Genomic DNA, 208,951 nt, shown 5'->3' with positions numbered 1-208,951 from the left:
TAACCAGGACTACTGTCTCCCATGGTGCCTTTGTGAAGGGCCTGGCCATGACCTCCATGTGCATATGGGGGTAGGAAGTTGTTGTTATCTAGTGGAGGAAAGAAAGGAGTGAGTGACCCATAACTATGCTGCTTTTGACACAACCCTCTCCCCTTTAGTAACTTGCCATGTTTGGTCTTGTCTGTCTACCCCATGTGGCATGTGTAGTTGGTCAAAATAGGGAGAAGGAATGGAAAAAAAGAAGAGCTGGTACTATACAGTATGATATGAAAAGGCCTTTATATTCTATGAAGGGGTCAATAAGGAAGGCTTCCCTTACCCCCAACATCTCCCTTTACTGCTGCCTAAGAGTCCTTCATTACACCTGCAATTTTTGGGTTAAGGGATTGGAGACAATTACTAAGCTTCAGCTATTTGGCTCTGGGAGGAGGAAGAACACTGGCACCCATAATTATTTTATGTAGGTATGAGTAAGTCTGAAGTAATGGGAAAAAATACAAAGTGTCATAAGAATTTTTATTTCCTTTTATCAAGATTTTATTATTCGAGGTTCAGGGCCGATTCTCCTATTTAGGTTATTTGGCTGTCTGAAATCTGTCCCGTGGAATGTTAAAATTCAATGAAGATCTTCAGATATTCAGACATAAGAAGCCAAAAGGGAAGCCAGGTTCACAAAGTAATTTGACTTGCTTTATTTGTGGAAAGATCTCAAAAACTCCCTGTCATCTTGGCATTTAAATCTCCCCTCTCATTTAGCCCATTGTAAATTCTAAGTATTGCAAACCTAGTTTTAATATGTAACTTGCCTTAGTTTGTCTATAGATGTCAAACTAAGTCTGTTTTTAACTTTTATAGCTTTGGAAGATGTGTGTATGTGTGTGATTACCTCCCCTTTGGTAAGGGTGTACAAACAAAAATGATTTCTCTGTCTGTCTGACGTAATTGAAAACCACATAAGCTTTGTTAGAACCCTAATCAGGTTTCAGAGTTATTTTTCTGAGCTCTGAACTTGTGCTAAAGCATAATAAAAGCTCAGTTTTAACTTCTGGAATCTCTACTTGGTAATAGTGTTAATTGGCAACAATTTACCTAGCACGAGAACTTAGTGGGAATATTTTTTCCTATATCAAAAGATTCCTGGATTCAGAACCAAGAGACCAGGGTTCTAGTCCTGGCTTGGGTATCAATTTGTGTGATCTTGGGCGAATTCCCTCACCTTGTATAGAGGTCTTAGTTTCTCTCTCTGTGCAAAGAAGGAAATGGGATTTTCTATCAGAAATGACCTTCCCTTTGATCTCACATAGCATTTTGTTTGTACCTTTTTAGTGAATTTATCATATATCAACATGCTGCATTTGTATCTTATCCCCTTATCAGCCTTGGTAATTTATGAGGGAAAAGATTGTTTTATCTAGACTTCACATCTTCCTGGGGGTGGGGGGGTGGGGGGGTGGGAGTGGGACACAGAATATTTCACGGGGAGACCCTTCAATCTTGATTGGATGAATAATATATTACGGTTATCACTATTTGTTGGGCCATGTTAATCTAATCACATCTCTCCCCACCCTCCAACCACTGGGCTCTGAATACAATAGATAATAGGTGCCTTGTTGTTGTTCAGTGGTTTTTCAGTCATGTCTGACTCTTCGTGACCTCATTTGGGATTTTCTTGGTAGAGGTACTGAAGTGGTCTGCCATTTCCTTCTCTAGCTCATTTTACAAATGAGGAAACTTGAGGCAAACAGGGTTAAGGGACTTTCCCAGGGTCACACAGCTAGTATCTGATTTGAACTCAGGAAAATGAGTCTTCCTGACTCCAAGCCCAGTTCTCTATCCACTGTGCCACCTAGCTGCTCATGTAATAAGCCTTACCAGTCTTTTATAGGGCACTGGGTAACTTCTCTACTTGGGGAACTTAGCACAACCCTATGAAAGCAGTATTTATTATATTTCAGCTCCTTGGCAAAGTTCAAGTGACTGACCAGTCCCTCTTGGTCTTGTGATAATCACCCCAGGAAATGAAGAGAGAAAGCAGGGAGACACTTCATTTCCTCAATCACGTTACAAGTGTTCATTAAGTGCCTACAATGGGCAAAGTACTGCGGGAAGTACTGGAGATACAACCAAAATATCCAAGTTCCTATCCTATGTTCTGATAGAAATTCTACTTCCCCTCTAAGGGGATGATAGCATTTGATATGGTCTGACCAGGGGATTGTGGGTACTTTGGGAACTGAAGTTCCTGTTACTGCATTATAAAAACACTGACTGGTGCTCAAGGGGGCTACTAGGATGCCGAGAGGACTGAACACTGTGCCATGAGCACTGGCTGGAGAAGTCAGTTCTCACATGAGGAGAAGGTCGTTGAAGTCAGTCAGCCAGTCAGCTAGGATTGATTGGCTGACTCTGAAGGCAGGAGCCATTTCGTTTTTGGTCTTTGCATCTCCAGCACAGTGTACTTAGTAACTTTGTGAACTGAGTCTTTGGTTTGAATTGGGATGCCTGGTGAAAGAAGATCACTTAGGGACATGCTAGCTTTCTTTAGATTTCTGAAGGGCTGTCAAGTGAAACGGAGTTGACTTGTTTTGCTTGGCCATAGAGGGCAGAACTGGGAGAAAAATGGGTAGAAACTGAAAAGAGGCAAATTTTGGTTCATTTTTAAGAGAAAATTTCCTAAGAATCCGAGCTGTCCAAAAGTGGAATGAGCTGTTGTGGTCGGTTCTCTGTCGCTGGAAATCTTCAGGCAAAGGTTGGCTAGCCACTAGTTAGGGATGAAGTAGATGGGAATTTCTGTTTAGGGATGGGTTAGTTTAGTTTAGGTGGCTCTGAAGACCCCTACAATTCTGAGAATCTAGGATTCTACCAACTGCCCCCAGGGCATGATCATACAGACAGCCTGCAAAGGTAAAGGAAAGGGGATCACAGTAGTCCATTTCTGGATTCCAAGGCCGATTTCAAGGAAGTCAAGGGTATGAAGTATTTTACCCACATTCAATTCAAGTCAATATACCTTTATTAAATTATTAGACTAATGGGGATGGTGGGGAACAGGAAATATGGCAATAAGATGATACAGAACATGATGGGGGAAATGACAGATTTGAGAAAAGAACAATAAAAAATTTAGGAGATGTATCACTCATCATCCTCACAATTAACCTAAAGTAGAGAGGTGACATGAGAGAGTGAGGAAGAATTATTGGATTTGAAATCAGATTAACCTAGGTTCAAGTTGCAGCTTTGTCTGTGTCATTCTGGGAGGAAGTCATTTTTACCTTTCTAGGCCTCTGTCTCATCATCTATAAAGTACAGGCATTGGACTAAATTGACTTCTCTCTCTAAATCTGTGATCCTAGGTAGTATTTTTTTGGTAATGTGTTTTTTTGTGGGAAAGGGAGAGGAAAGGTGGGTCTGGCGCCAATGGTGTCCTGGAGTCAGCTCCCATTAGTTCCTGAGGGCAGATTGTTAAATGTATAATGTGAGCATTTACACCTTGAAAATTGGCAAAAGCTGCACATCAAGGCTTGATTTATTGCTTTGTTCACTGTCTGAAGTTAAGAAAATGAAGGAAAAAATGTTAATGATGAAGACTAACCTTAAAACTGTGCCAGGCATACATTTCTCCTCCCTCCCTCCCAAGAGTCAATTGTTAAATATTTACCAGCATGCCCCTAGTTTGGACCTGTGATATAAGGAACTATCAGTGAGGAACTTTCCTCACTCCCTTGTTAAACCATTGCACTGGTAGCAATGCAGATCAGTATCTGTTCTGCAATTCAGGGTCTTAGCCACCTGAGGTATGGAGAGAGTGTAGGTGACATGCCCCAGGTCACAGAGCTAGTCTCACATCAACTGTTTTTGAATTCCATTCTTCCTTACTCTGAGGTTGCCTCTCTATTAAAAATCCCATGCTGGCTCTATAAATAATAATCCCTTTTTACAGATGAGGTAACTGAGGCTCAGAGTGGTAGACTGGACTGATGTCACACAGCTAGCTTAGTAACAGAATTCAGGACCACACCCAGTGCCTTTTACATTGTGGCATTCAGGTCCTCCCATTGGACACACTAGAGCTACTAATGGGCCTCAGCCTCATGATTTCAGTTGGGTGGAAGATGACAAGAGATGAGGAAAAGGGGAGGGGAAAAAGGTGATTCACCACCTCACCCTTCCCTAAGGTTGTGGCGAGTCCTTTGATATTCCTAGGGCCCTTCCCAGAGAAAATGAGGGAGGGAAGAAGAGGAGATTTCTCCTACCTTCTTAGCCCAGGACCTTTCTGATAACAATTCATCCTGGTTGAATTTTTGTGAGGAATCTCTGCTCCTTTCCTTGTTGCTGGGGCCTGTCTGCTTGTCCCCCACTTTTCCTGTTGCCTTCAGCCTAGGAACCACCATGGGTTTATATATGAATATAAATTCATGCCCACAGTCAGAGAGTTGGGTAGTATCCCAGGGAGGGAAGAGAGTAGCCTTATCCCAGACAAAGCTAGCCCCATCTTTGGGGTATGCTTTTCTTTCTCCTCTCATCAAACTTGGGACCACATCCTAGTTTAGGTTTACGTCCCTGTGATTGTGGGGGAGGGAAAGAGGAAAGCTGCCTCTAATGGATAAATCACTTTATATCACTCCTCTAAAATGGTTCTACTCAACTATCTTTCATGAGAAGGTAGTGTGGAGGTATTTTTTTTTGGTGGAGAAGTGACTGCTATATTGAAATAAAATATGCCAATGACTATAACATAAATGCCCATAAAAATGGGAATATCCTTACACTGCCTATCCTTCACGATTGGGAAGATTGCACACTGCCTACCTTATTGAGTTTATTATAACCATAACCAGAAAGCAGCTGGAACCTGTGACTTAGGCAATTGGTCAGCTTCTGCAGTCCACGGCCACACTGTACACTAGTTAGCTACCCCAACAGTGGTTTCAGTCACAGATGGAAGAATTGTTTCTGTCCTAGACTTCTGGGAATGGTGGTCCACTCTGTGTGCAAGATTTCTCCCACCTCTTTAGAGCCTTAGTTTTTCTACTCTTTAATGTTCCTCAGGGTTGATATAGGAAAACTGAAGAGTTAATCCCTAATATCTGAGGTCCCTTTTTCTCAAAAGAGGGAAAGGAAAGTGATGGGGTGCTTGGACCCCAGCAGCCCTAGGACCATATCTCTCCCCAGCCCAAAGATCCTATCTCTGGCAATAACTCATGAGTGGGCCCCCCGTGAAGCAAACTGTCTCTCCCTGTTACAAGAACAAGCTGATCTCTGTAGAATTTCCCTGCATAAACAAGACCATCTTGTACCAGTAGGACTGACCTGTACTGATTCTATAGACATCAATCCTCCAGTGTTTCCAGTAGAAGGACGCCCGTGCTCAAGGTACAGAAACTGTATGTTCTTTTAAGAGCTGACCACTCCTTGATCCTGCCCCAGACCACCTAATTAGCATACCTGGCACACCATTCACTGTACTTTTTTTTTTAATATAAGCTTTAGATTCACCCCCACTAGGTTGCAGAGTATAGGAACTTGCCCACTTTATTAGCATTATGACAAATTTTTGCCACTTGACTAGAAGACTGCTTGAGTCTGAGAATTCTTTCCAGATGACTCTGCCTTGTAACTCTATAGTTTTGGGATCCCCACATCCCTAAACTGTATCAGAAAGGAAATGAACAGAAACTAGACAGGGTTCTCATCACCTCAAAAGCAGAATAATTTAACCTGATATCAAGCTCACCAGTTTTTTCAGAAAGGCTAATCCCTTTCCTTAGGGACCATCAGAGGTGGGGATTGGGGGACTCCACCCTTCTCAAAGAGGCTGTAACAATAAACCCCACAAGACTAGAATATTAGGCTCAGGAGGCCACTGATCTGGAACAACATGAGCCTGCACACTGACTCAGAGAGCAGCCTCTAAAATGATGGAAGTCATAGAGGCAGATTTGAGATTAAGAACCAGAGCTGTCCAAAAAGGGAACAGGTTTTCTCTCAAGGTAGTTTCCCATGATTGGAGGTGCTCAAGCAGAAACTGGATTTACCCCCAAAGTCCAATATGTAACCTATTGTTTTGAAATAGCTTGAGTTTCTGCCCCTACAACTTCCTGGATCTCTAGCTTCCACAGAAAAGCAGGGACTGAGTTGTGCAAGGATGTGTTAATGTTCTAATGAGGAGGACATTTAAAACAATGCCTGTGAAGGGGGTGGCCTGGATGGTGAACCAGCTGCAAGGGAAGGTTGAGGTCCTTACTGATCTTTTCAAATATGCTTTCTATGTTGTTTTTGTTGTTCAGTCAATCCAGGGTTAAGTGACTTGTCCAGGGTCACACAACTAGTTATGTGTCAAGTGTCTGAGGCCAGTTTTGAACTCAGGTCTCCCTGACTCCAGGGCTAGTGCTCTATCCATGGAACCACTTAGCTGTCCTCAAATACCCACCCTTCCTTCTTCTTCTAGGTTTCTACAGGTCAGAACCTAAAGCTCTCAAATGAATAATAAAGTGGTAATACCACGTGCAAAGCCTTGTGCTAATAAGTCCTGAGAATACAAATAGAAGAGCCAGTTCCTGCTTTCAGGAAGCTCACATTGTAATAGGGACAGTCCCCACTGTCTTGAATCAAAATCCCAATGAGGTCTCAGATAGACGACAAGTGTGCCAGGAGAGGGCCAGTAAGAGATGACTATATACAAGAATCTATGTGTGACAGTGTGCCGAGGAGCACTTCTGGGAGGGAGGGAATGGTGAGCCAGTGGTGATGCCCTCTTGGAAAAGACCAAGGTAGCTTCCTCCCCTTGGTTCTTCTAATGAAGCACTGAGAACTGGAGATCTTGAATAACCTAAGGGGGTATTCAGTTGTGCCAGGGAATACTTGATTAAAGACTGAAGGGAAGTAAATGGAGATTTTAGACCTTTATTTGAACACCCAGTCACTTTAGTATTGTAGCTTTTAGTTCTGATTCTAATTCAATAAATTTAGTATATAGTGTGAATGTCTTCTTTGGGTGATAAAAAATTGGGACAGAGATAAGAATCTGAGTGGAATGAGGGCTGGGATAATTTTTAACAAAATTATGAAATACTGTGGAGATATTTTCTTTGTATTTTTAATCCTAGATCAAATGTGGTGATAGAATTGGGACAAGATATTAGATGGCTGAAATTGGTTGGGGTAATTCAGGTTTGTTTGTGTCCTGCATTTGAGATGGAGGGGACCATGGTTTATACAGACCTGTTTAATATAGAGACAAGCCCATGTCTCTCCCATCCTGAAAAAAATCCTCATTTGATCTTTCCATCCCTACCAACTATTGTCCTATATCTCTTCTACCCTGGGTAGCTAAACTCCTCAAAAAGGCTGTCTACAATAGGTGGCTCCATTCCCTCTCTCTGTCTCTCTCACTCACTCCCCTTAACCCTTTACAATCTAGCTCTTGACCTTATCATTCCACCCAAACTTCGTTCTCCAAGGTTACCTAGGTTACTTAGTTGCCAAATCCAATGGCTTTTTCTCAGTCTTTATTCTTCTTGATTTCTTTGCAGCCTTGGACACTGTTGACCACTCTCTCCTCCTTGATATTCTCTTCTCTCTAGGTTTTCAGTATACCACTCTTTCCTGGTTTCCCTTCTACCTACCTGTCTCTTCCTTGTCAGTCTCCTTTGCTGGATCCTCTTCCAGATCATGCCCTCTAACCATAGGTGTTCTCAGGGTTTGGTCCTAGGCCCTCACTTGGCAACCTCATCGTCTCCATTTGTTTTAATTATCGTCTCTATGCTGATGCTCAAATTTACCTAGCCTACTCTAATCTCTGCTGACCTCTAATCTCTCATCTCCAACAGCCTTTTAGACATCTTGAACTGGATGTCCAGCAGACAGCTTAAAATCAACATGTCCAGGGGCAGCCAAGTGGTGCAATGGATAGACCACTGTCCCTGGAGTCAGGAGGACCTGAGTTCAAATCCGTCCTCAGACCAGACACTTGACACTTACTAGCTGTGTGACCCTGGGCAAGTCACTTAACCCTAATTGCCAAAAAAAGTCTAAAACCAAATTATTTTTTCCCCTAAACTCCACCCCCCCAAAAAATAACCCTTCCTATCACTGTGGAGGGCAACACCATCTTCCTTGTCCCTTAGACTTGAAACCTAAGACTGGACTCCACTAGCTCTCACCTCTCATATACAATCAGTTGCCAAGGCCTATCACTTTCACCTTTGTAACATCTCTTGAATATGCCCCTTCTACCCTCTGACACTGCCCCCACCCTAGTGCAGGCCCTCATCGCCTCATGCCAGCATTACAGCAATAGCCTGCTGGTGGGTCTTTGCTCACTCCCTACTCCAATCATTTTCCATTCGGCCAATAAAGTGATTTTTCCAAAAGCGCAAGTCCAACCATGTCACCCTTGTGCTCAACAAACTCCAGTGGCTGCCTGTTACCTTGAGGATCAAATACAAAATGTTCTGTTTGGCATTCAAAGCCCCCTCCTACCTGTCCAGTCTTTTTACACCTTACTCTCTGCCATATACTCTTTGATAGACTCATACTGGCCTGCTGGCTCCTGCACAAACAAGACTCTCTATCTCAGCTCTGGGTTTTTTCTCTGGCTGCTCCCCACCCCCAGTACCTGAAATGGCCTTCCTCCTCAGCTCTGCCTCCTGATTTTTCTATATTCCTTTAAGTCAAAATAAAATCCCACCTTCTACCAGAGGCCTTTCCCAGTTCCTCTTAATTCTAGGACTAGGTCCTTTCCTCTGTTAATTATTTCCTATTTAACCTGGATATAGCATGTTTGCATATATTTGTTTGCCTGTTGTCTCCCTCCTTAGATTGTGAGTTCCTTGAGGGCAGGGACTGTTTTTTTGCATTTTTTTTTTGTATCTCCAGCACTCAGCACAATGCCTGACACATAGTATGCATTTTTAAAAATTGACTGTTTTACTTATATCTTGTATTTGTTTATTTGTGAATATGATATGGCCTCTCAGTAAAATGTCTCACTTTTGTATTTATATCCCCAGTGCCTGGCACATTGTAGGCACTTTAAAAAAAATGCTTGCTGATTGACTGATAGTCTATCCACCCACCTGCCTCTCCACCTCCAGCGCCCATGTAAGGCATGTGCTTTTGTAAAGAGAAAAAATAACTGTACCCTTAACAGTTCTAATACCCTCTTAAAGGAGAAGCTTCCTGGGCTCTGACTTCAGTGTCCTTGAAGGAGTAACTCCTGGAAGTTAAACAGAGACAGATTTCAGCTTGGAATAAGGAAAAGCTTCCTAGCAATTAGAGCTGTTGAAATATAGAATAAGCTTCCCTTGAGAGGCAGTGAGTTCCATATCACTGAAAATGTTCCAGCAGAGTCTGGCTAGGGCATTGTAGAAAAGGATCCCTGGGGATCTTTTCCTGCTCTGAGATTCTTTTCTGTAATATTTCAGAGGTAGAATCCATAAGATTTGGCAGCTAATTAGGGGTGTGTGTGTGTGTGTGTGGTGGAATGGGGACTGAGAGGGAGGAAGGAGATAAAGATAAGCTTAAGCTTTGAGTCCAGGGAGCGCGATGCTGCTATAAACAGGGAGAAGAGCAAGGAACAGGTTTTTAGGGGAAGTTGAGGAGACATTTTTGGAAATGCTGGGGGTGGGGGGGGAGAGCAGCATCCAGGTGGGGACAGGAGTCTGTAGCTCAGAAGAGAGTTCAGGGGAGGCCTTGATAGAACTTTGGAATGAGGACTGATAGCTGAAGCCTTGGGAATAAATGAGATGGCCAAAGGGGCAAATCTCTGTAGACAGAGAAGATGGTCATAGACAAAGTACTAGAGAATGCCTATTGGAGGTGGAAAGAGGAAGGGGAGTTAGTGCAGATGGATGAGAAGCAAGAAAAGTCCTGTCAAAAGAGTTTTGAGAAATGGGGTTGGAGGAACAGCTAGGTGGCATAGTGGATAGCGCACCGGCCCGAAGTCAGGAGGGCCTGTATTCAAATCCAGCATCAGACACTTACCAGCTGTGTGACCCTATGAAAGTCACTTAAACTTGATTGCCTCTAACTGCCCCCCCCCAAAAAAAAGGAAAAATGGGGTTGGGGGGATGGGTAAGGGAGAATATTTGTGCTGCCCACCTCACAATAATATTATATAGATCAAAGGAGACAATTGTATTTGAAAACAAAATGACTATATGAATGTGAGACATTATTATTCCTCACTCCACCAGTCATTTTTAGTTCTCTTCCTAGTTATTTGCACCCCTTATGTAAATGGCCAAAAACAATAACAGAAACCCACATTCTCTTCTATACTCTATGATGTGCTTGCTAAAGGCAGTAATTGTCAGTTCAAAAAACCACTTATTCTTAATGTACAGGAGTATGTTGGCCAACACTGTGTAGCTATGTGAACTTGAGTAAATCACTTCCCTTTTGTGCCTCAATTTCCCCAACTATAAAAGGAACATTAAAAGAGCTGGTGTCTGAGGTCCCTTCTAGCCCTGATATATTATGGTTCAGGGGATGTTAAATTATGCAGGGCCACGTAGCTCAGTCCTTGGTGTAAAGTAAGTGGTAGTGGCAGGGGCCTGAACTCCTGGACAATCTGCCCCAGGGTCTGGCCCCTTATGTACCAGTGAAATTGGCGCGGTAGAAGTACTACTCACTCTTTTCTCTCCTCCCAGAGAGGGTGAGGAGGGAGTAGGAATTGGCAAGTGGTGAGAAATCTGGCTTCATAGTCCAAAAATGATCAAGGATGTGAATTAGATTCAGTGAGAGATGTTAAGTTGGGAAGTGTTATCCACACTAAGTAAGGAAAAACAAAAGGGCCTGGGGCCTGGGGGCCAGGGACATGGAGGGGTGGGGAAGGGGAACAGGAAGCACAGATTGTTTCTGGCCCTGTCAATTCTTCCTTCAAATCTCTCATCTCCTACCCTCCCCTTTTTTTGTTCCCATGACCCCACCTTACCTTAGGCCCTTATGTCTTTTCTCTTAGCTTCCTAAGTGGTCACCTCAGCTCCAGATTCTCCTGATCCAATTTATTTGGAACACTCAAAAATCTTCTACTCAAATATCTTCCATGGCTCCCCACTGCCTACAGGATAACATCCAAACTCTTCAGCCTGGATTTCAAGGCCCTGCATGATTTGATCTCAATGTAACCTTTTGAGCCTCATTCCCTACTTAATGTTTCAGCCCAAAAGGACTGGTTGGGAAAGTCCACAAAATTTAGACACAAATATAATATGATCACTGATTTTGAGTAGGAAAGGACCTTGAAGAGTAGCTAGTCTAAACCCTTTATTTTAGATGAGGAAACTGAGACAACTGACCCACAAAAGGAAGTGGTTTTGCTTAAGGTCACAGCTGATCAGTGGCACAATTATGCCTTCTGATTCCAAATCTAGTGTTCTTTCCACTGGTATCATTCTGTCTCCTTTCAAATTCACAGCTAACTTCTGTGATCAGAAGCTCACTTCATTTCCCTTTACCTGGGATAGCTCCTTTTCCTCCTCTTTGCTTATTGAAATCTTCCCCATTTTTCAAGGTTTCCATAAAGTTTCTCTCTCATCCCTGAAACCTTCCTTCACTACTCCAAACCAATGATATCCCTCACCCTTCTCTGCCATCCTGATTCTTTCTACCACTCATCAAACCTTCATCACACACTACACCTGGGAACAACTCTTGAATGACTTATATTACATAGGACCACATTGGGGGGATCTTCCACAGAAGACGTACAGGAAAATGTGGAGAGGTTTTGCACAAGATGAGCACAGGTCCTGCCTCAGTGGAGGAAGCACCCATCCTGATGAGATCATGCAACCATTGAAGTGTCAAGTAGATATTATCAAAACTCTCAAGACAATTAACAAAGAGCTTACATTTCTGCAGTTTTTTTTTTAAAGGACTGCATTTCCTGAGTTAAGGATTGCAATCCTGTGTCGCAGATTGAGGCTCTGAGGGGATAAGTGACTTGCTTTGGGTTGCACAGTCAGTAGGGTGAGAAAACAAGCACTGAATTCATGCTTTCAGGTTCCAGGTTCAGCACTTTGTCTCTTATATGGGGCTGGGGCCTCTTTATATACCATCTCCACTGTGAGCAATGTGAGTGCAAGAATTGTGTCTTATTTATCTGTTTCCTCTCTAGAACCTGGCACAGCACAGCAAGCACTGGATAGATAGCTGCTGCTTGATTGATGGAAGGAAATGTATTTTGTAACAGGAGCAAATACAAGCTGTCATTCTTCGGCTGAACTTCTTTATATCAGAGAGCACAATTCAGAACAATTTATTCTTCCTAACCAACTGCATTCACCGTCAGTTGACTCAGAGTGACACCCTTCTGCCACAAAGGATTCACCCATGGGACATTAAATCATTCTTTTTGAATTAGGTTCCAGGTGATGGAGGGAATTTAACACAGGATACCTTTTAGGGATCTCGAGAAACTGATCTCACAGGTGTGGTCCCTGCTCACCTTTATTCATGTAAGGAGTACCATCACTAACTTTAGAAAGGGAACAAGTGACTGGCCATTTCCTCATCAGCTCATAAGTAGTTCAGAAGAACCTCCAGTTTCTGTAAATTTGGGTCACTCTGCATTCTCTTAAGATCTAGCTAACACTGTTCTCACACACTTTTAATCAAATGTGCAACTAAATATAACTTTTCTGAAATCAGGACTGAGAATATATTAATTTTTAGAGAACTTTCTCATACTATGAAAAAAAATCATCATGGTCTAAGAACACATTGACATATCATCCACTGATTCCTAAGATGACTTGGGGAGAAGTCAATTCAGTAAATGGTTGATAACTCCGGGTGCAGAATTCTGAACGAGATTCTGACTCTAGACTGACTCTCAGAGTCTAGAGGCAATGAGACAAGTGGACACAGTGGTGTACTTGGAGTCAGGAATCTCTGGGTTCAGATCCTTCCTCAAACACTTACTAGCTGTGGAACCCTGGGCAAGTTGTTTGATTTCTCAGCCCTATTTTCCTCATCATTTTTCTACCTCATAGGGTTGTTCTGAGAACCAAATGAGATAACATATGTGCTTTGCAAACTTGAAAACATTATGCAAATGTTAGCTATTATTATTGTTTAGGTAAGAAACCATATCCTGGGGAAGAGTGGAAAAGACTGAGTTTTGCCAGAAGAGATTGGGGGTGGGTTGTGGTGTTTCATGATCACTGTCTTCAAAGGGCTGTGATAGAGAAAAGGGATCACATCTGCTGGGTCCCAGAGGGGGAAAATAGTTCAAGTTGTCAGGCTGGAAAACTTTTTTTTTAAATGATCAGACTGTCCAAAATTTGTCTTTACATTTAATTGGAAAAAATAAAATACTATTATAAGTAAAAAAAAAATCAGACTGTCCAACCATGGGATGGGCTGCTTCAGGAGGTAATGAGTTGCTTTTCACTAAAGGTCTTTAAGTGAGGCTGGAGCTGAATGAAGGTCTTTTTACTCTCAGTCAGTGACTTTTCTCCCACACCACAAGCCAGTATTCAGCGAGGCTGTAGCAGGGTTTCCTGCTTCGGGCAATAATTAGTCTACTTGAGGTATGGTGATCCTTTTAGCTCTGTGATTTTATATTTTAACAAATAAAAAGACAGCTTCATAACAGAGTTTTCCAACAATGGAACAGCCTACCTTGGGAGGTAATGAACTCCCTGTCCCTGAAAGTGCTCAGCACGGGCTGATTAATTCTGTTTGGGAAAGCATGGAAGGAACTGTTGGCCTGGTTGAGGAGTTGGAATAGACAATTTGAGATTCTTTTCAGTCCTGGGATTCAATGCTTCTAAGCTGATGTGGCATCTTGGAATCACATTAAGGTCCCTATTACTAGAGGAGCTCCACCAGAGGTTTGACTACCTGTCAGGCTTGCTCAAGTATTGGCTGTCCTCGTTCTTCAGACTTGAAGCTCTTTGATTCCATGAATTGGCAAGAATATTCTTTGAACAGCTACACACATACACACACACACACATTCATGAGCTCAATGTTCTAAAAAAAAGTCATTGGGGTCATCATTGTCACTTACTGACATGGAGGTCAATTAGCTTTTTCATCAAGTAGAAGACAAACATTAGGAAAATATGACCCTTTTGTGATAGTGTTACCAAGTTATGCCTTTGTCCTGATTGTGTGCCAAAGGCAGCATTTTAAACACCCCACCTCCCGCCCATAACAGCTCCCCTTCCTGGCACTTAATATATTGCCTAGCAGCTGGTGGCACAAAGGATAGAGGCTGGTGGTGGATTCAGGAAGATGAGTTCAAATCTAGCTTCAGATATCAGCTGTGTAACCTTGGGTAAGTCACTTAACCTCTGTTTACCTCAGTTTTCTCAATTGTAAACCTACCTCACAGGACTGTTGTGAGGATCAAGTGGGATTATAGTAAAAAGGGCTTAGTACAAGAGCCTGGCATATAGTAGGCTTATATACAAAATATATAAAAAATGCTGAATGATACTGAATTGCTTTCCTTATAGCAGCCTTGTATGGGGGTAGTATAGCAAGTACAGTTAGACCCAATCCATTAAGAAGGAAATGAGGTATATAGCTATTAAGTGGTAAAGATAGGGCTAGCACCACCCAAGTCTTCTGAATCCAAAAGATTCCAGGAAGATCGTTCAAATTTATCTGAGACATTTGCTATGTAAACAAGAGGGGTATAGGATGTTCAAAGGGAATCACATGTGAAGGATTTTGTGAACCCCAAAGTGCTAATACAAACACAAGTTACTTTAAAAGAAGCCAAAGATTGAGCAAGGATGAACAAGAGACAGATTCATTTAGAGTATTTCTATTTATGCCTCCATTACCCAACTTCATCTCTTTCTTTGCCAGCTTCTATTTTGATTAAAGCTAAATTTTCATTAAAGTAAATCAAAGCGTGGGAATTTCTAAAAAGTATTTTTGGAATTTAAAGTCCTGTACTTCAGAAGAGGAAGTGGGCTCCATTAATACCTTCTGGCATCAACAGGCTAATCAAGACTTAAGGCTTAACTCAGATTCATTAGCCTTGGAAGTTTAAGTTATATGCAATTCTAATCCATTTTTAAATTTTTTTTTCCCAATTACTCACCCTTGCCATAGACACAGTGGCAGATAAGGGGAATAGTGGATAAGAGTACCAGGCCTAGAGTTAGGAAGACTCATCTTCCTGAGCTCAAATCTGGCCTTGGACACTTCCTAGCTATATGACCTTGGGCAAGTCACTTGACCCTGTTTGCCTCAGTTTCCTCATTTGTAAAATAAACTGGAGAAGGAAATGGCAAACCACTCCAGTATCTTGCCAAGAAAACGCCAAACGGGGTCAAAAAGAGTCAGACATGAGTGAAACAACTGAACAATAACAATGTGCCAGGCATACTGTTAGTGTTTATGGGCCATGGATGCTGGCTGCTTGTATCAAAACTGATCCATGCCACCTTACACACAGCACAGTTAGACAAGTTTGTCCGAAAAAGGTTTGTTGGCAGTGTGATGTGGCAACCAAAACAAACCCTAACTCAAATCTTGGACTGGATTACGATAGGCATAACTTCCAGGAATAAGGAAGTGATAGGTTCTAAACATCAGTTTAAGGACATTGGTTGATAAAGTGGAAAGACTTCAAAGAAGGGTAATCAGGATAATGAAGTGGGGGGGGGGGGGGAAGGATAACCGACTCAAGTACCTGAAGGGTCGTCATTTAGAAGAAGGGTAAAACTTGTTGTTTGGCTCCAGAGGGCAGAAGCAGGAACAACAGGTGGAAAGCTTAAAAAGGCAAATTTAGGTTCTAAGTCAGGGAAACTCTCTGAATAATTAGAGCTGTTGAAAGGCAGAATGGGCTGCCTCAGGAGGTGGGAGATTCCCTCCAATTGGACGTCTTCAAAGGGAGGATGGAAGACCACTTCTTAGGCATTATGTTGGAAAGTTTCTTTGGGTTATGGTTGGGTTAAATGGCCAAGGTTCCTTAAAACCCTAAAATTCTGATTTTAGTGAGCCCAGATGACATCTAGTCCAATCAGTACTTGAACAGAAACTCCATCAACATCTCTGACAAGTGGTCATCTGGCTTCCAATCTTGAAGTGCTTCTGAAGGGGAACCCATGCCATTCCCCAAGGTGACCCATTCCACAATCTGACATCTTTAATTGTTGATTTTTCCTTACTTCCATTTTAATTACCGGAGTTCAAGTTGCAGCCCTATCACTTGCTAATTGCATGATCTGAGGCAAATCACTTATTAATCACTGTTTTGAGCCTGTTTCCTTGCTTACAAAACAGGGATAACATTGCTCTACTTTCCTTGCTCAGTTTCTCTATGGCTCAAAGGAGATAAAGTGTGTTGGAAATGTTGGGTAGTCTTAAAGTAGGATACATGGGTGAGTTCTTCTTCTTCCTCTGAATCCTCACCATGACATATAGGGTATGACATAAAGACTATGCTGGTGAAGTACAAACTTTGCAAAGTGGGTCCTACCACCACTGAAAGCTTTCAGGTACATGGTTTTGTCTGTTGCTTGAGGACCAGAGAAATATAAAGAGAGAATCAGGATTAGAAAGGTTAATCAGTGGGGGATGAAGTATTTTGATCAGAGCAACTTATTAAACCATCAATTAAAGTGTAATGTGGTCATGACTTATGTTGGTAGAAGAAATACTCAGATTAATGCATTGATCCTTGAAGTATTATTGTTAATTTTAAAATAATATGTATGCAAATTCACAGCATAATAGGTTCAGATGGGGAAAGAGAAAGTCAGCTACTTGACCTCCCCATACTTTGCAGAGAAGTGCTAGAGAGATTAAGTGACCTGCCCACACTGATAAACAGCAGAGGCAAGATTGGAACTCAGATCCTCTGATGCCAGAGCCAGTGCTCTTTTTGCTATACCATACTGCTTTTGCATTTGTTTTTGTTCATATCCCATAATCCCTTTATGGAATGCCCTCTCTTTTCCTTTCTAAAGCCTACCCATTTTTTAAGGTCTAGCTTAAGCCTCATCTCCTCCATGGAGTCTTCCCCTATCACTATGCCACACTGGTATTTCACTTTACTGTACTCCAAGACTTACTATCTCCCCCATTCACTCTTGTTATTTCAATCAGGTATTGCCTTTAACTTTTATGCAAAACTGCTCCAAAGTGTGTGCACTTTATCCCAAAGAACACCTACTCTTCAGGCGAAGGTCCCATGACCTTTCTTACACCCCTCACTCAACAGCAGGTACTATGCCAGTGGCCATATAGTGCACTCAACAAATACTCCAGCTCAGGTGTGAAATGTGCTGGTCTATCTTGAAGCACTGACCACAGTCCTTCCACATAAAAACTTTCAGTGGCTCCCTTCTGCCTACTGAATAAAATAAACTCTTGATGCTGGCATTCAAAGTCATTAATAGTGTGACTCCAACCTATCTTTCCTGACTTATTATGCTTCTCCCCTTTACATAGCCTACCTGCCCTCCTCCATCTCTGTTCCTTTGCTAATGCCTTCCTCCATTCCCCAAATTCTCCCTCCCAGGCATATCCCCAAATTCTTCCCTTTCTTCAAGGGTGTCAACATAGGTGTCATTTTTCATGAAGCTGCTCTCTCCATTATCTTCAGGTGAAAGTGATCTCACCAAATTTTTTTTTTAAAAAGATCCTCTAATTTTTTTTCAGTAGTACCTTGTTTGGTTCTGTTCTACTAACTCCACTTCTAATACAGTTAAATCTTTTACTCCACTAGACTATAAATTCCTTGAAGGAAGGGCCTGATATAGCCCTCTGTGTCAGAACCTTGCTTGTAATAGGTGCTTAGTATTATGTTTGCCAAATTGAATACTGGAGGTGGAATAGACTAGAATAACATTGGGGTTCAAAGTGGATGTCTTTTTATCAGGGCACTTGTAGTAATAAGCATGAAATCATTCTCCCTCTTTTTGGTTCATTTCTATACAAAATATTGCTTTAATAAAGGCTCCTCCTGGCAGGTCCCTTATTAAATTAAAGAGTGTCCTTGAAGCAACTCCTTAGGGTTGTAGAATAAAAAAGAATGCTTTCTTGGTTTCCAAGGAAACACGGTCACTGTAATCCAGGTCCCCTTTGCTCATCCTTGCCATGTTCTCTCTCATGTCTGAAGTCTAAGGGCCAGGGATTAGAAAGCAGCTCCCATCAGACAAGGACTTTCTTTACTAAGCAAAGACCCAGGAGAGTCCCAAGTGTTTTACATAGATCTTAGACATGGAAAAGGGGAAGGCACATTACTGCAAAGTTGTACTAGTCAACAGGAAGGTCCTAACTGCAATTTCTTTTTTATTTTCTCTTAAACACCTCAGCAAAATGTCCTGTTCCTTAGTCACCATGGAAAACATTTAGAAAGTTCATGTAAGCCAAAAATTGAAGCAAAACCTTTGGAGTGTTCAAAAATAACAGAGGATACTCTCCTTTCCTGGGATTATTGCTTTTTGAGTTTTCTTCTCAGTCCATATACTGAGATCCAGCGTTTCTCATAAAATGGTGGCCCAGGAATCATACACAAATTATGACATGCCGAATGATAAAAGACAAAAATGGAATGATCTGGAGTTTACATTTTATCAGAGTAACAACATACACACACACAAAAGCAGATACAAAGTAATTTTTTTTTTTTTTTTGAGGGAGAGAAAGCTACCAGCAGCTGAAGAGGAAGAGTAGGAAAGGCCTCTCAGGTAGGGGCACCTAAGGTGAGATCTGAGAAAAGATAAAAGGCAGAGGTCAACAGGGAATAATAGCAAGCAGATTAGTTTGGGTTGAATATAGATCGTGTGAAGGGGAATAATGTGTAAGAAACCTGGACAAGTCGGCTAGAACTAAACAGTGAAGGGCTTTTTAAATACCAGTTTTAAGCAACCGGGAGCCACTGGAGCTTTTTGAATAGGGAAGGGACACCATCAGATCTTTGCTTTAGAAAAATGACTTTGGCAGCTGTCTGCCTGGATACAACGGAGAGGACTTGGCCACTGTGGAACAGAAGACAGTGGACGAGGCCCTGAATAGGTGGTGGTTATAAGTTAGGAAAGGATACACAATTATCAACTTGTTGGAAAGTGAAAGTATGTGGGAAAGCAGAATGTATTCTATCCAATAACCTCTAATTCCAGCACAGTGCATTTAATCACTGCCCTTTTACTTTGTTACCACTCAACAAAGAACACATTTTTAAATGTTACCACCAACATCCATTATGACTCCAGTCATAATGACAAACCTGCGTTTCACAAAAAGCACCACCATTTTCTTGGTCATCTCTTCCAACATGTCCTTCCACTGTAATTCAACAGCTGCTACCTGAATTCAGGCCCCTGAAACCTCACCTGGACTACAGAAGTGAACTCTTATTTTGGCCTTCCTTTAATCTCTCTCCCTCTAATCCACTTTAAATATGCTCTTAATCATCTTCCTAAGGCATAGATACGATTACGCTGCTCCCCTCCTCATAAACCTTTTACAGGTTTGCCTGTTGCCTTCTGAATAAGATAATTTGGATATGGCTCTTAGAGCAACAGCAAAAGTAAAGACAGAATGGGGAAATGAGGCTTTCAAGATGTCATGCCTTTATCAAATGCACCTGGGTATTTTAGAAAGTAACAGAGATATATGTGTGTGTGTGTGTGTGTGTGTGTGTGACATAAATTGAGAATTTACTTTGCATGTATCCATGAGGTGCTCTAAATACATGGAAGCTACCTGCAGGCCTAATGTTGGAGGTAACATAAAGGGTGAGAATGAAAAAAAAAAAGGAATCAGGGGAGGAAAAAGAGGGGAGGGACAATAAGAAAAGGGTTGGGTAGTCTTTGTTACACATTTTTCTCCTTGGAGCTACCTAAATAAATAAATATACAAACATATAAATAAATAAATAAATAAATAGAAAGGTCACTGGGCAGGAGGGTCATAAAGGTCAAAGGTTTTTCATTCCTATAGTAGATAATAGCACTTCACTGTGAGCCAGTTAAGCTCAATCAACAAAGCACCCAGAGGGAAGGACAGCAAGGAGCATGTGCCAGGAAAGTTGAATCACTATCACTACCTTGACCATCATCTTCCCTCAGACCCGGATGGAGACAGCCCATGACTCTGAACCTAAGAATAGCAATGTTTCCAACCTCGTGCCCGCAGCCATCATCCTAGAAGGGAACTCATGTGGAGATGCAGCCTAGAACACTCCTGGACGTGCTACAGCAACAGCTATAGAAAACTCAGAAAAGAAAGTGCTTGTCACTAGTCCTTGGCACTGTCAAATGGTTCAACATCAAAAAACCAACATTATTTAATGAGTGGAAATGACATCAAAAGAGAGGCATTACCATTGCCTGGCTGCTTCACCCAAAGGACCATGGTACCTGTCTGATTAACAGCTAAAACCTTCCATGGGTTATCACTTCCATTAGAATATGTGCTTCTTGAGAACAGGAACTACCCTTTCTTATTTGTATCTCCAGAGTTTTGTACATATTAATTGCTTCATAAATGCTTTATTCATTTACTTCAGCTACAATGCAAAATCAGAGAACTAGGAGAAGGTGCCTATGGGGAATCACCTAATTCAACCTCTCGTAGTAGGGCAGGACTGTTTTCATATCTGTCTTTGTCTCTTCCAGCACCAAACACAGTGACTGGTAGGCACATAATAGACACTAATAGGTTGAATTGAATAAAATATTACAGAATTCCCAACTAAGACCATTCTCTGAAGGCCCTTCAAATATCTGAAGAAAGTGATCCTATATCCACTTAATATTCTCCTCACTAGTCAACACCTTACTAATCCAGTTGATTCTCATGATTTCTCAACTTTTTCCTATCCTGGCTGCCCCACACTAGATAATACAAATGCTTGCCAACATCCCTTTTACAAGTTAATATTGTATACTCAAACACAGCACAGGGCCATACAAACAGTAGGTGCTTAGTGTAGCACCCTTCTGGGGCCAATCCCCCAAACTTACACTCATAGGCTGGGTGCCTAGAAGAGTGTGTCTACTACTCTTGGGATCTAGGAGCAACCTTGTGGGAGGCTATTACTAATACTTTACCTTACCCCATGGATATGCTTCCATTAACAATCAGCCAGTAGTAGATTTTATGGCTTAAAAGTCTTTGAGGCCACAGCCAGCATTCTTATCTGATGAAAGGATTTATGCTCCTTGAAGCTGCTTCTGCCCTTAAGTGACATCTTTCTGTATCTGTCCTCAGTGCATCTTTCCATTCCTGGCCCAATGCATTCATTATCTCCTACTGGTTCACAACTCAGTCAAAAGAGAAAGAAGAGGTGGACAGTCCCTTCAATCCTAGCTTGAGCGATTTCTTTTCAAGGGCCTGGTTTTTCTTCCTCTTCCGGGTGTCAACTTTGGAACCGATAAACTCAACTGGAACTCTTCCATCTCCCAAACTGACTTGCTACTATTTTTATACATAGACCCAGAGGTGTGTCTGATGTTCAAAGTCAATCACTGTATGTATCCTGTGTGGTGTTGGCTGCTTGGCCAGAGCCCTGTAATCCTCTGGAATTAAGGATTTATTCATACATTGTGGAAATACAGGCAAATTCCTTAAAACCTACTTTATGATTATATTTCTTATCTGATAAAGCGATTAAGGCTTGGAGTTTTATTTACATATTAAAACCTAATCATGCCCTTTGACTAGTTACCATGATTGAAGCGTTTGGGCCCACTGATCACTTTGAGGTAGTGGGTTGATCCACTCTTCACTCCCTTACATTATTGTTTGCTGAACTGATTTTGAAGCCCTTTCACATCCACTATTTGATCCAGGCAATCCTGGGATACAAGCAAAGCAGGCAGTATCACTCTTTTACAGATGAGGTTCAGAGAAAGGATGTGAGTTACTGGCTTACAGTCATAAATCGAATTAGGGACACAGTTGGGATTTAAAATTTGGGAGCTTCTGGGGAGGGAGGGGGAGAAAAATTTATAACTCAAAAGCTTATGGAAGTGATTGTTGATAATTCAAAATAAATTAATACAAATTTAAAAAAGAATAAAAATTTGGGAGCTTCTTTTTAAGACTTTTGGATACCCACTCCAAGAATTCAATGTATATTGCTGTTGCTAATGCCAGGGATGCATTAGTTAGCTGCCTAACTACCCCCCAGTATGGAGTCACAGACCACTTATCTCTTTAACCTCTGACTATTACAGCAGGCCTGCACAACTCGAGGCCCTTGGGCTGCTTGCCAAAGGATTTCCACTACATACAAATGATGTTTTCCTCTACATTTTTTACAGGCCGACAGAAATCCTTTGGCCTGCTGTAAGCAAGGACTTTGGACTGCAAGTTGTGCAGTCCTGATCTATAGCAGCACAAGCAGCTGCTTTCTTCTTGGAGGGTCAGATACCATCCTTTGGGAAAAAACTTAATTTTCATTATTTCCCTTAAAGTGTTCTTATTCTTGTTCTTTCTTTTCTCATTTATCACATTATCCAACTCTAATCTCTTGACAAAGTCAAGATTCTATTCTATCACTTCAGATCCTCCCCTCGCCGCTTCATTTTTACCTAACATTTGGATGCTAGTCTATTTCTGATCTCTATTTCAAGACAACTATGTTTTTAAACTAAGTTGTATTTTTTCATGGAAGGAGTTCAGACACAACTTTTGTACTTAAGTAATAACCACATGGACAAGCTATATAGAATTGCACCTTGTAAACAGTAGGCACTAAAATAAATACTTGTCAAATTGAATACAAAGTCTAACATTTGGGTTCTGTCCTGTATTTATTACACGTAAATGCCTTCTGCTTTTAGGATTCAGAGTTGCAGCACCATCAAGTGGTCGTTATTGTTAGTTCTCTACTGTCATGTTTTAGAAAGAAAATATATTTTTAAAGAATAATAGGATCATAAAGTTAAGTGTTGGATTAGATCAGAGGTCATCTGATCTACCACCCTTATTTTATAGATGAAGAAACTGAGGCCCAGAGAGTCAATTAAGTGATTTGACCAAGGTCATAGATAATACTAAGTAGCAGAGCTAGGATTTAAAATTGGGTCTTTTTTTTTTTTAGTTGGAGTTAAGTGACTTGCCCAGTCACACAGCTAGTAAGTGTTGTTATGTTTGAGGCTGCATTTGAACTCAGGTCCTCCTGGCTCCAGGGCCGGTGCTCTATCCACTGTGACACCTAGCTACCCCCAAATCAGGTCCTTTCACTCCAAATTCAGTCTTCTCTCCACTGGCACCTCAGCCATCCTGATTTGTGGCCAGTGTTATTCAGTCTCAGAGACTGTTAGAATTGGAAGGGACCTTAGAATATTGTTTTAAAGGTTTGTGAGCAATGAGGAAAAGGAATACTCGGCAAGTTCCTCTAGTTCACTTCTTTCAACAAAAAACAGCCCTTGCTATTACAGAAAATAGCAAATAAGGTGGTTAGATTTGACGACCTTTTAAAGTTCCTGCCAGCTCTAAATCCTAGAATCCTTCTATCATTAAGCCATATCTAATGAAATGGCCAGCACCAAAGGAGAGATGCCCCTGTTTTTTCAAAAACTATTTTTGGAATCCCTTAAAACAGGCTCAGTGTTACAATTATTTGTTCAGGAATGTTTACAAATTGCCTTTAAAATATTCAGGGTCACCTATAAATGTTCACACTTCTGTTTCAGCAGGTTCATTTGGCACCTGAAAATGTTGTAAGAATCATGTGGCCAACAAATGATACTGACAGAAGGAATCTGGAACGAATTGTTAAGGATTATGGAATCTTGGGCAAGAAACTGAATAAAACTGAGGGACCTAGGTGGTTATTTTCATCACCGCTACTAATTGAAGATAAGGGCTTCAGAACAGAATGGCAGATTTGGAAAGTGAATAGCTAATAAGGAACATGACAGAACTAGAAATAGGTTGCAAATTGCAGAGGCAATTTAAACTTGATATTGAACACACTGCTACTTGGAATCCTAATACAGTATGACAATCTTTCAGAAATGGTAAGAATCTTTAAGTCTTATCAAGTCCAACTTGTCATTTTAGGAAGCATCTCCTCCTAAAGAAAGGACTCCTGATAGCCATTTGGTTTTTGTTTAAACATTTCCATCAAAGACTTGTTCCTTCATAAGAACTATCTACTTTACTCAGGAGTACTGGACGACTCCATTCATTATCAAGTTTTTTCTTATGTTCAGCTTAAACCTGCTTTCCAATAGACCTAGCTCTGTCTTTTAGAGCTACGGTTATTAAGACTAAACCCTCTTCCACATGGCAAACCTTCAAATGCTTGAAGAAATTTTTTCCCTTTCTCCTCGACACAGTACTGATTATTCACCTTCAGTCACGTAGTTTTTCACCCTTATCCTGTTCATCCTCATTTGAACGTATTCCATCTTATTAAGCTCCCTCTTAAAAACATGGCACCCAGATCTTACTGAAAATTTCCAGGTAAGGACCTATTAAGGCCTTAATGCCAGACCTAAAGATCAATTCTTCTTTTTAAACAACCACTATTTTAAATCCTTTACCAAAACCCAGAAATTTCACACGTAGCACAGTAAAAAAAGCAATGGATTGGGAGTCAGATGATCTGGGCAAGTAATTTCCTATCTCAGCGACTCAGTTTCTCCGTCTATAAACTTGAAATTCTATGTTTTTTTTTTTTTAATTTTAGGTCTCACCAATCTTATGTTTAGCAGAAATTTATTTAGCCCACTATGATGGAACATAAATGCTAGAATTTTTACTTTCCTCCAAATTTTAAAATAAGAAAAGTATTGGTTAGACACAATGCAAGAGATCTTCCTATTCAATGATGTTTAGATTTGGTTATGGTGACACTGCTCAGTAAGAAATGGGTTTCCATGTGAATTTTAATAACTTTTCCAAGGCACACAAATTCCCCATCCTCCATTATGTTACATTATATCTCAGCATGTATTGGCTTGCCAAAATAATGTTGGCATCAAACTACAGTGTTATTTTTCCCTTAGAAAGGGTGATATTATATTCACTGCACCAAGGAGTAGCAAAATTTTTAGCGGTTTTAAGCTTATTAATTCTGCAAATATTGTCAGCCATCCCCACAATGGATAATGCCACTGTGATGTTCCATATTCATGAACCTCAGCAGCCAGAAGAGACCTAGGGCTAGTGCTAAGGACTTTATTTTTGTTCCCAAATATCAATCCTTTCCTCCCTATGACTGGATTTATTTTTGTTGCTGGGCTTGTGGACCTGTAAAAAGACAATGATGCAAAGCTTTTCCCAACTGATACTTGTGTAACGTTAGGGTCTTCAAAGTTACAGAGTTTCTAGAACAGGAACTTACTCAGATTACATCAATCTAATTAAAAAACAAAAAAACAAAAACAAACCAATATCAACACGACCCAAGCTCAAGGAGAACCATATGCTGCGACAACCATCACAACAGTTATGCTTCCAACAATGTCTATTGTCTTACCAGTTTTCTGTTAGTCTTCACTTTCAAAAATTATAGGGGTTCAATCATTTCTTAGAAGTGTTTTGTTTTTAAGAAATGACAAGCTGGAAAGTGACCAGGGTGGTGAGAAGCCTGGAGACCACACCAAAAAGGACATATAGAAGGAACCTGTGATGTTTGGCCTACAGAAGAGAAAACTTTAATGGGTTATGCAGCTATCTTCAAGCATATGAAGGACTATCACAGTAAAGAGGGTTTAGATTTGTTTTCCCTGGCAGAAGGTATAACTAAGCTTGATGTCAAGTTGTAGAGTTGTGAAATGAGTCGCCTCAAGATGTAGTGGATTCCTTTCCCTTTAATTAGAAGTCCTGAAGTACAGACTGGATGAACTTTCTGTTAGGGAGGTTATAAATAGGATTTCTATTCAGACATGAATGATGCCGCTTATTTCTAAGATGAGGAAACTTTTCTGAGAGACAAAACTGAACAGCTAATATGCCTTGATTAGGATGACAACTGCTACTTTTATTAAGAGTGATGGTCAGCAAGGATATCTCACTGGCCTCTAAAATCTTCTGAATGACCTTCCACTTTTTCTATGTTTTCTTGGTCACTTTAAACAAACAAGCATGAAAGCAATATTATTCTACCTTACGAGAAACTGGACTTTTTAGAATAACTAAGAAGATGAAGTTGAAGTGTTGGGATAATTTCCAGAGTGATAATTTTAATGAAGTCCAAACTGCTATTCCTATATAGCTCAATATGTAGTTTGTTTTGCTGAATCATAGAACTTATGGCAGAAGTGCTCCCTGTCTCCTGCCCTCTGCTGACATTGTAGACCATAAGAACTTGAATACTCTAAAGTATTCCCAAATCCTCTGAAACAAAAGTGCTATATATATATATAGATGCAAAGGGGAATTAGTCAGTAGACAGAAAAAGGCTTTCTTTCTGCCATATGTTCCTCTAAGTTATCTGGAAATTGTGTTCTAGAATGGATCATTTTTGACACTTCCCATTTTTCATATAAATGGAAAGATATTTACTCCTCTCTGCGTGGCCACCTAACATTTTCTAAAAGTGACAAAGAAAAAATAAGAGGAGGAGGAAAGACCTGAAAGGGTGCTGTTTACACATTGGTTTTCATTATGTAATCTTGAGTGTGAGGGAGAAAATATAAGTCCAACTAAAGCTCAGAAATGAAAGGCAATTGACATAAAGCATTTATTAAGCGTCTCTAGCAAGATTTCTTCTTGAAGGTGGGCTTGAAAGCTACTGCTATTTAGAGCCATGTGAAAGGGTTCTTACGGATCATTTTGTTTCATATTCCTGCTCTCCTCTCTCCCTCATTTTGCAAATTAAGAAATTGAAGCCCAGAAGGGAAATAACTGTGACCCTTTGGTGTTTCTGAAAGTAGAAAAAAAATCTGCTCCCAGGGAAATTTTTTTTTTTAAATTCTGAATGAGTCAACAATTTCTCTATCAAGAGGCTATAATCACAAACTGATAGCTGAATTAATCATATCCTCTTATATAACCATGCAGGAAGTGGAAAAAGGCTGTAAGCCTGACACATGCAACAAACCACAAAGAATAAGAAAAATTCATACTTCATTGAAAACAAATCTAACGAAGTCTCAGATTAGGCAGCTCTTAACATATGGGCCCTAGCTAGAAATATCAAGTTGTTTTGTACATCTAATTCCTTTCTCACATCACTTCTCACTCTAATTTCCCTCTGAAAAAAGGTTCCAGGTTAAAAAACACTGCCCTCCCATCCCCCTGACCCCTGCAATTCTGAGGATGCACCAAAGACCATCCAGCCTTGCATAAACTTAATACTCAACAGAGGGGTAGTTTGAGGCACTTCAGCTGATGAATGATGAGAAAATATAAGTATACTCCACAATAACACCTTGCTAATGCTTGACTAAATGCCTATTAATACTGTTTCTATGTAACTGTCTTTCTCCCTAGGCAATACTGGTTTACCTAATAGGATTATAAGGACCCTATTAATAATGTTAGATGGGATATGTTTATATACTTTAGTTTTTTTTTTTTATACCAAGTTTTAAATACAGTACTAGGAGACATAATGCAAAACTCTATTGAGGAAAAGTGATTTTTTTAATGATCTCATGAGATCTACTTGGGAAGAAAAAAAACCAACACATAAGCAATGTTCACAACTGTAAATTCAAACCCTTTGTACTTTTTTTTTTAAAGAAAAAAAAAAGAAAACCCCACAGTAGCAAACTGTAAACCCGCACTAATTGTAATCCTATGCTGATTTTTATATTAAGTGAAAGTTTCCTCCTTGGCTATATCCATTTTTAGCACCAAAATGATCTTCCAAAGAGGTATTGGTACAGCTTGGGATGTTGGTGTAAGGACTTGTTTACATATATAATACTTTAAACTTATATACTATAAACACATACTATACACTCTCACAGCCACACAAATGGGAGGCATATTTAAATGGATATATTCTGTAGACTGTTAAGAGACCTTAGAACAAAATGTAAATAAAATGATGGGGTAAATATTTTACAGAATAGGCAACTTTAATGCTGCAGTGCACTTAGGAAAAAAAAAAGTCCAACTCTTTCTCCTGGCTGAGCAGCTCATTTTCATATATATATTTTTAATACCATGATTCTGAAGATGCAAAATTATTGCCTAAATATTATTCTATACATTTCCATAAGAGTTCAGGAAAACACTTGAAATTGGTACTTAATTTACAACATAATTACTTTGTTACAGCTTTAACTCATTGGCAATTTTGGAAGCAATGTTTTTAAAAGCTATGGATGTTCCTGATATCCGCTTGAAACGGACGCCATTTAGTGACAGTCTTGGCAGTTTGCACACCTCCATTTCCCATTGTACAAGGTTTTCTGCATGCCCATCTCCGTGGACACAAAAGAGCAAGAACCGCTCTCTCTGTTCATAGTCACAGTTATTGGCATCCAAGACTTTTCGAATTTCCCTCATCATGTCATTGGGATCCATGGAACTGGTGGTTTTCATGCTCCAGGTAAACCGCAGGGAGCGGGGTTTTGCTTCCTTGTTTTCATCCTTGTGCTCAGCTGACACGTTGCGACTGAAATACACAGGGGGCAGGTTTATTTTTAACTCCATAGGAAAACCAACATTATCTACTTTGGTTAGTGAAGCAAATGGCACATTAAACATGTTATGTTTAACAATACACACACACACCATTTTTCCTAATAATATCCTACAGGGTAAAGATAATACTGTGGGTTTGGTCATTTCCTCCTTTGTTAAGGAGCACCTATTACAAGTAGCCACAAACACTTTTTTAAAAAAATTCATTATGTTATTAAAATACTATCTGGCCAGTAAATTTGCATCAATTTCATAACTCATTTATTTTTGACCTGCTGCTTTAAGGAAACACTTTATAAACCTTAAAGTGCTATAAATCTGAGTTGTTATTCCTTTCAATTTTATTAGCTTTAATTCCCACTTAGAATTTTTCCACAAAAAAAAATCTGAAAAACCAAGGAAAAAAAATATAAAAAAAGAAAAAAAAAAGGAGACAAACAGCACTGTCTGGAATCCTTTGAATTTTCATAGATGGTTAGGGAGACTAAAACAGCTATTTTTTGTTTTTGACACTGCACAGTTAAAATCCAGTGTCTCATATATACCTTAATTCAGGAAACCTACAAAATAGTTTTGAGAATAGCTTGGAGAGAATATATATTTTTAAAGATAGTATGATTTTTTTCCCTTCTATACATATACAATTCGATCACTACTGTAGGAAAAAAACTGTTTCCTTTCTTGTGCTTAAAAATATCCTCTTCCTCCAGAAAAACAAAATCTAGATCATATTTCATTAGAAGGGGTCTGAGGATAATTTTCTTGGATGAAGATAGCACTGAGAAAATGGGAAAGTAAAGGTAGTATCATATTCAGTGAACAACTGTTCATTTTGCCTCCATTTCTTTAATGGTTAAAAATGAGAATATACATTTCTAACTCCCAAGCAATTTTGATATTCTCAGATTACATGATCTATAGCTGCTAATTATTACAGCAGTCATCAAAACACAAACTCTAAGTCCTATAAATATAATAATGTAAATATCCAAGTTTTTAGGAATGTCGAGGATATTAAAAATGCTAAATAAGGCAATGTTTTACAGGAAGAAAACCCTGAGTGGCCTACCCACTTTTCCCTCCTACAAAATACAACATTCAACTTTTTGTCAGAGATCTGAGGACAGATGAGGAAACAGAAGCCCAGAGAGGTCGAGTGACTTTATCAAGGTCACAAGATGGTAATATGAATGGCTGGGATTTGAATTCAAGTCCAAATCTTATGTTCTTTCTACTAGTGTATAGCACACACTGAAACTTTATAGTGTACTGACTTGCAAATTCTGATATTGGTATGTCTTGTTTCAGCTAAGTCTTTTGAGCTGTGGGACCTCAGGGACCATGTCATATATCCATGCACCCTAGGACGCTATTCTATGTACAGAGTAAGTATTCATTAAATTTTTGTTGAATGGATAGAAATTAAAATACACACACACACACACACACAAAATCAACCAATCAATCCAATGAGATACACTAAATAAAGGTATCACTGAAGAGTGGGAGATACTTTCCTCTCTTATCACCTCATCATACTTCCTACTACTAATATAACTGGAAAATTGCACAGTTCTAACAATGTAGAAATCAATGAATCAAATAAGAATTTGTGCAATGCTACCTGTATGTATACATTCAATGACATTTTTCAAAAAAGAAAATATACAGATATTAACATTTCATTAACCTGTTTTCATCACATAGGAAAGTGGTTTGGGGACACAATGAATGAAAACAGTGGTAAATCTAGTATATTTCTTCTCTTAATTCTTATAGCCTTATTAAAAGACCACCCATTTGGAAAGATGACAATACACATAAACATTTAAAACAAACTAAGGTATACTGTTATATGAAATTATCAGGGAGGGTTCTGGAGCTTCATTAGCTATGTTAAGATGATGGATAGGTGTCATATCAAATCAGCACCCCCATGTAGTTCATTAAGGTAATTAAAATCTCACTAGAAATAAATACACTTTGTATTTTAAGGAACCAACAGCAAGCACATGCTTTGACTAAAGCTAAAACAGACTCAAAATAGTAACTATATTAAACATCTATTAATAACTTATTAATGTGGTACACAAGATTCAAGTAATATCATCTTCACTACACAAACACAGTAATTCAGTGAAATTTTAAATAAAAATGATTCCCCTCACCTTGAACCCTCATATCTCCCGTTCCTCTCATATTCAGTTGGGAGCCTCAAGGAAAAGAATGCAGAAGCATAGAGAAGTGGGAAAAAGAAGAGAAATCTTACACTAGCGCACAACTACCTATATATGATACTTAAGAAATTATTTAGGAAAAAAAAAAGATACTAGAATTATGATTATAAGTAATATTTTCCCAAATTCTTACCCATTTCCCATTTTGATTATATAATGATTAGACAGAATTTCAAGTGAATATCTAACAATATACTTGTAGGACAGATGACACACATGAAAATGTGTATACTGAATACAAACATTCTTAGGGGAAATGTGAACTTTAAAGTATGAATGACAATAGGTTGATTCCGACTTTTTTAACTCTCTTCCAAAATAATGAGTGGGCTTCTGACAGCAAAAGAGGGTATAATTTCAGGTTCAGACTCTTCAATTTACAATAGTAGTGGTGAATTTCTAGTATTAATAAAGCAGATATCCCACAGTCCTATAAAATAAACTTCATACTAGGTTCATTCAATGAACCTAAGATTTTACATACACCAAAAAACATCATTCTAACCCTTTATAAGACAGTCAGAGAATTAATATTGTTGCTCTCAATGTTTCTCTACCCTCTGAGTGTTACCTCTGATGCACAGTTTTTATTTTATGTTTCAATGGTTGTCACCAAAACATTTAAGTCAACTGATTAAAGAGTAATTTTACTCAAATCACACTGACTTTTAGTTACTTAACAATAAAAACATGTAATGATTATTCACAGCAGCTTAAGGGATCTACATACACTACATGCCCTGGGATTAGGAAAAAGGTAAAGAATTAGCCTCATTTAATGGATGAGGAAATTGAGGTAGAAATAATTGAGCAGTATATAATGATGGGAGAAACTTGGGTCATAAATGAAATTTCTTGATCCCCATCCACCAGATAGAGCCTACTACTTTTGTTGATAAAATCAAGTAATCAAAATGTTCAATTCCAAAGTATCTTAAATGTTGATGTTATACAATTGTCTGTGTCTTTAAGGTCTTCTAGACTGACTACATTGTATCACAGCATTATTTGAATTTTGGGTCTGTTTCTAGTATAGGAATGTGGCCAATTTCACCATCATTCTGATTTTCAAGTTTTTCTGTTAATAAAACCCTTTAAACAGAGAAACAGAAATTATGATTAACACAAGTATCACTCACCTTTGGCATGCTAATGGCTATATAGCAATAGTTCATAAATGTTACTGAACATTTCATTCTCCAAAAAGAGGCATGCTTAGTGTATTAGTATAAAGGTCAAATTATTCAGATGCTAATCATTCTACAAAAGAAAGAAAATGCACAGAGCATGCTTAGCCTCTTGTTATATGGGTGCCACAGGCCCTTGTATTTTGGAAAGAGTTCATATGCTTCTTTCCATGTGTATATATATAGTTTTAAAAAGAAACAAGTATTTAGTTCTCAGCAGAAATTTTAGTTTTAAGACAAATCAGGGCAATAAAGCCAAACCTGGGGTTAATTGCAGAAGCCATTTGGGGATGGGGATGGAAATATAAAGTCCTACCTTTTGATAAACCTGAATGACATGTTTCTAAAAGAAATTAAGCCAAAAGCAAAATTAACCAAGGTGATTTGTACAAACTAAAATGAAAAAAAAAAATCCAGTCAATTAGAGACAACAAAAAACAATAAATAAAACAAAGTTCATTTTACTAACATATAATGAAACTGTTTCAATCTGTTGGCTGAAAAATGAGTCAATAATAGGTTTAACTGAATATCTGAGTTCTTAATTTGGGATTTTTTAAGTGAAAAGAGATCAAGTTTACCTTGAGGCAGAAAAATGATTTTTTTGGGGGGGGGTAGGGTGGGTGGAAATGCCAGAAACAATTAACAATTTTTTGTATAACTGCTTTTTGAACTAAATTATATAAAATCTTCACAGATATAGCAAATACTGTTTTGGAAAATTCAATTTACATTAAGAGAAAGGGCATTTTTTTTTTTAGCAGATCAAGTCAGTTGTGATATACTCATAAACAAGACATACTGCTCAAATTCATTTAAAGTATCTAAGTGACAAGCATCCCATGCTAAACTTTGAAACTACTAATAATCTGAAAATGTTACTATTAAACAGAAATATTTAGAAATAAATACTAAAAAAAAAATCAGCCAAATTAAAAAAATATGTTTTTTTTATTATGTCCAATCTTAACACTACTCTCAGGTAGGGTAGGGGAGTGATGTGTTTTCAAAACCAATACAATCCAGGTTTTAGTTCTGAAATTGATATATTTGTTAATAATGAAATAGGGAATTGTCACAAAACGGGCTATTACATATTTTAAACGAACTATTTATGCTTATATTTATTACACTGATAGTAGTTATGTCACATTTTAATCACTCTTAGAAAAAACAGGTCACAATTTCAGAGCTGAAAAGTACCTTGAAGGGTCAGATTTTTACTACAATTGTAAATTTCCTTGTTGGGTTACCTTTGCTTTTTGGTCATTCAGGATCACTGACATAACTTCAGAAATGAACAATTTAGCAGTATTAACTAAAAGTACTAGGAAATTTTCTTTCCAGAGCCCTTTGTGTCTCTTGTGTTCTATTTAACACATTGTACCTTATATTCATTTTACCTGTTAGGCCATCAGCCCAGCCCACAAGGGCTAGGATCATTGCTTACTCATGTTTTTATCCTGCACAATGCTGTGGGTGCTCAATAAAATAATCTCATAAAACAGAAAAAAAAAGCAGTGCTATAGTTTATTTCTTTTTTATATTGAGTTAAAAGTGATAGATATTACTGTAGCCATATGAGTACTAAGCCACTAAAGACAGTCATTTCAGAAAAATTGTTACCTAAGATAAGCATGATTTATAGGTCAGGTGGCTCACAGCACTTAAAAAATTATTTTTCTCTCAAAATAGAAGATCAAAAAGGACAAGTAATTTGGGCTAGACTGAATCTGAGAAACTGGGTAGTGTTGTCAATGACCCTAAACTACTCTGGGTTGCAAAAGCCAAACTTTTTAACACTAATATTCTCCTAGTGACAAAATATGACTGTAACTCATGTAACACCCTGACTGATGTCAGAAGAATCACAACTGCAGGTGACCCAAAGGGCAAAATAGGGGTGTGAGCAGGCTGCAGGATATTACCAATGATGGTTATATGTACAGAAAATTGAGTGGAGTTTCTATTGGCTCATAACTCAAATATGCTTTGGTTCAGAACTGGCTCTATGTTTAAAGAGAAAGAGGTAGAGGTTAAGTGCTCTTCCCTAAGTTTGAGTCAATGATGACTCATGTAAAAAAAATTCCCCAACTGGGACTTTAATATATGTCAGCTGTATTAATTAAAAAAAGAGAGATTAATGTGACTGTCATAGGGAATAGTGGAAGGAATGTTACTTTTGGAATCAAGAGATCTGGGTTACACTTCCTAACATTTACTAACTGAGGAAATTTCTACTTCTTAATTTATAAAAGGAGAAGGTTAGATTAGATGTTATCTAAGATCCCTTCCAAGTATGAATCCTATGACCTAAGTTTTGGATTGATGATCTAGACAAGCCATTAAAGGGACCTACAAAGATTGAAGGATTCAGCATACATCTTCAACAATACAGGTCACATAAAAATAAAAGTGGTAATATAAAGAGTCCAGGAGATGAAGCCTTGCCTAGAAGAGCAGACAAACAAGAAAATCTGTGTGGACAGTCCAACTTCCAGAGAAGCTTTGCATGTTACTCATCAGCAGGCAAATCCAGTTTCAAAGAGGCCCCTCACTGGGGGAATCTTTTAAGGTGTGATTTTGAATTTACAGTGGCTTTCAGGTTTCCTAAATGCAGAAACTTTCACTGTCTGTTTGTGTAAAGGATCACAACCTCATCAACGTAATTTTTTATTTTTCCCTAGAGAGCTAGTATCCTCCAGGCTAAATCACTGTAACAAACTCTACCTCTCATTACTAAAATGAAACACAATTCTTTATTACAAAGAATCCGGTGGTGGTGAGGGGAGGAAGGAAAATATATTTTTAAACTTAATAATAATAAAAAATTAAAGGATATGTATTATACACAAGTTGTGTGTTTTGTTTTGTTTTTTTAAGCAAAGTTGTAAGGTCCAAACAGTTTCAACATTTGATCCTTAGGGAACCCAGCCATAAAATCACGTAATTTTAGAGTTTGGCAAAGACTGAAGAGGCCATCTAGTCCAACCCATATCTGATTAGGAATTCCCTCCAAAATATCCCTGATAGTTTGTCTGTTTTCTGCTTGAGCACCTCCAAGATGGGTAATATAACCTGCGCAAATAATAGATACTTTTGGAGAGCTTTAGCTACAACTAAGTTGTTCTTGATATCAAGCCAAAGTCTGCTACTGCAGACTTTGATCCTTCTATAAAGATACTGGACTTCAAGGTCATGAAAGTCAATGCATAGAAAGCTTATACTTCACTTGAAAAGACACTGTACTTATTTTCTTCATTGTTGATTATTTATTGAGCATCATCTGAATACATACTAGATCAGCTACTCTGCTCAACTTCAGAAAATGACATGAACATGTGGATCATAAAGAATATTTACTTAACAACACAGATACATCCCTAAATGCTAACCTCTAATACTGTGAATAGATTAATAAAAAATCTTTAGCTACTAATTCCAAAAGGCTTTAAAACCATCACATTTCTAAAAATTAGTTAAGGCTAATAAGTAAGCTAATGAATATTCAAGATATATTGACTGGAAAAACAAGTTGAAGTGAGAAGCATTTGAACAGTGGCTTCATATAACACAGGAAAAGGCAACTTTTTCTAAGTTTGGTTAATTAAAAACGTCCCCAAACTCCACAGCACTTACCTTCTTGTGAGTTTTGATGTTAATTTGCTAAAAAGATTAGAGGAGCCCCTACTTCTGGTTTGGGAAAGCGGAGCTGCCTCATGTGACAAGCTGGGTGATGCCGGTGGGCCATTGTAAGTTGCTGTTCGACGCTCCCGGGGCTGGCCATGAAAAGTGCTACGACTGACAGTTCCTCTTGGGAAGCGAATTCTATCAGGAGTAGTTGCACTGCTGATACTATGTGTTGAAGCAACTGGAGTTCTCTGATCAGGAACAGTGCTGCAAAAGTAGAAAATCATCACAATTTTGACTTCCTAGTCACAGCCTTAACTTTATGGCAAACAATTCAGGGATGTAAAATTACAATCACAATCAACTTTTTGTACAAAGAAAAGAACCAGTTATAAAAAAAAAATCCAGAACTGAGGAATATTTTACAAAAGAACTACGAAAAAAAAGTAGGCCAGAAGTGAAGAGGGAGTCAAGGGAACACTATAAAGAAACAAATCTTCAGGGTAATGTGGGAAAATCGTGCACACAGATTTTTCAGGGACAAGATTAATACAGGGAATTTCTGGGACAAAGAATGGCTAAACTAAAACTTCTTTCTGTTGCTTCCCCTCTCACAATGTGCCTACATGCAGAGAATCTTCCCAGTTAAAAATGATCTAACAGAAGAACACACAGGTGGAATTTAAAAATAAGCAACTGAAAAGTTTTTAAGCCCATAAAAAGTACCATTCCACATGCTAAAAGAACTGGGAAGGGAGAGAAGGAATTCCTTGTACCCAGACAACTATGCAGAAGGCACTGAAACACATACAGAGACTGAAATATATGAATGACACCATCAGACAGAGCGTAAAGAAAAATATGGTGAGAAAGGACATTTTATAGACAACTATAATAGACTTTAGGACTCTAAAATCCACAGCACACAACTAAAGCAGTGGGTACACATTAGTATCACAAGGATTCTGTGGGTTTTTTTCTTACATATCCTTGAAGTTATCTCCTTCACTGTCTATTGGAGGTAACATCATCTTGGGCTGCCCAGAGGCTGACATGGACATCGACTTCTGATGTCTCAGCCGAATACAGGTAGAAGATGTGGTACAAACTGAGGCAGGACTAGCTGCATAAGCGAACATTTCTGTCAGGCTGTGAGGGGGGGGTTTGGGTTTAGGCAGAGGCAGAAACAACAGTATGATGGACCAATAACAAAAAAAGCAACTACAGTTTAAAGCAAATACCTTCTTTCCCAAACCATTTCATTTCTGTCAAAGAAACAAAATTTTAATCATCAATTGCCATTGGGAAATGAGTGCACTTTGCTAATCCATAGTTCTAAAAAAATTAGATTTCCCCAAGATTATCAGCTTAAAAAGAAGACAGCCACTTCCACATTTCTAATGTTCACAGAAATGTGTTTATATTAAAAAACAAAACAAAACAAGAGATCTGAAGTTTTGTTATAAAGTCCATTTTAATAAGACATCACAACCCTGGTCTTCAAATAGACTTCAAATATATGCAAACATTAAAAAATGCCATTGTAAAATGGATTAGCAAATTATGGGTATGATGAATCTCCACTTAAACTTTCATTCTACTTGCATTAATATATCCTGTGTATACAAATAATATAGTATTGAACTAAACTTTGAAAGAATAGAAATTCTTTTTTCAACTGAACAAAATCAATAAATATTTATTAAATGCTTACTATATGCCAGGTACTGCTAGAGAAACAAAAAACAAAAATAAAATCAATCCCTTTTCTAAATGAACTTATATCTTATTAAGGAATGTGGTACTAAGCATAGCACAATTAAAATTGAGAAGGCAGAGAACAGTGAAAATCAGGAGGATCAGGGAAGGATTCATAAAGTGTTTATTATGTGCAAAGCACTGGAAATACACTTCAAACTTCCTGAGAGATTTGACATGAATCGCTGATTAAATGAAGAGGAGTCAGATCAAGCAAGCTAATTATACCCAATAAGGTTCACATCACAAATGACTCTTAAGATTGCCATGCTTCATTGGACAAAAATGGAACCACTAAAGAAAACAATTATCAATGTGATTTCTCAGCATAGGAATAACTCAGTAACGATACCCTAACCACTTCCTCTCCTGCAATGTTATCATTCTTACATTAAAGTCATCTTCTGATGCTTCCACATAATGAGGAAAAGGTCCTTATGAACTGAAAAGGTTCAAGAGTATTGGTTTGGTGTGGGCTGCCTGAGAATCAGGTTGGGTACAGGATGATGAAATCTTTAGCCACATTATCTTTCAACACAGAGGCTGTAGTAGATGTCACCTGAGGAATATTCACTGATGAAATTACAGACCTGAAATATTGAACTAATGGCAATAACATAACTACATTCAATTCCTGGGTCCTCTTTCTGTTTCTCCCTATACTCTTTTCTTGATAATCTTATCAGCTCTCCCAGAACTCATTTAACATCTCTATCTAGATGACTACCAAAGATCTACATAACCAGTCCTACTCTCTTCCCGCTGCATTCCAATTCAACATCACCAACTGCCTTCTGGATATTTTGAACTGAAAGTGGTCTAAGCACCTAAAACTCAACATGTCTAAAAGAGAATTCATTCTCTTTCTTCCTAAACTCTGCCCTTCCCCTACCCTCTTTACTGTCAGGGATACTACTATCCTTTTATTCACCCAGGTTTGTAACCTCAATATCATCCTTGAGTCTTCATTCTCACTCACTGAACACATCCATCTACCTGCTATATCTTATAATTTCTTTCTCCACATCACCTCTTATACGTCCCCTTCTTTCTATTCATATGACCACCATTTTAGTTCAGGTCCTCATCACATTTCTTATGTGTACTACTATAATAAATGGCCTTCTAACTATTCTCTTGGGCTGCAAGTTTCTCTAAATCATCTACCAGAGTTTCTTAAATTTTTCCACTCGAGACCCCTTCAGTGCTTCTTATACTGTGGGTTGTAACCCCAGGTCCAAAAATATATGTTTTTCTCCAAACCTTGAGTTGATTACCTATCAATATGAGGGTAGCAAGTGTTTCATCAGCAAGTCCTCTGGAGACATGATCAGTGCCTTGAGCACAGGTTTTAAATCTTTTAAAGTTATTTTTCTTTACAATGTTACTATCTTTGTGTAAACTGTACTGGTGCTGCTTACTTCAATCTGTATAAGTTCAAATTACTGAGGAATCTCTGAAATCCTCTCACTTCATTTATTATAGCACAATAATGTTCTAATGCATTCATATACCATAATTTGTTTAGTCATTTCTCCAATCATCTAACAGGCAATCTAAAGCATTCTTCAGATTCTAGTTCTTTGCTTTCTTTTCTTTTCTTCTCCCCTTTTGATTTCCTCTTTAGGATCAGAAAGTTTGTTTTTGCTTGTATTATTTCCTCCCTGGCATTATCATGACTCTTAAGCTAGTTCACCTACCCTTTTTCTAGCCCAAGACAACTTAGAAGGTGGGCAGAAAAGATCTGCCACACTAGGATGAGACTGGAATGCAGTCTAGCACAGGCCATGCCCCAGCAAACAAACAGCAAGCCTTGGAGGTGACTTAATCAGTGCTGGCTTCTGAAGCTCTCAGCCCACAGACGGTAAAGGGATCAGGGGATTACAGGGGCCGTTTTGCTGGCACTGGGGGCAGGGCTTTGTTGCACTACTCACACTCGAATTCAGGTTGCAGTCTCAGAGCAAAGGAGGAACACTAGCACATCAGTGGCTACAAGGGAGTAGAGGACTCTGGTCACAGTCCCAGAGTGGAAAAGAGTGCTGGTAGTTGCTCACAGAACACAGTATAGGCCAAGGGTAGTAAACACACTTCTCCTTATATCATACCACCTTGGAAGAACTAAACACTTACAGATACCCAGAACTAGCTCTGAAAACAGCTGCACAAAAAACTTGAAGCTTGGAACAATGACCCCTCTATATCAGGAGCAGAGTCCAAGTTAAAAGTCAAGAAATAAGCTGGAAATATGAGCAAACAACAAAAAAAGATCCTGACTATAGAAAGCTACTATGGTGACAGTAAAGATCAAAAGACAAACTCAGAAGAAAACAAAGTCAAAACCGCTACATGCAAGCCTTAAAGAAAAATGTGACTTGGCCTCAAATCCAAAAAAGAATTCCTGAAAGAGCTCAAAAAGGACTATGAAAATCAAGGAAAAACTGATAAAAGAAACGACAGTGATGCAAGAAAATCATAAAAAAAGAGTCAACAGCTTGGTAAAGGAGGCACACACAAACACACACACACACACACGCACGCACAAAATAGTGAAGAAAATAATACCTTAAAAAAGAGAATAGGGGGCAGCTAGGTGGTGCAGTAGATAAAGCACCAACTCTATCCACCTCCTGGAATCAGGAGGACCTGAGTTTAAATCTGGCCTCAGACACATAACACGCACCAGCCGCGTGACTCTGGGCAAGTCACTTAACCCCAACTGCCTCAAAAGAGAGAGAGAGAGACTACTTTAAAAAGCAGAATTGGCCAAATGGAAAAAGATGTACAAAAATTCACTGGAGAAAAAAACTTCTTAAAAAGTAGAATTGGTTAAGTGGAAAAGAAGGTACAAAAGCTCCCTGAAGAAAATAATTCCTTAAAATTAGAATTGGGAAAGCAAAAGCTAATGACTCCATTAGACATCAAGAAACAATAAAACAAAATCAAAAGAATGAAAAAAAAAATACAAGGAAATGTGAAATATTTCACTGGAAAAACAGCTGACCTAGAAAATAGATCCAGGAGAGATAACTTAAGAATTACTGGACTACCTGAATGCCACGGTCAAAAAAAAGAGACTGGACATCATCTTTCAAGAAATTATCAAGGAAAACCACGCTGACATCCTGCAACCAGAGGGTAGAATGAAAATTGAAAGAATCCATTGATCACCTCCCCCCCAAAAAAATCTCAAAATGAAAACTCTCTAGTAGTACATCAACTGACTGACAAAGATGTTACATTCAGAGTATTTACAGTTAAAGTAATTCTTAGAGATGGTCTAAAAACTGAGTAACTCTTACTGTTCTTTCTCTTTGGCTGCCACCCAATAACAAGGAAGCAAAAGGAAGCCGGACTGAAGGCCATTTTGTATTTGTTTGTTTCTTATATTAGTTGCCATGGTAGCTAATCTACTAGTGATAAGCCCTTTTTAATTTGGGTTGGTCCACAGACAGCTTTCGTCTATTTTTTTTCCAGCTTGGTAGTACCTGCAATTTGTGCTCTTATAGCACAGCATACAAACACTCAATGTAACCTCCATGCCATGATCAAACATAGATGCAGGACTTTTGTGAAGTCTCACTCCACATATAAATGCCCCAAAGATCAGAATTCTTGGTAGAAAACTACAGTTGCTACAAATTTTGTAAATCCAAAATGTCAATTAGAATTCTCTATGCTATTTGACTAATAGATATCATACATCTATTTTTACAAGCAATCAAGAAAATATACATTGCGGGGCAGGCAGGTGGCGCGGTGGATAGAGCACCAGACCTGAAGTCAGGAGGATCTGAGTTCAAATCTGACCTCAGACCAAACACTTGACGCTTACTAGCTCTGTGACCTTGGGCAAGACACTTAATCCCAATTGCCTAAAAAAAAAAAAAAAAAAAAAAATTGCTCCTTCATAATTATGGCTTTGGGTGATATTTTTAAAAAGCCTAATTTTCTTAACCCACATATAATAAGATAATGTAAGAACCATCAGACTACCTGAAAGCCACATCTAATAAGAGCCTGGACATAATATGAAATCATGAAAGAAAACTGTTCATCTCTATTAGAACTACAGGGCAAAGTAAAAATAAAAGCTATTAATCACCTTCTGGAACCTGAAAATGAAAACTCTGAGGAATGCCTCAGGAATATGTACTGACTAGTCTTGCAGACTATTATAGCAGCAACTTCTTAGAGGACTTAAAGTTAAAAGTTTTATTTGATTAATGATGACAGTCTTATGGGTAAATCTAGAGAGATAGATAAAATACCTTAAACGGCAAATAGGATCTAGATTACCTCCAACATTATAATAACTAAGGTGAGAAGTAGTAACAAGGCAAAATCCAGATGATGGAGTTAGAGTCAGCATTTTTGCCCCATTCACTCAACATACCTCAACAGTTCAGAAAATGCATGTATAAAATTCTTTTCAGAAATGGCAAGAAAAAATGAGAGTGAGTGATTTTTTTCAACCCAGGAAAGTTTAAGAAAATAGAGGTCTGCAGACATTGTGGTGGGAGTTGCCTAAGAGCGCAGTGTAGTGGAAGCAAAGACAAGGGCTGATGGGGAACATTCTAGTTCTATCACCCATTACCCAGTTCTGGGTCACAGTTCCAGGACAGAGAGTAGTATTCATGAGGAAGAGAGGTCCTACTTTTGGAAAAAATTCCAAAAACTTAGTTGTGTGGCTCTGAGCTGAAGATGAGAGGGGCCAACCAGAAGTGGCCAAATGGTAAAAAAAAAGTAAAAAACAAAACAAAACAAAAACTAAAATTAAAAAAAAAAAAAAAGAAACAAAAAAAAAAACTTACTGAAGAAAATAACTCCTTAAAAATTAGAATTGGCCAAATGGAAACTAATGATTCTGTAAGACATCAAGAAATAATTAAACAAAGTGAAAAGCTTAAAAAAATAGAAGAAAATGTGACCTATCTCCTAAGAAAAACAACTGGCATGTAAAATAGATTGAGGAGGGGTAATTTAATAATCATTTGACTAGCTGAAAAGTCACGGACAGAAAAAGAGCCTGGACATCATATTTCAAGAAATTATAAAGGAAAACTGCCCAGATATCTTAGAAGCAGAGGACAAAGTAGAAATTCCAAAAGGAAACTCCAAAGAATCTTGTAGCCAAAATCCAAAGCTCCCAGGTCAAGGAAAAATACTGGAAGCAGTCAGAAAAAATTAAAAACCTGAGAAGCAACGATCAGGATTACATGAGATTTAGCAGCTATCACCATAAAGGCATAGAGGCCTTGGAATATGATATTCCAGAAAGCAAAGGATCTAGGATTACAGCCAAAAATAATCTACCTAGCAAAACTGAGTATAATGTTACAAGGGGAAAAAAAAATTTAATGAAATAGACGACTTTCCAACATTCCTGATGAAAAGACCAGAGCTGAAAAGAAAATGTGACCCTCACACACAGCACTTGAGAGAAGTATAAAAAGGTAAACGAGAGACAATTCATAAGGGACTAAACAAGGTTAAAAGGTTTACATTCTTATATAGGGAGAGGATACATGTAATTTCTAAGACATTTTTAATCACTAGGGCTCTTAAAGAGAGCCACTCTCCAAATGATATTGGAAGATTTTTTGTCACGATAGTAATAATGACAATAAAGAACAAACAAAACTTTTGGCTGTCTCACTAGCATTACCCTAATGTACTATTTTGATAATCTCACTGTGGTGTAAAGATGTCCCTAACTTCCTGAAAGACATTACAGGGAAGTATAAGCTTTTGCAAATTTTATCAGCTAGAAAAACTTTCAATATTGCCCCATCAATAGCTTGTGTCTGTAGTCTAAGGGACAACCTAGAGAAAGGATTATTATTACAAAACTGGCCACCAGATGATGAATTTTTCAGTCACAGAAACTCATGAAGGCTGTCTACTAAAGTTTGGAGGGATTGCAATCTGTGTTCGGAAACAGCGTACGTGCTATACAAATGAAATGGCATCTTTTGAAATACTGGTGTGAGTTTCTAGTAATTAGAGATGTAGCAAAGAGTCAGGGACACACAAAAATAAATAATAGCTGTATTTATAAGAGATTTTAAGTATATAAGATGCTCTATATGCATTATCTCATTTGACCAGTCCAACAATCCTGGCAACAAGATTAGCTTCTGAAAATTTGACGAATGTGTTGGACATATTATTACTTCACATACTATAGTACTACAGGTACATTTTTACTTCCACATTAATTCAACTAGTGTGAGATTTGGGGATCAGAGCCTGACAGGAAGCTGATTAAAAGAGGATGATGATAAAACAGTTGTTTTAAGGACAGAAGAGGAAGGGTATTAGATTAAGACTTCAGTTACTAAGAAGTTTATTGAATCTAGGAAAAAATGTCAAGTTTTTGAAATAAAACAAAAACAACAAATATGATTAATTAATCCCAGTAAAGAAGAACAAGCAGCACACTTGTAGTTAAATGTAAGAATTAGATATAACTGAAGAGAATTCAAGTAACAAAAAAGACAAAGACACAGTATACCTGATAGCAATCAGCTAGAGGTATGCTGTCATAAGATACATTTCATTTATCAACAAAAGGGTATCTACATATTCTAGGTCATTTACTTGGCATTTCACAAATAAATATTTCATTTTTATTTAGACTTTTATGATTTCAATTTTGGTGCTTTTCCAAAAAGGATCTAAATGAGTACGTGGCATGCTGGAAAGTATATACTCATCTCCTAATATACTTGGAGACTCTCTCCTAAATTGCTCTTTACATTAGTTCCTATTCTCACCCTTCTCAAGAATAATTAATTTGTTTAATCTGTGTCCCTTTACCATCCATATTCACTCAGTTTGCATATCACCTTATAAATTTCTAGTAATTAGAGATGTAGCAAAGAGTCAGGGACACTTTTTAAAAAAAATCTGAAAGTTATTTTAACTGTGGGCATTAGTCACTTCAAGAAAGGATCAACATCTTAAGGGCAGGAATCTCTTTCTCCAAGATATTTGCAAAGAAGTCAGAATAAAAAAGTGCCCAATAGATGTTTATTCCCATTAATTTAAAATCCTCAAAATCCCTTAAGAATTCAAAAAGAATTGTTCAGATTTCAAAGATGAAATCATTTCAGTATATAATTTGAATATATATCAAAATACTTGTATGTGGACTGAAGATGTTCTCCAGTCATTCTCAATTACCCTCTAGAACAAATTCAGTTTTGACCTTTGACTTCAAAGCTTTCTGGATTATTATCCTCACATTACCTATAAGATCACAGCTCCCACTCCATCTTAATTCTCCAAAATGACCTAACAATCTACTTTTTATAACTTAAGACCTTAACTATGAAAGGAATTTACAAACTCTGGAGTTTCTGTGATTAAGTACAGTGAGACTAGGAGCCACTTGTTTTTTACTTATCACAATGAGGAAAGAAAAATACACAACACACAATACGATTTATGCAAAAAAACGATGAGACATTCACACTTCCTTGCTAAAAGTGTAAGTTTCATACCTGTTTTCTTTGCCATTCTGAATCACTGAATGTCTATCTGCAGTAGTCCTTTCACTACAAACATAAGTATTTCGTCGTGTCATCCCACCAGATGTTGAATTATTCTAAAAGTAAGAACAGTATTTATTTTCTTACAAAGAAAAGCTCAATTTATTAATGCAGAATTTATTTCTTCTGTTGTTCACTACAATATGATGCCCTCAACAGCACATTCCAAATGCTACAGACCTATCTTTCTCAGAGTTAACTGCTCAGCAGACAATGTACAACAGAAGAATAAATGAAAACCTGTTCATAAAAATCAGGGCTACTCTGAATCTTTAAAGAAAATCTTAGGAAAAGAAAATTTAAAGAAAAAAGATATTAAAAGTAAAGCCAAAAAGAACTTTGAAACATGAATAACAAACTTATAATTAAATATATTTAACGATAATGTAAAATCAACTATTTCTTAAATAACTGAGAACCACAGATTAGAGGGAAAATTTGAGATCACACAGTCCAATTTCTTCATTTTACACATCAGGAAACTGAGACCCAGAGAGGGATCACAAAATACTTTAGAAGAGTATTACTAATTTCTTTTATTGAACAATATTTGTCCATTATTACTATCCTGCTTAAAAGTGCTCTCAGTAATTTACACATGTAACTCCAAAATCATCCCAGGTAACACAATGTAATATAACCTGTAAAACTCACAATCATCAATGAACACTCTTGAATTATTGAAAAAAGGAGGAAAACATCTTATCTGGTGCTATGCATACTTAAGCAGGAAGGTATTGAATAAAACTTTCTAATGATTGAAAGACGAATAGGTGAAATAAAAAGAATGCTCAATTTTATCTCTCTACAAAGAATTACATATGGAGAGTCAACTCTGTCATGGAAGCATTTTCAAGAGAACTGGAGAGTATGAAAGAAGGCAGCCAGTAAGGATAACCAGGGCAGTTTTCTTTAAGTCACTGCTTCTCTCTAAGATTTACTTTCCATATCCATAAAATGGGGAATTGGATTAGTTATTTTCTAAGGACCTTTCCAACTATAACAGTCAATGAAAATTCTTAAACTTTTGTGATTACTAATAAAATTAAATGGATTATTGGCATAATAAGCTAGAAGTGTAAGGAGATGGAAGCAAAAGTTTAAAAAACTGGGTAAAGCTCAGAATAAACTTGAAGAACCAGTATGACTTCAGGAAATCAACTAACTTGCTAGGCTTTATTCCCAGCAGGAATAAAAACACTGCCTAAAAACTAAAAATAAGAGATACTCTATGTTCCTTTCCTTAATATTTATCTTACCAGGCTTTTTGGAGCCATACTAGTCTGCTACAGAAACAGTACTACATGGTTATATATTATTGTTTAAACATTTCAGTAGTGTCTGACTTTTTGCAACTCCATTTATGATTTTTCTTGGCCAAGATACTGGGGTAGATTGCAATTTCCTTCTCCAGCTCATTTTACAGATGAGGTAACCGAGGCAAACAGGGTTAAGTGACTTGCCCAGGTTCACACAGTTACTACGTACAATAAGTATCTGAGGCCAGATTTGAATTCAGGAAGATGAGTCTTCCTGACTTCCTATCCACCTCGTCACCTAGCTGCCTCCAGGGTTACAGAGTAAACCCTTTTTGACAGCTTAGTAATGTTATAGGTTCTTAATGTCTCTGAGTCTCACTTTCAGATGATGCATTTGGTCTAGATAATCCCAAAAGGACCCTTCCAGTTCTAAATCTAGAAACCTATGCACCTAGGAAATCAATCCACAAAGGCAAAGTGATTTGCCAAAGGTTACACAAAAAGTAGTAGAAATAGGATTGGAACCCAGGGCCTATGATCGCAAATCCACCCTTCTTTCCTCTATGCTACTACGCTGCCTCTGTAACAACTAAAGGGTAATTGTTGCTATACTAGATGAACAAAAATCTTAATGTTCTAAACAGGTATTTAAACTCTCCTTACCAAAGAACAAAATAAAGCACCACTTTGAACAAATGTTACTTACGCTAGGAATGGTGGCACTTTTCTTCCGTTCAGGAATATCTGCCTTATTTGGATTATTTGCATTACCCAGCATGGGACTAGCTGGTGCTAATCCCTTTCCTCCAACAGCACTACTGCTGGATTTCCTTGGCTGAATTCCTTCCTCCTTGAGGTCGTTATCTGTAGTGCTGGTCTGACTCCTTTTGGGATATGCCACAACTGGAGGAATGGATGGTCCAGCTAAAATACGGAAATTTTGTTTCAAATCAGAATATATTTTTCTACTATTGACTTTCTGAAAATAAAGTACTTAACAAGCAGGGCAACAAAGTGCTATTTCAAAGGAAAAAAAAAAGAAGATAATGCAGTAAAATCCTCTACGAAGTTCCCCCTGATACAAATTGTTAGGTGGCATCTACTTGTCCATAATTTTCAATTTCCTTTGAAAGATCTCACAATTAAGCTTTTGGTAGCTGTCCTTTGGAAAACATCTTGGGAGGATGTTACTGTAGTCATAACAAATCAACTATGCTAATGATGCACACAAAATCATGCAGAAGCAAGGGGTTCACCTTGGAAATCTGACTGAATTACACCCTTTTTTGTACAAGACAGGCTTTCACCTTTTGGAACAGAATAGTATTACACAATTACAAAACATTTCCTTTAAGCTGTCTCAAATTTACCTTGAATTTAACTATGTAATGCAATGAAATTGTAGTTTACCAAGGCAGTAAAAGGCATAGAAGGAGCCAGTGCCCATTTAAGCAGTAAAAGAGAATCCAAAATTCAAACAATTTGGAAAAGGAATCATTCCAATTTTATGGAGGTGAAAAATAAAAATGTATGACCATACTTCAAAAGGCAGCATGATGTAGTAGACTTGGGTGAACTAGGTTCATATCCTGGCTCTGAAACTTAATAGTTCTGTGGCTATGTCTAGTTATTCTAACTCTAAGGTTCAGATTCCTTATCTATAAAAATAGGGATAATACAGGAGAATAGAGATAACACCCCTTTTACATGGCTGCTTTAAGAAAAGTACTTTGTAAATCTTAGAGCACTATATAAATTTATAATATTCTTTATTTAGTGTGAGGACTATTTAGATTTTGTAGCTAAAAGAAAAAGAACATAGCTCTCATCTCTAGAAAATTCTAAATCAAGAATATTTGAGTTGAACTAAGTGAATAAAAGGTTTTGTTGGGAAAGCATGATTAAGTTTGGTGGTTTCAAAACAGAAAAAAACCTAGGAAAATACTGCTAAACTTAAAGTACTGGTGACATTGTCCTTGGCTCAAAACGTTAAGTCATTTCTTTTCCATATCCAAAGAGGCCTAACGTCACCTTAAACATCTAACTTTCAGGTAATTATTAATTTGTTTCAAAATCATGACATTTTTCATTTGGTAAAAAGATAGCCAGATCTGGCTTCACTTAAGATTATAAATGGCAAAGATAAATACTCAAAGTAATGCAAAATTTAGAAGCTTGGAGTACACTGTAAAGTTCAGGTGGCAATCAACCAACAAAAGTTTATATGTATCACCACCTTTTATGAGTGTTATCTGTGATAATTTTAGCCACTGAATTATATCCATCAGGAATATTTAACTAGGTTTCAGCATAAACTAATGTTTTAAGGAATGAGAATTTTCATTTCATACAAACTAAATTTCTAAATTTTTTTTTTTTAAAGAAACTGGTATATGCAAGTTAGCATGATTTAGGATAGGGTCGAGAAAAATGAGAAATAAAAAATCTGCTCTGACATTTGTCTATAAGCACTCACTTACTTAGGCATTAGGCTAGATGTTAATTTTAAAGTTTAACTTTGTGCCAAACAAACTGTAATGCCTATGTTGGTTTTTTTTGTTTTTAAACTCACTTGGCTAACCAACTTTGGAATGGACTCCACCAAGTCCCCAGGAACTTCACAGCAGGAAAGTTAACATCCTGTGAGATGGCATCAGCCTGGTACTTCCACCTTATCAAGGCCCTTCCTATCCTGTGCCCTTCTGACTGGAAGGCTGGAGGGTGCTCCATCCCCTTTTCAGTTCCTTTTGTTTGTCGTCGTCTCCTTTTTTGATTGTAAGTTCGTTGTGGGCAAGGATTGTTTTTCTTTTTCATATATGTATCCCTAATACTTAGCACAGTGCTTGGCACATAGCTGGTGCTTAACAAATGTTTACTGACTAGCTTATCCTTTCCACCCTACGAACCAGAAACACCAGCACTCCTAAAGGTCTACCCTCCTTTCTCAGCTTATGAATCTCTCTGTGCTCCGGGAAGCAACCATACAGTGAAGCTGACTAAATTTGGTTAATTTCCTATTAGGTTTGTTTTAAAATGTTCTTATGTAATATTCCAAAAGCTTCGTAAAGGAAGTATATTATTATAAAATCATACAATAAAAATACAGATTAAGAAACCTCATCAAGATGAGACGAGAGAATGATATAGTGGGAAGAACACTGGACTATCAATCATGAGCATGGTTCAGGTTCTGGGTTTGCCATCAAAGTCACTGTTGATCTTGGGAAGATCACTTCACTACCTCACTATTTTTTCGTTTGAAAAGTGAAGAGGTTATGTCAGAAGATCTTCTAAGACCGTTTTAAGTTCTAATTCAATTTAACAAACGTTTACTCAATGCCTACTAAGATGCAAGGAACTGGGCTAGATGCTAGAGATACAAATGTCTATATAATACACACCATGCTCTTGAGATGCTTACAATTTGATGGGAGGAAAAATACAAATACATGAGTAACTATGATGTCACAAAGAGTGTAGTGAGTACAAAGGAGAGGTAAAAGTGCTATAAAAATCTGGGGGAGGGAGAGATCACTTTCTTCTGAGAGGCAGGTTCCGTTAGTTTTATGAAGGAGGTAGAATTTTGAGGGAGTCAATGAAGGAAGAGATAGACTCCAAAAGATTAGGAAGTAGGAGACAAGACCATTCTTGTAACAGAATAACCAAACCAGAAAGAGAAGAGAGATTCAACACAAGAATGGAACACAGACAGTCTTATATGGCTAGAAGTATATAAAATATGTGAAGGGGGAATGGTGAAAAGGTATGTGGCTCATAAGTTTTACTTTAGTTTGTAAATAATTTGGAACCAATGATATTCCATGATGAGGGATAGGGGGAAGTGAGGTAAGAGAGAAGACACAAAATTCAGACTCACTCCATGATTCTGGCAAAGGTTTAAGTACAAGACCAGGGAGAAAATGTCCAAATCCTTATAAACATTTTTCATGTCGTTATAAGGTGATGAGTGATATTTTTATTAAATTTAGTCAAGGAAATTGTATACACATTATCGTTTTGTTTTGTTTTTTTGAGGGGGGAAGGGAGAAGGGAGATACTTTTAAGTCCTGAGATACCCATATGATGTTTTTTTCAGTATCATTAAAAGCATCAATTAATTGCTTCTTTCCTCATAGGGCAATGTTAGACACTATAAAAATCAACTTAAATATATCTGGTCCCTTCCTTTCAGGAACTAAGACTTTGAAAACACTGACAAAGATAGGCACATAAAGACAGCAATCTATATGAGGGTAAAATATTAAACAAAAATACTTCTATCAAATACAGTCTTCTGAACTCCAGTCCTGGATAATCAAGAGTTGATGAGACATTTCAAACTGGATGTCCTGAACGCACGTCAAATTCAGTGAGTCCAAAACAGAAAACATCTTTCTCTCAAAATCCACTTCTCTAATGAACTTCTCCTTTTCTGTTAAAATCTTTTTGGTCAGCCAGATTTACCTGTGAGGCATACTCAAACCTTCATTTTCCCTAACTGAACATATCCAAACAATTGCCAATCTCTCTGGCATCTATCTTCGTCTTTACACCGACACAGCCACCACTTTAATTCAGGCCTTCATTACTTCTCAGCTGTATATGTATATAAGTCTATGTCTATAAGTCTGAAGTGATATCCACATACACACATGTATAAATAGAATTATGAAGTCATATAATATTAATAAAATAGCTGTTTTAATAAAGCTATAATACAGTCTCTATCTCTAAAGATATTTCTCTTTCCAAACCACCCTCCACATAGCTGTCAACGTAATATCCCTAAAACACAGATCTGATCATGGTATTTCTCTGTTCACCAATACCAGCAACTCTATATTACCTCTAGGACCAAATACAAACCTCTCCAGTATTTAAAGAACATCACAATCTGACTCTAACCTACCTTTCTAGGTTTATTATATATTACTTCTATTTACATACACTTTAGTTTAGCCAAAGTGATCTTGCTGTTTTTCACATAAAATATTTCATCTCCTCTCTCGATACCTCTTGACTTAGGAGCCTTAATTTCTTTCAAAGCCCAACTAAAATGCAACCTCTTTTATGAGGCCGGTTCCGGATCACCTGTTTTCCCACAAAATTAACCTCCTTTCATTTTCATTATGCTTATATATGCATTATGTATTTGCTATCATTCATAAGCTTCTTGAACTCAGAAGCACAGTGCCTTGTATACAGTAGCTGCTTGAAAAATGCTGGCTGACTTATGTTTTGAAAACAGATGCCTCAGAAAGGAGGTGGTTTTTGGAATAGTTATACACTAAACCAGGGAGAAGCAGCCATACATTTGACCTCTCAATACTCTAGGGAGATTTCCTATATGGTTAAGTCTACATAGCTTAAGCAGAACAACCAACCAGAGATACAAATAGCTGAGTAATTCAGAAACTGAACCCAGTTACTCTGGCTGTAAGCATTATATAGAACTTCTACTCACATACTTTGAATATCTTTAATTTCATCAGCTGTAGGTATTTTGTCTACTGATAGAGATTGCAGTCCCTCCATAAATTAGCAGACAAGAGTTCCTGATTGCTGAGGCTGAAAAATATTAGGATGGGTGTCTAACCCTATGATAACATGCCTCACAACTTGCCTAGGTTGATCCTCAGATAGCAGGTACAATGATTGCTGCTGTGCCCAAACTTAAGACACTTCATTTTAGTGGAACCTACCAGAGCATCAGCTGCACTGGGATAGCCTTTGAGAATCCAGAGTTCATATCTCTCCATACCACATCAGGATGTTAGCAGAACACATAAGAACTCACAAAAAAAAAAGAAAAAGGCACCTGGGCTAGGTAGTGAGGTAAAGACTCTGCATCACTTTATAGGGCCACTGGTCATAATCAGTCTTCCTATTTAAAAGGAAAAACAAAGAATATTCTTCGCTATTATCACTCACCATGATCACTGTATCGTCTTTGCTTCTGGCTTGAAGAAATGCTTCTTTGGACTTTGTGGTGAGGAGATTGTCCCGTGCTATTATTAAGATCACTGCTTGGTCTAACCTTAGCAAGTGAGAGATTGCTGCTGGAACTTGAATCACTAGCATCCAACTAGGAAAAAATTGAAAAAGGACAACATACATACAAATACAAACGATTTATTAAAATACAAACTCGAACCTCACATAATAGAGCTATTTTAGAGAGATGTTTAAATTATAGCTGAAAATTCAAGAAACATATTCTTGTTGGTCATTCAAAGGTAAAGAAAGAGAGAAGTGCAATATACTTTTCTAAAATACACTGCAAAGGGCAGAAAACAAATACATTTGTTAAATATACATTATCCTCATAATCGGCTGGTATATGAAATTGTGTTTAAATACTAATCATAGATATGTTATCTGTGACAATGTCCAATGTACCCTGAAAAAGACAGTAGCTAATAAAAAAGGACTAACAGTCATGGGACTTGAATTTTTGACTATTACATGTAAAAAAAAATTAAAATTACAAAAGGCATCTTTAGCTTTCCTTTCTGAAATTACTCTTACCTCTGATGATTTTCTGCCCAACAACAAATATGTGGCTGTGATTTCATCATATTTCATTTTACTAAGAGATTCTTGAATTTCTTCCTGTGAGTAACCCATTCCCACCATAATATCTAAAAGAAGGGTATAAGAAAGTTTATATGACAAAACATTTTGTTTCAGGATAAAATGTTCCTCTGACTTAAAAAGACTATACCTTTTCTTAAAATGAATGCATATTTAACCAATTATTCTAGTTACTTGCTGCTAGTGCAGTTCATATATGTTCCTAAATGTCAGTGACATACAATATATCTATAAGCATATAATATAAACACACACACATATATAAAAAAGCATATATTTAGATACTCATTCTGGCATTGCACCCCCCCCCCCCCCCCACCTAACCCACACAAGATTACCTATTCTTTTCTGGTCTGAGATGTCTAGCTCTGGTTCTACAAATGGTTTAAGTTCATCTTCCTCATGCCCTGCATTGATCCACCTGTCCTTCATGATTTGCTACAAAAAAGTGAACTATTAATTAGCATTCATAAGAAGAGTAAAAAAACAAAAACAAAATCACAATAACACTTCAACTACTCCACTATGTATAAGGTCTCTGAATTTTAAAGGTTATCTTCAGATTTTCATTACATAAAACTCGAGAGGGAAATGCTTTACACTTTCTTAGTGTATCATTCTCTCAAAAGACAAGTATTAGCTTCTGTGAAGGGATATCCAAAACCAGATGGTTTGACCAAGAATCTTATCTACAACATATGTTACAAGTGATGATCGAGATTCTGCTTTAAGTCATCCAGTCAGGTAAAAACCACCACCTCCTAAGGCAGCCCATTTTACCTTCAAATGACTTTAATGATTGGCTCTCTAACTACCTCTGGAGTTAAGCAGAACAAGTCTAACACTTCTTAATATGACAGCCTTTCCAATACCCAAAGAAAGCTATCATATTCCCTTTATCTCTTCTACTCCAAGATAAACACCTCTAATTTCTTTCATTGGTTCCTATATGGATTATCTTAAGTTCCTTTACCATCTTGGTTATGCTCTAGCTTATCAATGTTTTCTTTAAAACATGGTGTCCAGAAAAATGAACACAATGTACCAGATACAGTGTTACCCAGGGCTGAGTAAAGTGGGACTATTTCCAAGTAGGACATTATACTTCTCTTAAAACAGCCTAAGACTGGGTTTAGTTTGGGCTGTTTTTTTGGGGGTGATGGTTTTTTCCTCCTTTGCTTTTTTTCCCCCTTCTCATATAATAGGGCAGACTCCCACTGAGTTTGTAGTCCACTAAACGCCCCCAGATAGTTTTCAAGTGAACTGCTGATTAACTATGTATTCCCTATATCTTGTATTTGGTAAAGTTGGTATTTTTTTCAACCCAAGTATAAGACAGTATTTATTTCTATTAAAATTTAGCTTACTATATTTGGTTTGATGTTCAAGCCTAGTGAGATTTTTTTTTCCTGATTCTGACTCAGTATCTGGGTTGGGTAGTTTATCTGGTTGTCAATTTTAAAGAGCATGGTATCTACACATTTATCTAAGTCATTGATAAAAATATTAGATAGCACAAATCCAAGAAAAACATCGCTGGGATAATCTCCTGGAGATTGCTTTTATAGAGTGGACACTGAACCAGTAATGAATAATCTTTAGATCTAACCAGTTTATAATCCACCTAAACTGTACTACTGTCTAGCCCATATTTATCCAATTTGCCCATAAGAAAAGCATGAAAGATTCTATTATTATTATTTTTTTTAAACAAAAATCTAGGTAAATTTAGAGACAGTACTTCTTTGGTTCTACTATCCCAGCAAAAAAGGAAATGAAATTAGCTTGGCATAACCTGTTTTTGCTGAAGTCATGCAGCTCTTTGTGATATACTACTTCCTTTCTTTCTACTACTCCGTTAATATTTCTAGAATATTACAAAGAATTGAAGTCAAGCTCACTAGTCTATAATTTGCTGGTTCAACTCTTCCCTTTTTGGAAGATCAGAATAACATTTGTTTTTCTCTGGTCCTCTTAAATGCTTCAAATTGAAAGTCTTCAGAAATAAAATACTTTGGACAAGGTAAGCAAAACTCTAAAAATATTTGAAAGAATGTTCAAAGTTTCCTATGTTTTTCACATTGGCAATTACCTCTAGTGTGCCTCTTTTGGTTGGATTTAGCACCAGGAAACGTTTAAGGAGATTTTCACAATCCGTGGACATGTAGAAAGGGATTCTGTATTTCCCTCTTAATACTCTCTCTCTCAGTTCCTTTAGGGAGGTCAGATTAGAAGAGTGACAAATCAATGATAGGTTAAAAGGACAATATACCAACACAGTGATACAATTTTACAACTATTTAGCCTACATAATTTTTTTTTATTATTTTGGTGGTATTGGATAATACTACCAATTTTGGTGAAATTTAATAAGAATGAAATTACTTTTCATACCTTTAGGTTTTGCCCATCAAAAGGAAGAGAGCCACTCACAAGAGTGTAAAGAATAACACCTAGACTCCAAACATCCACTTCAGGTCCATCGTATTTTTTGCCCTGGAAGAGTTCTGGAGCTGCGTATGGGGGACTGCCACAAAATGTGTCCAGTTTATTTCCAACAGTAAATTCGTTACTAAAACCAAAGTCCGCTATTTTAATGTTCATATCTGCATCTAGCAATAGATTTTCAGCCTAGAAGTAAAACATTAGGAAAAATGAGTCTTACTAAATAAACAGCACAATTACTAATAAATGATTTAGAACTAGGTATTAACTTAGAATACAGCTTTTTACTAATGATCTGCAAGTCAACAACATTTATTAAATGCCTACTAGGTGCAAGGCACTGTGACAAATACTGAAGATACAAAGAAAAGCCAACAAATTGCCTCAACTCTCAAGGAGTTCAGTGTCTAAATGGGAAGACAATATACAAACAACTAAGTACACACAACCTATGTTGTTTCAGTTGTATCCAACTCTTTGGGATTTTCTTGGTAAAGATACTGCAGTATTTTGCCATTTCTGATCCCTCCCTTGTTTTTCAGATGAGGAAACTGAGGCAAACGGATTAAGTGACTTGTCCAAGGTCACACAGCTAGATCTGAGGACAGATCTGAATTTAAGTCTTCCTGACTCCAGGCCTACTGTTCTATCCACTGAGCCACCTAGCTGCCTATAAAACAGCTACAGATAAACTACAGACAGGATAAATTGGAGATAACTTCAGAGGGAAGACATTCTAGTGATCTAATGAAGAAGCCTTTCCAGAAAAAAAAAGAACATAAATCAGAATTCATACTTTTATGTCATAAAACAGAACCTCGATTTAAATTCATTCCACATCAGTTTAAGCCAGAAATAGTAATTAAGCCTTTTGCAGGACTCTGACCAAGTACAATTGAATTTTGTTTATTCATTGACAAAACTTTAAAATATTTATTTGCTTTAAGTTCAGAGCAAAGTAAAAATACTTTTAAAAAAGGTTATGGCCTTGCTGCCCATGAAGTCATACCAAATATACATATTTCTATTCTATTAGTGATTTATTATCTCTCTTCTAACATGCTCTTAGGGAATTAACTCTGGATACAGAGAAAGAATTAGCCTCTTTTAATCCTTGATGGCTCTGCTTACAATGAAAAACAGGTACCAAAAGGATGCTAATGGTATACAGACAACAGTTTCATTCACAGGCAAGTCTTGTCAAAATGATTAAGGTCTTTGTGCTGACCTAGGACAAAATAATGACTACAAACTACACCATCACAGCATAAAATGCTTAACATAAGTTCTTTTTTTTGAAACTTCACTGTGGCTTAAAATGATTTTTAAAATATCAACACATAAATTTCTTATTTAAAAGCAAAATTTAAGTAGTAATTAATTTTTTATTAGCACAGCTAGGAAAGGCAAGATGTACCAATATATTTCACTCAGAACCTAGTCAAATACTATTTATTTCTACTTACTTTAAGATCTCTGTGAACAATATGCTTTTGGTGGCAGTACTGCACTGCTGATACTATCTGGATGGGAAAAAAAAGAGGCTCAGTTAAATTATCACTGAAGATGAAATTAATCATTAACAAGTCAATACTTAAGTTAAACATTATTATAGCTTTGTAATCAGTATTTTGACAACTCTACAAGATATTAGTCAGCTGAATATAAATCTATCACCTGACCTTTCTGAAAACAACATTCTTATGGATTATACTTTTGAGATGTCTAAATCTAGGTCTAATTAGATTAAATCTTATGTACTGGTGAAAGGCTCTCTTCTTTCTCCTACTATTCTCCTTACTCCTAAGCAAGGTATATTTCTGGCACTGATTTCAAACTTCCAGTTTGACCTGAAAATGCCAGCAGTTGCTTAGAGGAAGTTTGCCCTCCTTATGACTCCAGTGATGACCCTAATTCAAGACAAGCTTATTTGCTCAGTAACAACTAAAAACACCTTTGTACCTTTGGGTTTTTTTGCTTGTTTGTTTTTGAGGGAATTAGGGGTTAAGTGACTTGCCCAGGGTCATACAACTAGTAAGGGTCTGAGGCCAAATTTGAACTCAGGTCCTCCAGAATCCAAGACCAGTGCTCTATCCACTGCAGCACCTAGCTGCTGTTAACTTTATACCTTTGCGATTCAAAACAGCTTTCTTCACAACAATTCTGTAAGACAGGAAATGCAATGATCATTATCCTGATTTTATAGATGAGAAAATTGAGGATCAGAGAAGCAAAGTGACTTGCCCAAGATTAGAGTCAAGTCTCCAAACAAATCTTTGATGACAAGTCTAGTATTCTTTGAACTAAATCATTCTGCCTTTATCAGTGCCTGTAGTTTTCAGACAAGTAGCTCTAGCTTGCCTAAGTTAGACTATCCATGTTATTCTTTAATTGAGAATGAACTGACTGAACTCCTGGTTTTCATCATGGTTACCACATGAATGATATTTATATTAAAAAAGAAATGATCATAAATTAAAACAGTTATTAGAAGATCACACCAACACTTGTTGGCAAAATCAGTATTAGACAATTTACTTTTAAAAATTAGATAATATAATTTTATCTTTAGTTATCACCTATATTTCACATTCTACACCTCCCATTCCCAGTCACTGAAAAATGGGGTAAAAATCTAGCAGATCAACTAACACACTGGAAAAAAAAAAGACTAACATTAGGATTTCTGGTTAAGATGGCTACTTGAACACAAGGCCGACTGCTAGTCCCACATACCTAACCCAACATAAACCTGAAAGACTGAATAATGATAATTCCAATAAGAAGCTACAATAAGTGACTTCCTCCATCGCAAAATTGCACCAAAAAACAAACAAAAAATCAATAGAAAAGTGAGCAGTAAGCTTCAGCAAAGGCAAACAAGTCCTCTAGCAAAGAGTCAAATCCCCCTGTACCCATGAAGGCCTAGGGATCCCACTAGAAGGGGGATCAAGAGGGAGCTGGTATAGTAAGATATCTTAAAGAGGGAAAGAAAAAATATTTCAGTGTGAACTTCCATCGAAGTGCTCAGGGGTTCCAAACACTCTGTCCTGACATGTTATAGTGCTCTGAAACTAAGTAATCTAAGGTGAGACAAAGCAGGAATGACCACAATCACCTCCTGAAAAAGTACAGCCTAGGGCTCAATCTAGCAGTAGTACAAAGCTCCAGTTGAGGAACCTGGAAAGTTAAGAAAAAGCTGGAGTTGAAATCTGGTCTCAGACAGTTAGCAATTGTGTGACCCTGGACAAGTCATTGAACTCATTTGTTTCAATTTCCTCAATTGTAAAATGAGAATAATAATTGTACCTACTTTGCATGGTTGTTGTGAAGATCAAATAAGATGATATTTGTAAAAAGCATTTAGCACAGTGACTGGCACACAGTAAATTACATATATATGCTTATTCCTTCCCCCCTCCCCTTTCCTCAGTTTCCTTTTGTTCCTGATTCTTCCATTCACACTGCTTTTGTCATCTTGCATGTTGTTTTCCTGGTTTTGCTTACTTCACCTTGCATCAGTTCATAAGTCTTCCCCTAGATGCTTCTTTGTATTCTTCATATTCATCATTCCTTATAGAGCAATATTCTTCCATATTCATGTTCTATTATGATTTATTCAGCTATTTCCCTGATCAATGTACATCTACTTCATTCCCAAATATTTGCTTGAACAAAAGGGGATGCTATAAATAATCTGGAATATGTGAAGCCTCTTTTTTAAAAAAATCATTTACTTCCTTGAGCTGTATGCCTAGTAGTGGTGGGATCTCTGGGTCAAAGGGTATGGGCAGTTTCGTCACTTTCTTGGTCAATCCAATTGCTTTCCAGAAGAGTTGGACTAAGTCACAGCTCCACCAACAGAGCATTAATGTGTCACCTTCTGACATATGATGCACTTCTCAGTGTGGTATACTTAAAAATTCACTGGGACTAGAAACAAAGAGATCTGGGTTCCAATCCTGGCTCTATTCCTTCTCTATCTGTGTGGCGATCAGTCATTTGGGGCCTCAGTTCTCTTCTACAAAATAAAGGGATTGGATTAAATGACCTCTAAGATACTTCTTGATCTACGACTATGTTCTACAGGAAAATATCCATGTCAGGATAATATTTTTCCTAAGTTATTTTAATTAGTAGCCACTTTTTTCTCTCCAACACCCCTGATATGTAAATTTCAAGTCTAAGAAAAACAAGGAAAGTAAACCTGTAACAAAAAGACATGTAAAGTACTCCTAAGCAAAATAATACATCAAATAATTGCTACCACCTATATGGACAGTCTTGGAACCTGAGCCTAAGAGCCCAAGATATAGTTATGACCTGTTAGATCACTAGCTCTGCATCCAATCTGACACTTGCAGCCATCATCAAGGTGAACACCCTCCATGGAGAATGGACCTATTATCCTCACTACTATCAACACCAACTGCTACAGTCAGTTAAGTCCAACAGTCCTGGGAACAGCACTGCTCTGCTGTTCTCTGCAGTTCTCCAGTTTAGGGGAGCAACCCCTGTGGAGAAGAGGCCACAGTCTAATCAAATGCTGACCAACTGCTATCCACAGGGTGGGCAAGTCAGCCTAGTTAAGCCAGCAAAGCAACCCTACAGAAAAACAGGAGGTGGCAGCATATGACAGCTAACTCAAACCACCTCTACAACCTTGACGATCACCTCAAACCAAAACGAAGATACTCCAGGGCCAAGAGACCAGTGGATAGTTGAGCCCTTCCATATTAGCAGTTTAGCATGCAATATAACCGCCAAAGCCATCATCCAAGGAACCAACCCTTGTAGAGATGAGACCTGGCAAAAGCTTCTGCTGGTGCTACAAGCCCTGCCTCCTCAGCAGCCAGTATTTTTAAATACCAGAAGGAGAAAGATTTTGTCACCAAAGTCCTTGGTATTGTCAAATGGTTCGATATAAGAAATGGATTTGGCTTTATCAAAGGAAATAACTTTAAAGAAAATATATTACTAGGTGGGTGATGCAGTGGATGGAGTGCTAGGCCTGGAGTCAGGAAACCTCATTTTCCCGAGTTCAAATTTGGCCTCAGATCTTACTAGTTATATGATCCTGAGAAAGTCATTTAACCTTATTTCCCCCAGTTTCTTCATCTGTAAAATAAGCTGGAGAAGGAAGTGGCAAACTACTCTAGTATCTCTGCCAAGAAAACTCCAAATGAGGTCATGAAGAACTGGACACGACTGAAAAACAACAAATTACCGTATGTTTTGCTACTGTACTTTAAGGACCATGGGGCCTTTCCATTTGAAGTGTATCTGAAATTTCCTATGTGTGTTCTCTCTTCACAAGGAATGTGAGGTTCCTGAGGGAAAGGATTGTCTTTCACACTAACTTTTAAAAAGTTTATCTTTTTTTTTCATCTCTAACATTTCCCACTGTATTTCTCTTCTCTCCCCCTCCTCAGAAAGCCTTCCCTTATAACAAAGAATAAAAAGATAAAACAATCATTTCAGCAAGATTAATCAAACACAGAACAACTCTGACACCATCTGTAACATTATATACCCAGAGTTCTCCACCTCTGTCAAGGAAGGTACCTTCTAATATCTCTTCTTGAGGGTTAAGTTTGGTCATTTTAATCTCACAGCACTCAGTTTCAATCGTTCTGTTACTGTTCATTTCTTTCCAAGTTCACTGCTATAAACACTGACAATGTAATTTTCCTGGATCTGCTTATTTCACTTTGCATTAGTGAAGTCTTTCTGTGATCCTCTATATTCATTATTCACCATTTCTTATAATGTGACATTCATGTACCTTAATTTGTTTAGTCATTCTCCAATTGATAGGTATACACCTTAGCTTCCAGTTCTCTGCTATTATGAAAAGTGCTGCTATAACTATTTTGGTGTATCTGCAGTCTTTCTTTATATCATTCATTTCCTTGGGCTAGTATATCTAGCAGTGGAATCTCTTGGTTAAGCTATAGACGTGTTAGCCATTTTCTTGGCATAATTCTAAATTGCTTTCCACATTGGATTGTATGAATTTATAACTCTTACCAATCATATTAACTCTTTATACAGCCTACATCTCAATAGGGAGCTCTTAAATACCCATAATTAACAAAACATTCAGAGAAAACAGTTTTGCTTATACTGGGGTTTTGCCTCAGTATGAAAGATGAGTGTTGAATAGGTTTCAAGGAGAACTTGAACAAGGTTCAATACAGGAATGACTCCTGAGTTAGGTCTTCACAATGAAATATTATTTTATCTCAAGTGAATTTCTAGAACGTTAGTCACACTCATTATCAACTATAAATACAGACATTCCAAAACCAAACACTCATTTATTCAACACTCAGTGAATGCCTACGTGAAAAGCACTATGGGGAATAGAGAGATTAATCAAACAGCCTGTATCCTCATTGAATTTATAATTTAGAAGATATACAAGTAATTACAATACAAGGAAAAACCTGATGTGAAGAAGAGATATATGAATGAAGTATTATGGGGTAAAGGACAAATATATTTCTTTTCTGAACCTGGTTCTTCATCTGTAAAATGAGGGGATAATAGAAGACAATCTATAATGCCGTTTCCAACTTTAAATCTAGAATTTTGTTGGGGATTGAAGGAGGAATCAAGGAAGCTTCCATGGAAGAGATTTCATTTTAGTTAAACTTCAAAGAATGAGTCACATTTCCATACCCTAGAGTGCATGTAAGAAAAGAAGAAAGGAGGACCAGGGAAGAAAAGAGAGGGAATTTCAGGTGACGGGAATAAAATAAGCAAAGGCACAGAAGTTGGAAAACTCAGTGTGTGGTTAAGGAGTAGCATTTAGTTCAGTAGCGTTAAAAGTGTGGTTCAGGGACCCCTAGAGGTCCCCAAGATCCTTTCAGGGGATCAACAATCAAATATTTTAATCTCTAATACAGTAAATACTGACAGATATACATAAACAAAAGATCTTTCAGGGAGGAAAATTTAATAACTTTTAAGATCATAAAAGGGTTCTGAAACTAAAACGTTTGAGAACCACCAGGCTAAAGCATACAGTACAGAAACAATTAGTGGAAGATCAAACAATCACATTGGAAGGAAGGTTCTAGAAGGGCTTCATTGCAATATCAAAGAGCATTGATTTCATTTTACATGCAACTGAGAACTACTCCAAGTTTCTGTATTTTTGACCTCATCACTCAAAATTGCCATCTGTAAATTGACAAATCTGAAAAGTTCTCATCCTCTTCATTTAAGACTCAATCACCTTCCTCCCTCTAGATTTTTCATGACATTTCTCTTGTGATTTTTCCTCTCTGAACCTTTTAAGTTTCCACTGATGGCTTACTATCCATATAAGAATTCCATTTCCCTACTCTCCACCCGTAACTGTATTCCCCAAAGATCTGTCCTGACTTCCTTCTCTATACTTCTATCTCAGTGACCTTATTAACTCCCATGAATTTAATGATCATCTTGATTGAGATGATTCACAGATCTATATATTCAGACTCAATCTCTTCCCCGACTTTCAATCCCATGTTACCAATTGCCTATTAATCAATATAATTAATATAATTAATCAATATAATCAAACTCTAAGCCCTGGAGACATCTTATTTAACATGTCTAAAACAGAATTCAATGTATTTCTCCTTAAACTCATCCTTCTTCCAAATTTCTCTATTTATGCCAAAGGCACCATCAGCTTTCCAGGCACAAAGGTTCCTAACCTCAGCATTATCCTACATACCTCCATCTCCATCCTACATTTTCAATCAGCTGCCAAATCTTGTCATCTATCTCCACAAAATTTCTGCATTCTAAACTCTTCTCCCTACTCATACAGCCTACACCTTAGTTCAGGCCCTCATCACCTTTTTTCTATGCTATTTTAGAAGCCTTCTAAAATGTTCTCCCTGCCTCAAATTGTCCCTCATTCCAATTCACCCTCCACAAAGCTGCCAAAATGATTTTCTTTAACACACAAATATGTCCATGTCACAACTGTACTCAGACTCAATACTGAAGCCTCTCTATTGCCTTTAGAATAAAATATAAATGTTTGGCTTTTAATCCCCTTTATAACCTGATCCTATCTTTGAAGTCTCATTAGGCATCATCCCTTTCTTATACTTGACAGTCCAGAAAAACGACTCTTTCTCTGTTCCTAACAAATGGCACCCGATCTCCCTGTGCCTTTGAATTGGTAGTTTCCCTGTCCAGAATGTGATCCTTCTACACTCAGCCTCACAAAACGCTAGTTTTAAGACGGTGTTTAAGCACCACCTTTTATACTAACCGACAATATGCTATCGTCTTATATTTAAATGTTAGGTAGCTAGGCAGCTCAGTGGATAGAGCACTGAGCGTGCAGTCAGAAAGGACTGTGTTCAAATCCCACCTCAAACACTTCCTAGCTGTGTGACCCTGGGCAAGTCATTTAACCTCTTTGCCTTAATCTATTGGAGAAAGAAATAGCAAGCCACTCTAGTATCTTTATCAAAAAAATTCCACGGACAGCACTGGCATGCTATAGCATACAGTGTCACAAAGAGTCAGATAACGACTAAATGACTGAACAACAACAAAAGCTTTGGTGCTGTTTTAGCTTAAAAAGTTAAGTTTTAATAACTTAAAACTGCACCAAAGCTTTTTGGGACACCCTATATGTATATATCTCTGCCAATATATACAAGTGTTGAGAGTAGGCACTTAAGAGTAGTACTGCATCCTTTCTATATATATCTCTAGTACTTAGAAAAGTGCCCAGCACTTAAGTGCTTATTGATGAATATCAATGCGATCATTATTGGTGATAAGAAAGCAACACCAACATTGTTTTGAAAACAAAATGCCTGCAAAGGGATCCAGAGGAAGGAAAGGAAAAAGTTTATCATACAAGTCACAAATAAAGAATGATCGAAAAATGAAAGAAGAGGCAAATGCAGAGCAATACTACTATCTCAAAGGTTGGTGGGGAGAAGAGGCCGAATTTTCAAAAAATGTACAGAGTGAACAATACAAAATATAGAAAGTGTCTTTTAAGTGGGTGTGATGATGTGTGTTAAGATTAAAACAAGAAAACTACTCAGGAAATAAAACTTTATTGTCTTTTAATAATGAATAATTAACCAAAATGGGGTAGATGGTATGGTCTGATTTCCCTTACAAAAAGAAAAAGGGTTTAGGAACGATTTATTAAAATTTTAACCTGACAATATTAGTGTACTTAGAAGAAGCACATAAAATACAGAATGTCAGAAGGCAGTGGTTCTCAAACTTTTTGGTCTTGGAACCCCTTTGTACTCTTAAAAATTACTGAGGGCCCCAAGAGTTTTTGCTTATGCATTATATCTTTTAATATTTACCACACCAGAAATTCAATGATAAAAATTTAAAATATTTAATAATTTAAAAATAATAACATACCCATTACATGTTAACATGAATAACACATTAATAATGAAAAATAACAATTACTGTTTTGGTTGACAAAAATCTGATCTCACAGATGAAAATAATTTTGACCTTGCAAATACTCTGAGAGTATCTCAGAGATTCTTGAGGGTCCATGGATGACACTGAGAACCACTGATACAAGGAAGTGAAAAAAAATCCTAAGAATAACATACATTCTCCAGTACATAGTGGTAAAAGGATAAGAACAACCAGTTCTTGAAGTGAATACAAATACTCAATAATCACCTAAAATTGTTTAGGTTCTTTAACAAAGAAAATTCAAATTAAAACAACTCTGATACAATCTTCCACTCATTTAAGCTGGCAAGAATCACAAAATTCAAAGCTAATGGAGACATGGGGAAATAGGTACTTAATTATACTATATTAACAATAATAATATCTAACATCCATATAGCATTTACTGTACTAAGTGCTTTACAATTATCTCATTTGATCTTTACAACCACCTTGGAAGGTAGGTACTGTTAATTATTACTCCCATTTTACAGATGAGGAAACTGAGGCAAACAGAGGCTAAATGACTTGCTCAGAGTCACAAGGCTAATAAGCATCTGAGGCCAGATTTTAGGTTGAACTCAGGTCTGTGTTACTCCAGGGCCTCATCAATGCAATTGAGTAGTTTTATAATCTTTGCACAAAGTATGAACTTTAAAAATGCTAGCTGAATTTGTTGAAAGCAATATAAAATTATATGTTAAGAGCTACAAAAATGTTAGAACCTACAAAAAAAGTTGGCTCAGTGATCCCTCTCTTAGAAAGGACCATGGCTGAAGAAGCTACTGTCATGCATGACTTTCTTCTTTGAAGACAAAGTTAAAGTACCATCTTTCCAAATCCTGCTCTCTCCCATTTTTAAGCGTCTTCCTTTCCCTAACTCGTACTCGTTTTATATATTTATTCCACCCCCCCCCTTACACCCATGTATGTGTTCCTCAACAGAATGTAAATTCCTTGAGAGAAAGGATTATTTTTTATTTCTATCACCAGTGCCTAGTATAGTGCTTCACCTGTATCAAGTGTTTAAGAAATGTATATTTAATCAATAAATATTTCTTTCTTTTTCTTTTTCTTTTTGGTGAGGCAATCAAGGTTAAGTGACTTGCCCAGGGTCACACAGCTAGTAACTGTCAAGTGTCTGAGGCCGGATTTGAACTCAGGTCATCCTGACGTCAAGGTCATAGATGTATCCAATACACCACCTACCTGCCCCTCAATAAGCATTTCTATCAGTTATTTCTATTTTGCCTACCCCACTCCCCAATTCCTGTAATTCTCTGGTAACATCCTTTACACTGTTTCTTTTGCACAGTTCTTCACTGTTTCCAATTGTCTTCGTGGTAACTTTCAACTTTATTTCTTGAGATGACTTTATTCCAGGTATTTCATTCATATAGTTCTCACAACGCTGCAACTTTGTTTAAAGGCTATTATGAGGTAACAGATTTAGAGAGGGAAAGGGCCACAAAAGTCTAGTTCAACTATTTCACTTTTTCTCCAACTATCTCATTTTGAAGTCAAGCAAACTGAGGTTCAAGGCCTTACTACAGATCAACCAAGCATTAAGCATCAGATTCAATATATGAACTGACATCGTCTGACTATCGGAGCCAGGATGCTTTGCACTGTGCTTCCAATAGGGTGTTCACTAAAAGCAATGCACAATAGTTCTTCAAGGCAATCTAAACTGCTCTCTTCCTCTTATTCAATTCTAGGGCTGGTTCCCTGTCCGTGATAAATATATTTAAGAACAAATTCCAATGGGCTGTGCCTACAAGTGAACACTGTGGTCTAGACAATAGGTATTGTACATTCACCTGGACTTCTCTGTGTGGATAGTTAAGACTTCATTCTTTTGAGTCAATATCAGTTTCAGTTTTCATTCTTTTGAGTGATTTTTAGTTTCATTTTAAAAGGTTCTGCAATGTTCTCTGGCTTGATGCAATCTGCACACAAAGAGAAACATATGGAGGACTTCAACATGTCCACCACTCTGAACTACTTCAACAACAGCAGTAAATACCTTAGGCAGATTCATGTTTTTCTGTTTTATATTTCACATCAGAGGGTCAGAATCAGAAATTGATCCTATGTTATATCTTATAAAGAATATTTTATGATCTTAGATATAAACATGGAAGACAACTTCTTGGAGGACAGACTTTTTGTTTTAATGGATCAAACTTTTTTTTCATAGTCAACAAACATAGTGGAACTTATTCTTTAAATCTTTCAGTTGGAACTATAAAAATGTGATGTGCTTTGGGTTATCGTACCTTTATCAAAGATCTCAATGTTTACTGAGATTATTCTCATAAAATTTTTGAAGAGACTTGAAAGTATGCATATGGGGAGGTGGAGCCAAGATGATGGAATAAAAGCGGTGACTTGCTTGAGCTCTCCCCCAAACACCTTCAAATACCCGTAAAAAATGGCTCCAAACAAATTCTAGAGCAGCAGAACCCACAAAAAGACAGAGTGAAACAAATTTCCAGCCCAAGACAACCTGGATGGTTGATTGGAAAGGTCTGTTGCAATGGGCTGGGAGAAAAGCACAGTTTAGCATGGGCTGCACAGGCAAAGATTGGGCTAGAGGAAATAGGAACAGCCTTAGGGGACTGGATCAAGGGGAGCTGTGGTGGTTTCCAGACTTCTCAACCTACAAATGCCAAAGACAACTTGAAGGTCAGTAGGAAAGGTCTGTTGGACCTCTTTGAGAGAGGATCTCAGTCCGGCCCCAGTCCCAGCCTGTATTTGACCTTCAAATACAAGACTCAGAAGAAGCATGAAGATGTAAATAGGAAAGAGAAATCATAAGGGACTTATTAAGGTTGAACTGTTTACATTCCTACATGGAAAGATGGTTATCTGTAACTCATGACACCTTTTTCAGTATTAGGGTAGTTACAGGGAATATATATAGACAGAAGACATAGGGTGAGTTGAATATGAAGGCATGATATCTAAAAAATAAAATTAAGGGGTGAGAGAATTGTACTGGGAGAAGGAGAAAGGGAGAAGTAGAATGGGGTAAATTATCTCACATAAAAGAGGAAAGAAAAAGCTTTTACAGTGGAGGGGAAGCAAGGAGCGGGGTGAGAGAAAATGAATGAATCTTACTCTCGTTGGATTTGGCTTAAGGAGGGAATAACATACACACCAAATTGGGCATGGAAATCTATTTTACCCTACAGGAAAATAGGAGGTAAGGGGATAAGGGAGGGGGGGATGATAGAAGGCAGGGCCGATTGGGGGACAGGGTAATCAGAAGCAAACACTTTTGAGGAGGGACAGGGTCAAAAGAGAGAACAGAATAAAGGGGGGGAGGGAGGCAGGACTGAAGGGAAATATAGTTAGCCTTTCACAACATGACTATTATGGAAGTGTTCTGCATGACTACACATGTATCGAGTTGCTTGCCTTCTCAATGAGGGTGTGTAAGCAGGAAGGGAGAGAATTTGGAACCCCAAAATGTTAAAAATTGTTTTTATATGCAACTAGGAAATAAGGGTATAGAAATGGGGTACAGAAATCTATCCTGCCCTACAGGAAAACGGAAGGGGAAGGGGATAAGGGGGGGTGGTAGAAGGGAGAGCAGATTGGGGGAAGGGGTATTTAGAATGCATGCTGTCTGGGGGTGGGAGGAGGGGAGAGATGGGAAGAAAATTTGGAACTCAAAATCTTGTGGAAGTGAATGTAGAAAACTAAAAATAAGTAATTCAAAATAAAAAAAAATAAAGTATGCATATGGAACAGAATCAGTAGTTATAACATTATTCTGGTGATTTTTTAAAAAAAAAATAAAGTGCAAGATTTTTCCAAGCCTTTGACTTCTCAACTTCTCTGCCTCCCGCCCCCCTTCAGGTCCTTTAAGAACTGACTCCTCAATCCCTTAAAACTATATCATCTCTAGTATGGATCTCTCCTTTGTGTGTCATTAATTGGCCTCATCCAGTTGTTAATCACATAGTTTTTTCCCCCTTTAGAACTATACTATTTTGTCATAAAATATATTTATATTTTTTCTTTTCAGTGAGTCGATCAGGGTTAAATGACTTGCCCAGGGTCACACAGCTAGTAAGTGTCAAGTGTCTGAGGCCAGATTTGAACTCAGGTCCTTCTGACTCCAAGGCTGGAGCTCTATCCACTGGACCACATAGCTGCCCCTCTCATATATTAAAAGACCTATGCTAGAGACCAGACATGATGGGTTCCATTGTAATTGAATGTTGATCTTTTCATTTTTAATCAATTTTTTGCCTCCCTATTCCACTTTTATTCTTAATTGCCCTTTCAGTGATTTTAACTGTCTTTCATCAAGCCTTCTGTAACTTTTTTTTCCCAGCCCTGCCCCACCCTCCACCTTACAGTCTTTTTACACTTTACAACACCCATCACCCATGTACTCTGCAATCTTGTGACACTGGACTCATTGCTGTTCCTTCCACAACACACTCCACATCCTCAAGCTCTAAGTATGTTTGCTGCGTATATCCCATGCCTAGAATGCTCTCTCTCCTCATCCATATTACCTGGATTCTGGGCTTCCTTCAAGTCCCAGCTAAAGTCTCACCTTACACAGGAAGTTTTCCCCAATCTCTCTTAATTCTAATGCCTTCTCTCTTGATCACTTCCAAATCCTATACATAGCTTGTTTGTATGTAGTCGTTTGCATGTTGTTTCCCTATCATACTATGAATTCTTTGAGAGTAGGGTATGTCTTCTACCTTTTTTTGAATCTCTACTGCTTAGCACAGTCCTAGGTACACAGTATGAGCCTGAATGTTTACTAATGAAAGGCAATACTGTTCACAATCTTCTAGCCACCATCTTCCTCCATATAAACTTTCAAATGAATTTACGGTCAACAGTTATTGCCCTTGGCTGTCCTATCTCCCCACCTGGCAAGGAAAGGAAATGTGTGCTTGCTTGATGAAGTTTTTAGGCTTTTTTGGCTTCCTCACTGTGGCAACTGATTTATTTTGCTTCAACATCCTTAGGAAAGAATACTGGTTTGTGCTGATGGTTGCTGTTTTCTCCATCTCTTATTTTTCAGCATCAACATCTTCTTTAAAAAGGTCAGGACAAAGTTGCTTTAATTATACTATATTACTTTCTCACTTTTACTCGATAGTGACACTCATTTTTTGATCTTTGCTCAAATACACCAGTAGTTTGTAAACAGCTGAATCAGAAATAATTGTTTCTCAGAAATAATAAAAACATCAGTAAACTGTTGTTTCCTGTCAAAATATAAGCAATTTTATTTTTTAATGGTAGTATTCTTGCAAATGTTTATCACGAATACTGCAATATGAGATGGTCAAATGCTCTATTATAAATTCCATATTGATATTGGACTCCACAATGAAACCAAATTAACCAATTCCTTTACTTCTCTCTCCAAAGAGAATAATCTGTGATCCATTCTTCTATTCAGGGAGAATTTCCTTTTGTCTTCTAGTTTTACTTACAGGGAGAGTGTTGGTCAATATTGATATTAATACTGAGTTCCTCCAGTAATATGTTTACCTAGTAACTAGACAAGGATCTTCAAGTTTCAAGCATCAGATAAGCTAATATTATAAAACTGATTCTTAGTACCTTCTGTCCACTTTTCTAATTGCTTGACACTGTAGAAGCAGAAGGGGGGTTGAATAAAACTGAGGACCATTTTGTATTTTTCCTTGTTTAATAGATTACCATGGTTAAAGAATTCATTGTAAAGTGTCAAGTCGATTGCTAATGAGCCTTTCTACTTATGCAGACTGGACTTTGGAAAAGAGGCAAAGTCTGTTGTCAGGATGGTATTCAAAGACTTTCCAGTATTGTAGAAACTGGCAGATCTTTATCTCCACTGCTTCAGTTTTTTGTTTTTATTTTTGCTTTTTGGTGAGGCGATCAGGGTTAAGTGACGTGCCCAGGGTCATACAGCTAGTAAGTGTTAAGTGTCTGAGGCTGGATTTGAACTCAGGTCCTCCTGACTCTATTCACTGTGCCACCTAGCTGCCCTACTGGCTCAGTTTTTCAAAGCTGAGAACAAACCTTGCTGAAAAATTGTAAAGGTGGAGCAATAAGAAAAACAGACCAATAAAGGAGATAAAGCAATTAGAAAAATAATAGAAGGGGAATAACAAAAATGTTATAGAATCAAAAGGAAGAGAGAATATCAGGAAGAAAATGGTAGCTCAATGGTATCAAATACTATAGAAAGCTCATTGATTAAAAAAGCCATGGGCTATGGCAATTAGTAGTTATTGGTGACTCTCATGGCAGCAAATTCAACACAGTTTTGGGGACTGAACAGCAAGAAAGCTTGAAAGAAGTAGAGGTAGACAATGTAAACTAATGGTGTCAAACTTAAAAAGAAAGGGAGTGGGGCACTAAACCATACAAAAGATCCCTGCTGCAAGCTGTATATTGACTTAGAAAACCACACATATTTATATAAAACTTTTTTTAAAAAGTAATACATCAGATAGAAACTACATTTTAATCTGGTTTGGCCTCATTTGGGAATATGAGGGGCAGAATGCTGCCAGTGGGTTAAGTTTTTGACACTTCTAGTGTAAACTCTTCTTTGATAAATTTTGCTATGTGTGGAAGGAAAGAGAAAAATCAAAGATGGACTGAGAAAATAGCAGGGTTAAGGGAGGTCTTTGGGGAGGTGGGAGTGGAGAGGGGAATAATCTGAATAATTTGTAAGCATAGTTGGAGCACATGAGAGGAAGAGATTGAAGATGTGGTGGCACAGGGAATGATTGCTAGAACAAGGTTACAGAGAGGGTAGGAATAGGTTTAGGCTTGGAAAGTAGTATTTTGGTTTAATAATAACATACTTATATAGCACTTAAGAAGGGCAGAGTTGAGTGAAGATTGTTACATAATTCTTTATACTTAAGGGAAAAAATTGGGAGAAGGGGAAGACATACAGCTTTTTATTATTTTAGAAATAAACTTACGTTTCAGAGTTACTTACAAATTTGTATATATATTTGGTTCCTCCCCACCAATAAAAACCCCAAAATATTTCACTTCAAGGAACAGAAAAGGCGCTAGGAGTTGCTAAATGCAAACAAGAGGCTGCAGAAGGTCACAAGAATGCCAAATTATACAGGACTAGGTCAGTATAACCCAAATCAAACTGAGGCATACTCAAGCATAGCAAAAATATTACAGGAGGACATCAAGTATGCTTTCCAAAGGTTGGAAATGGTATGTGTAGGACTATGTTATTGTATGCCAAATGATATCATAACTAGAGTAAATAAGAACAGAAATAGGATACCCTTAATTTGTTTGAATGGTATTTGGAGTGGGGTGAGATAAGCTTTAGTAAATATGAAAGTCCTGTATTTCTCAGTAGGTATTTTAGCTATGCTGTGCTCTTACAGAGTTTATACTCCACAGCTGCTAGAAGAGCTATTTGGACCAATAAGGCAATTATTAAAATCATGTTAATTCTGACCCTGGAAATCCATCACAGAGGGAGTAACAGCAATAAAGGCAGAAATTTTGGGGTGGAACAGGTGTTTTAAAAAATGTTAAAACATGCATGATTTCAGAGGTAGAATGTTTGAAAAATGATCAACCACACTAAGTCAATTCATAGATATACCAATGAATGAACAAAGATTTATCAAGTATTTACTATGCATCAAGCTGGCAGCTAGGTGGCACAGTAAACAGAGTGCTGGGCCTGAAGACAGGAAGACTTGTCTTCCTAAGTTGAAATCTGGCCTCAGAGACTTACTAGCTGTATGACCCTGGTCAAGTCACTTAACCCTGTTTGCTCAGCTTCCTCATCTGTAAAATGCGCTGGAAAAGGAAATGGCAAACCACTGCCAAGAAAACCTCAAATGGGGTCATGAAGAGTCAGACACAACCAAAAAATGTGCCAACCATCATGCAAAATGCTAAGGATACAAAAAGAAAGTCCTAAGGATATAAAGAGGGGTGGATGGTAAGCCCCAGGGGTCCTCAGAAGTTACCTCAGCAGGTCAGATGACTGTGCCACAGGTCTATAGAAGTCTAGAGGACCTTAAAAGGAAGTGCAACGAAAGTCAGCAAGATCTGTTGGTCATCCATATTACAGGAAAGAAGAGAACTGGTGACTCCCATTCATCTATATCATACGAATAGTCAAGCAGCCTGGATGAATTCTAAGCAGCCCACCTGGGCAGGGGTCAAAAGATACAGTCAAAAAGATCACCAGACACTCGGTGAAGGTCTAAGGTTAGATTTTTTTAAAAAAAATTGAAAAAAAAAAATTGGGCAGCAGCCAACTGGGTCACTCTATGATGTTTTCTAATGATACTTGGCAACCTCAGAATGGAAAAAGCAGATACCAAAGTTTACCTATGGTTGCAGACTGGCAAGGTAGAACACTGGAAGTTCAAGGTATGAAGGATTCTAGGATTTATTCTTAGAACATTTCCTAGAATACAATATAATGGAAAGAATATTTGACTAGGAAACAGGTGGCCTAGGCTCTACTTCAATTCATCTTACTAGATTCAGTCCATTCTGGTTTATTGGGATTTTTAAAATTTAGTTCCAACTCTGCAAATCCCTGACCACCTGGAGCATCAGACCATCTAACTTAATGATACTATACCCAAAGGCTTCTAAACTATGGTATATGATTTATACTCATAAGATCTGAATAATTTCTCAATATTACATATTGGTAAATATTTTAGGCACTGACAAAAGAAATCATGTAATTTGAGAAATAACAGAAAGAAGTGCTAAATTTGGTAATACCAAAATCCTCCTTCCCTTCCTCAAAACAACACCTCCCCTCCCCACCAAAAATAGAAAGTGGTTGCTATAAGATTAAAGAACCAAACAGCTGAACAAGTTGCGGTATATGAATGTAATGGAATACTATTGTGCTATAAGAAATGATGAGCAAGCAGACTTCAGAAAAACCTGGAAAGACTTATCTGAACTGATGCTGAGTGAAATGAGCAGAACCAGGAAAACGGTACACAATAACAGCCACATTGTATGATGACTAACTTTGATAGACTTGGCTCTTCTCAGCAGTGCACGGATCTAAGACATCTCCAACGGTCTCATGATGGAAAATGTTATCCATGCCTAGAGAAAGAACTATGGAGTCTCAATGCAGATCAAAGCATACTATTTGCTCTTTTTTTTTCTTCTGTTTTGTTTTGTTTCGTCTTTCTTGTAGTTCCTCCTATTGGTTCTAATTCTTCTTTGCAACATGACTAATGTGGAAATATGTTTAACAGAAATGTATGTGTAGAGCCTATATCAGATTGCACTTCATCGTGGGGAGGGAGGTGGAGAAAATTTAAAATTCAAAAGCTTATGGAAGTGAATGTTGAAAACTAAAAATAAATTAATTAAAAAAAAAGATTAAAGAACCAACAAACAACAGGAGTTAAGAGAATTCACATGCAGATTTTTAACTGCCTTTGATCATTTTTTGTATTCTCATATGTGTTGTTTCCCCAAAAAAATGTAAAGCCCCCTGAGAGTAAAAACTGTTTTATTTCTGTATCTCAAACATAGCATAGAGCCTGGCATGAAGTAGATTAGATGCTTAATATGTGAATGAATTCCTCCTTATCCTTTTATTTCAATAGGCGAAAGTTAACAAAAAGGTTAGACCATCAAACAATCAACCAAGCAGGGAGAAAAAGAAGCTAAATGGTTTGAGAAATCTTGACTGCCTAGTCTTTAGGACTAAGAAAAGGAAAAACAGAATCAGAGTTACTAGTGACCTTACAAGTTTATCTAGTCCACTGTCATTTGTGAGTTAAGTACAGAGAGGATAAATAATTCCAAAGTCACAATGGTAGTAATAGACCCCAGATTTGAATCTAGGTGTTTTCCATATTGTATTCTTACCTTTTCCAGTTCCCTACATTTAATTTTAGTATTAATCTACTTTTCAATTTAGTTTCCACCCAAGTTTAGTCACTCTAAATTTTTAGCAGTAGCATAAAGAGCCCAGAACATGGGGTTGAGAGAGAGCTGGCTGGGCCCGAATTCCAATTCTTACACTTATGAGCAGTACCAAGGCTAGTCACAATCTCCTTGAATCTAGGTTTCTTCACCTGTAAGATGAGGAAGACACCTGCACTCCCAACCTCATAGGGTTTTTGAGGGCCAAATGAGAATGCACATAAAGGACTAATATGTGGAATGGTCTGGGAAAGACTTTCTGAAAGCAAAAATGTAGTTTGTAACTGGTAAATCGGAATAAGACTGTCTACCTAACAATTACACCACCAACAACTAGCATCATAAAGCAATTTAAGGAAATTGAAGTACAGAAAGGTTGTAATTACTTGGTTTCACATTTAAAAACGTGGCAGAATCAAGATGGTAAAGTAGGTAGAACCGTACTTGGAATCAAGAAGACCTGTGTTCAAATCCAGCCATTATATTAACTAGCTGTATAACTCTAGAAAAGTCATATAATCTCTGCCTCAGTTTCTTCATCTGCAAAATGAGGATTTTTAATAGCACCTACCATCTAGGGGTGCTGAAGATCAAATGAGATAATATTTATAAACAAATTTAATGTGCTATATAAATGCTAGTTATGATTATTATGATAGTGATGATATCTTTTAACTCCAAATTTAGTGTAGTTTCCATTATACCTCAGTTGCCTCACCTAAAGAAAAAAGACAGGGGGGCAGCTAGGTGGCACAGTGAATAGAGCTCCAGCCTTAGAGTCAGGAGGACCCGAGTTCAAATCCGGCCTCAAATGCTTGACACTTACTAGCTGTGTGACCCCGGACAAGTCACTTAACCCCGATTACCACACCAAAAAGCAATAAATAAATAAAATTTAAAAGAAGAAAAGAAAAAAGACAGTCAACTACAGGTAAGCACATATGGGTTCTGGTCCCAACTCTATGGCATGTATTGTAGCCTGGGGCAAATAATAAACTGGGTCTTATGGATAAGTTTCCTTATTCATAAAAAAAAAAGAGATAAATATTTTATCTCATTTATAGGAATTTTGTAAGGGGTGAGGAATAAAATAAAACAGATCTTCCATGACTATACTTACTTTAAAGGAAGTCTCTGCGAAGCCCTTGTAGAAAACTCTGGGTTAGAGTTTGAAAATCCCTAATTTAGTTCATGGACTATCTATATCTTTTCCATCTCCTTCTAACAATTTCACAATTCAAAAGCACAATTACCTGGAGCTAGGTAAAACAGCATAAAAACTCAAGAGAAAAACTGTTACAAAGACAGTGGCAGTATACATTATATGGGGGAATCAAAGGAAAACACAATATGAAAGAGTTTTTAATTACTTGTGTACTTTACATTAACATTCTACACCTTGTCACACAAATGGAAAAATAAAATTATACTATATGGTAATTTTCACCCACATAGCACTTTAAAGAATAATTTTGCTTGACCTGATGACTTGGCTCAACAAAGCAGTCCAGGTGTTACGGTTAACCCCAAATGGGTAAGTTTTGTGCACTTCCAAAGTTTGCAAGCTAGGTGTAAAATTAAGTTCTTCTGGGAGCATATCTTTGCAATTTATCTGCTGCAAATTACAACTCTGTTCATCTAGGCAAATTTTTATAACTATACACACAGCCAGATACTGTTGATTTCAACAGTTCTTAGGCTGAAATGAACTTAAGTAGCCATGCAGGTTCAATTCCTTCTTTCTACTTCTGCATGTGACAACTACAATCTTAGCTTCTTCAGCATGGCAGAAGGATTCAAGTAACACTCACACAATGAGAAGATGGATTCCCAGGATATGGCAAACTATTATATACTGGGCTAATGAGTCTAGGAATGAAATTTAAGAAACATTCATACTAAGAATATTCCTCTCAGCATACTTTTATTGAAGAACCAAGGATATCAAAGGAAAGCCAGTCAGTGCCTATAATGATGTGCCAGGTGTTAAAGATACAAAGAACAAAATCAACCAGTACCTGTTCTACACACAGCTTAACTTCTACTTTCTTTGTAACAATCAGATAAACATAAGTTGAAGAAATTAGATTAGATGAGCTCTAAAGTTCCTGCAATCCTATGAGCTTATGTGGTAAAATGTCTTTCATGAATATCCCACTTTCACAAATATGAAAAGAACGAGTGTTTGAATAACTGCTTTAGCCACTTCAAGTGGCTGGCAAGAGTATTCCCCTCAACTGAAGAAGAACGCAACCCCCTCCTCATGACCTGGCAGTCTTTATTTGATTCTTGTTTCCAAAAAAATCTGGGGGCAGCTAGGTGGCGCAGTGGATAGAGCACCGGCCCTGAAGTCAGGAGGATCTGAGTTCAAATCCGGCCTCAGACCAAACACTTGACACGTACTAGCTGTGTGACCTTGGGCAAGTCACTTAACCCCGATTGCCTCACTTAAAAAAAAAAAATCTGGTGGCCAAACTTCTGGTAAGCAGCCTCTACCAATCTGGTGCTGTTACTCAGATGGAAAACACACAGTTCATTCTCCAGGGGGTCCACATTCTCCAGGGGGTCCACACTCAAAAGACCCTCCAACTTGGTAGGACCTGACAGAGCTTTTACTCTGCTGGCATAGCCTTCAAGAACTCATAGCAACATCCCCACTATTAAGTATCATTGGAGAAGGATCTTTAGAATACCATGAAGTTATTGCTAGGGTTTCACAAATCCAAATGCACAACAAGAATTGTCAATATGATCTTATTTAGCTTGAAGAAAATAGGCAAAAATGATTGTACAATAAATATACTTTCTATAAACTGAATAATATCTTGCCCCTCTCTATATGTTGCTAGTTTTTGAATGTATAGAGATATTTTAAAAATATTTACAAAATCACTTAAAAGGTTTATAGAATCTGAATAGTTTTTGGTCATCATGTATTATCTCCATCAATGAGTACTAATAATACAACTTTCTTCAAGTCTAAGTAACATTTTGATGCTGGAAAGGAGTCTTCATATTAAAAAAGGTTGGAAACTACTCTTCTAGACCTCATAAATGGTTAGAAAACCAAATAAATGCTTATTAGCTTCCCAGTTTAGTTCAGAAGTGAACTTCATGCATACCTGTCTAAACTTAGCTCTGGCTTCCTTTTCCTTCATTCTTCCATGTGCAACCAAATAGTCAAACACTTCACCTATAATTGAGAAAAATAAAAGTGAGTAGAAAGAAGCCTACTGACACTAAAGATTTTAACATGAATTTTAAATGCTTCATCTCTAGCAATGCTTCAAATGCAGTTGTATGTCTAAAATAAAAAGATATAAAATTATAGCTTCAGCTAGCTTTAAGCTTAATGACTATCATTCAGTTCTCATCAATAAAATCTAACAAACTTTAAAAAAAATTTCCTTAAAATTATAGTCTGACACCTTAATAATGCTAGCATTTATGTTATCCCTTAAGGTATGTAAAGTTCTTTACATATTTCAATTTGATCCTCACCTGTAAGCTTAAAATAACATCACTTTCCTGTGATATAGGTGATGTTATTCCCTTTCAAGAAATGAGGAAACTAATACTAAGAAACATTAAATGATTTGACAGAGGTCACACAGCTAGAGAGTCAGAATTGAAACCCAAGTTCTCCTGACTCTAAGTCTTGAACTTCTATCCCTATGCTACTTAAATTGTCAGAATTCATATTTTGTAAGACATTCTGTTTAATTTTTTTAATCATATCAAAACTGAAATTTAAACAAAAGCTGACATGTTTATAAAGAAGATTCACTAGTATTCCTTAATTTCTTTCCCATGGCATTGTCTTTACTTTCCTTTTTATCTTTTGTTTTTGCATCACTTTCACTTACTAAAATATTCTTTGCCTACTTTCCTACCTTATAAGCCATCCCTTATGACAAAGATTTAAAAAGATGAAAGAAAGTAGTTCAGCAAAACTAACCAACCAATCAAACTAATAGCATATGCAATACCGAACACTTTCCTCTTCATAAAAAAGGGGGAAAGAAGGAAGAGGGAGAATTTTTCTTCAGGACTAAGCTGAATCATTACAATTACATAGCATTCAGAGTCTCTTCTCTGTATCCTTTTCATTTAAATTTTTGAAGTCATTCTATATTCAGTTTTTGCTTTCTCCATTCCATTATGCATCAGTTTCTATAAGTCTTTTGATGCTTTTCTGAATTCTTCACATTCACATTCATTGCTTTCGGGAGAGTAATATTCCAATATTAAAGTACCACAATTTCTTTAGCTAGTCTCTCAATGGGCTCCTACTGTGTTTTAAATTCTTTGCTGCCATAAAAGGTTGTCAATTTTCTTTTTAAAAGTACCTATCTGAGGCATTTAGGGGTTTGTTTACAGACCATTATTTGGGGAAGTACAAGAGGTACTTAGAAGATATAGGATTAGGAATAATACCAAATGAAGATCAAATTTAAATGAAAATGGAATGCTATTAAAACTGTAAACAGGAAAATGTCAATGACAACTGACTAGGATACTACTTTTCAGAAACACAGCTACACCTACTTGTAAAGCATAACTAAAAGTAGATTACCTATAACACTCAAATAAAGTCTATTAAAAATAAAATTAGTAACATTTTTGTGGCATAAAAAAACTGGAAATGATGTGGGTGCCCACAGTTTAAGGCAGAACAAACTGTGATATATGAATATAATGGAATACTATTATTCTGGAAGAAGCAATGAACATAATAGATTCAGAGCTATGAGGAGAGATGAAGTCAGACAGAGGAAAGAAAACAGAACTAAGAAAAGAACATCCACAGTGATTACAAAAATGTAACTGAAAGCAGATCATTACAGCAATATGAGAGCATCACTAAAATACGAAAAACTCAAATTATCTGACATGTTAACACTCAGTCCTGGAAAACAGATGATGAAACATACATCCCTACTCTCAGTAGAAAGGAAAAAATCTATACATGTAGAATGTTGCATTAGCCATCAAATTCATTGATTAACTTTCTTTGTTATAAGGAAGTATTTAAAGTGGTGGTGGTAGAATATGGCACTAAAAGATGACACTGTTTCAGAATAACCCAATTTAACCACTTCCTTATTAATAAAGAATCATTTTTGCACATAATGCCCAAGACTTGTTCAATGATCTAATTCACACAGTACCAACATGATTAAAGATTGGAATAATTAAATAATAGAATGGAAAACTTTAGATTTCAAAGCAAATTCAGTATAGTCTAAAAGAGGACAGAAGAGATGGACACTAAAATATTTGTCAAAATCACCATAAAAATGTTCCTCCTACTATCTCTGAATCTCTAGGTCTATACCAGAAAAGAATTACTAAAGCATTAAATATTAACTATTTCATAATGTAGATACTCTTCTTTAAATTCAAAATTTGTATGCTTTCTTGATTGTTTTAATTTAAATTAATAATATTTGGGGGAAATATTTCAAACATGGTATATAAAGGCAAAAGAAGTGATGACAAGTAAGTCAAATGTGTGCTTATGACTTGAAACAAAAACTAAGTGGCTTCTCTTTTAGTAATGGTAGATAAATCAGTCTATGTTTTATAGATTTGATTTAGAATACCAATGAAATAAAAATGGAATAACATTTGTAGAATACTGTAGGGAACTCAGAAGGGAAATTTCCTAAAACCACATATAACGTCACATACAATCAATATGTTACAATTTAGGAATTGGGTCAATTGCATCAGGATTTAAAATCTATTTATTAAACATGTATTATTAAATTAAATTTTTTGAAAATTTAGTAATCATGAGGCAGCTAGGTGGCGCAATGGAAAGAGACCTGGCCCTAGAGTCAGGACAACCTGAATTCAAATCTGACCTCAGACACTTAACACTTACTAGATGTGTGACCCTGGGCAAGTCACTTAACCCCAGTGCCTAGCAAAAAAAAAAAAATAAAATAAAATAAATCCAGTAATCTTTCACCAAACACTATGTTAAGTATTGGGAATACAAATAGAAATTCACAACAGTCTTTGCTCTCAAGGAGCTCACATTCTAATAGGGAAAAACAACACATATGAGAGTTTAACAGCAGGGAAGATGAAAAAGCCCTCAAGACTGGTATAATGGTAGGGCAATGGGCAACATTCAGGAGTCCTTAGGGTGTAGTTGAAGAGCAGGTGGCAATGTCCAGTGGTCCAGAGGGCATAGTGGGTTAGGGCAGACAGGATAATTGTGCATTCAACCTTTATCACCAACAAAAAGTACATTTAGTTTAGCATTGAAATGTTGAAGAGGAAGGCAAAGCACTCTTTTATTTTGGCCTTCATATTCTTGCAGGTAAAAAAACGAGCTGTATGGAGGCTACCTAATAATGTCTCTCCAGGCCCCAAAGAATTCATATAGGTAGGAACTAGACCAATCCGTCCTGCCCATAGCAGCTATGACCAAAGATACTCTGCTACTGACTGAGACCAAGTGAGTGGTGATGGGCTATTAAGAAGCCAAAAACTACAGTTGTTGAATTCTGTTTCTGTTGAAAAAACAGAACAGTTGTTTGAATTCAAGCCTGGCATCAAAAAGGTCAATCAGACTGGAAATCTCTACTTTAAGAGGCATTTGAGATTAAATACATTATCAAGGATATGGCCAACATCCTTCCTAAAATTATTTAAACCTGATGACTACTTGCAATGATTTCCATGGACAAAAATATGATTCAAAATAAAATTAAAAAGCACTAATAAACTTTATGAAGTCTTGGACAGGATAAGCTCTTATGGTCGTAAGTGATGTTTTTAAAAATGCTGTCAATGGAAGCAAGAGCTTTGGGAGAGAAAGGGAGATCTGGCAAGGGAAAAGCTAAGCAGGAACACAGGCTTACAGATTTATAGTTATAATGGGCCTTAGAAGCAAAGTAGTTCAATATCCTAATTAACAAATGAAGAAACCCAGAGAAGTAAGGTAATTTGCTCAAGGTAACAAATGCTTATGTATTACTGCTCCTCTCCTCCTTGCCACAAGCTATATAACACAGAAACAAGCAACAGTGTAAAACTAAAGCTGTAACTGATGACCCATGACTGGAAATTTAAAGAAGACAAAATCCAAGGAAGGAGCCCTTAAAAGTCCAAGGCCTCATAATTATATATGAATGAACCAAGTATGGATAACAAAAAAATGAACCAGACAGTCTAACACAAGGAGGCAAATTTGACTTTATATGTTATCAGAGAGAGAAAGATGGAATCAAAAAGAATAGGATAAGTAAATGAGAATTGAGCGGTAGGAGAACAAACGAAGTAGACAACATACTCATGCAAAGAAATTCAGGAAAGGGAGGAAGCATGGTAGGGATGACATCAGGGTAAAGATTAACAGGGGGAGAAATGGAAGTAGTATTTTCATCTGAATACACTGCAGACAATCTGGACAGAAAGCAGTAGTGTAGTATAGTGGAAAGGTTTCTGGACTTGGAATCATGAAACCTAAATTGAAATCTCAGCTCTGCTCTTTAATTAATACCTATGTGACCCTCCCTGGGCAACTCACTCAGCCTCTCTGGGCCTTAGTTCCTTCATTTGTACAACGAAGGAGTTGGACTACATGACCCTGAAGGTTGCTTCTGACTCTAAATCTACAATCCTACGAAAACGTGAAAATAAAACAAGTGGAGGAAGATCACAAGAATGACATAAAGGTGCATGTTACTGCATTCTCATCAACAAAGAGGAACTGTTAACTAGCGTAGAAATAATGGGAATTCTGAGAAGTGATCACTAACTATATCTTAGAATTTGTGACTGTGAAGAAAAGGAAAGCTAAGCAAACACCCTAGAATTTGGCAGAACATCTGAAATACTACACAGAAAGGAGTGTTAAATCTCATGGAGTAAAATTTTACAGAAATCAGTCCAAGAAGGATAAGATGCTCTCAAGAATGAAAATTTTAAGACAAACAATTCTGATGAGAAGGAAAAAGAAGACTTGTCTGTAAAGAATGCAGATGTGTAAAAAATTCACTGACCAAATTACATTTTAAAATCAATTCTGGGGATACAAAGAAAGACAAAATACAATCTCTGTTCTCAAGAAGTTCACTATCTTAACGAAGGAGACAAGATGCAAACAATCATGTATAATTAAGATACAGAGAGGATGAATTAGAGATAAATTAGAGGAAAGGCATTAGTATTAAGGAAGAATCATGAAAAGCTCCTTACAGAAGATAGGCCTTTAGGTAGGATCTGAAAGAAACCAAGGAAACCAGGAGACGAAGATAAGCAGGAAGAGAATTCGAGGGTATGTGGGACAGTGAGTAAAAATGCAGTGTTGGGAGGTGGAGCGTACTGCACAAGGAATAGAAAAGAGGTTAAGTGTCACTGGATATAAATGGAAGGGAGGTAAGGGCAAGAAGAAGAAAAAGAAAAAGAGAGGATATTATATTTGATCCTGGAGGTAAAAAGGGAGTTACCGGAATTTACTGAATTGGGGAGAAGTGGTGACATGGTCAGACCAGCACTTAAAGAAGCTGAGTCGTGGATAGACTAGAACAGTGAGAGACTTGAGGCAAGAAGACCAACTATAAGGTTACTGCAGAAATCTTAAGCATGAAGTGCTCAGGGCCTGCACCAGGTTAGTGCTTGTGTCAAGCGGACAAATGGCAGGGAGGGTAAAGGGATAGCAGCAGCTTCTGAAGAAAGATTATAAGTTCAATTTCGGATACAGTGAGTTTCAGTATATGAAACTTCCATTCAAATTATCCAATAGGCAGTTGGAGATAAAAGACTGGAGATCAGTAGAAACATTATCACTGGATAGTTTTTTGTTTTTTGTTTTTTTTTGGCATGACAGCTAGCAAGAAGGGGTGAATCAAGTAGGGGTTTTTCTTTTTTCTTTTTTTTTTTTTGGAAAAGATTTACTAGAGTTGTAGTTTAAGGAAATGCCATAGATAGTTTATTAACAAAGTTTCACAGTAAAGCTATGGAAAAGATAGAAATGTCAGCTAGAAAATAGTACAGATATGTGGTTCTAGAACGGATTATATAGTTGAATCCAACATGTAGTCATTAATGGTTTGATGTCATTTTTGAAGGTAGAACCTCTGAGGGATCTGCTATGGGCCCTATGATGTTTAATATTTACTAATAACTTGTATAATGACTCAAATGGCAGGCTATCAAATTTATAATGAGGAATATCTAATAGATAACGGTCAGGGTCCAAACATATCTCAGCAGATTAGAATATTAGACTAAATCTACTAGGATAAAAATTTAATAAGGCTAAGTATAACATTTTATATAGGAATTTAAAAACTCAACTTCACAAGTAAAACACTGGGCATCTTCTGACAAAGATGTGGGAGGTTTTAGTGGATTGCAAGTTCAGCAGGACCTTCCAATAATAGGGTAACAGTTTGGGCGTATTCTGTCATGGTCATACTACACAGTGTGTTTATTTTAGGGTCTCAAAGGAAGAGCACTGACAATCTGGAGATTTCCAGAGAACTGCACACAAGATGAGATCCTGAGATCATGAGTACCAGCTACAGAAAGTGGGGATGGTTAGCTTGAAGAAGAAAACAGTTAAGGGGAACATGCCAGCTATCTTCACATATGCTGAAGGGAAGCAGTAGTTTAGGTGTAAGAAAAACTCTCTTAACAATTAGATGCAGTTCATATGTCTACAGCACTTTTAAGATTTGCAAAGTACTTTCTTCCCAAAAATCTGATAAATTAAGTAGTGCAAGCACTATTATCATTTTACAAATGAATGAACTCTGAATAGTAAGGGACTGGTCCATGATCACAAAGTTAAATGCAGGATGTATATCTTAGTAGGCATTGAGTTTCTCCTCATTAAAGACCTTCTAGCAAAGGCTGGGTACTGAAATTCTTGTTTAGGTATGGACTGGACTAGGTGGATTTTTCTAAGCCCATTCCGTTTTTCTTTCAATGCTGAGACTGTCATTATAACACATAGCAGTGTGGCATATAAAGAACTAGTCCTGGATCTACAACTAATTTGCTGTATGACCTGGGGCAAATTACCACTTCCCAAGGTCTTAGTTTCCTCATCTTTAAAGTACAGGAATTAGATGTTGTTCTCTTTCTTGCTCCAACTAAAATATACCCTAATAAGAAGGTTAGGGGCAGCTAGGTGGCACAGTAGATAGAGCTCCAGCGTTGGTGTCAGGAGGACCCGAGTTCAAATCCAGCCTCAGACACTTGACACTTACTAGCTGTGTGATCCTAGGCAAGTCACTTAACCCAGACTGCCTCACAAGAAAAAAGGTCAAATACACACACCTATGAAAGGAAAGGTTATATAACAAAATAATGTTCTCTATTACAGCAGATAATCCAGTGGCAACAGCATTTAATTGATATGGTTAAAATGAATCAATTTTTATCATTTGCCACCTCAGAAAAATCCTGTACATAAAAGAAAACATTCTGTCCACATATATATTCAGTAGTTTAGAAGATAAAAGAGAAGTAAATCTTGTATATGTGATAGATGACTCTTTCTTTCCTCCACTGGGTTCAGAGTACTTCTTTTTACTTACAAGTTCATTAAAGAAACAGTATTTACTAACTGTTTCTGCCTACTGGTTTTGTAGAATGACTATGAGATTATTAGAATATACTCATGATAAATAAGATTTTATAAAAGAATAAAATTTCAATGTTTTGTGGAATATATTATAAATTAACCAGAACTCTATATAAAGTTCAAGAGAAGAAAAACTTAATTGGTTAAAAGGAACCAATTTTATAGAACTGTTACATATAAAAGTAAAATCAGTAATCAACTACTATATACTTAATTCAGTATTTCAATAGCTCTGTGATACTCTAGATGTTAGTACTCCCTTCCTTGATACAGACAGAAATTCACCTTCTTATTCTACAATTCTTGCCCATATTCATACTGAAAGCATGTTAGCCAAATGTTTATATTCACATAATCTTCCATTTTGGTTAACTAATAGAAAATGTTGCTATTTGTCATGATCCCTGACATTCCAGGGAGTACACAGCATTAAAAAGAAATTTTATAACATTTAAAATATATAAATGATTACTGCAGATCATATTAACAAAATTAATCATGTAACTGAAAGGAGAAGCTAGCAACACAAAATAACTTCGTTTTTAAAAACTGAATTTCCTAAATTAAAAAAATATATATTTTGGTTTTTCCTTAATATCTTCAAAAACTCATGAGATTTCTCCACAGAGACATACTAATAAAAAAAATCACATAAGCATCACCTACTGAAAATGCTGAGGGAATTTTCTTAAACAGCCCTCAAATATGCTAACTTTGAATTTTAAACAAAATCTTAAAAAAAAAATCAGCATAATAGCTAGATAGCTATGTCTATATGTCTATGTGTCTATAATCTATGGATTATGTGCTTTCCTAACTGGAGAAAATACAAATAAAAACCACATAAATGACAAATAAGTAAAAATAAATATACTTACCTCCACTTGCATACTCCATGATTAAGTACAGTGTTTTTTCAGTTTCAATTACTTCAAATAACTTAACTGAGGGGAGATTAGGAAAAGGAAGTAAAATTTACTAACAAAATGAACATATACATTTGTTTTCAGCATTATTCAACACCAATGTTGAAGGTAAATGTATGTGAAGGCCTAGGTATGTTGAAAACCTTAAGTTCATGGTTTTAAGTAAATTTTTTCCCTTTTAAAGTTTTCAGTAACTGATTCTTCAAAAAAATGCCAATTGAGTCTTTACTATGTGTGTGTATGTATATACACACACTTTACCAAATAAGATTAAAATCAGATATACCATAAAAATACAGATTACTCCGAGTGCATTCTAACAAATTCACTTTGCATTAGCAGACCATGATAAATCATATTTAATACTGACTCTTACCTGTAAATTTTCATCACGCATGAGTTTGCTATTTTCTCCTCAGATTTCAAAGGAACATAACCCTTTCCATCCTCCAATACCATCTCTTATATACACATATACACCTTAATAATAGTATTCAGTATTTCATAAGCTTCACAAACTAATTTAACAAACATTTAAGCACCTACTATGTGCGTGATCCTGCACTAAGTACTTAGGATAGAAAATCAAGGAGTAAAAAAACATTTAGTTAGCACTTACAATGTGCCAAGCACTGTGCTAAGTGCTAAGGACATAAAAAAGAAAAAAGTGAGATGGTCCTTGATCTCAAGGTACTCAAAGTACGGGAGACAACATATTAAAAATTTTAGCTGTAGACCAGATGGAAAGGCCTAGAAATCCTCAGAATACAGGGAGGAGGGGTAGATGGTAAGGCCCAAGGGTCCTTAGGTTACATTAGTGGGTCAGACATAAGTGTCAAGAGTCTGCAGGGTACAGAGGCTGGGCAGATATTAAGACCTGGTGGTCCTCCATCAGTGGTTCTTCCTTCTACTTCAAACCTTGACAGCAAAGCAAGCAATGAGAGGAGTTGGGTAGGGTCCTCCCCCTCCTGGCGCCAGGTTTCACCTGGCAGTCCAGGATGATGTTGTGTTGGTTGGGGGAAGGCTCTTCCAGTGGGAGCAAGAGATAAAAATCTCACGGTCCCTATATGCAATGAGCTTACACTTTAATAGGTCAGATTTGTGTATGACTAATATGATGTGGGCAAAGGAAAAATTCTTATGAAGTGATATAAGAAAAATTTGATGGGGAGAACACTTTCTGCTGGGAGCAGGACTAGGGATCAGGAAAGGTTCAATGGATGGCATACATGATTATCTTGACCAAAAACTGAAATAAAGGATCTCAACAGGCAGAAAAAGGAGTGTATTCCAGGTGTGACAGGATAGTCTTTAAAAAAAAAAAAAAAAAAGGTTTAAGAGTTCAGTTAATAGGTAGACAGTACAGCCAGAACATAGAGGACATGGACTAAATTTGTATGAGATAAAGCTGGAAAGGTAGGTTGGACTCTTATTGTGGTGGCTCTTAAACGCTAAGCTAAGTGTCTATTTTATTTTAACTGAAAAAGGGAACCAATGAAAGGGAAATATCATCAGACCAGCAACAGGAATATTAATTTTACAGTGAAAAAATGTACTGAAGAAAAGATGTACTTGAACAAGACACTCTCATTTCTTTAAATGAAATGAGAAAAATACCTTTTGGCCCACTGCTAGGTGGGCCTCCTTTACCTCAAGGATGGAAAAAAAGTCTGAAGTTCCTAAATTTAAAAAAAATATATTTTGGTTTTCCCTTAATATCTTTAGAAACTCATGAGATTTCTCCAGAGACATACTAATAAAAAATCACATAAGCATTACCTACTGAAAATGCCAAGGGAATTTTCTCAAATGGCCCTCAAGTATGCTAACTTGAGAGAAATGAGAAAGAGAAAAATGTACTAAAAGAGGTGGGGAGATAAGAAATTATACAATAGACAGGGGGGATGAGACCCTGAATTAGGGTAGCAATGGAGTGGCTAGTCTGCCATTTCTATAAGCTCACAACTCACTAACGCACACAACTCACAACTTTTCTTATTTCAGCTTTTGGGATACTAATCTGGTTAAAATATTACTGGCTGAGTTGTGAAATTTCAATTGTTCCACAGAAAACAAGGATCTATAAAGTAACTATTCTAGAGCAAAAGTTGAGAGAAATGAAAGGTATTGTACTATGATAAATGGGAGAGGGGTAACCTTAGGACGTACTGGTTTTCAGAGAGAATTAATTAACTTTCTATGAGAATGAGGGTCTTGCTCTATCATTTCCCTTAAGTATAAAATATTCTTCCTACTATTACCAAAACTAGCAAAAAGATACACTATGGTAGCCTTGTATTAGAAATGTATAAATTCTAAAATAAGAGTCATGAATACATGGAAATCTACAAAGCCAACATTTTGGGTAATATTTCCACCTTAATTTTTCAGTATGTCAAATTAATAAAAAAAAAAAAAATTACAATGCAGGCTAAATATTTTCCAACGTCAAGGTGAATTGCCTTCACTTAGGTTTAAGTTTCCAGTAGACCAAAAAAAAAAATACTTGGGAAAGCAAATGTCTACCTTTTATTATAAGATGTCAACAAGCATTTATTTATTAAATGTTTACTATGTGCCATACATTGTGATTAAGTGCGGGGGGAAACAAAGAAAAGCAAAACCCAGATCCTATCATTGAGAGCGTACACTCTAGAGGAGGAACAAAATATAAATAACAAGGCACATATAAAGAATATACAAAGTAGATAAAAAGTAATGAGAGGTGATGGCATTAGCAGCTAGGGGGATTGGGAAAAGTCTCTTGCAAAGGTGGATTTGAGCCGAGTCTTGAAAGGAAGCCAGGGAAACTAGGAAGCAGAAGTGAAGGGGTAAAGCCAGGTCTGGAGAGGGGAAATGGAAGTGTCTTATTCAAGGAACTATAAGCAGACCAATAGGCTTAATCATAGTGTATGGTGGAGCGTAAAGTGTAAGAAGCTTGGGAAGTTAGAAAGGGGCTAGGTGTCCCTTTCAGTGCCAAACTGAGGACTTTATATTTGACTCTAGAGGTAACAGAGAGCCACACGAACTCATGAATCAGGGAGGTGATGTGCTGAGACCTGTTTTAAAAAAATCACCTTGAAGTTGAGGGGAGGATGTATTAAAGTTACGAGACCTGAGCCAGAGACACAAGCTAGAAAGTTAGAAAGATATTGCAATAGTCCAAGTTATAGATGATGACAGCGTCAGTATAGAGAAAGGGACTGACATTTTCTGATGCTTTGATACATATTATCTGAAGCAACCTCCTTTCAAAAGCTTATTTTGCAAACTTAAGTTGCCAAGAAATAAACCACTACTGAAAAATGTACCTGCATTTCTTTTCTTTTTTAAAGCCAAAGAATTAGACTCCAAACTCCTCTAAAGCTAAAAACAAATATAATACCAAATGGTAGAAATTGTGGAGCCTATTTTAAAATCATCTAGATTGCATGTCACTTAATGATTTTGGTAAAGTGCTTGGAAAAGAATGAGGCTATCATCAAAGCAATTAAAAGATATAATTTGACATTTAAATCGGAATAATGAAGGGTGATAGCAATAAATTGCTTCTGTTTTTATAAAATGAAAAATCAAAACAAGATATTTCCACCCCCACCAAAAAGGTATCCTGTGTAATTCTTCATTTAAATTTACAGTGTATGACCATAACAGAATACTATATAGTATATGATCATAACAGACATTTTGATAGCTCTTGGTTCTGAATTTAAAGCAACTGTTAAGCCGTAAGAATGATTTCACAATCTAAACTTTTTACAGTTAATTAAACCAGAATCTCACATAAGTTCTTTGATTGTAGCTTTGATCCTTTAATTGTCAATACTTTAAATTTCACCTTTTAATCAATGGTCACTCAAAGTACCATAATACATACTTAGCAACACATAGGAAATGATGAAATCATTAACATACCAATTCAACTTTTTTCAAAATGTGAAATTCTGAGTCAGGAAATTATGGTACTAGAATGTTAATTAGAACCTTGGTATAGTAGATGAAATAAATACTTATATTAAAAAAAAAATCACAGCATGAACAGATTCTTTGGCTTATCACCATTTAGTAAGTACTACTGTAAAGCAAAATTGCATAATGTTGGTTACTGTAAAAGCTCTCACGAGATATTCACAGTATCACAAATTTTAACTGACCTGTAAAAAACAGTTAAGACTTTAGAAAATTAAAAATGTAAAATCTAAGTTAATAGTAAAGCCCACTGTGCCTTTTGTTATTTGCACTTTATTATATTTTTTTAAAGAATGGCATGATTTAAAACAGTTGTGTTGGCATATTCTCATGAAGTTCCAATGATGCAATACACTTTCTCCATGCAGTATATACAGTGGTCACAGAATTAATTTCCACTGTGCCTAGACATAATGAGCACTAAAAGATACTGGCTATGATATTATTATATATAATACTGGATCATAGGATTTTCAAATAGGAAAGGATGTTAGAGATCATTCTAACCCAAGTTGTCGCACTTTACAAATGAGAAAAAAGAAGTCCGGAGAGATTAATTTGCCCACATCACATAAATTAATAAAGAGACTGAGCTGAAAAGGATGGAGTAACATAGGGATTTCAATGCTAGAAACTCAGGGGTCATTTTGACCAACAAGAATACACTCCATAATATCCAAAGTGGTCATTTCCACTAGACAACTTCCAGGGATAAGAAGTTCTTTACCCCCTGAGGAATCATATCTTAATTCTGAATAACTCTTAACTGTGAGGAAATTTTCTCCTTATGTTAAGTTGAAATCTGCCTCTCTGTAACTTCCATCTATTGCTTTTTTTTTTTTTTAAATCTCTGGAGCTAGGTGCACATTCTTGTCCACTGGAAGGTTAGAAGATCTATAAGAGGCTACTGTAATGGTAGAGAAAAATGGTAATGAGGGCTTGTTCTAGGATGGTAGTCACTGAAAAGGAATAAAAGACAAAGTGAAAGAGATTACAGAGGTGGTACTGACAGGTAACAGATAGGATATCAGAGATGAAAGAGTAAACAATCAAAGATAACCCTAAACTTTTCAGATATGGGAGACCAGCACAAAGGTAGGGAGACCAAGGGGAAAAGCGAAACCCTTCTTTAGTCCCAATTCCCAAAATCATTTTAAAAAAGGATTTATATTAATTTTTGCTGATAAATTTTTATATTTATATTATTTTCATTTAGAAATATATGCCACCCTCTCCCTGAGGGCCATCCCTTATAACAAATAAAAAGGGAAAAAAAGCGTGGCAAAATAAATTCATCAATCAACTTTGACACTATATGCAGTGTTGAAGGACAATTATAGTCCACTATCCCTGCAATGAAAAGAAAGAGGTACATTTTCCACTCTTCTTCAAGGCAAAATTTAGTTATAACTTCATAGCACAGCAGTTTTGATTGGAAATGTTGTTGCTGCTCTTTCCATTTACGTTGTTTATATTACTGCAGTCATTGTCCACGTTGTTTTTAATGATTCTGCTTACTTGACTTTGCATCAGTTCAAAGTTCTGCCTCGCTTCTCTACAGCAACAGTCTATTACTTTCATCTACCACAATCTGTTTAGCTATTCCTCAAGCAATGGGCATCTTTACTTTATTTCCAGTTCTTTGCTACTACCCAAAATACATTTACAAATATTTTAGTGTATATGAGACCTTTCTTTCTATCCTTTACCTCCTTGGAATATACACCTAGCAGTGGGCCAAAACTTTTAGTCATCTTTCTTAGCATGATTCCAAATTGCTTACTAGAATGAATGGGTCAATTTGTAGCTACAATACTATCAGTGTGCTTGTCTTTCCAAAAAGACCATTGTCTTTCCACTGACCATTCCCAACTTGTATCATCTACATCCATTTGTCAGGTATAAGGTAAATCTGCAGTTATTTTGATATACATTTCTTTCAGTAATGATTTGGAGCCATCTTCCATATGGCTGATTATAGATTGCTATTATTTACTGGAGAACTGTTCATTAATTCCTTTCACCATTTATTCATTAGACAACCATTCCTGTATCGAGGTGTGTGTGTGTGTGTGTGTGTGTGAGAGCGAGAGCGAGAGCGAGAGAGAGAGAGAGAGAGAGAGAGAGAGAGAGAGAGAACGAGAGAGCGCTATATATATCTTGGACACCAAACCTTATCTTATCAGAGATATCTGATGAAAACACTTTTTTCCTCAATGGACACTTTCCTTCTTATCCTAGCTGCAATGATTTAGTTCACGTAAAAGCCTCACAATTTCATGTTAACTTAAATAATCTAATTTATCTTTTGGTATCACTTTGGTCAAGAATTTTCTCCCCATCCATAACTTAATTCTTTATAGAATGGCTTCAAAACTCATCACTGACCTAAAACAGTTCCCTCTTAAAGTTATTAATGATTTAATTGACAAAAATAATGGCCTTTTCTCAATCCTCTTCCTTCTTGATCTCTCCATAACCTCTGACACTGCTGTTCATTGTCTTCTTGATATTCTCTTCTCTCTACTGTGATACTACTTCAGATTATTCCTTCTTTTAGTTTCCTTTGAAGGATCTTTGTCCAGGTCTTGCCTGGTAACTGTGGGTACCCCCAGGGATCTGTCCTGAGTCTGCTTGTCTTCCCCCTTTATACTATTTCACTTAGTAATCTCATCAGCTCCCTTGGATTCAAGTATCATCACTATGATGATGATGATGACTCTCAAATCCTAAAAACTAACTTTCTCCTAACCTCCAGTCTTGACTCTCCACCTGCCTATTACATATCTCAAACTGAATGTCTTATAGACATAGACATTTTAACCTCAATATGCCCCAAACTGAACTCATCATCCTTTTCCCAAACTCTACGTCCTTCCTAACTTTTCTATTACTGTTTCCTAAATTTCTTTTAACCGCCATCCTCCTAGTCACCCAAGTTCACAATCTAGGTGTCATCCTCAACCCTTCACTCTCACCACCCCTCCCCACACATCCAAAGTAGGGGCAAATACTATCAATTTTATTTTCCTAAAATCTCTCAAATGTTTTCCCTTCTTTCCTTTGACACTGGTGGCAGCCCTATCATCTTGCAATGTCTAGACTACTAGACTACTGCAATGTCTCTCCCCACTCCAGTTTATCCTCCACTCATCTGCCTAACTGATCTTCCTAAAGCCCAAGTCTGACCAAGTCAACCCTAACTACTCAATAAATTCCAGTGGGTCCTATCACCTCTAAGATCAAATATAAAATCCTGTTTTAAAGGCACTCAAAACCCTTCCCCTTCCCTTACCTGTCTAGTCTTCTTAGATCTCACACCCAAGACATATTCTGAAATCCAGTGACACTGGCCTCCTTGCTATTCCTCATAAAAGACACTCCATCTCTCCCAACCCTGGGTATTTTCACTGACTGTCTCATGCCTGGAATGTTCTCCCTTCTCATCTCTCCTCCCTAGCTTCCTTCAAATTCCAGCTAAAATCCTACCTTCTAGAAGAAGGCTTTCCTGATTCCCTCTTAATGCTAGTGCCTCCCTTATATTGATTATCTACTATTTATCCTCTATATATCTTGTTTGTACATAGCTGTTTTCATATTGTCTCCCCAATTAGACTGTGAGCTCCTTAAGAGAAGGACTGTTTTTTTGCTTTCTTTATAGCTCTTGCACTTACTACAGTGCCTGGCACATAGTAGGTGCTTAATATGTTTACTGACTTTATGACTGACAGCTATGAAAGCTATCTGATCTCATTTTTTGTGGCATAACCTTAAAGTATTCAGGTGTACATTATGGCATATGGTATACGATGGAGTTTGAAATCTAATTTAAGCCAACCTGCTATCCAGTTTAGATGGACTTGAGGTCAAGTAGAACTGAGTTCAAATCTTGTCTCAGACACTTACTAGCTGTGTGACCCTGGGCAAGTCTTCACTTAACCTCTGTCAGCCTCAGATTTCTCATCTGAAAAATGGGGAAAATAATAATAGCACCTACTTCACAGAGTTGTTGTAAGGATCAAATGAGATATGTGAAGTACTCAGTAAACCTTAACACACTATATAAATACTAGTTATTATTCAATAATAAGTAGGGAGGTATTTGAAACAATTTATGTTGTCATTTATGCAAGCTTTCAAAGATCACAATGGTTCAGTAAATACATTCATCAATTCTTTTAGTAGCCTGGGATACATAGTCTATCAGGGACTGGCACCTTGAACTTATCAAGGTCAGCTAAGTTATCTATCTCCATAGTTATTTTGCTTTTCAAGTTCCCATGAGTCATTTTTGTTTGGTTCGTTACAATTCTCAAATTAGTTTCTTTGGTGGATCAAATAGAAGAAAACAAGAATTGCAAACTTCTGCCTGATCCCCATGATCTGCAGTCTTCATCCCATTCTGAGTAGTAGTCCTATTCCTTCTTTGATCATCTTCTTTTTCTCTACATACTTTAAAATAAAAACCAACAACCTTTCTGTCACCCTTAACATTCAAATAGGGCTATGATACCTTTGTTTTAGTTTTCTTTTTAAAATTTGTGTCTATATCTTTTTTCTTAACACCTTAATTTCAAAATACATCCCTTTTCCTCTTCAATGCCCTGTGTGTCATTATCTGTTGTAATGAATAAAAAAGAAAAATGCAATATCCTCAACACATATTCTTCCCTCTCCCCTCAACCTCTGCAAAGAAGGGAGAGAGATACATTTTCTTATCTCCTCTCAGGCCAAGCTTGGTCATTATACTTATAGAGACTATTCTTATCTATTCATGCTTGTTACCTGACCTTGCTTCCATCTCCTATATGCATCTCTAAGTTCTCGCCACATTTCCACATTGGTATCTTCAAAGAATTCCCTATATTTCAACTCATCAGAACTGTTTTTTGTTGTGAGCCAAATTTTATTCAGGAAAACTAAAACTCAGTGGGACTGACTTTGATGTAGAATTTTAATTCATTGGATTCTCATCCTTTCTGTGAATCCTTTGATCTGCATTCCCACAACCTACAGCGTACATCAGATTATGGTCAGCCTTCCTCCACTCTATAACAAATTCTAAAATAGCCATGTCCTCTAGCTACTTTAGCAGCTAGTTCCTCCTACGCAGAATCAGGCCCGGAATGACAGTTCTCTTTGTTGATTCCTTCACTTTTTGTAGGATTAAATTATCGTTAAGAAATCAATTACTCTACTTTTACAAGAAAGAGCTTCAATAAATGTCAAGATAAATGAAGTCCTCCATCATTTCTATCCATATCTCCATGCTAGACTTGTGATCTGCTTCCAGAACTCACCTACTTCTTCTGTCTTGATGGTGGCATGGTGTTTTCAGATATAAGACTAATTCGTTTCATTTTAATTCCTCCATTAACCCTTGCTCTAATGTCCTCCAGTATGTTTTTCCCCTTCAAGTTTTCTAAATTTCCACAAATGAATATAACTTCTTAAATATATAATCCTACATTACAACCTCCCTTTTACCTAGCTAGTTGCTTCCAAATAAGGAAGAATTTTCCAGATTTATATTACAAGAAAAAGTTCTATCCTTCAAATCTTAGAAACTCGAGTTCATCTTGCTCTTACATAAACTTCTGCAGTTTTGTATAGTCATCTGAAACCATGAGGTTCCTGAGGCTCCTTTTTCGGACATGGCTTTCTAGCCATTATTACTACTAAATTGGAGCTCAAAATTGCTGAAATACACAGTACTCTCCTCTCTCCCCCTTCCCAAAGGGAAGCCCTTTTGACTAGATTTGCTGGACTCCAGGCAGAAACATTTTATCAACCTCTGATAGCTAAAATTGCTATTCTTTTTATATTTTAACATAAAGTCCCAAAATTCAAATCCTGTTTTAGACACAATTTCACTAACTAGCTGTTTGGTTCCCAAATGTGCCTTTTCTTTTCTGTTACATTTATCTTCATTCAGTAGCAGTGAGAACACCCCCTGAGCCATTAAAATCTTCAGTTTTTTGCCTAAAACTTTATAATCCCTAGTAATGCTTTTCAGATTTCCTTCTGGCAGTATCACTTGAACCTATGTGTAAAAACCAGAAGTAAGTTGTGCTTCTTCCAGACTGAAGCTTATCCATACCTTAACTGACTATGGCAGCCAGCCTTTTTATAAATTGCTTTTGTGAACTTAGCCATCCATGCTAATCCTGGCGTGATCATTTTACTGAGGAAAAAAATCATTTTCCACTGTTTCAGAAAAAGAAACCCTAGTTTCTGTTCTGTCTTCAATTATTTAAGATATATATAAAAAAATTTTTTTAAGTACTGAAAACATTCAAGTAGTGAAATACTTGGTTTTTTGCAAACTATGTAATTACTTAAAAATACTAGCTACTTTTAAAACAAAGATTTCACTATGTCCTATAATAATTTTTTAACCATCTTTTGTTTACTTGCTATATGGCCATAATCCTATTTGAAATATGAATATGACACATGAAAATAATGTTTACACAAAATAAAAGGTAGGGATGATTGTTTGCTTCACAAAAGGGGTCACACTAAGACTTTTTAAAACTGCTAATTTCCTTAGTGACTTAAAACATGTATTGATATAGAACTTTTCAGAAATAAGTGTCTTGCATAAAGATACAATAAGAAATTTCTCTCTGTGTTTCTTTTCTCTCTATCCACCAATTTAAAAGAATTAATGGTTAGGGTAAAAGTTCTGCAACAGTGACAAATGTGGCCCATGACAAGTATATTAATCCTATTTAAAATATTCAGCCATATACAAAACGACAGCATTAAATTGACAAGCATTTAACACCTAATAGTTTACTATGTCAGGGCAAGAACTCCACTGACTTAGAGACAGGTCACACATACTCTCTCACGTGAAGTTCTAGAAAATCAGAGTCATAATAATTTCACATTTTAAGATAAAGTAATCACATAATGGCAATCTTTCTTGGAAGAGACATCCAACTTTCAGACATGCTTTTCCAGAATGCATTTGATTCAATAAGCATTTAAAATAAAACAAAAGTACCTATGTTTGGATGGTTTAAAATCTTCATTATTCTTACTTCTCTGAAGAGCTAAAAAAAAAAAAAAACAAAGAAAAGAAAATGAAATATGTAAAATTTACTGAACAGGCTATCCCACCGGTGCAGCACACAATTCCACAGGCAAAAATGAACGCATACACATTCCTTTCCGAAAGAGGGATTACTCTGATTAATTTCAAATATTTAGTGTTTCTTGCCTATGACTAACTTATAAAATAGGGACAGCATTAGTATAAATTTTAGTTGCTAACATAAAAAAGTCTAGGGTCATATAGGACAAATGACATTTCTGATTTCATCTTGATATTGGGGTAACAGTATTTAAATATTCAAAATGAAAAGTTTCAGACCAAATTTGTTTTACATATTCAAGTTCCAGCTATTTAAATGAAGTAGTACTACTGTAGTCAAAATGAGTTTTACCATAAACATGTAAGGTCTTGAATCTCAAAACAAATAAAATATTTTAAACAATCACCAGAATCCAGCCTAGGAAATAACAGTAATGAGGGATGGGGCTTCACAAAACAAGTCATACTAGGGATTCTTTTAAACTTCAAACTTGTCTGGTAACTTAAAATTATAATTAGAAACATCTTTTCAAGACCATATCTATGACATAATGAAAGATACATTTGTAAACTATAACAAATCCATTTGTATGTACCCCTTTTCTCTATCTACTAAGTAAGAGTTTTTTTTTATTAGGTTACAGGCTGGTTTCTAAGAGACACTTGCTCATATTTTAAAAAAACAACAAAACCAAACCCATTATTTATGTCACCATTATCACCAAAGCTGAATCCCTGCATTTTTCTAGACATGTCCAGAGGTAGGTTGGACTAACTATATATGAGACAGGGCAGTGTGGGTTCCATAACATACAAGAAGGGTGCCATTCCAAAAGTGCCTAGACACTAGGGAGTTACAATTTGATCTGGATATTTGGTTTTACAAATTAGACAGGAAATATTTAATAAGCTCTCAATAAGTACAAACAAATGACTACGTGGCATAAAGCCACACTCCTCCCCACCGTCCAGCCAAGTCTAAGATGTGGTCTGTGCCCTCCAATACCTAACAATAAAGTTGGAAAAAACACTACATACACATAAAAATTACTATTAAAGAATTGAATAAAAATATAAGAGCCAAACATTATAAAATCATAGGTTAAACTTCAGACTTACACCAGTAAATGCTTATCATTTCCAACTAGATGTTCAATAGGAAGACTCAGAACATCCAAAACAGAACCCATTACTTCCTTCCTTCCTAACTGGATTCCTGGCTTCTAGACTCTTCCCTTCTCCAATACATCTTCCATAGAAGTCTCAAAATGATCTTTCTAAATTAAATGTACCCTACTGAGTGCTAGCTTTGAAAGTGATCTATAATAAGTGATCTATAATAAGACTGTAAAGGAAACATCGTGATAAAGAAATCTGTTAGTATGCTTTCCTGACACAAGACAATATGAACTGGGCAGCTAGGCAGTGCAGTGGATAGGTCTGGAGTCAGGAAGACTTCTCTTTGTGAGTTCAAATCTGGCCTCAGACACTTAGTAACTGCTTGGCAAGTCACTTAACCCTGTTTGCCTCAGTTTCCTCACATGTAAAATGAACTGGAGAAGAAATTTGCAAACCACTCTAGCATCTCTGCCAAGAAAACCCCAAATGGGGTTTCATTTCATGAAGAGTCGGACATGACTGAAAATCACTGAACGACACTTTTCTTCTCATAGTCTTCAAGGATTGTGAAAAGCAAGATAGAGAACTTAGTAACCCCAATTTTAAACATCTGCTACTCTGTTTAAACAACTGATAATGGATAATATTTGGGGAAGAATAGAAATTAAATTTTTTAAAGTTCCTAAATTAAAATATTTGCATTCCCAAGCAATTATAATGGTGCTTTGATATCCATTTACATCTGAATAAGAGCCCAGAGGAAAACATAAAGCTTTATATTCTTCATTAGAGAATATGAATTACTCATAACTATGGACTCATTCTACACTCCTTCCCTCAGCTGTTCAAAAAGTAATTTATGGTAAAAGTTACTCATTGTACCAACCCTCCCCCTCAAAAAAGAAATTTAAAAAAAGGCCAACAACAGTGTAACATAAAAGCTCCTAGAGAGTGGATTATTTTTCTTGTTTCAGTATCCCCAGTGTTTAGCGATGTATATCACACAAAGAAAGGCTCAATAAATATTTACTGCTTTGTATAAAATAGATTGATTAGAGAAGAATGAAACTGATTAAAGTTAAAAAGGGCTGAGAACTACTCAGAAGTGGCCCTTCCATTGTTCCCGAGTCAACAACTTAAGAGGGTTTGGAAAAGGATTGCAGACAAGTGATAATCTGAGAGTGTGATGGTATATATGCCATTAAAAAGTATCTGTCACCATTAATTAGAGCAACTGCTAAGGCTAGGCCTAATTTTCCTGGTCTCTTAGAACTAAAAAAGATGACAGAAAGACACAGCCTTAAAATTTGAGAAGAGAGAAATTTGAACTATATGAGTGATTTTGTGAAACTTGAGAACTGGTTTTTTGTTTTTGAAAAATAACAAAAACCAAAGAAACTCTAATAACCAAATTTAAAATTTCTAAACAAACAAGAAAAGATGTACCCCTCCCTTCTTTGCAGAAGAGGGAGACAGCATGGAGCACTTCATACACTGTCACATTCAGGTGGGGTGAGGGTTAGCTTATGCTGAACTGGTTTTTCCTTTCTCTACTGCTTGGTTTTATTCTTTGTAACAAGAAATGGTTCTCTGGGTAGAGGAAGGCGAGAGACACATGAAGAAAAGATATCAACACAATTTTAATAAACATTTTAAAAGACCAACAAATCAGTAAATCATTAATTACTGGATCAAGCCAGGAAAAATTCATGACATAATTCACTGTCAAAGTAATTGAGCTAGCTCTAGATGATCAGACGTGCGCGCACGCGTGTGTGTGCTCGCATGCGAGCTCGTGCACATGTGATATGAGGAACCGTGGACCACATTCAAACAATAACCAGAATTATTCTTAACAGACAGAAGGCATTTTAACCAACTCCATTTTTAATACAAATATGGTCCTGCCCTAAGCAAGTGACACAAAGCAGGTTAAATTATAGCTCAATCTCACCTGCCTATCCTATGAACTCTTGTTTATATCTTCCCATGAATTTGCTACAGGCCTTCCTCAATTCCTCTTAACTTTTAAAGAATACCAATTATTCTGTCCAATCTCAAAAAGTATTGCCATACCCACCCCCTTCCCCACAGTATTTTATTGGTATAATAGTAAATTTGTAGATTAATAGATTATCAATGTTTTTACTGTATTAGCCTCCTTAACTAAAAATAATGAATTTTCTACTTACTCAGGTCATCTTTTATTTCTTTGAAAATTGTTTTTACCATAGAAATTCTTTATGTGTACTGGTAGGTTATTTAGATGATCAAATCTGCTAGTCAACAAGTATTTATATTAAGTTTTTACAGCTTTGAGGAGCAAATATTCATCTATTTTCTCTAAATTTTCAGTTTCTTGTTGTATAATTTAAAATAGCAGTTTCAAATTTTTAAAAATATTCTCTACGTTTACTAAAAATTACCCCTCAGAGAAAATGAAAATGCTGGAGGTGATGTGAAAAAATACATACAGTAATACACTATCGTGGAGTTGTGAATGGTCCAACCATTCTGTAGAACTATTTGGAACTACGCCCTAAGGGCTACAAAACTGCAAACTATTTGACCCAGCAATACCACTACTAGGTCTGAATCACAAAATCATCAGAAAAAAAGAAAAAGGATCTATATGTACAAAAATATTTATAGCAACTCTTTTCGTACTGGCAAAGAACTGGAAATGGAGGAGATGACCCATCAATTAGGAAATGGCTGAACAAGTTGTGAAAGATGATTGTGATGGGATAAATTTTTTTTTTTTTTGGTGAGGCAATTGGGGTTAAGTGATTTGCTCAGAGCCACTGAGCTAGTGAGTGTTATGTGTCTGAGGCTGGATTTGAACTTGGGTCTTCTTGACTCTAGGGTCGGTGCTCTTTCATTTTGCTATGAGATGAAGGAGGTGGTTACAGAAAAACCTGGGAAAACTTAAATGAACTGTTATAAAGTGAAGTGAGCAGAACAAGGAGAACATTGTACATAGTAACAGCAGTACTGTACAATGATCAACTGTGAAAGACTTAGCTACTCTCATCATTACAATGAACCACAAAAATTCCAAAGGAGGGGCAGCTAGGTGGTACAGTAGATACAGCATGGACCCTGGAGTCAGGAAGACCTGAGTTCAAATACAGCCTCAGACACTTGACACTTACTAGCTGTGTGACCTTGGGCAAGTCATTCAACCCCACTGCCTAGCCAAAAAAAAATCCAAAGGACTCATGATGGAAAATATTATCCATCCTCTACAGAGAGAGAGAACTGACAAACTCAAGAGTGCTGAATGAAGTATTTTTTTTCTCCCACTTTATTTTTCTTGCTTGGGGGCAGCGGTGCACAATATGGCTAACATAGCAACATGTTCTGCATCACTTCATATGTATAATGGGTATCAAGTTGCTTGCCTTCTCAATGAATGGGGTGGGGAAGGGGCTGGAGGGAGAGAATCTGGAATTCAAAAAATGAATGTTAAAAAAATTACTACTTTTCATTTTCAATTAGAAGAGAGCAAACATGGTGGCAAAAGGCTCTGAGTCCATGTCACATGAAGATTAGTTGAAGGAACTAAGAATATTAACATTGGATGAGAGGGGAATATGATAGCTAACTTCAAGTACTGGATGGCAATTACATTAAAAGGCCCCAGAATGTTGTGTTTTTTGAGTGGTTTTGCCTTCTTTTTAGTTTTCTTGCCTCTCCCCTCTATGTTAGGCTATCAGCTGCCATTTCTAACAATTGCATGCATCCCTACTCGTAACAACCTCTTTTCCCCCACTTCTAATTTATTGGAAGCCCGGAAACCAGATTAATAAAATTTGTGAGAATTCTATATAAAGAGTATTAGGTTCAGAAAAGGTCCTGAGTGGCTCCCTGATGAGTAAAATACATGAACTTCCATAGGGAATCTGTCACATCTACCTTGGTTACTCAGGTTGATTTGCTTCTCTGCAGGTTCCTGGCTATATTCCAGCTGGGTAAAGTTAGCAGACAACTAAGGTGACAGATGACAGATTACTGGACTGTGAGAATAGGAGATAAGGGTAACATGTATAACCTGAAATTCCTAAACCTTCATACCTAATTTTGGCTGTTCATTTTTAACTTTTTCCCCCTTCAAAATCTTTAAGAAGCTAAAAAATAATGAAGATTAGTTTTTACTATTTTTTCCATACTTTCTGATGGAAATGTATAAGCAGTGAAATGGCCAAATGTTTTTCTCTATTTATAAGCCTAAATAAATCACACACTGGAGCATCATTTCAATAATGATCACGATGTACACAATGATCCAAAGACAAACAGGAGGAGAACTAATTTTAGATCCCATCTAATTTTTCCATGGAGAAATAGCTGAGGAAGAACTAGGTTTTCAGAAATCCTCAAGTGCGTCTATTTGACTGTTACCCATTTAAATACATAGCTCCTTGGAGATTTTTCTAGGATAACAAATCAATAGTAAAGTTGCAAATAGAAAAGCATTCTGCACCCATAACCTATTCTAACTCAAGTAAATTTACTTATAACTAAGACTTTAGACACAAATGGAGGTTCCTATAAAGAAGCACTGTTTCAATTTTACTTTTTTTCTTACAAAGTTTAAATAAATAGTAACAAGTGATGTAAGTCTTTCCTCTCTTAATATTTACTAAAACAAGCCTCTTTTAAATCTAATGCCTTTAAGATCTAACACACCAAATCCAAAGTAGGCACAAAATTAGAAAGGAACTAGTAAGAAATCTGACCAAAACTGTTACTCAACTTGGCAGAACAAAAAAAAAAAAAGTTAATCATCCAATTTTAAGAAAGTATTATACTGGACATGTAATTTCATCAACATAGAGGGAGCTCCTGATGAGGGCATTTACCAAAGCAGATTCTCTTGAACTGTGGTTTTGCTATTTTTTCTGGGGGGGGGGGGGGGGGGTTCCAAATTCTTTCGTTTTTATATATATATATATATATTTTTTTTTTCTTCTTAAGCAGTCTAAGCTGAGTATGGCATGCAAATGAGTCAACACAAAACGCAGCCACTGAAAAATAAGAATAAACCAGTATGATTTTTACTACTATTCACTTGTCAAAAACAACAATTAAAGAATTTTTGTTCCTATTTATATTTATACATACATACATATATATATATTTTTAATGAAAGAGCAATCAATTTCACCAATGAGTAAAAGGAAAAACTGTGATTCTTTTCCAAATTTGTATTTAGGAATTTGGTTTTTTGCTGCTATGCTGAAGCAAATCAAAGTGTGGAGCTGGGGGTGTTTTGGGGTTGTTTTGTTTTCAATATCCAATACTAATGGATCAAGAGCTGGCCTATCTCCAGTCCTCTTGATGAATATCTGGCCAATGGACGCTGACGGCTCTGGAGGAGAAAGTGAGGCAGCTACAAGTCACGTCATCATCTGCTTGATGTCATGGTCCTCTTCAAGAATGAAGGATAAATATAAGATCTGTAAATGTTCCAATGATAAGGCAGAGATCTTTTTTGGTTTCATCTTACATTTGCTCCTTGGGTTAGATGCTGGAAGATGAGGCATGTTTTGCTGGATGTAGGTATGCTACTGAGAAGTCATCAAGGGCAAAAAATTTATCATCTCCCCCTTGGTATACTATACTATTAACTGGAAATCCACTGGGTACCACAAAATATATGCAATTCCACAAGAGATGGAGTTTTCACAAACAGATCCTCCCTTGTGACTTGTCTGTAAAAATTTCCAATAGTGCAACAAATTTCGCATGGTTTTTAGTGAAGCATTAAAGCTGTGATATATTCTTATCAGCTCATGTTCCTTTTCCATCCTTTTGGCTGTAAAGTGAGATCAGTTTGAAAGGTTCAAAATCAATACTTTCTTTTTCTTTCCTTATTTTGGCAAACCTGTTCCACAGTAAACAACCAGACCATTTGATAGAAATGGAGTCTTTGCTGTATAGATATTATGATTCCCAGAACTGAAAAATGGTTTACAGAAGATTTTATGTTGGACAAAGTTCCAAACTCGTCTGCTAACATTTTTGCCACTCAAGATATCTGGTCTTTGGAAAGAATGTTCAATGATATCATGCTGGTGCCACTGTCACTGGGTGCTTCCAGGCTCTTGAACTTTTTGCTCTTCTACATTTTGATGTTCCTTGTCAGCAGTGCTGCAATCCTCACACATTTTCTTGTCTCCTTCCTAGGGACGGAATCTCAAGTGGCAGCAGAGAATTCCCTGGCAGTAGCAGAAGCAAGTTAGGTCATGGGCTGCCTTTCTGGGTAGCTCTGATATGAATCTTTTTTAAAAAAAATTTATTTTCCCCCAGTTACACATAAAAACAATTTTTAACATTCACTTATAAAACTTCTGAGTTCCAAATTCTCTCCCTTGCTCTTTCTCCACCCTCTTCTCATTGAGAAGGCAAGCAGTTCAATATAGGTTATACATGTGTAGTCATGCAAAACATATCCACAATAGTCATGGTATGAAAGAAAACAGACAAAAAAAACCCTCAAAAAAATAAAGAAAGTTTAAAAGTTTAAAAAAACATGTTTCAATTTGTATTCAGACACCATCAGTTCTTTCTCTGGGGATGGATAGCATTTTTCATCATAAGTCCTTCAGAGCTGTCTTGGATTGTTGTATTGCTGGGAATAGCTAAGTCATTCACAGCTGATCATCTTACAATATTGCTGTTACTTTATATACAATGACATTTCACTTTGCATCAGCCCATACAAGTCTTTCCAGGTTTTTCTGAGAGCATCCTGCTCATCATTTCTTACAGAATGATAGTATTCCATCATAATCACATACCACAAGTTGTTCAGCCATTCCCCAATTGATGGGCATCCCCTCAATTCTTTGCCCCCAGAAATGAAGTGCTATAAATATTTTTGTACATATAGCTTCTTTTCCTTTGGTTTTTTTTTAATCTCTTTTAGGATACAGACCTAGTAGTGGTATTGCTAAGTCAAAAGGTTTTATAGCTCTTTGGGCACAGTTCCAAATTGCTCTACAGAATGGCTGAATCAGTTCACAACTCCACCAACAGTGTATTAGTGTCTCTTTTTTCCCACCTCCTCTCCAACATTTGTCATTTACCTTTTCTGTGCCATTAGCCAATCTAATAGATATGAGGTTCTGATATGTAATTTTTTTTTTTAAGGCAGTTGGGGTTAAGTGACTTGCCCAGGGTCACACAACTAGTGTTTGTGTCAAGTGTTTGGTCTGAGGCCACAATTGAACTCAGGTCCTCCTGACTCCAAGGCCGTAGCTCTGTCCACTGCGCCACCTAGCTGCCCCTGATATGTAATCTTAAAGAGCTGCCTAGAGACTAAGAAGTTGAGTGACTTGCCCATTAAGTAACTTGTCCAGGGTCACGCAGTCAGTCTCTGTCAGAAAAAAGACTTGGACACCCTATCATCTCTACTCCAGGGTCAGCTCTCTCCTCATTATGCCTCTTCATTTACACTAAATATCACCTAGAATCCTAAAGTGTAAAACTCACTTAAGTTTTTCATTCTTATAGATATTGTTTCTACATAATCTTAACATATGATATATGGGTGTGTACCCCTCTACATCTACCTGGAGAACCATACTTTGTTTTATTTTTGTGGAGGGATCAGACCTCTGATCTCATATATATTTGGAGTTGTGAGTGAGGAAATTACAATGCAAATCACCATCTTCTCTATAGCCTACAATTTTAGAGAGTTCCCTAGGGTGCATTGAAACAATTAAGTGACTTGGGTAGGATTTGAACACAGGTTTTCCTGACTAAGTCTAGCTCTATCTCCTCTATCATTTTTTAACAAAATTTTTTTTAAAAGAAGAAAAAGGAAAAAAAGCAATTCTGCAAAACTTACCAATACTTCAAATAAGTCTGAAGGTACATGTAATGTTTCATACCCATACTCTCCTACCACTTCAACACATTTTCTCATCTCTTCTTCAGGGTCACGCTTGGGATAGCTTAATTAACTCCTCAAAAGTGAACTGAATTGGGGACAGCTAGGTGGTGCAGTTGACAGAGCTACGGCCTTGGAGTCAGGAGGACCTGAGTTCAAATCCAGCCTCAGACACTTGACACTGTGTGACCCTGGACAAGTCACTTAACCCCAATTACCTCATCAAAAAGAAAAAAAAGTCAACTGAACTATCACTTGCTTCTCAAAGACAGGATAAAAACCAATAAAATAATTTAACAAGGCCCTGTGACATCTGAAGTTTAAGTCTTATTATGTATCAAACTGGAAATGTAATTCAGAGAAGTTATCTTTTACTACACACACAACCACAAAAAAAAAAAAAAAAAAAAACCAAACCAGGAAAATGCTGTAACATAAGCCATTTGGCAAGACTGACATTTTTAATTAACTATTATTTTCAGATGCACCAAAGACACTAATCAAAAGATATTTCAGAATCAGGATTTGGGTTTGGAATCCAAGTCATTCATCAATTCTCCCTTTAAAATATACCTCAAAACTTCTCTACCTGTTCTAGGTAGAGAACCCATTTCCTTACTAAGATAAACTTTCTTACTTATATGCTCAGTTCCAACCCCCTCCCATATCCTCCAGGAGCTCCAGAGATCATTTCCTTAGTATCTTTCCACTTCAATCTTATCAGTTACTGGCTCTTTCCTCAAAACACAAAAACCCTCAAGGCTGAGGGTGGCCAAGATGGGATCAGAGGCGGCCCAGCTGAACTCTCTCAATATTCTCCTCCAAACAAGTTTAAAATAATGCCTCAAATCAAATTTTGAAGCAGCAAAGCCAACAAAGGTCAGGATTAGACATTTTTCCAGCCTAAAAAAACTTAAGAGGTCGGCAGCAGGGGAAATCTGCCTGGGGCCTACACACATGGCAGCAGCAACAGTGGCAGCTTCAGGAATTCTCAGCCCAGAGACTAGGTAAGGGGGTTGGACAACTGGTCAGAAAGAAATTACAGGGGACCCTCTGCTGGCACAGACTGGCAATTCTATTGTCCATATGCAGTTCTGGATCACAGTTCCAGGGCAGAGAGGAGCTCTTATGTCAAACACAAGGAAGCAGGGGTCCCAGTCACAGTTCCAAGGTTGATAAGAGCACTACCCAAAAACACTAAGCAGACCAATGAGACTTTTAAAAATGCACTGACCTCTATCATTCCTTTGCTCATTGAACCATTCTGGTTCAGCAGCATATAGCTGGGATTATTAAAATAGGAAAAGGTTACAAAAGTTAGATCTCTTAATTTTCATTCATTGCCATTCTTTCCTGGAACATGGTCTAACAACTTGAAGACAGTAATGCTAAATGGTTTGTATTTTTTGAAAGAGTCTCAATCTTAGATCCTTCCGTATATACATGTGAATAAAACTGCTCACGTAAACTTATAGGATCAGATTTAGAGCAGGAAGGGGCTTAGAAACTATCTAGTCCGATTCTCTCACTTTACGAATGAGGAACCTAAGGCCCAAAGAGAGTAAGAAACTTGTACAAAGTCACATGGATAGTACAACAGAGCCAAGGTCTGCACCAAAGTCCTCAGATTCTAAATCCAAAACCCTTTCCATTGTTCTCAATGGTGCCTCTTCATTTTTATTCTTTGGATTTTTATTGCCTTTCTCAGTAAAAGTGGCCTATAAACATTATTCAAATTTCTAGTAGATTTCAGTATTTTCTAAATTATATGCCTAAGGTAATTAAAAGCTTCAGCTTCGAGCCCAACAGACACTTTTTACACAATCATCTCTATTAGAAAACTTCTTCATGTAGGGTAATAATGAAGTTGTAATAAAGTCCTATGTCAATAATGCACCATGATGAGCTAATGACTTTTGGAACTAGAAGGATAGGTCTTCTGCTAAGTTCTACCAATTTTATGAGCTTCAAATATGGACTCAGCTATGTATGCCTCAGAAGACTTGCTTAACTAAGCACAGTGAGGTTCATCATAGAAAGCTGGCTACCAAATGATTAACTTTTTGGCCTTTGCAACTTTTAAAAGATTGAAATTTTAATAGATTTAAGGAATTTCTCACACAGATATTTCATGCTATCAAAGTACTTTGGGGAGAAAATAGCTGTGTTACACTAACTATGAAGTGAATAAATATTAAAGAATTTAAGAAATAGAATGGGAAAAGAATGATGGTTAAAAACTATAATTATTTTTTCCAATAATGTTCACACGATAAACAGCCTTACCTTCTGTAGACTTGTTGGATTCAATTGAGTCTTATCAATTATTTTTATTGCAACCTAGTGGGAAAAAAGAAAAATTATAGATTTTAAGAATTTGTGCTTTAAAAGCATAGACGTTAGTTAAGTAGCATGGTTAAAAAAATTCTAAAAATGCTTATTCCCAAAAAGGAATAAGCAAAAATTCAAGGAACTATATAGTACCAAACTCTGCTAACAATGACTCTCATTTGTGACAGTGTTGTTTTTTAATCAAAACAAAAACATGCTTCTGTGGAAATTAATGTTTAGGATAGTTTTAACAAAAAATATTCATTTACATTTCATACAATAAGAAGAGATATATTTATAGGACAAATATCTTAAACATCATATACTAATATCAGAAAAGAGATATGAAACTATGTCACCCTAACTCCAAGATTCATTTTCCATTATGCTACTCTAAATCTCTTCCATACACACATTAAGTAGGGAAAACTTTCATTCACAAATTCCAATTAAGAATTCTGCTCAGTTGGGCCTCTTGCCAAGCTTTCATTAATTTTTTTTCTCTCCATTGAATCTAGCTATTTTATGAAGGGATACTGTACCTAATATTTCACCATGCTCCTTCAGGAGTTTACAAATTAGTTCATATTCTACAACAGTGTGCCCCTGGGTGCTACAGCTTTATTCTTGGCAATTAAATAAAATATTCACTGATTTAGTCTTAACACTCTTTCAGTACCCTCATTATGCTAATTTATTTATATTAGTTGAATTTGTCCATGGAATTATTATAATCAGGATCTTTTCCTTCGTCTAATTCCCCACCTTTCAGCATCAGTAACTCATGGACATAGGTATAGAGTTATTAAAATTGAAAATCCTATCTTTCTCTATTTTTCATTCTTTGTTTTAGTTTTGTATTGATTTTAGTTCTTGTCCTAACAAGTTTATGATCTGACAATACATAGACAGATGATTCAAGAATGACTCACACATCCGTAAAGAATCACTTTCACACCTATTAAAATAAAATCAATTTAACTTTTGTGAGGTTATTCAGTGCTCCCATGTCCAGCATTTTCTAATTTTTTTAAGAAAATATTTGTGGTATATTGGCAATGAGGCTTCTGTGTATTGTACAAGACTTTGGTCTCTCATTCCTTATTCTGAATAACATTTTCCTTTCATAAAAATATTTTATTAATTATTTTTAGTGTTCATTTAAAAAAAAAAATTGATTTCAGAATTCTCCCTTCCTTTAGTCCACCACCATCCATTGAGAAGGCAAGCAATTATATATGTGAAATCATGCAAAACATATTTCCATATCAGCCATTCCAACATTTTTCAATGTTCTTTTCAATTTCCATTCTAACACTGAAGTCATGAAGTCAAAAAGTATACTTTGATTTAATATGCAAGGTCTTGTTGAGTTTTCATAGAATTTCTCTATAACTTCAACTTCTGCAAAAAAGATGTTGGCACATAAGCTACAAATATTTTCATTTTTTGCATATAGTTCTGAGTACTGCAAAACAAGATGACTCCATGGATTGATGATTCTTTTTCCCCCCAGGCATTTCAGCAGTATTGAGGTAAAAAAGAGAAGTACTGACAGGCATGACTGAGAATCAGACAAACATCCAAGGAACCAATCACCCAAATGAATTTGAACTTATCTAAAATACTCACTTCCCAGTTTGAATCATTAATAGTAGTGCTACCAAAACAGTGATACTTGAAGACTTTGGAAGCACTATAAAACCCACTCCAACTCTTTTCATCTGCCTCTCCAAGGAGGTAAAAGCCATTTCATTTACACAGCATTCTTCTGTCTTCTAGTTTCATTTATAACAAGAATCTCAAAATTGGTAAAATTCAGTTCCTCCAATAATATACCCAATGAACAAAGATCTAACATTTAAGAGAACAGCTAAATTAATGTTTATAACTCATCTAAAAGTTGTATGATTCTTACCACCCTATGCACTCTCTTCTCCCACTCTACAACCATCACTGCAGAAGAAAAAAGGGGGTTTCATCTCGTAGCCAGCAAATTGGCAATATATCAAAAGACCAGAAACAGTCCACGTTGGGGAATTGTAGAAAGACAGAGAAACTAATGCAATGTTAGTGAAACTCTGAAATAGTACAACCATTATAGAAATCAATTTGGAATTATGGAAATAAAGTAACTAAAATGTCCATATGTTTTGACCCAGAGATGTCACTGTTGGCATATACCTCAAGGAAGTCACTGATAAATAGGCTCCATACGTACCAAAATATTCTTAGCAGTACTTTTTGTGGTAGCAAAGAACTGGAAACAAAGATGCCCACCATAGTATACTCTATTGAGTCAACAAAGAAAGGCCTGAAGACCCAGGGAAATGAACCTCAGAAGGTCAGTAAGAGTCTAACCTAGGAGGCAAAGATCAACACAGAAACTAAAGTAACATAGGTCAAGACCAAGCAGCGGACCAACCAAACCATCCAAAAGCCTCCATGACACATACCCTTATTCCCATTCTATCCATTAACTGCTTCACTCTCCCTAACTTCAATTTCTTACTATCCAATGGCTACTTCCCTACTGACTAAACACACACACACACACACACACACACACACACACACCCCTAATGATCCATTCATTCTCACTAGTTCTCTATTTCCTCCCCCAAATGACTAAATTTCCTGAGAAAGCTGTCTACAATTGGTACCTCTACTTCCTATTCTCTTACTCTCTTCTAAACCTTCTGTAGTTCTGACCACATCCTTCATCTGAAACTACTGTCTCTGAAGTTACAAATGACCTCTTAGTTGCCAAACTTAGTGGCCTTTTCTCAATCTTCATCCTTCTTGACCTTTCTGCCGTCTCTGACACTGTTAAACACACTTCTCTGCTGGATACTCTCTCCTGTCTAGGATTTTGTTCCACTGCTTTATTCTGGTTCTCCTACTTGTCTGACTGCTTATTCTCAGTCTTTTGCTGCTTTTTCCTCTAAGTCATGCCACTAATCCATGGGTATGTTCCTAAGGCTCTATCCTGAGCTATCTTCTCTTTTCCTTCTAGACTATCTCACACGGTAACCTCATTAATTCCCATGGGTTCAATGATCATCTCGACATAGATGGTTTTTAGATCTATTTATTCAGTCTTAACCTGTCTCTTGACTTCTACTTTCAAATCTCCAACTGCCTATGTGACACCTCAAACTAGATATCTCATAGACATCTTAAACTCAATAGGTCTAAAATAAAACTCACTCCCCACCTCCTGCCCCCGCTTTCCAGCTTCTCTATTACTGTTGAGGGCAGCACTACCATCTATCTTCTCAGTAACTCAGGTTTGCAACCTCCATATCATCCTCAACTCCTCCTTCATACTGACCCCACATATTCAAATTCACAACATTGCTTGTACATACCTCCTCCAAAGCCACCAACATCAAACAGGTCCTGCTCATTTCACTCCTGGACTAATGCAAAAGCCTCCCTGCTTCAAGTTTCTCTCCACTCCAGTTAACACTGCTGCCCAAATGATTTTCCTAAAGTACAGGTCTGACTACATTTATCCTCTACTCAATAGATTCCAGTGGCTTCTGCTGTCTAGGATCAAATATAGAATGTTCTGTTTGTCTTTTAAAGCCCTTCACAACCTGGTTCCTTACTACATTTCTAGTCTTCTTGTACTTTACTCCCCTCTGAGACCTCTACAAGTGACAGTCTTCTTGCAATCCCTTTTATGTGATATGTCTTTTCAATAGCTGTCCTCATGCCTGGAATGCTCTCCTTCTGTGTTTCTCCCAAATGGTTTCCCTAGCTTTCCTCAAATTTCAATTAAAATCTCATCTTCTTCAAGAGTACCATTCCCAGTCACTGAGGACTGGTAGTACCTTCCCTTTGAGATAATCTCCCACTTATAATGTATATATCTTGTACGTACATAGTTATTCGGATGTTATTCCCCCATTAGACTATGAGCTCACTGTGTGCAGGAATTATGTTTTTGCCCTTCCTTTACACTTAGTGCTTAGCATAGAGACTGGCACACAGTAAGAGTTTATTAAATCCTTGACGATACCTTCCCACAAGGACCTACATGCATGGATAAAAGAAATTAAGTGATTTAAAAAATAAAATAAAAAAGTAACGAATACTCTGCAGTAAAGACCTAGCACAGGAGTAAGGAACCTGTGCCCTCGAGGCCACATGTGGCTTTCTAGGTCCTTGGGTCCAGCCTTTTGACTAAGTCCAAGTTTTATAGAACAAATCCTTTTATTAAGGAAATTTGTTCTGTGAAGTTTGGATTCAGTCAAAGGGCCATAGTCGAGGACCTAGAGGGCCACGTGTGACCTCAAGGCCACAGGTTCCCCACTCCTGACCTAGAAGGAGAATAAATAGCTTAGAAAACAAAGTGGTAAACCTTATCTAAGTTACAGAGACCCTGAAAATTAGAATATACCAAACAGTATCAAAGACTACCTGATACAGCAAGAAATATTAGAATAAAATAAAAAGAAAATAAGATATCTGCTATCAAAAACAACTGACCAAGAAAAAAGGTCAAGAAGAGACGCTCAAAAATCACTGGACTTCCTGAAAACCATGATTCAAAAAAGACAAAATCCAGGATACTTTATTTCAAGAAATTATAAACGAAATTACCCAGATCTACTAGAACCAGAAACCAAGAATCCATTGATCACCTCCTGAAAGAAAGCCCCAAAGAAGAAGTCCCAGAACTGTTACAGCCAAATTCAGAGTTCCCACAAGTACCAAATATCAAAACAGGATCACAGAAAAGCAGCCAGCTTCTACTATAAATTAGAGAAAATCTTGGAGTACAATATTCTAAAAGGCAAAAAGATTTACAATCAATAGTAACTTATCCTACACAAATTAAGTGATGTGCTATAGGAGGGAAATGCACTTTAGTGAACCAGAAGGCTGTGAAGCATTTCTGATCAAAAGTTCAGAGCTGAATAGTAACTCTGAAATACAAACACAAGAGGCAAGAGAAACCTAGAAAAATAAATTTGTTTAAATAATTAGAAAGGACTGCAGAATGCAATGCTAGCATCCTAACGGGGGAGAAGAAATAACAATACCTTTAGAACCTTTATAAGATTATTATCCACTTCTTCTTGTTCTTAAGTGTGGGTTTACTACTCCCAGGCCTCTGTCCTGGGACTTTCTGTCTCTCTATCTTCTAATTCTTGGTGAGAATTAGCATCTCTAAGTAGATGACTCCAAAATCCACATATGTAGCCCCTCTCCTAAGTTCCAGTCTAACATCACCAATTTCTTCCTGGATAGCTACACCTGAATGTCCCACAAGCATCTCAAACATAACATATTCAAAATGGAACTTACTAAACCAACTCCCTGGCCTACTTACCTTCTCTGTTTTTGTAGAAAGCATCATTGCTCTTTAAGTTGCTCACCTTTGAAAGCTTTCAACTTCCCCCTCACCCCTCAAAACTAATTATTCGCCAAGTGTTGTCTATTCTACTTCCACAACATTTCTTTAAGCTTTCCCCTTCTCTCCAATCACATGGCCACCACCCCTAGATCAGGCCCCTTCATCACCTCATGCCTAGGCTAAACTACTACCACTCACTGTCTTCCTGTTTCCAGGCTCTCTCTCCTCCCATATATCTTCTACAGGGCTAACATTTTAATGTTCCTAAAGCACACAAATGACCTCTAGAATAAAATACAAACTCCTTTTGGAAATTAAAACCTTCAAAATCCAGTCTACCTTTCAAGACTTATTTTACATTACTCTCCATTACTTTACGTTCAAACTGACTTGGCCTAACCAAGTAATAACAGTAATAAATACAAATGTCATTTACAGAGTGCTTAAAAGTCTGCAAAATGCTTTATATGTTATAAATCAATCAATAAGTATGTCATTAAGTATTACTACGTGCCAAGTACTGTGTTAGGTACTAGGAATATAAATACAACAAATGAAAGCAATGTCTACTCCAAAAGAGCTACTAATCTAACAGGAAAAGACAACAAAATCCACATATAAATAATATATAATAAACATAAAGAGAATAAATTAAAATAGATACAAAGTAATTAAATATAAAGTAGTTTAAAAGAAAAAGTACTAGCAGTTGAGGAAATCAGGAGAGATTTCACATAAAGAGTGAGAGGGGAAATAATGTTCAATGAAGTTAGAAAGAGAAATTGGAACTAAACTTCTTTTAAAAGATAAACAGAGGAGTTTATCAATCAGTCATCACCAACTATTTACTGAGTCTTAGATATGTAGCAGATATCATATATGGAGCTAAAGAAACAAATACAAATAATGAAATAATTTTTTCTTGTAAGGAGCTTAACATACTGATGGAAGAGACAATTAAATATATGTAAATATATGAAATAAATATAAATAGTAATACAAAGTACTGAAATCAGGAAATAGAATGGAAATCTATAAGAGGAAGGGAAGGGAAGGGAAGAAGGGAGACATTTGGGATAGCCAGGGCAAATCCACAGAAATGAGAGATAAAGCATCATATACGAGAAAGAGTTGGCTGGTTTGTACAGAGAGAGTAATGAAACTGGAAAGATTAGTGGAAGGTGTTGAAGAGCTTTAAAAGATAAAAGGAAGAGGTGGAGCCAAGATAACTGAGTGAAGGCAGGGACCTGCCTGAGCACTCCCCCAAACCCCTCCAAATATCTTTAAATAATGACTCTAAGCAAATTCTGAAATAGCAGAACTCACAAAAAGACTGAGTGAAATAACTTTTCTAGCCCAAGACAACTTAGAAGGTTGGCAGGAAAGGTCTGTTGCATCTGGGTGAGAATGGAACACAGGCCAGCACAGGCCACAGCAGCACAGCGCTGGCCCTGACAATCCAGGAGCAGGCCTTGGGAGCCATCGAATCAACAGCAGCAATAGCTGCTTCCAGAGTTTTCAACCCATAGATGGTAAGGTGGTTGAACAACTGATCAGAAGAAGATTACATAGGTCTCTTTGCTAGCACTGAGGCCCATACTTGGATCTGGGTCGCAGTCTTGGATGGCAGTCCCACGGGGAAGACAAGCACTAGCACATGCCAGCTGCAGCAGAGGGGGAATCCTCCTCATAGTTTCAGGGCACAAAAGAGTGCCTGAGGTCACTCACAGACCAGACCACATGCCAGGAGAGTAGTAAACACCTCTCCTTAGATCACACACCTTGAATGAACCAAACACTTGAAACATCTCTGAAAACAGCTGCCCAAAACCCCAGAAACTTGCGACAGTGCACTCTCTACCCTGGAAGCTGAGCGCTACTTTAACAAGGAGTTAAAAGTCAAGTAATAGGCCAGGAAAATGAACAAATGGGGAAAAAACTCTTGACTATTGATAGTTACTATGGTGACAAAGAACAACAAAACACACACTCAGAAGAAGACAACAAAGTCAAAGCTCCTACCTTTTTAAACCTCCAAGAAAAATATGAATTGGTCTCAGGCCATGGAAGAGCTCAAAAAGGATTTTGAAAATCAAGTAAGAGAGGGAGAGGGAAAATTGGGCAGAGAAATGATAGTGATGCAAGAAAATCATGAAAAATGAATCAACAGGTTAGTAAAAAAAAAATACTGAAGAAAGTAACACCTTAAAAAACAATCTAGGCCAAATGGTAAGAGAGGTACAAAAATTCATTGAAGAATAAAACTCCTTAAAAAGTAGAACTGGCCAAATGGAAAAGGAGGTTCAAAAGCTCACTGAAGGAAATAATTCCTTAAAAAGTAGAAGTGAGCAAATGGAAGCTAATGACCTTAAGAGAAATCAAGAAACAATAAAACAAAATCAAAAGAATGAAAAAATAGAAACAATGTGAAACAGCTCACTGAAAAACAACTACCCTTGAAAATAGATTCAAGAGAAATAATTGGAAAATTGCTGGACAGCCTGAAAGCCATGATCCAAAAAAAAAAAAAAAAAAGAGCCTAGACATCATCTTTTAAGAAATTATCAAAGAAATATGCCCTGATGATCTAGAACAAGAGGGTAAAATAGAAATTGAGAGAACCCACTGATCACCCCCTGAAAGAGATCCCAAAAGGAAAACTCCTAGGAATGAAATAGCCAAATTCCAGAGCTCCAGGTAAAGGAGAAAATATTGCAAGCAACTAGAAAGAAACAATTCAAGTATCATGGAACCACAGTTATGTTAACACAAGATTTAGCAGCTCCTACATTAAAGGACTGGGGTAATTAGAATATGATATTCTGGAGAGCAAAAGAGTTAAGATTACATCACCAGCCCAACAAAACTGAGTATAATCCTTCAGGGGAAAAATTGGATATTCAATGAAATAGAATATTTTCAAGCATTCTTGATGAAAAGCTGAATAGAAAATTTGACTTTCAAATATAAGACTCAAGAGAAACATAAAAATGTAAATTGGAAAGGGAAACCATAAGGGATGTAATAAGGTTAAATTTTACATGGGAAGATGATACTTGTAACTCATAAGAACTTTCTCATTATTAGGGCAGAGAGGAGTATATATAGGCAGAGGGCACAGGTGTGAGTAGGATATAAAGGGATGATATCTAAAAAGATAAAATTAAGCGATGACAGAGGAATACATTGGAAGAAAGGGAAAGAGAAGTGTAGAATGTATAAGTGTAGAATGTATAAATTATCTCACATAAAAGAAGCAAGAAAAAGCTTTTACAGTGGAAGGAAAGAGGGGGGACGTAAGGGAAAGTGAGTGAACCTTACTCTCATCAGAATTGGCTCAAAAAAGGAATAACATACACTCGAATGGGTATAGAAATCTATCTCACCCTATAGGAAAGTAGGAGGGGAAGGGCATAAGGGGCGGTGGGGTGGTGCTGAAAGAAGGAAAGGCAGATTGAGGAAAGCAGTAGTCAAAAGCAAAATGTTTTGAGGGACAGTGTGAAAGAGAGAGAGAACAGAATAAACAGGGGTTGGGGGAAAGAATGGGATGGAATGAAATAACAATGAGCAATAATAATCGTGAAAAAAAATTTTTTTTTAATTTCTAAAACATATAGAGAACTGAGTCAAATTTATATAAAAATAAGAGCCATTCTCCAGCTGATAAATGATGAAAAGGTATGAAGAGTTTTCAGATGTTGTAATCAAAGCTATCTATAGCCATACGAAAAATGCTCTCACTATTGACTGGAGAAATGCAAATTAAAACAATTCTGAGGTACTATCTCATACTTATTAGATTGGTTAATAGGACAGAAAAATAAAATGACAAATGGTGTAGGGGATGTGGGAAAAATGGGGCATTAATGCACTGTTGGTGGAGTTGTGAACTGATTCAACCATTCTGTAGAACAATTTGGAACTATGCCTTTGGGCCAAGCATACCATTTGACCTAGCAATACCATTACTAGGTCTGTATCCCAAAAGAGATTTAAAAAAAAGGAAAAGTATAAAAATATTTATAACAGCTCTTTTCTGGTAGCAAAGAATTGGAAATTGAGGAGATGCCCATCAATTTGGGAATGGCTGAACTAGTTGTAGTATGTGATTATGATGGAATACTATTGTGCTATGGGAAATGAAGAGTGGGATGCTTTTGGAAAAGCCTCGAGAGACTTGCATGAGCTGATGTAAAGTGAAATGTACTGTAAACAAAGTAACAGCAATATTTTAAGATGATCAGCTGTGAATGACTTAGCTATTCTCAGCTATCCAATGATCCAAGACAATTCTGAAGGACTTACGATAAAAATGCTACCCATCCTCAGAAAAAGAACTGATGGTATCCGAATACAGATTGAAGTATACTTTTTTTGCTTTATTTTTCTTAAGGTTGTTTTTTTTGGGGGGGGTCGATGTTTTCTTTTACAACATGACTATTATGAACACGTTCTGCATGATTACACATGTATAACCTATATAGAACTGCTTGCCTTCTCAATGGGGAATAGGGGTGGGGTGGGAAGACAGAGAATTTGGAACTCAAAATTTTGAAAACAAATGTTAAAAATTGTTATTTCATGTAACTGGGGAGAAATAAAAAATAATAATAAAAAAAGAAAAGGAAAAGATAAAAAAGGAGCACATGTTTTATCCTAGAAGTAACAGGAAGCCACTGGAGTTCACTAAATATAGGACTGGGTCAAATTTACATTTAAGCTACAATGGAGGAGGTGGCTTAGAAAAGGAAGAAACCTGAGGCAGAAGACCAATTAGGAAGCAACTGCTACCACCTAGGTGGGAGGTAATACAGGTTTGAACTAAGGTGGTAGCTGTTGGGAGAGAGAAGGGGTCAAATGAGAAACATGGCACCTGATTAGATAGATATGGTAAGGAGTCCTAGATACTGCCAAGGTTACAAACATGGGAGTTTATCAGTATAGTAGCATCTTCAGCAGAATTAGGGAAGTTTGGAAAAGGGTGGAGTTTGTGTGAAAAGATACTGAATCTGTTTTGGACATTTTGAGTTTGACTTATCTATAGGATATCCTTTTGAAATGTCCAATAGGTAACTGATAATGCAGGACTAAAGCTCAGGAGATTGGAGATGGATATATAAATTAGTGCATCATGAATTTATTGCACAGACGATAATTAAACTCATATAACAGATGAAGTCACTGAGAGAGAGCAGGGTAATTAAGATGGAACCTTAAGGACGTTAGATGGCAGAATACTGATAATGATGAAGAATCCAGAGAGCATCGTGTCAGGAAATCCCAGAGAAGAGGAAATAGTCAACAGTGTCACATGTAGCAGATATGTAACTTTGGAGTGAGAAATTTCAAGTCTGAAGCCAGATCGCAGAAGGAGGCAGCAAGTGTAGACAACTTTCTCTACGCATTTGACTTAGACAAGTAGGAAACATAAAGCATAATAATTTGAGCAGTTAAAGTCTAGTGAAAGTTTTTAAGGATGGGGAAGAGACTTGGGCATGTTTAAAGGCAGTAGGGAAGGAATCAATAATTGATAGGGAGAGATGGGGGTTGGGGGTGGGAAGGAAGAGAAAGAGGCAAGATGGGGAAAAAGAGGGGGGAGGGATGGAAATTGTGGTTGTAATATGCTGGAGAAGATGGGAGGGGACAGGATTATGGGCATAGGCAAGACAGGATGGTCTTGGCAAGGAAACAGGCAATTCACTGCCAGATACCAAGGAAAAGGGGGCTGGGAGGTTGAGATGAAGAGAAACGGAAAAGGAGTTTATGTCAAATGGCCTCACTTTTCTCAATACAATAAAAAGTGAGGTCCTCAGCTGGGAGGGAAAGGGGTCAGAGAAAGAGGCAGTGAAGGTTTGAAGAAAGAAGGAAAGGTTTGAAAAAATTTTATGGGGAGTGAGACAGAATCAATTGGGAGGTGTAAAAGGACTTCCCTGCTGCAGCTCAGGGCTCAGTTCGAGTTGGATAACATGAAATTTATAATGTACTCAATAAGCACAGCTGTGTAACTTCCTCCAGCTCTGTTCAGAAGGCATACTGTGGGTGTAATCCAGGACTGAGGTTTGGCAACGGGTAAACTGGTAATAGGAGATGGAGGCAATGCATTTGAAAGTAAAGGGCAGTATACAGTTAATTAGCTAGGGTCAAGTTTAATGAGAGAGGAAAGTGAAATCAAAGCAGGCTGAGAAAGGACTGAGGGATAAAGGGATCAGAGATCTCAATGAGGGCAAAGAGTAGGTGTAGGCTGGATAAGACATAAATAGAGATAGAATGATATGAAATGAGGAAACGGTAGAAGAATGCCACAGTTTTTGAAAAGGGAAATGGAACACTTACCAGTAATGGTGAGATCCAGCATATGACCACCTTTGTGTGTGCCTGTGATAGAGTGAATCACAGTGAATGGAACTAAATCATAGGATTTAATGAGACTGAGGAATTGGGTGGTTAGGAAGTTAGAGGAAGAATCAACATGGATGTTGAACTCTTATAGCTATAAGGACAAAGCTTTGGGGAGGAAAGACAGTGAGCCAGGTGATAAACTCCTTGAGAAAGAAAAGAAAATGATATAGGGGCTAATATACAATAGATACTTTGATTTTAATGGGGTGGAAAATCTTGATACGATGGAAGTTTGTTTGTTTTCTTTTTCTGTTTTGGCTAGGCAATGGGGATAAATGATTTAACCCCACACAGCTAGTGAGGTGTTATGTGTCTGAGGCTGGATTTGAACTCAGGTCCTCCTGAATCCAGGCCCAGTGCTCTATCCACTGCGCCACCTAGCTGCCCCAATATGATGAAGTTTGAAAGAAGAAGAGGTTGCTGAATAATGGCGATAAAAGTAACAATCTTTAAAGTGGTTTGAGGAACAAGGAAGGAAGATCCCACTCCCCATGGGGGCAGATGAATGCATGAATAGAGAGAGGGAAAGAGAGAAAAACAGTATACAGCAACCTGATGAGGTAGCTACCAACATATTATCCGAATTTCACAGGAAAGAAAATTGAGGTTCAGAGAGTTGAAGTGACTTCTCTATGGTCACATAGCCACATATAGTATGGCCTTTCTAAAGCAAACTTCTTCTCCAAAATTCCTTTTGTTCTGAAAAAAGCCCCTCCTATAGTATGATTTAGGGCAGGACTTCTTAAATTTTTTCCACTTGCAACCCCTTTTTACTAGAGAAATTTTTATGCGACCCCTAGGTATACAGGTATATAAAATATGTACACAAATCAAACATTTCCTCATAATAAATCATAAAGAAATTTATTTTAAAACAATTCTTTGGTATGCATCTAATTTTACCATTTATTAAAGAAGCAAATTTGCATACTAATGAGATGAATGTGCTTGTTTGTTTTTACATAAAGAATTAAATCTTGGTAGAATATATGATGTTGTTGTTGTTGTTGTTGTTTTTTAGGCAATTGGGGTTAAGTGACTTGCCCAGAGTCACACAGCTAGTAACTGTCAAGTGTTTGGTCTGAGACCGAATTTGAACTCAGGTCTTCCTGACTTCAGGGTCGGTGCTCTATCCACTGCGCCACCTAGCTGCCCCTGGAATATTTGATACTGCAGGATGTAGAGCATCTTCATTGTTCAGAGTTGACTGATATTTTGATTTTATAATCGTCAATGCTGACAATGCTGCTTTGCATAAATATATAGTACAAAATGGTAGAAGTATGTTTAGGGCCATTTAAGAATTGCTGGAAATTCTGTCCTGATCCCAAACCAAATTCATTTAACGATTTTGTATGTACAATAAAAACATTGCAATTCATAACATACCATAGTCTTGAATCTTGGCCGAGGTGTTTCTGGCAGTGTTCGTTGGTGTTGCATGGCATAACAGCACGCGCAGTGCAAAGTGCGCATACTGTGTGTTCAGAACCAAGGCTGCAGTGAAGCTGCACGATGCAACAAGGGCAAGTGCTGCCAGAAACATCTCAGATTAATTACGTATTTGATTTTGAATTAATTTTTGGTCATTGCGCATTCAGAAACCTTTTACTGCTGCTAAATTTTTCACAACCCCCACATTCAGTTATGCAACCCCATATGGGGTCATTACCCATAGTTTAAGAAATGCTAATATATGGCAAAGAATGGAAAATTGAGGGGATGCCCATTAATTGGGGAATGGCTGAACAAGTTGTGGTATAGGAATGTAATAGAATACTATTGTGCTATAAGAAATGATGAGCAGGCACACTTCAGAAAAACCTAGAAAGACTTATATGAACTGATGCTGAGTGAAGTGAGCAGAACCAGAAGAACATTGTACACAGTAACAGCCACATTGTGTGATGGCTGACTTTGACACACCTAGCTCTTCTCAGCAATGCAAGGATCTAAGACAACTTCAAAAGACTCACAATGGAAAATGCTATCCACATCCAGATTAAGAACTATGGAGACTGACTGCAGATGGAAGCATACTATTTGCTCTCCTTTTCTTTTGTTGTTTTGTTTTGTTCTGTTTCTTTCTCATGGTTTTTCCCATTAGTTCTAATTCTTCATATCATGACTAATGTGAAAATATACTTAATATGAATGTGTAAGTAGAACCTATATCAGATTGTATGCCCTCTTGTGGGGGTAGGGGAGAAATGGGAGAGGGAGAAAAACTGAAACTCAAGGTCTTATATAAGTGAATGCTGAAAACTAAAAAAATGCTGATTTAGAGATATCACATTAATGAAGTAAAGATTTTTATGTGACAATAAAAAGCAGGCAACCTAAAAAGTCATCCATGGAAAATTACATATTAAACTCAGAATAACATTTTTGAAAAGAAGTGGAAATGCATATGTTTAAAGAGAAGTACAATGTAACCAAGAAAAAGAGATGGTGAGCAAGAAATTTTCAGCATGCACCTAGCATTGGCAAAAGGTGAGGCTTTATCTGGGAGACCTGAACATTCTGACAACAATGAAAAGTGCCTGAGCAAAACAAGACTGTCTGCATAATGTTAAAGCACACACTACTCACTACAGTCTTGAGTAAAGTATTGCAAGCACTATTATTCCCATCTTTTATAAGTTTTAGAATAAGGCTGAGATGTTACAAGACTTGCCTAGGTTTGTCCAATAGATAGTAAATTTCAGAAGTGGGATTTCTGAATATAGGCCTCTCAATTCTAAAGCACTACTTTTTCCATTACACCACACTGCTTATCTAGCATATGATACAGTGCTTGACACAAAACAGATGCATAATAAATGCTTACAGACTTGATTTTTGGCAAAATTTGACTCTTTATGCTCTGAAACTATTTTTTTTTTTATTTTATTTATTTATTTTTATTTATTTTTTTTTTACCAGTTCTTTGATTCCAGAAAGTAGACAGTAGTCAAATACGGTACCGTTTTTGGAATAGTCTTGTCATTAAAATTAGCTTTCTACTGCAGTTCATCAGTCACATGAGATTTTGGATAGTATGATTCTATTATGATAGATCCTGATCATTCTTTGGTGAGCTGAATATCAAGGTTCCAGAACTAAATAACTTAATGACTAGATACTAAACTATGGTGACCCTGCAAGATGTAGTCTGCTCCCTTTTATTGTATCAGTACAAATCGAACTTGCAAATTCTAATATTCCAATCATGATCAAATAATTAAAAGTTTGTCTTAGATGGGATACAAAAAAGTAATTTACAGGAAGGCACAACTACTTATGACTTCTGTTTTATGGAATTTGAGGTAGAAGGAACTTTAGAGGTGATCTAGTTCCACTATCTAACAGGTAATTTCTTCCTTCTTTCTCTAATTTATGATGTCATCTCTTAAGCAGACACAAGTCCTATACACATTTGTAGTATATCTTGGTATGGTGTTACATATTGGTTTAGATCTAGTTTCTGCCATACTGCTTTCCAATTTTTCCAACAGTTTTTGTGAATAGTGAGTGCTTACCCCAGTAGCTGAGATCTTCAGGTTTTTCAAACAGCATGTGTTCATTTGCATCTGTATTTTATGTGTCTAATCTGTTCTGCTTTTGATCCCACCCCTTCAATAGCTTGCTCTATTTAATCTTTAATCTCTCCCTTCCTACTGGTTCCTTTTCTACTATATACAAATATGCTGGAAAAATAAACTTTCTAAAGAATGTGACAAGAATTATCACATTCCTGACAATGTGAAGCAAAAAAAAGTCTCTAGTGGCCCCCCTACTGCTTTTAGGATAAAATACAAATTCCGCAATCTGACAACTAAGTGCCTCCACAACCTACTTCTAATCTATATTTCCTCATCCAAGAAGGCATCCTTTGAAGCACCCCTCTCATAAGAGAAATATGCCTCACATACATTAGAGAACTAGATTATTTTATGATAAAGTCAAGCACCGAAGGTATTCTAGGAAGCAGCAAATACTTCTACAATCTCCCTTTTTGGAAATTCCTACCTTCCGCATTCCACATGTTCCTGGTATTCAGAAGGGTCTAGGCTAGGTTCCTGCCAAGAATGAATTTAACAGACACCTTTGGGATTCAAAAACATTTTCTCTGGTTATTTCTCCAATCAAGTTTCCTGTCTGCACTATCCCACTGTTAATTCTTTGGCATCATACACTTATCTCAGGCCTAGCTTTAATACTTTCTTTCTATATTTCACCATTCAGAATTTAAATGTTCCCCTCTCCTTTTTTAAAAGAAAAAAACCCTTGACCAAGTTGAATCTAGAGGTTCAACATGAGAAAAGCTATAAACATAACAGACCACATTAGTAGCAAAAATAATTTTTCAAAACTAGATTATATCAATAATGATCAAACTTTTGATAAAATACAATACCATTTCTGTTTTTGAAAAAAATTAAAATCAAAAGGAATATTTAAATAGATCTTTCCTTTATATGGTAGGCAGTACCTATCAAAAATTTACAAAAAAATCATAATAGAGATAGGTTAAAGATGTTTCCAGTAATGCTGGGGTAAAGCAAGAATTTCTGTTATAAGAAATATTACTTGATAACAATTCTAGAAATGCTAGCTATAACAACAACAAGGAATTAACACAGGCAAAGATCTGCAGAAAATATGATGATCTATCTAGAAAATCCTAAGGAATAAACTAAAAACTTAAAATTGCAGGAAGTAAAATACGCCCACCTAAATCAACAGCATTTCTGTATTACCAACAAAACTCAGCAGGAAAAGAGAGAAAAAGAAATTCCATTCAAAATAACTGCAGAATGTATAAATAATGGGAATTCTATCTTCCAAGACACAACTATGTCACATGACTACAACTGCACTCTTTATAGAAATAAAGATAACTCTAAATTGGTTGAGAATCAATTGGCTAATGATTAGGCATAAAAATGGCAATATTGCCTAAGGTAGTTTATTTATTCAGCACCATAACCAATCAAAATAGCAAAGGATTATTTTAGATAACTAGAAAAAAAGATGACAATATTGTTCTGGAGTAACAAAAGGTGAAGAAACTCTAGGAAAATAACAAAAAAGTGAACAGGGAGTCTTTTAGTACCATATCTCAAACTATAAGACAAGCAGTAATCATCAAACTATTTGGTACTGATTATAAAAGAGAGGTTGATCAGTAAAACAGATAAAGTATACAATATACTGACACAAATAAATATAATAGCATATAGCATTTGTTCAATAAACACAAAGTCCCAACTACTGAGATAAGAACAACACTATTTGATAAAAAACTGCTTGCAAAACTGGAAAGAAGTTTGGCAGAAATCAGATTTTGACCAACACTGCATATCAAATATGAAGACAGCTCCAAGTGGATATGGGGTTGGAATACAAAAAACTATATCATAGTTGAATTAGAAAAGTAACATAGACTATACCTTTCACAACTATGGATAATGGAAAAGTTCATGACTAAACAAGGATAAGAAGGTAAAATTAACAACTTTAACTATATAAAATGTTATATAAATAAAGTTAAGTGAAATTAAAATTAGTAGGGAAACAGGGAACTGCAGAAACAAGTCTTTGCACCAAGTCTTTCTGATAAAGATCTCAAGACTAAGATGTGTAAAGTACTGATTCAAATATATAAGAAGCCCCAATCCCTATTTATAAATGGTCAAAGTACTAGAATATACAAGTGCAAAGGAAGCTATCAACAACCACATAAAAAAAAAAGGCTCTAAGACATCAGTTAAAAGAAAATTGTATATTAAAAAACAAAACAACTCTCTGGCTCCACCTCACACCAATCAGATTGGCAGTTTGGATAGAAAAGCAAAATGACAAATGTTGAAGACATTGGAAAGGCTGCAGTAAAAATGGCAAATGATCCTCTTGGTGGAACTGTGAATTGGTCTAGACAACTTTACATATCCCTTGACCTAGCCATTATCAATACTAAGGCCTATATTCCAATTGAGCAAATAAAAAAGAGAAAAGATCCATATATACAAAAACATTATATTTGCTATAGCAAAGGACTAGAAATTATGAGGTGCCCACAAAATGGGAAATTGCTATTAAGACACATGAATGAAATGAAATCTTATTTTGTCATATGAAATGATGAAAGGGGTGGTTTTGGAGAAACCTGGGAATATTTGTATGAACTAATGCAGAGTAAAACAACTAAATCATATGACCAAACACAATTCCAGGACTGACGATAAAATCCACTTCATGACAGAAAAGCGATAGCTTCAAAGTAAAGAATGAGACATACGTTTTCAGACAGTGATGTTGGAATTGATTTTGCTTGACTATGATTATCTCTATGAGAGTTTGGTTTTTCTTTCTTTTTTGTTTTTCAACTAGGCAGAAGGTGGGAAGGAAGACAGGAAGGAAGTGAAATACCTTATTTTTTTTTTTTTGACATATAGAAGAGAACTGAAGGAAAGCCTAAAGAAAAGAGCCATGCAGAATAGCTTCAAGAATTATGTTGCCCAGTTCTGAAAACTTTGTCCAAAACAATAGGTTAATACTTACATAGCATTTTTAAGGTTTACAAAGTACTTTTCAAGCATATTCTCCTTTTGACCCTCATAAACTATAGAGAAAGTTGCTTTATTCTCATTTTAGAGATGAGAAAATTGAGTGTGAGAGAGATTAAATAAAAGACCAGCTGAAATTCAAACTCAGGTCTTTCTGACTACAAGTACAGTACTCTATCTGATACATCATTCTGCCAATAGCTAATATACCTCTACTGTAAATATGTTAAGTTTTTCTATGACCACAAGTGGACAGGGCCTTGAGTTCCTCTCATATCCAGGGCTTAAAATCACATGGTAGCTAAGAATACTTATCCTTATATACCATTAAAAACAAGAGTAAGAGCCATGGATGTCAGAAGTCATTCAGGAGAGAAGACTCTCAGCTGCAGCAATGCTTAGAATATCATCCCCACAGCTAGGTCCAACTAGAAAATGATGGCTTGAATAATAAAGAAGCAATAAGGATTTCATTTTTTTCTAAGTCATCACTCTTATTAAGTAATACTTTTCTTCAAAAGAACTCAAATATTTTCATTATGTTTCATTTATATTCATCAGATCCCTATGAGGTAGGAAATGGGCAGAGTTTTCTCTACCTTATACAATGCAGGCAATGGCTGAGTTGAGCTCTCAACATTCATTCAACTATAAGACTATTAAAGGTCTTCATCTCACCTTAATATCAGCAACTGAAACTGAGTATTAATACAGTGAAAGAGCTTTGCTTTTTTTTACTGACTCAGAATGAATCAAGGCCCTCAATCATCAAAGCCACTTTCTACACTTAGTGAGCTTTAAAAAAAAAAGTTATATTAATAATGTCTTTTGTTTTTGAATCACAATAGTGGCTGGATATCCCACCCTATCTTCATTCTGGGAATGAACCTTCTCTTGGAACAAAGGAAAATAGTAAGTAAAAATAATACAAGTGACTCTTTCTGATAATGAATGTAATAATGATGATGATAACTAGCATTTATATAGCTCTGTAAGGCTTTGCTTTTTAAGCTCTTCAGCACTTTATGTGTTACTTAATTTGATCCTCATAACAAACCTGTGCGGTAGGTGCTATAGTTACCTCCATTTTACAGATAAAGAAACTCATCTGGACCTGACAGAAGTTAAGCGATTTATCCAAAATCATATATACAGCTAGTGAATTATCTGAGGCAGGCTTTGAACCCAAGACTTCCTGACTCCAAGTCCACACTCTGTACGCTGTTCCAACTAGCTTCCTAATAGTCTGCCTTCACTGCCCCAAGCTTCTCCTCTGAAAACGAAACATTATCTGTTCTCTGGGACCATTACCAGCTTTTTAATTACTCAGAGACAGAAGCAGCATGAACAATGGAAAGACTGATGACTTTGGGGTCAGAATATCTGGGTTTAAATTCTGGCTCTATCACTTACTGCATCTGTGATCCCAGGTAATTTACTTCATCTCTGCACTAACATTTAGTAAGAGTCTACTATGTGCATTCCAGGTGTGAGGTACTGGGATACGATGATAAAAACAAAACAGTCCCTGTCTCAGGAGAAACAACATCTACACTGTTATTTTGTATTTGTTTTATGTATACTTACACACAAAATTTTAAAAGATTATTTAGGGAGAGACTAACAATAGGGGGATTCAGGAATAAACTCATATAGTAGCATTTGAGCTGAGTTTTTGGAAAAAAATTAGGGATTCTAAGGTAGAAATGAGGAGGGAGTGAATTCCAGGCATGGATGACTAGCCTGGGCAAAGGCACAGAGATGTCGGAGAAGAGCAATTAGGCTTGTTTAGATGGATCATAAATTTATGTGACACAAATAAAATCTTATCTAAATAACTGGAAAAACATCAGTTGCTCCTGGGTAGGCTGAGCTAATATAATAAAATATGACAATTCTACCTAAGCTAATTTACTCAGTGTCATACCAATTAAACTACCAAAACATTACTTTGTACAGCTAGAAAAATAGTAACAAGATTCATTTGGAAAAACAAAATGGCCAGAATATCAAGGGAACTAATGAAAAGAAATGCTAGGGAAGATGGCCTAGCCAGATCTTAAATTGTATGATAAAGCAGCAATCATAAAAACTATATGGTACCAGCTAAGAAATAGAGTGGTGGATCAATGGCATAGATTAGGTACACAAGACACAATACTCAATGACTATAGTAATCGACTGTTTGACAGACTCAAAGATTCCAGCTTCTGGGATAAGAACTCACTATTTGACAAAAACTGCTGGAAAACTGGAAAAGAGTATGGCAGAAACTAGGTATAGACCAAAATCTCACACCATATACCAAAATAAAGACAAAATGGGTACATGATTTAGATAGAAAAGCTGATACAACTTACGAGCTGTGTGACCCTGGGCAAGTCACTTAACCCCAATTGCCTGAAAAACAAAACAAAACAAAACTGATACTATAAGCAAACTGGGAGAGCAAGGAATAGTTTACCTGTCAGATTTATGGAGAACAGAAGAATGTATGACCAAGCAAGAGATAGAGAACATTATGAAATGCAAAATGAATAATTTTGATTACATTAAATTGAAAAGTTTTTGCACAAAGACAGCTAACGCAATCAAAATTAGGAGGGAAGCAGAAAACTGGGAAAGAATTTTTACAAATTGTTTCAGATAAGGGCCTCATTTCTACTTTCTTTCTTTTTTTTTTAAAGGCAATTGGAGTTAAGTAACTTGCCCAGGGTGCCACAGCTAGTAAGTGTCAAGTGTTTGGTCTGAGGCTGGATTAGTTATTTCTAATTCCTATTGACCCAAGGGACAAGAGAAGTGCAAGAGGTTTCACTACTGAGTAGACTGAATGGGGAATCCTTTTTACAGAATTTCCAACAACGGTCATTCAATTTTTGCATAAAGACCTCCAAGAAGTGGCAAAGTCATTACCTCTAGCCATCACCATTCCACTTTTGGATGTGACACAAATATGATATGCAGCTTTCTCAATAATTACTAAAGTTGTGTTCCAAAAAGCTAGAGAAAAGAGAGTATCAAGGAGGAGAGGGCTTAGAATGAGGGCTAAGAAAAGGCCACTGAATCTGGCAACTAAGAGATAATCAATAAAGTTTAGGAAGAATAAGGTCAGAAGCCAGATTATAAAGGGTTGAAGAGAGAAAATACATGAAACCTAAAATACGTGCACAGATAACACCAAAAGCTATTTCACAATTCTATATTCTTTCATTTAAGCAAATTTTTATCTACTCTGTGTGTGTCTTCTATGTACCTATCTATGTACATACTGTGTGCCCCATAAGAATGCAAGCTCCTTATGGACCGGGATTGTTTTTAATTTTTCTTTAAATATTAGCTGGTTGAATTACATATGAACTGTTTTAAAAAGAAGTATTGAAAACTACAAATGAACACATGCTCTAAATCACTAATACTAAGAGATATGCAAATCAAAATAACAGATTTCACCTCACTCCATGTAAATTGGCAAAAATGAGAAGAAATAGAAATGTCAATGTTGGAGAAGTTGTGGGAAAACAGACACATGAATACACTATGGAACTGTTAACTGATTTGGATGTCAATTTGGAATTATGTAAACAGTAATTAAGCAGTTCACACACACCCTTTGACCCACTACTCCCACTGCAGGGTATACAGCCCCAGAAAGTCAAAGACAGAAAGATAGATTCAAAATATTCATAGCAGCATTCTTTGTGGTAACCAAGAACTAGAAACAAAGAATGTGGTCCATCAATTGGGAAATGGTTGAAAAAATTATGGCATATCAATCGAATGGCATGTTAACATGTAATAAGAACAATAAATGAGACACAAAGATTTTCATGAACCGATGCAAAACAAAATAATCAGAACCAATAGAGTAGTATCCATAATGACTACAACAATTGTCAATGAAAAGATCTCTAAAAAGAAGTTACACTGCTAAGTAACCAAAAACAATGAAATGTCCTGGAGAACAAATACTATAATGAAATGTAATTTTCCACTGATGAAGAGAAACAGGAGACTACTAAGACAGAGTATTAAGAACACTATCTATCATATGTGGTCACTGTTACACGTCTATACTTAATTGTTTTTCTTAGTCACAAGGTATAAAGTGGAAAAATCAATAAGAGGGTTAAGAGGAGTCTGAGATGACTCGAAAACAAAAGGCATCAATAAACTGAATTTTATTAAAGGATTAAAAGAAAAAAGTACATGTTTTACAGTTTCCTTAATGTCAAACAGCAGTTGAATTGTTTCAATAAATTTATTTTGTACAACTAATTATGGAGTATTAGTCTACGAAGCCTGGAACTTAGAAACAAGGAAAAGTAAGGAATTAACTCTGACCTAACTATTCTGTTTCCATGATTCTATCTTTCTCCTAGGTTAATAAACATCAAGAAGACTTTCAGAGTTGACTAAATTTCTTGGGGATATAATCTGCAAAACTGAAGTCAAAAATTGTCAGATGACAAAATATATAATATGTATTATATTCATATGTAACATATAAAATATATAACATAAATATCAATGATATTTAAAGGTCTTTTATTTGAATATTCTAATGAAAACAGTTTAAAACAATTTTAAGGCTATTAACAAAATCTTACAAAACTATTCACTTCTGAAGAATCACACTCATTTAACATTTTTAAACAGACAGGTAATCATAGATATTTTTACTTACAAATACATATACACATTGCAAGAGGTAGCTTTATATTTTTTTTTACACATCAAAAGTAAATGTAATAATTGGTACTTACTTCTCTGCCTGTAAGGATATGTCTTGCCAGTTTCACTTTTGCAAAATTTCCCTTGCCAATTGTTTTCAGAAGTCTGTAGTTTCCAATATGAGGCTGTTCATCTGCACAAGAAGCTACTGAGTTTCTACAGCGAGCTCCAGAGCGCCCAGTTCGAGAGGTAACTTCCTGACGTCCATCTCCATGAGATGTGTGCTAAGGTAATAACAACATACACAAGGATAAGGAAATAAAAGAACAAACAGTACTTGCCAAGTTTTAAGAGTCTCTGGTTAAAGAAATAACATTACTACTTACAAATTAAAATGAATTTTAGCCTTATTGTATCATCAGCTTGTGGACATTTGTCCTTATATCAACCTCCTCTTAATCTTAAGTTTAAGAGAAAAAGAATGGAGGAATATTTGGAAGAACAGAAATATAGAAAACTATCTAAGTTCAATTTAATGATTTGAAAGAGCAAACTACCCCGGAGTCAGGAGGATCTGAGTTCAAATTCAACCTCAGACACGTAATAACTCACTAGCTGTGTGACTCTGGGCAAATCACTTAACCCCAATTGCCTCATAAAAAAAAAAGCAAACTAATTTACAAATATGCTTCTCTTAAAATGTCAATAGCAAGGATTTAGGTTTGTAGAACCCTTTTCCAAAAGCATTTCTGCATAGTTATATTTGATCCTCACAACAAACCTATATGGGATAGGTTTGCAGACAGGCATCATCCTCATTTCATAGATGAGTAAACTATAGTTTAGGAGATCAGTGATTTTGCTCAACGCCAAAAGCTATTAAGGAACAAAGTTATAACTAAGAGCCAAGCCTCCCTAAAATTTAAGTCCTGATAATTTCCACTACACTAGGCTGTCTATAATCATTCAAAAGGTACATCTATAAACACTTAAATTAGAAATTAAAGCCACATAACAACATAAGTTGCTAACTTTCCCCCAAGTTATAGGCACTTAACTTTTAAACACAAACTTCAAAGGCTAAATAGCATCTATACACTTTATCTCTTCTGACCATCTCCTTCAAGGCTATATACATATCATTTTCTAAACTCTTCTAAGTTGTCCTGGATCAACAGCACTAGTTGGTGGCCCAAATTTTGTCTCACATAACTAGTCTCATTCCTTTAGTTCTATCACCACCTTCCTGGACAATTGTGTAGGAGACACTTTTAAGTTCCTTTTCTCTTCTGGAGGAAAATCTCTCTTGCCCTACCTATTTTTCATTCATGGTCCAAAATAAATCTAATAGTGACTAACACTCTCCGCCTCTCATCATATTTAGACCTACTGAAATGCATCTTAAAAGTCCAGCTCAAGTGCACTTCCTCCTCTGATCTTCTGAACAGAAGTAAACCCTCCTTACTCCTATATTTCTCAGGTCTCTGCTTAACCTTTGCTACACATCTGATTTTCTGGTTGGTCTCTCTGGTCTAGAGTCTCTGCCTAATCCAATTCATTCCCCATGGATTCCAATCCATCCTCCACTTTGCTATCAAACTCATCTAACCAAGTTATTTCTCCTCCTTATCCAAGAAATTCCACTGGTTCCCTATCACTTCCAATTTTAAGCTTAAAACTGTATGAAATCCTCAAACATTCAAAGCCCTTCATAACTTCATCTCTTTCTACCTTTCCAGTCTTTTTACACCTTATTCACATACTTAACCCACATACTCTGATTCAGTGATACTGGCCTCCTTCCTATTCTTCACACAAGATTCTCCATATATATCTCCAGATTCAGGGAATTTTCTTTTTTTTCTTTTTTTTTGTGCGAGGCAATCGGGGTTAAGTGACTCGCCCAAGGTCATACAGCTAGTATGTGTCAAGTATTTGGTTTGAGGCTGGATTTGAACTCAGGTCCTCCTGACTTCAGGGCCAGTGTTCTATTCACTGTGCCACCTAGCTGCCCCCCAGATTCAGGGAATTTTCACTGGCTATTTATTCCTCATATCTGGAATTCTCCCCCTCCTCATCTGTGCTTCCTCACTTCAAGTCACAACTAAAACTCTACCTTCTACAAGAAGCCTTCTTGATATGTCCTTTAACATTAGAATCTTCTCCCTACATTCCCTCTATTGATTTTCTCTAATTGTTTATCCACAGTTGTTTGTGTGCTGTCTCTCCCCATCAGAATACAAGTTCCTTGAGAACAGGGGTTGTTTTGTGGTTTCTTCATATTCCCATTTATTCTGTAAATTCAGCCTTTTACCCATCACGTTTTCTTAAGAGTGGGGCACATAAATAACTTAACACTCAATTTTAGGTAAAAAAATTTACTCTTCAATTTTAGAGAATACAATTAGTTTTAAGATTCAAGATCATCTAAAGTTTGAATTTGCAGCTTAGTTTTTCCTAAAAAAATAAACAAGCATGAATCTCAATTACTCTAAAGGGGAAAAAAATTGCATTTTACACACATCATGCAGTCCAGTTCCACCATGGTTCAGCAGATCCATGCTGGCATGCACTCAGTATGAATTCAAGCTAGTAAGGATCTTAGCACTGCCCCCTCCGACTCCCCAGACTAACAGCCTCATTTGCTGCTATAATGGAGAGGAGTAAACCATGAGTGGTCTGGTAAATATTTAACAACGAGCTCTCAGAAAGAACGTGCACATGGCATATTTAACATTATTTCCATCAATTTATGTCTACAGAAAAGCAACAAAACAATAAATCAAGCCCTGATTTGTAGTGTTTTCCGAGGTATAAATGTTCACACTGAAAATTTAACACTCAATTCTTTGTACAGCTGGTAGTAATCCTTGTCAAGAAGGGATCTTCCATCCCCACCCATATCAACTGCCAATGACAGGGACAGACAAGGCAGTGCTAGGAGACACTGCCCTCTCTCTAATCCTGATAAAATGGTTAGAGTTGAGGTCAGTCATTGTTCCATTATATATCCGGGGCCTCTTCTCTCTTTATACTTGAGATCACTTGTTGATTTCATAAGCTTCCATGAATTCAATCAACATCTCTATGCTGATGATTCTCACATCTATATATGCAGCCCTAACCACTCTCATCCTCCAGATTTTCCTAACTACTTATTAGACATCTTGAACTGAATGTTTTGTAGACATATTAAATTCAACATATCCAAAACTGAACTCATTATCTTCTTCTACCATACTCTCCTCTCTTACCTTGCCTACTACTACCCAAAGTACCACCATTTTCTCAGTGTCATCTTCAACTTCTCATTCCCTTATTACTTTTTTTCCAATCTGTTGCCAAGGCCTGACAATCTTACCATAATATTTCTCACATATGTTCCCTTCCCTCCTGGTACTGCATCTCACTACCAGACTGCTTCAATAGCCTGGTTGTTAGTCTCTGTGCCTCAACTCTTTCCCCACTCCAGGCCATTCTCCACTCAGCTGTCAAAGTGAGCTTCCTAAAAAGCAGGTATGACCATATCATCCCCCTACTCAATAAACTCCAGTGGCTCTTTCTCATGTTCAGGATCAAATATAAAATTCCCTGGCATTCAAAGACTTCATAACCTGCCTCCTTTCAGCTCTCCAGTCTTCTTAAACCTTACACCTCCCCACCCTGCAACATACTATGCAATCCAGTAAGTCTTGACCTGGGTATTTTCACTGGTTGTCCCTACTGCATGGAATACTCTTCCTCCTCATCTCTATCTCATGGCTTCCCCGGCTTCAAGTCCCAGCTAAAATTCCATCTTCTGAAAAAAGTTTCTGATCCCCCTTAATACTAGTGCCTTCCCTCCACTGATCATTTTATATTTATCTTGTACAGAGTCTGTTTGTACATAGTTTGAATATTGTCTCCTCCATTAAATCGAGAGCTCTCTGACAGCAGGAACTACCTTTCACTTTTCTTTGTACCCCCAGCACTTAACATGGTACTGGTACAAAATTGGCACTTAATACATGCTTATTCACTGACATAATTTTTCAATTCTTCCTTCACTTCTTCTGGGAATTATAGCAGAGTTTGTGGCAAATCTGTAATTTGCTTTTCTTTGAAACTTTGCTGGTAGATGATGTGAAATTATTTTTTTTCTTCATTTGTGTCTTGGGTGTCCCTGGTTTCACAATACTTCCTCCTACTCCAATAAGTATTTTTTCCTTCTCTTCGTTCACTTTTCCAGCCTTACTTCTTGAAATGGAATTTTGTGTTAGGACAGACTGTGAACTCCTAGAAAAAGTGGTTGGGTTTTACTTGGTCCTGTGCTACATTCTTAAGGGTGTGGTTAATGAACACTATCCTTCAAGGACTTCAGGAGCAGCAACAGCACACTGCACTGGGTCAGTGTATGCAGGCAAGTGATGGAGCAGTAGATAGAAACCTAGGCCTTGAGTCATGCATGGGTTCAAATCCAGCTTCTGGCACTTACCAGCTACATGACGTTGGGTAAGTCACTTCACCTGTTTGCCTCAGAGTCCTCAACTCTAAAGTGGGGATAATGATAGCACCGACCATACAGGGTTGTTGTGAGGATCAAACGAGATAACATTTGTAAAGCACTTAGCATAGTGCCTGACACATAGGAGAAGGTATATAAATATTATCAATCTGATCCAGTGTGAACCCTGATTCTTACCTCCGCGCCTGAGTCCATAAGGTCTCAAGCCCAGGTTCAGAGTCTGAGTGGCATAGCTCAGCTACTTGGTCCAGGTATCCTCGACCAGCCCTTGAATCTGGGTTCCCATGCCCTGATAGCCACACTTTCAGGTACTAGGATTCCCTGGCTTGCCCTTAGTTCCTAAACTGGAAAGCTTCCATGAACTGCACTCCTAGGCTAGACTTTTCTCTCTGGACCTCTTCCTTAGGACAACAGTCTTTTGGCCATCTCTTTGTGCAAATCTAAGCTAGCAAAATGCAAAAATTATAGCTTCTCCTTGGATTTCTTGATCATTATTTAGTGTGAAGATATTTTTTCATCCTTCTTGAAGTAGTCGTGAAAGATCTGAACTATTCTGCTTCCACAGGCACTCCAACATCTTAAGGACAGTCTGGATTCTTTTTTTTTTTTTCCCAGCTAGGCAATGGGGTTAAGTGACTTGCCCAGGGTCACATAGCCAGTGAGTGTTATGTATCTGAGGTCACATTTGAACTCAGGTCCTCTATCCACTGCGCCACCTACCTGCCCCAACAGTCTGGATTCTTAATGAAAGTATGCTGAATCTTTGTTAGCAGCACTTCCTTTCCCAAGCATTCACTAATCATCAACCTTTAATGACACATTTTGGAAATTTTGCAAGAAGCATGTCAAGCTCACTGCACTTTAGTTTACAGGTTCCATTTTCTTCCCTTTTCTTTTTTTTATGGTTTAGTCATCCCCCTTTCTTTTTTTATAATAATTTATTTACTTCCCTTTTTAAAAAATCCATACAGTAATTGACATGGGGGAGGACAGTTTGAAGGGGTACAATATTACAGAACTTTTCCAGACTCCACAATAAAATTATGGAATAAAAAAAACATATATAGCACTTTAAGGTTTACAAAGCACTTTACATATATAATATTTCAAATATCATTGATAATGATTCAACAATCTCAGTTGCCAATTCTTTCAATATCCTAGGAGGTGGTTCATATGGGGCAGGTGGCTTAGACTCATCAAAAGTAACTGATTACTTATCTCAGACAACTCTCTATTTGCCATTTTGCATTATCCTTTTCTAAAGCAAAATAATCTCACAATACTCAGGTATTTTAGACACAAAGTAGACAGGGATGAGAAACAGGGACTAGACCTGTGATTTCACTCATATAGAGAACTCTCAATGAAGAAATACCCCTTACCAATGACTATCAGCAGCTTCTTTTCCCTAACGCACTCAGGTTAAGTGACTAGCCTAGGATCACACAATCAGTCTGTCACAGGTAGGGCCTGAGGCCAGGTCTTCTGGCTCAGAGGCCAGCTCTCTAGTCACCAAGTCAACTTGTCTTTAATATAGTAGATAACCAAAGTACAAGTCAGCGCATTTAATTCAAAATTGTGGCAATATTTAAACCTCCTCCTTACACATAGCTACTAATTAAGTTAACATTAATATACACAATGGCTTCAGGAAATCTACCTGGCAAGTAGCCCAACTGAAAATAAGATGGAATCAATTCTTTTTAAAGTGGAAGATACTCAAAATTTTCTCAAATGTAAAACTATGCATAGGCATCAAGGAAAAGTTAATAACAAGAGACATTCATTCAAGAAATATTAACATTGAAAATCTATTATATGCAGGGCTCTGTGAAGGATACAAAGATTTTCAGACATAATCCAGTATGTGGCCTAAAGGAGTTTACAATTCTACAAGAGAATATAAGACAAGGACATAAATTCATTGTAATATGTGTTAAGGTGAAAAAATATCAAAAGAGGGGGGAAAATACCATGTAAAGTTATAAACTTTGGGCATCAATTTTAATTTTTTAATTTTTATTTTTAGGCAATTGGGGTTAAGTGACTTGCCCAGGGTCACACAGCTAGTGAGGGTCAAGTGTTTGGTCTGAGGCTGAATTTGAACTCAGGTCCTCCTGACTTCAGGGCCAGTGCTCTATCCACTGCACCACCTAGCTGCCCCATGGCATCAATTTTAGGAAGAATACTGATAAGCTAGAAAACATTCAAAGGAAGTCTTCACCAAGAACACTAGAATGTCCTTCAGTCTATGTCATACTGGAAGCAATTGAAAGAACCAGGAATATTTACCTGGAGAAGATGGGGATAGAGGAAAAGAAGGATAAGACTTGTTATTTTTCAGGTAGTCAAACAATCAACATTTATTAAGCACTGCTAGGTGCTGATCCCAGCAGGGAAAACCAGCAGTGGGTGAAAGTTGCAGTGAAGCAAAGTTAGGCTTGAGGCCAAGAAAAATTTAACAATTCATTTTGGTTTTTTCACCTCTAGTCACATCCGACTCTTCGTAACTCCTTTTTGGGGGGTTTTCTTTGCAAAAACTACTGGAATGGTTTGCCATGTCATTCTCTGGCTCATTTTACTGATGAGGAAAGTGAGACAAACAGGGTTAAGTAATTTGCCCAGGGTCGCCTAACTAGTGAGTATCTGAGGCCAAATTTAAACCCAAGTGTTCCTGACTCTAGGCCCAGCACTCTAGCCACTGCACCAACTGGTTACGGGAGAGTTTGGGTTTTTTCCAAACTCAGTGTCCAGTTTTGTTTAAGTGGTTAATCAGGAATTTGAGGAATAATCAGTGTGAAACTCCAACCAAATCACGAAGTCTTGAATGACAGGTAAAGAAGTTTGGAAGGTGGTACAGTAGATAGAGTGATGGGCCTGGAGTCAGGAAGACTCATCTTCCTGAATTCAAATCCTGCCTCAGATACTTATCAGTTGTGTGATCCTGGATTAGTCATTTCATCCTGCGTTCCTCAGTTTCCTCATTTGTAAAATAAGCTGGAGAAGGAAATGGTAAACTACTACAGTATCTTTGCCAAGAAAACCCCAAAAAAGGAGTCACAAGCAGTCGGACACAACCAAAACAACTGAACAACAACAACTTCCTGACTCCAGGCCAGGCACTCTATTTACTGAGCAACCGAGCTGCCCCTTAACAATCAATGCTATCTATAAGTAGAATGGGCAGCTTTAGGAGGTAGTTCCTTCTCATTAGAAGTCTTCAAACAGAGGCTATGAGTGACTCTCTTGTCAGATATGTTGTACTAGAGAGTACAGGGGGGATGGGGCGGTCTTTTGGGTATGGGTTAGACTAGATGGTCACTGAGGTACCTTCCAACTTTATACTGTTATTACTTTGGAGGAGGTGGGGTAGCCAAGAAAATCTCCGGAAATGTTAAATAGAAGAAACTGCATTTATGCTACATCTTAAAGGATGAGTAGGAAGGACAGGCAATGGTAGGGGCAAAGAGTATTACAAAAGAAATACTTTGAATGAATATCATGAGAAAAGACATGGGGACAGGGAAAGGAACAAGCATTTATTAAGTGCCTACTACGGGCCAGGCACTATGCTAAGAGCTTTACAAATATTATCTCATTTGATCCTCTTAACTCTTCAAGGTAGAAGCTATTATTATCCTCATTTTACAGATGAAGTAACTGAGGTAGACAGAGGTTAAATAACTTGCCCAGGGTCACACAACACAGCTAGTAGCTAGTAAGTTTCTGAGGCCAGATTTGAACTAAAGTCTTCCTGACTCCAGGCCCAGCACTTTAGCCACTGCACCACCTGGTTACAGGAGAGTTTGGGATGTTCCCAAAATAATTAGTCCAGTTTGGTTTGAGTGGCTGAAGAGGAATAATCAGAATTAAGCTGCAACCAAATCATGAAGTCTCGAATGACAATAAAGAAATTTGGATTTTATTCCATATACCTATAGGAAGCCATTAGTGTTCGGTTTTTTTGAGGAAAGGAATGACCTGGACCTGAGACATACATGCATTAGGATGATTCTTTGGGTCCTGAATAATTCTTCTACCTTTTCTTTTTTTTTTTTTGCTTTTTGGTGAGGCAATCGGGGTTAAGTGACTTGTCCGGGGACACACAGCTAGAAAGTTTCAAGTGTCTCAGGCTGGATTTGAACTCAAGTTCTTCTGATTCCAAGGCCAGAGCTCTATCTACTTGCGCCACCTAGCTGCACCTATTAATTTTTTAAATTAAGGGAGTCAGCAACTTAAAAGCTCAGAAATACACAACTGGCAAAATTTTTATATCTATAAGAGACCCCCAGTCTCAGGATCCCAAAGGTACTAAAGGTCCTGCATTTCCAGAGAGTCAAAAGATCAGGAGTCAGCTATCTGCTCAACATTTGGGATACTTTCTAAAAATTTTAACCCATCATCTTGGAATGATGCTATAGAGCTGGTACTGTGAATTCAGTCTGTCCCAAGAGACCCAATTACCAGTTATTTATTGATACAGATGCCTGACCAAAAGTTCCTGGTACCTCCACCTGCTATATCTACCTTTCATGAAGAAGTTCCCCAGTATTTGGAGTAATAAACCATAGAAAGTGACACCACAGAGCTTAATTATCACAGAACCCTAGAGAAAGTGACTGCCCAGATCAACAGGTTCTTTCCTCTGATAACCTTTTGTTCTTCTTGCCCCTGTAATTCAAGACTGCCATCTGCCAATGCTAAAATTCTCTACCCCTCTCTCTACTAGTCAACATGTATGCTCAATCTCCAAGTCTTCCATGTATCCTGGGGGTCTGGGTTTAAATCAATCAAACCAGTTTTCTTCAATTCACAAAATCCCTCAATACATAACCTACATAATCCAGCAAAACAATATCCACATCAGTAATGTCTAAATATGTGTATCTTTCTAGATTTTAAATTCATCCTCTCCCTATAAGAAAATAATTTCAACCCTATCCTTCTTACAATCCATATGCCTTTGCATGTTTGATCTCACACTATTTCCAAATTCCATCACTTCAAAGAAACCTGGATTTCCTCAGAGCAGGCTACTCTCCCTATCATAAGCTGGAATACACTCTCTCCAATACTCCTCTCTCCAATGCTATTTCCAAACCCTTCCTCTGCACCATTATCATTCAATCTCTCCTCTTTTGAGATTTATTCCAATCAATCATTCTAATCAATCTTTATCACTCCATCCAGATAGTTTTGGTGAAAATATACTCGATTCCCTTAAGGAATTTAGTACCCGATTTACAGTTTTTACAACCAGACCCTTCTTCCTCATTCTTGAAGATTCAAAATACATTCTAATTGTCCTCTCAATGACTCTGGTTCCCCAGATCAAACAGAACTCTCAGGTGACCTGATCTTCAACTATGTTATCTATAGGATTGCTCATGGATTTCACTGCCACCCCTATGATCTTGGGAGTATGAAATTCCTCTTTTTTGACACAATCTCCAAACCTTTCACCTGTTTCTATGTCTCACTTCTGCTCAATATTTTTGTCTTCATAATGGTCTCTAGCCCTCCCCTCTCACCCCAAACACATACAATCTGAATATAAGATTCTTGGAAACAGAAATTTTTGTTTTGTTTTGCCTTTGTGTACTCAGTGCTTAGGACAACACTTCGAAAATAACAGATACTTAATAAGTGCTTTTTGGATGGGATTATTCTTCCAGTCTCCATCACTGAAGCTGAGGCTTCACTTTCTTTTCTTCAAAGACTTAATTAGTCCCTCCTCCCACCTTCCCATCCCCCATCACTTCTCTGCTCTAGTTCCTATGTTGCTAGAGGAAGTCACAGAATTTATCAAATAGGTCTACTACAAATTCAAAAATTTTCAAGTAATTTCGATCAATTTGTTCTTCCCATTAACCCCTCCCCCTCAAATGAGCAAATTATTTAAAAATCTGCAGTGCAGGACAGTTTGGATGAAGAACAACAGAGCCAGACAGCAGTTAACAAAACTTTATACTCAAAAAGAGCAGGAGGAAAACAGATGCAACTGTCTCAGTGTTCCGAGTCCTTTGCCTAAAATCCAAAGGCATCACAGGGGAGTGGGGATGGAGGTAAGGGGGGGAGGGGTTGAGACATGCACCTGGCAATGCAAAGGTATCTACACTCTGGTAGAAGGCCCAGAGACCCTTAGGACTCAAACTTTAATAGACTCTTAGACAAAGAAACAATATAGCATTAACTAGAGATTGCCCTACCATCAATAGGGGAAGATATTAGTATAAACAAGACCAATGAAATGAGTACTTTCCAAACTGCCCAATAAAGAGGGAGGAATGAGTAATAGGGATGAAAGCAACTTAACTTTTAACTGTGCCATCCAGCAAGAGGCTGGAGGAATGGGCAATGCCAATCTCCAAGTCTTCCATGCACCCTGGGGGTCTGAAGATATACCAGTCAAACCAGTTTTCTTCAATTCACAAAATCCCTCAATACATACCTACATAATCCAGCAAAACAAATATCCACATTAGCCATGTCTACATATGTGTATCTCTTTCTGGATTTTAAGTTCATCATCCCTCTATAAGAAAGTAAGTTGCATGTTTTATCCTTGTGCTTTTAGTCTCACGGTTTATAATTGCATTGGTCAAGGTTCTAAAGTCTTGTAAAGTTGTTTTTCTCTATAATGCTGTTATCACAGAGTAAATTGTTCTTAGTTCTGCTCGGTGTGCTCTGTTCAGAGGTCTTCCCAGTTTCTTCTGAAACTGTCCATTTCATCACTTCTTATGGTATAATCATATTCCATTACATATCACAATTTGATTAGTCATTCCCCAATAGGACAGCCTCTTAGTTTCCAATTTTTGGCTACCACAAAAAGAGCTATAAATTTTTTTGTACTTGTTCTCTGATTTCTTTTGGGTTTAGATCTAGTAATGGTAATGCTGCAGGGTCAAAGGGTATGTTCAGTCTGGTAACCTTCTGAGCATATTGTCAAACTGCTTTCCAGAATACAGGGACCAATTTGGAGCTTCAAATGAGTGCATTTGTCTACCTGTTTTCCCCACAGCTCCTCCAACAATTGTCAATTTTCTGATTTGTCATTTCTGCCAGTCTGCTAGGAATGAATAAGAACTTTAAAGTTCCTTTGTCTTTTTCTATTAGTGATTTGGGTATTTTTTTTTTCTTATAACTGTTGATAGCTTGGATTTCTTCCTTAAAAAACCGCCTATTCACATCCTTTGACCATTAATCTATTGGACAATGGCTCTTTGTCTCATAACTTTGAATCAGTCCCTTATTTATCTTGGATATGAGACCTCCCCCCCCCATTACCTGTTTCCTTCTAATTTTTACATAAGATTTGTGAAAAAAAATTTTTAGATAATCAAAATTGTTCATTTTATCTCGTGTGATCTTATTACTTGTTTAATCATGAACTCTTCCCCAATCCACAGATCTGAAAGGCAATTTCTTCCTTGCTCCTCTAATCTATTTATGATGTGACTTTTTATATCTAAACCACATATCCATTTGGAGCTTGTCTTAGTACATGGTAAGCTATGGTTCTAAACCTAATTTCTACCAGACTGCTGTCTAATTTTCCCCATCAGTTCCTGTTAAATGGTGAGTCCTTACCCTGCATCAGAGGCCTAACACTTAATAATCATGTAAACCTCTACAACCTCTCAGATTTAGCCACCTAAGACTTATTTATCTAAGCCATCTACATAGATGGAGGGATTTGCATACTAAGGAAATCACAGATTCTTGAAACATTTGACTATACGGATAATCTTTTTTTGATGCCTTATGCAAAAAAGCCAGCAACCTCTTTAATACCACTCTGTATAAACTGGATAAGACTTGCCTACCACTAACAGGCCCAAGATAAGAGAGTCCAGGGGGAAGGGAAACAGGTACATAAGGAGGGAGGGGTAGAATGCTTTTAATTGTATCAGATTCCGGGAAGCTGCCTAACTGAGATTTAAAGTATTATTTTGTCTAAAAGTTTTAGTTAAAGGCAGAAAGCTAGACTGGCTGATCTCTGGAAAACACTTCCTGTTCTATAGTTTTAAAACTATATCATGTTTAGCCTATATCAGATTGTGCACCATCTTAGGGAGGGGGAGAAAAATTTAAAAGTCAAAAGCTTATGGAAATGATTGTTGATAAATCAAAATAAAATTTAAAAAAGAGAACATGAAACTACAAAATAAAATAAGTGGGGGAAAAAACTATACCTACCCACAGTTTTAATTTAAAAGGAATAACAAAGGCAGAATAGAGGACTTGGGAGGAAAAGAACCCTGTATTTTAAAATATATGGTTCATAATTACAAATTTAACATCTAAGAATTTGAAGGAATTTCACTTAGAACCATTTGTGACAAGCCATCAGTACACCTCAGTTGAAGTATAGCACTCATGAAGCCAAAGTTGAAGGCTTGGTGTCTATAGAGTAGCTTCAAAATGGGAAAAATTTTCTACTATACTAGCACTTCGTCTACTCTATACTCAGGTTGATGCTTTAACACAGAGGAAAAAAAACCCTACAGATTTGGAATCTGAGGACCAGTGGGTAAATAGGTTCTCCATTACCCATGTGATCTTCACAATCTCACTGGTATCAGCACACTACTCTATAAAATGAGGACTCTTGATCTCTAAGGTATCTTCTAGTTTTAGAGTCTATAATCTCATAATCCTATGAATCAATTACTATTTTTAAGGAAAAAAAAACTTCAAGCACATATTCTTCATGCAAACTGCTCCAAATGCTGCTAGAGATTCAAAGATTAATTTAGAATGCTTACTATCCCTACACAAAGAAACTTTTAAGATATCCTGGAAAGATTCTCTTATTCACTTAAGAATATTCAAATAGCTACCTAAGTAAAGGTAAAACAAGGAAACTTTTGCCTTGCTCTTCTCCCAGTTCTTCCAACAAGGATAAGCTTTCCCGGCTATTACCTAAAATCACTGATCCTGTTCCAGAAACAAGCTGTTGCTGGTGATGAAACCACAGGATTATAGAGTTCGGAGGGATGGAATTTTGGAGATAATCTAGTCCAAGTTCCTCATTACAAAGGAGGAAATGAGGACTAGGGAAGGAAAGTGACTTTCCCAAAGTTACTCCAATGGTAATAAGAAAGCAAAGATTCAAATCTTTTGTCCTCTCAACTTTAAATCTTTTCCCTATACCACATTGCTTTTCCATCACACACACATCAAACATATCTGGTATTCTCATTTAGTACTCTAATTCACAGGCACTTCCTGGGAAGATATGTTTGGAAAGAGGTATGACTGAGGGGAAAGAAGGGTTTCACATTTTGGTGTTATGAAATCCTTCCTTATCTTACGGTTTAGAACCTCAAAATCTGGTTTATTGTCAGGTTTTGCCAGAAGGTATGAAGTAAATGAAGTTTTAAGCATGCTCACTATGGAAACTTATTCTTACAAGGTGCTGGTAGAGAAATTAGGATTTCCCAAGTAACCTAGTTTAAGATCACTGTTTTAAACATGATAACATTTTAAAAAGAGTATAGTTTTCCATGAAAGTATGGAGTGCCAAAACTGTGGTAAGTCATGATTAAAATTGGTATTAGTTAATATTTAAGCTTTTCATAACGTAGCCTCCTCCATACCTTTCTAGTGTTCTACCTTACACTCTCCACATAATCTTCAACCCAGTGATACTGGCCTCCTTGGATACCTCACATAAGACAATCTATTTTGTGACTTGGTATGTTCACTGGCTCACCTTCATGCTCTTCCTACAGCATAGGGAATGCTCTACCTTTTGGCTTCCTTCAAGTCTCAGCTAAAACCCCACACAAAGCCTTTCCCAATCTCTCTTAGTTCTAGACCCTTTCCTCTGTTGGTTATTTCCTATTTTCCCTGTATGTAGCTTGTTTGTACATAGTTGCTTATATACTATCTCTCCCATTATATTGTGAGTTCTTTGAGAGTATTTGCCTTTCTCCCTGTATACCCATTGTTTAAGCACAGTGCCTGGCACATGGTAGGGGCTCAATAAATGTTTACTAACCAAGTACTTATTGAATATTTACTATTCCTAGTAATCTGCATTCAGAATACTCCTAATGAATAAGCATACTACTTACCTTCTGAATGAGAAATGATGGATGCAGAATGAGAAATATTATTTTTTGGACATGGCCAATGTGGGAATCTGATTTTGCTTCATTCTGAATATTTGCTATAAGAGTTTTGCCCTTTTTTTCCTCCAATAAGAGAGAAAATGTTTTATTACAAAAATTAAATTAAAAAATTTTAAAACCCACAAACAGTAGTCCCATGAAATTATTTGCTATACTGACTCTATCTAGCCATCAAATTCATTTTTATAATCCTTTAAGGTATTTTGATTTTAAGTATTATTTTACCCATTTTACAGACAGAAGAAATTGATGACTTCTGGTGCTAAAATACATTATCTACAGGAACTCCTATTTTCCCCCCATATCCATCAGGATTACATCTTTTGTAAGAAGCTTATTCTCTGTCACTTTTACAAATAATAGATCTGTGTAGTAATCTTTGGGTTGATTTTTTTAAAAATGTGTCTAAGTTTTCCAGGGTCTCAAAAACAAGTCAGTAACAAAGCACAGTCTAAAATTCAAAACTCGAATTTTGAATTTGATCTAGTACTGAAATCCATTCCCCTACAGCCTTTAAATAATATCTGCTTTTAAAAACTATGTTTTATATCTGATTTTATTAATGTAAATGAGCCTTCCTATGTTAATTAATAAATCATTTGTAAAGCAAGCTAGGGTAGTGGAAAAAGCCCTTAAAGACTTAGGTATGTATGAGTTTGAACAATCACTGATTTGGCATATGACCCTTAGGCAAGTGCCTAGAACTCGGTTTGTTAAATGAAGAGGTTGGACTAAATGATGTCTTCGGTTGAGTCTAAAATTCTAAATCTTTTGTAATTTTACACACCCATCAGTTTAGTATTGGAGATTCAAATTACAACAGGGGGCCAAAAAGGAGGTCATAATGAAATACTAAAGTGCTGCATTTTCAGTTTATGATAGGAGACCTGGGTTCAAATCCCACTTCTGATGCTGCCCAGACGTGTGACCTTGGGTAAATCACTTACACAACTGACGCCTCAGTTTCCTCAACTGTAAAATAGGGATAACAATACCTGTAGTACCCACCTCATTTGAGTTGTGAGGTTCAAGTAAGAATGAATGTAAGAATTTTAGAATCAGTTATTTTGTAACAGCTCTCGAATTTTAGTAAACAAATATGAGTTGTAGCTTTGAGACACATACTTCAAGGAGTTTTTTTTTCTTGAACAAGCCAAGACAAGGGTTACTATGAACAAGTTTAGGTGAACAATGCTGAAACATATAGCAATTCTCACTTAGTGGGTTAAGAAATATAATTAATATACTATATAAAGAATTTACGCAATACATGCTCTAGGCTAAAAATATGTAATTCAAAATCAAAGAAATGGATGCTTTTAAAAACTAAAGAATTTACCAATTTCTTATATTACTAACTCTCTCAAAATTACAACCTGATAAATCAAAATTCAAAGGCCCAAATTCAGCATGTCCAAAACTGAAAGTCACTTTTCTACTCCTACAACTTGTTCTCCTTTTTCTTGTTAATGGCAACCATCACCTTCTTTAGTATTACCCAAGCTAAAAACCTCAGTCACCTCTGACTCTTCAGTCAACATCTAATTAGCTGCCAACTCTAAAACCTCTCTTGTATCTGTCCCTCCTTTCCACTTCTAGTGCAACCAACCTCGATTCAGGAATCAAGGGACCTAGATTTGAAACCTAGCTCTACTACTTATGTACCTGAATGGCCCTGAAGGCATTTAACCTTTCTAAATCTCAGTTTTCTTAAATAAGGGCACTGGACTACAGCATCAGTTCTCAAACTGTGATTCCAAACCCCCCAATTCCAACCCCATGCCTCTCCCACTCCCCCCCACCATCCCTGAGACCCTTTCAAGGGATTCTTGAGGTCAAAACTATTTTCACACTAGTACTAAGACATTTTAATGTCTAATATGGTAATTATCAACAAACATAAACAAAAGCTCTTTGAGGTCCATAACAAGTTTTAATAATGTAGAGGGGTCCTAAGGCCAAAAAGTCCGAGAATCACTGGCCTAAGTGAGATGTATGGCCCAGCCTCACCCCTGTTTCTGTAAGGCCTGTGAGTTAAGAATGGTTTTTACATTTTTTAATAAAACTAAGTATATTTTATTTTAAAATAAAAACAGGCAGCAAGCCACCTTGGATGATAGTCTGCCAACCCCTGGCCTAGATGGTCACTTAAGTCTCCTCCAGCTCTAAATCCCATGACTGGTCCTCTCAACGGGTCTATTGAAACAGCCTTCTTACTGGCTTCTCCATTCTCTCACCCTGAATAAAAGCGCTCAGAGTAATCTTCCTATAATATGTCTTTCAAGTAATATTGGGGAGGGGATCGTCAGCGCACCTACTGCCAACAGAAAAATTTTAAATTTCGTGACCCACAAACCCGGCTCCCACTTTTACACTCTTACTGCATGCAATTCCCTGATTGTCTTCTGATCTCTCAGCTTTTTCATACATCTTTGAAATACTTTCTCCCTTCAAGATCCAACTCAAGTGCTAGCTATCTCTTCCTTGTAATCTTTCCTGATCTTTCCAGTTACAAGTTTTCACCTTCCTAGAATTTACCATACTACTCTGGGCCTTTCCTATGCACATAACATAATTTAACTTGTTATTTATAGTTATCTGGGTTCTTAGCCTATGAAAGCTCCTTGAGAGCAGGGACAGTTTTGTTTCACCTGAGGATACACTACAATATACATGGCAGCACCTAATAAAAGTAAAGGGAGCAAAAAGTTAAACCTAGAAACTACTTGTTGTAGCCTAAATCACTTGTTCTTAACTTTAAAAATACACAGTTTTTTTCCCTCATCCAGATTTACAAACTGAACTATAGGTCTGAGTAGGAAACACCAGGTATGAGCTTTTGGTTTTTTTTTGCCTTAGACTACAATAGGGATCTGCTACATTACTGTTTTTAGCTTCAATTTAAGAAGTGTGGAATTGTGTTTGTGACCCTACTCCAAACAAATAGTCAAATCTGACTAACCTTTTGTTTGCTCCATACCACTGAGCATTCCAAGAAAAAAATTCAGTCAGAAATCAATGACAAGCTCTTCAAAGGAAAAATATTTAATCCATTAAATATTTAAGATTTTTCTATTCAGTAGTTTTTAATGCATTTCTATTCTAGTTCATTTCTATTCAGCATTTAATTCATTTCTATTCAATGCATATTCTATTCTATTTAATGCATATTCTATTCTATTTTAAAACATATACCGTTTATAATTATTGTACCAACTTCAACCTATTGTTACTAACCAAGTACTCAACATTATTATAGATAGATATAGCTAGAGATACTCTGTCCCAAATTTTACCAGAGATTAAATCACCAGATGGCTAACCAACAAATAGTAGTGTGAGGATTCAACTCAGACATTTGATACCTTGTGGTAGATAAGTGTGAAGAACACTTAGAGGAAGGAAACTTTTCCTAAGGAAGTCTAAAATCAGTCACCTTCCCTCATCACTGGTTTCATTCTAAGTATAGGCCTTCATCTACTTTTTCATCCGGATTACAACAATCTTCTTCATTGATCTCCCTGCCTCAAGTCACTTCCCCCACTCTAATATACCCTTTACACAGGTGCCCAAGTAATACTAACTAAAACACTGGTCTGACCAGGTCACTACCCTGTTCAAAAACTCCCAATGGCTCCTTATTACCCCAAGATTAAAATATAAACTCTTCTGTTTGGCTGTTAAAGTCCTTCATGGTCTGGCACTAACATGTTTTAAGATTTATTACATCTTCGCTAACTCTATTATACAATCCAACCGTCCTACTACTCCTCTGACATTTCCCGCCTTTGTAGCTTGGCAGACAGTTCCCCATGCCTGGAAGGCACTCCCTCCTCATCACTACGTTTTAGAATTCCTAGCTTCCTTCAAAGCTCCATTCGAGTACCATCTATCTATGGTACTTGAAGCCTTTCCTAATACCACTCATCAATTCATCAAATTAACCTTCTATTTACTTTGTATACATTATGTATTTATTTGCCTGTGTACAAAGTTCCCCCAATAGAGTGTATATTCTCTGAGGGCAAGGCCTTTTTCATTTGTCTTTGTAGCCCAAGAATCTGGCATAGTGTCTGTCATACAGCAGGCATGTAATAAATGCTTTTAAATCTAGCTGTTAATGAATCTTTTAAGTACAGCATTTAGTTTCCAGCAGAGAATCTTAGCTGGCAATTCAATCAGTTCTTCCCCCAAAATTGGACGAGTTCAGACAATTCATTTGGATGTGATTTACCCCAATGTTTGGGGGGGGGGAGAAGGAGGGCTGTCACTTTAAAACAACGATTCTTAACTTTTTCTTTTAATCTCACAGATCCCTATGGCAGCCTGATGAAACTTACAGACCTTCTATAAATACTTTTTATATGAATAAAATAAAATACAAAGGATTACCAAGGAAACCAACTATATTTAAATACAGTTATCAAAATACTTTTTAAAAAGTTCCTAAGATACCAGGTTAAGGAAATCTGCTTTAAAAGGATTATAAAGAACAGTAACTGATTTAACAAAAAGAAAAAAAACAAATTTGTTTCTCCTCCCCTCCTCAAAACAGATGTTACAAAAACTATTCCTTATGAAGTGTGTGTATTTTTTGTAATTAGGGTCTTCTAACCCAGGGATTTTTTACTACCACCCAAAGAGATCTTAAGGATTTCTTAAAGGCAGCATTTTTTAAGAGACTGTGATTATTGCCAGTTCAAATTTTTTTGAAAAGAATGAGCCATAAAGGGTAGCTCATTTTGTCCAATTTATTATTTTATTAGATACTAAAAAACACAATCTCTAACTGACAGTCTCATTAGATATGCATGACCAAAACCAGAAAATCTAGAGAAACCAATACTGCAATGTCTTAAAACACCCTAATGGAACAGTAGAAGGCAACCCAAGCAAGTTATACTGACTAGTCTAACAGAAACTTTTAGACTTTATTAGCCAATTACACACCCACCAAAGCAAAACAAAATATATTCTCCCTGCCCAAACATCAGTAGGTATTACTTAACTATCCCGAGTCAGTTTGAAAATAAACATTTTTAAGAAAACACACCAACAGCTCTTTGATCAAATAGGGCTTTTACAACTGCCCATTGTGTGCATTTTCAAAGTTTGGATAGGATACGGTAGCTCTTACCTCCCCATAAGCTCCGAAAGAACGCGGACTACAGCACAATTTAGGATCTGCCCCACCAAGCAAAATCCTGATAGTTCATTTATATAGTATATGGCCTTTTATGGTTTACACAGAGATTTTCTCCTAACAACCCTGTGTGGGAGCTACGGCCAGTACTACACCCAATTTACCAAAAAGGAAACTGAGTCTCTTGGAGGTTAAGAGACAAGGTCACAAAGGTTACAAGTAGGGATTTCGCCCAGGTCCTCTCCAATCTAGTGCTCTTTCAAGTAGACTGGCCATGGTCTCTCAGCTAGCGAGTTAAGAGCGCTGCTGCACATAACAGGCGCCTAGTGTTTGTTGAATGTTGTGTGAATACTAAAAGACTGGCTATTTTCAGATTTGGGGTCAAAATTTACCCGGCTGTTTTTTAGCTTCTGGAAAGAAGCTTGCTCAAGCAATGACACTGTTTGAAACATCTCCCAGAATAAAATAAATGCTACCAACGAACTGCTGCATAGGAGAATCCGTACCGTGGCTACTTACGTTTTCAGCGTCTCGCTCAATGACCGTTGGCAAAGGGGTCCTAGTGGACATTTTAATTCACTTTTAATTTTTTTCCCCACAATGGAGAGGAAAAACAAAAGAAAAAAAACAAAAGAAACAAACAGGACGCCCGGAAAACAAGGAACGACAACAAGAGGGAATCAAGGCAGGCCGGTCCGAGGCCACAGGACAGTCTCAGTAGTGGTTCAGAAGGGGCACCATGGGGGAGGGTGGCTTCCTTCTCCCTCCCCCCGCAGAGTGGTCTAGATCCCAGGCTTGGCCGAACGGTTCCCCGGGCAGGTTCCGGGTTTCATGCTGCTTTCGCTGCCCCACCCCCCAAGTCTGGGACCGGACACCGACCTCCCCCCTCCCCCTCCCCGCCCCGGTGCAGCTGGAGGGGCGGGGAGGCTTCAGGCGTGGGAAAGTCCCGGGAGGAGAGCGGTGCCCAGGGCAGGGCAGCGGAGGGCGCGGCGGGGCTGGGCTGGGGGGTCTCTAAGGTCCGTCCCGGCTCCCGGGCTGGGCAGTCAGGGAGGAGCAGCACGAGCAGAGGCGGCGGCGGACAGGACAAGGCAGGGCCAGGCCGGCCAGGGCAGAGGAGGCTGCGGGGACCGCCCGCCGGGCTCTCCCGGGCCCCCGCGAGCCCCGCACTCCTCCGGCCGCTGCTGCTCCTCTTCCTCCCCTGAGGTTTCAGCGCCGGGGCCTCCACACCCCGGCACCAGCCGCCCTGGAAGAGGAATGGAGGGTAGGCTGCGGAGGGTCACAGGTGCCGACCATGGAAGGGGCCTCGGGCGGGGAACTGCGGTCTCCCTTTACCGTCTCTTGCCGCCCCAGCCCCGCCCGCCTGCCTGCCTGCCTCCGCCGCTCAGATCTCCGCAGCTCGCTGCTGCCTCTCCTCGGAGATCCAAGATGGCCGCCACCCAGCTTCCTCTGCTGCCTCCGGCTCCCCTCGCCGACCCCAGACGGGAACGGAAGTGACAACACCCTCTTCGCCCCGCCTCTCCGGAGGAGACTCGGCCAATAGCCGAGGCAGGAGGAGGCAAGCCTTGGCTGTTGTTGCTAAGGGCGACTGGATTCCTGTCCGGGAGGGAAGGAAGGAAAAAGGAAAGGGGGGGGCAAAGAGGGAGGGGTGGGGAGGAGAAGAAGGTAACAAGGGGAAAAGGTGGGGCCATTGGTGGGAGAAGACTCTTAGAGTCGTAGGGTTTAAGAGTCTGAAGAGACCTTGGAGACCAAGGAGAGACACTTGAGTCCAAACCCCTATTTTTACAGAAGGGGAAACTGAGGCCCAGAGAAGGGAACTGACCTGCCCAAGGTCATATAATTAATAAGTTAATAAGTAGCTAAGCTGGAAGAAGAACCCAGGTCCTCTGACTCTAAATCCAGTTATCTCAACCCCTATCCTCTTTCCCTGGAAGAGTTTAACTCCCATGTCTTCCTTTAAAGAATCTTTGGAAGTCCATTGTGTGGGTGTTAAGTCGCATCTGCTTGGTTTTTTGAGCATGTCTTCCCTTCCTGCTCCTCATCATATTTCAGCTTTCAGCTAGTCATTACTGAGCCGAGTTCTGCAGTCTGGGAGACTATAGAAGAGACCATCCTTTCAAGCAGAAGATAAAAATATCATTGGTCGTGTCCTGTCCCCTGCTTAAAAATGTTTGATGACTTCCTGTTGCCTGCCAAATACCATTTATAAACTCAAAGATGGGAGTGGAGAATTTAGAGGTGGACAGGGATTTCAAGAGGACCTAGTCCCATCCCTTCATTCAACAGATTGGGAACCTGAAGCGCAGGGAGGAAGTGATTTGCCCAAGGTCCCATAGAGTGTAAGTAATTGAACCTGAATTAGATCAAACTTTTATGTCTGGTGTTGAAGGCCCATTGCAACCTGGCACTAGCCTCTATTTATTTCCAGCTTCATCTCACACTACTCTCCACCATCTAATTAAACAATTGAGCAAGCATTTATTAAATGCCTACTATGTGCAAATCATTTTACAAGATGATACAGATGTGAAAGCAAAATGAAAAAACAGTACCTACCCTCAAGGAGCTTACATTCTACTAGGGAGATACATCAAATAATTTGAAAGAGCACTAGCACCTAAGGGAAACAGGAAAGGCTTTCTCTGAGAGTGCACACAGATCTCTAAGGTCCATTCCAGCTCTGACAGGTTATGATCTTAAGAGCCCACTATCCTGAGAGATTAACTGGAGTGAACAGGAGACTTAGGTATGAAGGGAGAAATGCCATTGTATTGTCTAGAAAAGTAACAAGTACATCATGAACTTTAGGCTGAAAATACAAAATGCTTGATATTGATACAGAAGTACTCATTTCTTCTGCTTATGCATCCTGTCAGCAATGAAAAACCAGCCAAATGTGAACAGTTTATGGTGGACAGAATTTTTCTGTCCTAGGAGCTGTACAAGGGTCAGAGATCTAGAGGGGAAAGGCCCTCACAGGCCATTCAATCCAGCTCCCTCATTTGACAGATGATGTAAATGAGAGCCCAGAGACTTGCTCAAGGTCATGTAAAGTGGCAGAGCCAGGATTCAGGCCTGAATCTGGTCTGAAACCAAGTTCAGCACTCCAAGTGGAATATTCTTTCCACTACACCATGCTGCCTCTAGAGAAAGGCAAAAGTCCCAGGTATTGTGTATTCCGGTCAGATGGAATTCCTCTCTGTCCCCCAGCGTATCATGTACTTTCCTGCCTGCATGCTTTTGCTCAAGATGTTCTCTATAACTGCAATATTGTCCCTTTACCCCTTTACCTACTGATGATAAATACAACAATAGCAGACACATACAGTGCTTCAATATTGATGCAATATTATCCTCATTTTGCAGTTAAAGAAACTGAGGCTTAGAGGGCATACTCACACAGTAAGTGTATGAGGTGATATTTGAACTCAGATCTCCTAACTATAAGATAATCATATTCCTACCCATCCTTTAAGGCTCAATTCAAATGACACCTAATCTTCTAGTAAAAAAAAAATTTGCTTCTCAGATTTCAAGCAGAATTTTACTTAACGCCTCAGATGCTCTTATCATGAAATATCATGAATTATGATTATCTGTTTTTGTGTAATCCCTTTACTAAACTGTAAATTCCGTAAGTGCATGCATGGGATTTAGTTAAACTTTGTGTCTCCTCCAGTGGCATGTCATCCCAGTATAACAGTCATTTGATAAATGTTTGTTGCATTGCACTGAATTGAAGACTTTAGACCCTACCTTCCAGGGGTTTATGAAGCATTTGGGAAGCAAGATCGAACCACATGAAGCACCTGGAGAACAATACAAAGACATAATTAAGTAGCTTCTTATCTGGGACAGAGAACTATAGGAGTTGAAAAAGAGGGGTCAGGGAAAGCTTCAGAGAAAGTAGGTCTCTTGAATTTGGCCTTGAATTCAATTCAATTCAATTCAACAAACATTTTAAAGCACAAGTTCCTGTGCTAAGTACTGGGGATCAAAGCTTTTAAATGACTCAGAGCCTGCCTTCAAAAAGCTTACAATTCCAGAAAGAGAATACTACATGTACACAAGTTACTATGACACTTGGATCACAGAATGTAATGAGAACAAAGGAGCAATCCAGTAAAATTGCTACCAAAAAACTGGGTTGGAGGGAGAGGATTTTAAGGTGGGGGGAGGGGAGGAGTGGCCAAGTTTCATGAAGGTGGCATCCAAGTAGGGCATTAAATGAAATGAAGGAGTTCAACAGATGGAAATAAGCAAAGGGATCCCATTCCAGGCATGAGGATTTTGTAAGCAAAGGCTTAGAGCCCAGAGAGGACAGGACAAGAACAGATGGTGAGTCGTCCAGTTTTGCTGGAATGCAGAATATGTGAAGGGGAGTAATGACTGGAAAGATAGAGTGGCACCAGACTCTGGAAGAGGGATGATTGATGGCCTGGAGGAATTGGGCAGCCTTAACAAAAGGGTGGGATTGCCTTTTCCTATGAGAATAGAGAAGTAAGGATGTGGATATTCAGCACTTCAGAAGAAGAAGGTGGGAATTGAGAAAGTTGATATCAAATTTCCTCAGCCTTCCCAGTAAAGTAAAAGGTGTGTTTATCTGCAGTGCAGAAGGCTAGGTTGGATTTGGATAAACTAAAACAAAACCCTAATGTGTGATCAAATATTGAGCCCTGGGACTTATATTAAAATATAGAAGGTATATTTTCTATCCTTAGTGAGCTTCTCATCTAAAGGAAAAAAAAACCAGAAGATAAGGGTTTTTTTTTCCTAATGTTAGGATAGCCATTCATTCAACATGCACCTATTAAGCATCTATGATGTACAAGACATTGCTCCATGTGCTAGTTGTCTAAAGACAAGGCAAAAAATAAATTATTAAAAAAAAGTCTCTCTACTCAAGATGCTCATATTCTACTGAGGAGATACAACATTTACAGAGATAAATAAGTACAAAATAATTTGGAAAAAGGAGTAATCCTAAAAAGCATAAGGTTCAAGAAAGGAGTTATGTTTTTTGGAGGCAATTGGGGTTAAGTGACTTGCCCAGGGTCACATGGTCACTGTGCCACATAGCTGCCCTGGAAAAGAATTATTATAAAGGAATACTAGAAAAAGGAACAGAAAAGGTCCAACCATTCTAGAAAGCAGTTTGGAACTATTCATCAAAAATCACTAAGCTATGAATACCCATTGACCAAGAAGGACCCCAAAGAGAGCAAAGAAATAGGAAAAGGACTCATATGTTTCATATATGTGTGTGTGTGTGTACACATATATATGTATGTGTGATTGTGTAAAAACATACATAAATATATGTATATAGGTATAAAAAGAATTGATTTCATATACACATGTGTGTATACATTATACATATATATATATATTCAGCTCTTTTTATAGTGTTGAAGGATTGGAAAGTAAAGGAGTACCCATCCATTGAGGAATGGCTGAAATTATGGTATATGTGCTATAATAATAAAAGGGACAGTTCAGAAAAAACTGGAAAGATTTGTATGAACTGATCTAAAATACAGTGAAAAGAACAAGGAAAACAATCTATGCAATAACACCATTGTAAGTATAAATAACTTTGAAATTACTAGCTGTGTGACCCTGGGCAAGTCACTTAACCCTATTGCCTAGCCAAAATAAATAAATAAATAACTTTAAAAGACTTGAGTTTTTTTTTTAATTTAGCTACATTTTATTTATTTGTTTATTTTTTGGTGAGGCAATTGGGGTTAAGTGACTTGCCCAGGGTCACAACAGCTAGTAAGTATCATATGTCTGAGGCTAGATTTGAACTGAGGTCCTCCTGACTCCAGGGCTAGTGCTGTATTCACTGCAACATTTAGCTGCCCTTAAGACTTGAGATTTTTAATCAATGTGATGACCAACAAGGATTCCAGAGGACCAATGGCATGCTACCTACCTTCTAGTAGAAGGATGATAGACTCAAGGTGCAGAATGAGAAATACATTTTTGGACAAAGCCAATGTGGAGGTTTGTTTTGTTTAAACTATGCTTATTTCTTAAAAGGGTTTTGTTTTTCTTTTCTTTTCTTTTTCTTTTTTCTTTTTTTGCAATGGTGGGAAGGTTGGAGGGAGAAGGTATCTTCCTCTTTCTGCCCTCAAATTAGGAGTGAAGAGAAGAAAGAAAGAAAGGAATAACAGATAAACAGGACAGCTCTAAAAGTAATCTGTTGAATTGATTACATATTTAAGAAGAAAAGCAAGCTTTATATAATAGAAAATTGCTGTTTCATAAACAGCCCTCTCCTGTTCTACATTGTTAAAGGTAATTTTCATTTTATTTGGCATTTATTAAATTGAATAAAAATAAATTTTAAAAAGAAAAAGATAAGATATTTTAGAAGTAATTTGGTCTAATCCCTTCACTTTATAGGTAGGAAAATGAGAATCAGATGAACATGCACATACCAGAGAGAATTTGAGGTAACTGGGGGGTTAATATACATACAAAGTGTCCAGAAATAGGATTCTAGGAAGAACCCTTGATCCATAATGATGGACGGTCCATCATTCTTTCCACTTCATGCTGACTCACTTACTTCCTATGTGATTGTTAGCAAATTATTTCCTCTCTGACACTCAGTTTCCTCATCTGTAGAGTGAAAAGGTTGGACTAGATGATCCCTAAGGTACAGTCCAGCTCCAATCTTCTGTGATTCTACAAAGACTGACCTATTAAGACTAATTGGTATAATGGAAAGAGCATTGTATTTGGAGTGAGAGAACCTGAGTTCCATCCTGGCTCTGATACTGCTGAGTGACTCTCAACATGTCACTTAACATCTCTGAACCTCAGTTTCTTCATCTGTAAAAAAGAAATGATCAGACTAAGTGATCTTCAAGTACTCTTCCAGTTCTAAATTCTATGTTATTATTTATAGTACAGAAAAGTTAATAGATAACACATTAAAATGCCAATTAGGAAGTGACAGAAAATATGGATGTTTTATTTATATTTTTAAAATGAGCTTGTGAGTGAATTTAGGTTCTAGTAGCATCACTTCAGTAACCACACCAATGTTTTTGATACCTTCACTGCCAGTTTGCTGAGCTTGCATGGCATTCTTGATCACCTCCTCTCCCTCGGACATTAGAATTCGTTAAAAATGTTTGTGAGAGCCAGTCAGTCACCAGATCACTTTCAGCTAAGAAGATGTAACTTTTCCCCCTCCCCAAGGATGTTTCTATACATAAAGGAAATGAATCGAGGAGAATTGTGTTATATTTGGCTTCAGATTCTCTAGTTCTTATGAAAATATAATGCCCCTTCTACACACACACACACACACACACACACACACACACACACACACACCACACCCCTCTAGCCCCCAGTTCAGTTCAACTAAACAAAATGTTTCTTCTTTTTGAAAGACGAATACCCTCCCTGCACACCAATCCCTATGACTATACATTGAGTAGAATACATTAAACAGTTTTGGTTTTTGTTGACCAACAATTTTCTTACAGTTTAAAGACTTAGAAGTGGCTATAAACATATAGGAAATGACTGAAACATTCAGAGCCCAAATTGCCTTTCACACAGTCAAGCAGGAATGGATGGAAACAGGGAGTGAAAGTGAGTAGACAATACAATAGAACACTTGACTTCCCCTTGGAGAGAGAAAGGAAAGAGAATAGGGTATCATTGGTTTTGTTTTTTTCCATTCTATGTCCTGCTTAATTAGCAGTAAAGATTTCACTCAGTCTATAGATCAAGAACAGATCATCTCCATCCTCCCTAACTCATGAATCCTTAACCTACTTGCCATTGGTAACCTTCACCCCACCTCCAGCTCCAATAGCTCTTAATTGTTGTTCCTGATGGCATTGGTCAGCAGCTCCTTCCTTTCTCTTCCCACAAGCCCCTTCAACATCAAAGTCAGAATGGACCCTAGAACTTGGGGAAATGCTGGGTAAACCCACCCCAGGGAAACAGGGTAGGTTACCAGAGGCCCTTAATGTTCCCAAGTCAGTGTCCTGGTGTTATGTATGATTAATTGTTGACTTTTCTTTTTATGGTGATGTAGTAACATAATGTAGCTCCCTTTGTGAGATACGAAAACTTCTCTAGTTCTGTCTGGAAAGAAATAGTGTGATTGGTCAAGCAAATAGGTTAGCTATGCCTGTGAAAGTTTTAAATAGCAAAAGCTAAACCCTGAAGATATCAAGGCAAACAAAACTCAGAGCAGTAATGGAATGAGATCCCTGCAGGATGAATAGAAGGGGACTTATTTCTTCTCCCTCTACTCCCCATATTTGCCATGTAGCTTTGAAGTGGGGCTATTGCATCTATAGAAGAATTTTCATCCAGTGGAGAATAAAGATACACATTCCAGACAAACATGGATTCAGAGAGACAGTCACTAGAGGGAGGAAGTAACTTGACCCTTGGCAATTGAGGGTTAAACAACTGAGAGAAGCAGATGTAGGAACCCAGAGTGAGAACTCTACAAAGAGAAAAAGGATTTTCAGACCCCATGGTACCAAGAGTTGGGAGTTGCCTTTGACACCCATGTATGTTGCACTTGTGTCTCACTCCCATTGTACTCTAAATTTGAGCCCACTTTCTTGTTGGATACCCACCATATCATATTTGTGGGAAAGTGCACCCTAGGCCTTTTTTTGGGGGGGGGTTATAACTATCATTCTTGTTATATCACTTGAGTAAATACCTTTGATAAGAACTAATTACATCTACTGGCTCACTGTTAATGGCAAGCACAGATATAGTATATAGAGCAGACCTGCACAACTTGGCAGGAGGTAGGGGCCAAAATGAAAGTAGGCTAAACTTCTTCTGGCCACAGATAGGTTTTTAGCAGCTCATTTTCCAAGTAATGGTATAATTAATGATTAAACTATTTTGCAAATAAATCATGTTTTTAGAAAAATGAAATTTCAATTTATATCAATTAATTACACTTATGATTTTTATCATGAAATCACATTAATGTTCAAAAATTACTTTGCTAAGCAGTACAAGTTTTAATACATTTTTTCAGGTTTTCTTACTGTTTACATTTAGTTAATAGGACGTATTACTTTTCTTGTCCCCAATCAGTTTATCTTCCTCCAGAATCATATTCGAAATAGATTTCCTTAGAAATCTGAAAACTAACCTTAGTAGCCGCCTCTTTTTCTAAGTTTACTTTCTTGAAAAACCATTGTTCCCCACTGAGATTTTTTGACAATTTGGACTCTCTAATTTGTTTTTCATTGGTGTCCAATTTGCTTAAGTCAGGATGTTTTGATTTGAAACGACGACGGAGATTGTATTCCTTTGGAACAGCTACTACTTCATAGCAAACAAGGCACAATATTTTGTCTCTCATGTAAGCAATCAAGTATCTATTTGTCCACTCTGGATTAAACACCCTATGTTCTTATTTGACCTTCCATTTTTTTTATCACCCATTTTACAGAGTCACCCCAAAAACTTTAATGTTAGAACCAAAAAATTTTCACAGTAACTGCTCACATACAAAGAAATACTGAACTGAGTATCTGACCTTGGAGGGAGTGCCAGACACGCATGTAACTTGGAGGGCAGCCATGTAGTGAGGGGGGGGACGAAGCCCCCAAATTGTTGCTGCTCATCACATAGCGGGCATCAGCTGTGTCGGCATGTGGCTGCACTCACTTTGTCCCTGTTCAATGCCAGTAATGACTGAAAACACAGCAAAAAGATCTGACTCTTGCTCCTCTCAGACTAGAGAAAGACTGATAACGGTTGGTTGCTGCAGGTCATGTGACAAACAGAAGACAGTGTGCAATGGCAACTCACCCACCAAGTTACATGACGGGCACAGTAGTGACTAGTGGAAGGCAGGTTAAGCAGGGCATGGACAAAGCACTCATTACATCTTTACTTTCTTTTACATCCTCTACATTTTTTGCGGGCTGCCCAAAATCCTTCGGTGGGCTGAAAGAGGCCTTATGTTGTGCAGGCCTGATATAGAAATATAGTGTTAGGAGAAAACACTTATGGGGTTTCACTTAGAACCTGAGGCATCAACCATATTTTGGGGACATAATCAATCCTTGTCCACAAGAGCAATTTGTGAGAATAGCCCAGAGAGGGTGTTACAAAAGAAAAAGAGTTAAGTAAAACCTGACACAGTAAATGTATATGAATGGGTACATTCTGCACCAAAACCTGAGTTTTGTTCAATCCAAACCTTCAGCTTATAATAGAGAAGCTAATGGACTGTAGTATTTTCTGAAAGCTATTTCCCCCACCATATCAAGACATTAAGTAATGTAATTAAAATTGACACAGCTTAGGAAGTTGACAGTGACACCTCAACACAAGTTGCTTCTGTGAACATGTGTTCTGCCCCATAAGTCAAGTCAAATCAACATTTATTAAGTGTCTACTATGTGCCAGACACTGTTCCAAGCACTGGGGTTACAAGGAAAGGCCAAAATCAGGTCTTGCTCTCAAAGAGCTCACAGTTTAATAAAGGAGACAACTTGCAAACAACTATGTACAAATACAATATACAGCATATATTGGAGATAATCAACAGAGGAAAGGCACTAACATTAAGGGGAAATAGGAAAATGTTTCCTGTAGGTGAAATTTTTGCTGGGGCTTGAAGGAAGCCAGGAGGCAGAGATGAGGTGGGAAAGCATTCCAGACATGGGGGACAGCCAGTGAAAATTCATGAAATCAACAGCAAGGATGTCAATGGGGATGAGTAAGGTTCAAGAAGTTGGAAAGGTAGGAGGCTACTAGATTGTGAAGAGCTTTGAATTTAAAATCCTGAAGGACTTGGGCTATTTCTTTTTTGCTTTTTAATCCCGAGTACTTCACGTATAACAGGCACTTAATAAACGCTTGTGGATTGGTTTTCCTTCCCAAAGACCCGAATTAAAACAGCCTTTAGAACTTTTGTTGCATTTACTGAAGATTACATAATAGCCTTACATTTAAACATCTAGAGACACATTAGATAGATAAAGAGGCAAAGATGACATATTTCTAGTGGGAAAATATCAAACCATTTTTCTTCTTTTACCAGGAGAATCCAACTTGGCCAAGTCCCTGATGAAGCCATATTCTTAATGGAATCTAAGCACACAATCCAAAATTGCTCCAAATAAGCTTCTTTTAAAGCACAATTCTCGTCTCTGCCGGGACAGTTGGTTTCCTGGAGTAATGACAAAGTAGATTCAAAGTGGGAGTCGCAAAATTCACAGATTCACCAAAAAGCAAAAATTTTTATTGCTATTAGAGATCATCTAGTTCAACTCCCTTAACAGATAAGGAAACTGAGGATGAGAGAGGGAAAATGACTTTTCCTAGGTCACATACCTAGAAAGTGGCAGGGCTTGGATTGGACCTAGAATGAATCTCAGAGGTTCTTCAGGCTCCAGACTACTTAATTCAATTTTATACCTATTTATTAAGCACCTACTATGTGCAATGCATTGTGATAAGAGCTAGAAATACAGAAGTGAAAAGTGACAATTCTTGTACTCAAAGAGCTTACAGAATACTACAAGAGATACAACAAATAAAATAACTGGACAAGGTATGATACAATATAGTGTAAAAAGAGGAACTGAAAGAAGTGTTCTGGGAAAATCTGAGGAAAGAAGGGAGGCAGGGCAGAGAAGGCTTTAGAGGGAGGGCACCTGAGCTGAGCCAGAAATTTTTTAAACAGAAATTCCATTTTCTCTCTCACAGGTAGGATCTTTGAAGGTAGGAGTAAATAGTGGTCAACAGTATCAGATGCTGTAAAGAGGTAAAGAAGGATTAAAGTTGAAAAAAGGCCATTGGGTTTAGCAGTTAAGAAATAATTTGTAAAGGCAGAAGGGGCAGCTTCAGTTGAGTGATGAGGTTGGAAGTGATACCACAAATGATTGAAAAATAAGAACATATTCTTGATTTGCTGGGGGAGGCTTACATTCAGTGAAACTTGGTACCCTCCTTTGAAAGTCTGTGGGGTAATAATGCAAATGAAAACACCATTAAAAGACAATACGATTCAGATTAAATGTCTGACCAATCTTGGTTCTGGACACGTGATAATAAATTACATTTCTGTCTTCTCAGTAAAGAAGTAATAGATAGACAATGTATAAAACAGGCCTGCACAACATGCAGCCCTCAGGCTGCTTGCAGTATGCCAAAGGATTTTAGGCAGCCCATGAAAAATGTAGATTTGCCACTGTGCACTCTCCTGTTTGTCACATTACTTGAAGCAACCAACCGTCATCAGTCTGTTTCTAGTCTAATCTATCCGAGGCCTGAAGAAGTTTACAAGTTGTGCAGGTCTGGTATAAAATATTCTGTCCTAGCCCTCCCCTTACCCATTTCTTGATTGAGTAGAGGGATATCTCTCATCTATTCTCTAGTAGAATCACTGGTCATTCATTTACTCAAGAGTTTGGCTTCCTTTTAGTAATCTTTTCATTACATGGTCATAGTCATCATGTAAATTTTTTTTTCATTCTTTCATTCTGCAAAAGTTTGTAAAAATCTCATGTTTTTCTAAATTTCTTATTTGTAATTTCTTACTGTACAATAATAATAGATTACATTTATCCCCTACCACTCTGCTGTTCCCTCAATTTAAATACCCAGGCACCTTGTGGGTTGGATTCTCAGAGGGCAACTACTACTGGATAACTTACAGAGCTCTTCTTCTAAGTTATCTAGAATTATTTATATTATATTTGTTACTAATCATTTCTTAATTACTAAATTCAATGGCATTTTCTCAATTCTTATTCCTCCTCACCTCTTTGCAACACTTGACACTGTTTACTATCCTTTCCTCCTGCCCTTAGGGTGCTTGTATTTTACTTGGGGAGAGAAAAGGGAGCTTCTGTTAAATATTCCTTTTAATTTTCCATTCCTTTCTGAGATTTATGGTGGGTGCGTAATAGTTTTGTGTTATTCAAATTCCTTATCTTTGTATATGAAGGATCATTTAAACAATTTGTTGTTTGTAATTAGAATTATTAAATTTAACCATTGTGTGTCTTGGGGTTGCTTCAAAGGATTTCTTTTTTTTCTTCTGGAAATAATCTGTGTATTATTTTGATTAACACTTTGTTTTCTGTGTTTAAAAGTTCTGGGAAGTTTTTGTGCATTATTTCTTGCAGTGTTTAGGTTTTTTGACTTGTGTTTTTCTGGGTGACCTATAAAGCTTAAGTTATCTGTGGACAATTTACTTCAAAAACAATACGTTTTAACTCTGAGGACCACCTCATACTGATCAGATCGGCTAATATGACAAAAAAAGGAAATGATAACTGTTGGAGGGGATGTGGGAAAATTGGGACACTAATGCACTATTGGTGGAGTTGTGAACTGATCCAACCATTCTGGAGAGCAATTTGGAACTATGCTCAAAGGGCTATACAACTGTTCATACCCTTCAATCTGGTAATACCACTACTAGGTCTATATCTCAAAGACATCCTAAAAAAAAAAAAGGCAAAAGGACCTATTTGTACAAAAATATTTATAGCAGCTCTTTTTGTGGTGGCTAAGAATTGGAAATCAAAGGATGCCCATCAATTGAGGAATGGCTAAACAAATTGTGGCATATGATTGTGATGAAATATTATTGTGCTATAAAAAATTACAAGCAGGATAATTTCAGAAAAACCTGGAAAGAATTACATGAACTGATACAAAGTGAAGTGAGTAGAAACAGAATGTTGTACACAAAAACAGCAATATTGTACAATGAAGAACGGTGAATGACTTAGCTATTCTCAGTAATACAATGATCCAAGACAGTCCCAAAAGACTAATGATGAAGCATGCTATCTGCCTCCAGAGAAAGAACGGATATCATTTGAATACAGACTGAAATGTGCTATTTTTCACTTTCTTTCATTCTTTTTCTTTTATTTGAGTCTACTTGTATAAAATGACTAATATGGAAATGTTTTACATGATTGCACATGTGTAACCTATATCTGATTGCTCACCATCTCAGAGATAAGGGGAAAGGAGGGAGGGAGGCAAAGAGAGAAGAATTTGGAACTCAAAACTAAAAAAAAAAACCCAAATGTTATAAAATTGTTTTTGTATGCAAATAGGGGAAAATAAAATATATATCTTAAAAATAGGTTTAGCTTGTATAAATAGCATACTTTCTTTTAATTTTATTGCTTTTTGTTCCTCTTCTTCCAGATTGTGTTTCATTTCTGTGTATTTACCATTTCTGTGTGTTACCAATCAATTGTCCTCTCTTTTGTTTCTTTGGTGAGACTTACTACCCTGGCTTCAAATTTTTCTATTCTGCTATTTATTTCTGCTGAACAAGCTACAAATTCTACTTTCATTATTCTTATTTCTCTCTTGAACCATTTGGGAACATTCTGTTGTGATTCCATGCTCTCAAGAAAATTCACCAGGACCTCTGCCTCATCAGATGTAGACTCATTTTGTCTTGCAATATTTATTTAGACATGTTTGGATTAATTTTTATGGCCTGGAGGCCATCTTCCTTTCTGTTATTAATATCTATTCTTTTAATTTATCTGCTGATGTTCAAGCTTTTTAAATTGAGTTTTTTTCCTCCTGAGATTTTTGGTAATTTCAGTCCTCTTTCCTTATATTCCCCTGTTGTTCACTTTCAGACCCCTTCCCCTTTGATGGTATATCCCTTCCAAGGGTTAGATCTTAGAAAAACAATTAAGCAAAAAAAAAAGAGATCACATAGCAAATGCATCTGAGAGAATATCCAACATTCCACATCCATGGTCCCTCTGCTCTCTGAGGAAAGAAGGGAAGTGTGTATGCTTATCATTTCCCCAGGGCTAAGAGTAGTGGTTAGCAGTTACACAATATGTAACTTTATTTTGGTGTCCTTTTCATCTACATTATGGTAGTCATTGTACATGTGAATTTCCAGACTCTGCTTTACCCTACCTCAGTCCAAATGATCTGGACCATACTTTTAAAAAATACATTTAACTCATCCCTTTTGTTTTTATATCACATTTCTGGAAAGGGGGAAAAATACTCTTAAGCCTTCATCTAGATTGGATTCATCCCTGTAACAAAGGCAAACAACTGAACAAACAAATAAACAAAAACTTACTTAATGACTCATTATTATGTCCTAGCAGTCCCCTTACTTCTTTCTGCAGTGAGGTAGCAGCTTCACTGGTTTTTCATTTACTCAGAGTTTGGCTTCCTTTTAGCAATCTTTTAATTTACATTGTAAAAGTTATTGTGTATATTGTTCTTTTCATTCTTTTTTACTATTTCAATTCATAAAAATCTCATGTTTTTCTAAATTTCTCATTCATAATAGTGAACTGTATAATAATATTTCTTTACATTTATAACCTCACTCATCTGGGTTGCTCACTCAAGTTGAACTCTTACTTTTGAATTGAATTGCAGAGGCCAACTGCTACAATATATTCTAGGGTAGCCTATAGGCAACATTCTATACCCATAGTCCCCTAGCCCTCCAAGAAAAGAAAGAAGGTAGATATCCCCATCTCTTCCCTGGCATTTGACTTTGTTTTAGTGTTCTTTTTATTTTCATTATTAAAGTCATTATGTATGTAAGCCCCCACCAGTGTTTTTCCCAATAACAGTCTCCTAAAATTAGCTTTTAGCAGAAATATTAAGATGGCAGAGTAAGATTAGTAGCTACAAAACATTCCTCTCATATTCTAGGGTACACTGTCCCACAAATACACACAGTATATATGGGAAGAATAAGCTCAAATGGAGCATAATTATTTTGAGGCACACATATAGAGAACATATGTGGCCAAGGCTACTCAACTGTATGACTGACAGTTGCAAAGCCTCAAAAACTTTTCTCTCTTTGTGGAGTCATAACAAAATTCAAATCTCAAGAGTCAGAGTTAACTGTCTCTCAAGTTCATAGTGGCTTTCATCTTTGTTGCCATGGGTCCCACTCCTCAAAGCTGTTTCTGGCATCAAATGACTACTTTTCAGTATTCATATCTGCCTGGAATGTATATGTCTCCCTCAGCTGTGCCCCAGTAGAGTGATGTCTCTTTCTGGGTGGGTAGTTCCAGCATTAAATGCTACAGCCAATGGGAAGGAGGGAAAAAAAGAAATCCTCTCCCTGCCCCCTTCACCAACCAAGTGAGGAACTAGATTCTTCCCCAGCTGCTGGCTTTCTCTTCAACTTATCCAAGTGATTCAAACTCTTCAACTGGGTCTCCAGAATTTAGTTATTTAAAGACCCCGGGGGCATGACCATTTTGTTTGTTCATCCAGTGGCCAAGTTTCATTGAATTCCATCAGACAAAGGCATTCATACTTCATAAATAGATCAGGCGTTGCCACTGTGTGACCCTGGACAAGTCACTTAACCTCTGCCTCAGTTTCCTCAATTGTAAAATGGAAATAAAAATAGCACCTACCTAGAAGGGTTGTTGTGAGGATCAAATAAGATATTTGTAAAACATTAGCGCAGTGCCCAACCTGTCATGTAGTAGGCACTTAATAAATGACTGTTCCCTTCCCTTTCTTCTTGGTAAGTAGAAGTTTCAAGAAGGAGATTGTGTTCTAGTAAGAGAGAGAGAAAGAGGGAGAGAGGGAGGAGGGAAAAGGGGGGAGAGAGAGAGAGAGAGAGAGAGAGATTGAAGACAAGTGAGAGAAAACAGGAAAGTGAAAGGTGAAGTTAAAACTAAGAAGTGAGGGAGGGAGTGTTTGAGAACTTGGAGATCTGCAGTTTGTAACTAAAGCCTGGTGTGAGTATGAAGAGAAGCAGTTTAGAGTGTGTTCTCTGGGTGCTCTCTTGACCCAGAGATAGAAACTCAGTCAGATTCTATATCTGAATGACAAATTTCGATGCTGCTTGTAGTCTCTGAACAGGAAGAGGGTGTGCCCAGAGGCAGCAAGAGACCTACTCATAGCATCAGGATCACAGCCTGACTCTGTGTGTGAGGGGTCTCTAACAATTCTAACTTAGGTTAGAAAGATTTATACAGACTTGACATCAGGGGGAAAAAAACAACTTTCCGACATGTGATACCACCCGAAAGGGCTACTTGGGTCTCCCTGGAGGCCTTCAGAGGCTGAGTACTTGCGAGGGAGGTTTCAGAAGGGATTCAGTTCAGCCAAATGTCCTCTGAGGGCCCTTCTAACTTTGAGATTCTATGGTTTTTCTGCGGTAACTCTTGGGTTTTTGGACACAAATATCTGAAATTAAGGGTTACCTTTTACTCTCACAGTCACTGTTCAGCTTGAGGGTGCTGTTGAAGAGAGACAGTAGGTACTCAAGCTTCCTCCTATGACTAAAGTAAGCTGCTATGATCTTAGAAGCTTAATTGTTTTTTTTCTTTGCTGTTTTAAAAAATGAGTCAAACCTCAGGCAGGAAATGAGTTTGTTGAAGGATAGTTTCACACCACCTTTCTAACAACCACAACCCTAAGAAGAAGCTTTTTCATTGTCCACAAAACCACATCAATAGACATTTATGGTTGTCTGCATGTGGAAATGTGCATTGGCAGAGAAGAGCAAAGGTGATTTTTTTCCCTCACAGCAGCAGCACTCAATCTGGATATTAATAATATATTACATGGCAAGGGAATGAATTTATGTTGCTATAGGAACAACAAACTTAGATTTCTTGACACCCTGGTTTTCATACCTCCAACTTGTGTTTATGCATCTATTCATGGTTAGAGAATGCTGCAGCATCTTCTGAATATGATGATTTCTCTTTAAAAATAATAAAGCATATATTTTGAGAATTTTTAAAAATTAATTTTAAAAAAGTATCATACTAAAAAAAGGAATGGAATGCCATGTTTCTTTTCTAAAAATAAGCTATCTTGATTGGAAGTGAGGCTTAGTCACTCCTGTAGGAGGAGGCAATTCTGTGGATGACAGATACATCTTACTCTTATTTTGATTCACATTGATATAAGACGAACTCTGTAAGAACAGAGACCAGATCTTAAAATACACCCTCATCTCTGAATCCCCCATTACCCAGTATATTATAGGCACTCAAATGTGTGTTGAATAAAAGAATAAACGAATTCAATAAAATTTTTTTGAAGTATCTCTTATTTCAAGGAAGAAAAATTAAGTACTTTTAGAGTTGCTTATATTTAATGAAGCACTTTACAAAGTACTTAGCCACCTAGTCTTCCTACCTCCAATATCTTCCTCATCCAACCCATAGAATTAATGTCTATCATGGGGTTTTCCCCTCCCATGTCAGTTATGTTAATTCTTTCCCCTAAGGCAAGGAAGCTGTCCCTAAGACTTGATTGGCCCAGGGAGCTAAGTCTCAAGCCTTAACTGATACATTGATGCCTTATTGACGTGGCTTCCTGGACACGTAAGGATATAAAAATGGCCAGCTTACATGGAATAAGGCCTTTCAGACTTGGATAATATTTTAAAGGCCTGATGAGTCATCACCCTCTACTTAGCTGACCAGATATTTTCAAATAGAGGGAAAGGAGACCACGTCTACCCGAGAAAAATGGTCTATCTTTGTTGAATATACTTTTTATGCTAAATAAGCCTCCCTTTGTCAACTACTAAGAGACTTACAGATGTCTCAGTCATTTTAATATAGGATCTAAACTATCAGGAAACCTGCCTGATCCTTCTAAAGCATAGATCTGACCACATCAATCTGTGCTCAAAAAACTTTAATAGCTTGCCCATAGGATATGGGCTGATTGATTTAGCATTCAAGTTTCCCTACAGTCTAGCTTCAGTTTATAAATATACCTTTCTTTCATACCATTCTCATCCATGTATCCTATATTATAGTCGTATTTGATTATTTGCTATCATCCAGTGTTATTCTGTAAATTTCCTACTCTCTTGAAATCCTCCCCTTCTAAGGGAAGAGAATAGCTAATTAGGGGAAAAATTTTGCAACAATTTGCTTAAATAAAGGTCTGACATCTAAGCAATATAAGAAATATTCTCATACATGAATGACAGCCATTCCCTAAAAGATAAATGATAAAAGGATATGAACAGGTAGTTTTCAAAGGAAGAAATCCAAATAATTAATAGATTTAAGAAAAATGTTCATTGGGAAAATTGGAACACTAATGCATTGTTGGTGGAGTTGTGAAATGATCCAACCATTTTGGATAGCAATTTGGAACTATGCCCAGAGGGCTATAAAAATATGCATACCCTTTGACCCAGCAATAGCACTTCTAGGGCTGTATACCAAAGAGATCATACAAATGGGAAAAGGACCCAAGTGTACAAAAATATTTATAGCAGTTCTTTTTGTAGTGGCAAAGAATTGGAAATTGAGAAGATGCCCGTCAATTGGGGAATGGCTGAACAAGTTGTGGTATATGAATGTAATGGAATACTATTGTGCTATAACAAATGATGAACAGGCAGACTTCAGAAAAACTTGTATGGTCTGATGCTGAGTGAAGTGAGCAGAACCAAAGAACATTGTACGCAGTAACAGCCATGTTGTATGATGACTAATATTGATAGACTTAATCCTTCTCAGCAATACAAGGATCTAAGACATCTCCAAAGGCCTCATGATGGAAAATGCTGTCTACATCCAAAGAAAGAACTATGGAGTTTGAATGCAGATTGAAGCATACTTATTTGCTTTTTTTTTTTTTTTCCTTCTGTTGTGTTTTGTTTCCTCTTTCTGGTGGTTCCTCCTATTGGTTCTAATTCTTACTTACAACATCACTAATGTGAAAATATGTTTAATAGGAATGTATATGTATAGCCTATATCAGATTGAGTGCCATCTTGGGGAGGGAGGGGAAGACAAATTTAAAACTCAAAACACTTATGGAAGTGATTGTTGATAAATCAAAATAAATTAATTAAAGTGCAAAAAAAAAAGACACTATCTGCTTCCAGAGAAAGAACTGATAAATAGAAGTACATATAGAATAATTTTACAGATAGATACATGTTCGTGTCTAATGATAGCCATCTCTAGAGGTGGATGGAGGGAAGGAAAAAAGAGACAAAAAGAAACTTACCTGATAATTTCATTATGTATTTAAAAGGAATAGCAAGTTGTACCTAACAGATTTGTAGTTTCATATGCAATCATCTTTTTAAAAATTATTATTATACTATATTATTGAAATGCTTGTTTTATTCCATAAATTAAAAATAAAATAAATTTTCACAAGGATTATGTTAATTAAAAAAGAAAGAAAAATATTCCTAATAGTTTGCTAATAATTAGATTCTCAAAGTTTCTATATCTTACATTTAATAGACTGGCAAAGATGACCAAAAAAAAAAATGACAATTGTTGGAGAGAATACAGGAAAAAACACATACTATTGCACTATTATGGATCTGTAATTGGCCTAGACATTCTACAAAGCTATTTGGAATTATGTGCTAAATATCACCAAACTGTGTATATTCTTTGATTCAGTATTATCACTTCTAGGCCCAAAAAGATCAAAGAAAGAGAAAAAAAGACCAATATGTATAAAATAGTATTCTTTTTTGTTGTGGTAAAGTGCCTGGGATATCTATCAATTGGTGAATGGGTAAGCAAATTATGACATATGAATGTGATGGAATATTATTGAATTGCTAGAAAGGACGAAAGAGGTAGATTCCAAGAAACCTGTATGTACTTTTATGAACTGATGAAGAATGAAGTGAGCAGAACCAGAAGAACAATTCACACAGGAGAGAGTGGAGCCAAGATGTTGGAGAAAAGTCAGGAAATTGTCTGAGCTGTCCCTACTTTCCCTTGGAAACATTAAATCATGGGATGCCCATCAACTGAGGAATGGCTGAACAAGTTGTGGTATATGAATGTAATGGATTACTATTGTTCCACAAGAAATAGTGAGCAGGCAGATTTCAGAAAAACCTGGAAGGTCTTATGTGAACTGATGCTGAATGAAGTGAGCAGAACCAGGAGAACATTGTACATAGTAACAACAACATTGTGTGCTGACCAACTATGACAGACTTAGCTCTTCTTAGCATGCAATGATCTAAGACAGTTCCAAAAGGCTCATGATGGAAAATGTGATCTGCATCCAGAGAAAAAACCATGGAGTCTGAATGCAGATTGAAGCATACCATTTTCACTTTTTTGCTTTTTTTTTCTTTCTCATAGCTTTCCCCTTTTGTTCTGATTCTTTTTTCACAACAGGACTAATGTGGAAATATGTTAAACATGATTGTACATGTGTAACCTCTATCAGATTGCTTGCTGTCTTGGAGAGGGGAGAGGGAAGGGAGGTAGAAAAAGTTGGAACTCAAAATCTTATAAAAATAAATGTTGAAAACTTTCTTTACATGTAATTGGAAAAAAATAATATACTATTAAGTATAAAAAAGTATACTACAATATTGTAAAGGAAACAACTTTGAAAAATTTAAGAAGTCAGTGCAGTGAACAGTCACAATTCCAAAGGATTGTTGATGACATCTTTCCTGACAGAGGTGTGATGGATTCAAGGTTCAGAAGGAGACATACATATTTGGATATGCCAAATATGTGAATTTGTTTTCCTTGATTATCTTTATTTGTTACAAGGATTGTAGTTTTCCTTTTTTTAAAAAAACAGGGTAGGGATTTGGGAGGATAGAGAAGCTAGTGATAGTGTTGCCAAAGAAAAGAAAGATGATCATTGAAGCATTTTTCAAAATGTGTAGAAGAAAAAAGAAGGAAATGCAGACAACCGGGACAGTTTTGAAAGTAACATTTTAAATTTATTATATACTTTTAAAAAAGAAAGCTGTACACTTACTAGCTGTGTGACCCTGGGCAAGTCACTTGACCTTGATTGCCTCACCAAAAAAAAAAAAAAAGAAAAGGAAAAAAAAGCTGTACACAGCAGTCATGATTTCACCTATAATGTTATTTTTTCATTCTTTGAATATGGAAATATTTTCTCTTTTTGTGTGTATATGTGTTCATTAAATTCTAAATTTTAGAAATTAAATTTAAAATTCTTCCCTTCCTTCAAGATTCAGCAGAATCTTCCACTGAGTCTAATAAAAATTGATTGATTCTCCCTCTTAAATTTTTTTGGAGCACTCACATGGAATTTTCCTTTGCTCTTATCATATTCTATTATATATTAAGCTTAGAGGCAGCTAAGTGGCACAATGGATAGCGAGCTGGGCCTGGAGTCAGAAAGACCTGAGTTCAAATCCAGCCTTAGACACTTACTAGCTGTGTGAACTTGGGCAAGTCACCTAACTTTCATTCATTCAATAAACATTTATTAAGCATGTACTATGTGAAGGCATTGTTCTGTCTGTTTCAATTTCTTCATCTGTAAAACGGAGGTAATAATAGCACCATCTTGCAGGGTTGTTGTGAGGATCAAATGAGATAACAGCAGTGTCTGGCACACAGTAAAAGAATGCTTATTTCCTTTCTTCCTGTTGAATTACAAAAAAACCAAAAAAAATCAAATTGTGTCCTTATCTATTATCTGATGGTTCCTTGTGCATTTGGTTGCCCTTTTTTTTCTCTCTTAGTGTGACTCACTTACCCAATCAGCCTGCACTGTGCCAGATTAGGGGTTCCCGGAGGGGCTTTTTCTACTGTTACAACCCTTTTACTTAGAGTTCTAGGGACTCTGTGTTGCTACTATTGTAGCTCCTGAGCCCCTACCGGTATGCTTCACATTTATCAATTCATCTGGCTGAAGTCCGTTAACTCATAATCAGAAATATTTATTAAAATAGAAAGCAAAGCAAGAATAATAATAACATTTTATCTATGAACAGGGGATATGATGTCTTACAGACATAGATAATGTCAGGGGCAAAGGGGTGAGAAGTTGAACAAAAACTTATAAAACCATAATAGAGAGCCACCTTTATAGGGAAACACATGTGTTCAGGGCAACACACAACTCTGGAGGCCTTGATGTCCTTTGTCTCCCTCAGAAACAATCTGTACAATAATTCAGTGACTGGTAGAATCACTTCTCTACTGGCTACTACTCTTTTGGGTTTTTCTGCTCTCCCAGGGATGTGGTAGAGCCACTCCTGTCTGGGATTCTCTGCTCAGCCTGCTCCTCTTCTGGGCTGTGAAGGCAGTGTCATGCCTTTTCACCAAAACCAGAAACCTTAAACCTTAAACTTGCATGGCTTCTCCAGATCTGTTCTCTTGATTAGACTTTGAAGGAGTTCTAATTCTCAGACTTTGGTGGCAGCTCATGGAAAACCCAAGGCAAAACCCTTTTCTTTTTTAGGTCTTCTGTGTAGCAGATAGCAGCGCATTCTCTTCCCAGGCCTGATTAGATGTCTCTTCTGAGATGAGCTCTCAGCTCTGAGCTCTTCCATGAGCTCCAAATTCAATCCCATTCTAAAATCAATTAATATACTGGTCCAAAACAGGGACTCTTTAGTGAGATGACTAAACCTCTATTTCATATGATAAACCAAAATCCACAATTATGGAAATATGTATTGTTTCATAGTCACCAAGCAGTAGTAGGGACTAGAGTTTGTCAGATATTAGCTTCAAAGTCCTTGTGTTAATAAAATGCAAGTTAGATTCTGGGGCACTGGATAGTTAGACTCTTTAGCCTGAATGCCTTTTTTTCCTGAGGGGCTGCTTTCTTCAGTGTTTCACTCATAATTGTGCTTGATTTTGCCTCTTCTGCTTAGCAAAACTATTTACACCTGAGAAGGGCAATCTTTTACACTTGAAATAGGTAGCTATTGTAAGTGTATAAATCTTATCCTACAGCAGTGGTCAGCAACCTACAAGCCATGGGCCAAATGTGTTGTATAGCCTATGAGCTAAATAATGTTTTTTTGCATTTTGTATATAAGAATGTAAAAAGCATTCTTTACTTAAGGATCTAGAGGACGTACAACATTATTACTTTACATTTTCCTTTTGCATTCTTTCATTCATGAATTCAACAAACAATCTATTAAATACCTATTCTGTGCAGAAATTTGACCTCTTGGGGAGATATGATGTTTAAATAAGATCTTATTCCTCCCTTCTTCCTATCTTCTTCCATACAACCCTGGGCTTAAATGTCCAGGAAGAAGTTTTAGGAGAAAAGGCATAAGAAAACACAACCAAAATATTCCTTAAGTGCATTAGAGAGTGACGAACTATTGTTCAAAGGGGAAGGTTGTTACTAGCTAAAGGAATCAGGGAAGGTTTCATGGAGGATATGGCATTTGAGTTTGGCTTTAAAAGATAAAAAAGGCAAAGAAGGAAAAGGAAGGCATCTCAGGCGTAGCAAACAGCACAAAGAAAGGCAGGGAGGCAGGAAAGTGAGAGAGATATTCAAGGGACAGAGAATTGTCCAGGTCAGTCAATATATAGAATTATATAGATAAAAGTAGTGTGGGATAAGGCTAGACAGATGAGATGCCACCAAATTGTGGAGGGCTTAGAATGCCAATGTAAACTGAGTGTCAAGTGGGGTGCCTAGATCCCTTTACTCTTGCCGATTAAATTGTATTCACTTGGAGGTAGAGGAGACCTCTCTAATAACGTCTAGATGGATCATGGTTTGCCTCCACTGAAATAAATCTGGGAACATTTGACTTTGGCTTGTCTCTGGCTCTTCACCAAAGCTATTCAAGTAAGCTCATCTGAAATCAACAACTCTTAACACATATTTGAAAATAAACCGTATTTGTTATAATATGTAAGGAATAGAAAAGGGGTTTGCCACTGAAAACTGCTTAGAGGGTATAGGGCCATCTTCTTTCCCATTCCTAGAGGGATAGGTTCCCATTCTTTCATGAATGAACTTATCAACACACATAGGGAAAATCTAAGTAGTTTGAGTAGACTTGAAGTACTTTGGGAAAGACACTGTCTATATTCCATCTCATGACCCATTTCCCATGTAGTCTGTCCCTTTCCTGTCCCTGTGCAAGTGGTTTCTTATTGTTTACAATAATTGTTGCTCTTCTCCAATTAGTGACTACATCTGGGCCCTGTGACACCATGGGAAAGATTCTCCACTTTATTTCAATCAGTTCCTATGTCTGGGGGCCAAGGTATTACAGGAAAGTGAGTCATTTCTTTATTGGAGAATCCCACTACATGTTCCTCTTACTTCAGAAAATTTTAGTCCTGGCAAATTACACTGGATGTACATGTACAGTTTATAGGCACACATAACAGCAACTATAAGATCGCAAGATCATAGATTTAGAGCTGGTAAACCTCAGAAGTCATTGAATCCAATCTCTTCATTTTACAGATGAGAAAACTAAGACTCAAAAAGCTTACTTAACCTTCGTCCAGGGTCACACAGCTAATAGGTATCTAAGGCAAAATTAGAACTCGTTAGAACATCTTGATTTCAAGCTCAGTACTCCATTCACTATATCACCTAGCTTCCTCTATCAAATTATACATAGCAAGACTTACCTACAAATTACTCCAGATACAAAAGTCATAGGAACACAAAATTTCACATGGTAAAACACTACACAGTAAAATTGCATACAGTAGTTCAAATATGCAGGTCACATTCAGATACTTATTATATTGCCTCAAGTATTACAGTTCTAGGAATAGTATAATTTATATACCATGGCAATCTAGAGAAACTTTACAGTTTTTTGAGTTTACCCATTTTTGCAACAGATTTCCTCTACCCTAAACATAGCCCTTCCTCTTTCTTTACTGACCCTTCCCTTTTCTGGACACTTCCATGCCTCAACCTTCCATCCACCTTTCTCACCCTATGCAACCTGGGGCTCTCAACTTGTGGTCATTAGAGATGGAAAAAAATCAGATACTCTTGATCAAGACTCTGTTCCTTTCTCTAAAACCCCTTGTCATGGTTACTATTCTAGTGATAAGGCTGTCCCAGCATAGGTATAGTTACTATCCACCTACCCAGTATAGAAAATGTTGGCTCCCATCCCCATGTGGAGCTTTGGTGATCTGCCCTCATCCTGGATTCCAGTGTGTGAGGGATCTGTGGGCTTATCTAGATTTGGAAGTATTGACTCAGCCCTAGGGTTAAGGGGGTTAGCATGGTGTCAAATTAATTAGGAGAAGTAACACTCTGGACAGCTGAAGCTGAGAGTACTAAGGCTAAGGCAGTTTATGGGTCATCATTTTATTTATTTTTCAATTTCCCTTTTTATTATTATAAACTTGACAAATGGGAATTTTCCCACACAAAGACAGAAAAAGACAAATGCATATGAAATTGAATCTCTACTATAGATAGTCCTCTGGATCGTGATTGATCAGAGTTTTTAAATCATTCATAGTTCTTTTCCTTTACAATGCTGTAGTCATTATACAAATTGTTCTCCTTGTTCTGTTCACTTCATTCTGCATTGGTTCATACAAATACTCCTAAGTTTCTCTGAATCCATTGTTTTCTTCATTTCTTATAGTGTGATATTCTATTACATTTGTATACTATATTTTTTAGATATTTTTCCAGTTGATTAGTACTCACTTTGTTTCTAGTTCTTTGCTACAAGAAATAGAACTTCTATAAATATTTCTGCATATATGGGTCCCTTTCCTCTTTCTTTGATTTTTTTGGCGTATTGTCCTAATAGTGGTATCAGTGAGTAAAGCCTATGCACAGTTCAGTGACTTTTTGGGCAGAGTTCCATATTACTTTCCAGGATGGCTGGACCATTTCACAGCTCCACCAGCAGTGCCTTAATGTCTCCATCTTCCCACTGCACTTCCAACAATACCATATGCTTATTTTTGCCACTCTGATGTGTGCAAGGTAGAATTTCAGATTTGTTTTAATTTGCCTTTCTCTATATATTTGGAGTATTTTTTCATATGGCTATAGATAGTTCAAATTTCTTCCTTTGAAAATTGCCTATTTGTATTCTCTAACCATTTTTCTAGTTTAATCATTCATCTATTGGAGAATAGCTCTTGTTCTAATATATTTGAATCAACTCACTATACATCTATACATACATACATATGTATATAAGACCTTTATTGGAGAAAAACTGCAAAGAATTTTTTCTTAACTTACTGTTTCCCTTTTAATCCAAACGCATTGGTTTTGTTTGTATAAAAACTTTTCAATATTATGTAATCAAAATTATCCATTTTATTTTAGCTTATGTGACCCTCTATCCCTTGTTTGGCCAAGAACTCTCCAAATATCTATAGTTGTGAAGGGTATCTCCTTCACAGAGACATCGTTGAACTCCCTTCTACCTCTTCTTGCATTCTAGAGGCCATTGTGCTCGAGGGGCAGTGATTGTCCTTGACTTTACCTTGACTTTACTGTCCTCTCACCATTGGCTGTCCTTTTAAGCCTTCTAAGTCTAACTTAAAATGTACCAAATAAAGGCTCTAGAATCACTACGAGGACTGACTCTTTTGTGTTGGTTTCCTAAGTCCCTATTGTAAGGGCTTTATATCCATACATTTCTATAATTCTGGTGTTATCCTGCCCAGAAGGTAGCATAAGGCCTAGTAACAGCATACATTGTTGGGCTACATGAGTGATATCTTTGCTAATCATCCTTGAAGCAACAAATGTCATCCTGATCACGGGCTGGATGATCCAGACATTGTTGCCACCGCATCTGTATCCCTTTTACACTGCCATCAGGTGGCCTGAGGGTCTGAGAAGGAGCAGCCTCAGTGGGGAGTTGGGGACCTTTCTCTTCTCTACCCTAACCCCCAATTCCCAGTTCTCACCACGTGACTGATACCCCTTCCCACTTGCATACTAATCCTCTTCCCCATTCTCACCCTTGCCCGAGGTAAACCAGAGCCCCACTCTGTTCTGATTCTTGAACCTATTATCCCTTCCCAAAAGTAATTGACTGGGGAGCATCCACCCTGCCATTGTTCCCTAAAGTCAAACAGGTTTTATCATCTGTCATTTAACTGTAAGGATGACATGGCTTTTTCATCTGCACTAGAGCTGAACTTTCATATGAACTCACATATGTCTCCCCTAATTAGAACCTAAGTTTTCTTTTTCTATTTCTAGAGCTTAGCACAGTGCTTGGCACATAGTAAGTGCTTAATCAATGTTTTTCTATTCCATTCCATTTGGCAATGACCCACTGTGACTTCTCCTCACTCGCCCTGCCCAGTGTGGGTGAGCTGCCATAGTCAGACAATTGGTCTATTGTCCCAGTTCTGGGGCTATGGACAGCCCAAATAGAACGATCCTGGTTTTTGAAGGGAAGGTAGGGCAAATGAGGGAAGAGATCATTCACGGTATCAAACTCTTTTGGGGGTCTCTGTTCTCATAAAGCCCCCAAAGTTGCTGGCATGAATTAAATGACCTTTGGACTCCCTCTCACTGAGGTTTCTCTTAGGCTGGAACAATCTCGGCATATTTCTCCAGTGCCTAAAAGGGTACCAGAAATCAGTTTTTTCACTGGATTTTGATCCAGATCATTCCCATTTGGACAAAAATCTGGAACCAAGTCTTCAGGTAGATGAATCCCTCTTTGGGCTCAGTTCTATGAGTCTTCCTATTTTCTGGGGGAGTTCCTCAGAGCAATAGGTAATTGTGATGTGTCATCTTTACAGGATAGTTTGGTGAGTAGAGCGCTGGGCTTGGAGCCAATAAGACCCAGGTTTGAATCCTACTTAATATGTTTTTTAGGTATATGACTGGACAAGTTACTTAATTTCTCTGAGACTCAGTTTATTAATTTGTAAAACTGGGATGGTAATAGCACCTACCTCACAGGCTTTTTGTGAGGATCAAATGAAATAATATATACAAAATACTTTGCACTATACACATACGAGTTCTTATTCTCTGAAGCCAGAGCTATAACTGGTCAAAACTCCACCTGGGGCAAATTCACCATAGGTACAAGCTCATCAGGTGAGGTCACTCATCCCCAAGAGAAGCCCACAGTAGCACTTGTGTCCCATGCCTCCTGGGGACCACAAGGTAAGGTACTGGGATAGTACTTATGATGGGGAGGAAGGGTAGAAGCACAGTCTCTTGAATATCAATGCCCTGAGGCAAAGCCCCATTCATCCCTTGCTAGTTATAACTCTATCTAGAGATATTCTATAGACTGACAAAATACTTAGTTCATTCAAGAAGCATTTATTAAATTAAAGGTACTGTGCTAGATTCTGGGAATACAAAGGCAAATGAGAGTCCCTGCCCTCAACAATCTTACGTTATATGATGTTTAGTCCTTTCCATTACTTGGTGTGGGGGTTGCTGTCTATTGATCTGTTTTCATAGCTGTAGTCTATCCTCTAAATGAACTTAAGTATTATTCTAATACTCATGTTATTCCAAACTATATATAAGGCTATAGATAGGGGGTAGGACCCCCTCAATTTTTCTTTCAATTGAATGATATATTATATCCTCCTAGATACTGACTTCCTCTCTGGGTTTTAGTGACACTGCTCTTTCTTGGTTTGTCTGACTATACCTTCTCAGTCTACTTTGCTGATTTATCATCCATATCACAGAAACCAAATGTGATTTTACCATAATACTCTGTCCTGGGCCTTTTTCTCTTCACTTGCCATGCTCTCTCTGTTGGGGTTCTCATAAGTCCCCATGGTTTCAATGATCATTTCTATGTCAGTAACTCCCAGGTTTGTTTACAGTTATTCCTTCCACATTGTGACTTTCCCCATCATGTTTTCTATAGATCATGGCTCAGCATAAGAAATTACATGGGAATTTTTTGGGAGTTTTGTGGAAATTGCAGATGATATGTAAAGGCCAGCAGACAACACAAAAAAAGTTTGGAAACTCAGAAATGCATAAAATATATGCACAGTATTAAATAATATCAATCCAAATTTTACAATAACGTATTGTAAACCCCTCGTAAAAGAAAAATAAAAAATTCAGGCTTCTTGTTTGGTATGCAGGGAAAGCCAAAATATTTTACACAGATTTTTCCAGATGGCAGCAAGCCCTAAAGCCCATGATATGGAAGAGATAACTGTATATGGTTATAATCTCTTTCCTGAGCTCCAGGTCTATGTTATCAACTGCCTATTAGACATTTTGAGCTGGGTATCCTGGACACATCTGAACTTCAACATGTCCAAAAACAGACCTCATTATCTTTTCTCCCAAACCCATTCATCTTCTAAACTCTTTCTGCTGAGGATGCCATTATCCTTCCACTTACCCAGATTCATAACCTCAGTGTCCTCCTTGACTCCTCACCCACCCCACATATCCAAATCAGTTGCCAAATCTTATAATTTCTATCTCTACAATATCTCTCATGTACATCTTTTTCTCTTTACTCACATAGTCACAACACTAGTTCAGGTTCTTAATACTTCCTACTTGGACTATTATAATAATCACCTATTTGGTCCCCCTGTTTTAAGCCTCTCCCCATTCAAATCTGAAACAGCTGAACTCCATTAACTCCTTTTTTATAGTATTTTATTTTCTTCCAATTATATGTAAAGACAATTTTTAGCATTCATTTTTATAAGATTTTATGTTCCAAATTCTTCTCCCTTCCCTCTCCTCTTTCTAAAATGGTAAGCAATTTGACATAGTTTATATATGTGCAATCATATAAAACATATTTCTGTATTAGTCACAGTTGTGAAAGAAGAAACAGACCACAAGGGAAAAACCACACACACACAAAAAGCAAGTGAAAATAGAATGCTTTAATCTGCATTCAGAGTTCACCGGTTTTTATCTGGATGTGGATAACATTTTCCATCATGAGTCCTTTGTAATTGTCTTGGATTATTGTATTGCTGAGAAGAGCTAAACCATCCATTAACTTTTAATCCGAAATATTTACTCAGTTGAAGGCAAATTATAATATAACATTCTATTCACAAACCAGAAACAACTCTCACCAGTGCATGTGGTATCCACGGGAGAGTTAGCATAAACTTATAGAACCATAACAAGAGACACATGAGGAGGGAATATATGTGTCTGAAACAACACACAACTCTGGACAACTTGATGTTAGTACGCTTTATCCCCTTCAGTAACAATCTGCACAATAATCTATTGGGAATCAGGGCCGCTTCTCTGCTGGCTCCTACTCTTGGGTCACACTTCTTCTGGGTGTTTCTGTTCACCCGAGGGCTGCTCTTTTGAGTTACCAAAGCAATGTTAAACATTTTCAACAAAAGTAGAAACCCCAATATCTGGGATATTGTATAACTTTTCTAGGACTGCTTCTTTGGGTGAAGTATGAGGGGCTTTCACATTCCAGGGTAGCGGATAGTAGTACAGGAAAAAGCAAAGGCAAAAAACTGTCTTCCTCCAGTCCGCTCGTCCAAGCAGCAGATGGCAACGCAAAGCCTTTGTCTAGTTCACTCTTCAAGGAAGCAAGTGGTAATGCAGGCTCTGCGGACTGTTCCCAGACCCAATCGGAGGTTTTGTGGATTCTTCTCAGACGCAGATTTGAGGTATGGTCTGACCCAGTTGGAGTACTTGTCCAATCCTACTCCTCCAAAGCAGGGTTTTTTGGTGTGAAATTTGACTCGCCTCTGTTGCATGGTTCAAAACAAAGATCCACATTTCTTTCAGCCAAGCCCTGGCTGGGTGATGTACAATTGTCCCATAGTAATCATAACAGTTTTAGGTCTCAGTGTATTGTAGCTATAATCCTTAAAGTTTTTATATTGGCCATATACAAATTAGTTGGAAAATAGGACACTTTCTCCACCTTTACTCTGAGTATCTTTTCCCTATGGGCATCTTACTCAGTATTTCTTTTACAACTGTCTTTGTTTCTGTCATTTTTTATTTAAAAAAAAAAGTCCAAATTAGAAAGAGGAACCACCTAACATACTCTTACATGGGAAACAAGGTCATCCTATGGAGGGCCCTTAAAGCTGCCTTTCCTCATTCTGATCAACTGCATGGGAGTTTTGGTGCTAGTTTCCAGACATGTATAACTCAAGATTCACCCTACATGACGAAATGTTTGCTAGCTGGTTGCTGAGTTGGAGGATCTGACAGTTCAGAGGATTGGCTAACATGACAAAATAGGAAAATGATAAATGTTGGAGAAGATGTGGGAAAATTGGAAAGCTAATACATTATTGGTGGAATTGTGAACTGATCCAACCATTCTGGAGAACAATTTGGAATTGCACATACCCTTTGATTCAGCAATACCAAAACTAGATCTGTAATCCCAAAGAGATCATAAATAGGGAAAAGGACCCACATGTACAAAAATATTTATAGCAGCTCTTTTTATGGTGGCAAAGAATTGGAAATTGAGGGGATGCCCATCAATTGGGGAATGGCTGAACAAGTTGTGGCATATGAATGTAGTAAAATATTATTGTGCTATGAGAGATGATGAGCAGGTGGATTTCAGAAAAATCTGGAAAGACTTGTGTGAACTGATGCTGAGTGAAGTAAGCAGAACTAGGAGAACATTGTACATAATAACAACAGCAACCATGAAATGACCGTTTAATAGACTTAGCTCTTCTTAGCAATGCAAGGATCTAAGACAATTCCAAAAGACTCATGATGGAAAATGCCGTGACATCCAGAGAAAGAACTATGGAGTCTGAATGCAAACTGAAGCACACTATTTTCACTTTTTTGTTGTTTTTTCTTTCTCATGGTTTTTCCCTTTTGTTCTGATTCTTCTTTCACAATATGACTAATGTGGAAATACATTTAATATGATTGTACATATATAACCTACATCAGATTGCATGCCATCTTGGGGAGGAGGGAGTAGAGAGAGAGAGGAATATTTAGAACTCAATATCATATGAATGTTGAATGCTGAAAACTAAAAATAAATAAATTAATTATTTTTAAAAAAAGGATGTAAGTTCCTTGAGGGCAGGGGTTGTTTTTGCTTTTTCTTTATATCTCTAGTGCTTAGCACAGTGCTTCCTTGGCATATAGTGTTTAGTAAATGCTGATTGATACTCTTTAATAACTTTGACATGGCTCGTGTTTTGATCTCACTAAGATAAGCTTAGGAACATTTCTAAACGTAGGAATAGATTTGCTTCTGGTCTTCACCCAAGGTTATCACCTAGGCTAACCTGTAATAAACCATTTACAAATAAACATTGGAACATAAAGCATATTTATTATAACATGTAAAGTACAACAATGTGTTACCTGTAAGCCATAGTTAGCAAGGAAATGTTTTTTTTTCCCCCTTTACAATCCCTGGAGAAGGTCATTTCCCATTTCCCCATATACTGACTTATAACACCAACAGAGAAAATTTCAGCATCATGGGTAGAGTTAGAGAACTTTGTTGACTATAGCATCTATGTCCCATCTCATAGCCTGCTTCTCTTACAGTCTTGGCTCTCATGATCTAGATGCCATAGACCAGCTCTGTGTCCTCTCAGTGCTAGTTCTACTGGCCTCCCCTGCTGCCATATAGCTGCTTATCACTGCTATAACCTTAGATGCTTCTCTCCTGTCTCAGCACCCCCGGCTTCTACAGACTCATAATAATCTCTGCTTTCATCTAATCAGCACCTGCACGTGGGCCCCATGCCTCATGGCAAAGTGAGCTTCTGCTCTCCTTTAATTAATGCCTGTACCTTGGGCCAGAGGCATTATGGGAAGATGTATCCTTTCCTTGTCAGACAGGTCCATTATATTATGGAAAGAAGGTTGGACTTTACAATAAGGATCCATTTAGAAGGATAACTGCTTTCTCCCACTTCCTTTCTCTTTCTTATTCAAAGTGATATTTTTACCTAAAATAAAACAAGAGAAAAAAAGTTTTTTCAATGGCACTTGGCATCTACTGTGCTTTTGATAGACCCTGTGATTCCCTGTACCAGGTGCAGGGAATTTCCCATAAGGAAACTCCCTCTACCAATGCAGATTGATACCTGCTCGGCAATATATATTCTTAGAGAGTTGCCTGAGGCACTGAGAGATTAAGTCACTTGCCCAGGGTCACACAGCCAGTATGGGCCAGAGGCAACACCCGAACCCAGATCTTCCTGACTCCTGGCTAGCTATCACACCATTCTGCAAAGCTGCCTACAAGTTAAACTTGATGGATTCATTCTTCCCTAATTTGGAATTTATGTAAGGGAGTTGGTATGGACTTTTGTCCTCTGTTGTTCAGTTGTGTCCAACTCTTCGTGACCCCACAGACCATAGCACACCAGGTCCTTGGAAGTTAAACCTGGAACTTCTGGGAGTGGCACAGACTGATGCAAGAACAAGATGGAAAGGATAATTGACTACAGCCAGCACTGTGTAGGTGTCCTAAGCCTAGTTTCCCCACTTTCCCTCTTGCCACCCTAGTCAAGTGTGCAAGCTCTATTGCATCTTGGGAGATGATCTTGGAGAAGCCCTATTCTAATTAAAACCTTAGGGTTGCCTTAGTTTATTAGTCCATAACAGAAGTTCTTAACTCTTTTCCAGTCTGGTAAAAAATATGGACCCCATCTTAGAATAATGTTTTTAAATGTATAAAATAAAACATATAGAATTGCCAAAGAAATCAGTTATATTGAATAAAGATGTAATATTTTTTCTCATCCAAGTTCACATCTCCATGAAATATATCTATGACCACCCTCCTACCCCTACCCCGGGGGGCCTGTGAGTCCGGGGCTAAGAGGACCTGGCCTAAGACTTTCTGAAGACTTAATATTCCCTCTGTCCCATCAATCCAATTCAGCCTTGATGCTTCCGAAGACAGAACCTTCTCTAGGACAGGCGTTCTCTATCTTTTTTTTATGTGTCATGGACCCCTTTGACAGTATGGTGAAGCATATCAACCTTTTCTCAGGATGTTTTTAAATGCATAAAACAAAATACATGTGATTACAAAGAAAATCAATAATATTGAACTACAGTTATAAAAATATTTTTAAAAAAAGTTCACAGACCCCCTAGTTAAGGATTCCTGTTCTAGAATCTCTGTTCTTTCATTAGTGAGATCCTCATTATCATGATCTTTTCCTCTTATAATACTTCTATCTTCTACAGGTTTAACTGAAATGTGTGTTTTTAAGCTAGGAGAAAACCATCCTCTCCAATTCTGTCCACTCCTCTTATTCTCTTTCTTCTTGTAGACATACACAGGGCCTTGTTTTTCTACTTTGAATTATTGTATAATACCTTCTAGATCCTTGTTGCTGTCATTTGCCAACGTCCAGGCCACTCTCCCTTCTTCCTCAGTGAATTTAGCACCCAGTTTATAGTTGTCATCTTCTTCACTCAGACCCTGCCCTTATCCTTGGAAAATGTAGTAGTTCATGTTGATAATTTATCTAAAGCCCCATCCAGCTAATCAATTTCTTAAATTCTTCTGGCCCATATTTCTATTCTACCTCATCTACCCACAGATGTAGTCACACCTTAGACCTCATCATCACTTGAAACTGTTCCATCTCTAAGGTATTGAACTCTGAAACTCTCCTCTCTGATCACTTACCTCCTTTCCTTCCACCTCTCCCACTTCCTGACTCTTTCTGAACTTGCGATTAATCTTTACCACGATTCTCTTGTTAGCCCCAGTCCATTATCCCTGCTCTGATCTCACTTTTCTCCCATTATAGTGTTTATCCATCTAATAAACTCCAAATCCAAAGAAACTGTTGTCCCACATCCTTGAATCCCTTGCTGTCTTGTCCTTTCATTCTTCATGCACTACTGATCGTCAAGTCTGGGCTATTACACCATTTGACTTTTCCTCTCCTACTCCCCCGAGTCAATGAATGTTACTGGAGGAAGTCACAAACAGGTATAGACTGTGTCCACCACAAATTCATGTTATCTAATCTCACTCACAACTACCCAGTAATCTTTTTTGCTAATCTCTGATTGACTGTTTATCACACTCCCCATAGCAGTTGTTCCAAACCTCCTTCCTTAATCTTTCATCGGCATCAATCAATCAACATGTATTTATTAAGTATTTACTTTGTGCTAGGCACTGGGGGTGCAAATACAAAGAATGAAACAATTCCTACTCTTAAGGAGCTTATATTGGTGAGACAACATGTACACGTATATACAACATGTATCTACAGAATTAATGCCAGATGAAAAAATACAAGGTAGTTGAAGAGGAAGGTCACTAGTCATTTGGAGAGAACAGGAAAGGCTTGTGGAAAGGTGGTGCTTTGAGCTGAGTCTTGAAGGAAGAAAGGAATTCTGGGAGGTGGAAGTAAGGAAGAAGTCCATTCCAGGAATGAGGGTTCACCAGCTCAAAGAAATGGAAGATGGAATACCTTATGTGAGGAAAAGAGAAGACCAGTTGGGTTGGCTATAGATTGAGGGAAAGGGAGTAATATATAGTGAGTCTGGAAATTTAGTTGGGGCTCTGAGGTCTTACATCCACTGGATTGGTCAAGATGACAGAAAAGGAAAATGAGAAATGGTGGAGGGGAGGTGGGAAAATAGGTACACTGTCGGTTGAGTTGTGAATTAGTCCAATCATTCTGGAGAATAATTTGAAACTATGCCCCAAAAGCTATAAAACTGTCATACCCTTTGACCCAGGAATAACACTACTAGTTATACTACACCAAAGAAATCAAAGAAAAAGAAAAAGGACCTATATGTCCAAAAATATTTATAGTAGCTCTTTTTGTGGTGGCAAAGAATTGGAAACTGAAGGAATGATCATCAATTGAGGAATGGCTGAACAAATTATGGCATATAAATATGATGGAATATGAAAGTACTATGGGAAATGCTGAATGGAGATGGTTTTAGGAAAACCTGGAAGACCTATATGAGCTGATGCAAAGTGAAGTGAGCAGAACCAGGAGAACAATTCACATGGTAACAGCAATATTGTTAAGATAACCAATCGTGAAAGACTCAGTCACTGTGATCAATGCAATGATCCACCGCAATTCCAAAGAACTCATGATGAAAAATGCTATATGTCTCTAGAGAGAGAACTGATAGATTTGAAGCACAGACTGAATCATATTTTTTTCTCTTTCTCTCTTTTTCTTTTTGAACATGACTAACAGAAATGTTTTGCATGAATTCATATGTATAATGGGCATTATAATTTTTGACATCTCAATGGGTGGAAGGGGTGAAAAAGAGGGAGAGAACTGAAAATGGAACTAAAAATAAAAGTGAATTTCTAAAAAAATGGTATGAAGGACTTTAAAAGTTAAACAGAAGAGTTTATATTTTACCCTAGCAGCCACAGAGATTCATTGGAGCTTTTGGAGGTGGTGACATTAAGTAAATTCATGTTTGCTGTGTATTGAGGAAGGAGTGGGGAGAGGCTTAAAACGATGAGATAATTAAGAGGCTATTACAATAGTCTAGGCAAGAGATAAAGAGGTCCAGAATTAAATTGTTGACTGTGTAAATAGAAGGAATATGATGCAAGAGATGTCATTGGAGATAGAAATGGTAAGATTTGGCAACTGATTTGATATGAGGGATGAGAGAAAGTGAGGAGTCAAGGATTGTGCTGAGGTTCTGAGCCGTGAGACTAGAAGAATGGTGGTCATTTCAAAAGAAATAGGGAAGTTTGGAGGTAGGTTCGAGGGTGGGGGGAAAAGATGATAAGGTCTGTTTAAGACATGTTGAGTTTGAGATGTCTCTGGGATATTCACTTTGAAATGTCCAACGGTCATTTGATAATGTGGAGAATGAAACTCCACAGAGAGAGTAGGGCTGAATAGATAGCTCTGTGAGTCATCTTCATAGAGGGTTGATGAGGTCACCAGTGGATTAACATTTATTAAGCACCTACTTCAAGTCAGCCACAGTGCTAAAAGAGGCAAAAGATAGTCCCTGCCCTTAAGGAGTTTATAATCTATTGGGGAAGACAATGGGCGAACAAATATATACAAAATAAGCCATATACAGGATAAATTGGAAATAATTAACAGAGTGAAGGCATTGTAATTAAGAGGAGTTGGGGAAGGCTTCCTGTACAAGGTGGGATTTTAGTTGGGAATTAAAGGAAGGCAGGGAGGTCAGTTGGAATGAAGGAGGAAGAGGTTTCCAGGCATGTGGGACAGCCTGAGAAAACTCCTAGAACAGAGAGATGAAGTGTCTTATTTATGGAATAGTTAGAAGGCCAGTGTTACTGAATAGAAGAATAAGTGTTGGAATGTAAAGTGCATGAAGACTGGGAAAGTAGGAGGGGGCAAGGTTATGTCAAAAAGAGCATTTTGTATTTGATCCTGGAGGCAATAGGAACTCACTGGAATTTATTGAGTAGGGTGGGGTTAGGAGGCTAGGAAGTGGGGGAGTAGAAGCAGAAGGAGAGTGACATGATTGGACTTGCACTTTAGCAAAATCACTTTAGTAGCTGAATGGAGGGTGGATTGGAGTGGAAAGAAACTTGAGGCAGGCTGACCCAACAGCAGGCTATAGCAATAATCCAGATGTGAGGTGATCAGGGGCTATACCAGAGTGGTAGCAGTGTCAGAAAAAAGAAGGGAGTGTATATGAGAGACACTGCAAAGGTGAAATCAGCAGGCCTTGGCAACAGACTGAAGATGGGGAGTGAGACATAGTGAGGAATTCAGGATGACCCCTAGATTGCAAGCCTGAAGGACTGGGAGAATGGTATTGTCCTCTATATTAATAGGGAAGGGAGGAGGATGAGGAAGGGTTTGGGGGGAAATAATGAGTTCTGTTTTGGACATATTGAGTTTAAAATGTCTACTGGACATCCAGTTTGAGATTTCTGAAAGGCAGTTGGAGATATGAGATTGGAGGTCAGCAGAGAGTTTGGGGCAAGGTAGGTAGATTTGAGTCAACAGCATAAAGATGGTTTTAAAATCCATGGGAGCTGATGAGATCACCAAGTGAAGCAGTATAGAGAGAGAAGAGAGGAAGGCCCAGGACAAAACCCTGAGGGATATCTGAGGTTAGAGGGAATCATCTGGAGGAAGATCCAGCAAAGAATATCAAAAGAAAGTCTAGGGAGAGAAAACAAGAGGGATTAAGACAGAACATTGGGGGAATATCCATAGTTAGGGATCATGATATTGATGGAGCAGTCAAGTCAAGCAGCCCAGATGGGTTTTGGGAGGAGGATAGGGAAAAGAATTGAAAGGGGAAGACAAAGAAGAAAACCAGAAAAGATGTTATATGTTATGAAATGTTAGTGTTATGAAAATCCAGGGAGAAGAAGAGGGTGGTCAATAGTGAAAAATAAAGCAGAGAGGTCAAGGAGGATGAGAACTGAAAAAAAATCCTCAAATTTGGCAAATAGAGATGACTGGAGCTTTGCTCAGTAGCAGTATCATAGCCAATGAGATTTATCAGAGACTTGATGATTGCTAATTGAAAGAGATGACTAGTAGCTCTGGAGTAGTTTCAGTTCAATGATGAGGTCAGAAGTCAGAGAGCAAAGGATTGAAGGGTGAGAGGAAAGGAAATGGAAGCAATGAATATAACTAGTTTTTTTTGTAGAAGTTTGGCTGGGAAAGGGAGGAGACATATAGGACAATAGCTTGAAGGGATGGTAAGGTCTAGTGAAGGCTTTTAAGGTAGGGATTAGGGAAGAAACCTGTAGATAGGGAGAGGTTGAAGATTAGAGAGGGAAGGGACGACTAAGGGGACAGTCTCCTGGAGAGGATGAGATCAAAAGTACATGTAGAAGTACATGTCCTTGGCCAGAAGAAGGGCCATTTTGTTTGAAGAAAAGGAGGAGAGAATGGGGGCTGTCAAGAAATTTCGAGATCAAGAGAAGTACACAAGAAAATGGCCTGAATTTTCATGGCAAAGCCCTCAGTTGAGAGGACTGGGGTTTGGGGAATGCCTAGAAGACTTGAGGAGAGAGGGTTTGAAGTAGCTTTTATAGGGTATGGGATAGAAAATCAAGGAGGAATAAAAGGATTGATTTGCTCTAGTGAGACCCCAGTGGGAGTTTAATAATATCCCTACTCCCTTCTCTCCCAGCTCCCGCTTTATTGAGAACATTGAGTCCATTCATCATGAGCCTCAATGTTTGTGTATCCTCATCCCCACCTGGCTCTCACCTCGAAACCTCTATGTCTATTTACTTCCTCCTTTGTTCCAGATTCAGAAGAGGCCTTTCTCCTTGGCAAGACTAGCCCTTTCATGTGTGAACTTGATTGCATCCCATTCAATAACTTATTTATATAAAGCTTTAAGGTTTACAAATTATGTTCCTCACAATCCTATAAGGTTGATAGTGCAAGTATTATCTTCCCCACTTTGCTGACAAGGAAACTGAGGCTCTGAGAGTTTAAGTTAATGATTCCAACCCAAGTTGACTGCTTTGGAGTGCAATGTTTTATATCCACTGTGCTATATTCATAGTCAGTCTCTCCCTCCTCCTCTCTTTGGACTATTATAACAGCTTCCAAACTGGTGTTCTGGCTCTCAGTCTCTCCTGTTCAATCTACCCTTCTCACCACTGCCAAAACAATCTTTCTAATGCATAGTTTTGACGACATCATTTTACTGCTTCCTGGCTCCCTATGGCCTATAGAATAAGACAAATTCCTTAGTCTGGCATTTAAGTCATTCCACAATCTGGCTCCAAATTACCTTTCCAGTCACCAGAAACTCTATGTTCCAGGCTAACTGGTGTATGGGCTGTTCCCCAAATTCCATCCATTTTCCCCCTCCATTAGTTGCATGGGCTGCCTCCCATGCACAAAATGCATACTCTCCTCATTTCTGCTTTTCAAAAATCATCTTTTTTTGTCAAGATCCAGCTCAGGTGCCACCCTCTTGGTGAAGCATTCTGTACAACAGAAATAGCCCAGGACCTGGAGTCAGAGAATCTGGTTTCAAATCCTGCTTTTGCCACTTAAAACCTATGTGAGATCTTGGGTAAGACATTTAACTTCTGGTTTCAATTTCCTCATCTTTAAAATTAGAGGATTGAGCTAAATGTAGTGGGCTAAGTGAGTTTTCTTTTTTTTCTTTTAATTTCTTAAACATTTTCAAGTAGCAAGGATTTTTAAAATGAATCTCTCTCCCACTACCTTCCCTCAAATTAAGCAAATAAAAAACAAAAAACAGAAAAACATATACTTTGATACATAGCTACATGGTCTGGCAAAACAAATTTGGATATAGCCATATCCAAAAATATCTGTCTCTTTGTACATGTTAAGTTCATTGCCTTTCTGTAAGGAGATGAGTTGCATATTCATATTCATTCTTTTGGACTTGTGGTGTATCATCACATTGATTTATTCTAAAGTTTTTCAAAGTTACTTTTCTGTATAATGCTATTGTATAGCTTGTTCTCCTGGTACTGTTCACTTCATTCTGCATCAGTAGATAAAGATTTTCCCAATTTCCCCTGAAACTGTCCATGTCATCATTTTTTTATGGCACAAAAATATTCCATTTTATTCCATGTACCACCAATCTGTTTAGCTATTCCCAATATGGGAACAACTCCTTAGTTTCCAATTTTGGGCTACCATGAAAAAAGCTTTATAAATATTTTTGTACCTATGGATTATTTTCCTTTATATTAGGTTTTTGTGGGGTATGGGTCTAGTAGTGGTATCACTAAGTCAAAGCACATGCAGTTTGATAACTTTCTAGGGATACTTCCAAATTGCTTTCCAGAACCCCACCAACAGTACACTAGTGTAGCTAGATGAGTTTTCACTGATCCACCAATCAGGCCAGCTCAGCTCTAAGGCCTAGTGCCAAAACAGAGAATTAATTCGACCAGGGTAGCATGTTAGGGGTAGTGGTTGGAGGGGGATAATAGTCATCGGTCGGAAGGTTGCTATATCCTGTAGGGAGAAGTGGAACAGTATCAGAGCAGATGGCAAGATGCCTATACTGGGTAAGCCTTAGATTCATATTTGTTGAGATTCAGAGGAGTTGAATAATTTGTTCAAATTACACTGAGCAAGTGGCATAGTCAGGATTGGAATTAGGGCCTCCTGACCCCTGGTCCAGTGCTCTTTTCATTGCATCTTACACTGCCTAGTAAAACATATAAGCTATTATTACCTTTCCAAAGTCACATCAGAACAGTTTAAATCAACAAAAAATTTTGAGCACCTATTTTGTGTCAAGTCATATTGGGGAAACAAATATGAATAATAGGACAGGGTCTACGTCCTTTGAAGGCTTTATAGTCTAATAATAACTGCCCACATTTTTATAGCACTTTAAGGTTTACAGTGTTTTATATACATTATCTCATTTGATCTTTCACAATTTTCCTATATGGTAGGTAATACAATTATACCCTTTTAAAGGAATTAGATGTTCAAAAATATTTATGGCAGTTCTTTTTGTGGTAGCAAAGAATTGGAAATCGAGGGCATACTCATTAATTGGGGAATGACTGAACATGTTTTAGTATATGATTATGTTGGGTTTTTTTTTTTTGTTTGTTTGTTTTAGGCAATTGGGGTTAAGTGACTTGCCCAGGGTCACACAGCCAGTAAGTGTTGAGTGTTTGGTCTGAGGCCAGATTTGAACTCAGGTCCTCCTGACTTTAGGGCCAGTGCTCTATCCACCGCACCACCTAGCTGCCCCTTAGTATACGATTATGATGGAATAACATTGCACTATAAGAAATGATGAGCAAGATGATTTCAGAAAAACCTGGGAAGACTTACATGAACTGATGCAAAGTGAAATGAGTAGAACCAGGAGGACATTGTATACAGTAACAGCAATATTATAACAATAATCAACTGTGAAAGACTTAGCTACTCTGATCAATACAATGAGCCAAGATAATTCCAAAGAACTCTTGATGAAAAATGCTATCTACCTCTAGAAAAAGGGCCAATGAACTCTGAGTATAGTTTGAAGCATACTTTTTTTTTTTTATTTTATGTTTCTTGCTTTTTATTTTTTTATTTTTGCAACATGGCTCATGTGGAAATGTGTTTTGCATGACTTCACATGTGTAACTGATATTATATTGCTTGCCTTCACAATGAGTGGGGGACGGGTAGAGGAGAGAGAGAATTTGGAACTCAAAAAATTTAAAAACAAATGTTTAAAATAAATAAGATTAAAAAACTAGAAAAAAAATTATTCCCTTTTTATAGGTAAGGATCCTGTAGCTCAGAAAGGTTTAGTTACTTGCCCATAGTCACACAATAAGTATCTAAGGTAGGATTCTGAACTCACATCTTTCTAACTTCAAGGCCATCACTCTGGGCTGAGCATGCTGCCTGATCACAGTCCCTTGTTAGAAGTAAGAGGCATAACTCTAACAGAAGTAAGACCTTGAGCAGGCAGAGAATCATAGACTTTATATATATTATATATATATTTATATATATAATATGTATTTATATAATATATATATAATATATATATCCTGCTGATGTTTGAAGACTTTCAAAGAGAAGGAATCCATGGCGTCTCAATGCAGTTCATTCTACTTTTGGACAGCTAGAGTTGTTAGGCATTTTGCCTTTCTACAACTTCTATCCATTTCTGCTTGTTCTATTCTCTTTGACCAAACAGAACAAGTCTCCTCCTTCTTCCAAATGATAATCCTTCAGATACTTGAAGACAATTGTAATGTACCCCCCTCCCCTACCCCGAGTCTTCTTTTCTCTAAACTAAACATTCCCAACCAATTCTATGATACGGACTCTTCATCCTTCAGGTTGCCCTTGTTTGGACAGTCTACAAGTCTACAACATCTTTCTTAAACTGTATCACCTAGAACTGAATTCAATCTTCCAGATGAAATCTGAGTCATGCCAATCCAGAGCCACATTCCAGTTATCATCATGTAGCTTCTCTCTCTGAGCTTGAGTTTCTTTAACTGAAAATGAGGAAACTGGACGTAGTGTTCTCTAGAGGGCAGCTAGGTGGCTCAGTGAATAGAATACCAGCCCTGCAGTCAGGAACACTCATCTTCCTGAGTTCAAATTTGACCTCAGATACTTAGTAGCTATGTGACCCTAGGCAAATCATTTAACCCTGTTTGTCTCAGTTTCCTCTTCTATAAAACGAGCTGGAGAAAAAAAAATGGCAAATCATTCTGGTATCTTTGCCAAGAAAACCCAGAGAAAGGGATCACAAAGAGTTGGGTATGACTGATCAACTAAACAACAGCAACAACAAAGCGCTCTCTGTCTCTGTCTCTGTCTCTGTCTCTGTCTCTGTCTCTCTCTCTATATATATACACATGTGTGTGTATATGTGTGTGTGTGTATATATATGTGTACATGTGTATATATGTATATACGTATGGACCTAGGTTGGTTTTATATATATATATACATATATACATATATACATAGATGTATGGACCCAGCTCTATACTTATAATCAGTGTGATTTTGGACAAATCAATTAATCAATAAACATATATTAAACCCCTGCTATGTTCCAGGCACTGTACTGAATGCTGAAAATCCTGTTCTATGCCTCAGTGTACTCATCTGTAAAATGAGGAGCTTGGATGATGACTAGTCATGTTAGTTCCAATTCTCTTACACAAATAGAGTGTGAAAGTTAAAAATGAGGTATAAAATGTCTTGAGCTCATGGGGGATGAACCACTTTTCAACATGAGTGGGGTAGGGCTAATCATAACCCAACTTTCTCTTAGTTCTAGTTCAATGTTGGGATGAAATGAGTCACTCTCAAGTCATTAAACAGTTAAGAAAAAGGAGGTTTACTTTGCCCTAACACAGCAAGCTTATGAAACAAGGATCTAATGGTACTAGCTTCTCTGTATTCAGCTTTCCCTGTCTCCATATGGAAACACATCTGGTCATGAGGGCAGGATATGATGAAGGACATGGTGTTTAAAGTCGTCTTCAGAAATTCACCAAGTCCTAGGAGCCCAGACTTCACATGAGTGGGACATTTTCTGCCTTTGGTGACCAATTAGTGGTATCAGGGAGGCCAGGGCCAATCAGGTCCCTGGGACAGCTTGTCTCCTTTTACGGAAAGCTAATTCCTGTCACGGGGGAGAAGGAGAGACCTGAGTTTACCTGTGGCTGGAGGGCAAAGAAACTGTATTGGGGAAACAGGGGCCAATCATGTCCTAGGATCACTTTGTCTCCTTTCAAGAAAAACTAATAGATGTTTCAGGAGGAAAGGAGGAGTGGACCTAACCCATGTTATAGGAAAATGTTGGGAGGTATTGATCTGATCACAATATGTATTTGAGGAAGGTTATGAAAAATGAATATTTTTCCAACTGGTAGATTTAGGGAGTGGTGGGGGGAGGGGGTAAGAGATACTAGGCACAAAGAACAGAAAAAGTACAGAGGCAGAAAAGCATGATATATGTTCAGGGACCTACCAGCAGTCCATATATGTATATGCATGTATGTATGCATATATGTATGTGTGTATGTGTGCATGTAATATAAGTATGATCGTGTCCATTTAATAGATCAAGTTAGATGACTTTATCAAGGTCACATAGCCAAGACATGACATAATCAGGACTCAAGTCCAGGTCCCCTCACTCCCAGTCCAGGGCTGTTCATACTTCACAAAAAGAACTCATGGAATATGAAATAAGGAAGAAAAACTTGGTGGCACCACTAAGTTGTGAAGGTTCTTAAGTGTGATGTTAAGGAATCTAACTAACCTAAAGGAGGCTGGGTGACACAGTGGATAGCATTGGGCTCAGAGTCAGGAAGACCTAAATCTAAATCAGTGTCTCAGTCACTGACCAGCTGTGTGACCCCAGGCAAGTTCTTTAGCTTTTCTCAGTCCTTCAGTCTTGTCATCTGTTCTAGGAGGATAATAAAAGTGCCTACATCACAGGGTTGTTGTAAGCATTTTGCAAACCTTAAAAAGCCATATAAATAAGAGGAAAGGGAATAATATAAAGTACCTACTATGTGCCAGGCACTAAGTCCTTTGTTGTTATTATTATTATTATAATAAATATTATCTTGCAATAATCCTGCAAGATAGATGCTATTGTTATTATTCTCATTTTACAGTTGAGGAAACTGAGGCAAACAGAGGTTAAGTGACTTCTCCAGGGTCATACAGTTAGGAAATGCCTGAGGCCAGATTTGAACTCAGGTCTTCCTGTTTCCAGGCTCAGCGCTCTTTCCACTCCCCCACGTAGCTGCCTCAAATGCCAATTATTATTATCGTTACCAATAATAATAAACTTAATTTGGTGGGCATTTGGGCATCGATGGAAATTTTAAACATAGAAATCAGAGCCGTGCCACTGGAAGATAACTACAAGCCTTGCAGGATGGATTAAAGGAGGGAGAAACAAGAGATAGGGAGAAAAGAACCCTGATTAGAGAATCCAAGAACCATGGTAACCTAAGCACTGTCGGACCCAGGGAGGTAGCCCTGCTGCTGAAATTGTTTCACCCTTAGTCCTTAGTTCTCACCTCTAGTCTGTATATCTCATCTCGGGGCAGGGGGCATTTTAACATTCAAATCAATAAATACTGATGGAGTACCTCCTGCATGCATGCAGTGTGATGTAGAAGGAAGAGAACTGGATTTATCCCCTACTCCTAACTTGCAAGCCAGGTTCCCCCCTGCCAAGTGCCAGAGGTGGATTCTCTGGGGGGGGGGGGGAGCAGATGAAATCAGCTGTAGGTTCCACCCCTATCAGTTATCTAGTACACAACTCCTGGGGAAAGTAAGGGGGAGGGGTTAAGGAGGTGGAGTGGAAGAAGGGGATGAGCAGAGATTCTGTCTTCCTTTCTACTCAAGAGAGAAGCGTTTTCATTGGCCAGGTAAGGGGAATACAAGGACAGAAATATCAAATAGAACTTTCAGGTTTCAAAAACTTATAAGAGGGACTTTCTGCTGAGGAACAAGTATTAAGAAAGCTTCCCTGTAAGCCTCACAACAAAATGTTTGTTCCGAGTTAAAATTTCTCTGGCATGTTTTGGGTGAGATATGTTCTAGGCCTTGCAGAAAGAAACCCTCAGAGTCTCTGTATTAAGGGTCAGGGAGCTCCTTCTGGTCAACTGGACTTGGGTCATGGATACACAGGTCTTGATTGAAGCCTGGCATGGGTATACATGGCTATTCTGTGCTTTAGTTTCCTTATTTGTTATATGATGGGGTTAGACCCAGTGACCTCTCAGGTTCCTTCTACCTGTAACAGCCAGCAATCTTCCCCTCCAGAAGTGGAAAGAGAAGAGGTACCTAAAATCTGATCTGAAAGAGAAGACCAAAGAGGTGGAAAAAGATATGAAGTGACTGGTAATAAATACTCAATAGCAACAAAAAAAATTAGAAAACAAAAAAAAATCTGTCACACACATAAAATAAGGGAACCTTACAATATTTTTTAGTGTTGATTTTAAATATACCTGCAAATTTTGTCTGTTACCTATCATTTTCATGGGAATTAGTTTTATATTTTATATAAATTTTTATATATCTTATTTATATAAATTTATATTATTTATTTTTATATATTTAAATATATTTTATATATTTACTAAACAATTATGCTTGTTTAACTTACCTCAGATGGATACTGATGATTGTATTTGCCTATGAAACATCCCTCCTTCCTGTTCAACAGTAGTCAGCCAGTGAGCTTGGATTCCATGGGCTTTGGTATTGCTTTTCTGGTCAGTCAATGAAAAAGCACTTGTGGAAGTGTCTTGATGGAAGGATTCTCTATGTTCATCTCCAAGTGCCACTAAGTTTTTTTAACAAGTCCAAATGTGAATTCAAGAAATGAATCTTCAGTGCCATGTATCTTATATCTTTATAGTCTTCAATAATAGCTAATAACAATACCTAGCCTTGTTACTTTAAAGTTTGCAAAGTGCTTTACAAATAAGACCTCATCTTATCCTCCCAACAACCCTGGGAGGTTAGTGATAATATTATCCAAATAAATTTCATAGTTGGGAAAACTGAGGCACTTAGAGGCTAAGTGATTTGTCCAGGGTCACACAGTTAGCAAGTGCCTAAGGCTAGATTTGAACTTGGGTCTTCCAAGATCATTTGATCATTAACATCAAGATCATTAACAATTTCCTGGTAGTTCTGCCTTGTAGTAAGTGTCTAATCACTTTTCAGAATGATTTCCATACATCTTCTTCAACTTTATCCAACCGTTTTTCAGAATGTTCATCTTTTATTACTTTCCGTATCTCTGAACCTTATCTTAAAACACTTCAACTCTGGACATTTTCTCTGGCTGTCCCCCATTCCTGGAATGCTCTGTCTTTTCCATTCCAACTACTGTCCTCCCTGGCTTCCTTTAAATCCTAACTAAAATCGCATCTTTTACTGGAAGCCTTCTCCAACCCTTCTTAATTCCCTCTGTTAATTATTTCCTATTTATCCTGCATGTAGTTTGCTTTATATATATTTGTTTGCATGTTATCTCCCCCATTACATTGTCAGCTCCTTGAGACAGGACTGTCCTTTGCCTCTTAAATGATTGATCAATTGATTGGACCCATAAATATGCCCTTTTTGATTTCAGACTCACTGATTCTTGAAAATTGATTTTTTTTTCTGATAAAGAAAACCTGCATTTTTTGCTCATCTCCTTGACAAAATTAAAAAAAATTAAACCAAATTTAATGTGTAATGGTGGTAAGAATTTTTTTTTTCAGGGCTGATCAGTGGTTGACTTGCTTCTTTTCTTTGAGGTCAGTATTTTTTAGTGCAGTCATTTCTCTGACTTCCACAGTAGCTTCAGCATACTCACAAATGAAGCAGATGCATGACATAGACAAGTAGTGATTCTAATAAAATAGCCACAATTTTCAGATCTCTGCAGATATGCCAAGAATACTCTTTATACTTAATGCTTCTCCAGAAGCATTCTTCATGTTTTGGACTTGTTGTGTTGCTCTCTAAAGAAAAGTCTTTCCTGTTAGTCTGGAAGCTAAAGATTCAGCTTGATTTGTGGGGGCAAGTAACTTAAGGTCACAAACAAGGTCATTCTGATCTGCTCTGGTTATTAAATGTGGTTCTGACAACTGAAAGCTTGCTTCAATTAAAGAAATTGTCACCTTGCTTCCTCTCTCTTACCTTGTCCTAGTGATCCTTATCTTTACAATCTGAATCATCAGCTTTATCTGCATGGGAATTCTGAGTTTCTGGTGGTTTCAGTACAGGTAGTTCTTCACTATGTAAGAAAGGTCTTAATTAGATATTGTGTAGTTTGCATAGCGTTGGAGGTGACCCCTGATATATTTCTTAAGCAAAAATTGCAATCTATTACATGGACTTTGTGTTCTCTCCAAATTCCAGCAAAAGCAAACACCATGGGATGAGAACCACATAACCAGTTAGTTATTAGTTGAACGTAAGTGATATAGCCCAAGTGAGGGGTCCAAAATTGAGTTCTTATGCTTTATTGACTGAATGAATCAAGCTTCATTCCTGATATTTAAAAATTAACTCACTATACACATAGCAAAAACTATTTGGATAATTGACACACTTATGAGGCACACTGGGAATTTAATTAATGCACACTGACATATACAAAGTGAAAAACACTTGAACAACCAGATTTGAAACAATAGTGAGGTTTACCAAATGACCCCAACACACAATGGACAGAACAGTCTGTTAAATATTGAGAGGTTCACTGCATGATTGAGTGTGCATAAACATGTCCTAAACTGTCCTGCCGCACTGCACGTTTGGTGGGATTGCACACCCTAATCTGATTCATCCTTCACACAGTCAACAAAGTGATTTTCCTAAAGCCCAAGACAATGTCATGCTATAGCAGCCTATTACCACTAGGATGATATATAAACTCCTCTGTTTGTCTTCACAGCCTGAACTCGTTTGACCTTTCCTGTTTTCTTACATATTACTCTACTTGACACACTCTAAGGTTTAGCCATACTAGTCTGCTTGCTATTCCTTGCTATTCCAATACTCCATCTTCCATCTCTCCCATTCTCTCCTGACTTCTACCCAATGGAATCCTTGATTTCTTTCTTTCTTTTCAGTTTTCAATATTCGCTTTTATAAGAATTTTGAGTTCTAAATTCCTCCCCTCCCTCCCCTCCCCCTTTCCCAAGATGGCATGCAATCTGATATAGGCTATATATGTATGATCATATTAAACATATTTCCCATATCAGTCATGTTGTGAAAGAAGAATCAGAACAAAAGGGGAAAACCATGAGAAAGAAAAAAATAAAAACCAACAACAAAAAAAGAGATGGGCCCCTGGCTTCCTTACTGGTTACCGAGGACATAAAAAGTCCCGCCCATGTGGACTGGTGCCTCTCCAACTTGGATTTCTGAAGACCACTGGAGTCACCATCCCCTGCCCTGATGACCAAATGAGTTTACATATGTGGATGAAGGGAACTTCATCCAGAGAAAATTAGTGTCACTGTGTCCTTGTTGCATATCCTTACTCTGTAAGGACAAAGTAAACCTTTTTTTTTTAACTCTTCAGTGACATCAGGAATCATTTTATCTTAATCTTGAACCTGAACTAACAGGGTGATAGTGTTAGACAACAACACGTAGGTGTTGTACCTGTATAGACAGGTACATGTTGTTTAGACTGTAAGCTGCTTGAAGGCAGGGACTGTTTGCTTTTGTCTTTGTATCCCCCATGCCTAGCACAGTGCCTAGCAAGTAGTAGTAGTAGCAGCAGCAGCAGCAGCAGCTAGCATTATATAGCACTTTCAGGTTTGCAAAGTACTTTACACATTTTATCCTCACAAAAACCCTGTGAGGTAGGTGCTACTATTATTCCCATTTAAGAGAAGAGAAAGCTGAGACTCAGAGAGGTTATTTGCTTAGGATTATACAGCTACTAATGATCCAAAGCAAGATTTGAATTTGAATCTTTCTGATTTCAAGGTCGGTTCTCTATCTACACCATACTTTAAAGAAAAGCATCATGGCATAGTGTATAGGGAGGCCAGCTTTGGGGTAGTCAAAAACTGCATTCACAATCTGTTTCTAACTCATACTAGCTGTATAATGATGGGCAAGTCAGTGATCCACTCACTACCCCCCAGGCAATTCTCTAAATTATTAAACTATAGAATAATTACTGATCTGTCTTGTTGGAGGCAACTCACACACACACAATAACATGATTAATCTGATTGTGATAGGCTAAACAACCTTCCTTCTGTGAACTAGTTCTGATCTGGACAGTAAGCCTTGTGATAGATGATTAATTTGGCTCTTATTTTATTCCAATCAGTATTAGTCAGTTTGATATGATTCCACAGGGGTAGTGATTAAAAGTTCTGATATTAGGCCTCAGAGCTGTGAACTGCAGATTGTAAGTTCCTTGCTTAAGCATAGGAAGCTAACTAGAAGACCTCCACCCTTGTTTTTCCTTGTCATGGTGAACAAGCCCAGCATGGCAGAGGTGACTCAATTACATGGAAAACCCCCTGGGTATTTTTGTTGCCTCTCCGTCCTTTGTCATCCCTCTATTGCCCAACATGGGGAGATGACCATAGGCACTTGGCCAATGAGTGACCCTGGTTGATGGCCTGCAGCCTGTCTTTCTATTGGCCTATTGGCCCATGTAGATGTTGGACTTCTGTTTATCAACCCAGCCTATGGGTATGCTCATCAGCTTAGTAGGACCTCCAGAAGGATCAAAATAAGTCTGTCATGGTCTGCTCATTAACCTATTTGTCAACTAATGGGATTCTCTATTTTGTGTATACCCTCCTGGAGGGTCAAGGGCAAGGTCTACCCACCAATAAGACTTTGTATTTTTGGTCTGCTCCACCTGTATTATCTGAGTATCAAGCACTATAAAACTAAGGCCTTGGAGAAAGGGGGTATCTCAGATCATGAGAAAGATCTGAGGTCCACTTCATTAGAGAGGGTAATGGACCCTTTAATAAAGTGCCATTGGCTCAGAGCTCTGCCTCAGTGGTTTTTCTTGCAGATTGGGTAATTTCAGACCCAACAGCCTACCCCTTCTTCCATGAAGTAACACTTCTTCCATGTTTTTTTCTGGAAACGTCCATACTCCATGCCTATACTCATCGTTTAGTTCAACTGAGCCTCTACTTGGTCAGTGAATACTTAAAAGGTCTATGACATTAGAAATGGGAAATCAACCAGATCCACCTGAGAGAGAACCTGCTTGTTTCCTTTAGAGGCCAAGACTTTTAGGTGGCTCAATGCGGTGCCTTGAAGTGAAAGTGATTGGAACCCAGGCATCTTACACCAACTAAGAGTGATGGAAGACTAGCAGAACTGGAACATGCAGTATCCAAGAGTAGCCACCCAGTAGAACCATCATTGGCTCCATTTCTTCCTCCTGCCATGATTCAAATACCAGTCCACTGCAGATCCTGGAGACCATTCCTCATCACCCCATTGCCCTGTACTTCCATTCTCAGATGTTTCATTATAGGCCTTAGTCTCTTCTTGTGTGAGTTAAAACATGCCATGATAAAAGACCTGCTGCTTTGTTCATTGTTGGTCTGTCTGATTCTGCTGTGAAACCAATACTAAGTCCTGGAACTGCTGACAAGCATGTGAATTGTGATCAAGGAGGATCTAAACCAGGCATTCTTAATCTTTTATTCATTAACTCCTTTAGCAGCTTAGTGAAGCCTATAGACCCCTTCTTAGAATAACATTTTTAAATACGTAAAATAAAATAATTAGGATTATAAAGGAAACCAATTAATATTGGTTTATAATATGATATAATTATATTACATTACATTATATTAATATATATATATTTAAAACAAGCCCACCACCTGAGCTTAAGAATCCTTGCTTTAAACTGAACATAAGGAAGGAAGGCAAAATCTCCCCACATGTATCTGTCATACCAGATATCACAGAGGGTAGTAGTAGTAGTAGGAGGAGATCGACAAGGGAAGAAAATCAGTAGAGAGAACCAGTAGTTCACAGGATATAATAATATCCTTCACTAAGGTTCTCTTCTTCATGGCAGAGAACTGACCCCAAGGTCTTGATAGCTATGCCACTATTAACATACATTGGCATTATGCAAGTTTAAATCCTAAAGTACTATATAAATATAAATTACTATTATTTGGCACTGTCCTAGACCTGTTAGATAATAATGAATATCATATGATAATTACGCTAACAATACATTTATGTGGTACTTTAAGGTTTTGTAAGTTTTAGAAAGGAACTTACAAAGAACTTTTATTAACAAAGACTCCATGAAGTAAGTAGCATAAATTGTATTACCTGGTCCGTTTTACAGATGAAGAAAATGAGACTCAATGAGGTTCACATTGCTAATACATTTTTGAGGCAAGATTTGGATCTAGTTCTTCTTGACTGTCAGAAAATAATCAGGCAATAGAACCATTCTTAGTCCCTCATATATGTATGGATACAACACTTTATGGATTCCAGAGGAATTATAATCCATTTCTGCTTCATTCTCTCTGATCCTACTGTATACTTGCAGAGAGGCCCAGCTTCTAAATTTTCATACTTAGAGGTAAAAAGCAAAAGCTTCAATGTTTTCTGCTTTGTTGTTCAATTTTTTGAGTCATGTCTGACTCTCCATTACCCCATTTGGAGTTTTCTTGGCAAAGATACTGTAGTGGTTTGCCATTTCCTTCTCCAGCTCATTTTACAGATGAGGAAACTGAGATAAAAAAGGTTAAGCAACCTGCCCAGGGTCAAACAGCTAGTAAGTGTCTGAGGCCAGTTGTGAACTCAAGAACATGAGTCTTCCTGACTCCAGCCTAGCACTATCCACTGTGCCGCCACCTAGTTGCTCTCTTTGTTTTGTAGAGGACTATAAGAGTTTCATAGAGTCAGCTAGAGGTCTGTGGAAACTTGGGAGTCCAGGTTATTTCTCCCAATTGGTGAAGCTCTGAACTCTGAGCATTATGGGAAATGAATTCCTAGGGACTATTCTCTTGAGCCATGTCCACTAGAGAGAAATAAAAACAACATGGCCCTCATAAGGCCTACAATCTATAGAGATGGAGCTAGATTGCACACTAGGAAGCAGAGGTCCTCGTCTGGCTTTGCCACTTACTTGTTATGTGTGCATTTGACCAAGTCACCTTCTTTCCTTGTCCTCCACCCACCTCACCCCCACCCCTCCAGTTTCCTCCTCTATAAAATGAAAGGATTCATAGACCTAGAGCTGAAAAGGACCTTAGAGATAATTGAGACCAGACATTTTACAAGGGATGAAACTGAGTCCTAGAGACATTAAACGACCTGCCCAGGGTCACACAGCTAGCAAGTATCTGAGGCAAGATTCAAACTCAGGTCTTCTTGACTTCAAATCTGGCATTCTGTCCACTATATCCTCAAAGAAGTTAGACCAGATGAACTCTAAGTTGCCTTTCAGTTGGGACAGTCTATTATTCTCTGTATATGGGATATTCAGGGAGGATGAGCACCTCTGGTGTTAAGGCTTGCAGAGCTCTTTTTAGGCTTCTCATCCACCTTTGGTGTCCATCTTCATCCAACTCTCACCTGTGGCTCCAAGAAGCTGTAGCTTGAGTAGCAGATACACCCTGGTAAAACTGTCTCAGCCGATGGGTTAAACCAGGTTGAGGGTAACTGACAGGCTTCAAAAATGTCCGTGAGTTAGAGGGGTGTCTACTCCAAACATGTGAAGACTTCCCCTGGTAGAACAGGCAGATGAGAAACAATTTGTTCCAACAGCCATGAAGGTCACTGAAGTAGGTGCTGTGGAGTGCTTAGAGCTTGGTCAGGCATTGAAGATACTGCATTCCAGGCTATCGCCAGTTGTCTTAAGTTTTGTCTTGCCACCGGACTTCAATGACTCTGGAAGAGAGAGTGAGGCTGACGACTTTGTGTACCTTTGCCTCACTTAAATCCAGTTCACATACGAGTCAGGACATCACCCGTGATGTCATCAATCTTCTTCGAAACAAAAGGCAAAGAACATTCTGTGACTGGGACAGTACAGGATAGGGCCATTAAAAACTGGCAAACATTCTAAACGGGGTTCAGGGAAGGAGAGGGAGTGAGAGAAAGAGACAGAGTAGAAAGAATGAGAGGAGAGAGAGAGAGACAGAAACAGAGACACGTAGAGAGATTTGGCTGGAGGAGCAAAGAAAGCTTTAAGAAGAGGTGAAATTCAGAAAAAAAAAATTGGTCATCTCAGGATTATTCATGAAACATATCCCACCTTTTAAATTTGTTTGTTTTAAAGAACTTTGTAAAAGAGCCCCTTACTGTCCAGCTGTCACAAAATCACAGGACCACCAAATCTCAGTACTGGAATTGATCTCAGAGATCACTTGGTTCACCAGATCCCCAAACTGGAATTGCTTCCACAACTTCCCTAAATAGTGGCCATCTGCCTTCCCATGAAGATGCCCAGGAATGCAGAGCTACATACTCAGTCCAGGTAGCCTATACCATTTGGAACAGCTTTGATCACAAAGATGATTTCCCACCATTGTTTGTGGAAGCTGCAAGGGACCTCAGAGGTCACTCAGTTCATCCAACCTGCTCATTTTATAGAGAAGAAAACTGGGGCCCCAAGAAAGATCACAGGCTATAGATCTGGAGGGGGACCTCAGAGATCATTTAGTCTCGTTCCTTTAATTTTAGAAGTGAGGAAACTGAGTGGCAGAGAAGTGCTTTGGCCAAGATCACCCAAGTAAATAGCAAGCAGATCTGGGCTTTGAATCAAGGGTCTCAGACTCCAAATTCAGTTACCTTTCCACTATATACTAAACTCACCCTGGTGAGTTATTTATTTACTTATTCTCTTACTTTCTTGTATTGTTATTTAACCTTTCATTCTAGTGTTTCCTATCTCAAGTACCACGTGAGAACCAAGAACAGTTAAGATTCAATCCCTAATCTCCTGATCCTAAATTCAGTGGTTCTTTTTTCCATACCAGCTGCCTCTTCCCCAACTGCCTTCATTGAAGATATTTTTGGTACTTTGGTGGGAGGGAAAGAAACAATCATTAAACAACTAATATGTTTCAGGCATTGTGCTAAGCCCTTTACAAATATCATCTCATTTGATCCTTACAACAACCCTCTGAGGTAGTTATTATTACCACCCTCATTTTACAGTTGAGGAAATGAGACAAACAGAGATGAAATGACTTGCCCAAGGTCTTGCTCAAGTGTCTGAGGTTGGATTTGAATTCAGGTCTTCCTGTCTCCAGTCTCAGTGATCCATCTACTGAACCACCTAGCTAACACATCAGTCGATTTAATTAAACAATCATTAGGTACCTACTATATACAGAAAACCCTTTCCTGGGTGCTTGGGATTACAAAGCTGAAAAATGCTTGTCATCTATAATCCCAGTTACTAGGAGGGCTGAGGTTAGCAGATCTTTGCACTTGAGAGTTCTGAGCTACAATGAGAAATCCCTGCATTTACAGCCTTGGTGACTTGGGGAGACCCAATCTTTAAAAAAGAAAAAGATTAAAAAAATGATACAATCTGTGCTCTCAAGGAGCTTCTTTCCCATAAAGGATGAGATGGGGTCACTTATTTGGGTAAATTTCCATGGACATAAATAAATCACAGAGTAACTGGTTTAATCAAACTTTGCCACAGCAAATGCTATTAAAATTGGTGGCTCTTAGGACCATAGAAAGTTAGAAAGGATCCTAGACCTTTCAGTCCAACCCTGCCCCCTGAAAAAAGTCAAACACACACTACATCATATTTTTCAGAGAAGGAAACTGAGACCCAGAGAAGGCAAGGAAGTTGTCCAATGTCATATGGCAAGTTGGTGGAAGAACTGGGCCCAGAATCAACCAATCAACAAACATCTATAAAGTTCCGTGTAACAGGCACTGTGCTAAGCACCCCTGACTCAAGGTCAGACCTCCCAAGCTCCTATATCTTTCTTTTGCGGCACAGCTGAGATGTGCATCTGAAACAAATGCATAGGACGTGAGGGATCAGGATGATTATATGGTAAGCACACAAAGTCTACACAACTGAACACAAAAGGATCTTACGTTAAATCTGCTTAAATTCCTGACCTCCAATGGGTTGCCAGAAAACTGGGAATAAAGAGATAGGGGTTAAGGCAACAAAGCAGAATTGTAACCACATTCTATTCATGCTCCTCCTCAAATCTGGCTCCTAGGGAGCTGTCCTTCCTTTTCTGCCCCTTGTCTTGTGAATCAGGCATAGAACTGTTCCACCTACATGGTACCGCCTAGAATGTGTGGTTAGCATAGAATCAAAGGCCCTATTCACAACAATGGAAGGGAATGGATGACTAGAGTGTATGTAATGTTTTCAAGTACAAGTTAACAACTAAAGGGCCTGCATATTAATAGGAAGAAGCTAGTTTTACATCCACAACAATCCTAATTTACAGATTTCTTTAATACAGATAGATTTTTTGACATCTTTTAAAAAGAGATCTATTTTTATATTTTGCAGATGTGAGTGAGGGAGTGAGTACTTTGAGTCTAGGCAGAGCTTACTGTTTTAAGACTGCACTTCTGTGTGATCTGTTTGTGCATGGGGCTGGGTGTCAGAATTCTTGTCCTAGTTCTATTGCTGAATCAGTGAGTGACCTTGAATTAGTCATTTCACTGGGTCTTGGTTTCCCTATCTATAACATGAAGGGATTGGTTTGGGTGATCTCAAAGACCTCTTCTAACTCTGATAGTATATTGTCTAAAGTTCCTTCTAGAACTGCTAGCAACTTTGGAATGCTACAAAAACTTATGGCCTCTGCCCAATAGGTGTTGGGAGAACAGCTATAGGCCCACACACAGCTGGGGGTATTTATCTTTCCCATGAAACACCACTCACACACACACACACACACACACACACACACACACACACACACACAC

The 208,951-nt window shown here is 37.5% G+C and overlaps 1 protein-coding gene across 5 annotated transcripts; it reads right to left on the bottom strand.

The window, feature by feature from the left end:
* Positions 1-27,584: 27,584 nt before the first annotated feature.
* MARK3 (microtubule affinity regulating kinase 3) lies at positions 27,585-152,191 on the bottom strand. 5 transcript variants are annotated; one of them, XM_027849021.1, is made up of 18 exons: positions 151,869-152,189; positions 131,650-131,841; positions 108,524-108,577; positions 97,126-97,174; positions 86,097-86,162; positions 77,729-77,799; positions 56,675-56,731; positions 55,158-55,394; positions 54,856-54,975; positions 53,102-53,201; positions 52,698-52,810; positions 52,101-52,254; positions 46,876-47,093; positions 44,863-44,966; positions 35,609-35,866; positions 32,286-32,312; positions 30,714-30,758; positions 27,585-28,516 (listed from the first exon to the last, which is right to left on the bottom strand). In XM_027849021.1, the coding sequence occupies exons 1-18, from the start codon at positions 151,917-151,919 to the stop codon at positions 28,171-28,173; spliced, it is 2,262 nt and encodes a 753-aa protein (XP_027704822.1). In that variant the 5' UTR covers positions 151,920-152,189; the 3' UTR covers positions 27,585-28,170. The 5 variants fall into 5 exon arrangements, with proteins under 5 accessions (XP_027704822.1, XP_027704824.1, XP_027704823.1 ...); XM_027849023.1 differs by lacking the exon at positions 30,714-30,758; XM_027849022.1 differs by lacking the exon at positions 32,286-32,312.
* Positions 152,192-208,951: the final 56,760 nt, after the last annotated feature.

This window comes from Vombatus ursinus, unplaced genomic scaffold, assembly GCF_900497805.2.
Source record: "Vombatus ursinus unplaced genomic scaffold, bare-nosed wombat genome assembly UNPS02007284.1, whole genome shotgun sequence".
Lineage (NCBI taxonomy): Eukaryota > Metazoa > Chordata > Mammalia > Diprotodontia > Vombatidae > Vombatus > Vombatus ursinus.
The sequence above is the reverse complement of the archived record's forward strand: the minus strand, read 5'-3'. Positions and strand labels throughout refer to the sequence as shown.

What these genes read in the sequence shown, in the direction of transcription:
- MARK3 (XM_027849021.1), bottom strand. Translation starts at nt 151,919, where the DNA reads ATGTCCACTAGGACCCCTTTGCCAACGGTCATTGAGCGAGACGCTGAA. An exon ending in TTTAAACCATCCAAACATAG is followed by an intron (nt 86,163 to 97,125) that starts GTACTTTTGTTT and finishes ATCTCCCCTCAG; the next exon opens with TTAAGTTATTTGAAGTAATT. An exon ending in TTGATGGGCAAAACCTAAAG is followed by an intron (nt 54,976 to 55,157) that starts GTATGAAAAGTA and finishes ACCTCCCTAAAG; the next exon opens with GAACTGAGAGAGAGAGTATT.